This window comes from Cupressus sempervirens, chromosome 9 (assembly GCF_028749045.1).
Source record: "Cupressus sempervirens isolate cs-2001-9-10 chromosome 9, ASM2874904v1, whole genome shotgun sequence".
NCBI lineage: Eukaryota > Viridiplantae > Streptophyta > Pinopsida > Cupressales > Cupressaceae > Cupressus > Cupressus sempervirens.
Window position 1 is genome coordinate 438,810,940 of NC_143126.1, and position 288,358 is coordinate 439,099,297.

Below are 288,358 nucleotides of genomic sequence, written 5' to 3' on the forward strand. Positions count from 1 at the left end.
ACAGGAGAACCCTTCGCAATAGGAGTAACATGAACACCAGGACTAGGACCACCCCTAGCCGCAACAATCATCACAGGAGGAACCCTAGCCGTAGCAACAGAATTAAATAAGTGTTATTAATTATTATAATAATAATTATTAACTATTAATAAATAATAATAATTTATTAATAATCACAATTACTATTAATAATAATCTAATATTAACTATTTAATAATATTAATAACTTTTAATTTAATTTATAATTAAACAAATTGTATTAAAAATTTAACAATAAATAAAAATAAATTTTTTTATTTTTTTTAAAACCTTTTATAGGTTTATGTTTATGGCCCATTGGCCCTAGCGCTGGCTGCTTAGGCAGCCCTAGTTGCCTTCGTAGTCGGCTGCCATAGCTGCATGGGGAAAGGGGGAATGGGGAGGTCATTGGCCCAATTCCTCTTTTCAAAAATTTAAATTAAAACAAATAGCCCCCCTACCAAATCACAATTTCTTGATTTCCAAGAAATATTATGTGCGATAAAAATTATCACAATAAAATATTTACTGTCGTAATTTTTATTAACATAGCTCTTTTTTATTTTTTATTTTTTAATAAATTTTTGAAATATATTTGATAGGTAAAACATGAACAATCAATTGAATTTTACATATCAAATTTTGATTTCTTTTCTAAACCTACTTGAATTGTAATCAATAAAATTATGAATATATAAAATATACCAAACAAGGGTTTCAATTCTTCCATTCATTTACATATGTTTTCGAAAACAAAGAACAATAAATACACAAACAAGGGTTTCAACCCAATTAAACTTTGAAGACAATTCTGTTGAGACACAGAGAAGATATAGATTTCAAAGAACGAAACTACTGTGCAAAATTCACAAGATTCTATCTAGATCTAATGCTAAACAAACAAATGCATAGAACTTGCAAGCAATTTCATTTTCTTTCAAAACCCTCTTCTCAGAAATTCGCTCCTCCAAACCTGTGTGTGGAGAAATGAGCTCTAATATCTTAATAAAGAGTTTTCTCCCTTTAGGGTTTTAGTTTTGCAATCACACGAAACTTTTTTCTTAATTTTTTAATTATATTTTATTTTCATGTGCAAACGTTTTACAATTTAATTAAAATAATCTTTATTAAATTTATTATTTCTCTCTTTTATTAAATCAAAAGATGCCTTTAATAAAATATTTAGTAATTTAACTAATAATAATATTTAGAGTTTATTATAAAAATAAAACTCCTAAATAAATTATTATTAAATTAAATAAATATAATTACACCAAAATTAGAAGTTAATTAAATATTTTAAATTTAATTCCTTTATTTAATTAATATCTCAATTAATTAAATATTGAATTTCTTTATAATTTTTTTATTAAATTAAATCATTAAATGATCTTTTTAATTTGATTTAATTATAATTGAAAATCACAATAGGCCCACAAAACTAAATACAAAATCCCATTATAAAGTACAGAATACTAGATTAAACTGAAGGGTCAAAATCACGAATTCACATCACTTGATGAATTCAGAAGGGTAAATAACTCAGATACTTGTCCTACTTTCTAGGACAATTGGCTTAGGGTTAGTATTTGAACTCAAGAATTATCTCCCCTCTTTTACCATTGAAATACTACGATAGGGCATGCTCATCTTAGCAATTCAGGGAAGTTGATGCTCGATACCTACAATTTACATAAAATTCAAGCATGTACATACATATATAATCTAAACTAAATAGGCAATGGTGGGAAGTGGTGCATCATGTAGATCTCAACTAGCAAGTTACTACGACTCACTCCCTCAACCACATTAGAAACATCAATCATAAAGTAAAACACACAAGTACACCATACACATGCAAGTATAGGGTAAGTAACCGTAGAAACTACATATAAAACATTCATCTATCTATCATTATGAAATAACTAAAATCACTATATGAACATATGAAACATCATCATCAAAAGGATAAACATAAACACCTAAAATAACTATGTATCAAGTAGCTCATCAAATATATCAACTGAGTTTAAAATAGCATCTAATCAAATCTAGTAACCAAGTACCACTAAACATAAAACATAATCATAAAACTGGCCTAAAAGAGTTCAGCAATCAAATATAAAAAGTAAACTAGGTGTATATATATATATATATATATATATATATATATATATATATATATATATATATATATATATATATATATATATATATATATGTGTATGTATGTATGTATGTATCTATGTATGTATGTATGTATGTATATTGATATATGTATGCATGTATACATAGATACACACACACACACACACACACACATATGTATATGTATATGTATATGTGTGTATATAGATTTATATATGCATATATGTATGTATGTATGTATATATGTATATATATAGACATATGTGTGTGTGTGTGTGTGTGTGTGTGTGTGTGTGTGTGTGTGTGTGTGTATATATATATATATATATATATATATATATATATATATATATGTATGTATGTATGTATGTATGTAGATATATATACACACATATACATATGTATATATGTAGATATGTGTTTATACATATATATGTATATGTATATGTGTATATGTGTGTGTGTATATATGTAGACATATGTACACACACACACACAATTTATACACACATTTGATAGGCCATAACATGTTCACATGTATGCAACATTATATTTATGCTTGCCAAGTACACTATATGTAGATCAGTATAGGCTAATATAATTTTGCATGTTTGATGATAGTTTATTGATATTGAAAAGTATTTGTGTGTGTGTGTGTGTGTGTCTGTGTGTGTTCCATCTATAAATACATTCGGTAGTCATTGTTAGTATATGATGAAAATCATACTATGATGCTTCACACATTTATAGAGACTCATTCAAATTACCTTATAGTACAAGTATGCATACCAACTACTGAGCATTAGGTATTTAAAATTACAAGATGGACATTTCGTTTGTATTTACTTGTTTTAGTTGCTACTTTAAAATATTTGTTTGCAAGTTATTTTCATAAGTTGTGATTTGATTTTGAAAAAGTAACCCGCACTTTGATCGTGCAAAATTTGGCATAAAAGATATAGTAAATTTAAAGGTTGAAGTAAATGTTGCGTTTGTGTGGTTGTTTATAAAATTGTAATACTATTAGAAAATATAATTATCAATGGTGCCATAGGTGTCCGATGAGCCACTATAAATTAATATGGATGTACATATATTGTATGTATCATTGGAAATTATACTATTGCTACACATATTTGATAGGCACAATATGTTGACATGTATGCAACATTATATTTATACTTGCCAAGTACACTATACGTAGATCAGTATAGGCTTACACACACACATGTATACTGGTGCAGTAGCACCCATCAAAAAAAGGAACAATAAGAGGCTCCATGAGTATCAAAGACATTTAATTACTCATCATGATCTTTCAAATGTATTTTGAATCTATTTGAGTCAATGTGTAAGGCTAAATAAAGTCATTTGTAATAGATTGTCTAAGCTATCTACCATTGTCAAATTATGTAAATAAACCCATGGAAGGGTAAAATGTCATATATTATCTATTTTGATATCTTAGTAGGGGTCTTATAAATTTGAAAGGTCATTTATGGAAAAATGCAAAAGTTTTCAAATATGTATTAAAATATTGTTATAAAAAGTTGACAATATGTAAAGTTGATCTAAAAAGGAAGGTCAAGAGTCATTAGGAAGTAGACAATAGGTTAAATGAATTGAAAAGACATTATATCATGTAATGGTCGTTATTTACAGATTGGAATGGTTGGAAAACTTTTTGAGGAGAATAGAAATGAAAGGAGGTTTTGTTTTGCAAGTTTTATGTTATTTCTGTGTAATTTTCCAGAAATCCAACTGTTGTTTCTATTGGTACAAATTCATATGAAAAGATAAAGAACTGCAACTTAAATTTTCATAAAGGTATTTGAGTTATCTTTCTCTTGGTTTTGGTTTGGCCTAATTTCATTGTGATTTGAAGAAGTTATGAGCATTTGAGTGTAGACTGGTCTGAATCTGATTTTCATGGTAGCAGTATTAGAAAAAGTTTAACTTTTATTCTACTAATTGGATTGAGATATAAATTGGGGAAAACATTTTTAACTAATATATATACTCTCTCATAAAAGGAATTGGTTTTATCTCTTCATTTCTGAAATTTATTAATGGTTCTTTGGAGAGTTTATATTCTGTTCTAGATAATTAAGTTGGTAAAAGTTCCTTAATTGATGTGTAAGAACACATTGTTGAAGCCTCTTGAGTATTAATCCCAAAATAGATGTTTTAAAAGGTGTACCTGTGCATCACCTTGGTTTACAATTGATTGTGCTAAAAAGACTATCTCAATTGGAAGAAATGTTTATTGCTAGGTTAGATCTAGTCTTACAATTAACCCATTCTTTTGGAGGTGAACACAAATATAGAAAACATACAATAAGCTTTCCATAGGATATAAGGCTTATTGAAAATGTGTTACCAAGAGGAATCAAAGATTTAGATTACTAATGAATGGTTCATAAGGCACAACACTTGGTGTAGGTTTTGCAAATAGGGTTGCAAGCATAGTGGGTTAACCATAGAGGAAACTAAGTAGTTAAGTGCACTCTAGTTGGAGTAGAACTAGGATGGGTGACCTCTTAGGAAGTCCCGATGCTTCACCTCTGTGAGCCTCACCTAGATTTAATAAGTGCCAAGTGTTCTATTTATTCTCATGAGAGATGGATTCATGTGTGAATCATTACTCATGATTCATGGGTCAATGAGTTTGACTCAAAAGTTATACAGTTAAATCCTAATAGAAATATCACAATTTGACTTGCTGTGGAAAATCTCCTACTTATCAATTGATGAGCTAAAGGCACTTTCTAATGAATGGTTCATAAGATGCAACTCTTGGTGAAGGTTTTGAAAATGGAGTTGCAAGCAAAGTGGGCTTAACCATCAAGGAAACTCTGTAGTTAAGCGCGCTCGAGCTGGAGTAGTACTAAGATGGGCGACCTCCCAAGAAGTCTCAGTGCTTCACCTCTGTGAGCATCACCTAGATCTAATGAGTGCTAAGTGTTCAATTTATTCTCATGAGATATGGATTCATGTGTGAATCACTACTCATGATTCATGGGTCAATCAGTTTGACTCAAAAAGTATATAGTTAAATCCTGATAGCAAAATCACAATTTGACTTGCTATGGAAAATCTCCTATTATCAATTGATGAACTTAAGGGGCTTTCTAATGAATGGTTCATAAGGCACAACACTTGTCAAAGGTTTTGCAAATGGGGTTGCAAGAAGAGTGGTTTTAACCATGGAGGAAATTATGTAGTTAAGTCTGCTCAAGCTAGAGTAGTACTAAGATGGGTGACCTCTTGGGAAGTCTTGGTGCTTCACCTCTGTGAGCATCACCTAGATCCAGTGAGTGGTAAGTGTTCCATTTATTCTCATGAGAGATGGATTTATGTGTGAATCACTACTCATGATTCATGGTTCAATGAGTTTGACTCAAAAACTACACAGTTAAATCCTGGAAGCAATATCACAATTTGACTTGTGGAAAATCTCCTACTTATCAATGATCCATAATACCATGATGTTATTTTGAGTATGGAAAACTTGGCCTAACTTCTTGAAGAGAAAATAGATATTTCTAAAAAGTTACACATAGTGAACACCAGAGAAGACATGCCCAAACCAAATTTCTAGATTAATGTAGGCAAGAACAGTGATGACATAATTTCCATACAAACTTCTTTATTGGTGCCTAAGCTACCAAGTAGATAATGTGAAATGGACATCATTAAATAAGCATTAGAGATCCATGGCACTAAAGAGGACATTTTGGATAGGCCTACAATAGACTCATCACATGTAAATGAGTATAACATGGAAGGGTTATTTCACATAGCATTTCCAACTTTATTTCCAAATGGAACCTCACTGCCAATCCAAACATGAATGTGGAAGGTACATATGCATGAGTACGCCCTATAGTTGATAAGGTACCATGATTACAGATTTGGAAGACACCTGAGGCTTTAATATTTTATTTACAACCTTATGATGTGGTGTTATAATCATAGAATTGCAACAATCTTCTTTGAAATGAATGTGGAAGAGAACATACTGACGATGATTGGAAACATTTGCATACACTTAAACCAGCTCCCATATACTTAGTTAGTTGAAGAACTAATGCGCTTTGGCTCTACAACGTGAGACACAAGTCCATGTTGAAATAAGCATTGGGCTAAACTAGTGGATGTGATCAACCAACTTAGACACCCTACCCTCTTCTTTACATTAAGTGCAACTCATATGAAATGGCTAGATCTACAAAGATTATTGATAGATGACATTCTAGTGGAAATGCAAACAAATAAGAAGCACAAATGTGGTTAATAATCCTCATACTACATTATATCTTCATCAGTGATATACGATATTTCATGAAGAAGTAATTGAGAAGCTCCTGGTGGTATAGAACTAAACAGACACATCGAAGAACTGAGCATGTGCGTGTATATATTTGGCTCCCAAATGCATCAAATATGGATATACTTGAATGACATAACAATGCATAAGTTAAGCATGCAATGCAATAATCAGAGAACTATGTTAGTGCATGAAATTCTCGTGATGCATCTCAAAGAGGTAACATGATGTATTAGTCCCCATATCATTTCTTACTAGACACGTGAGATTTTTGTCACATACCTTTTCGTGAATATGAGGAGTTGGTTAATCAAGTCTAAAGACATACCAAATGTAGCAAGTGAATGTGCCTACACATAAAGAGAAACAAGTTAACATGTAGGTACAAGGCTCCATGGAAAAAAGAAACAAACATCTATATTGTTTTAAGATAGTACTGAGAAGACACAATATAAACCTATAAGAAATAATGATAGACTAAGTATCCACAATCCAGAGATGCTTTCAATATAGAGAGCCAACATTGATTATCAACCTATTATTTCTCAGGCGTGTGTCATCAATTACATTGCCAAGTACGTAGAAAAAGAAGAGAAATGATCTAAGACATGTTCTAACATGCTAAAAAGAACATCTCTAGCACAAAAAGAAGATGATCCATTCCTCATAGCATATTAAAAAAAATCACCAGAGTTTAGTGTAGAGTGTGATTTAGGAGCACATGAAACACGTAACATGCTACAAAAATTGCCACTTGTTTGTAGTAGATCTTTCATCTCTTTGAATGTTGGAAGAAAAATTAGTTTGTTATACAATTAAAACACCAACAACCAACCATATACAACCCCGCTACCTACATTCTTATATAGACCAACCTTTAGACTTAGAGCTATGATACCACTTGAATCTTCAAGGAGTTATTTGTATGCTACAAATCGCAAGGGATGCAAATGGAAGGAACAAATAATGAAAGCAATCGTTAATGTCTACCCAAGGTTCTACACAATCCAACAACCCACTTTAAAACACTTAGAAACATTTTGTTGGAGTGAGCTATTATTATATAAGCACTTTCATAACATAGAAATGGATGTAGGGCTCACTAAGGAGTTGATAATCACAAATTGGATATAAATGCATACAACGAGATATAATTAGAAATGCATACAATGGGATATAATGTATGGCACTTTAATCACATCATTAATCAAGCAAACATCTTTGACGAAGATGAGAATGAAGAGCAACAAACAACATAGACAATAGTACAGATGGAACAATGGACATCAAAGAGTGGGAACTATTTTGGCAGATGGGCCCAACAAGAAATATGCTACTACGTGACCTTGACATGCTCGAAAAGCATGAGTTTGATATAAGCAGCAAATGGGATAACACTACAATCACACCACATTTACATGAAATCGCTACACATTTTATAAATGACAAAAAATGTGAAGCTACAATGAAAACATCCCAGCAAGCTCCAAGCATGATGTCTCTACATTATCACTAGAGAAAAATCTTGCACCCCAAATAATTGACAATCATAATAGGACTTACTCTAATAAACCGCTACATATGATCATACAAGGCATCGCGGGTACAAAAAAAATCATATTTAATTTATTGAATTAGAGAAGTAATGAACAATAGAATGCTCCAAAAAAAAGTTAGTTGTTGATACTAGCCCCAATAGGGGTTGTTGCATTCAACATACATGCTTCAATAATACATTCAAAGCTTAGAGTCCCTAGTAAAGAAATGCAACCATTACAAAGTTAGACATTAAACACATTCCAAGGAGAACTAAACCATGTTTAAATATATCCTTATAGATGAGGTGAGCTTCATGGAACCAAAGATACTCCTCAAAAATGACAGTCGACAATGCAAGGCCTTTCCCATCTAACATGCATATTTTAGTGGAGTCTCAATGATGTTATTTGGCGACCTAGCACAACTACCTCTTGTTATGGATAAACTGATATATACATCACATTCTAATCATGAGTTGTTGTGGGGTCAGTTTACAATGACGCTCAATATGCAAACGATTTTCCAACAAGTAGGTGATAGCAACACACAAGAAGAATTTTGCCAAATGTTGCAGAATGTCTGAAAGACACAAATCCATCATAAAATGATCAAAAGCTACTAATGACTCATACAGGCATACACCTTACAACATCTGAAAACAAAGCATTTGATAGTGCTACACACATGTTCACTACTCATGATTTAGTAAAACTACACAATATGAAGATGTTGAAATCATTAAATTGCTCGGTGGTGCTAAGTACAACAATACATTCTACAAGAAGAAACAACAATACAGTGGTTGATAAACAACTTGAAAAACATGTACTCCTTTGTAAAGGACAACAAATTATGCCTACAACGAATATATGGAAAGTAGCAAGACTTGTTAATGGAGCTCTTGGTGAGGTTATTGACATTGTTGCATGTGTAGGTTGTAAGACACTGAGTGTGTTCATGTATGTTGTTATACATTCTAATAACTATTGTGGGCCATCATGGATCAAACATGATTCAAAGATCATATTGATTGTTCCTATTACATTAGGCAACCAAAGACAATTCCTACTCACTATGTCATGGGTTATTACTTTACATAAATCACAAGGACTCGCACTACAAAAAGAAACAATTGACATTAGAAAAATAGAGAAATCAGGAATGACATTTACAACTATTTCTAGAGTGAAGTCACTAGATAGTCTTCATATCTAACTTTCTCTTACCTTCAATAGGTACACTAAAATGCAAAATAACTCATATACAATTAAATACAAAATAGTGGAATCTTACCTTAATAAACTAATGCTAGAAACAAGATTTAGCTATTATGCACGAATAGAATAATGATTAGCCGATAGACTATTATAGGTGAGACTTTCATCTAAACCTCTCCGACGCAACGCATAAAACTGCTAACTGTTTTGAAAGGTGGTTTGGACAAATTGGGTTGCGAATCTTTTAGTAAATATTTGAATTGTGTATCTTTCAGTATCAAGAAAACTTAGTATCATATCTGATTGCAATCAAGCGAGATATCAATAAAATTGAGTTGTCAAAATCAAATTAGATTTTCAAATAAGATCTCCAAATCAAATTGAATTTGCAAATCACTAGGCCCATCTTTACTATGTAACAAAATATATTGTGTGGCAAAGAAGTTTGTGGCTCTGAAAGGACATGAAGAGCTTCCCCGCTGCAGTCCAACAGGTGGCTCATCCTTCTCAACACGCAGAAGAAGATGAACGGATACACAAAGTGGGCGATCAACAACATTTCACTGGTCACTCCCTATGACACCACCCCACCCATTTATTGATATCGTTACAAGGACTCTCATCAACTCCATTGATAATCGGGCACCTAAAATAGGAAGGCACTTCCACCACATTTGGATCCATCGTTTCCAATGCTCCTCCACACAACAATTAAAAATCTTGTCTTTATTTCTATTTCTTGACAGTATTTGAATGCTTTTTAAATCTTTGACGTTCGATTCAGCAAATGAACAATTTTTGGACAATATTTGATTGCTTTTTTGGCGTTTTATTCAATAAATGAACAATTTTTCCAGTCCCAACAAATGATAATGGGGAGCTTATATCATCACATACTATGAATCTAATTTGATCCGTGTACAATGTCAACAAACTTTGAGCTTCTCTAATAATCGCATGTGAAGTTTGACCTTGTAATTTTATTATATCGTTTACTATATCAACCCAATGGAAAATGTCTAAAAGTAAACAGTCGGTTAACTGTTTGAAATTATGTATTTGTATAATAAAATAATAAAAAGTAGGGCTTTACACTTTTGTGGACATTTAAGATTGCAGTGTCATCAGTCATTGGAATTAGGTTTTGTCATTTATTCAAATAATGATTCTAGATGAAGTAATCTTTAAATTAAAGGATAAATAGAATCAAATTCCTTTAAGAAGAATATTTTGATAGTCAAAGCATTTACATTAGGTTATAGTTATTACTAATTTATTGTTGGAGTCCTTGTGACTACAACATCACCATTCCTCTTTCAAATCTCAAACGCCCTCCAAGGGAACGACGTGGACGTCTTCAAATTGAACTCTGTTGTTGATGTGATACTTAAGAATATGAACACCCTGACTACCAAAAAATTGGAAATCCATCCATGGCATTTGTACGGCCATGATTTTTGGATTCTTGGATATGGAGATGGAATTTTTGACCCGGCAAAGGATCCTCTGAACTACAACACATTAAATCTATAGTTGGGGAATACAATGGCAATGTTCCTATAAGGATGGATGGCCATTCGATTTAAGGCAAATAATCGAAGAGTATGGGCTTTCCACTTCCCATTAAGCTTCATATCTCTAACTGTCGGAATAGGCTATAGCTGGATGCATAGAAAATGGTTGAAATAGTTTTCAATTGGATTCAAGATTGATTGCCGTGGGTTGAAATGAAGGGCTTTTACAGGCATAATTTTATCTAAACATTCATAAGTTTTAGTGTGACATGGTATGGAGTTGGTTGTTTGTTTGATCAAGCCCAATTAAATGTGGATTTCGAATGATGAAGGGTTTTGAATTTAATAAGGAATACAACAACACTATCAGATTTAATTAGCAATGTGTACATTTTATTATTTGGGAGATATAATTTTGTATAAACCAAGGATTGGTATCCATTTTAATATCCTTTGTTTGAACCAAATTTTCATTTTTGACAAGATCATTTTACTCGTGAAATGTTTTCAAATTGAATAGTAAGTTTGGTTGCTCAACCTGAATTTATTAAGGTATAACAATTCCATCGAATTGAATATTGGTGAAGAAGATATGGGGACAGTTGAGTTTGTTTTATTTATATGCAAATGTCAATCTACCATTCATAGTATTAGCGTATTATATGATGAACTATAAGATTTCCTATATTCAAATAGTTTTTATGGCATGTTATAGATTCCATGAGTTTCACCAAATTAATATCATTTCAGTCACATATCAATGGTTTCTATTCACAATGATTCATAACGACTTGACATAGGTTATTGGGTTTTCAGCTTTAATAAGATCCATGATTGATTTACACATACTTCATGAGACTACGAATGCATATATGGAATGTCGTTTATGTGAGCATTGAAATGATATTAGATTGGGTTAAATAGTTTTGAGTTTGGTAAGAGATTGAATAATCAAAGAAACATGAATTTTCTTTTCTGAGGAATGTGAGAATGTAGAGTGTGACTAGCCTCTTATCATCTATTTATGGAGTGATGTTTGGATATGCAAATTTGGTAAAGTGATTGTTTTGAATTTCGCATTGATGTATGAGTCCCTTCATTTACCTTAGTTGATTGAATTATCCTCCGAAAGGTTCAAAGGGGGCTTGCTTAAGCATCACACGCTAAAGCCTTTGACGGTTAGGTGGTTGTGGACCCAATCTTGTAAGTCAACCAACCCATTGTCACATGTTCTATCCACATAAACAACATCAACCAAATCATAGCCATTTGTCAACCGTTCAAACCTAACTGTCCTTGTCCACACTTAAAGCATTTTCTGATATTATGTGCTTGCTAAACTTTTTCTTTTTCTTTTGCTTAAACATCATTACAAGCAACTCAAGCAAGCCTTGGTACATATACCACTCCAAAGTGCTCAATTCTTCTATTCACATGTCTAGGACGACTTTATTAATAGATTTTCTGCCTGGTAAAATGGAGATAATTTTCCTAGATTAAGCTTATGAGATAAGATTTAAGAACAAGTTTAAGTCATGTAGATGGATGGTCTTTAAAGAGGTTTGAAAGTGATGGGTGATCTTTAAAGAGATTTGGAAGGGAAGAATGTGTATTTTCTATAATAAAGAGATAGTTGAAGCTAGGGATATTTTATATTTGAGTGCATTGCTAATTATGGTATACATATAATCAAATTATTTCTAGATTTGATCATGTCCTGTTTTTGCATATAATTGAATTTAGAAATAATTTGATTCAATACGCATGGATTGTGAAAACTTAATGTGTATAATGGTATGCATAGTCCATATGAGAACAACTTGAGAGTTGGATGTGATCTAAACCACCTTTTTTAGAAAGCAACTTCACAACATTGTTGGTTTCTTGTTAAAGAATCATAATCAAAGAGTTGCATCTTGAAGAACTTAAAGATGACTAAAAATGTAATTAATGATCCCTTAGATTGTTCATCTCTTTGATTCAATTCAATTCAATTTAATTCAAGATTATAAGCATCTTAAGTTTCCAAGATTATATCCACCCTTAAGTTCAAAGTACTAGGTTTTGTCATCTTAAGTGCTTAAGTGTCAAACATAGGGTGGATGGCCAATAAAAGTGTGGGAAGAAAGCATAGGTAATTGCACATATAGTTGAAATAAAAGAACACTCTTATATGTGTGTATAACTTATCACAATATTTGTGGTTAATATGAGAACACATGAAGGTTGATTGTATAAACTGAGAAAGAAAGACTTCACAATATTGACACTATCTTGATAAAGATTCATAACCAAAGCTCCAACATCCAAAAAAATATTAAGATGGCATAAAATGCAATTTCTAATCCCTAGACTATTGGTGTCTTCCTTCAATTTATATATATAGACAAATTTTAGAACAAGAATAAGATAGAAAATAGGATGTTACAGTAAAGAAACAAAGAGAAAAAAATGAATAAAACTGAAAACAAAAACAAAGATATTCTTTAGTTAGCTCAGAAACCAAGCAATAATGGTTTTGTCCATCGAGAAAACAAGATGCAAAAAGAAACTATCCTTGAAAGCATGTAGATTAAAGAGCAAAAGGTAAAGGTTGATTGCTTGTGTGTGCTAACACTAAATATTGAGTCTCGTCATCTTAGGTGTCACATGTAGAGAGGAGTGTTCCACAAAGAAGTTTGAGAAGATAGTTGAAACTAAATGATACACTATCTTTAGAATATTTATGGTCAATATAAAAATTCCGCTAAAATTTCACACTTCTAAGATCTTAGAGGAATCTTAAAATTTCACACTCCTAAGATCTTAGAGGAAAAGATTCACAATTGAATAACTGCTATCTAAAAAAAATTGTGGATGACTTAAGATCCTATAGTTTCCTAATCATCAACATTCCCTAACAAACAAAATTACTTATATCATAAGCTTCTAAAGCTTATCCTATTCTAATATGAATACTTTGGATGGTCGTAATAAAACATTACTTTAATATGTGGTAGGGTAATTATGAGCAATCATAACAAACTAGAGCACTTGCACCCAAAGGAGATGCAAGGGGTATGCCGATAGTTACAAAAAAGTGCAAATCTATATAAGATGGTTTTCTCCATATTTTTCTTGTTAAGCATTGAATATGATGTGAAATCAAATGTAAAAGAGGAACACAAAATAAAAATAGTTAAATAATAAAAGCTTGGACCACGTACATAGTTTGTTCTTAGATTCACTTTTCTTGCAACTTCACATTGTTAGATATTTGGGCATTCCTTTCTTAGTCCAACCAGCTTCTATTAAGGATATGTGGTTGTCGATCTTTTCTAAGATTGAAGACAAGCATAAAAAATGGAAAATCCAACAGTTATATCTTGTTGGAAGGGTCCAGATTGTGTAAAAAGTTTTGGCATCTCACGAAATATATTACTTCTCTACTTGGATGTTTGCCAGTTATTAGTTCAATGTGCTAGAAAATCTTTTAAGAGAATTTTTGTGGTGATAGGATTGATGCTTTAAATAATAACAATCGATATTGGTAACGCAAAATGACGGGGTTTGACTTTTACAACAATATCAAGAGTTAAATCACTAGACAACTCTCAAATAGAACCAACATTCTCCTTTCATCGATATGAACAAGAATGAAAAATAATCCTTTACAATTATTAGGAAAAAAGAAGAATCTTGATTGCAATAACTCTCACTAGTGCTCCCTTAATATATACGAGTCTATGTGTGAGACTTTATCAACTTTTTATTGGCTATGTTTATGCATTTGAATATCTTTTTTCCCCAATGAATAAAGTTGTTGTGTTACAAGCATTATGAGATGATGTCCCTTATGGTGATGGAAATCAATTTTTTTTAGAAATCGATTTCTTCTTGTTCCAAAAACAAACTACTCATTACCATGTAATACATATAATGTATTAAACTTGCAACCAAAAATGTGTCTAAAAGATTCTACCATTTTCCTCGAAAATAATTTATTTTGTGAACAAAATACATACCAATTTAACGATCTTTTATTTTTGTTTTCCCCTTCTACAATTCTTTTCATTTTATAATACATATATGAATTTTAAAATAATTAAATTTAACTATTTCAAATTAAGAATAATTAAATTATTTTTTAGATTTTTAAGTTTCCTTTTATATTATATTAGATGTCTAACAAAATAACAAATGTGAGAAATCATATTATATAGACTTACACCTTTAGTCACTATCGGTGTACCCCTTGCTCCTTCGGGTGCAAGCGCTAGTAAATAAATATATCAATATCAACATAAACCTTGCACACTTCTAAGTACAAGTGCTAGAAATAAAATAATCCTCATCTTACCATGACCCATAATGTTACAACATGTGAGCATTGATACTAAAATTATATATGAAATATCATAAATTAAGTTATGATCAATTAAAATGTAATAAATATTAAATATAGAAGGAACCAAATTTGAAGTAAAAGAATATTCTTTGCCAATAGATAAATTAATCCCATTTATAGTTAAGGCCATTCAACTTAATTCGTTGATTTTATTATTCTCTAAATCTCAATTGAGTTTTTCTCCAGTGCAATAATGCTTAATGACACAATAACTTTAACAAATTAATTAATCTCATTTATTATTAAGATCATTCAACTCAATTCATCAATTCTATTAGTTTCTAAATTTTGATTGAGTTTTTCTCCAATTTAATAATGTTTAATGGTTCATTAATGGGCCTCGGAGGGTTAATCCTCTGTCTAGAGGTGCTATTTAGGCAGAGTGGTGTCCCCTTGATAGTGGGTTGGTCAACATCAATTTCAATGACCTCTAAGGGCAACCCTATCCCATCAAGAGTGGGCTTTGTGGCTCGGGATGATGGTGGCAACATCTTGGCTTTAGGAGCAAAGCAGATAGCAAATGGTACGAACAATCATGCGAAATGTTTGGCGGCACTTGAAGCTACTCTGATGGGTATCAAATTGGGAGTCCTGAAGCTTCATTTAGAAGGTGACTTGCAAATTATAGTGAATGGTATCTATCATTAAAGGCGAATTGGATGGGTGGTATTTCAACAAGTACATGAGGCTAATTTGAACTCTGAGATGGTGGACTTTCGAGTAACATGTGCTCACAGAGGCCAATGCATTGGCGAATAAGTTATCCAATGTGGGGGTGGCAGGATCATTCGAAGATAGATTTGAGCTTTTTATGGATTTTGGATCCTTAGAAGCTGACGCATTTGATTTTGTACCTTGATTGTGTGCAAGTTTGGGTGTAATCATGTGGCACAGTTAGCAGTTGTGTCGCTTTATCAAAATTGGAGGCAGATTGAATCCCAGCGACAGGTGGGTCATACAGGTTGATTGGAAATGGCCAGTGTATATTAATTTTGACTTGTGATAAAATGATGGAGCGCCTCTTTGCTCATGTCCTCCTTCTGGATTCTTTGAAGGCCATCTTTTTATGGGTTTTCAGTCACCTTTTTTTGAAGGTTGTGATCTCATTATGCTAAAGGTGGCAAGTTCTGTGATTGGGAAATGGAAGCAATTTTTTCTCTGAAAACAATTGGCCAAATTCTGACTTTCTCAAGGTCGATCATGGTCAAGAGACTGGGCAATGTGTTTTGGTTATAGACTGAGGAGCTTTGAAAGGCAATATGTTTAATGTTTGGGGAAAAGATCTCTTTGTTTAGTGAAGTGGCTGGAAGCAAGGATGATTTTCCCAATTTCTCCCGTGAAGATGATGTTGGGTGGTTTCGTTGATGCAAGACGGTGGAGTTCAGTTTTTTGTCCAAATCTTAGGCACTTGGGATGATCTCTTTGTAATGTGTCTATGGTTTGTTGTAATAGGGGTTGTATGGGTGGTTTTGATTGGCAGTTTTTTGTATGGGGATTTGTTTTTGCTGCAGGGTGCTCATGATGTGATCTTCTATTTTCAATAATAAAATCATTTTATTACTGATGAAAACAATGTTTAATGGCACAATAACGCTTTAAAATAAAACAAAAGGAATTTCATATAAAATATTACATTGAGATGATATAATCCTCCTCAAATAAATTTCAAATATATATTATTTTTATATATTTTTTCTTGAGGATTTTTTCAAGATATAGTTGAAATTACATCTTCATCATTTCAAACTCAAATATCCCTTCTATAAATATTATTTTGAATGTTTATTCAAGATGTAATCAACTGCATCTTCAACAGTATCAACAACCTACACAAATATAAAATTGAATTAATAATTAACGAATGAGTAATGATAAAACTATTATCTTGAATCTCTATTCAAGATGTAATCAACTATAACATTATCAACTACCCAAACAAATCTAAAATTGAATCTGTCATTTAAGCATGAATGGTACTTAACATTGAAAAAATGTGATACCAAATTATATCTTTGCCTCATCATTATCAAATGTAAGAATTATAACAAACAAAATTTCTTATGTTCAACATTTAGTAAGATAGGATAAGATAAGATAAATTTATTAATGTCCAACAAGAGACCAACAAAGGTCTAAGGTACTGGAAATAGTACAAAGGGCAAACGTTAGCAGAGAGAGCACTAAACGGTGTCAACAGAAAGAACGTGAAAGCAAAACAAATAAAAGAACCAAGAAAAAGGAATAACAACAACTAAGAACTCCTCACAGGGGAGATGTAGTCCAAAATGAAAAGATGGACATTAGGGCAAAAGAAGATATACCACTTCTAACATCCAAGGAATTGAGATAAAATTTAAACCAAACAAATTCCTACAAAATCTAGCAAAAAGATATGTCACTACATCTTACATTTCTAACAAATAATGACAAAACTTAAACTATTAAGTCTGCATTCACAAGAAAGATTATTCTTCAGCTTCTCACTCTCCTCCCCACGTTATGGATGAGTTTACTCATTTGTGATGTGGGATAACTACTATGTTAGTGTGCTATTAATGGTTTGTTTTTTAGATTGTACATAACTTTTTCAGTTAGTCTTTTTAAAGGCCAACATTCTTGAATTGTTTCTTTTTAATATCAATAGCAATAATGTGTTTGTCTTTAGTGATCTTATAAAATATCATATTCTTGAAAGAGAATATGTGCAAAATTACTTATCTTGGTCCTAAGGTGTAAATGTCCCCTTTTTGGGACAATAGAAATATTGAAGACTTATTTTACATAATGTTAAAATTGACTATGAGGTGAAGACTCGAATTGTTAAAAGGTCAATTTAATGTTATAAAAAGGGAAAAAGGTCAAGGAGGAATAAGAAGAAATGCCATACGGAAGTTGAAGAGCCACAAGGGAATAGGACAAAAGCCAGAGGGGAGTCGAAGAGTCTTAGTTTGTGTATTAAAAGGGGAAAGAGGCTAATTGTTGGATATGTTTGATTTATGATTCAGTTAAGTTTTCTCTCTTGTGAGAGTTTTCAGAAAGCTTCAGCTTTCAGCTAGTTTGAGGACATAACCCCTCGTGTTGGCAGATAGTGGACACAAACCCATTGTCCCGAGAAACATTAGTTCAGATATTTCATTTGCACTTATAGGTTCTTATTCTAGTATTCCAATTTGACTGTTAATCTGTATTTAAGATTGGATTTTTGTTCTGGTTATTGTATTGTTGTTGTATAATGCAATAACATATTTTAAAGAGTTAAGAGTTTGTCGGTTTTATCTTACTGGCTTGTAACACATGGTTATTGCGAAATAACGGGTTATATTCTTGTGGAGAATCTTTTGATTTTATTATAGTATTGTATTCCATTTGCCAATACTTGAGTTTGAATGTTATATTCAAGAAGAAGCTAGTCAAATATCTGTGGGGATTTCTACTAGTTTCGATTGTGTTGGTAATACACCTGCAAGTGTTTAATTCTGAATATATTGAAAGGGGAACAACGAGAAAATATCCGGTTAGGGATATTACATAAGGAGTTTCTATATGAAAAACTTGTCCTAAGATTCATCCTAAATTATATATAAATCTTGGAAGGTTAGTTTCTATTATTCATTATTATGTTAGAACTCACTTATATATGATTTCTAACATCAAAGGGAAAACTACGACTATTTTAATGAATATATAGCCCTAGAGAGCACGTTGTCTTATATTAGGGAAAAGCATAATCAACACCCCAATACAGTTTGTTTCGCTTTATCATCTTTTTGGACATCATGCTATTATCTATTATCTAAAAAAAACTTGATGAAAGTATGTATCTTACAAATTTCAGAAATTTAGTTACTAACACTTCAAAAGTGTAAAAACCAAACATTGTATTATAATAGTGAAAATAGGGGCATAAAAGACACATAAAAATGTGAAATAACAAGATTAATATTTTAATTTGTGACGAAACATCAAACTAAAGCCTTCACTAAGAAACTAAAATTTTAAAACTTTGAAAATACCAACATGATCCAGGATGTAATGTAAACAATAAATGATAAAAACTATACTTCAAAGGCTAATACTTGTAAATAGAAGTCCACCCCGAAAAGCCAAATCAAACACTTCAATTAAAACTCACTAGAGACACAATATAGGATTAAATGCATTATAAGACAAAAGTGGATTCGATATTGACCTATACGCTTTAAGTAAAATGTCAAAATCTGGTAGGGTACCTATTGCACAAGATTGACATCCATCCCAAATATTTAGCTTTCAATAAAAAAATTCCTAATTTGATTATGGTGAAATTGCAGACTAGACTGTTGAATCCATAAATGTCCAACCATAAATTCAAGATTCAAAATGCATTCAACCTCACACCAATGAAGTTGTTCCTAATGAATACAAATGCAAACAATATACTAACTAAGAGGTTACAAATATCTCACTCCATTGCTTTCCTATCTGCCATGAATCTTGCAAGCAACATTTTGGTGGTCTTAGGATTTCAAGCATAATGCATAAGATGGGTCATGGAGAATGGATATTTGATTGTTTAATGCATGAATGACTTGAAGATATGAGAAATTGTCCAATGGAATGAGAAGGATATAAATAAGATGAGTTTACAAAGTGGAGAATGTTTATGAGCTTCTGCAAAAGACATTAATGAATTAGTTAGATTAGGAAGATTCAATGGATCAATGCAGGAACATATTAATGAATCAATTAAATAGACCATAATATGCATTCAATTAGCAGAAGAAATATGATGAATAATAAAGACATTTATGTGTCCACATTTTGCCCCTCTTTGAGAAAATACAACCTGCAATATTATTCCTAAGAAAAAAATGATTAACTAATAAATGCCTCCGAAATATCCTCGTAAGGATGGTGATTGATACGATATGCCCCCTTGAGAGATTGATTAGACAAGGTGTGATAAGATTGATCTCTTCATATATCATAGAGAAAAGATTTGATGATTGATATTGCACAAGTAATTAAGTTGAGATGCACATTTGATGAAAATGCACAATTGATGGAAATGAAGATAAGCATAATAGACAATTGATGGGAATGATTAGTATAGCTAAGCTAATTAAACTGATTGAGATTGATGCTAGTTGAAGATAATTTGGTACAATGAACAATTGATTTAGAAGCAATGCGATTGCATCTAAAAAGCAAGTGATTGATTGGATATTAGAATTAAGAGACATGTATTAGTTCGATAAATCAAGTTATTGATCTCTAAGACAAAGAGGATGAAAAAAAATAAAAATAAAGGGAAAATAATTAAAGAAATAGCCAATGAACAAGGTATATGAAACCAATGACAGGAAAATAAGTGGTGAAGGAAATGAAATAAAGGTGATGAAATGAAGGAAACGAGTTGAATGAAATGAAATCAAGGGGAAATAAGATTTATGGGAAGAAAGGAAAACCACATACAAATAGAAAAGTAACCCAACTTTGAGAAAGCCTTTCAAAGAATAGTAAAGGTAATGTTATGAATTATTGGGGCTAAGTAATTTTACAACCTAATCATATTGAATAGTATAAGAACATGACAAAAAATGAGAAAGATGACGTACAAAACTTACAATGGACAAAGTGCAATAAACTATGTTATTTTCTCACAAAACTATATGCCAAGATTAATGGTCATAGTGGTGGAGGATTGCCTATAGAGATGAAATCGAGTATATGTAAGGCTAGACATCTACACAATCATGAAATAAAATAAACAATTTTACTTCAAAAGAAGATATCTTTGTAGTGTAAAGTCCTTAATCCATTAAAAAAATTGCCCTAAAAAAATTGTAAGCTTGTTAGCACTGCATTTTGGATGGAGAGACATCCAATAAAAAAAGAATATGTTGATACCCTTCATACATGAGGACTTAATTATATTTTAAAAGGCCTAGATCAAAAATAACAAAAATTACTTTCCTAGAAATCCCTTGGTTTGATGAAGAGTGCTAAGTGACAAAATTAAACTTCAGAAAATGTATGATGGAAAGAGAAAATAAGGAGTATGAAAAATTGTTATGGTCTAAAAAAATAAAGGTATTGTGAACACATGAAAGGAGAAAATAATTGCTCATGGAAAACACAACCTTGAGAACTTTTCAAGGGATCTAAAGAAAGAAAGAAAGAAAAAATAATATCACAAATTTTCACTAGCTTGTGAAAAGTTATTAAATGAGCATTCTCAAGATAAATTCTTGGAGTGATCATCCTCCAAGGAGCATCATCCTGCTACTAAATCTTTTTGGAGAGACTAATACTTCATCAGATTAAAAAAATTGTATATGAGATGACTAAAATAATGCATAGAACCTTCCTTTAAATACTACGAATAAATTAGAAGGTATAAGTAACTGCACAATTACCAACAACCAATATGCACCTAATATTTAATTAAATATGCCTAAGTAAATAGTAAAAACATATCTATTCCAACAATTCTCCTTAATGCAACTTAGGGAGAAGAATATTAGCAAAATGAACAAGATGCAATATGGGTCCCGACAACAAAACCATTTTAGGTGCCCATGTACAATGCAAATGCAAAGAAATCTCTCACAAGTGGAAAAAACCACACGGGAGAAAAAATCCTCTCTAGAAGAGAGAAGAAACAAGATACATGGAAGGAGGACTCAATCGAATCCCCAAGGACTACATAAATCATGTGTCTACAATCAAATATCTCAATCAGAGGGGGCAAGGGGGGGGGGAGAGAGAGAGAGAGAGAAGATGCTTCTCCCATAATTAGGAAGCTCCAATGTCGATAAAGAGGGCTTGCAAACAAAAAATGATCCAATGCCTACAAGCAACAAATATTCCTTTAAGAAGAAACAACTCCACCTAATGAGAAGGAGCCACTCTATGGCCAACTAAAGGGAGGAAGAAGTCTCCAAATATATGAAAATTGATTAGGTGTCTCCAAGCACAAAAAATCCTACACATACTCATGATCAAACTCAACCAACTAATGTGAAAAAGCAATTGACTAAGGAAACTCGTCAATAGATCAATCTCCAAAGATGTATCGACAATAATGCTCAAAATATCATCAAAGAGGTAAGAAATCCCCTCAAGTATGTCTCACAAATCAAAAAGATGAGACACCACAAACAAGTCAAAGAACCTACTAAATACTCATTCTATATAGAAGGATTTGAAATGCTACGATCAAGTCTGTTGAATAAAAGCAATCTTCGACTTTGAAGAAGTGAGAGGTGGTGAAGGAGGCTCAATACTAGTCTCAAAAATACCAAGGTTCAATAACAAAATTTCTCCTCACAAACATGATTCATGCTTGGTGAAAGCATGTTAACATCATTCAAAAGAATGTCATCATAGAAAAATAGGAAAATGAATATAATTGAGGAGCATAATCAACCACATATAGCAATGATCTCTCTAGCCTCCATATCTCAAATATACATATATAAGATCAAGAGTGAACTCAACTATCTTAACTTGTGCACCATGAGCAATTTGATAAATGGATACAAGATTAGTGATCAAGAAGAGTACACAAAGAGCATCATTCAATGATCCTTACCTATAACAATAGAATCGTTCCCAGAAACCTTCATGTATGTATTACTACCCATCAAAATAGTAGATGAGCTACAAGGCTGAAAAGTAGAAGACAAATCCATAAAAGATACCATATGGTGTACTGCACTTGAATCAAGAAGTCATTTACCATTCTTCGGAATAATGGAAGCCAAGAGTGCTTTACCGTTCCCAAAATATGAGGATCCCGGTTGTATGGATAAAGTGAGAGAAGTATGGATGAAGTGGGAGAAGTTGTTTGTGTAGCTAAAGGAAAAGGAGATACTTGAGATGTGGTGCTTTTGAAGAAGGTATGGAAGTTCATCAATCATCTTACGATAACACATGGACTTATCATGTCCTAATTTCTTGTAATAAGTACATTTGGTCTTTTACTTTTTAGAGAAAACCTCTTGAGAAGAGGTGATGCAGGAGCATCCAGAGATATAAGGGCAATCCTGTGTCACCCAAAAAAATGTACTTAGACTTAGTTTCTGTTTCATGTCTTTACATTTTTGGATACCCATTTGGCTCAAATAAAGGTTCCAACTCTCATAGTTCAACTATCAGTGCATTTGAAAATCCCGAAAAAATAGGAGCATGCAATTTGGCCATCATTTTGGTGACCTAGAAGGTGTGACTTGGCCAGATGAATGTAATTGAGATTTAGAGCATTCCAGAAAAAGAATCAGGTCAAAAGGCCCCACGGTTTGAAAGTTATTGCAGTTTTTTTGAGTTTTGGAGACCTCCTAAGAATGCTTCAAAGTCAGGTTTGGGGCATTAAATGACCTCGAAAAGGGTCGAAAAATGGGGGACGAGCGAAGCTTGTCCATAGGGCTATAGAGCGCTTCGAGAGCTTTCCGAAAATGTAAACGGTTCGTCAATCGGAGTTACAGTTCAAAAGTTATGCCTCCTGGAAGTTCGGCTACCGTTTCTGGATTCTTCTAGATTTGCACCGACTTCTAACGCGGCTTCTGGAACCTTCTATTTTGTCGGTGGATGCCTACTAGCACTTTCTAGAATGTACTCCTAGTCCTTAACCCTCCGGGGTCTATTTAAGGAGATTTTTGGCATTGTAAAAGGCAGTTCGGATTGGAGCTTGAGAGGAGGTGCTAAAAGGAGAAATATTCTCCAGATTTATGCTATTGTAAGCCCGTAGGGCATGTTTTGAAGTTTATTTTCTCTGCACTGTTTGTACTAGCTTATTTTCTCAGTTAATATAATTCCTCTTTCTATTGTGTCTATTCTGTTGTTGGGTTGTGTCCCCATCAAGTGGTATCAGAGCGGGTTTTCCTGAGTGTGTAGACAGAGCGCCGACTGTGAGGCAGTTTGCACCAGGACTGTGTGGTTGTGGGTTCGAGTTAGAAGATGCCTCCAAAAAGAGAGCGTGGCGGAAGGGCCAGAGCTATTGATCCTGAGGAGGTTAGAGCCCTCCAGAGACAGGTACAAGCATTGCAAGAGGAGCTTCGTAGAGGAGCAAATATTGCCGCAGATGACAATAGTGAGGATGACAATGAAGAGGAAGTAATGGAAGTTGACGGGGAAGTTCTGAATCCTGTAGAGGAAAGGCTTTTTAGGGCCATTACTAGGTTTGGGAAAAGACCTACAATTGAAGTGGGTATATTTTCGAGAAATTTGAAACCAGATGAGTTGATCGATTGGATCAATGAACTGGAAGAATACTTTGAGTATGAGGATATAAGGGACCCAGATAGGGTTAAGTTTGCAAAGGCCAAACTGAAAGGCCATGCCAAAATCTGGTGGCAAGAGATTCAACTGGAAAGACTTAGAAGAGGAAAGGAGATCACAAGATGGGATCGCATGGTGGACAAATTGAAGAAGCAGTTCATTCCTGTGGACTACGAGCTTGATTTGTTTAAGAAGATGCATGGGTTAAAGCAAGCAGGAAGATCAGTCCAAGAATATATAGAGGAGTTTTACCGACTCCTGATTAGAGTGGGGCATGCAGAAGCAAATAAGGAGAAGGTTGCTCGTTATATCAGTGGGTTACGGCCTAGCATCCAGGAGGAACTAAGTCTGGTAAGAATGACCAGCGTTGAAGAAGCATACCAGTTTGCCCTACGAGTTGAAGAGAAGCTGAGTAAAAGGTTTGAAGGAAGACAAAGAGGGCGCGGTCAAGGAGGAAGGGGAAGCGGTAGATCATCTGGAGGCCGCAATGAAACTCAAAAGAAAAATGAAGATGAGGGTACTAGCAGGAACCAGAGGAATGAGGGTTTCAACCGCTCCCGTGATCAAGACTTTGGAAATCAAAGAGGAAGAGGTAGAGGATGTGGACAAGGAAGAGGAGGCTTCCGTGGTACTTGTTTCCATTGCAATGAAGAAGGTCATTGTGCCTTTGAATGCCCTCAACGACAAGGAAGGACAGATAGGAGAGCTGAGGGCCAAGCTAGGGTTGCTCATGTGGATGAGGATGCACAATCATCACATTCAGAGGATGCAGAAAGAGGAGAGACCTTGGTAAATGAAAGAGTCCTACTAAGTGGTGAAAATAACCAGGACAACGGAGGAGTTTGTTCCGTACCAGATGCAAGTGTGAGGATAAATGTTGTGATGTGATCATTGATGGTGGTAGCACTGATAACTTGGTATCCGAAGAGATGGTCTCTAAGCTGAAGCTCAAGAGGGAGAAACATCCCCAGCCCTATCGGATTTCTTGGGTAAAAGATGATCATAAGGTCCTGGTAAGTGAACAATGTTTAGTAAAATTCAAAATTGGGAGTTACCATGATGAAGTTCTCTATGATGTTATTTCGATGGATGTTTGCCATCTATTGTTGGGTAGACCATGGCAGTTCGATAGACATGCAATACATGATGGACATGCAAACACATACTCTCTGACAAAGGATGGAGTTCGCCACAAATTGAAGCCCATGAAAAAGGAAGGTGAAAAGGTATGTAGCAGTGCTAGGATTTGTCTTGTTGATGGAAGGAAGTTTTTAGATGGCATGAAACATCAGCGTATGTGCTATGCCTTGATTCCTAGGAAAGATAAAGAAGGTAGTAGTGAAATACCATTTGAAGTTTCAGATTTACTAGGAGAATTTGGAGATATTATCTCTGATAATGTTCTAGATGGATTGCCACCAGTAAGGCAAATCAGTCATCAGATAGATCTGATTCCAGGAGCTAGTTTGCCTAACACGGCTGCTCACAGGATGACTCCTACTGAAACAGAGGAGCTAAATAGACAGGTTCAAGAGCTGTTGAGGAAGGGCTTGATTCGAGAGAGCCTGAGTCCATGTGCAGTACCTGCAGTACTTGCACCAAAGAAGGATGGAGAGTGGAGGATGTGTACAGATTCTCGAGCTATAAATAGGATAACCATCAAGTACCGGTTTCCTTTACCAAGGATGGATGATCTTATGGACTGCTTGAGTGGAGCTCAGTACTTCACAAAGATAGATCTGAAGAGTGGCTATCATCAGATACGGATTCGAGAAGGAGATGAGTGGAAAACAGCCTTCAAGACCAAGGAGGGTCTTTATGAGTGGTTAGTCATGCCCTTTGGATTGACGAACGCCCCAAGCACCTTCATGCGGCTCATGAATGAGGTACTTAAGAAGTTCTTGGGAAAATTTGTTATTGTCTATTTGGATGATATTTTAATTTTCAGCAAGACTTTGGAAGAACATTTACTGCATATTCGTAGTATCCTTGAAAGGCTAAGGGAAGAGAAACTATTAATTAATCTAAAGAAGTGTGTCTTTGCAAAAAGGGAGTTAGTCTATTTGGGATTTGTTATATCACCTGAAGGTCTCAAAATGGATCCAGAGAAGGTAAAAGCCATCTTGGAATGGCCTACTCCAAGGTCTGCTACTGAGGTAAGATCATTTCATGGTCTGGTTAGTTTTTACAGGAAGTTTATTAAGAATTTCAGTGGCATATGTGCACCTCTAACTGATACAATAAGAGGGGATAGAAAAGAGTTCAAATGGACTGCAGCAGCTGCGAGAAGTTTTGAATTGCTGAAGAAGAAGGTGACTGAACAGCCTGTGTTGGCACTTCCAGATTTTAGAAAAGTATTCCAGGTGGATTGTGATGCTAGTGGTAGTGCTATTCGAGCTATATTAAGCCAAGAAGGTAAGCCTATTGCATATTTTAGTGAAAAATTGAATGATGCAAAGAAGAAGTATTCTGTTTATGATCAAGAGTTCTATGCAATAGTTCAGGCCTTAAAGAAATGGAGGCATTATTTATTGCCAAAGGAATTTTTTTGTATACTGATCATCAGGCATTACAGTACCTAAATAGCCAAGGTAAATTGAATCAGAGGCATATGAAGTGGGTAGAATTCTTGCAGAGTTATACATTTGTGTTGAAGCATAGAAGTGGAAAATCTAACAGGGTTGCAGATGCATTAAGTAGGAGACAGTTGTTGCTTACAACAATGCAGGTTGAAGTAGTTGGGTTTGAAGAACTCAAGAATTTGTACCCCGAGGATCCTGATTTTGCTGAAGCATGGAAAGCTTGTAAAGAACCTGTTGCTGTAGATAGAACCAAGTGGTTAGACTATTTGATTCAGGATGGCATGTTGTTCAAAGGTAGTCAATTGTGCATTCCAAGGAGTTCCATGAGGGAAAATCTGATTAAGGAGAAACACAGTGGAGGGATGGCAGGACATTTTGGTCGGGATAAGACCATTGCCATTCTTAGAGAACATTATTTTTGGCCTCAAATTACACAGGATGTGAAGAAGTTTGTACAGAGTTGCCAGGTTTGTCAAGTTGCCAAGGGGTTTAGTCACAATACTGGCCTATATCAGCCATTGCCTGTTCCATCAAGGCCCTGGGAGGACATAAGTATGGATTTTGTTCTTGGATTGCCAAGGACACAAAGGGGTAATGACTCAGTATTCGTGGTGGTTGATAGGTTCTCCAAAATGGCACATTTCATTCCATGCCACAAAACTCATGATACTGTCCATATTGCAGACTTGTTTTTCAAAGAGGTGGTAAGACTACATGGTCTTCCAAGGAGTATAGTTTTTGACCGAGATACTAAATTTGTGGGGTATTTCTGGAGGACATTGTGGAAGAAGTTGAGAACAGACTTGAAATTCAGTTCCACGCATCACCCACAGACTGATGGCCAAACAGAAGTGGTAAATAGAAGTCTGGGCAATTTGCTGAGATGTTTAGTTGGAGATAAGCCCAAGGGATGGGATTTGATTCTACCACAGGCAGAGTTTGCTTATAATAACTCTGTAAATAGGAGTACTGGAAAATCACCATTTCAAATTGTATATGGAAATAGCCCAAGGACTGCGCCAGAATTGAGGAAGATAGAACAAGGGGAGAGAACAAGTGCTGAAGCTGAGGAATTTGCTGAACACATCAAGCATCTACATGAGGAGGTTCAAGCACACATTATCAAAATGAATCAAGAGTATAAAGCTAGGGCTGATGCAAGGAGAAGACATAAGGAATTTCAAGTAGGGGATCTAGTCATGGTGCACTTACGAAAAGAAAGATTTCCAGTTGGTACTTACAACAAGCTGAAAATGAAGAAATTTGGCCCCTGCAAAATTTTGAAGAAACATAACTCAGGAAATGCATATGAGGTGGAGCTGCCAGATGGTATTCACATTTCTCCCATTTTCAACATTGTAGATTTAACAGAGTATCATGATGATGGTGCAAATGAAGAGCTGGTTTTAGAGCCATGTCCAATTCCTACTTCTAAGAAGGAGGAGATAGAAGACATTCTAGATCATCGTGTGGGTAGGAGTACCAGAAACAAGCAGTATGAAGAGTATTTGGTCAAATGGAAAGGACGACCGATCGAGGACTCAACTTGGATTTCAGCAGCTGAGGTTTCCCATTTGGGATTTCCTCTACCATCCATAAAGTGACAAGGTCACTTTTCAATCTACCCTGGGTGTCTGATGCAAGAGCATCCAGAGGTATAAGGGCAACTTCTGTGTCACCCAAAAAAATGTACTTAGACTTAGTTTCTGTTTCATGTCTTTACATTTTTGGATACCCATTTGGCTCAAATAAAGGTTCCAACTCTCATAGTTCAACTATCAGTGCATTTGAAAATCCCGAAAAAATAAGAGCATGCAATTTGGCCATCATTTTGGTGACCTAGAAGGTGTGACTTGGCCAGATGAATGTAATTGAGATTTAGAGCATTCCAGAAAAAGAATCAGGTCAAAAGGCCCCACGGTTTGAAAGTTATTGCAGTTTTTTTGAGTTTTGGAGACCTCCTAAGAATGCTTCAAAGTCAGGTTTGGGGCATTAAATGACCTCGAAAAGGGTCGAAAAATGGGGGACGAGCGAAGCTTGTCCATAGGGCTATAGAGCGCTTCGAGAGCTTTCCGAAAATGTAAACGGTTCGTCAATCGGAGTTACAGTTCAAAAGTTATGCCTCCCAGAAGTTCGGCTACCGTTTCTAGATTCTTCTAGATTTGCACCGACTTCTAACGCGGCTTCTGGAACCTTCTATTTTGTCAGTGGATGCCTACTAGCACTTTCTAGAATGTACTCCTAGTCCTTAACCCTCCGGGGTCTATTTAAGGAGATTTTTGGCATTGTAAAAGGCAGTTCGGATTGGAGCTTGAGAGGAGGTGCTAAAAGGAGAAATATTCTCCAGATTTATGCTATTGTAAGCCCGCAGGGCATGTTTTGAAGTTTATTTTCTCTGCACTGTTTGTACTAGCTTATTTTCTCAGTTAATATAATTCCTCTTTCTATTGTGTCTATTCTGTTGTTGGGTTGTGTCCCCATCAAGAGGTCTTGGACTCAAGGATAAGTTGTGAAGGATGAGCCAGAGCTCTCTCATTAGGCATAGAGTCCTCGCAGTGTTTTTCGTCCTTTCCACTTGAAACCTTTGGAGGAGGGTCCTTTGCAAGAAGTGCTTAAGACCTAGGAGGTATCAATGTGCCCGCCTATGTGAACTTTTCTTGTTCCCTTGTGAGTTCAAACCCTTATGAGAAGCCATTTTGTGTGCACTACCTAAACAATGCATAGTGACATAAAAAGAAGAAACAAATAAAGAATAATCTAGACCAAGCTGAGAGGGAGTCAATAGTATCAAGTACTCATCATCTTTTATAACCCTGCATTCAATAAAACACATGCGAAAAGAATTGAGCTTGTTAAAGAAGTCTTGAATATGATCCAAATGTCTTGGATCAGAGCTCATTAGTTCATTCTCCAAATGAAATTTCCTCATCTTATTCGGTTTACCAAAGAGATTCTTAAAGCTGGTCCAAAACTCATTGGGATGTGTACAAGATGCAGCATGACATTGAAGATTACAATAAATAGACAAACAAAGAGTACTAAGAGCTTCATGTTATCTATCAAACCGTAATCTATTTTCTACAACACCTAGTGTAGGTTGAGGATCTTGGCCATATGTGATTCTATGCAACTTAATGTTAGTAACAATTATTTCATTTGTGACTTTCACTAGTGATAATTATATGGAGTCCAAGTACAACTTTGGACCAATTTATGCCCAAACAAAAGAATGCAGCAAATGTTCTTTACAATATAAACAATCATTTCCTTATGTGTGCAAGAAAAGGAGCAAAACTAACGTTCAACATCAACTAAGTAAAGAAACCATCAAACAACAAAATATGAGAAAAATACCTCAATCACTATGCAGGCAACAAAAGAAGCTTTTTGATGGCATATGGAGCAACAAAAATGTACTTCAACTACAATAGTTGTTCTAGTTTGAAAAAAAAGGCCTATAAAAGGCACTTTGGAACAAAATTAGGGATGTGGTCCACCTACAACCACAAGAGCAACTATCAGGAAAAGAGTGCAATGTGGCAGTAAAAAATATAATATTGTAGGGGCTTGCAGTGTGGGCCCAGGCCCCACCATGTTGGCTTAGAAAACACTACTCATACATGCACACAAGCACAAATCTGCAGCACCAATAGAAAGCATTCAACTAACAATAAAACAATGGGGTCGCAACATATGTAAGGCATATAAAAAACTCTACCTACAACCAATGTGGGATTACTCCCAACACTATCCAAGCTGCAAACTCCACACACCCACCACAATGTCACCTCTTTGCTATGAGATCAAACCGTGATGGCAAGTTAAGAAATATTTGTGCATAAACTTTATAATCCACTCCAAAACAATAAAGCTGCCAATAAGGAGTTACTTCTAAATGCAGGCCTATTGAGAAAGTGCACAGCCTATGGAGGATTGACCTAACATAGTGAGCCTTGACAGATTAGACACAGGTTTCATATAAATATGATTCTACATAGTGATAAGGCTAGGATTGTTGAGAAATTGCACAGCCACCACCAAAATGAATAGTCTCACTAAAATAACGATCAAGCAGAAAGAAAACACTCAACCCACAAAATCAAGACCTGCATGACAAGAACAAAATCTTCACTGTACCAAAACCAAAAAACAGTGATGTGTGTGTGTGTGTGTGACTGAAATAATGTATAGAACCTCGTCTATATAGGCAAAGAATAAACTGGTAGGTAAAAGCAACCACATAACTACTAGCAACTAAATTTGCACCTAAAACTTAATTAACAATGCTCGAGTAAACTTAAGCATGAATAAATGGTAAAACACATTTACTCCAACATAAACAATAGTAACAAGACTTGCCTAGACTTGAGTTGTGACACAAACAAACATCATGGCTACAACATTACCCACAAGTTTTAAAATTTTAGTTCTAATATTGTTTTGATGCCACAAGTTTTATATACATTTGGCAATATTTATATATCTAATTGTGTGTTATTTCCTTTAGCTGCAATTTGCATTTATACTTATGTGATCGATTTATACTTATGCATGTGATGACATTAACTTCTATTTGATGACGTCAGTATCTTTAAGGTTTATTAAATATAAGGTGCATGTTCAAAGCAAGTTTTAAAATGTGTAGCAATCCTTACACTTCATAATAAATGCATCTTCGATCATTTTATTCAAGAGAGCTTACTTGAGGGTTGGACACTTTGTGAAGTTATCCTTCACTATAAAAGTGGTGATATCAATAATTCATCAAATTATTGTACAATTATGGCTAAGTCTCTTCTTGGAGAAAAATTGTTTAAGACAAGCTTCAACCCTAGATAAATAATTATTTCAGCCTGAATTCTCCAGACTATATTCATCCTTCCCAAGATGAATTTGATCTCCAACCATGGGCCCTATTTTTTCAGGGTTCCGAATTCTTATCAATCAAAACTACCACAATGCACTGGGCAAGGAAATCATTTATGCAGACTTGGATGGGATATAGATTATTAACTTTAAGGATTAAGAATAGATTAGAATTACTCTAACTAAATAATATTGACAATGGATAAAGAATCATTTATGCATTTCAACTAAAAATGAACTCAAAATAAGTCATAAAGTTTTCCAACATACCAAATCAGCTGGAAAATCCACATGGTTACCTTCCCCTCTGAAACATCCAGTTCTTGTGAGAATAGAGAACCAAGGCAGGCCTGCCTGCAATGTGACCAGTAAAATTCTTTTTAAATCATTTGCAAACTTTAGAAAATTTACAAGGTGATTGCAGAAATACAAACTGAAGTGGCCAAACCATATACAATCAATGTTGTCATTAATGAATTGAATAATACCAAAAAGGAGGAGCATTGAGCTAATGCTGACCTGTCGAGCACCAAATATGTCAACTGGAGGGTTATCTCCTATCATATAAAGAGATTTTATTTCATGAGTTGGCAAGTCTTCAGCATTTGAAATCTTAGGATTGTCAATAGCTTCTGAGCCAATCAACGATAAAATTTTCTGTAAAACAATCTCAGCATCTTTGAATACAGTAGCATTTGGTTTCCCAAATGATGTATATGCCAAAGCACTATGATGAATCCTGTGAAATTGAAGTAATTTCAGTGATATATTTAAATCCAAATCTACTCATGATAAATCATGAAAGATAAACATATATCAAGATGGAAGATGAATGACATGAATCATAAACATTTTTTTTGTCTTCATTTCGATGAATATCTTTGCCACCCTAAGACTTACCTATTAAATATGCTCTCAAGAGCGATTCGAAATGCTCCCATCCCAAGTCTTACAGTAGGAAATGCTGCCTGTTATTTATGGGTACATTTGATATCAAAAACATTAGATTAGTTTATTTCTACATAATTTAGGATATCATATCTTCTTCATATTGCATATGCAAAACTATCCTTTACTAGATCAAGATGAACCGTATGTGTCCCTGTTTCAATAATGTTCTCCCCTAAGTCTTAATGGAATTACATTATGGAAATGCCTCTCATCTTTTCCATGTCAAAAAAGCTCTAAAACTGTATAGATTTGACATGACATTTGATTTTAGTTCTTATGAATTTTTATTTTTGATAGAAGAAAATATGCATTAACCAAAAAAACAACGCAAAAAATATCCAAATGAGTATCTTATTCACAAAATCTGGAAGAATAGCTAAAGTTATGTCCAGACAAAAAGAAAGTAAAGAAGGTTTGAAAGACAGATAGACTGAGACAGCTATAAATATGCAGAATAACAAAATTGGAATCAAGTATTACTAGGGTAGCAAGGTTAATATAATTCAAAATTATGATATAAGTGTCTTAAAAGACTACGTCATGTAAAAGTGCAGTGATGCTCAGTATTCCACTGCCAAACACCAGCTATCTACGGGATTAGGGATTACATTCCAATGCTTGAATATAATCTCTCCATTTTCATGAGCATCAAAGTTTGAGGGAGTAGCCCATTAATGTGTCCCTCGACGGCTAATTATTGTGAATAGAGGATCTTCTAGGGTAGAGGCTTTGTTAATGGAGGTTCTTGTCTTCTCCAGAATTTCATATGTTCTAGCTTGGTCTTCATTTCACTTAGATTGGACTTCATTTAGACTCAGTTCATATACTTACTATTTATAGTGAGTCTTAGGTTAATCAAGAAGGGGCCTTTCTATTTTAAGCAAGGCATTTATACAGACAGAGGATGCAGTGGTTGACTCCCTAGTTCAAACAATTCATCAAAGTAATGAATATTCTTGGAGTTGTGACATTTTAATTAATAATAAAGTAATACTTTATTAATAATTAATTAAAAGTACACATCATTAAATGTTATTTCACTCTATTATTAAAAGGGATTATTTAATAATTATAATGTCAAATTATAAAGTGCATGTGTAATAATGTAAACTGCCAATTTAAAGGAGACACTGTATCATCTTAAAATGGAAGCACTTAATATTGAGACCTTTTAGCCCTCCTTAGTGTGGTTTTCGTCCCTTTCTCTTCTTCCTATCTTTCTCAAATCTCTAGGTCATCCCTCATTTCTATGTATGGCCCTTACAGGTGTTATTTTATCACCTTTTTGCCATATCTTCTATCACTTTCATTGTTTCTTAGTTCTTTCTACACTTTCCTTGAAACCTTGGGGTCACTTTTCCTCTGGATACCCCTCATGTATAGGTCAACTAGGTCAACCTTTACCTAAAGGGATATTGGTCTCGAGACGCATATTGTCTCAGGTGTTTAAATTGTTTATTTTGTACCTTAGTTGGCTTGCTTTGTTTTTAATCCTGAAAACTAGTGTATAAGGAGGCTTGGGCATTTCATTCTTGTACATCTCTACAAAGAGGATGCTCCTATGAATCCATGAGAAAATGTCGGAGGGTTGCCACAATTTTGTAAAGTCAAAATTGAGCAAAACACAATCACCTATGAATTGATGAACCTTACTGAGTTGGGATTGTGTAGGAGTTGCAGTAGTTTTGTTAGCCCCAACTAATACTGTTGAAGTTAAGGGAGTTGATGTATGTGAAAGAGTGTAATGTCCCCTTTTTTAGCAGCTTCCTACAGTTGGCTAGATAAGTTCACCATCGCGACCCTCGTGAGTTGGCAATAGGATTTGAGGGTCTCAGTTATGTGGTTATAAGCTTTCCAACAGTCTATAGTGTGTTTTGGCTCCATTTGAGGGACTTACTATTTATAGTAAGTCAAACTATTCGTTTCAATGAGCTCAGTTGAGTTAGAGGAGTTGGGTGATGCTCTCAATTTTTATTTCAGGCTTTCGATTTGGGCTCCAAGAATCTTGGAGGGAGTGTCTATTTATAGTAAGTCACCCTATCAAGTTCATTCATCGCCTTCCATCATCAGGATCACTTTGGTGTTGTCAGATTTCGAATCTGATGCTTCTTTAGTTGTTTTCGCAAGACGGGTGAATTATTATTATCATTCATCTAAATACGTTGAGATTGCTATTTTTGTTGGTCACCTTAGTATCATAGCTCGTTGGAACTAGGACGAAAAGTTTTAAATCGTGGGAACAAGAAACAATGGCCTTGCGTGTTAGAATTTAAAGTTACGGTGGAAAAGGTCATTTTTTGGAGCCAAAAGCAATTAACAAATTATATTAATGGCACTTTAATATATTCTAATGTTGTGTAGATTAAGCTTCTTAAGTGGAGTCTTTTGGGAAGCCAATGCCATTTGGAGATTATAAATATGAGGACATTTGATGAGAAAAGCATCCAATTATTTGATAATCTTATTCTGCTTTGTCGTCTTTGTGACGTTTCTGAAGTTTTAACTTTTCTATGCCCTTGCTGAAGTATAAGGGTTTGAGATCTACAGCTGAAGTATTGTAGATTTAATTATGAGAATCCACAGCTGAGTCTGTAGATTGGAGTTTGTTTTGGGCAGCATTTGTAAGAGTAGACTGTGAATGCCAGATTGAAATTGGACTAGGCAGCTTTCAGTTTGACTTTGCAATTACATTCTACAGCAAAGACGAGGTTCTTAATTTGTAAAATTTAGTTTATATTACATAATTTGAAAGTAAACAAGCTGGCTTCAAATTCTGATTTATAATCAGCCAACAATTTAATTCCATTTTCATTATATTGCTATATGGTTTGTTGGTGAAAGAATTCAAAGGCTAGTGTGAATCATTTCAGAATTGTTTATTGGCATTTGGTATTTATTTATGCAAAACTTATAAGGCCAAAATTAAGTAAATTTGTGAACAGTTTGTTGTACATTCTGATATTGTGTTTGAAAATTTAAGACATCATAGATTCAGTGGTAATTGGGCTGCTTGCCAAGTGTTTGACAAAATGTCAAACCATCGAAATGTGAAAGAAAATGATGCTTGATTTAGCTATAACCAGACAGGGTTATTACAAAGAGTCATATCAGTCGTTATGTTGTGATTGATGTCAAGCTTGAATTGGTAAGACATCATGCTAATTCAATAGAGTGTCATATCATTTGATTGATGAAGAAGATTTGATTGATGTACAAGATTTGAAGAATGTATAGATAAGTATGTAGAATTTCAATGGGCACTTGATGAGTTAGACTTTGACAATATAACATTGATTTGATTGTTTTGCATGAGATGATTAAGTGTTGAGATCATGTATAAGCAAGTTAAGAAGTCATGAAGTGAGCAGACAAAGAAATAGTAAGTTGCACCGCGCTAGTTAGTGAGGTTGGTAAAAGAAGGATTAATAACCACCGAGCATTCACAGTAGTCACCAAGCACAAGTTAAGTGAAGAATATTTCAAATTTATAACTCTCTATTTAGAATCACAACAATAACAAAACTAACTATATTATTCTACCCTCTAATTTAACCCCAATCTTAAGTATGTCTCTAGATTGGGCTTCCTAGCTCATAGCTACCTTGTCATCTTCCCAAGAGCGCACCCATTAAGATTCTTCTTAGACGGGCAATAAACTATCTATTTAAGGGATGAATGAGTTGTTCATTGATGCTGATCAAATTATTGTTGAAGTTGATAGCCAAGGCGAAACCTAGCAGAATTGTATTGCTAGATCAAGCAAGTGAAGTGCAAAGTTGATCTGTATGTGAGTAGATCAGCTAGAAGGAAGAAAGAGGAAGAACTGAAGAGGAAAGATGAGTGAGATGAAGATCTGAAACAACAAAGGTAGTTGCATATCTTATCAAATCATTGCAGTGTTACTCTCTAACGATTGTAGCAAAAAATCTCTTAACCGAATGGACTTAATAGTCTTATTTGTAAAACTTTTTTAAAGTAACATTCCTTTCAATTTCTATAAGTCCTTTAGAGAAGGCCACTCATATTGAGGAGTGATAAGGTCTAGATGATCTTTGGTTTAAACCCCTAACAAAGTCACATCTAACCATGTGCATATAACCTTTAACAATGTTGGCTCCTAACAAAGCTCACTTCAGAAGAGTGAAATTTCAAGTTGTCAGTTCCCAAGTGGTTTTTCCCTTAACAAGGTTTCAACATTAAAAATCATTGTGTCAAAATGTGTGGATGAATTTGTTGCATATTATTTCATGTTGCAACTCGGTATATACATAGTTAATTTCTCTGATACTCAGTAGATGAAATTAATGAAGCTAATAGTTTATTAGTAATGATTAAGTTGAATGTTATTGTGAAGTTTAGATCTATTACTGAGCTTGTGTATTGAAAGTATAAAGAGTCAAGCGGTTGAAAAGTTATAAAGGACCTAAGCATAACTGATTCACCCCTCTCCTCTCAATTATTAACAATTGATATCAAAGCTCAGTGCTTGAAGGAGAAAATTTAAAGGGACTTAAGATAAAGATTCAAAGATACACAAGAAAGAGGTATCTAAGTTGAACAAAGAGAACTTTGCATCATGGAAAAGAAGGATGAGGCTATATCTGTCTAGAATTAGAGACTATGCATTATATTATCTAGATAATGAGTACACACCTCCACACCATCCTATGACAATTGAGCACATGAAGGCAAAGCAAGAACATAATACCCTAATGATAGAGATTGCGTCTTCTTTGAATGATGTTCAATTTGATGATATCAAAGATTGTGCTACTGCAAAGGAGATGTCGAATAAGCTTGTACTTGTTCATGGAGGAGATTAGAAGGGCAAAAGCTAAAAGCCTAAGAGGAAAATTTAATAATATGAAGATGAAATGAGAGAAAATTGTACAATATAGTAACTAAATCCAGGAAGTGGTTAGTGTCATTAAAGTTGTTGGAGGAGTCATAAGTAATGAAGAGGTTGTAAGTAAAATCCTAAGAACCTTGTTGCCTATTTATGTTGTTAGAGTTTCTGCTATTCAAGACCTGAGATCTATTCCTAGTAATAACATTACTCTTGATGCTTTAGTCAGTAGATTAACTTCTTTTGAGTTAAGCAACTTTGATAACATTTTACCTAAGGTAGAAAATGCTTTCAAGACAACTCTAACCATTGGAAGTTCAAGGAAAGAGAAGAGTACTCACCATAGCAAAGATGAAAGTGACTATTAATCAGATGAGAAAGAGAAAGATGGTCTGGAAGCATGTTGGCAAGAAGGCTACCAAGAGGAAAAGGAAAGTTTATAAGTAGGTTACCCCTGATTTGTTTCAAATGCAATGAAGTTGGTCATATTGCATCTAGATGTCCTAACAAGAGCAGGAATGATAAGAGTGACAAAAGGGAGAACAAATACCGAAGCAGCAAAGATTATAAAGACATGGGAAAGAAATCATGTTACCTAGCTAAGGAAGAACACACCAAGTCAGATCTGATGATCAAAATGAAGGTGAGGAAGTTGTGAATGTTGTTGTGAAAGAAGATTCAAAGGAATTAAGGTATGAAGAAGAAAAAGCCCTTATATCTCATGTTAGTAAGAATGATACTTTGATTATTGATAGTGGTTGTTCACATCATATGACTGGTGATATTGATAAGTTTGATAAACTTGAGGAGTATGATGGTGGATTTTTTAAACTTGGAAATGATGTTCCATGTCCTCTGAAAGAAAGAGGTTCTCTAATGTTAAATGACAAGATTAGATGTGATGATGCTTATTGGGTTCAAGGTCTGAAATACAATTTGTTGAGTGTTGCACATCTGAATAACACAAGTCAGCGACTGGAATTCAAAGATAGGAAGGTGAAAATATTTGATGGTGATCGAGAACTGATTGGGATTGATGATCAAACAAGAGGTAGCTTATTCTACCTAGATTCCACTAAAGATACATGCTTGTTTGCTAGAGTTGAAGACATTTGGTTAGGGCATAAGAGGCTTGGTCATGTGAATTTTGACAACATGATTTAAGTCAGTAGAAGAAAGAAAGAGGTTTACCGAGTTTGCATAAGCCTGATAATGCTATGTGTAAAGAATGTCAACTTGGTAAGATGACTAAGTCAAGTTTCTCAAGAAAATCACATTCTTCTAATGATATGTTGGATTTGGTTCATAGTGACCTTTGAGGACCTATGAAAGTTAAAAGTTATTGTGGCCATAGATACTTCATTCTATTTGTTGATGATTATTCAAGAATGATGATTGTAATGTTTCTAGAAGTTAAAACTGATGCATATCAAATGTTCAAATGGTATAAGGCAAGAGTTTATGAAATTGGTAAGCAATTGAAATGTTTAAAATCTAATAGAAGAGAGTTTAAGTCTAATGAATTTGCTGAATTTTTTATTGAGAATGGAATTAAAAGGCAAGTATCTGTACCAAGGACACCACAACAGAATGACATTGCAAAAAGGAGAAACAAATCCATTGTTGATTGTGCTAGAACACTACTAATTGAGAAAGGAGTTGTACATATGTTTTGGAGAGAGGCTATTAGTATCGTTGTCTACACTCTTAACTCACTACAATTAAGAAAGGTACAAACAAGACACTTTATCAACTCTGGTATGGACACACACTAAATGTAAGTTATTTCAAAATCTTTGGAAGTAGATGTTCTATTCATAAGGATTCTAGAAATGGAAAGTTTGATTCAAAAGGAGATGAAGGAATATTCCTATGATACTCTACTAGGAGTAAAGCATATAAGTGTTTGAATAAAGTGACTGACACTATGGTTGAAACTAGAAATGTGAGAATTGATGAGTTTGCAGATAAGAACAATGAGGAAAGCGAGAAAGAACCCAACGATTATCATAGATTTGTCTATGTACAAGGAGTACCTAACACTTCACCCGAGTAGAAAATTGAGTCACAACCAAGGTTCACCGAACTACAATACAAAACCACCAAGCAACAACCTGAAGTACCTGAGCCACAGTAAGAGCATACCAAGCAGAATGTTGTGCCCCAACCGAGTGATGAAAGTCATGGAGAACCAAGAACTGAGCCTATTTTGACAAAGTATGTCAGAAGACATCTTTCACAGAATCATATAATTGGAGATAAGAGTGTTGAAGTCATGACAAGAAGTATGTTGAAAGATAATACATGTTTGATTTCTGATTTTGGGCCTAGAACAGTGCAAGATGCTTTGGAGAATGAAGATTGGACCAATGCTATGAATGAGGAGATAGAACAAATTGAAAAAAATAACACATGGACATTGGTACCGAGATCCAAGGACAAAAATGTGATTGGTACAAAATGGATTTTCAAGAATAAATTGAATGAGAATGGAGAGTTGTAAGGAACAACACTAGACTAGCATGTAAAGGATGTGGATAGGAAGAAGGAATTGATTATGGTAAAACATTCGCACCTGTTGCAAGACTAAAAGGAGTAAGAATACTACTTGCATATGTTGCATACAAAAGATTCAAGGTCTACCAAATGGATGTCAAGTTTGCATTTTTTAATGGAATTCTGGAGGAGGAAGTCAAAATTGAACAATATGAAGGATTTATTCACCTAGATCAGAGGAACGTGGTATGTAAACTACACAGCCTTGTATAGACTGAAGCAAGCACCCCGAGCATGCTATGAAAGATTGCATTCCTATTTGATGAGAATTGGTTTTGTTAGAACTAGTGACAACAACAATTTATACTTGAAAAGTGAGGTTCACGATAAGGTCTTAATAGCTGAAATATTTGTTGATGGCATTATATTTGGAGGAAATAAATTGATGTGTCAGTCATTTGTTGATGAAATGAGAAAAGAGTTTGAGATGTCAATGTGGTGAGATAAAATTCTTTTTGGTTTGAAGTTCATCAAACTAAAGGAGGAATATATATTACTCAGTCCAAATGCATAAAGGAGACATTGAAAACTTTTGGCATAGATGATTCGAGACCAATAGGTACACCTATGGTCACTAGATGTAAACTATCTAAGGAAGACAATTTGGTATAAGTGAATGAGACACTGTATAGATCTATGATTGAAAAGATGCAATATGCAGTTCACAACAAACTTGATAGTGCACATGCAATTGGAATAGTTGCAAGATTCTCAGCCAATCCTAAGGAGACACATATGATTGCAATGAAAAGTATCTTTAGATATTTGAAAGCTACTAAAGATTATGGATTATAGTACAAGAAAGAAGGAGATTTTGAGTTAAGAGTCTACATTGATGATCATTGGGCAGGAAATGTTGATGACAAAAAGAATACTAGTGGTGGAGCTTTCTATTATTTTTGATGGATCGCTTGCAGATGTAGTTGGACTGCCTTCTTGGTATGTTTGTTCCAAGTGCAGCGTTCTCTCTTTATAGTGCAATAATAGTTTATTATTCAATTACACACACACATGTATATATATGACATAGATATATCACATATACATATAACTTCAATTTAGTCTCATGAGTTCATCCAACAGAAGCTACCAAACATTACCACTCCCTCTTAGCTAGGGAGGATAAACACAAAACAGATGTTACACCATTGGTAATATTATGAATGGTAAATTTTAAGGATATCTTTGATCAAAAGATATCTACCATTTTGATATCATGAGTATTGGCCTTCAGAAAATTAACATATAATATTCACCAAATACTCTAAATAATGGTTTGCGGAATACCAAAACATGATATTCACAATTTTGAAATCACACGAGTATTAGCCTCCAAAATATTAACATATAATATTCACCAAATACTCTAAGTAATGGCCTACAGTTATATCAACATATGATATTCATTAAATACTCTAAGGGCCCATTTGGTTGTAGGCATAGGAATTGAAAATTAGAATACTAAATGGGAATAGAAATGGGAACAGGGAATGAGAATGGAAAATGGTAATCCCAATCTCATTTGGTTCACCTGGAATTTGATTGGGAATATTTTAATCCTTTGTTTGGTTGTACAAAATTGGAAGTGGAATAAGGTTAAGTTTATATTTTTTTTATTTTTTAAAATATTTTATTTATTTTATTATATTATTATTTTTGGTTAATTATTTCAAAAATTGTAAAGAAGTTAGTTTTTATATTTATATTTTATTCATTGAAGTTAATACGGAATTTAATTTATATCAATGTTTTTAAACAAATAGATATAATTCAATGTTTTTAAGGAATTGAAGTGATGGCACTAACACTACACAGCCAATGGATATTATATTCAACTAGACCTAATCAAATACGAAAGGTACCATTTTAAGCCTTGTAATCCTTAATATGAAAATACATTGAATCGACTCTATAGCCATTTTGTAGTTATATTACATATGCTCCCTGAATTTTTTTGTTTTCTAATGAACCTTCTCCTCAAATTTCCAAGCAAACGTGTTTCAATATTTAGAATTACATTATCAAAACAATAGCAGCAACAATATAATGGAAGTGAACGCAACAGTTGATAAATTGATAATTCATTCAAACAATATTTTCATTAAGTTGATTGTAAATAAAACTATCTGAATGTTTTGTGTAAGGCATTAGTGATAGATGTCATTAAGCCTTTCTATGACCTAGCCAATAACAAAAATTCTCCCAATAGATTCGAAATCAGTTAATCTTGACCGGTTGTCTGTGTGACAAGTTTGGGTTCCTGAAATGAATCTACATCTTACATTGTTGGGTTATTTATTAAGATGTTTGGTGTTTATTAAAGAATGATTCTACATCCAAAATTTTCAGATTATTTGTTTGAGATGTGATGAAATCAAGGGGCACTATTATCATTTTGAGAAATCAACATGTGATCAATAAGCGTTATTTTTTGAAGTGCAACACACTTGATTCTAATTAGAACCCATTTCAAACTAAACATACAAGGACCTTGTTTTCTTAATAAGGAACTAGCAAATAGTGTAAACATCGATGTGTGCAGAGACTGCAGATGTTACATCTCAATTTCCTATGCTCCTTTATAGTGTTTGTTAAAATTTCGAAATTCATCAAGGATGATGAATCACAAGGGGTAGGGTATGTTACATCCCAATTTTTGGCTCCATTTGAGATGTTCATATAACTACTGAGGTATCATGTGAAGTCGCGTAAAATTAGTTACAATCATGTGAAATGGTAAGATGGTTAATCATTATAATCTCATATGAATTGGCATGCTAGTTAACCATTATGATGATATTTTAAGCTATTTTGGAAAGTTGGTTAGTTATCATGAATTCATGAAAATTGAAAAGGCAGTTAGCCTTTATGATTGTCTATAATTGATAACTTGTTATGGTTATATGATTAATTGTGGAGAATTTCCTTGTAGGGAGCACGTCAAAGGGGTAGGAGCATTTTCAGAAAAGAATTGGGCACAGGGGCACCACCATCACTGGGCAAATAGGTATGAATCTTGAATCAGCATGGCTAAGAGTAAAAGACTAGGCAAGCAAGAGTGTACGTTGGGCAATACCATGAGCTACTTAGTCAAACATATAGAAAAATGTATAGCTATCATTATCGTAATTCATGTTCAAAACCATTACCTTTGTTGTTCTATGTTGGCATCTTCATTCTTCTTCTTCTTCTACTATATATATAATGCCACCATGATATTAATTCGCTAGCTCGTCTCTATTAACATATGTATAAATATATGCGTGCATATATATGTCGAGATGATGTGAGGTTAGAATAAATCATAGTCCTCCAAATTATGCACGTATACAAATATACGTATTGTAATAGATACGACCTTGGGCATAATAATAGCATTATGACATCATTTGATAAATAATATATAGATATATAAAATTAATTTTTATTAACTTTCCAAAGGAGCTCTTTAATATTTCAAATTTATAACTCTCTATTTAGAATCACAACAATAAAAAAACTAACTATATTATTATACCCTCTAATTTAACCCCAATCTTAAGTACGTCTCCAAATTGGGCTTCCTAGCTCATAGCTACCTTGTCGTCTTCCCGAGAGTGCACCTGTTAAGATTTGTCTTGGTCGAGCATCCTCTATCCAAGGCCAATTACATATGCATATGTTGACAACATCAGAATATTCTAGCACATTGATTCTCGACCATGGCGGACAATGAAAATCTTAATATCTCACATGCTCCTTGCTTTGAGTCTCATTAATATCCATGGTGGTAACCCCATAGGTTAACACAGTATTATCCACAAGTATGATTCATTAATATAAATAAATTCATAAATATTATTAAACAAATATAATCCATAAACATACCTCTCATACCTTCTTTTCTTGGTCTATGTGGCTCCATCCTTAGTTGGCCCTTCAATGAATTATTCCTTCTAGAATTATCTTAACTCTATGATACCATTTCACAAAGTCACTTCCTTATTTTCTTTCATACTACTTTCCTCTTCCATTTTTTCTTTTTGAAGTCCTACCTTCTCCTCTTCTTTTTCCCCTCTCTAAAATAAACTCTCCTCCCTTTTATATCTTAATTTTAAGGATTCGTCTATTTGTTAAACATCTCTTGACTTTTCATTAGATTTAGTTAATTTATATTATTCTATGTTATATTATTTATTTACTTACTTATTTGTGTTTATTATTATTTATTATTAAATTCTATTTAGAAAGTTAACATACTTTCTACAATATTGTCTCTTGTATTTAATTTTAATTCTTTATTTACTCATTTTATTATTTTATTATTATTTAAAATATCATACTATAATATAGATTAAATAATTATTATTTCATAGTTTTATATTTTAGTATTAGATTTAATATAACTTTATTATCATTATTTATTTAATAACATTGTATTATCTAATTATTATTAAAATTTTATCTTAAAATGGGGATATGATAGTCCGCCCTTCCTCAAACTGTTTGTCATCAAGCAATTAGATAATTTCTTCTGTTGAGTTGAAATATATATTTCTTGTAGTACAAATTCTTAGGTTGCTATCATGGATATGTTTGAATCCTTTCTAATAGTCATTAACTTTCTACATTAGTCTTTCATATAGATTATTTTTCTAGATCCCCTTCAACCCTAAAGGATGGCAAGATCATACTCTGATACCACTGTAATGTCCCCACTATTAGGATTAATTCAAAACAAGTAATATCTGCAAAATAATGGTTAGAATCACAACAATAACAAAACTAACTATATTATTCTACCCTCTAATTTAACTCCAATCTTAAGTACATCTCCAGATCGAGCTTCCTAGCTCATAGCTACCTTGTCTTCTTCGGAGCGCACCTATTAAGATTCTTCTTGGATGGGCATCCTCTATCCAAGGCCAATCAAATATGTATATGTTGACAACATCAAAATATTCTAGTACATTAATTCTTGGCTATGGCCAACAATGGAGATCTTAATATCTCACATGCTCCATGCTTCAAGTCCACATTGATTCTCGGCCATGGCAGATAATGGAGATCTTAATATCTCACATGCTTCATCTTCGAATCTCATTAATATCCATAGTGCTAACCCCATAGGTTAACACAATATTATCCACAAGTATGATTCATTAATATAAATAAATTCATAAATATAATTAAACAAATATAATCCATAAACATACCTTTCTTACCTTCTTCTTTTCTTGGTCCATGTGGCTCTATCCTTAGTTGGCCCTTCAATGAATTATTCATTCTAGAATTCTCAACTCTATATCTACTTTCTAAAATTCTTCCTTTTCTAATTATAAGGAAAGGACAAAATATATTTTTTTGTTTCTTCTTTTCCAAGAGTCACAACCTTTCATAATACAAATCCTTCAAGAAAAGTCACAACACTTCATAGTTATAATCCTTTCAAACTGTTGGAACACTTCATAAATAAAATCTTTTGGAAAAGTCCGAATAACTTTATAATCACAATATTTTTGAAGAGTCAACTATTCAAAATTATGACCCTTTCAAAGGTTCACATCCTTTCAATATCATTGATACCATTTCAAAAAGTCACTTCCTTATTTTCTTCATATTACTTTCATCTTCCATTTTTTCCTTTTTGAACTCCTATCTTCTCCTCTTCTTTCTCCTCTCTCTAAAATAAACTCTCCTCCCTTTTATATCTTAATTTTAAGGAGTCATGTCTATTTGTTAAACATCTCTTGAATTTTCATTAGATTTAGTTAATTTATATTATTCTATGTCATATTATTTATTTACTTATTTGGTTTATTATTATTTTTTATTTAATTCTATTTAGAAAGTTAACTTACTTTCTACAACATTGTCTCTTGTATTTAATTTTATTTCTTTATGTATTAATTGCAATTTTATTATTTTTTAATTATTTAAAATATCATACTTAATATTATTTCATTTATAATATAGATTAAATAATTATTATTTCCTAGTTTTATATTTTAGTATTAGTTTTAATATAACTTTACTATCATTATTTATTTAATAACATTGTATTAAGTAATTATTATTAAAATTCTATCTTAAAATGAGGATATGACAAATAATGTATGTGAAAGAGTCATATCAGTTGTTATGTTGTCATTGATGTCAAGCCTGAAATGGTAAAACATTATGCTAATTTAGTAGAGTGTCATATCATTGATAAATGAAGAGAATTTGATTGATGTAGAGGATTTGAAGAATGTATAGATAAGTATATGGAATTTCAATAGGCACTTGATCAAGTAGACTTTGACAATATAATATTGATTTGATTGTTGTATATGAGATGATTAGGTGTTGAGATCATGTATAAGAAAGTTAAGAAATCATGAAGTGAGCAGACAAAGAAACAGTAAGTTGCACCGAGCTAGTCAGTGAGGTTAGTAAATGAAGGATTAATAACCACCGAGCATTCACAGTAGTCACTGAGCACAAGTTAAGTGAAGAATAAACAGTATTAACCGAGTTGAAATAGTGGTAACCGACCATAATATTAACCAAGTGAGTATAGTGTTAACTAAGAAAAAGAAAGATGAACCGTTTCTAGAAGAATCAGTTTGAGATTGACATTCGATAAAATTATGGATTAATCAAGAAGTCTCTACGATAAGGATGGAGCTAGTTACAAGATCAACGATTGGCGAAATTCAAAGAAGATCTGATGGAAGAAATTTAATGATTTGAAATGATGCACAAAGTTCAAGGAGAAAGCATGATACCCAAGTGTCTAGACTCTAGATACAATGAATCTAAGCTGGATGAAGATCGAACGATTGTGATTAAGCGGCAAAGCATTGGAGAATCTGGTGAAGTGGCAATAAACTGTCTAATTAAGGGATGAACAAGTTGTTCATTGATGCTGATCAAGTTATTGTTGAAGTTGATAGCCAAGGTGAAACCTAGCATAACTATATTGCTAGATCAAGCAAGTGAAGTGCAAAGTTGATGTGTATGTGAGTAGATCAACCAAAGGAAAGAAAGAGGAAGAACTGAAAAGGAAAGATGGGCGAGATGAAGATCTGAAACAACAAAGGTAGTTGCATATATTATCAGATCATTTCACTATTACTCTAACAATTGTAGCAGAAAATCTCTTAACCGAATGGACTTAAACAGTCTTATTTATAAACCTTTTTTAAAGTAACATTCCTTTCAATGTTTGTAAGTCCTTTAGAGAAGGCCACTCATATTGAGGAGTGATAAGGTCTAGATGATCTTTGGTGTAAAACCCCTAACAGAGTCACATCTAACCATGCACATATAACCTTTAACAACATTGGCTACTAACAAAGCTCACTTCAGAAGGGTGAATTTTTGAGTTGTCAGTTCACAAGTTGTTTTTCCTTTGACAGGGTTTCCATGTTAAAAAACATTGTGTGAAAATGTCTAGATGAATTTGTTGCACGTTAGTTCATGTTTACTATTTCATGTTGCAACTCGGTATATACATAGTTAAGTGGTTTGATACTCAGTAGTTGAAATTAACAAAGCTAACAGTTTACTAGTAATGATTAAGTTAAATAATATTGTGAAGTTTAGATCTGTTACTGAGCTTGTGTATTGAAAGTATAAAGTGTCAAGTGATTGGAAAGTTATAAAGGACCTGAGGATAACTGAATCACCCCTCTCCTCTCAGTTGTCTTACACGGGATATAGTCGAGCCACAAAGGGGTGTGGCTACATGCATTCCCATTGATGGGTGGAGATAAGCCAAGCCAAAACAGGAAGTCAGTCAGCAGTCTTGAGGACATTCCAACGAAATCCATGCAAGAAAATTTGAACTGGGAGCGACAGGTCACACACAATATACAGGTGTAGACCAGTCGGGCTGGGATGCTTGTCATCATTTACAGACTTCTACATATGCTCTGACGGGACAGAGCCGGTCTGGGCCTGTGAACTGAGATAAGAGTACTGCAATAGATTTGATCAAGGACGAAGAACTGTATAAAATGGAGCTGTACTGTCTGTGGTAGGAAACTTAACTTCTACTATCAAATTCAAGCATCGAAAACTGTTCAGGTTCGTCTTTCCTGGTTGAAGTTGACTGGTCCACATGATGTATTTCGCATTGAACTGAATAATGTTTGATTGTTATTACTATGGTGCTTAAGGAATGTTCTTTGTTTGCTAAATACGTTTGTGATCTTCTCAATCATTCTGCAAGATTTTCTGTAAGTAAACTTTGAAAATTTCAATGCATAGAAACAAAAACAACAACTCAATCTTTTCAAACGATCTATCTGCAAAGCTCAAAGATAGCTCAGAAATACTGAACATCAGACCATGCCAGTAACATCAATCAGTATGGGTATAGTGTTGTAGTGGGAAAGTGGACTGGGTCATTTCAAAGAGCTATATCTGCAACACTTGAATAAATGCCTTCTGATGCACAATTTTTTAATAAGCACAAGGAGGTTGCTCCTCTAAAGGCGGACTGGTTATGTAAATGCCACCACTATAAATGGCGTTAGCATATTTATGTAATTCAGCCAAGCATAGAGGAGCATGCAGACACATAATGTGATGAATCTTCAATGAGCAATAGAGTTAGATTGATTGCTTGAAGATCTTGGTATATCACTCTGGCTACACTTGACTCAAAGGAACTTTAAGGAAGTACGCAAAGACAGTCACATACCAAGAATTCAAAAGCGAAAGTCAACTATCTACATTTTATTCAAAAGGTGTATCCATAGCAGAGCTCACAGATTATAATTGTTCTGTGTGGACTTACAATGCTACTGAACTTAAATTTTCTCATTTTGCATTATATTCAATTAAAGATTTCTATCTGCAGTCTTTTATTCTGAGCAAAACATTGGAAATGAGAAAAGACAACACTTACATCCATATTATGTATTGTCCTTGCTTATCCAAAATACAATTGTATTACAAGGCTTCACGTTCAAAGAGACCATGTGAATGCTATTTTTCATTTAAAATTAATATTATCTTCCCTTTAACCTTGCTAATTGTTTACCCCCTCAAGCTGCTCCTTGCAGTGAACACAAACTTATTGATAATAACCTATTTTAAAAAGATACATTCATATTATGTGATGTCCTTGTTTATCCAAAATATAGTTATATTACAAGAATTCATGTTCAAAGAAACCATGTGAATGCCATTTTTCATTTAAAATTAATATTATCTTCCCTTTAACCTTGCTAATTGCATCCCCCCTCAAGCTTCTCCTTGCAGTGAGCATAAACATAACCTATTTAAAATTCGAACGAATTGGATTTGTTTTATAAATTTGACATACCTGATATTCGAGGTCATCTGCTGCAAAAAATAAAGGTGGTTGATGATCACCACTCTTTCCAGGAAGACCACCAGACCTTAATACATCGCATAGCACCTACAAAATACATATTGGATAAACTCATTGAGTATTGTATTCCCAGAAAATTCCTTGAAGATTGGTGTTTCCAGACATCGGCAAGGTTTTAACATATGCATGCAAAGAGAATTACAGCATAAACTAAAAAATAACTCCCACTACTATGTTTTTCCATACAGCTTAGTAAAAGCACAAGCCAATCTATATACTAAAAATAATTAATTTCAACTGTTCTTTTCAACACAGCAACAATTCATATAACAAAAGCTATATTGTTTGCACAGAAGGCCGACTTTCCACTAAATCATTGACACATGGACTCTCATTAAAAAAGTTTTTTTACCGTATAATATTTGTTTTGATGAGCACACAGCTATACTAAGGGCGGATGGGGGTGGTGGGGTGAATCAACATAACAGTCTTTACTTTTTCAAACTTAATACTGCAGCATATAAAATTGCGCATTAACAACATAAAATGAAACAATTGCGTGGAATCCCTTGCAGAAGAAAACCATAGCAAAACATTGCTCTATACACAGAAGTCTCTTACATTTTTTGTAGATGCCAACCTACAGAAAAAACAAATTCCCTCACTTCTTACACACCAACCTCCACAATTGAGCACCATCTTAGTAAGAGATACCAACCTCTTTGGTATGAGGCACCGACCTCATTTTCTAAGAAGCACAAACCTCTCCAATACGAAGCACCAACCTCTGTTGGGAAGTGCTATCTTTTAAATAGATAAGTATTCTTCTTCCCAGACTATGCCTTCATTAATGAATGACAAACTCTTTTTATGCCTTCACAAAATCTAATTATACCTAATCTATTTTAAATCTACTAAACTACTCTCTAGATCTGCCATTAATTATAGTATCTCTTCAAATCTTCCCTTAATCTCCTCTAGAACTGTTTAATCTTCCTCCATATCTCTGCAAGATCTTAATCTATATCAGCATAGATCTCTCTTTATTTCTGCCTCTAAGCATCCTTCAAATCTGATCATAAACTACTCAAGCATATCTCATAAATTTGCTCAAATAACCTTTGCATCACAACTCTGATTTCAAACAATATCCTCAACAAATCTGATTACCAACAATTTCTTTTTATGATTCTGATTTCAAACTAGACTTTCTATCACAAATCTGATCCACATCATGCAAAACCTGTTTCCACAGACTGATCACATATATGGCAAAGCTTTCCTTCAAATCTGATCATAAGGTATGTTGATGTCTTTATTTGAAAATCTGCTCATATCATCTTCTTGCAATTTCACATAAATCCCTTAAAAATTTATCTAATTTATGCTCCATAGTTCTATCCCTTCTCTTCTTCTAGATCTGCTCTTACAATCTGAAGTTAATTCATTTTCATTGTTTAGTTTCTTCTCCACATTTTATCAACTTTAATTATATCTTCATATCTTTGTGAAGAGAAATATCTCTGAAAAAGAGATGTTATTTAAAGAGACATATCCTGTGTTTTCAATGCTAATCGCTTCTCTTTATAATAACTATTTACTCCTTACAGTGAGTGCTTTAAATTTACAGAATAAACAAGAATACTAAGTTGCCGGTTCAGGTTTAGTTCCAAGTCCGAAGTTTGAAAACCGGTTCGCAAGTTTGTCAAAATTTTCGAAAGGGGCTTGGGTTCGTTTGGGTTCGTTAGTAGAAAAACTTGTAAAAATTATAAATAAATAAATAACTATATACACACACACACACACACACACACACGCGCATATTTATGAAGCATGAGTTAAATTAGAATGTAGCATAGTAGCATAGACACATTTAAACAACAAAAACATCATAAACAGTTAAACTTGTAATCATAGTGATCAGACTATCATATAGTTCAATTAACTTCAACATCAAAGACTAAAAACATTTGCCAAAATAACCTGTTTGGAAACATAAAATGACAATGAGAGGCCACCCAAAGCAATTCATAACAACTTTTAGGGTTGTGGGCACCAAAAAACATTTAATTTTTGCCCAAAAAAGCACTTTCCAACTGTCCACGGGGCCCGGTTTGCTGCGGGTTCGAACTTTTTGGTGCTGGTTCACACGAGTTCAAACCCAGTTCGAACCTGATTGAACCTGCAGGGCAAAAACAGTACCCTGGTCGAACCAAGTCCAAACCGGACCAGAACTGCGAACCAATTCGAACTTTTTCTTTTGGGGGGGGGGGGGGAGGGGGGGGGGGGGGGGGGCGGGGTGGGGTGGGTTACCCATGCAACTTAGCAAGAATATAATGATGAGCACATCCAACAAAGTAATTCAAAGATAATACATCAATATGGCAGAAATATGGAGCTCTATTATCAAATGTAATGTTTTAACAATCAAAAATTGAACTAGTTCCGGAAACAAACATAAATCATAAATAAGGTCAGATGGTTTGTTAAGACTGCCAACCATCTACAACCGACACAACCTCAACTAATTACACTGTCAATATTAACAAGACTTAACAAAGTATTATTTCTTTATCAGAATTAGATTTTCCATGTACATTAACTCCCCCAAAAAAGTGTCATCTTTTAGATGACAGAAACAAAATGGGTACAAAGTATACGAGAAAAAAACTAGGAGGCAAGGGGACATTCCTAGAATAGAAGAAGTTGGTGTGGCTGACTGTTGTTGTACGCACTGGAGACACTGAGTAGCCATCATTTCTAGCTGCATATATATCTTCACCGTGTATGTTGACTCCATCACTTGTTTCTTAGTCTTTTTGAGTTTTCCAGCCTTTCTTGAGTGGCCACCAACTCATCAATTTCTCTTTCAACTGTAAGTCCTTCTAGGCCAGCTTCTCGTGTAGTTCTGCCACTGTACTCTCCAAAGTCATGACTTGAGGCATGCAGCTTTTCTTAGCCAACTTGGAAAGGCCTTTCGTTCCTTCTCTAACAGTTGAGTAGCTTTCTCGCAAAATGTGCTTGACTCTTCTAGTACAACTATAAGGTGGTTATGTAGTAAAAACTCTCTAAAACATACCTCCGAGCTTGGTCATGCATTATAAGAACCCCTGCTGGTTCTAACTCTGGAAACTCAAATCTAGATGTTTGTCATTCCGTCAAACAGTTGCCCTGCAAAGTCTTTAAGTGCTGTTCTCTGTTTCAATTTGTTTTGTTTTGAGTTTGTATGCTGCAAATGGTTTTTTGAATACTTGTCATGATGCAAAATTGATTGGCAATGTAATAGAGATAATATGCTATCTTGTTTTTAACATTTCTCATACATATGAGTGACTGAAATCAGCTTTAACAATGAATTGACATATTGTCAAACACTTGACATGATCCTAGGAAAAACAAATATTCATCTACAACTAACGGCATTTTTACAAACATTTGGCATGCAATCTAACTTGCACACTATCTTCACTTTGCAATTGATCAACAACATATATTGACAAGGCTCATACTTCTAGCAACAAATTAATTATATAAAGAACCTGGATCATATAGGAGATTCAAATTGAAGCTGGAAATGAGCTGCAATAATTAATATAGTCTCCAGTTGTAATAAAGTCTCCAGTTGTAACATCACAACCAGACTATTAATCACAGCCTCAGAATAGACCATGTTCTTCTCATTGTGAAGAATTTAGACCTCAATGTATGAAACGCTGCTAAAGCAGTAGCAAATATGCAGCCCGTAAATGGTGAATGCTGTCAGCAAACCAAACACAACACATAAACTTGGAACACAGATCCAAGGAATGAAATCACAACTATGAAATGCAGATCAGTGCTTCTGTAAAGCTCTTCAAAATGGCAATAAACTCGTGGAATGTTTGCAAAGAAATACCCACAGTGAATAAAAACCCTTCAACCTCCAATGCATTAGTAGATATGATTGAATGATAGACCACATCACAATTCAATTCTCAGAAAGAATGCAGATCAAATATTCAGAAGATAAAACATAATTCACCTAGTGTTTCACAGATTCAAAGTGCTAGAATGGTGAAGAATTCACAATTCTCTAACAATGTTGAAACTCTTGTTTCAATCTCTTCTCCAAACACAAAGTTATCAAATAACATAAGCAATAGAATGAATTCCATTGCTTTTATAATAAATAAATATGACTTCTTCAAGACACCGTTCACTTAAAAGCCCTTTGCTTTATACTTAGGCATATATTTGAATAATACAATTTATTAATTACCTTTGGTTGCAAAACTACCTTTTCAACCATATTATGATATTCTGATACACAACGTCGTTGTTCCTCATGCCCAAGATTTAAAACTCTTCAACCTAGTTCCAACGAGCTATGACACTAAGGTGGCCAATATAAAATACCAACAAAAATAGTAACCACAACGTATTTAATTAAATATTAGTCATGACTCACCCATCTTGCAAAAATGAGTTGAGAAGCATCAGAATCAAAAAATATGACAACACAAGTGATCCTGGAGAAAAAAGACAATGAATGAGTCTAACAGGGTGACTTACTAAAAATGGACACTCCCTGCAAGATTCTTGGAGCTTGGAGCCCAAGCCAGAAGCCAAAAATAAAAATTGAGGGTATCATTCAACTCCTCTAAGTCATCTGAGCACATCAGTGCCATCCATTAACAAACTATAAATAGTAAGTCCTACCAAACGGAGTCAAAACCCTTAATAGGGTTGTAGAATGGTTATCAATGCACAATATATAGAACAATATAGCATGGATTCAATTGTACCAACATGACATTCATTACCAGTACAAGAATACCAAAATGGCGAGGAAATATTATTACTTTATTGATTACCAAAAACATGAGTACATCATCTGTATTGCAAAGTTCTTATATAATGGATGGTTGCAAAGTTCTTGTATAATGGATGGTTGGTTAGGAAAACCAATGGATGCACCCCCTTGCTTCCTAACTACCTTTTCCCAACAAAGCTTAACTAGCTGTAACTACAACATTAATTTAATATGTAATACATTTATCCCCCCCTAGAAAAGAAGTCAAGAAGATGACTACCAAACTCAAAGAAAATAAGACTTCAAGAGGTAGGTTATGAGGACATCCCTGGACTCGAGGCTTATTCATGGAGACGTAGGAGATCTCATTCAACAGCCTTCTACTTGGCACAAACTCCCTGCAGTACATGTAATACATCCATCTTCTTCGCCTCTACTGTTGCTAATTTCTCTTCCAGGGCAGCTTTCTCTATCTTCCATTTTTCTTCCAGAGCATCTTTTTCTACCTTCCACTTTTCTTCTAGAGCATCTTTTGCTATCTTCCACTTGTCTTATCAATTCCTTTTCCTACTGAAGTTCCAAGTATGTCCTTCTAAATGCTCCCTCAATCTCTGCAAGTGTGTGCATGAGGGGTGGTTGTTCCTTTGCTAGAGGTATGGTGTAGCAGGTTATCCAAATCTTAACTGTTTCTTCATGTTTGTACCCACTCTTCTGAAGTAGACTCCAATCTATATGACATTTCCTCTTCATGAATGTGCCAAGGATTTCACTCCTCTGACTATGGCCTCGAGGTTTTGACCTTTAGCCTACTTTATAATGTTCTTGGTAGTCTGTTCCATAACCTATAACTCTAAGAAATCTTTTTGCTTTGTCCTCCAATGAGATTGTCTCAAAAGGTCCCACTTTCTCATTTTGTATTTCTGTTATGTCTTCCCCATCTACCTCCAAGGGGACCAATGAGGGTGGAGGTACCATCCCAACTTCTTCAAGAAATTTATCTGCCTCCTCTAGTATTGTGTCCTCAACCGGTGTATCTTGAACTGGTGTGTCTTCATCTTCAATTCTGAGTTCTTCCCTGTGCTTCTCATTTTGTGCATCCAATTTTCCTGCAGGCTATACCACCAAGGCAATAGGGTGGGCCACTTCTATTCCTTGTGGTGTTTGCAATCTTACCTTATGTCCACACTTTTTCTAACACCTGAGATCTATCACCTTAGTACAAGTTCACTGATCTGTAGGAACTAAGTTTGTTGCTCTTGGTAATGAAAGTCTTGTTGCCCCCCATAGAGTAATTTATTGTCTACTGCCTTCCCCCTCTATACTATGGTCCTTTGTACAATTGCCTTCCATGGTACGGATAGTTGTATCTTCCCGCGTACTAGTCATAGTACAGACACCTTCCTCTATACTAGTGCTACGACTTATGTAGGGGTGTCATCCCCTTTGGTACGACTAGATTGGGTACAACCCTCCTCCTGCTACTTACCTGCACAAACCTCCTCCGTACTCTTAACTTTAGCACCCCTAATCTCAATTTGGTAAATCTGGGCATACTCAGGTACCCCTCTTGGTCCCTATTGGTAGAAAAGTTATATCTCCAAGCATGATGTTCAGGTGGCTGAGATGAATTTCTTCATCCTGGGAATCTAAAGATGTGTCTATACTAGACTCATACTCCTCTGAATTCTCCTCTCTAATCTCTTCCTAACTTGAGCTCTGAATAGTTGCTACTTGTACCATTGCCTGTCTTGGTTTCTTTTTCCTTGCTTCTCCCCCACCAAACCATGTTCCGAAAGTGTCCATGTGAACCCAATATGTCATGGTTCGTTTATTATTGAGGATGGTCACACCCTCCCTATACAACTTATAACCTTTTGGATACCTTTCTTTTGATTCGGATTCTTGGATCTACAACATATTACACTCTAGCTAGAATACTCCATAGTATCCCATCTGCCAATGAAATAGTCTATTGAAAGAGCTTATCTCATCTTCAGAGCACTCCCCAAGCCGAAGAATTCCTTCATCTAGTTCCACTCCTTCCTCATCTTCTCCCTCGACCTCAGAGCCGGATGCAAGTTCTTGGCTTACCGACTGGCTCCTTAAATCAATTGTGTACTTTAGACTGTCTACTTCCATGGAAGGGGTTTTCTTCCAATTATGGATTGCCTTTGTTGTGACCAATCCTCCTCTCCCCAACAATGCATCATACCCTTTCTTCTCCAAAGTAATCACCACAAAGTCCAAGAAGAACTGTTCTATTCCAATTACTACCTTTTGTCCCATCGGAATTCCTATCGACTTGAGTCCATGCTAGTCTGCACCCATCGGTTGGAACGTGGGTTGCCAGAGTGTAGGTTTCCCTAGTGCCTTCCAAATCTTCTTGGGTAGGGCATTCACACTCAAACCTCCATTGAGAATAGTATTTGATAGTTAGCATCCCATTATCTCCATTGCTACCACTGCAGGTGTCCTCCCCATTCCTATGGTGAACAGGGTGTTAGTCTCTTTTCCCACTTGTGCTTCCTCTTTCTTCTCCTTGGAGGGTATTCCTTTGATACTTGCTCCTTGTTTCATTGCTACCCGCAGCTGAGGTAGTGTTTCTAATAGATCCGCAATTTTCATGGGAACAATGGTCTCCAGTACTTGTTTCATGATGTTTGGTATAGGCCAGGTGGGTGGAAGTTTGGCTGTACTTGTTTTCCCTTCCTCTACCATGTTACCTCGAATGTCCTGTCTAGCTTCTTCAAATCTTTCTTTCTCCATAGCTACATCCGGATATGTAAGTTTCTTGGCCTACATTCTCGTGATGGCCAATACTTTGCAACCTGGTTCTGCAATGTCCAACATGTTCACCCCTTTTTGTCTAGGGCACTTGGCATCCTCATGATTACCCGGTTTGCACCATTTACAAAACATTCCTCCGTTTTGTCCTCCACCATTCTGGCAATCTTGAGAAAAATGTCCCCATTTGCTGCATCGCCTACATTGAATCATGGGGCTTCCTTTGGAACTATACTCAATTGCTCTTCTGGGTGTGTTATTATTATTGTTGTTATTGCTTCCCCACCTATTGTTTCTATACCCTCCAGGTGAGGCTTTTGTATTTGTGTTTTGTGGAGAGGTGGAAGGCACTGTGGATTCTTCTCCTTGGGTAAAGAATACTTGCACATTTTGTGCCTTTGGATTGTAGGGATAGTCCTTAATTGTGTGGCCCAACACTTGACAAATGTCAAAGAATGCTTTGTGCAGGCATGTCCCTTTTGTGCATCCTTCCTTTTCGCAATCCGTGCACCACAATTCTCTATTCTCTCTTTTCTCTTCCTTACTTGTTATTTCCTTCATTAACCTCATAATGCCTTTCCTCAAGGCTTGGATGGTCTTAGATTCATCCTCGCTCTCCTCTCAACTTTCACTCATGCTTCCATGTTTCTTGGCTTTGGAGGGTTTGTTCTCACTCTCTATATCCGTTATGCGAGTGCAAGCATCAGCAAAGGATGGTAGTGGTACTATCCTCATTTTTCTTCTTAAGGACTATTTGTTACTTGTACTCATGGTAAGAATGGTCTTCTCATCACTCCATCTTGTCTAGTCAATGACCGATAGGTTCAAACTTAGGCAACAACTCCAAAATGTAGATAAGTTATCAATGCAAAATATACAAAACAATATAGCATGGGTTCAATTGTACTAACATGACATTCATTACCAGTACTAGAATACCAAAATGGTGAGGAAATGTTATTACTATATTGATTACCAAAAATAAGAGTACATCATCCATATTCCATAGTTCTTATATAATGGATGGTTGATTGGGAAAACCAATGGATGCACCCCCTCGCATCTTAACTACCCTTTCCCAACAAAGCTTAACTAGCTCTAACTATAGCATTAATTTATTACATACTACAAGGGTCATCTAATCACCAATATTAGCCTATAGGGACTCAATAATAAGATAAATCCATCCACTATCATGGTCATGCTAAAAAACAGGACATTACAATCCTCCCTCCCCAAGATTGCATGTCCTCAAGCAATCATAGGAATCAAAGAAACACAATGATCCACACGGATCCCAAGGACAAATATATATAATGTCCCCAGCATCACATGCAAACTCCTGTGACGATAACTCTATCCACAAAGCTATCCTGTATATATTATCACCATTCAAACAATGGTGACTCACCCAATTTGTCATGCCAATCCTATCTCCACCTATATCCCAATAGAGACGAAACTCACATCCATCCACAACAAGGAATATGCATATCCAATATCATATGCTAGATCGCCTCCTTGCACACCCTACCAATCTGCCACAAGTACGAAGTCTATTTGTGCAACAGACACTAGTACTCCCAAAAGCATTTAAACCGTAACCCAGATATCCATCATCTACGAAACTATCATGGATATGTTGACTCTGCATGTAGCCTGCTACTAACTTGCAACTACTAACCCCATAAACTGCAGATGGTGCAAACCCATCCCATAAAGGATGGTATGAATTTGGTCCCCACCAATACCTACATGAAACCAAGTCCTCTACCTATGGGTCAAAAGAGAGATGATGAGTGCTCTTCACTATGTAATTACGATAAAATTCCCCAATCTCTGCCAAAGGCTCATCTGTAACATAATAGGAATCAAGAGATAGCCCCAATCTGTGACTCCAAACAACTAGTTGGGCAGGATCCTGGGTAACCCTCTTAGCAAACCCAACCACAAGATCCCCGCAAGGAAGCCTTGTAGCCAAAGTCACTACAATCTTTCCCACAAAATGTCGAATACTGTGAGAACCCTAGATGAGATGACCTTCAAAATCTTTGTATGGTCCCTCCTACAATTTTGGACTCTCAAGTACGTACTCCATAAATGACTTGTACAATAGAGAAATTATATGCAAAAGCATCAACTTGCTCCCCTGCAATCCACAATTGATCATTCAAAAATTGTGGCACTACCAACTGTCTATCACTATCAATTATATGAAATGAACTAATAAATTTGTTTCTAGCAAAAGGAACAAATCCACATGAGAGTTCGTCACCAAATCAGATGATACCTTGCCCAAGCATTGTGAAGAAACGGGTGTAGTGTTGGGAACTGACACAACTCTCTGAAGAATCCACTACTATCACATCAAAACTCTCAATAACCAGCTCTGCATCATCTATTAGTGTGCTAACTATTGGGGAACCTAGTACAACAAGAAGCTCTTTTTAGTCCTCTACTGATGCACTCACTTCATCTGTAACTATTGCATTCATATCAAGGATGAATGCAATTGCACCCTCATCACACCCATCATCCCTATCCATGGAAGTGTCAATGCTCATATCCTCCTCACAGCCTTCAAAAACAACACTCTCATCAAGAGGGTCTAAACTATTGGTGGTGTCAACTATCTCTTCTACACTCAACCTATTAGCAACACTATCAACATGATCAAATAAGAGTCCATTATCTTGAGAATCAGACCCTGTGTCATTAACATTTTCATAACCACTTATTGGAGTGAGGTTGCCATCAACGGTAGTGAACATGTCATCATTATTTTCCTACTCACTAACTTTGGTCTCATCAAGATGTTGAAAATCGGTGGGTCTATCCTATAGCAAATCGGTCATATTTGTATGTCCCTACGAAGAGTCACCAACATCATGTACACAAGATGGCCTAAAGGCTGCCCCACTAAGCAGAGGTTCATCGTCACCATGACTACCAGCTATTGAAAACTCATGGTGAAGACTTTTGGATGCCCCATCTATTAAAAACTCCAATTTCTCTTCTTGCATTCTCAGTGAGGGAGACCTTTTAACAATGGAAACCATATACCTAGCTGTCGCCAGATTTTAAAGTCTGGCATCCATTTTTTTCTGATTTTATCTAAGTTTTTCCATACTTTCCATCAGGGCATTTGTTTGCTTCCTAAGATTACCCCTGTTGTTCAACTAGTTTCCATATTTACTAGATCTCCTATATTTTTGCACAATTAAAATTACTGCAAGTGTGTTGGTCACTCGAATAAAAACAGTAGCACCAAAATGATAAAAAAATCTCTACCCCACAAGATGACAGGAAACTGCTATGATACCATTGTAAGAACTCATGTTAATCTAACTTTGGAAACTCAAATCTAGATGTTTCTCATTCCATCAAACAATTGTCCTACAAAGTCTTCACCTGTTGTTCTGTGTTTCAGTTTATTTGTTTTGAGTTTGTATGCTGCAAATGGTGTTTTGAATATTTCTAATGATGCAAAATTGATTGGCAATGTAATAGAGATAATATGCTATCTTGCTTTCAACCTTTCTCATACATATGAGTGACTGAAATCAGCTTTGACAATGAATTATCATATTGTCAAACACTTCACATGCATCCTAGGAAAAACAAAAATCTATCTACAACTAAGGGCATTTTACAAACATTTGGCATGCAATCTAACTTGCACACTATCTTCATTTTGCAATTGATAAACAGTATATATTGACAAGGCTCATACGTCTAGCAACAAATTAATTATATAAAGAACCTGGATCATATAGGAGATTCAAATTTAAGCTGGAAATGAGCTGCAATAATTAATATAGTCTCCAGTTGTCACATCACACCCAGACTATTTATCACAGCCTCAGAATAGACCACATTCTCCTTATTGTTAAGAATTTAGAACCCAATGCATGAAACGCTGGTACAATAGTAGGAAATATGCAGCTAGTAAATGGTGAACGCTGCTAGCAAACCAAACACAACACATAAACTTGGAACACAGATCCAAGGAACGAAATTGCAACTTTGAAATGCAGATCATTGCTACTGTAAAGGTCTTCAAATGGCACTAAACTCATGGAATGTTTGCAGAGAAATACCCACGCTGAATTAAAACCCTGCTACCTCCAATACAATAGTAGGTATGATTGAAAGATATAAATCACCACATTCAATTCTCAAAAAGAATGCAGATCAAATACTCAGAAGATAAAACATAATTCACTTGGTATTTCACAAATTTAAAGGGCTAGAATGGTGAAGAATTCACAATTCTCCAACAATGTTGAAACCCTTGTTTCAATCTCTTCTCCAAACACAAAGTTATCAAATAACATAAGCAATAGAATGAATTCCATTGCTTTTATAATAAATAAAGATGACTTCTTCAAGACACCTTTCGCTTAAAAGCCCTTTGCTTTATACTTAGGCACATATTTGAATAATACAATTTATTAATTCCTTTTGGCTCCAAAATGACCTTTTCAACCATATTATGATACTCTAACACACAAGGTCATTTATCCTCATGCCCAAGATTTAAATCTCTTCAGCCTAGTTCCAACGAGCTATGACACTAAGGTGGCCAGTATAGAATACCAACAAAAATAGCAACCTCAGTGTATTTAATTAAGAAATAACCATGACTCACCCGTCTTGTGAAAATGATTGAAGAAGCATCAAAATCAAAATCTGATAGCACATGAATGGTACTGGTGAAGAAAGACAATAAATGAACCTAATAGAGTGAATTACTAAAATTAGTCACTACCTCCAAATTCTTGGAGCCCAAACGAGAAGCCAAAAAAAAAAATCGAGTATCATTCAACACCTCTAGCTCATCTAAGCTCATCAAAACCATCCATTGACTTACTATAAATAGTAAGTCCCACCAAACGGGGTCAAAACCCTCAACAAGGTCCTCTAATCACCACTATTTACCTACAAGGACCTAATAATAGGTTGAATCCATCCACTATTAACAAAAAGGTGCACCTTTCGAATAGCGTTGCTCAAGTGGACCATAAGTATATATATAATAGATGGATGTCAATAGAAGATCATCGAATGGTAACAAACAAAGATGATGCAGAATAAAAGGAGCAACTACAACTATTCTACAAATTTCAAGTAGAATCGGTGAGTTTTCCATCAACAAGTTTAAGGAAATCACCATACCAATAACTATCCCTGTCTGGTATAACCAGACAAACATCAAAACATAAGCATACATAGCAGATGCTCTAACTCATCAATTTGACTTAGAAATATCAAGGTAAGTGTCCCACACACCCTCCATTATTAACATCAATTTGGTGCATAATATCATACTCATTATAGTACTGAATTAAAAGAACAAGATATAGTGTAGCTCTATTTAATCTAATTGATGGCTAAGGATCAGCATCCCTATAAGATGCCTTGAGGATTGACCAAGATGAAACCAAGTTGCCTTTAGGTCATTCCAAGATGAGATTAAGAGCTTGGATCCATAGAAACCTTGAGGAAGGCCATTGATGTTGATTTCACACAATCCACTATATCCCAACATTCTTCTGGATCCAATAATATAATTGAAATAGCTTAGTTTCCTGATTCACAAATAACTTAGTTCTAGATTATTTTACATTAAGTTGTACATAAATAATTTACTCATATACAAATCACTAGGGGACATTATAGAAGCTTGCACTAAAATGGGCTTTACTACATCAGGATTCATTGTCTAGTGAAAGTGATCCTCTACTATAATACATACTTTCCCATCTCCTATTATGTGTTCTACACCATCCCTCATCATCGTTGTGGCTTCTTGAAGGAGCCCATGAGACTCAACTAACTAGGCCTTGATGGAACTCCCAACAATTGCAACCATGGGTCAATAGTGGCATGGATTTTGATTTTATATGTATTAAACCAATTTTTATTTAGATGTCGTACTTGTTTTTTGGTAAATGATTCTCTATAAATCAGCTAAGTTTTAATTGCTATGTATTTAACTCAAAATTTTGATTGAAATATGGTGGATATCTTGAATCAGTATATGTTCTACAAATTTGGGATCGATAACACAATGATTTATAAAAAAATTGAAACTTGAAGTTCATACCTATTCAACGGTTGAGCTCATTTTTTGGTCTATAATATGTATTGAACTTTGAATTTGATTTGCACCTGATGGGATCAATATACAAATTCAATTATGTGTTCTTTTGAAGAATATTTTTAAAAATTTATGTAGTTTGAAATGTTTAATAAAATTGCCAAGTTATTGTTGAGTTTTTCCCCCAAGTTTTGGCCAAGTCTTAAGTTTTTTTTTTTAAATTCTGATTCATGAGGTATATTGAGTCTGAGTTTTCCAATTACAGAATTGAGCATACCTATTTCACTTCTAAATTCCCATTTAAGTGTTTCCCTTGATGTTAATGTGCTTTTATAAATTTAAACATAATTATTATTGAAAGTAGCCATTAGGCCGATAGTTATAGCTTTCATTGCAATTGTCAAGTTTATGTCTTATGTGTTTTAGCCAATTAAATTGTTATACTGTACTTGAAATGATTACTCTTTGCTTATAGCTAAATAACTCGAGCATTTAGTTTTGAGAATTTATTTTAAATCAAAGAAATTGAATCTTTTGCCTTGTGTTGAAAGAGCAACTCAACCCTTCACCCTAGGAAAACCCAAATAAGATACTAATTTATTCAATATGAAGATTGAAGAAACAAAAAAAATTGTAAATATTATATGTTACAAGTACATATTTTTTATAGTAGGGTGGTTTCTATGAAGAGCATATAGTTATACTAAGAGTCAGTATAACAATGAATTTTACTAATGAAGGGGGCCCGGTGCTAGGGTGAATCAGTATAACAATGAATTTTACCAATTTGAACTTTATCCATCACAATAGCAGCAATTACTAAAATTGAAAACTATGCAAATGAGAACACAATAATGTTGTTGGTAAAAAAGTTAGCATCGAATTACTATGTCTGAAGGGGTGCGCAGTTTCAATAGTTGGTTGGTCGCAACGGCTCATCATCGCAACCCTTTGGCACTTTATATTCTATGAACTTGTATCCAAACATCATCATTGTGAATGAACAAGTAATGTTTTTGTTGTCAGTGTGAATACATGAAGGTACACATTTATTGAGATTAATAAAGAAGTTGGCAAGTTCTTTGGTTGCATTTAATTACATTTCCAACTATTTCTTTTGTGTGTCCTAAACTTGTTACCCATAGAGGTAAACATTTGGCATAACTGCCCTTAAAAGAATCTAGAAGTGAAAGTGGTACATGGTGAAGGACGCGCAATAAGACAAACTATCAACGAAGAAAGTAACCACAACAAGGACAATACATTTCAAGTGTTGTCTGAGGGAGAAAGAGCACTGAAGTCTTACTTCATCTCATTGCTACAAGCATCGATAGAAACCCAGTTTTATCGAAGAGAGGTTGTGAAAGAACATGTCCCCAAAAGCACAATGTGGCACTCTGTAGGAGTGAGCTTTGCAATGGATCGATTGATGAGCAAGCTCCCAGGATTGTTGGCACAGGCATTCTTGGCATCGCAAAACTCACATGAGGAAGTCTCAGCGAATTCTCTGAAGGTTGGAGGAGAATAAGCGAAGAGAGATGAAGGAGACAAATTGGAGACGTGACTTGCAAAGTATGGTACAAAGTACCATACAAAAGGTGAGGAAGTAAACGGTGAAGACAAACCACAATAGATTATTGCAAGATGCTAGAAGCTAGTTGAGAAACCTCACTCTCATACCGAGGGATGAAACACGCAAGGTCCGAGAGGGAGAAGAAGAGGCTGAGGATGATGGTGCAAGGGATATAGTGTAGCCACGAGTGTCAAAGGGATGTAGGGGCATGGTAGCCAAAGTAACCTATATTGTTCTAATGCATACGTTTCCAAAAACCATAATACATTGGTAGTAACAAAATCTGTACTCATGTCTCAAAAACAGAAGTTACCAAAATTCAAAAGCAATGAGAAGGAAGACCCCATGAACCATTGTAAAACTTGTGAAACCGTCTGGTCTGCCAATGAGGTGATAGACCAAGATGAGTGAGCCAAGCAATTACATGCCACGTTGAGTGGAGTAGCAATAGATCTGTGCTCACATGTGGATAAAACTAAAGTCATCTTGTGGGAAGATTTAAAGGAGTTCCAAATTGAGTTCCAATTGCTCTGAGATGATAATAGAAGAAATTTATAGCATCAAAGAGGCAAAGGATGAAATAACCCTACTTGCTCCCTCTACTATAATGCGAAATAATATGGATTTTTTTGGAAGTCTATAGTAAGCAACCTCTTCAACTTGAAAGTACATACTCAAAATTTGGATAAAAAATCAATTATTACCAAGCCAATGATCACAAATATGAATGGACTGGTAAAGCAGAAAAGTGTTTGCACAGTGAACTCCATAATTGAATGTGAAAGAAATAATGCCAATGTATGATTGAGCTTTCAGCCTAGTCAATTATTTTTTGCATAGAGAACATTTCAATATAATTAACTAAATTCCTTGGATTATTTATTTTAAATTTTCCACAAATTATTCTTCTATTATTATGGAAGCAATTACAAACAAGAAATGAACCTGTTAATTCCCAATATATGGGCATTTCCAACAGACCCACAATCCACTAAATCACAACTATCTCAAATAGAAAGAACGCTGCTAATATTTGTTAAGCACCCCCACGGAGTCACGCGCAGGCCAGAATAAAGACATTTAGATTGCAAGCTGATATGTAGCAAATGAACACCCAATTCAAGGCCAATGATAACAACAATTTTTCCCCCATGGTGAATATTTCCAAGTAAATGCCAAATCCCTGCCACATCGGCACCAAAATAAAGACCCAATTGTCTATGCAAATGCAAACACGTCCAACTATGCACCGATATCTCTACCACTAGACAGGCAATTCCAATCGCCCAACTATATGGTAGACTGAACACCAAATTTTCACCCTTCTAACACCATGATATTTAGCACCCAATACTCAGATACAAATTGCTTTAAATCTAAATTGATAACACCAAACCCCTTTAGCAACAGCAAATGGAAATTCACAACAACATCAAATGATTAACTTCTCAGGCACTGTGCGAATAGCAGAAGAAGTCACAAGTCATCCCTCAGAATATACAAACTCCCATCTCCACCACACTTCAGCAATGGAGAATTACCTCAGACCAAACCCTTATACTTCAACATGGGAATGAAACTCTCAACTCGGAGAAACCTTCACAAGACAACAAAATAAAAATAGACAATTGGATGATTTTTCCTTCACAATGAGCTCATATTTATAATCTCCAAAAGGCATTTGTTTCCCAAATGAACTCCACTTAAGAAGCTTCACCAACAAAACATCACTTTATAACATATAATAATAATAAAGTGCCATTAAAATAATATGAGCTTTAGTAATTAATTAATAAATATGAGCTCAAGCAACAAATAGCCCCATCTAGTGCAGCTGATGACCGACTGCCAGCGCCATCATCTACACTGCCAAATATGGCAACTGCCCGAATTAGGTTTACTAAAAATTGTAGATCCACAACTGAAACCCTCAAGTCCCACTGTTAGCTCACGAGGGTCACTATGATGAACAAACTCAATCAACTGTAGAGACGCACCAAAGATTGGGACATTACAAAGGAGACTATGCAAGCATACGGTCAGAAATTGAAAGACGTGTTGGGAAAATGCGCAGCCAACCAAGTAATAGGGTGGTTCATTCAAGGGTTGAGACCCTTACTAAAGAAGAAAACAAAAATTATGCCCCTACAATTGTATGCAGATGCGTACAATTGAGAAATGGACCTAGAAAGTAAGAGCAAGATGGCTAAAAAGAAGAAGCACAAGTCATCATTTTAGGATGACAATTCCTCTGCACAAAGCAATGACAAGGAATCAAGTAAGAAAGTATAAGCACTCCAAAAGGACATGCTAAGAATGATGTGGGAGTTCCAAGTCCATGAAGGAAAACACGAGAAGGAATGAGGACGAAGATCCATGATGTATGGAGTGTAAGGAAGAGGACCACGCCATGATGGCATGCCAAAAGAAAAATTTATGTGACATTTGCAAGATTATGGGTCATTCCACTAAGGAATAACGAGTGTGCTTCTACAAATGCATGAAGGTCCGGTTAGCAGACATGTGAGACTTGACACGACAGCAAGGAAAATGCTATTTGCAATTCTGTGGTGACCTACACTATACAACAATGTCAAGGAGTGGGTTGTTGGCTGTGACACGTGTCAGATGGCCAAAAAACCACTAAAGCATAACTTCATGCCCTTGAGTCCCTTACAGGCAGAAATTATTTGAAATATGGGGACTTGACTTCATTGGGTCACTAAAGGATAACAAAGTAAAGAGATGTAGATACATCGTGTTGTCAACAGAGTACCTTACCAAGTGGGTAGAGGCATGGGCCCCACCCGACAACTTCGCACTAATCACACCAAGGTACATTTATGAACAAATTATAACAAGGTATGGGATTTCAATACAACTAAAAAGTGACCAAGGGGGGCACTTCATGAAACATGTCATACGATTGTTGACCACGAAGTTCAAGATCTTCCATTCCTTGACGAGTCCATATTACCTGTAAGCAAATGGCTAAGAAAAAGCCACAAATAAGACATTGGTGTTTGTGATCTATAAATCACACAGGGTAGAGCAAGACGATTGTAAAGAGAAGATTTTGTTGATGCTATGGGCATACTACATAACGTATAAAATCACCAAAAGCCAGACACCATTTCAATTAATCTACAGTCAGGAAGTTGTTGTCTGTGCCAAATTCATGGTGTTGAGCTTGAGGATCACAATTAAAAATAGGCTCGAGGATATGGAAAGCCTTTGGGAAAGGTTATATACCTTCACTAAATTGGATGAGCATCGAATTATGGCATTGTGGGAAATGGAGGTTGCCCAACAGAGAAGGAAGGCGTGGCATGACAAACACTTAAGGTGAGTACGGCTCACTCTTGGCCAACCTGTACTGAAATATAATGGAAGGAATGAGACTAAACCAAGAAAATATAAGGTCAACAGGCTTGGTACATACAAGGTAAGAGCACTCGGAGGAAATGGAGCAATTAAGTTGTGGACACTAAATGGACGGGAGATCCCTAATGCAGTCAACGGATCCAAGTTGAAACCCTACCATGGAAGGTAAAAGTGGAAGAAAAGATGACTTGAGCTAGTGGAAGTCATTAGATAAGGTAAAATTAGAAAACAAAAAATTAAAGATTAAAAACATTAAAAGAAAAAAGAATAAACTTAAAAGAAAAAGAATAAAAAAGAAGTCACTATGCGAACAATGGACCCTGTACGGTGGTCACCATACAATAGACCACCCTGCGGTGATCTCATACGACGGGCACCACATGGAATACCCATCCACCACATGGGTTGGTACGAACAACACCACACAAAAACGAAAGGAGAATGGATGAAGAGCTGTGTGGTGATCATAAAGGACCACAAGAAGACTTAAACATCATCACATGGTGATTTTCATGGTTTTCGAAAGGAGAAAGGCCAAAAAGGAAAAGAGTAGCAATGTTAGGGAATAACTCATTCGACCTACAATATTATCGAGCATAACACCACACAAAGCACCACCAAGCAGCAATTGTGTGGAGAAAAGGGTCGAAGTTTGGCTAGGCCGTACAGCCACATCACTTGTATGATGTAAACACTACACGCAACCACATAACCACACAAGAAGATGATGTGAAAGGCATACAAAACAAGTTGTGCAAGGAAGGAGGAATTGGGTCATATAGCAAGAAACCATTCTCAAAGCATGGCACTTAAAGGCACAAGGTATGAATATTGCATGGGTCAAAGTAGCACTTGGAATAGGGCCTGCACGAATGAACAAAGATAAGGGATGATATACAAGTATACGGCTGCAATAGAAATTTGTGATTCAGTCGATAGAATTTACAAAGGACAGAGTTGGCAAACATTCCCCAACTATTTTTCTCCATATTATACAAAACAATAAAGGGTCAACAATTATTGATGGATCCCAAAAAGAAGGATGAGAAAAAATGATTCCAAAAGACCTCAGGTAGTTCTTCGGGAATGAACAAGGATGCAAGAACATTACCCTTTGGTGTTAAAATTGCAGGAAGAATGGATACAAACTCAAGGAAAAATAAATAAAGGCCAAAGGTGTTAGGGAAATCTCACACGCAACAAGAGCATGTAATAGTGCAAAATGTAATTTTTTGAAGGACTCAATAGATAGGATTGTAGAAAATGGTGGCAAGAAACATCAAATGCCAACTTGGTGAAGTAAAGTATCAAGAGGCCTAAAGTTCACTAGGCCATACAAATGATTGTTTTCTACATCTAGGATTTTGAGGGTGCCATTTGCATGTTGGTCAAGACCTTCGACAAATTTACACAAAGTAGTTCTTTTGAGTATCTTTGGTATAATCTCAACGTATCCTTCATGGCCACCGAATTCACATAGGTTCTTGGTATTCCTACTAGGAATGTAAAGAAAATTAACTTGAAGGTGAAGAAGATGACTTGCAATGAGAAGAAACATTTGATATGATTGGTCTCACAAACTCGCACCAACAAGGATGGACTCTATAGCTAGTGTCTCCAAAAGCTGTGGGATGAAGAAGTCATACACTGTTGAAGGACCACGATACTGCCTTATGGACATGGTGAAGAGAAAACTCACTAGTTCTAGTCAAGCCTCAAATACTACTCTCCCACGGATTTTGGTCATGAATGGGTTGGTGTATGATTGGGCATCCCTGTTGTTAGACTGAATGTATGAGTTTCTTACTCTTCAACATTGAACCTTTTATATGCCACATTATGCAACTCGCCTATTCTTGGATACTACATGAGTGTGGATTCCACTTGGTGAGTTAGAAGTGAAATGCAAGGGTTATGTTGGCACCAAGAAAGCCTCCCATATTTTATTGGAGGCATTGAGATGTTGGTAGTGTGCATGCTGGACAAAACCAGAAGGGCCAAGTATTTTTTGACTCTGAGTCAAAGGGAGACATTGATGGTGGTCAGGAGGAGACTAGCGAGAGCACCAAAGAGTCTGGGGACAACCAGGCGGTGGAGGTAGAGATGGTGGTTCAGCGTCCACATCAACACTAGTTGGCTTAACAATTGGCCTCGTTCTTTATGTGTCTCCACAACACTCGGAAGCCTACTTTACTCCTCAAATGACAACCACTCCAAGAGTGATGACCACTACGCCCATTCCAAGGTTCAACCAATAAAGGATGCTAGTTAGTATGTTACTAGCTACAGAGCCAGTTGTACGTATGGCAGAGTCAATAGTGGAGTCTATTAGAGATATAGTCGTAATGAAGTAAATTGTGGAAAAGTTCATTATAGCCCTAGTTGAGCAGGCAGGAGATTTGGTACTGAATGGTGAGGCAGAGGCAGTTTAGATGGTTCCCATGCAAATGATGGATGTGATTGACCAAGCTCTGATGCCACTTCTTACAAGCTAGGGTTGTTGTTGCACCAAAAGATTGAATTGTCAATGCTCGATACAACCACTAGACTTATAAAGCATAAAAGTCGGTTAATCCATGTCACAAATCCCAAAGGGAACCATTGGCAGTTAGTCCAATAGTCCTATATCCTTGACACAAGGTATTGTCAGAGATAGTGGATTTAGAGGCAGTACTTCACCAATACAGTAGATAGAGGCCAGTATACCTATAGTCAAGCAGTTGGAGGAGAGTGCATCGATGGCATAGTTGACAATGACACTTGAGGTAGGCCTACCAGAGCCTCTAAAGGGTCTTGGTAATGCCGAGAAGTACATTGAAGAGATGGTGGCAAGAGCAAGGCGCATAGCAACCTCTACACAGTCACAAGGCAAGTTGGTGGTTGAGGGGCAGGTAGAGGCCTTGTTGGAGTTTTTTAGGACGAGCTACAAGTAGGAGTTACATCAATGTTTTGAGGCTCAGGAGTGGTCAGCCATAGACTCTTTAGATGATGGACAGTTGGAGAATTTTAGAGGGTTGGGGAGATTCCTGGAATAGGGAGAGTCAAGTTCAATATCTACTTGACAGTCTCAACATGTAGTATCTGGGGCTAAGGCTCAGTAATTAGTATAGGTCACAGCCAAGGAGGAGTTGGCATCCCGCTTTTAATTGATTGAGGAGCAGCATAGACAGGAGTTGACTTAGGAGAGGTTTGCATGAGCAATTGGTAGGGAGGTGCTATTGACAAAGAAGGCAGCCATAGAAACTCAGTTGAAGGAGGAGATGACACAGAGAGCTACACTTGAGAGCTGCCTTGCTAGTGCCTTGGAAGCCACAAAAAGAGGACAAGGGGGTTCTTGAGGCTTCTTTTATGATTAAGACAGCCATGAAGCGACACATGTTGCTTGAGCTTGACCTGAAGCCGAGGATGGATTTGGTGTACGAGTTGAGAGATCATCTAGTAGCACCTACACCACCACTGGCACCCTCTTCATCGAGGACGCTTTCTTAGCACCCTCAATCATATTTTGTTTTTAGTGTCTAATTTTTGTTGTGTGTTGTCGATAAACGATTTTCTTTTTTGGGGGGATGATGTCAGTAAAATAGGTGTTAACATGGTATTAGTGTGTCCAAAGGGGCAAACAGTTTGGGTAGTTGGTTGGTCATGACAATTCGTCATTACAACGCTTCAGCACTTGTATGCAATCATCATCATTGTGAAAAAAGAAGTAATGTTGTTGTTGTGAGTCTGAATACATGAGGTAAACATTTGTTGAGATTAATAAAGAAGTTCGTGAGTTCTTTGATACTATGTTAATACTACATTATGTTATACTAAATAATTTTCCTTGCTATTTATTTTGTATGCCTTAAACTTGTTACCCTTAGCCGTAAACAACTAACACAATGTTTACAAGGATACCCAATGCAGGAGAAAACCATGAAAAAATAGTTGTTTTTATATATTTCTTCTTTAACAATGTTTGTAGACACCAACGACCACAATTTGTAGGCACCATCCTATTGGAGGCACCAAACTCAACTACTAAGCACCAACTTTAGAATTATGGCTCCACCTTCAATGTTGCTTCTTCAACAGATAATGGACATTATATCTTTCAAATCTGCATATATATCCCTTTTGTTTAAAACTTCATACATACATACTCACCAATCTACTATTTAATTCTTTATAAGTCTACTCGTTAATTCTTAATAAGTATTAATGAGATTTTTCATTAATACTTCTCAGATCTGTTCCGAGGAATTTCATAGATGTGCACATATAAACTTCCTCTATATATCTGCTCGTATATTTCCCTGTGATTCTGCTTATAGATGACCTTTTATTCTACATACACCATTCTACTGAGATCTACAATTGGAGATTTCTTCAATATATGCTTCACATCTTCATAAATCTTCTTTTAAAGTCTTCATATATTGATGTATATATATAATAAATATTCTTCACATACATGAAGATACTACACTTCAAATGATATTTATAATTTAATTCTTCTACAGAGAACATGCCTCTCCAAATAGTCACAAGTCTCTATGGATTGCACTTTTTCATTTATTATAGTCGCAGTTTTTAAGATGTGTTAAGTTACAAATTATCATCAATATATTATAATCAAACATTTCCAAAATCTTAATTGTCTATTTCTCAGTGAAAACAGTGCCTTCGATAAGATTATCTATTATTTTATTAATCAAATCTTTCCAAGTATCAGGCTAGATTTCTCTAATTTCTGTTTGTTTGCTGGCATCTGTTTTCTCTTTCCCTGATTTGTCTCAAAACGTTGCTGCTAATAACTCCATCAGCTTTAGACAATGAGATCTCTGTTTTGACACTTAAAACTTGGGATAAGATTGCATCCAAACACTTGGACCTCCACCACTGCTTTGTCCTCACTTGATAAACGACCATATGCAATTGCAACTGTCATATTCTGGCAAATATACTCACTACTCAAGTAAATTGCTGTTTATATAATCTTGACAAAAAGGTCGATATATCTTATTAAATTTATATGTATTACGAATCGACAAATAGACTTCAACCCATACTCTTCTCCTGGCCTTTTACACCATATAGAAAATACTTGCACATGATTTAGATTGATGACAGCAATTTACAATTAACTATTTCCTTCAGACAATATAAACAACACATAAATATATATGCCGCACCACAATTTCCATGTTGGATCATGCTTCTCCTCTTCTCCGTTAAGTTCAGAGGGCTCCTGATGCACACAGCTATATACAGAGATCATATAAGTCAGAGGGATAAATCTTCCACCATATAAGTCAGAGGAGTATATCATATTGGATAACTTCTAGTATGTGTGTGTGTGTGTGTCTATGTGCGTGTGTATTACTTTTTGTATAGTATATTATATTGCTGTGCATAATGATCATTATTAATTAAAGCAACTTCTTTAATATTGCCACCTCATGGATGAATATTGATGCCTTTCTAAACTGCGCCAGGTTCCATTGTTTCTTTAATCTTAGTCCACTGCTCTCTGTCTCACAGAAAGCCAACCTTCTTCAATTTATCTTTACCTTCTCTAGTTAATTAGTCGCCAATTTCATTCTTGTTAATCACTTTCTGTATAAAAGTATAGTCAACGACAAGCAAGCAATTGGCAAACATTCATATAGTAGTTTTTTAATCCTGCGCTCCTTTAGGAGCTTGTAAATTGCGGCCTCACAACTTTTTGGTAGGCATCACCAAAACATAAGTCAATGAAAACACTCTAGAGACCAATCAAGTATGGCGTAGTCCCTGATCTCTTACATTAATGGCTTGTTCTCCACTGCTTATACTTTATGACATGATCATGTAGTTGCTTCTATTAATATTCATCAACTCCCATTTTCTTTGAAGTATCTGGACTCTGGACCATCTTTCTTATGCCAACTGATCATTAGTCTCTCAAAAAACTTCTAGATTAATGAGTACTCTTCAACAATATGCTTTGACATCAATAGCAAGTTCTAATAATATATTTGAGTGCTCTTGACATCAATGACAATATTTCGCACATTTTGTTTTACAAGGAGCTTCCCCTTCTAATTTAAAAAGAGCAATTTTACTACGTGTTCTAGTTGAGTTGCACTGACATGTGCAACTTAAAATGCTTACATCTCCAAGGCTAAAAGGCCAAGCTAGAATATTTTAGAAGGAATCAAGGCACTCACTTCACTTGTGGTCTAGGGACAATGTAGTAAAACCATGTCATCCAAATGGGGCTCAGTCATGCTCACAAAAGTGAGCAGAGCCACAATGTTGAAAGAAAGAAGGCTCGGGTTCCAAGTAAACCAAGCAGCAATGGTGTCCCAAGCTAAGTGTTGTCACCTAACTGACCAATCAGATATGAAATGTGAATTACCAATACCCAGAGGAGATCAATTAGTAGAAACATTCATATTGTGCAAATAGATTTCAACATTGATTAAGGCTGCCGAATGGGTAATGATAGAGGTCATGGTTGGTGGAGTTTTGGCAGCTCTTAATCTGTGGCATAAGAGATAATCTTCAAAGAGGCTGTTGCCATTTCCATTAGAGGATCTCTCAAGGTTGATCTAGTGGAGGGTGGGTACAATCGTGTGAATTATTTCCCTGTATTGATTGCAGCTACAGTGGTTTGTCCAAGCTAATGACCAAAGGGACATGATTTCGTAAGCTTCACATTTATCCCAAATAACCCCCTCACCTAGCAAACAAAAGCTATTTATTTTACAATTATTTTGCAATCTTTTATCTCTCTATTTGGACCTGCCACTTTATTTTACTAGTTTCAAAACAAAATGCAAATAACAGAATGATGTAACCAGAAATTGCTGATCACCACTAACTGGTAATAAAAGCCTAAATCTAGGAAAACCAACCATAGCACAGAAAAATGCTCATATACATTTTTTAAAATAGAAATTATGTAACTCAAGAGACAAATTTTGACACAAAGGTTAACAAGGACCAAGTGCACCACGTACAAAAAGTTCTTGTAATAGATCAAGTCAATAAATTCAGGCATATGATTTTCAACTGAACCCATAGAATGGAATAAATCTCACAACAAACCTGTATATCTCTGCCCCAATCAACAGGATCACTAACAACAAATGCCGCATGGACGTGCATGTTAGTTATATCAACATCACCTTCCAACTGTGAAAGGACATTCTTATCGTGGGATGAAAGTTGATTTGCCCAGGACTTATATTGGGCCAAAGGATCAATGTTGATGAAAGAAGATGCATACTCATCCATAGAAACAACCTTCCTTCACATAAGAAAGACAGGTTCCAGGCTAATTAGGCCGTGTGAAAAAGCAAAAGCGAATTATGTTAATTTTTAAAATAATACTCAAAACCTTTAGAAATGGCTGGAAGTTATGGGAACTAAGAAAATCCAAAAGTAAGAAAGACACAAGAATATGCATGCCTGAAACCATATTCAGACATCACATTAGCTGGTTCACCCTTTCCTACAGCAAGGACCAGCTCATCTCCAAATCTGTCACCAATAAAAGTAAGCAATCAGAATAAAGGCTTTCCAACCATTGAGATTTCCAATAAGCTGCAATAAGAACATACTCAATGACAAATTTAAATTTACAAAGCCAAAACACCTGTACATAATGGTTCAAACAAACTTTCACAATCAAATTCAAATTATTTGTTTACCAATGATTAGAGCGAACTACCCCATCTATCTTGAGAGACATGCAACTTCGTTAGTAATCAAGACCAGTTTGGAGTATAAGCATATTAATAGAGGTTTAACTTGGAGATTTCAGGTTCTGTCAATTTAAAAGAAAAAATTTAATAGATTAGATTACAGTTAATTGGGTTGATGAATTAAACTTATTAGATTTCCACAGTCCATGAGGTTGCTACATTAAACTGTTTCTGGATTCAACTGTGTGTAATATTTTGCACTAATGTTTAGAGTCACACTTCATTATCCATCATCAGGATGAAGTTGATGAAAATATTTAAGAGGAAAACCTTTATTTTATCAGTAAAATTCATAATATGTTTTACTAATATAGTTTGGTGTAAAATGAATTGAACATAATATTATACTAGAGATCATTTTTGCATATGAAAGAGTGGCATGCATAAGAAAGAACGGGAACAAGGAAACAAAACATTTTTGAAGGTAGTAAAGGAAGATAAAAATGTAGTGTCAATTAGGGGAATTAAATTTACTTATTACTATGGGAATTAATTCATTAACAATAATCCGTTGCCATGTGTTTCTTAGAGAAAGAACATATTCTCTACTAATATACTTAGGTTTATGTAATGTACCCATTTTCGTCAGTCTCAACTTTCAAAGGCTGAGTGTATTTCCTGATCCTAATAAGCTAATGGAGTTGTTCAAAGGGTCCAGTTGGTAAAGTTGGAGGCCACTTCCCACTCCAAAGGTCAGGAATGTTTAGGATTGCTCTTTGTTTGAGTTAGATTGGCACACTTACCATTTATATTAAGTGTTTATTTTGGGAAAGTAAGAGTTTCTATCTTTAGCAGGGAACCTGGACAGTTTTTTAGCAATGTGGAGATATGGTGCCATTGACAAAGCTTCCACTTGGGGACTTACAAATTATAGTAAGTCAAATTATGGTCAGAGCTATTTTTGGCAAGGGCACCCAGACTCATGATATGCATAGTGATTGACTCATCCGTTAGTTGGCTCAGTTTGGTATACTTACTATTCATACTAATCATATATCTAGCATTTTTGTACTCAGCAGGGTTCCTAAACCAGCCTCGGTTGGAGTGATGGCCTTTGCCGCCTTTGTTGATCAAGTATTCAAGGATTTACTAATTATAGTAAATGAAGGGTTGATAGAGATGGATCCTTAATTATTATGAAATACAAATTGTGGAATGGAAGAGCACCTACTATACAATCCAAACCCTAATTGGGAATTTGAGAGCAAATTAAGTGTCCTAGTTGGGGACATTACAACCATCTTCCTTGGCAAAGAAAATATCTCTGATCCCTAATATTTTGAAGACAAATCAAATACTAGGATATGCAAGGGCATGATCACCTTGTTCCAATAGTCAACAATGATCTTTTGCATCCTTATAGAAAATGTTATCTGTTCACCTTCACTTCTATTTATGGTCCTTGTTTTTTCAATCATGCAATCCAGTTTTACACAAACATAGACATATTTATTAGCATAACTAATCACAATGATGATGGACTCAATGAAACTCAAAACATATTACACATGATCCCACCACTCATCATCTAGGATCAATGTTTTGACTTTTTGGGTTCTTTCTGTATTTTATTGTATCCTTACCCTCCAAAGTGTGCCGATGACTATAGCAATCAATGCCTCTCACATTCAAAAGTTGTTTTAATAAAATTGTATGATGCAAATCAATTCTCGGCAACCTGATACAATATAAAATAATAATAACACAAAATAAAATGTTAAAAAGTAAATAACATATCAGATATTTAAATTTTTAAGAACATACTAAGAAATAAAACTACCTTAAACATATCCAAGTTTGAGAAGATCCTAAAAATTAATTATGAGATATGATAATTTGTTACAAACATTTGAATTTCCTCAACATTTGTGTAGATTTATTTGACCCACTTGATCTTTGTGCCAACCTTTTATAATATCAAAGTTGAATGAGTGGACAACATATGGTAACCCGAAATGCCAATACCCACCCTCCAATACTGAACTAGCCACCCTAAAGTTTTATGACATAAGCACATTTTCAAGGCCCAGCATCTCAATGGATTGTATGAGGACATTAGCAATCAAAATTGTATTCTTTTGGCCCCCACAATCTACTACCTTCAACATCAATCTTTTCACCCATTAGAAATGATGGGCGCTCTTGTTCTAGGACTTGTCTCATTGATTGCTATCATTATCATTATAAGGTTGCATGAAATTTTCTATCATTAGCAACTACTACATTTGGTAGTGATTATTCTTAGTGTTCTATTTTCAAGCAATGGATTTGAGAGAGCCCATTCTAGGCCTTTGTATTTAATCCTTGTTTAAGGAATAATTCGTTTTAAAGTTCATTTCTTTTCGGTTTTTGTGTAGCTAGAGAATAGGTTATTTTAAAGCAGTCACCTTCGCAATATTATATTATTATCTTGTAAATTTCTAAAAGCTCTTGATTGTAACATATAAATAAGTTCTTTTATCACATACACTTAGAACGATGGTTGATTTTGTGCTTATCCTAAAACAATTGATTAACATGTGTTTCTAAATTCTTTAATTAAATTGAATTAACTTTTCAATCTTTCACTCAATAGCGACTACGTATACCACCTTGCAGTCTATTTACTAGAATTACATGTTCAACATGTTGTCTCTTCAAATCCTTGTTTATTGTTAAGTATTATTCTTTGCTTTGGCAAATAGGAAGTTATATTTGTTCCTATAAAGCACAACAATCATTTTCATGGTATCTAAAAATCCCATTTGCAAAGCTTGACTATTAATAGTATGCATCGGAAGAAAAAACATAGGAATTTTATCATTTTCACGATAGTGTGCATACCTGTAAATTTTATCCATATTTCCAACAAGGGCTAGTTTTAGGTTTACTTAGGTATCAAGGTATCAAGGAACTTCCCCTAACGGCCTTTAGAGACAGTTGGATTGCTTGGCCTCCTTTTGTGATTTGAGACGGCTATTTGTAAACGTGGGGAAGACTAAGGTAATGACCTTTAATTGCCTTAAGACTTCCCATCTTCGCTTCACTTTTGAGGGCTCCGAGATCAAAATTGTTTCAGCTTGTACCTACTTAGGGGTCATGTTCTTTGGCCCTCACTTTAGTCCGAGGCCTGCTATATAGTCGCATATCTACAAAGGGTTTGGTTCACTTGCTCTTTTTGAGAGACAGTGCTTCAGTTATCACTTCCAAGACATTTCGTCCAAAATGACACTTCTTGACACTCTAGTGTGCCCCACAATTCTTTATGGGTCTGTGGTTTGGCGTCCCTCCCTTTTGGAGTCTAAATGGATCACTATTGAGCGGTTTTAAATCCTTCTCCTTCGATGGTTTATCAAATGTAGACGGTCCACTCCTCACAGTATTGTTTTTGTGAAGTTTGGATCACAACCATTTATTCTTGAGACCATATTTGAACTTGTTTGGTTCCTCCACCCTCTTCGTGGATTTGTTGATTCTAGGGAGGGTCGTCAAAGATATCCGTACCTCACCTATTGTTCATTGAAGTCACTAGTTGCGGTCCTCTCCGACCAAACTCGAGGTTGGGTTGTTGGGGCTTCCTCCCTTCTAAGTACTATCGAGATCTCGATTGACCATCTCCCCCCATTCTAGTACTCTTTGGGTGCTCCTCGTCATCTCCTTCCCCCCAAGTAGCATCTAAACAGATGTGTCAGAGATGATACTTATAGACAATACATTCACACTACTTGGATCAAACCCCATGGGGGTCTCCAATCAAAGATGGTGTTCTATGGTAAGAACTTCTTAGAGATTTAGGATGGCATCATTGCTCATCCTTCTTACATCTCTCAGCATTGGCAACACTCTCTTAGGATCCCTCTTCGATGTCTTAGAGTTGGTTCCCATCATCTCCATGGTGAGACTAACCACTTATTAGATAGAGGTGACATGATTTGCTTATTGTGGACTCTCAATGAGTTGCCCCATATATTATGAGATAAGAGGCAGGTTCTTTGGTCTCTTCAAAGAGTCTTATTCCATCTTGTCCTTCTTCAACTACATGGATCAGCGACATGTGGCCCTCTATCTCCAGGAGGCTACCCACCTTCGAGACCACACCTTTCAGAGCCCCCAACATCCTTTATTGGATCAGCTCATTACCTCTTTCTTCCCAAGGATAATTCATGGCACCAAAAGGCACTTGGATCTGACTTCCCAATCTAGCTCCAAGAGGCTCAAGAGATCCTATTCGCAAGGATCCAATATGATCTCTACCACCTCTATTGGTAGGAGACACCTTCAGCGTCAAAGATAGACAACATCATCATCTAGGTCGCTCCACTACCACTATTATTAACACTTATCAAACTATCCCTTTATTCAACGATTTTTCTCTATCTTTGTGGTTCCTTAGCCCTGTGTGGCGTGGTGGGGTTATCTTCTCGCCCCTCCCACCCCCCAGTCTGTAGAGGTCTTTTCTTTTGCTTGTTCTTTCCTTCTCCCTTCTCTTGATATTTTGTTGGTCACCGTTTGGTGCTCCTGCTATTGGGTCTCTTGCTTGTAGTTTTCTCAGTCCCTTTGACTTGTTTTGTGGTCACTTATTGGACATTAATCACAAGAGATGAATTAAAACACTAACAAAAGGGAAGATGCTGCAAAAATATAAATATTGTCTTGAGAAGAAAAAGAGAGAGGTCAATACACTTTTTTCTAAATAATAGTATTTTGACTTGAACAGTGAATATTGTCCAAGGAAGAAAAAAGATCTCAGTCCATTTTTATCTGAATCTTATAATAGCAGTCTGACTTGGAAACAGTAATTTATGAAAATAATATTTTTCTTGAAGCGCAAGGATCTTTTCATTGGCAATCAAGCAATATACTTGCAACAAAACTATAAATACCATTTAAAAATTCAACTTGGGCAAGGAGACATTTACAACAAATAGCATTAACTTATTAGTCATTACACCAAACACATAAAGAAACCAATCAAATAACTATTTGGAGGGCAATATGTCTAAAAAATGGGCTTAAATGCAATACACGAGATTTAAAAAGAAAGAGAATGAGACAGTGCATCAAATGAGAATGAAGTAATACCCAGGTTTACAATATAGAGCCCTCATAATGGTTCCTCATGCAGAACATTGCATGTCTAAACAAACAAAAAGCACAACTCAAAAATGATTCTTTAAGCACAGTAAAACTCAAAATTTATATCAGATATCATTTAAATCAACAACTGTGATGTGGTAACTTCACAACTACAATAAAAATCTTTTTCTTCTCAAATATGAAAGAATTCGAAGTTTTCAAATTAGAAATCACACATTCAAATGTCTTGTTATAGACCCCATAAGGCTGATTGATCTTAACAATAAATTCCCTCTTCGAAAATATAATTCAAAGAGAAATTCCTTTCCATATATCTGTACTATGAAAATTAGAGTTGCCACTTTAAAAATACCTTTTCACAAGCTTCCGAAATGGTGTATGACCCTGCAAAACCTGATGTAAAATATGTTCAAAATAAGTAGCAAGCATTTCCAATAGAATGTTTGATTGTGTGTCTATATCTTAGCTAATTTCTAAATTCTCTGATGAAATGATTAACAAATTAGATTTCACTCAAAATAGTTAAGTCATATATTTGAAACAATCACAAAATACAAAACAAATATTGTGGAGTTCCAGATCAAATGTATGGATATTCAAACAAATGAAACACATGAATATAAATGAAATTAAATTTAAGAAAAATTCTAGGACACTTGTTTTGAACTAACAATATTGAATCCTCTAAAGCTAGCCTAGCAGAGGCAAAACAGTATTAAGGATATTATTTCCTTGTGTGCCATTGTATCTAGCCATCAATGAGCAGAAGTCCAATAAATTTTTTCATACACCACCAAGATTGCAACAAATGGAGGGACAAATTCCTCGTTTCAAAATTAAAAAATTATCAACTACCTCAAGATTCCTGTATTCACCCATTCATGTATAGTGGTCTTGTGGGAATCCTCACTGGGAGCTTGAAATAAAGGCTTTGCCTCCTAGCATGGAAAATGGTTATCATTTCCCACCAATGATTAAGTCACTTCTACTAGCTCTCCCTATTTATATTTTCACTATGCTTCAAGTGACAAAGAGTATCATAGATTCACTCAACAAAATTAGGACAGGTTTAATAGAAGGGGAGAGAGGATAAAAGGAAATTTCCCCTAGTTGCTTAGAAGAAAACTTGTCTAACATGGGATAATGGAAAGGAAGAAATTAGGAAGCTAACCCTTAGAAACCTAGCATTGGGCAAAAAGTTGGCAAGGAATATCTATGCATTCTCAAACTCACTATGAAGCAAACCAATAAGGGAAACAAACTTAGATTCGATGCAGACATTGGAGATTTTCTCCGCCAAAAACCCACTAGTGTTTTCACAAGTTGGAAGCTTCATTGTGAAAAGCAGCAGCATCATAACTAATAATCTCTTTTAGGAAGAAAAAGAATAGGAGAGGAAACTCCTTGAAAACTTATTTCAATGGCCATTGCCTATTGCAAGAAAGGACTAAATATATTTGGTGAGTACTAGTGGACAATGGGGAGTTTCCAAGTTTTCCCGTAATTATGTGCAGATTATATATGTTGGAGTAAAACTATACAGATCATAGAAGAATAAATCGTCTAGGGAAAAAATGGCAAACCAAAAGAACGGATTTTTTGAAAAAATCATGAAATTTTGGATTTGCAAAAAGTCGTAAAAACTTGAAGTGAAACAGTAACAAATTACTTTTTATCTACATTAAGCGGCCTTTCCACATCATAGATATAGTGAGAGTATATAAAATGTAGACTCTAACTAGTAGTCTATAGAGAACATATTATCATCATTTGTAATAGTATATAGATATTGTTGATTTCATTACACAAAACATACCACAATAGCATACAAGATAACTAGAGGGAGACAATTGTCAAAATGTTGATTACAATATAGTTTGTGACTTTGTACAAAGTCAACCTATAAATTAAGTACAAAGTTCCCAAAACTCAAAATTACTCAATGGCATGCTAGGTGGCAAGAGTTTCTATTGATGCCTCTCCTCAAGAAGTCCCTGACTTAAGTCCTTAAAGAATACTTTAAGAAAAGTTTTCCTATTCCAAGATTTGAAGATCTTCAGGCTCAACAACATTATCATCATCATCACTTTGAGGCAATGCAATCCACTCAGACTCAAGATCTATCTCATCAAAAATCACTTCTAAAGTCATCCTCAATACTTCCTTTTTTTTTTCCGTGCGAAAATTAGTCTTTGCCTAGAAATGTCAAACACAATGAAAACATCTTCAATTGAATGCAAGATGATAAAACTCCTAACTTGAGCTTTCTTCAACTCCAATTTTAGGTTGTGATAGACAAACACCAAGTCATTCATACATTTTTGTGTTAGATGGTTGCAATTCTTCAAATGTATATGTTAAAAACTATGTCTCCCGAGGACGTGTACCCAACCTAAAACCAGGCGTTTCGGAAACAGGGACGTCCTGGAGATGGGGGGACGGGTATGGGACGTCCCCTAGCTATTCCCAAAAAGAGAAAAATTGCAAGGGATGTCTCCGAAACTTGGGGATGCCTAACGAAAAAAGGGGGATGGCCAGCCGTACCCAATACGGAAATCCCCCAACCGTATTAGGTACGGCCGGCTGTCCCCCTTTTTTTGTATGCATAAAATTAAAAAAAGTGAACATATAAAAGCATTTTAAAGTCTCCAACTAGGTAGCCTAGGTGGGCACCACCCCTCCAAATGCCCTAAAAGGTATAAATTCACCACATTTTAGTTGTTTTGTCATTTGTTTTTTTTTCATTTTGTGTTGCAGCTGGCTGGAGTTTTCATTTTGCAAAAAGAGGAGGTGATATTTTTGCTTCCAAGAGCTTGACCAAGGGTTTGATCTTTTATTTTGTGCACCAAGTAAGTATGAAACTCTTTAAGCTTCCATTTATCATTTTTGAAATAGATTTGCAATTTGCAAAGTCTGATTTTTTAAATTATTTTTTCATTGTTTCAGCTCATATATCTATTGCATATTTAAACTTCAAGAGTCAAAACAAAGCACAATGAGCAGCAGTGGGAGTACTAGTAGTAGTAGTGATGAAGAAAATGTGGTTGGGGTTGATGTTGCTAGTAGTGAGACTAGGAAAAAAGCCGATCCTAAATCTGATTTGTTTAAATGCTCTTCCACCATTATGAAGAATTTTGCAAAGGGTCCTTTCAATAGGAAAAAACCTCTTCTCCAATATGTCATACCTAGGGAAAAAAAATTTAAAAAATTCAGGAGGGACTAGGGTGTGGGATTGCCATGTTTGTCTTGATGATTTGAGGGGCAGCTATACAAGAGTGAAGTCACACTTTTTAGGTCTTTTATGCCAAGGAGTCAAAGCTTGTCCTAACTTGACTGATGAACAAAACTTAGAATGCAAAAGATTGCACTTAGAGGCTGAAATGGAGGGGCACAATTTGACAGTGACATCATCTATTCCCTCACATTCATCTAAGCATATGTCATCTGCCATTGGTACTAGTGCCAGCCCTACTGAGTCTAGAGGGAAGAGAAAGATGAGTAGTGGTGAGAAGGGCTCGGTGGAAAGTATGTTTAATGCACAGGCAAAGGAAAAGTGTGAGGTATCCATTGGTAGATTCTTTGTTGCTAATGGTATCCCATATAAGGTAGCCCGTTCTACTTATTATAAACAAATGGTGAAAGATATTTTGAGCATGAATTCATCATTTGTACCCCCTGGTGAGCATAAGCTATGAACCACCATCCTAGATGGAAAGTACTCAAAGGTTGCTTTGTTATTTGAGGATATGAAGCACGCTTGGGTTAGGGCGGGCTGCTCTATTGTGATGGATGGGTGGACTGATGTTAGACATCGGCCACTCATCAATATCATTGTCACATCCCCTGCTAGCTCTTTTTTTTTGAAAATCACAGATTACTCAGGAAAGAAGAAGGATGCAGAATTTCAATTCAACATTTTGAGAGATGCCATAGAGGAGATTGGGTCGTCTAGTGTTGTACAAGTTATCACAAATTCTGCACTTGTGTGCAAATCAGCTAGTTTGATGATAAAGGGTGCTTATAGACACATCTTTTGGACCCCTTGTTATGTTCATTCCTTAAACAATGCACTGAAGGACATAGGGAAAATTGAATGGGTGAAACAGGCAGTGCTAGAAGCTAGAGAAGTGCAAATGTTTGTTTGCAACCATCACACTTCACTTGCTCCATCCAAGTCCTTCTCTAAGGACGAGTCCCTCAAACTAGCCGAGACAAGGTATGTCAATTTTAATTATAGTTTACTTTTAGTTTGTTTTAAGTTTAAGTTATTTTAAAAAATTATTTATAAGTTTACTTACATGTGATGCTTTTAGTTTTAAATTTTAATCATTAATATTTAACTTTATTAATATTTTAATTTATAATTGTTGCTATAGGTATTGCACATATTTCATCTTGATGGAGAGGATGATTGAGGTGTATGAGGCCCTTCAATTGATGGTGGTGAATCCAAAGTGGGGACGATGGTCTAATTCTAAATCCTCTAAAGGAAAAGCAGTGAGGCAAATGATCCTTGATGAAAGTTGGTGGTCCACAATGAGGTAAATTGCTGATTTTTAAATTTAATGTTTGTCTTTTTCTTACTGATTTTCCTACTAACAGTCCTAAAATTCTTAAAATTATAATTCTGATTTTAATTTTTGTGTACATCTTGCAGATATATTTGCTCTGTCATAGCACCCATTGTAGATGTCATTAGATATGTTGATACTGATGCTCCTAGTTTGGGAGAGATATATGAGACTATTGATAGCATGTTGGGGAAGATGAAGAGAATTGTTGCAACAAAGGATCCTACATTGGGGTTTTACGAGGAGCATATTAGGCCTATTGTGACACGAAGGTGGAACATGATGAATACCCCACTTCATATGGCAGCCTTTTCTCTAAGTCCCAAATGGTACACATAATTGGGTGGAAGGGACCTCCCATGTGATGATCCTAAGGTATTGGATGGCTTCACAAGAGCAATTGATGAGATGTATTCAGCTCAAAATGCCTCTACTCTTTGTGCACAGTTCCTTAAATTCACCAACCTTCGTGGCCCAAACTTGGGTAAGCCACAAGCAAGGTTGGATAGAGTTGTTTTGGCACAGAGAGATCCTATTGGATGGTGGACCTAGTATGGGAGAGATACACCTGAGTTAAAAATACTTGCCAATCGCCTCCTTGCACAAGTTGCTAGTTCCTCAGCTGCAGAGAGGAATTGGTCCACATATTCATATATCCACTCTATCAAGAGAAACAAACTCACCTCTAAAAGAGCGGAGAAGCTAGTGACAGTGCATCATGCTCTTCGACTTGCGGATCATCAAACTCCAGAGTATCGGCAAACACCAGCTTTGCGATGGGATGTTGAGCCTAAGGACGTGGCCCAAATAGATGAGGATGACACAGCACTAGGATTGGTTGGGGTTCCATTACATGAGACTACACTTCCTGTGGAGGATGATAGTGAGGAGGACTCTGATTTTGATGCCATGGCGGTAGAGGCAGAATAGGAGCAGCAGTCTATTTCATTTTTCTATGTTTTATTTTTTATGAACATGAACATAATTATGATACATTGATACTTGTTACTTTATGGCAGCCCTCTATGTTACATCCCAAATCTTGCCCTAATTTTTAATCTGATCATAACTGTTGATTTAACCAAAAAAAAAAAATATCTTTTCCTAATCATGTGAAATGAGTTAGTTATTTATATACATTGTATCAACTAACGAATTATTTATTTTCATGATCATGTGAAATGAGTTATTTATATATGTTGATGAAATGACCGGTAGCCTATAATTGTTACTAGATGATTAGCAGTTGTTTGATTTGAATTAATGATCAATATATTTTATTTTGAAATACTATGGAATTAATGTTTTGGCAAGAATGTTTCACATGGGTGATTGCAAGAGAAGACTAAAGAGAGGGGAAGCATTGCTAAATGGGATCATCGGGATGGGATATTCATTTGGTTCAGTCATCAGGATCAGTAGGTATGACATAAGACTTCCTTGAAAAAGATATGAAGACTTGTCTACAAGTTACATTATGGGACTACATGAGCTATTAAGGGAACAATATAATAAAAATGTAAAATAATCTAAATTAAAATATAATACATACTTTTAGAGATTGTTTATTAAATTTTATCTTATCATTATAATAAACACTTACATACAAACATAAATATAAATGAAATGGCACCAATGAAATGGTACCAATAAATTATAATAATATAATCTAATGATGTCACCTCATCAATATACTTATGTGAACGTATATAAGAACGTATTGTAATAATAAAATAAAGTTTATAACTCTCCAACTCCTTATTTCTTTTTCCTCTATATTTCTCTTCTTTTCAAATCGAATTAATGTTTGAATTCGAATGGTCATCTTTGAAACCGATAGAACCCAAGGAGTCTCTGCTAAGTCTTTAAGAGAGACATGAATCAACCAAGCAACAACATTCTCTCCTTGTCTGATACATTTCTCTTCTAAGCCGTGATAATCATTCTAAGTCGTGATACTCATTCCCAGCCGAGCCATTTTTAAATCTATTTGCTCAATCGACAATACACTGATCTATTTCTTATTCCGCCAAGAGACCAAGCTAGTGGGTGAAAAGAATTGCCCTACAGGAGTTCAACCAAGGACAGGTGGAGCCACATCCCAACTGAATTCAAGCCAAACTCAGGTCATGATTTTTGTGCATTGCAATTCCATATAATTCCTTCCTTTCATGAATATAAGACCGACTGCAGTTGGCTTTTACAATGTTAGGTGTATGAATTGTTAAACATATGTATTTGATTTTCCTTCCTTTTTGAAGTAAAGGTCTAACTGCAACCGAACATAAATTGCTAGGATTGTGAATGAAACATTTCATGCAATTAAATATCATAAGTCTTCTTTCTTTAAATAGCAGACCGAATGCAGCCGACATACTTATACCTTGCTGATGGTCTTATGCAATTCATTGAATTAATGAGATCTTTTAGTTTTATCTCTGTAAAATCATAACATCATTATCAAATCGAATTGTAGCTATAATGAGTATTGAAATCAATATCAATAAACATGTTATAATCTCCAAAACAAAGAACAGGATACTCATGGATTCTGAACACCGAGGAATTCACCGATAAGAAGCCATGAAATGGTGAAGAAGTGTATACAATAATATCAAAATGCTCATAATCTTACAAACACCAAGGAATTCACCGACAAATAAGCCATGGAATGGTGAAGAGGTGTAACTAATAATAGAATGATCATAAACTTTGAGGCACCTAGGATTCACCCGACATAGAAGCCATAGAATGGTGAAGAGGTGGAATTAACCTGCAAGAACCAATAATGAAATCAGATATGAATTTCTAAATAATGAATAATTAATAGCTCATGCATGATCTAGTAATGGAATCTGTTGTCAAGTCGAGTGATGGTGATCAGGTCCATGAACTCATCTAAAATCTTTGGCCAAGGTAGTTTATAGGCATATATGCCAATCTTAAGATCACTTGTTTGTCCGTAGACGTCAGTTATATAGGTATAACTGATTGGGCACTCAAACCACCGATAGCTCGGATGGTTGGACTAAAGAACATCCCAAGCCCGATCTCAAGGTAGGGAGGGCCCTTCCAATAAGATAAGATGTGTGGGGATCAATATGGTCCAAGGTTGGGAGGTTAAGCCTATGTCAATGCTTCTCCTCTCAACGATGCTAAAGCTTGAACAACCAGATAAAGAATCTCCAATTATTACTGTATGTTTCTTTTTCACTTTTACTTTTAATCCTTTAGTAGAAATAATTAGACAGTTTTATATTTCAAGTAGAGTAAATATTTTTCATTTACATTGAATAAATGTTTATTTCAGTTTGATATAAATTCAGTTAAGAAAGTTAGTCGTTACTTTTCAGCTGAATATGTTATCAGTTAGAAATGATTAAATTGTTAGCAATGTATACATATTTATTTCTCGTTCTCATTATATCGACTGAACATACAGTTAGGTTAGAAACAGTTACTTTTATCATAGTTATATTCGGTTAATAGAAGTCATTGTCATGTGAAATGGAATCAGCTACTTATAAATCAGATCATTAGGAGTTTTAAATTGATTTTGAAAAATCATTTGTTACACTCTACTCTTTGGGCCTATAGCTTTGGGCATATGTTGATTTTGATTTTCAGATTTATCATGTTTATCATTATGACATTATGATATTGTTAATGTTCATTGTTCAATATTCACTGATATTGATATAATTTTGACAATTAGGTATTGAAATCATATATTATTTCCTAGATGGCATTCAAATGTTGTATGTTATGGTTCTACAATGTTTAAATGACATGCTTTGTGCTTAGTTTCATATGAATGACACGTATATTTGCAAATTTCAATGTATATTTTGAAATTTCCATATATATATATATATAGCCATCCCTATTTGCTGTCCACCCCCTCCCCACCCCCCCCAAAAACAAAAAAATTTGTTGTCCCAGAAACCCGTTCCGCCGTCCCCGTAACGGAAACTTGGGGGAACATAGGTTGAAAAACACTCCAATTACACTCACAGGTGGATGAGCTCCATGGCTGGGTCAGAACGCATATCGCCATCCAGTTGAGCATTTGTGAGCAAAGCATTCCCACCATTGGGCTGGAAAACAAATGATGGGGAGATGATATCATGTAAGAATATCTTCAAATCTTAACAAATCCGTTGATCATGTCAACCAAAATACATGGAACTATCAAAAGTTCATCCATAAGTGTCTACCTGGTTGGAAGGTCGTACTGCCTTCCTAGGCAGCCCTGCATGAGAGAAAACTGTTTCTCTTATACATTTGCAGTTTTGACATAGCGTCTTTCAATTTATGTGTTTTGAAACATTTTTTCCATGCACATGAACAAGCCTTGTGTGATCTCAACATCAATTTTTGTGAACTTCATGTTGTAGAACAATAAGGAATTCAGAAAGTTTTTTGCAACATGAAGAGGAGAGTGCATCTATCTATTCCATCTCCTATCAATTATATCCCATGATGGCTGATACCTCATCTTGTCAAATCCAACCTAGCCTTCATCACCTCCTTGGCCCTATCCATGGTCTCATAAAAATGTCCCATTGGGGAAATCCACTACTCTAAAGATTTTTACGAGAGACTCTAAGAATTGTACCACATGCTCAATTGCGACCCAAAAATAAGAATACATGTACTCTGCCCTGCTCATACCATTTGCTCAACTTGAGAAATCTGATTTTCGACTTGAGAAATCTGATTTTCGACTTGAGAAATCTAATTCCATACACTCAGCTGAAACAAACATGAGCTCAAAGATCATAGCTTTGTCTAATGCTTGTACATTTGTACAATTTAGCTTAAATGGTTTTCAAACATAGAAAATCAAGTAATGGGTCTAAGATTGACATTGGAAAGAATGTGAATATGGAAAATTGTGCAATAGAGATAGTAACAAAGAAGAGAAAAGGCCTTTCTCCTGAGGTTGCATATTTTCTAGATAATGATAAATGCCAAAAAAAATTCATAAAAACATATCAAAAATGTAGTAACCCTGTTCAGGCTATACCTTGAATCTCTCCAATCTCACCAACATTCACGCCAATCATTTGGTTTGCCTTTGGGTCAAACATACTGCAGCAAATTTCTTACCAAAATATGCTAGCAGCTCAGATATAATTTAATCTTGGAATTTTTCCAGAATGAACTGTTTATTAGATTGCAATTAAAATTCTCAATGCAGTCAAATTAAATGCTTATTAAGTTTATTTTGCACTTATTTCATCAAACTCATTTCTAGTGCAATTACAATTATTGGATAGCAATTCCAACTGCAACTAACTACTTTACCCTTGCAAAGCAAAATTACAAACAATAAAGAAGAACCTGATTTGTTTGCTGTAGATTAACAATGCAAGGAAACTGCTCCAAATGATTGCCATTCCCAAGTATTGATATGGAGTTGACTGAAATTCAGGCGTGCAGATATATGCAGACCCATCTAACCCTAAACACTGGTTACAACTCCCTTATTGCAGCCTGATTTGCAGTGTTGATGGTCCACTTTGATGTGCCCAAGCCCCACTACCCAACGGCAGACTTAATTGATTGAATCATTGACTTCCAAAACACCTGCAACCTCTAAATTACATAATCACAGGTCACAAATAATTCACTCCAGCCTTGGGAAATCATGTCCAGTCTTGATAGAAGATCTCAGACAATGTTGAAGCTCGCACGCTGCCACTAGATGCATATAATAGTCTCTACTTGCACAATTCAAACCCTCAACACAAAATGCCAATTTACTGGATTGTTTTCCAGGCATTTCTGGAACTGATTTTATCAATAGTGCTAGCTGTCCAACAACACAGTTTCAAACTTCTGATCACTAATTCTCCAATAGACAATAACCACAGTTTGGAGATTCCAAAAACAGATGGAAAGTTTAATTCAAGTCGATTCAATTTACATCAGCATTGAATCAAATTGCATCTCAGAATCTCACACACTTTCTTCCTAGCAACAATAATGACAAAAATGGAAGATGCACACTTTGAGAGATTGATCCACGATACCTCAGCTATAGGATCAACACACAATTTCAAAACTCCAAACCCTTATACATCAGCAAGGGCACAAAACTTCAGATTCTCAGAATAATCCACAAAGGCAACAAAAGAAAATTAATATCCAAGCATACTTTTTCCAATGAAAAGAGCTTGTATTTATAACCTCCAGATTCCCTTTTGTTGCCAAAATGTAACTTCACTCGAGAAGCTTCACCACACAACAATAATTAGAAGCTTCTGTAATTTCCCTTAATTATTTGGCTAAATTTTTTGCTTTTGTCTCATGTACCTGTAAAGATGTTAGCTTTCATAGTGGAATTATGAATTCAAATATAACTTTATTTTTTTTCTAATTTAGAGAATAACATAAGATTCCCTATGGCTTCCCTTCTTAAAGAGAGTCTGTGATCAGATACTTAGTTCCTAAGGGAGGTTTCTTGTAGCTTATGCTAGATTAGAATAACTTTCCACTAAGCATCGTCCTCCCACTCTACTTCCCCTCTTTAAGACCTCTAGATAATTGTCCCTGATTTATCCATCCTTCCTAGAAGATTTCTCAATCTAGGCCTTATGGATAACCTTAAAGGATATATCCATCCTATCATATGCATATGTCAGTAAGTTTCAATATACTAACCTTCAAAGATAGGTGACCTCTACCTTAATCCTTATTCCTTTGGATTCTGAGCTATTCTAAGCTTGCTATGTCAATGCGATTTCTAGCTCTGTATATCTCAACCTTGAACTTATTTAATTGTCATAGTATTCCAACTTTATGGGTGGCCTTTAGTTTTTTGCAATATTGTAATCTAATGATTATCTTTATTTGCCTGATGATTTTGTAACTGTTGTGGTGTAAGAATGAATTGACAACTTAAAAGTGGATTTTTGGCTCCTTCCCTCTGACTACAGTTACCTCTGTAACTTGCTCCTTACCCCATTTTTGGAAACTTCTTCACTGGTGGGTTGATAGTGCTATAAATACTTGTGCAGAGTTGAGGAAACTGGTGGAAGTAAGACTCTCTCTACTGGTCTGCGGATGGTGACTGCCTTTCCGGCCCGAACTATAATTTTATGTAATTCAACTGCATGTTCCTTCAAACTAATGATGATTGGCTGATATCTTTGGCAACACTCTGTCCACAACTCTCGTGCGGTGACCTAGAACTTGTATGAAGGATGGGTGACGTGGATTGTTTTATCCTTCAAATCTTCTGATGTGGCTGCTATGTGATGTCGTGCTTTGTTGGACGTCCTCTTGTTAATGCTCGATGCTTAATTCCTCACCTTTTTCTGCCTCCCTTCCTCCCATCGTAGCTTGCTAGTTATATGCGGGAGCCTTCCTGTTTGGAGAGCCGCAAATTGTTACTATTCTTTAACGATGGTCTAGGCACTACGTTTATCCTTTAAAAAATATATGATCACAATATTTATTATTTATTTACTATTTTAAAGAATTAAAAAGTCATGATCACATTATTTATTGTTTATTTAAATATTTGAAAGAATTAAAAAGTAAGGGATAAGGAAAAGAATAAAGAAATAATAATTTGTTTTTTTTTTTTTTGTTTTTTTTTTTTAATTTATTAATGATAATTTGGAGGGAAATTGGATGTCTAGTCTCTAAACATTTCTCCTTGTGATATTGCTAGGGATTATCACAGCTTCCACTAGATTCTCTCACTTGACTTGACTTTACTAATTAATAAATGGCACTTTCCAATGATAACTCAACTCTCAACTTTAAGTGAAATTATAAAGTTAAATTATAACTTTATAATAAGCCATTTGATAATTAATAATAATTTGACCACTAAAAATATAATAACTCCCAAAATACTCATCATTCAAATGTGTTGTCTGAAATAAGAGTCATACCGATTATTTCTCCATGTGACCAAATGCACTATTTCTCCATGTGACCAAATGCACTTTCCAAAAATAGAAAGGGTCCATCTTGATCAACACCAACTTACCACAAATAGTAAATACACAAAACTAAGCCCAAACAAAGTCCGATATGAGCCAAACGAAGACCACCCTGTAGCTTACTAAGATGTGGAGAAGGTAAGACCCTCCTAAGCCAAGCCACTGCCACAGAAGACCCTCTATCCACACTAATTAGCCTACAAGGATCACAATAATAGGCTAATCCCTAAAACTAATGCCGACAAAATTGGGGACATTACAAAAAAGCACGTAAAGAACATCAATTGTTAAATAACTAATGCAGAAACATCAAATAATGGCATTGAATCTAGAAACAAATTAGCGAAAAGAATAAAATAGAATAGAATTGTTCATTTATACCTGGCATGGCTTAATGTACACTCCAAGGAGATTGCTCAACTCAGTAGCCCTTACTGATTCTCGCAAACCACCACCTAATTTTAGTGCAAATAGAAAGACTAGATCATCAAAAACAATTTAAAAACCTCAAGAGTTGACAACCACAGATGAAAGGACTTCTATTGTATTTTTCTTGTAACTACAGCAAAAAGATGGAAAGTAAATTATCACAATAAAAACATCGTTAGATCTTACTTTCCAAGTATTTGAGTAAGTATCATTTGTAATAAAACTTGTAACTATATAAAATAATTTTTATAGAGGAAATTTTGTAACTATTCTTATGTTGCCTACATGGTGTTTTGAGGCCTATCCAAAAATAAGACCATCAAAAGTTAATTTATTTGGTAGGGCAAGTTCAATGTGTAAACAACAAAACACTTATATTTTAACTATCAATTTTTTGTAGCGTTACAAAGTTGTAATAGATTGTTCATTGTCACATAGCTTGTAATAGTATAGGTCCCTAATATTCAAAATTTGGAAGGAATATTTCCTCATATTAATCCACATGGGATTGGTTTGCATGTTAAATGAAGCCGGGGAATTTTCATCAACTCTACAATGAATAGAAACACTCTTATTTAGTTCATTGATCAAAAAAAAGAGTAATAGCAAGCTAACTAAAGAAATTACTCACCGGTGATGTCTTGCATTTTTTCAATGTGTAAATTTTATCACACACAAATGGTTACTTGTTCAATCACGCATGCAATCTCCAAATAGAAGTAAAGGAAAAACACAAGTCCTCTAGATTTTCTAAGCCATTGAACACTCCTTTATCATTCACACAATGATCATCTTCGTTTGAGCTCTCCACATTTTATACCAATTTTAGCCATTTGAGGAATCAAGATTTGAAATAATTTCCAAGACCTTCCAAATATTATTTTTCCTAGTTTTTTCAGCTTTGTTTAGGAAATAGAGCAGCCATCACAGGAAATAAGGGTTTGAGGAGATCATTTCTGCAGTAGGGTCAATGTTTCAGCAGATTTGCACCTGAGGTGATCATTTTTGTAGTTTGAGGAGCAATTGTTTCAGTGGTCGGAGTGCTCCTTCAGCAATTTGGGAATCATAATCCAACCTTGCTCAATAAAATGCTAGACAGTAGAAATGTAGCTCATTTGTTGACCTTTCAGTTGTTTGTAGACAGACACACCTTTCACCTTTATCTCCTATGGCAATTGGGAATTCAAGTCCCAACTTCTTCTTCCTTTTATAAATCTTGTCATATGCTGTTAGTTGCCTGGTGGTCCCTCCAGCAGTACCATCTTGTCAGTACAATACCTCCAAACTCTATACAGCTCAGAAGAAAACCTTGCAGCCTAATGTAGGAGAGCGAACTAGATAAAACATGTTCCATGTTTCTCCACCAACTTCATTGCTTCAGCTAACAGCCTTATATATAATTTGCTGTGCAGAAATCTAACAACACGCATGGAAAAAGTGTCATTGACTCTCATGAAGTCATACTTAGCTGCAATTGAGGGTAGCACTCATTAAATTTTAAATAGTGTGGAACACTGCCTATCGCCCCTTACATCTTAATCTATCATATCTAGTAAATCAGGCCAGCATGTACATAGCATAGGAACTCATGTAGATATTTTCTAAGTACTCTGGATCTCTGAGTTGCTCATCCAAATTGTTGTTGATCATTCCAGCCTAGTTCATGGCACTGAATCCTTTGATCACTTGTTTAACAAAGTACCACATCCATGGTTCAAACACAGAGGACTGCAAAATCCCAAATATCCTACTCAACATCATGACCAAATCACTGTATTCTCATCGGAGATCCAACCAGACTAGTTGTTAAGGTAACTTGGAATAGTGGGTCTAGTTCTTTCGTACCCATTATGATTGATCAATTCGTCATAGTGGTCAGCCCCAGAAGCATTTTCTCCTTTGTCTTCAACACCGTTGATTTTTATGGTGGGATTCCGAAAGCTTCTGAAATCCCTGGCAGAGAAGGCCATCTAGATCTCTATTATTCTATCTTCTAAGCTATAGTGCCTTGCACATTCCGCAATTAACTCCACATGCTAGAAGGTCAAAAAAAAGGCTGATTGCAACCACAATCCTGCTTTTGACTATCTAATTGTTCAAGTGTTGGTTGTCATTACACCAAAAGATTGACTTCTTAATGCCCAATACAACCACAAGACTTATAGAAGACAGAGGAGGTTGTTAAACCATGTCAGGAATCTTGAATGGAGGTAGGTGATTAGTCCAACAATCCCCCTCAGCATCACCTAAGAGGATTTGAACGTGTGACCAAACTTTGATACCCCTTGTTAGAGTGGCAGTTGTCATGACACCAAAAGATCAACTGATTAATGCCCAATACAACCACTAGACTTATAGAAGACACAGGGGGTTGTTAAACCATGTCACGAAGTCTGGAGGGAGATTGATGGGGACACAACCCAAGCACAGAATGGACACAACAAAAAAGGGAAATTGTATTAACTGAAAAATAAGCTAGTACATTCAGTACAGAGAAAATAAACTTCAAAACATGCCCTAAGGGCTTACAATAGCATAAATGTGGAGATAATTTCTCCTTCAGTAACTCCTCTCAAACTCCACTCCGAACTGCCTTTTACAATGCCAGAAATCTCCTTAAATAGACCCCGGAGGGTTAAGGACTAGGAGTACATTCTAGAAAGTTCTAGTAGGCATCCACTGACCAAATAGAAGGTTCCAGAAGCTGCGTTAGAAGTCGACGCAAATCTAGAAGAATCCAGAAACGGTAATCAAACTTCCAGGAGGCATAACTTTTGAACCGTAGCTCCGATTGACGAACCGTTTACATTTTCGGAAAGCTCTCGAAGGGCTCTATAGCCCTATGGACCAGCTTTGCTCGTCTCCCACTTTTCGGCCCTTTTCGAGGTCATTTAATGCCCCTAACCTGACTTTGGAGCATTCTTAGGAGGTCTCCACAACTCGAAAAATTGCAATAACTTTCAAACCGTGGGGCCTTTTGACTTGATTCTTTTTCTGGAATGCTCTAAATTACAATTACATTCATCTAGCCAATTTACACCTCCTAGTTCACCAAAATGATGGCTCAATTACATCTATTTTTTCGGGATTTACACGAACACTGATAGTGGAACTGTGAGAGTTGGAACCTTTATTTGACCCAAATGGGTATCCAAAAATGAAAACACATGAAACAGAAACTAAGTCTAAGTATATTTTTTGGGTGACATAGGATTGCCCTTATACCTCTGGATGCTCCTGCATCAGACACCTGGGGTAGATTGAAAAGTGACCCTGTCACTTTATGAATGGTAGAGGAAATCCCAAATGGGAAACCTCAGCTACTGAAATCCAAGTTGAGTCCTCGATCGGTCGTCCTTTCCATTTGACCAAATACTCTTCATACTGCCTGTTTCTGGTGCTCCTACCCACACGATGATCTAGAATGTCTTCTATCTCCTCTTTCTTAGAAGCAGGAATTGGACATGGCTCTAACACCAGCTCCTCATCTGCACCATCATCATGATACTCTGTTAAATCTACAATGTTGAAAATGGGAGAAATATGAATACCATCTGGCAGCTCCACTTCATATGCATTTCCTGAGTCATGTTTCTTCAAAATTTTGCAGGGGCCAAATTTCTTCATTTTCAGCTTGTTGTAAGTACCGGCTGGAAATCTTTTTTTTCGTAAGTGCACCATGACTAGATCCCCTACTTGGAATTCCTTATGTCTTCTCCTTTGATCAGCCCTAGCTTTATACTCTTGATTCATCTTGGTAATGTGTGCCTGAACCTCCTCATGTAGACGCTTGATATGTTCAGCAAATTCTTCCGCTTCAGCACTTGTCCTCTCCCCTTGCTCTATCTTCCTCAATTCGGGTGCAGTCCTTGGGCTATTCCCATATACAATTTGGAATGGTGATTTTCCAGTACTCCTATTTACAGAGTTATTATAAGCAAACTCTGCCTGTGGTAGAATCAAATCCCATCTCTTGGGCTTATCCCCAACTAAACATCTCAGCAAATTGTCCAGACTTCTGTTTACCACTTCTGTTTGGCCATCAGTTTGTGGGTGATGCGTGGAACTGAATTTCAAGTCGGTTCTTAACTTTTTTCACAATGTCCTCCAGAAATACCCCACAAATTTAGTATCTCTGTCAGAAACTATACTCCTTGGAAGACCATGTAGTCTTACCACCTCTCTGAAGAACAAGTCTGCAATATGGACAGCATCATGAGTTTTGTGGCATGGAATGAAATGCGTCATTTTCGAGAACCTATCAACCACCACGAATACTAAGTCATTACCCCTTTGTGTCCTTGGCAATCCAAGAACAAAATCCATACTTATGTCCTCCCATGGCCTTGATGGAACAGGCAATGGCTGATATAGGCCAGTATTGTGACTAAACCCCTTGGCAACTTGACAAACCTGGCAACTCTGTACAAACTTATTCACATCCTGTGAAATTTGAGGCTAAAAATAATGTTCTCTAAGAATGGCAATGGTCTTATCTCGACCAAAATGTCCTGCCATCCCTCCACTGTGTTTCTCCTTAATCAGATTTTCCCTCATGGAACTCCTTGGAATGCACAATTGACTACCCTTGAACAACATGCCATCCTGAATCAAATAGTCTAACCACTTGGTTCTATCTACAGCAACAGGTTCTTTACAAGCTTTCCATGCTTCAGCAAAATCAGGATCCTCGGGGTACAAATTCTTGAGTTCATCAAACCCAACTACTTCAACCTGCATTACTGTAAGCAACAACTGTCTCCTACTTAGTGCATCTGCAACCCTGTTAGATTTTCCACTTCTATGCTTCAACACAAATGTATAGCTCTACAAGAACTCTACCCACTTCATATGCCTCTGATTCAATTTACCTTGGCTATTTAGGTACTATAATGCCTGATGATCAGTATACAAAACAAATTCTTTTGGCAATAAATAATGCCTCCATTTCTTTAAGGCCTGAACTATTGCATAGAACTCTCGATCATAAACAGAATACTTCTTCTTTGCATCATTCAATTTTTCACTAAAATACGCAATAGGCTTTCCTTCTTGGCTTAATACAGCCCCAATAGCGCTGCCACTGGCATCACAATCCACCTAGAAAACCTTTCTAAAATCTGGAAGTGCCAACATAGGTTGTTCTGTTACCTTCTTCTTCTGTTACATATGCCACTAAAATTCTTAATAAACTTCCCATAAAAACTAACCAGAGCATGAAATGATCTTACCTCAGTAGCAGACCTTGGAGTAGGCCATTCCAAGATGGCTTTTACCTTCTCTGGATCCATTTTGAGACCTTCGGGTGATATAACAAACCCCAAATAGACTAACTCCCTTTTTGCAAAGATACACTTCTTCAGATTAATTAACAGTTTCTCTTCCCTTAGCCTTTCAAGGACACTATGAATATGCAATAAATGTTCTTCCAAAGTCTTGCTGAAAATTAAAATATCATCCAAATAGACAATAACAAATTTTCCCAAGAACTTCTTAAGTACCTCATTCATGAGCCGCATGAAGGTGCTTGGGGTGTTCGTCAATCCAAAGGGCATGACTAACCACTCATAAAGACCGTCCTTGGTCTTGAAGGCTGTTTTCCACTCATCTCCTTCTCGAATCCGTATCTGGCAATAACCACTCTTCAGATCTATCTTTGTGAAGTACTGAGCTCCACTCAAGCAATCCATAAGATCATCCATCCTTGGCAAAGGAAATCGGTACTTGATGGTTATCCTATTTATAGCTCGAGAATCTGTACACATCCTCCACTCTCCATCCTTCTTTGGTGCGAGTACTGCAGGTACTGCACATGGACTCAGGCTCTCTCGAATCAAGCCCTTCCTCAACAGCTCCTGAACCTATCTATTTAGCTCCTCTGTTTCAGTAGGAGTCATCCTGTGAGCAGCCTTGTTAGGCAAACTAGCTCCTGGAATCAGATCTATCTGATGACTGATTTGCCTTACTGGTGGCAATCCATCTAGAACATTATCAGAGATAATATCTCCAAACTCCCCTAGTAAATCTGAAACTTCAAGTGGTATTTCACTACTACCTTCTTTATCTTTCCTAGGAATCAAAGCATAGCACATATGCTGATGTTTCATGCCATCTAAAAACTTCTTTCCATCAATAAGACAAATCCTAGCACTGCTACATACCTTTTCACCTTCCCTTTTCATGGGCTTCAATTTGTGGCGAACTCCATCCTTTGTCAGAGAGTATGTGTTTGCATGCCCATCATGTACTGCATGTCTATCAAACTGCCATGGTCTACCCAACAATAGATGGCAAACATCCATCGGAATAACATCACAGAGAACTTCATCATAGTAACTCCCAATTTTGAATTTCACTAAACATTGTTCACTTACCAGGACCTTATGATCTTCTTTTACCCAAGCAATCCGATAGGGCTGGGGATGTTTCTCCCTCTTGAGCTTCATCTTAGAGACCATCTCTTCTAATACCAAGTTATCAGTGCTACCACCATCAATGATTACGTCACAACATTTATCCTCACACTTGCATTTGGTACGGAACAAACTCCCCGGTTGTCTTGGTTCAATCTCACCACTTACTAGGACTCTTTCATTTACCAAGGTCTCTCCTCTTTCTGCATCCTCTAAATGTGATGATTGTGCATCCTCATCCACATGAGCAACCCTAGCTTGGCCCTCAGCTCTCCTATCTGTTCGTCCTTGTCGTTAAGGGCATTCAAAGGCACGATGACCTTCTTCATTGCAATGGAAACAGGTACCACGGAAGCCTCCTCTTCCTTGTCCACGTCCTCTACCTCTTCCTCTCTGATTTCCAAAGTCTTGATCATGGGAGCGGTTGAAACCCTCATTCCTCTGGTTCCTGCTAGTACCCACATCTTCATTTTTCTTTTGGGTTTCATTGCGGCCTCCAGATGATCTACCGCTTCCCCTTCCTCCTTGACCGCGCCCTCTTTGTCTTCCTTCAAACCTTTTATTCAGCTTCTCTTTAACTCGTAGGGCAAACTGGTATGCCTCTTCAAAGCTGGTCATTCTTACCAGACTTAATTCCTCCTGGATGCTAGGTCGCAACCCACTGATATAACGAGCAACCTTCTCCTTATTTGCTTCTGCATGCCCCGCTCTAATCAAGAGTCGGTAAAATTCCTCTGTATATTCTTGGACTTATCTTCCTGCTTGCTTTAACCCGTGCATCTTCTTAAACAAATCAAGCTCGTAGTTCACAGGAATGAACTGCTTCTTCAATTTGTCCACCATGCGATCCCATCTTGTGATCTTCTCCTTTCCTCTTCTATTTCTTTCCAATTGAACCTCTTGTCACCAGATTTTGGCATGGCCTTTCAGTTTGGCCTTTGCAAACTTAACCCTATCTGGGTCCCTGATATCCTCATACTCAAAGTATTCTTCCAGTTCATTGATCCAATTGATCAACTCATCTGGTTTCAGATTTCCTGAAAATACACCCACTTCAATTATGGGTCTTTTCCCAAACTTAGTAATGGCCCTAAAAAGCCTTTCCTCTACATGATTCAGAACTTCTCCGTCAAATTCCCCTTCTGGTCCCATTTCTTCTTCTTCATTGTCATCTTCACTTTCATCACCTGCGACCACAGTTGCTCCTCTACGGAGCTCCTCTTGCAATGCTTGTACCTGTCTTTGGAGGGCTCTAACCTCCTCAGGATTAATAGCTCTGGCCCTTCCGCCACGCTCTCTTCGTGGAGGCATCTTCTTAACTCAAACCCACAACCACACAATCCTAGTGCAAACTGCCTCACAGTCAGTGCTCAGTCTACACACTCAGGAAAACCGGCTCTGATACCACTTGATGGGGACACAACCCAAGAACAGAATGGACACAACAGAAAAAGGAAATTGTATTAACTGAAAAATAAGCTAGTACATTCAGTACAGAGAAAATAAACTTCAAAACATGCCCTAAGGGCTTACAATAGCATAAATGTGGAGATAATTTCTCCTTCAGTAACTCCTCTCAAACTCCACTCCGAACTGTCTTTTACAATGCCAGAAATCTCTTTAAATAGACCCCGGAGGGTTAAGGACTAGGAGTACATTCTAGAAAGTGCTAGTAGGCATCCACCGACCAAATAGAAGGTTCCAGAAGCTGCGTTAGAAGTCGACGCAAATCTAGAAGAATCCAGAAACGGTAACCGAACTTCCAGGAGGCATAACTTTTGAACCGTAGCTCCGATTGACTGACCGTTTACATTTTCAAAAAGCTCTCGAAGCGCTCTATAGCCCTATGGACCAGCTTCACTCGTCCCCCATTTTTCAGCCCTTTTCGAGGTCATTTAATGCCCCTAACCTGACTTTGGAGCTTTCTTAGGAAGTCTCCACAACTCGAAAAATTGCAATAACTTTCAAACCGTGGGGCCTTTTGACCTGATTCTTTTTTTGAAATGCTCTAAATTACAATTACATTCATCTAGCCAATTTACACCTCCTAGTTCACCAAAATGATGGCTCAATTACATACTCCTATTTTTTTGGGATTTACACGAACACTGATAGTGGAACTGTGAGAGTTGGAACCTTTATTTGACCCAAATGGGTATCCAAAAATGAAAACACATGAAACAAAAACTAAGTCTAAGTATATTTTTTGGGTGACACAGGATTGCCCTTATACCTCTAGATGCTCCTGCATCAGAGATGGTGGTTAGTCCAACACTAACCAGCTAAGTATGTGGAATCATGGCCCTTATATCCAAACATTCTTAGTGTGGTGGTTGTCATTGCACCAAAAGATCAACCTATTAATGCCTGATACAACTACTAGACTTATAGAAGACATAGGAGACTGTTAAACCATGTCACGAATCTTGAAGGGAGACATTGGCAATTACACTAACACTAGCTAGCTTAATATGTGGAATCATGCCCCTTATATCCAAACATTCTAAATCTGCAAACTGTCATTGAGGAGGCCAAACACGCTCAGAGAAAGTCTATTGCTGATTTGTTGACTTTCGCAAAACTTTTGATTTTGTTCCTCGAGTGGTTCTCTTTCAAAGGCTTAGAGACATTGGGATTTCAAAGACTTCACCAACAACTATCATGAGGTCATATGAGGGTGTGGTGGTAAAATTTAGGACTCCATAGGGTCTTTTAGATTCCATTTAGAGTAGCATTAGGGTGAACTAGGGTGTCCTCTCTCCCCTACTCTCTTCGGCATCTACATTGATGAGCTCGAGACTTTCCTCTTGGACTTCTCGCTTCCTAGGGAAGGATGCTACTTACACCAGGTTTTGATCCATTTTGCTCTTCGCCAACAATGTTGTTCTCTTGGCCTCTTCCCCGAAGGAGCTTTAACGACTTCTTGATGGTTTGGCCTCCTTTTGTGCTTCACGGTCGTAAGTCGTGAACCTAACCAAGACCCGAGTAATGATCTTCAATTGCTTGTAGACCTCACGTCTCTATTTCTACTTTCAAGGCACTGAGATTGAGATCACCTCCTCCTTGTTACATCCCAAATTTTTGACCTAATTTTAAACTTTCTCATAATCGTTAGATTTAAAAGATTTTTCTTTCATGATCATGTGAAGTAGGTAGGTATTTATATCCATTATATTAACTATTAATGAAGACGGTCGTTAATGTGGTCGTTAAACATTAATTGTTATATGATGTTAGCAGTTGCTTGATTTTGGAATTATGATTAATAATTTAAAGTCTTTTAAATGTTTATATGAAAATTATTATAAAATTGTTATTATGGCGGAAGTGTTTTCGTGGGTGATTGCAGGAGAAGATGAAGGGGGGGAAGCATTGCTAAACGGGATCATCGGAATGGGATGCTTGCTTAGTTCAGTCACCAAGATTGACAGGTATGAGCTTAAACTTCTTTAGTAAAGACCCAATGACTTGAACACAAGATACATTTGTGGGACCCGCATGAGCTATTAAATAAATCATCTAAGAAAACATAAAATAATCTAATTAAAATATAAAACATACCTCAAAGAAGTTTAAATGATCTTTCATCATATTATTATAATATATATGTATATACGTACATATAGATATAAAAATGAAATGGCATCATTATATTATAATAACTTAATAAAATGATGTCACCCCATTGATATATTTACATGAACGTATGTAAATATATATTATAACAATAATCGGATTATAATTTTCCAACTCTTTCTTCCATCGTTTTTATTGTAACTAATTTAACACTTGGCAAAATTAAATTGACAAATAATCTTTTAAGTTTGCGGAAGCCATTAAGTCACGACCATTCTTCTTATTTGAAGTTGTGTGTAGAAGGCGGATAATAAATATTCACACCTGACTTCTTGTATGCTCAGACTTACATCTTTCCAGTATTTCCTTCCGACCTTCATTACACCCGATTTCATATTTCTTCTTGTGACGATTCCCTGCAATACCATTTTTAAAGCTTTGTTCAAGCAGCCCATTTTGTACTCCTTGCCATATAAGTATTCTTGTTGAGGATAAAAGTTCATATAAGATGTGGTGACATCTCCAAGCAATTGGAGGGAAACTGACTTTAAATCAATTTGCAAGTTTTCAGACAACTCCAAATTCTTATCAAGTCATGAGTTATCATTTCAGATTTAGCTATTCCAATATTTTAATTCAATTTCTATAGCAATCAGCTAGGCTCAAAAACTTCCTTCTTATCCATGATCACGTTATAAGCTTGCTAAATAATCCATGTCATTGATAATGATTTTCTTCTTAACTTTCATAGTTTCCAGAATCATCATAAAAAGAGTCAAATAGTATCTCTTAAGAGTTTCTAAGTGCAATAAAACTTGGATGAATGATACTGGTCTCAAGAACATGTTTTATTTTGTCACAGTTCATGATAAGATATACAAATCGATGAATCTTTTTAGAAACTATGCCAAGAGTAGATTGCTCATAATTTTCCAAAACACCTAGGATTCACCGGCAGTGTAGCCATGATTGGTGAATAGGTGGAAAGAGTAGATTGCTCATAATTTTCCAAAACACCTAGGATTCACCGGCTGCGTAGCCATGAATGGTGAAGAGGTGGAATGAATCTGCAAGAAAGCGGAAGAGAAATCAGACATGATTAAATAAATTAAATTAAACATACTTAATAGCTCATGCTCATCCCTATAATGAAACTTGTTGTCAAGTCGAGCGGTGGTGATTGGGTCAATGAACCCATCTGAAATCCTTGGCCAAGGTGATTTAAAGGCATGTTTGCCATCTAATGATCACTTGATGTCAATGATGTCAGTTATGCAAACATGTCTATTTCATAACTATGCGAACATTCTAAACACCAGGATGCTTAGGTGGTTGGACTAAGAACATCCCAAGCTTGATCCCGAGGTAGGGAGGGCCTTTCTAATTCAATAGATTGTGTAGGGATAAGTATGGTCCAAGGTTGGGAGGTTAAGTCTATGTCAATGCTTCTCCTTTCACCAAAGTCGAGGCTTACACAACCAACTAAAGACCCTCCAGATGATACTTGTATGTTTCTTTCTTTTTTTCTTGTTAAGCATTTATTTATTTGTATATAGAAAGGATAGTTAATTTAGTTATCTTCAGTTGATCATAAATACAATTATTTTCAGTTGATCGTTAATCTAGTTATTTTCAATTGAACATAAATACAATTATTTTCAGTTGATCATTAATCTAGTTATTTTCAATTGATCATAAATACAGTCATTTTCAGTTGATCGTTAATCTAATTATCTTCAATTGATCATAGATACAGTTATTTTCAATTGATCATAAATCTAGTTATTTCAATTGATCTTAAATACAGTTAACTTCAATTAGTCATTAAACTAGTTATTTCCAAATGATCACTGATATGGTTATGGATATTTCAATTGCTTGTTAAAAACAGTTAATATCATATAAATAAACTATCAATGAATGTTGGGTAATCTTTATTTAAATTGTCTTTGTTTTCAATATGAAAAACTGTTTGTTACACTCCTACACTTAATTGGGGGTTAGGTTTTTCGGACCCTAGTTCATCTTGAGTCATGTTATGCAGCCTCAAGTTAATAAGGGACTCGATTCCCTAGCTATGCTTAAGAGAGTGCTTCAGACATCACTTTTAGAACTCCACAACCAAGATGTCTCTCTTAGAGTCCTTGTTTAGACTAACTGCCCTCTATGGCTCTATTGTTTGGGGGGCCTCTCTCCTAGACTCTGACTGGAATTTTGTGTTGAGAGTCCAACCCCTCCTCCTTCACCGCAATCACATGTCATCACTCCACTCTACATATTATAATCTTGGTTGAGTTCAATGCTCATTTATTTAGGCTTGGGACTATCTTTGACTTGGTGTGGTTTCTCCATCGGCTTTGGGGCTTTGTGGATTCCTCTAATAATCGTCACATATATTCTTACCTAGCATATTGTTCTTCCAAGGTAGTTGCGAGGTCCATCCTGACTGGCAGAGCTTGCTACTAGTTTGCCCAAGCCTCTATTCTTCTCAGTTCGGTTGGCATCTTGATGGATTGCCTTCCCCACTTTCAGTTCTCCCTAGATGCCCCTACTCACCTCCTTCCTTCTAGTCAAGACTTGAATGAGCATGTCAGGACCAACATCTACAGAGAATATATCATCATGACCTGGAGTAACCCTTTGGGGGACTACGTCTGAGCATGGCTTTCTATGTTGAGCACTACACGGATATCTAGAACAAGATCATTATTTGGCTTTGGTACCTCACCTACCATTGGACCCATACCCTCTGCATCTCCTTGGGGTCCTTTAGGGTGGGCTCCCATCAACTATGTTTACCGACAAACCACCACATAGACAAAGATGACAAGATTTGTCGCCTCTGCACTCTTCAAGAGGTGGATTCATAGACCCATTTTGACTTTCGTTGCCCCATCTACTATGAGATCAGAGAGAGGTTCTATTGCTTGTTCAGAGGATGTTGGAGCCTGTCTTTTTTCTCCAAATATAATGACCAATGGTGTCTTGCCCTTTATCTCCAGGAGGCCATGTGGCTTTGGGACCACATTCTTGAGCTCAAATTCTCACCGAGATAGACTTCAGATTAGCTCATCACCTCTTTCTTTACTCCTGGGTCTCTTGCCCGACTAGGAAGCAGCTGCCTAACCATTCTTCAAGGCACACCAAATTTGTGAGACCTCGCAGATGGTACACTCGACAACATCACTCAATCCCACAACTCCTTGAGACGTCTCGAGGCTTGCATACACCTCTACCCCAAGCCATATCCTTTGGTTTTGGACTACTTCTCGCCTATGAGGAGTTCTTAGTTTCTTCTTGTTCAGTCTTTTGGCTTTCCTATTATGTTCTTTTTGCAAACACCATTTGGTGCTCCCATTGTTGGTTGTGGCCTTGTTGTAAGCCTTATTTGTGGTCTCTTGTTGGATAAGAAGATTTTTACAACTTTATATAGAACTTCTCTCTCTAGAAAATGATTTTCTATCTCAAAAAACTATTTCTCCTCTCGAATTTTCAAACTATTTGGCAGAATTACTTCACAAATTCATAGCTTCTCCCTCTAATGCTCCCAACTCTCTACAGCTTCACCTCTATCTAGAAAGAGATTTTCTCTATACAAAAAAGTCTCTCTTCTTGAAATTCGAAATTCTTACCAAAGTCTTCATAATCTTTACACCTTTTCTCTTGACGCTTCAACTTCGATGTGAGAATGAAATGAGAAGTCCAACTCTTACATAGAGATTCAATCATGAAGCTGCTAAATCAGCAGTGAGTTAATTTTAGGCAGTTGTGTTTAATTTCCTTCCAAGTTGCCTTTTTCAGCAGAGATTTCTTATACAAAAAACACTTGTCTCCAAGTTTCCATTATTTTTTAAAGATATCATTTTGAGTGTTTAACTTTGTTGACAAGTTTCATGCACGGGTGCACTCAATGGGTTAAAATTTGAGCATTCTAGCAATTAAATATTACCAAAGTTTTATCAATTAAATATTGGAATTAAAATTCAATACTTAATCGATTTCCAAGATAATTCCAAAAATCCAATTTATTTTCCATCTCAACTTGATTTTTTCTTTGAATTCCATTATCATAACAAAAGTTATTTAATTTGGGCCCTAAGCCAAATTTAATTTTTATCTTTGCAATTCCTTTCATGGCCATCATTCAACAATCATTCACCCAATTTTTATATTGCATACCCCAATTATTTCCACAGGTGGGAAGGATGTTAATGTTCAAGAAAAGAAAAGATATATATTTCTCACAACTTTATGAGACAACACGAATATTCTAAACAAAGTCCTTTATGAATGCATATAGATATAGATAAAGGATTTTGCATTTTAAAGAGAAATTTCTATGCCAATGAACATTGGGGACATTATAGCTATTTGAAGGATTTCATCTTTTTCAAAATTCACAAATTCATCTGTACATTCCACTCCCGGTGTTTATAGACTATAGTGAGGGAATTTGACTTTTTTGTTTTTTTGTAAGCGTGTAATATTTGCACTTTGAGCACATTTGAGGGTATTTCTTCATTAGATAAGTTTTGCATTCTAAGTGCATGAAAGGTTGTTTGGTGGATTTTTATCATTGAACAGCATTGTGTATATGCGGAGAATTCGTATTGATGAGTGCATTTGGAGGCATATCACAAAATTTACAATTCAAGCGCAATTCCTTGCCCATTAAGGAGTAGCGCATATGAGCACACATAGACATGGTTGAAAGATATGGACTCCCTTAATACATTCCTCGGCATTAATAACTTTGTGCTATTGAGCACATTTTTCCATGAGAGATGGTTTCTTCATTGTCAAACCATTTCTTAGCATTTCTAAACTAGAACTGGTGAGCGCACATGAAGCATTGTGGGGGATTCCCTCAGATAATGCAAATCAATACAAGAAACATGGAATTTTATCTCAAACAAATTCATAGAAAGATTAAGATTTCCCATCACAAGGCATCAATAAGACTTCTAGAGCATTCTAACATCTGCATTTGAATTTTGAACATTTGTTGGGTGCCTTCTTAAAAAAAAATCTCGAAATCTTAGTCTTGGGTGGTTGGAGACTCCTAGACCTTGTGAATTTGGATCTTCGAGTGCTTTTTGAGACAAGATTTGGCCTTGTTGAAGGACCTTAGGTGTTTGGGCATATTTTCACATAAGAACTTAAGAGTGCATATTGGGTTGCAAGGTAAATTTTCAATCTCACGACACATTCCTCTCCAAGTCGAGATTATAATTCTAGGTGTGTATCCAACATGAAGGACTTTAAATACTTAGAATGAATTCTTTGACAATCAAAAACAACATTCATGGGCAAATTTAAGTGGATTTTCCATACATCATTTTCGCCATTTCTTAATTGGAACACAAGGAGTCATAGGAGACTAATGCCAAAACTACCATGAAAGCACAAGCCAAATGACCTAGTGAACCAAAAAGTAGGGAATCTCCATTTGCAACAGGGTGATGTATGAAAAGGGCACAACCGAAGTATGAGCCATATGGAGTTTGCCACGTAAGACAAATAAGGTTCCTTTTTTTAGATTAATGAGCTACATGTTGATTAATATTCCAAATTCAAAACTATATACTCCCCTCATGAAAATCATGAATTGAAGCTCTCTCAAGGAAATTATCAGGCCATTGATATTTGAAGCCAACCATTATATCAAATGAAATCAATATCAAGGCCCCTTTATTTTAGTATCAATCGACATATTTTTTCATTGATATCATCTACAATCAAGAAATTATGGCTTTGAAGTCTTATTTTGTGGAGGATGAATCTACACTCTCTATGACCTAAACATTCCCCACATCTTGTAAATCAATTTTTCAATGAAGACTTTATTGTTATTGATGTAATAGTGAACAAGTAGTCAAATTTTATAATAACTGAGATAAGAAATCAAGTTTGAGAATATCCTTAGAAGCAACATGCCACAGCCTTCATGGAAGGAGTTGGCCTTCAATGACATCTATCAGTTGCTCTAATAATACAAATTCCCTACTATGATGGTATTTCTAGGAGGATTTTTGAAATGGCACACTAGAAAGGTATTTTGGTAATTTCCTATCTGGTGTTCATTCCTCCCTTATGGGGTTTGTGCATTTCTCTTATACTTTTTGCATTTCCTTCTTTCTCTGATACTAAGCACATCAAATTTGGGCACAAAGAGAGGTGGACCCTTGAGAGCTTTAAGAATTTCTTGCCATGGGTTTCTTCCCGCCATGAGATGTAGTGTACCTATTCTACTCCAACTTTGCATTCAAAGATCCATGTTGTAGGGTGGGTATTTTGCAACTGACAGTTTAGGTAAAGTTTAGTCACAAAATAGGTAGACCAGCCACTACATGTGAAACAAAGTATCTCCTACCTTAAAGGGAAGACTCACACTTCTCATCATTCTTTGGATCAACTCAAGATAAGTAAGAAATTGAAAGATTTTTAAAGGGTATTACTAATATTCTTTCCTCTTAACTTTCTGGAAAAGAATCCACTTACCCACGGAGCGAATAAGGGGCAAGATAAAACCTCTAACTACACTTCTATCTAAAGTTGTAAATGGTGATACAGATAAACCAACACTAACTCAAAGGCTAGTTGAAAGTGTACTAGTTTGGCTCTATGTTCAATCTTAATCTATGCCATAAGAATAACCTTTACTATTGGCGCACAAGAACTTCTAGAAGTAAAGAATTCTAACTATGTTTGTGAATTAAGAAGGCGACACAAGCTATAGTCAAAGCTCCTTCTCTATGTATCATCACAATCGTTCCCAGTCAAAGCTTCCAATCCAATTGCTTCTTAATTCTTTATGTTCAATTACTAAAGACACAAAAATAGATGAATCAAAGATAACAAATGCAAATTACAATCAAAGCTTCCAACTTACATTAATCACAATTTCACTCAATCAAAGTTTAGCTTCAATTGTTTCTTTGTATTCAATTTTCTGTCAAAATAGTACTACACAATCAAAGTTATGCTTGCACAATTTCTCCAAAGTTTTCTTGCATACAATAAAAGATGAGTTTTACAATGAAAAAGTACTCCTTTATATAGACAAAGGAGTTGAGACAAAAGTGGAGAAAGTAGGAGCAACTCAACCAACTTTGACCTTATCCTAACTAAACGAGAGAAATTATTGGATAACATGTCATAAGGACATGTAAATCAGGCTACATGTAATTACACAATATCATGCAATACATCCTCTCGAATCCACAAACATGAAAAAAGGAAGAAAGTAGAAAATGAAAAGGTTGAAACAACCCTAAAGATTGTTCCCAAATGCCTTGAACTTGACAGCATCATGCACTGTAGGAAGATCTAAGATTTCCATTGTCTTTGATATAACTTCTATTCTGATTGTATCAGCATATGCTGATTTTACAACTTTGCAACTTGTCGCGAGAGAATCCTGTAGGTGCTTTGCTAATGATTTGTACAAAGCGAACCTATTCATTGTGTGTGATCCAAACTCTTCGGAATCTAAATCAGTATTAACTCTAACTGTATATTCAAAAGTCATCTCCTCCATTGTGACCAAGATGTCATGTTTAGTGAGAACTTGACATCTCGTTTGTTCTAGATTACACACGATTTCCATTTCAATCGATTGACAATGTTCCAAGGCTGCTCGCAACTTTGTTATAAGTTTCCTTAAGTGTCTCTTCATTGTATCCCATGAGTCCTTGACATCTATAGAACATTTCACAAGATGGAACAACTCCACATGCAACCATGTCATCCAAATCAAAACTAACAATTACATCCCAATCACACAGAATTTCTTTCAAGGTGTCAGATTCTTGATTGAAAGACTCAGTCAGGTCATGCATCATCTCTTCAATACCTCTAATAAGTTCAAGAACTTTGACCACATCTTTGATGGCCTAAATACCTTTAGAGACAACTTCTCTAAACCAAGTTTTTGTCGCTTCAATTATCCAGTTCTCCGTATGTGTCTGAGATTTGGTGACTGCATGTTGTGAAGACCGTTGTTGAATGACCTAATTTAGGCGAGCAACCTCCTATTTGAGCTGATTCTTCTTCTCCAATAACTCATGATTGCTCTTCGATACATTGGCAAGCACATCTTGAGCATCCTGTAAACATCCCAACCATGATTGCTTACCAAGCTAAATTTTGGTGAACTTGTAATCCGAACGGTTAAGTTCTTTAGCTAGTTTGTCCACCAAGGGTTCAACAACCTCTACAAACTTATTCTTTTCACAATCCACTACAATTCTTAAAACAATCTTGTCTTTTAAAGATTTAGACTTAGTTTTCTTGATAGGAAGATTATTTGGCAGTAGCACAACCTTCATTTTTTACATAGTGATCTTGCCCAACCATGCAGGGAAACTAAAATCTTCATCTAATGAAACAGGGACAATGGTAACCATAGACATTGATCCTGATTGTACTTCTGTTGTGACCAAACATGCTTTAGTTTGAACAATTAAATTCAAGGGTGCCTGGTTAGAAGATTTTGTCATGAACAATTCGAAACCAATTATTGAAGTATCAAGCTGGGAAACTTGACCTTCTGTGAGAGTTGGGAAATCTTCAAACACATTTCCCAAATTCTCACACTATTCAGTTGTGAGAATAGGAGCTACTGAAGAGTTAGGAAGTGCCAATGTGTTTTCTTCCAAAACAGGGATGGTAGGTATGAAAACAATGGAGAATAAATCCACATTGTCATCTATAACACACAAAAAAAGTGTTTCCTGAATGAATGAACCTTGATTGTTTCTTGCTCACGAAGGGGAAATGACCATAACCTCTCCTTCCTCTTCATCCTCCTCATCAAGTTTTTCCATAGGTTCCTCCTCAGATTCTGGAGCTCGAATAGGTACTTGAGAGGGTTCTTGAGGTGATTTAGACACATATCTGCCTCTCAACTTGAACTTGAGAGATTTAGTTGGAACAGAGGAAGATGCACCATCTTTACTTAAAATTTCCACCCGAGATGTCCTTCCAACTGGTCCAAAACTACCACAATCTACCCTGAGCTTGGGATGCATTGTCTTGAGACCTTTGATCTTTAACCATTTGTTGGTATTTGCCAAGATAAACTAGAATCTATCAAAGATGGAAACACCTTTCTGCTGCCAATGTATGGGAAAAGGGCACTACTTGTCAAGACCAGTTTGATGATATCCTGGACCAAGAATGTTACCATCATCTTCAATTTGAAGATTGGGCAAAATTTCAAGCATGTTAAGATCAATGATCTGTTGCAATGTGAGTCTATAGTAATCCATCTTCATAGCATCCAGCTCCGTGCGTAAATCAATCTATACAATGAACATGGCTGAATGTTCTTTTGATCATTGATTGGATTCCTCAATAATCAAAATCATACCTAGCTTTGAACTTCTTCAATGTGCTAGTTGAAGTTTTGCCTCCATATTTTTTGCCTTGTAAACAAAATTGATCATATACTGACCAATCACCAAGGGCCTCGTTGTAGTGATACCAAATCCCGGCCTTTGTTGAGTATTCTAGTACGTCTGCACCTCCATGAGCTGTCTTGCCAAATCCATCGGTATGATTCTATCGGTAGCATACCTTGGTAAGGTATATGGCTCCCCTTTGAAATACCCAACTCTCAAATATGTGAAAGTTGGAAATTGTAGAAAAATGCAACCATATTGATTTACCTTTTCATAGGCTTCATATGACACTCTTCTGATTACCTATTGTTTATCAAATATACACTAGAAATGTGTTAAAAATGCATCTTGAACTCTCCTATAGTGATATTTTTTATTCGCCAAGGTGATTTGATCATAGTAGTCCCAAATAGGAACTTGAAGTCAACTCCTTTCGTTGAAAGCCTTAAGACAGATCCCATGGATGCAACAACGTAGACCAAATATAAGTTCATGTAAAATGGTGCTGACATTCCCACATTGAGAAACTGTTCGCATAGAGCAGTACTGATAAGCTCTCCCCAGAAGATAGGTTCTTCATTGTCGAAAATCTAAAAGATGAACTTGTACATCCATGGTTCAAAGTTGCTCGATTCCTTGAGACCGCATACCCTGCTAAGGAGATTAATCAAGTCCTTACATTCTGGCTTGAAGTTAGATCTATGAATAGTCTTGGGCCATCTTAAAAAATTGTTTCTTCTGACCTCCAACCAATATGCATTTATATACTTTTGATAATCTGACTTATTATCATTTCCTATCTCTACAAACGTCACTTTTGACAAATAAACACACTCTACACTTTGAGGAACTTTAAAGATATGTTCAATAACCTTTGAGTAAAGGCTAATGATGACCTTACCATCAAAATCCTTGATTGCTTTGGTCTTTGGACTGAAATGTCGTGCACATCCTAAGAGAAATTCTAGTTCCAAGGCAACCATAGGGAAGATAGACACCAAATGAATGTTACTTTTCTTGATGCGTCTCATTTATTGGTTTGAAGGAGCCTCGACCCTTCGTAAGAAATCAGCCATATCAACGTGCCCAATCTCTATGTCAGAAACATGATCCAAAGGAGATGAGACATTGAAGGAATGTCTTGTGCTATAAAATGAAAATTCTACAATGTGAATATGTCATCAGAGGATATTGAGTCTATAAAGAAGTTGATTCTTGACTGGCAATAATGGATTTATGAAGGACAATATGCTCAAAGTATTGATTAGATACTCAAACATCTTATGCAATGGCTTTGAATGGAAATAATAAGCATATGAAAAGGGTTGATTCAAGAGATGGAATGCATGTGGGTAAAGGACGGGTTCTTATGTAAATGCTTTGGGAGATGTAGGCTAGGCACATGGGAATACGTGCAAATGATAACTTTTAGCTTCAAAATAGTGACCTTTAATCAAAATCGGGTTCTTCGGATGTAATTACATGTAATAATTGTTTTTTTATGTGAACATGCAATTGGATTCTGAGGATGGAAATGCATGTATGTGGGAATGAAGGATGAAACTACATGTAAATGCATATGGAGGATAAGAATATAATGTGTTTGGCATGTGTTGATGAATATGGAGTGAAGTGATGCAGTTGCATGAAAAGATGAAAAGTGTAATGAAGTGAAATGATCTCACATGCTTGGGAAAGAACTTGCAACTTGTTCGGAAAAAAGGAAAACAAAACAGCAACCAACCAAAGAAACTAAAAACAAAACAAAAGCATACCTTTGGTCTTTGACTCAAACATGTCAAAAAACAAGTTGCTCTCTTATGCAAATTCGAATTTGGAATTTGGGGAAATTCCAAAAACTCAAAAATGAAGTTTTTGTCTTATTTAAAGAAAAATATCATTTTACATGGCACATCTTTGGATAAATGTACAAGGATGAACGAAAAGATGCAATAAAAAAGCAAAGGATTGAAAATGTCAACTTACTTGGTGATCAAAGAGCCAAATGTGGAGGATTGATAGGTTTGAAGAAAGATTCTCCTCCAAATTCAAATCCAAAAACAACTATATTGACTTCTTCAACATTGCAAGTGATGGACATTAATGAGTAATCAATGGGCATTTTTGCATGGATATGCAAAAAACATGCACAAAAATCCTCAAGATTCAAGCCATTTTTGCAAGATACCAAGTAGAGGGATGTTTTTTACCAAAAACGTGGTCTCTAGGTGCCACTACATGAGTCGGTTTTGACACTGAATGGCAAAAACGTGTTCATGGATAGCAAATACAAGGATCAAAAATTCAAAACAACTCCATTTTGAGCCAAAATGTGGTCAAAATGCTCTAAATTTGGGTGTTTTGTACAAAAACGTGCCCTCAAAATACCACAAAATGAATCATTTTTTACATGGATTTAAACACCTAATGCATACGAATGCTTAAAGAGGCAAAAACGACCCTAGTTGGAGAAATTTCAAGCCATGGAATGGTCAGAACTGGAGTTTCTTAGCAAAAATGTGTTCTTGGAAAGAAAGAACAAGGACATTTTTCTCTTAGAGATGAAAATCGTGCTCTCAAATTGCAATAACATGTGTAGGAAAGGAAAATTGCACTCTTGGGAAGAGATTCCATGTTTTAAAATGCATTGGAATTGGTCTCTTATGCAAATTGCACTCTTGAAGTGCATTTGCATGTTTTAAAATACATGCATTCAAAGTTTGGATGCAAATTGCATTCTAGAAGGGGCATTACATGTTTTAAAACTTGTCAAAAACAAGCATATAGTGAAAAAATCGCACTCTCCAAGGGCCATTGCATATTTTAAAAACAATGCATTTTCATGTATTTCTGTCTTTAGATGCAAATCACATTCTAGGAGACCCATTGTATGTTTTAAAAATTGTATTTTCATGTATTGAGTATTTCAAAATGACTCCCTAGTGCAAAATTGCATTCTCTAGAGGCATTTACATGTAAATGGGTTGAAAAACATGTATATGCACAACTTAAGTGATCAATTAAGCATATGTCTAATTGATTTTTGAGAAAATATCACTTAATTGGGTCAAAAACAACATTTACACTATACAATTAATATATTATGTGCAAATATCATTTCAAAAAGTAATATTTAACTTAGATGTTTTAAATAAAACATTAAGTAACTAAAAAATAAATCAATCTATATAGTTAATAAAGTTACTTAAGTGAAAAATTTATAAAGCAACTCGACATCAAAATATAACATAAAGTTCTCCATAGTCACTTAAGTGATAAAGTAACTTAAAAACATAACATAAAGTGAATTTATGTTATATTTTTTAAGAACTGTATGCCAACATTAAAATATAACATGATATTTTAAATCATCATGCAATTGCATATGGGGACTCCACCTTTTGGGCACTTATTTGGTCATATCTTTTGAATGCCAAGTCCGATTAAGCCCTAAGATACACCGAATTGAAGGGAAAACCGAAAGTTATGGCTTGAGCAAAACCTAAAGACTAAAAGCCAACAAACACACACTCAAAAATGAGAAAAAGGACGTTGAAGGCTTCAAAACTCAAGCATAGGCTTAACAAACAAATAACTATAAGGACTTAATGAAAGCCTTCAGCAAAAGGATTCATTATATCAATTGAGGTCGATTGGCTGATGAAAGTCAAATAAATAATAAATCAACTCAAAGAAAAGCAAAACTAAGTTGAAAAAGTTTCGTATTGTTACCTACATTTTGTGGTGACAAAAAGCAAGGACAACACATGCCTTTCTAAGCACATTTGACCATGTTTTGGGATTTTGCACATGGAGTGGATACTTCAAAAATTTCTCATTTGCAGCCTGTTCTGGTTAAGCGCCTAGGTGTGCCATTTGGCTTCTATATGATGTTAAGTGTAATGTCCCCACTTTCTGCTTAGGTTCAAAAGTTGTAACTTGCAACCATTTGTTAGTACAATATCAAAATTGTATATAAAACATATTAGCAATATTAGATTTAAGTAAATCCTAATCTAAATACTACCAAGCTACCCTTCCTAATCCTTCGGGAGAGATCCTTTCTCCAATCACCTAACCCTCTGGTGAGAACTGCGTCTCAATTACGAATTGTCATAGAAAGAGTTTCTCCCTTACGCCTCTTTGGGATCTCTGGTAACACTACTTGGTAGAGATCTCACCTCTACCAAGTCTCTCTCTCTGACATATGCATATGTTTGACCACTACAATATATATTGCCTCTAATGGATCCTCTAAGATCCCTCTCTGGATCCCAATTTGGAAATCCGACATTCGACTTAGGATGCCCTCTTGAGTTCTCCTCTAGAGAAACTCGACATTCTAAATGAATGCCCTCTATTCTTTAAGCTTCCCTATTAGAGAAACTTGACATCTATAATTAGATGCCCTCTTGTTCTTCTTGATCTCGTATTGTTTATATCTTCTCAAAGTTATATAAAAGTAATTCTTAGTTTTCCCTTCACTTATTTAAATTATCTTTTCTCTTCTTAAGTTAGTCTTCCTTTCCCTAATAATCTATACATTGAACTTCTTACTTGTTTCAATGTTGTCGACTCGTGGTTTGATTCTTTCAAGAATCTATCCTCCACTTCTGTGTATTATGTTATGCCACAATCTTCTTTCTTCTCTATTATACAAACTTCACATACTATACTCATTCTTTTATGTCCTTAGTTCTCATCTATTTGCAACAAACATTGAATAGAGGTCTATGAACTTCCTCCTGATTAATATACTTGTTATATCTCTGTTTCCAGAATTGTCTTTGTATCATGTTATCTCTTTTAACTAATTCTGATATTAGCATGTCCAGTAGAGTTGATTCATTGCACTCCTCTCATTCTCCTCTAGGTGAGCTTTATCCTTGTTTGTTATATGTTCCTACTCACTTGTATTTAGTGTAATCAATGACGTCTTTCTGTCTATGATGATGTCATGATGTTGGCCCTTGTCTTGTTCAAAATGCATCTGTTGTCTATGCATTCTTAATTCTGGATTTTGTGTATCTATACAATATTTGAATCACCTCTAATGCTCAATGATCAGTTTGATCTCTCTCCTGCGATTGACAGAGATGGTAATCTAATTTTGAATGATTATTGTTTGATTGCTCCACATCGTGCTTCCTTCTTTATCTTTTTATTGATCGATGCAACGTATCTAGGGTGGGCTGTCTCATTATTATGGCGCAGTTTATTGGACTGATGGTGTTTCTAAGTAATCATGCCCATAAGTAATACTTCCCTCGACATCTATATTTTCTCTTTTACTTTCCTCCTGGCATGGTCGCATATGTTTCTTCCCATTCATGATTGTACTTGCGCGTTGTTGCTTTTCACCCCTTTTCGGTCTATTATACTGGTTCAATTCACAGTCCAGTCCAAGTTGGCAGTGCTGCGTGTGGAGTCTCATATTCCTGTCACTTCTCGGCTTGTGTGGAGTTTCCTTAAGGTGATGGTGTTGTTTTTCAAGTGTTCACAATATTCGTGTCTTCCTTATTCTCAGTTCTGCCCATGTTGCTTGTCATTCTTCTGGATGTCTATCCTGTATGTAGGTACCTTCAGATAATTTTTTAATCCATTCCATCTCCTCCTTCAAATAAGGCAGTTAATTATTTCCATGTTCGATAATCTTCTCCCTCCCTTAGTATTGACCCATAATCCCTCCTTTATATTGGATGTATGGCCGTGACTTTTGGCTTATGTTGTATATTTTTAGGTTATAGTCAGTTTATATAATATAACATTTTTATTTATTCAAATAACATGTTTGTATTCTTAATGATTTGCATTTGATATTTATTATTATATTATAATAATAAATTATAATATTTAATTATTCAAAGAAAATTGTTCTTTATTTATTTAGGGAATATCTTTATTTATTATTTATTTTTCAAATATTTCTTTATAATTACTTAAAATTATTTGTTTTTACCCTATATCAGGATAGGGATATCACATTAAGGCACTCAAGGGAAGGGTTCCAAGATTGATGCTTGTAACAGGAACTTGGAAATTTCTGATTCACACCACCATTTGACCCTTCATGCCCCGCTTCTTTATTTTGACCTCAACTTTCCATTATGAGATGCATAAAATAGAAAACTTGAAACCTTTCCTACTTGTTGCTCGTGTGCACCCAAGGCCTATATCCACCTTGTCTCATTTAACTTATGCAATCTTTTGGTTTCAACATGGCTCAAGTCCTAGCACATGGAAGGGTGGTTTCGGAAATTTCTCTAAGGTGTTTTATCTCACCTAAGTGAGTTTGTGTGCCTTACGCATTTGGCTTTCCCAAAGTGCAGATTGTGTTCTCCCTTGATCAGAATCTTGATTTTTCATTCTCGCACATGCCTTATTGGTTCCAACAGGTTGACTTCAAATCTGAAAGATTCCACACTTACTCTCCCAGTTCTTGATGATTCTTGAACCATTAAAAGTCCTTTCATCTTTGCTTCTCTCCACCACTTCTCGATCATAAAAAAGTATATGCATCTCCAACAATATCTCTTGATACTCAACATCGTCCAATTTTCTATGATGGCTCATATCACATATTACTTCATCGTGAATGCTCTTTTCATTTTTGAGACTTCTTGGCCTAATCCACACTTATGCAAGGTGTTCTCAAAATTTCCTAAATGCAAAGTTAGAATACTAAATGTTGAGCAACACTAAACAAAGACATAGTCTAACCTCAAGACTTGACAAAAAGATTGAGGATCCTCACTGAATTGGGGGTGTGCAAGGCACAACAATACTACTTCCAAGATTCCCTAACCCTAATCATTAACCCATGGGTTTCAACAAAATAGGTTGATGCCTCCACCATGCTGAACTAGCTCAGGAAGGGGATATTAAAATGGTGTCCTCAAGTTTCTATCCAAAGTCTGCAACTCCACAAGTGATGTCTCAAAACTATAATAAGAAAATACCTTCAATAATCCCGAAGACATTGATAGAAATTTGTTCTTTTGGTTTCTTAAGTTCCTACATAGTTATAATTAGTGGCTATAATTAATCTTTGCCTAGAGTCACTAATATTAATTACTTAATATACTTTTGATTTAGCTTTTAGGTAATAATAATTATTAGTTAATTTGAATTCTCCCTTTTGATATGATTTATCAATGGCAATTGAATAATATTTTATTTCTCAATTCTATCGAAAATGAGACATTGCATACTAGGAGAATCGGTGGTGTTCCAAGGCAACAACATCTAAATTTGGCATTCATGAGTCAAGAGGATGAAAGATTGAAGAATACTTGTGTTATTAGGACTTTGTAGACTCTAACGAGACACCAAAACAAGTGCCACAGCTTTCTTTATGATGTCATGGGGCCTTGAAGTGTAAAGTTTACTAGATCTTAGTTGGTGGAGACTTAATTAATTAGATTCAATCTGATTTCCTTGATTCAAAAGGCTTTGGTATTCCTTATTTAATGCTTGACTCCTTAATTTTATGTTCTTATTGCAGTAATGTTCGTTATGTTCTAAGATCTATATGCCACCTTTATTGATATGATCTGCAGATATAAATTGGAACTAATATATATACATATTGAAGCACAACCAAGTAGGGGCATGACCCTACGCGGTCATGCCTCAACATGCATATACATTAGCACCGATTCATAATTATACTAGTTAAACCAAGATAACAATTGTAATACATAACATATGCCACAGGATGTCACCCAATAACACAATCAATGTGAACGAGTTAGAGGACATTAAGGATATCCGATAGCAATCAGTTTATTGCCTATCGTTACCATGGCTTATTGGAGCAGAGTACCAAGGCACTTGGCTTATATTTTGGTTTTCATGTTTGTTTTCACCTACTTAGGCTAGAATAAAAAAACCTTGGATGAAAAGTCCATGGTTGTCAAAGCAAGACACCATTTTGTATGCTTAAGGCACTTTATGCAATTTATAAACAAAAGTTGCTTATTAGGAAAATTTGGGTTTTTTATATTTTTGATCAAGAAAGTCTAGGATTAGGTGATTTTAGTTTGTTTTAAGTATGTTGGAACCTTTTCCAAGTCCTAGAAGTAGAATCAAGTGAAAAATGTAAAAATTGCACTTTTTGTGCAAAGTTGCATTGTTGAAAGTTGTAAAAGTTGCTCAAAATTGCAACTTAGTGGGAAAAAAGGTTATAACTATTAAAATATTGGTTGTAATCGTTGAAATAGACATAGAAAAGATATATACCTCATTTGTGAGGTTTGGAGGGCATGAATGTACGGATTAGAAGAAGTTGCAAAGAAGAAAATTTAGTTTTAGAGTCATTTTTATTGTTGTTTGCACACTGCACGACCTATGTAGATCAGATTTGATGGATGTTTGAGATAGAGCTTTGAATCAGCTTTCATTTGCTTCTAGTCTCATCATTCTAAGTGTTTTTTTGCTCAAGTTGTTGCATTTTTAGTGAAACTAGGTCTTTAGGACAGCATTTTGGTGTATGTTAAAGATGGGCCTCTAACTGCAATTTCCTTGGTTGGAATTTCATGGCCACTTGGGAAATGGTAGTTAGTAGGGTCCTCTTAAAGATTCCAAGGTTCCAAAACTGGAGGATGTGTTTTGTGATTTTTCCAATCAAGCCCTAGGTTGAGTACCATGAAGGATTTGACCTCTTGTAGTGTGCTGATTTGTGAGTGGCAGGAGTTTGGAACTTGTTGAAGGGCTGAGCATTTGGAAATAAGTTATTTTAGTGTTGCTGGTCATTCCTAAGTATTGAATTCATTTCCATGACCCTATTTCCTACTGGTTGCTTTGTAAACGAAGCCTAACTTGATGGCTTAGGTCTATGTTGCTTTGTGAAGGAAAGGGAATGCTGAAGTAGGGCTAGAACTTGGTGCTTTGGGGTTTGATGTAACTTTGAAAAGGGTATTCAAAAACCTAATTTTTTTGGGGTTTTGTTTGAAACTTTATGAAGTTAGATCCAAAAAGCCATTTTAGGAGGGCTAAAAGGGGCTCACAAGGCTACTAGGCCAAATTGGGGTTTGAGGCTTTGTACGAGCTTATGATTCAAACCAGTGGTGCAGTCTATGGTAAATAGGTGTCCTAAGATCATTTAACATCTTAGAACCCTTGGGACAAACTCCTAGCACGTTTTCCTAGTATTGACCTAGTTGTGAGAGATTGGTGCAAAACCCATAAAGTGGGCAAGTTTGGTTTTTTGTCGTTGGATTCTTGGTGAAGTTGGAGTGTGTTTCTTTGATCCATTGGAGGATTGGAATGTGCTGAAACCTTTAATAAGGTTGAAGATGTGATAGCCAATTGGTTGATTTCAAGAGTAGTAAGACCATTTGAAGCTTCTTAGTTATGCTCTCTGCATCACTTAGCGGTGGTGAACAATTTATAAGATGCAATCGATATCTTCATATCCGAATGCATAAGATTACAATGATAATGCATTTAAGAATGGAAACATTGTAGTATTATAGTGACATCAATTATAATGATATATATATATATATATATATATATATATATATATATATATATATATATATATATATATATATATATATATATATATATATCAACTACTAACTTCTAAGCAAATGTTTCAATACACTTAACTACTAACATTCTTAATACTCCCTCTTTAGCAATGAAGGTTTGAAACATTTATATATACATAAATATACATAAGTACCACTCAACGTGGTTTTAACAAATTATGGTATCCGAAGAACCATGATGGTTAATATGTCCGTCAAAATCTGACTTGAATAACCATAATAATAATTTTCATGGTGTCCGACAAAAGCTGGCCCAAAGAGCTATGATGATTATCAATGTGTCCAGCAAAATCCAACCCAAAGAACAATGATAACACTTTCCTTCAACATTTTAGGTGTTAGAAGGTTGGTCAACTATTAATAAAATCGTCACCTTACAATAGTGACCTTATACACATATGAAAGATCATCACCTTTCATTTTACAAGTTTGCAAGCAATCTAATTTTCAATATTCATTAACATATAAATTTACAAATTACAATTTCAAATTTGTCATACCAAGTTTACCTCTGAAGTACTCTATTTTCATTCTTGCAAGAGGCTTGGTAAATATATCAGCATTTTGTTCATCAGTGCTAATATAGATCAGCTTGATCATATTTTTGTCAACCATGTCTCTAATATAGTGGTATGGAGTTTCGATGTGCTTAGATTGATTGTGGAACACTAGATTAGCGGAGAGTTTGATGCCGCTCTGGTTATCACAATGAATCACAGTGGGATCTAATTTCCTTCCAAATAATTGCTTCCGTAACCACACTGCTTCACGTGTTGCCATGGAGGCTGCCATGTATTCAGCTTCGGTAGAGCTCAAGGCAACTATAGGTTGCTTTCTACTGAGCCATGATATCATAGCTGATCCAAGATTGAAGCAGCATCCAGTTGTACTCTTGCGGTTTATGGAACATCCAACCCAATCAAAATCAATATAACCTTCAAGTTTGATCTCAACATACAGTGCCACGTAAATATCTCAAAATGTATTTTTTTGCCATTAGATGTATCTTCTTGGGTTCACACATAAAGTGACTTAATACATTTGTGGCATAGCATATATCGGGCCTAGTATTTACCAAATACATGAGTGACCCAATAATTTGTCTATAGAGTGTGGGATCAATATATTTTGAATGTATTGCTTCCTCTTTTGGTTTGTGTACATTAGTTTCCATTAGAGTTGCAAGTGGTTTGTTGTCCATCATTCCAAATCTAGTCAAGATGTCCCGAGTGTATTTACCCTAATTTAGAAATATGTGATCTTTCTTTTGACATACTTCTAGGCCCAAGAAATAATGTAGTAGACCTAGATCCTTCATTTCAAATTCTGCTATAAGATCCTATTTGCATCTTTCAATTAGATGATCATTTCCTATTATCAATAGATCATCAACATATAAAACAAGTATTAACATATCATCATTAGAGATTTCAAAGTATATATTAGGATCGGCTTCATTCTTTGAGTATCCTAATTTAATGAGGTATCTGTCTATTCTTTCATACCAAGCTTGAGGTGCTTGTCTAAGACCATAAAGAGCTTTCTTGAGTTTGCACACATATAGATTCTTATTTTTTATAATAAAGCCTTCAGGTTGTTCATACTTCTTCATTTATGACTCCATTTAAGAATGTAGTCTTCACATCCATTTGGTGTATCTTCCATCCTTTAGCTATTGCAATTGCAATAATTGTCTTGACTGAGGTATAACGAGCAACCGGAGCAAAAGTTTCTTCATAATTAATGCCTGCCTTCCGGGAAAACCCTCAAGCAACAAACCTTGCTTTATGTTTCTCAATGCTACCATCTGTTGCATATTTGATTTTATATAGCCATTTAGAAGAAACAACTGATTCGTCTTTAGGTCTAGGTACAATATCCCAGACATCATTTTGTAGTATCAACTGATATTCTTCAACCATAGCATCTTTCCATGCTTGACAAGTCAAGGCTTCTTCAACAATTGTTGGTTCAAATATTGTAAGCTCAGTTACTAAAGCAGTATAACAATATTTGTTTCCGGTTTTCTTGCTTTCCCTGGAAATTTCATCTGGTTCAACATTATTTTCTTCAAACATTTTTCTTTCCCATAATGGTCTTTTCTTGATATTGGAGGTATCTCTATCTTTTGCATCTAGTGATGGTTAATTTCCTTCTGATGTGATCTCCCTCTGAATTTCAGTTGGTGGATTTTCATCTAAGTTTGTAAGAGGCTCATCATTTGTATTTGTGAAAAGTTTTGATGCAGAATTTTCCTCGAATATGACATCTCGACTTACTTGAAGTGATCTTTGTCCAAGGACATAAACTCTATACCCTTTTGAGTTTTCACTATACCCAACAAATATCTCCTTCTTTTCAGAAGGTTCTAACATGACTCTTCTTTCTTTAGGTATGTGAATATAAATAGGGCAACTGTAATGATCCGTTTCCTATATTCCCTCTATCTGATGATTTTTTCGTTCAATTGCAATTCAGATTTCAAACCATTGAAATGGCCATACAATGCAGGTGAGTACGTACACCTAGTTGGAAGAAGAGACAAGTCGTACGATGTGTGTTGATGGCCATATGTTGAACATCCAGATGTCGTACGGTATGCAATTGGGTGACGGTCGTACTGTGTGGGTTAAGGAAGTGGGTGTTGTATGGTAGAGGAGTATGTAGTTGGCCGTATGGATCAAGGTCATACAGTAGGAAACAGAGGATCGTACGGTGTCTAGAGTAACTTGTACAGTTGCTACAGATGAAGCAGGAGACAAGGAAATGGTTGTACAGTAGGCCTAGATGGTCATACAGGATGGTGATGGGATGATGTATGGCTAATTGTGCTGAGCTACAATAACGGATGATGTGCGGAATGAAAGGGAATGTTAATACTTGTAACCACAAATTTATGGATCTGAATTCATGAAATAAATCCAAACAAGAATAAAGATTTGAACACAAATAAACTTCAATTGATATTTACTAAGAAATGGTGCTCTGATTTGTGAGATCCGAGTGAAGTATTACATGTAACAACGGAATAGGGTGAGGGTAAAATCCCACTGAAACCGCAAGAGCCAAATAGGGAAGATCTTTCACTTCCGAAATGGCGAACCAACTAGAACTCCAACAAGAATTCATAGCATAAAGAAAATAATCCAATATGCATACCTAATGACTACCTACAAGCCGTGCTTAAATACCCGTTGAAGAGAACTTTCCAAGGGTGTACAAAGATAGCTAACGGCAACACAACTACGGAAACAAAAATAAAAATGGTTTTGAGATATATTAAATCAATTAGCCCAATAACAATAGCTTAAATAAAATTTATTTTATAACGGGAACATTACAGTCCTCCCATCTCAAATTTTGCTTGTCCTCAAGCAAATGCAATGCTAGATGCTGTAAAATGTGCTCGCCCTCCCACATCGCGCCGTCCAACAATAAGTGTTTCCAACGTACCAAATAGTCCTTCACAATGCAATTGCACAAGGTCTTCTCGCATACTTCGATGATCTCGAATCGTTCCAATACGAGCTTTCATTCATCATTGGGCGGTGGAAGGTCTGCCGCTACCATGACATTCTATCCCACAGCTTTCTTAAGGCAGGAAACATGGAAAACGGTATGAATACGACTCCCCTCTGAAAGTTCCAACTCATAGGCACCTTCATTGATGCGATGAACTACCCGATAAGGACCATAAAATCATGGCTTCAATTTTTCTTTACCCTTTTCCTTCAGTGAGAACTACCTATATGGTTGAAGTTTGAGATAGACCAAGTCTCCTACTTCGAAAGTTCTCTCGATTCTATGTCTGTTGGTGTAGATTTTCTGTTGATTCTGTGTCTGTTGTAAGTTTTCCTTCAAGCATCTCAGTATGTTGTATCCCTCCTGAAGCCAATCCCTCGCCCTTCATGCGTAATTGTCCCCCAGAATTGTGTTGATGAAGGAAAGGGGTTCATACCTGTATAGTGCTTTTAATAGTGTCATTCCGATGGACATGTTGTAAGTGGTATTGTAACAATATTCTCCTAGGTGCATCTATTTGACCCAAGCCCGTTGTTGTGCCGAAACATAATTCCGAAGGTAACCTTCAAGCCACTTGTTCGCAATCTTCGTATGTTCGTCTGTCTGAGAGTTATAATTAGTGCTTGGCAACAATTATGTTCCTATCAATCAAAATAGTTCTATCCAAAAGATACTAATAAATCGTACATCCCAATCACTGACAATGTTTCGAGGTAACCTGTGCAGATGAAAAAACTTCTCTAAAAAATAGATCGGCTACCTGTGCGGCCTGAAAGTCTGAAGAGGTGGCGAAGAAATGCGCGTACTTCATCAATCTGTCAACCACCACATAAATACAATCCTTTGCATTCAACTTGGGGAGTCCAGTAATGAAATCCATCGAGATACTTTCTCACTTCTGTTCTGGAATTGACAGAGGTTGTAGTAACCCGACAGATAGAGAATGTTTGGATTTGTTCTACTAGCAAACCGCACACTCTCTTATATACTGCAATATGTCATCTTTAAGACCCTTCTATGAAAACCTCTCCCTGAGATGTCTGTAAGGTTTGAGGAAGCTCGAGTGTCCTGCCAAGGGTGAGTCATGGACTTCCCTCAAGATTTTCTGCTTCAATTTGGATTTCGACACTAAAAATACCCGATTAATATAGTAAATGATGTCATCCATCACTTTGTACCGATCATCTTGGGTATTGTCATCCATTAGCTCACAAGAAAAATGTATTTTTGGAATATTCTACTAATAAATGTGCTTTCCAATCAGCTGAAATCTAGGTCAGTAAGCAAATAGCGAGTTTTTTGGACAAACCATCTGCAACCACATTGTTCTTTCCTTGTACATATTTAATGTCAAAATCAGAAGCCTGAACCTTGCTTAACCATTTTTGTTGCCTCTCATTCAAATCCCATTGCTCCAGAAAAAATCTCAGACTATTGTAATCCGTACGAACAACAAACTTGGCACCCCCAGATACTGTCGGCACTTGGTTAGTGCATGCACAATGGCCAACATCTCTTTGTCATAAATGGAATATAAGCGTTCTATTTGCATGAGCTTCCTGCTTTCATAGGCTATCGGGTGTCTATCTTGCATCAGTATTGCATCAATGCCTTCTCCAAATGCGTCACACTCCAAAATGAAAGGTTGAGTGAAATCAGGCAATGCAAGTACAAGACAAGTGCTCATTGCTTCTTTCAACTTATCAAAGGTGAGTTGTACTTTTTCATTCCACTGGAAGGAACCCTTTCTTGTCAAATCTATTAGTGGTGCGCTGAGCTAAGAGAACCCCTTTACAAACCTCCGGTAATAATTGCACAGTCCGAAAATCTTTGCAACTCCGTGAGTGATTTTAGAGGAGGTCAATCAAGGAGAGCCTAAATCTTCTCCTAATGGACTTGAACACCATATTTACTAGCAACATGTCCTAGTACAATATTTCTATCATACCAAATTCACACTTGAATTGCTTAGCAAACAAAGACTAATCCTTCATGATCCTTAGGACTTAATCTAGATGCTTCAGGTGCTCTTCCCATGTCCTGCTATAAAAAAAAATATCATCAAAAAATACTAGTAAGTACTTATGCAATTGTTTGTTGAAAATGTGATTCATGCATGATTGGAATGTAGCAGGTGCATTTGTTAATACGAATGGCATGACTAGGAACTCATAATGCCCATAGTGACAACAAAAGGTCATTTTTTCCATGTCTTCCTCCCTCATGCGGATCTAATGGTATCCAGAATGGAGATCTATTTTTGAAAAATAGACTGTTCATCCAGCAACTCATTTATCCTTGGAATGAGATATCTATTCTTTATTGTTTTTTGTTCAATGCACGGTAGTTCACACATGCGCTTCATCTCATCCTTTTTGACCAATACCACTAATGACACAAATGGACTAGAACTGGGACGGATCCACCCTTTCTGTAGCAGTTCCTAAATAGTCTTTTCAATCTCATCTTTGAATTCCTTGGGATGGCGGTAGAGTGTGGTTATGACCAGCTTGGCTCCAGCTTCCAACTCAATAGTATGTTCAAACCCTCAATGAGGTGGTATGCCAGGAGGAATGTCAATAAAAACTTTATCATATTCACTCAAAATATTCTAGAGATCATCATCCTAGGGAGGTGTCTATTGCCCTTTTATGGGTTCTGCCAAGACAAAACAATGTGCAGCCCAAGCAACGTCATCACGTCGAAAATTTGCCTCCATTTAATGTGCAGAAACTTCCTTCGGAACTTCATTTGGCATTCTACGGAGAACAACCTTCTTTCCATCGAAAACAAAAGTGAAGTCCATCTGTTTGAAGCTCTGAGTGTATTCATCAAGTGTCTCCATCCACTGTATGCCTAGAATAACCTCTATATCATCAAGGTCCACTATGAAGAAATCCTCGGTCACTATGTGAGTCACCATTGTTATACTTGGCTAAGGGACAAGGTGTGTGTGCAGGGTAGAAGAGTCCCTCCGACAACCTTAACCTGAAATCCTGCGTGCGTCTCCGTAGGTAGACCTCTTCATTTCACCAGAGAGGAGTTTATGAAGTTTAGAGTAGCTCTGCTATCGAACATCACCATAACCCTTTGTCCTTGAAGGGTTCCCCATACATGAAACACTATGCACCTTGGGCTACCGGCTAGGGCGATAGTTCCTCCGTGCCGCACCAATGCTGCAATTCTTTCCATACAGTTCAAACTAGCCATGTTGGTGTCATCGTGATGTTGGTTGTCTTTAGAGGGTGTTTCTTGCTATTCGTACTTACAATCTAACATGACTTCAATGTATGACTTCAATGTAGTAGATCTTTCCTTTCATGAGGTATATGTGCCCAGGTTCTCGTAGTCCTTTGCAGTTGAAACATAGTTTCTTCCTTCAAAGCTCATGTCTGGTAGCTTCATCCACATATGGCTTTCTCGGTGGAGGTTTGTTATCTTTGTCCCTTGAAAACACCAACAGTTTGGAATGTAGGTAACTTCATAAGGATGACATCGTTGATGATGCTACACTCCTTGCCTTTTTAATAGCCTCCGACAGGGTGGCAGGATTAAACCCTTTTACCCATCCTTTTAGCAATTTTGTCAATGCGTCCATGAAGAGCACTATCCGTCTTCGTTCAGAAATGTCCATGACCAAAACAAAAAATTTCTGAAATTCTACAATGTACTGGTCAACCGATCCAATTTGCCTCAGTTGTGCCAAATCTTTGAAATTGAGTTCCGGATCTTTACCATCAAATTCATCTATCAATCTGTAAGTGAATTCCGCATAGGTATTTATTTGATCATGCTCCAGTGTGATAGTGTTGTGATGCCACCATTCATGCGCAACTCCCTCCAAGTGTAAGGCCACAAATTTAATTGCTTCTTCTTCTGGGATGGAATTAAGCTAGAAGTAAGTATCTGCCTTCATTACCCACGCTTGTGCAAATATGGATCCAAATCTGTCAAATGGTGATAGATTTACTTTACTCAACTTCTTCCTAAGATCATCATTAAAATATCATTTGTTTCCGCCTCCCGAAATATCTCATTCTTAGATCTACATAATCTTTGTAGGATATATCTTCCTCAAAATTGGCATTCTTCCAGTCTTCTCTCAATTGTTCTTGCATTTCTTCAAAGGTAGGTTGCTTCCCTCCAGCTGGTGTCTCTGTCCGTGGTGGAAAAGACAGCATGTAAGGTCAAGAGCGTGCTAGATGAGAGTTTGTTTTACCCAACACCGAGTCCGCACTATGACCATTTTGTTCTCCAAATATTTTATTGTCTGCCAACTTCTTGAGAGTCTCTTCCATAAGTCGCTAAGTATTATTGATCTATGCCTAATTCCTGGAAAGTTCTCTCAGAAATACCATGAGTTCGGCATCCATTCTATCAACAGAATGGGTTCTTCTTCTCTTCTGGCTATAAACTCTTATTCACTGTTCACAGGCTGGTAGAATCGAAGCTTTGATACCATTGTAATGATCTGTTCCCTATGTTCCCTTTATTTGATGATTTTTTTGTTCAATTCAGAATTCAGATTTCAAACCATTGAAATGGTCGTACAATGCATGTGAGTCTGTACACCCAGTTGGAAGGGGAAGAGACAAGTCATACGATGTGTGTTGATGGCCATATGCTGAAAATCCAGATGTCGTACGGTATGCAATTGGTTGATTGTCGTATGGTGTGAGTCAAGGAAGTGGGTTCCATATGGTAGACGAGTATATAGTTGGCCGTATGGATAAAGGTCATACAGTAGGAAAGAGATTGTCGTATGGTGGCTAGAGTAAGTCGTACGGTTGTTGCAGATGAAGCAAGAGACAAGGAAATGGTCGTACGATAGGCCTAGATGGCCATATGGGACGGTGATGGGAAGATGTACGGCTAATTGTGTTAAGCTATAGTGACAAATGATGTACAGAACAGAAGGGGAATGCTAATTCCTATAACCACAAACATAAGGATCCAAATTCATGAAATAAATCCAAATAAGAATAAAGATTTGAACATAAATAACCTTCAATTGATATTTGCCAATAAATGGTGCTTTGATTTGCCTGATCCGAGCGAAGTATTACATGCAACAACGGAATAGGGTGACGGTTGAATCCAACCGAAACTACAAGAGCCAAATAGGGAAGATCTTTCACTTCCGAAATGACAAACTAACCAGAACTCGAACAGGATTTTATAGTATAAAGAAAATAATCCAAAATGCATACCTAATGACTACCTACAAGCTATGCTTAAATACCCGTCGAGGAGAACATTTCGAGCGTGTACAAAGGTAGCCGACAGCAACACAACTACAAAAACAAAAATAAAAATGGGTTCGAAATATATTAAATCAATCAGCCCAATAACAATAGCTTAAATAAAATTTATTTTACAATGGGAACATTATAGCAACCAAAAATTCTGAGGTGACTTAAGTCAGGTTTATTATAACATACACTTTTTCCAGGTCTTAATTAACAACTAACATATTCAAAAAAATATAGTTAATACTTCATTTTCATAGGAAGACAGTTATATCAGTTATGTTCGTGTGAATGAGATTAACAGTTACAATTACTTAAAAGGAAAACTCATTAATAACATCTGAAAATACCATTAATAAATTTACAATGGAAATTAAAATCTACTTACCATGAAATTTGAACTGAAAAATCAATGTAGGGATGCTTCTGCAATCACCCAGATTAGTCCACAAATATCATTTAGGATAAATTGACAATTACCATCAAATACCACTATATCAAAATCAAATGATGATTACCATCAAATACCACTATATCGTTTAAGGCATCACATACCACTGTATCAATTAGGGCATCGATTGCCATTGAATCATTTAGGGCATCAGATATCACAGTATCATTTAGGGCTTCAATTACCATTGGATCATTTAGGGCATCAGATACCACTGTATCATTTAGGGCTTCAGATACCACTATATAAATTAGGCCATCAATTACCATTACATCATTTAGGGCATCTAATACCACTATATCATTTGGGGTGTCAATACCATTGGATCATTCCTTTCCTTCTGATTGCTTAACTATGGCAAAAACATACGATTAGAAAATATGCTCATAATCATTATTCTTATTAATGAAAAACTGAAATAAACAATCCATCAGATAAATTTATCTCTCGCAAATAAATATATTCCACATTCAGTTAGAAGATCAATCGATCTAACTGGTTGCTAAGTACATTGACAATAAGAGTTGTTTTCATTTAAAGAAATAATTGTAACGATGATACAACTCAATTAATCTTACTTTCTACTTAAATATACATCATAAAAGTAAAAATACCTATTTCCGACAAACATTTGAATACATAGCTTATCTTCATCTAATGCACGTCCGATATCTTGTGGAGAGGGGAAACATTGTTAAGGGCTTAACCACCCAACTTTGGACCATAACTTATCCCCACACAATCTCTAACGAGAAAGGCTCTCCCTATAATATCCTCCCCTATTTTTCCCAAATAAAGAAACTCGCAAGCTACTTTATGATATCAATTAATTTTCTTAATAACTCAACATAGCATTTTTGTCAAACACTTGGCACACATACTACAATATATAGGAAAATCTGAAACTTCTTATTTGCTAATTAAATATTGATTTTTGCCATGTAAATGTGCTCATACAATTGTTTAACATGCTGCGACAAATATCAGTCTCGTATTCAACAACTACAATGCAAAAGTATTAAAATTTGACAAAAGAAATTTGGAATTAGTTGCTATAGTATTTTTGCAGATGTAGTTGGCAACCTTCCAAACCCTCAAATCAGCAAGAATAAACAATAAACTTGTTGCAAATACTGTTCACGCACTATAGCAAATTCACTATTCATCCGCACTGTAGCAAAACATTATTCATCCGTACTGTAGCAAAACACTTTATGAAACCCAGTATGTTTGGAAACACCGTTAATCCTCCTGACTGTGTCTTTCATCAGTGAAGAGAATGCTAGCAAAGAGGGATTCCGTCCTCCAAGCCCGATAAACAAATATCCAGCAACATAACATTAATCTTTATCCAAGCATACTAAAAAGAAGCTCTTCCATTTCTTTTATAGTGTTCTCACAAGAGCTCAGTCTTTCGTTTTCTAAATGTGAGATAAAACATAACTCCCTTTATGTAACTTATGTCTCCAATGTGTTATAAAATAAAGGGGACTCTTTTAATTTAAATATTTCCCACAAACTATAGTTTATGCATTAATAAAGTTAAATATTTAAATTTAACTTTATAAAATAGCTTTATTAATGCATAACAAATCTTATCAATGATAAACAAATCTTCTTGTCGATTTTAGACAATTACCATCGACATACCGCTGCCACTGGATGTCCGACCATGGCCAAGATGACTTACTATAAATAGTAAGTATGCCCAAAGTTGCCTCAAAACCCCTCAGAAAGACCTGCAATTGAAACTATCTAGGCCAAATGGCCTCTAAGTCCCTTTAATGTCCTGGTTAGCCTACGGGACTGTGGGGAAATAGGCTAACGAAAACATCATGCTATGAATGCTAAAAAGGGGACATTACACTCTTTACCCGGAATAGACATAGAACATCTTGTCATCCACTGAGCATCCTGGTATCTAATCACACCACTCGACTTGACAACAAGAGAATACAACAAACATGATTATGCATGCACTATTCAATGATATTCCAAATTTAATGTTTCATATCTAACTTTTATTTCTATGACATTGTAGACTCCATCTCACCACTTCACCTTTTCCATGGCTATACGGCTGATGAATCCTAGGTGCTCGAATCTCAAAGCAATCGGCTCTATCTGTTGATTATTAACTAAGTCATAAATATATATATTCCAACTTATCACAATCTGTGATTTGAAAAAGATATTCTTAAAGATTGCAGAAATTATTGTTTAATTCTAATCTTCATTGACATAATGATTTATGGATTCATATTATGGTTACTTGGCTCTCACTTGCCATGAATAAATCTAAATTAAGAGAATCAAATCTGTAACATCAAACAAGATATCATCATGATACATATTGTAGCTTACTACTATGAAATTCGATGTTATTGCATCATTTGTTCAAAAAAAACAAACTGGAAACATTGGATTCAGGTGTTCCACATAACCTGGATAATTTCGAGATGATGTATTGTTGAACGCTCAGCTACTTTCCACAACTTTACTTGCAAAATAACTAACACAGCTCTAACATAAAAATACTTCACGATTTATGGCAGAATATTTGAATGGACATGAAATCGTGGAAAGGATTTTTTGAAAGGTATAGACTGGTATTGGCAGGGATATCAGCACTAAGAAGAAGGAAATCGGATGTTGTGGAAAGTGGAAGTGATCACAGAAAATCATAAGTATGAACAAGGTAGTATGTGCCTAGTTGGCCGCTATGATTCAACCTCTATTCTTCAAGCGCCAATATCCAAAGTATATATGAATCACATATTTTGAAATCAAGATTATAAAATAAAACTTGGATTGCTATGGCGGCAGTGATTCTCCAATTGAACTTTGCAGGTTATAGACTTATGCAAGAAAGTCAGAAATGAGAGAAATAGAGTCAGAATCTTGTGAAAGGTTGCCGAGTGCTTGAAAAGGATACCTCCACCTCTCCCTCATGACTTCTTATAAAAGGAATTATGTGACTCCTGGGCTTCCAAGAAGCCATAACATAAAGGAAATGTATTGGCTCTTGGACGCCGATTAAATGAGCCAAGTGTTCAATCGATTTTAAAAAGAAAAGAAAGAATAAAAGTTGGAAGAAGATTTGAAGATTATAATTCAAATATTATTATAATTTATATTTATATACGTTTATGTAAGTATATTAGTGAGGTGGCATCATTTTATTATAATAAAATAATACGATGGTGTCACTTCGTTTTTTATATCTATGTGTACGTACATCAATATATTATATGATAAGATAAAAGATTATTTAAAATCCTTTGAGGTACGTATTATATTAAATTAAATTATTTTATGTTTTAAATTATTTATTTAATAGCTCATGCGGTTTCATCGATTGTATCCTGATGTTCAATTCGTTAGGTCCTCAACCATGGTGATTCATGATTCATACCCATTTGCCCAATGATGGTGATGCTCTTGTGCCCAATTCTTTTCTGACAATGTTTCCACCTCTTCGACGTGCTTCCTACAAGGAAATTCTCCACATTTAAATCATATTACCATAACAAGTTATTTTATCATAAATAATCATAACAGCTAACCGCCTATTCAATTCCAAGAATTTGTGATAAATAATCAACTAGCATGTTATCTTCACATAAAATTATAACAACTAACCATCTTACCATTTCGTAGGATTATAACAAATTTAATTGTCAACTAACTTCATGTGAACGTTAACGGCTATATTTTAAATTAGGCCAAAATTGGGATGTAACATACCATTCCCCTTGTGTTTCATCGTCCTCGAAGAACTTGAAATTGTAACGAACATTATAAAGGAGCATTTAAAATTGGAATATAACGTACCATTCCGCTTTGTGTTTCATCGTCCTCAATGATCTCTACAATTTTAGACACTAAAAGAATATTCCAAAAAGATTTATATATATGACATCATTTCTTTTCAAAATTGGATCAAAATCTAAATCAAGGTCTATTTTTACTTCAATACTTCTAGAATGATATTATAAAATTAAACACACTCACCTGAGTTCACTTTACCGTACTTGTGGTTACCTTAGCATCACTTGAGTTGACCATGTTGTAGCATATTCCATTTCATATTCCTGTCATACTCATGTAGACAATCATCATATTATTAGTTTGATTCCCATATTGATATCTTCATATAAGAGAATTTTTCAAGGTTCAATAACTAAGAGTAAGATACATAATTGAAGTAACTTATACATATCATCTAGCATATGGCACTCATTAATGAGTAGATCATCCTTGCAAACTTACAGATCACCTGAAAAAGGTTAATAGATCCATGTTTTCCATTTATGTAACCTCGGCCTTCATGCCCATCTTATCACAATAACATTTCATCAAAATAATCATCCCATGACAGAAATATACTTCGTCCTTAAACAATATAAATAGCTCAGTTTGTCTTGTTATATCCATAAGCATCAGAAACAAATTCTCATAAGATTCTTATCGAGTAGCTCATATAAGCATGCTCATCATTCACTTGTAAATATTTAGGAAGTTTATCTATTCCATTTGTGTGACCTAGGCTTTATGCCCATCTTGTCAATGTAATTATTTCAAGGAAAAACTTAAGCCAAACAAAAGTTTAACTCATTGATAGTTTCATTTATGCAATTGCGTTTATTCTAAGTTGTCGGTTCAGGTTCGGTTCCAAGTTTGAAGTTCGAGAACCGGTTCACAAGTTCGACAAAATTTTGGAAAGGGGTTTGGATTCGTTTGGGTTTGTTAGTACAAAAACATATAAAAATTATAAAAATATATATATACACATTTTTATGAAGCATGAGTTAAAATTAGAATGTAGCATAGTAGCATAAACACATTTAAAAACAAGAACTTTAAAACACCATAAACAGTAACATATCATAGTGACCATACCATCATATAGTAACATAGTTCAATCAACTCCAACATCAAAGATTCAAAACATTTAAAATATCAAGTTCAAGTATCATTGTTTCACGTTCATAGTTTAACTAATGGAATGAAAATCTATTAAAATTCAGAATTTTTAGTTCTAAGTTCTTCAATCTTCATCTTCTTCATATTCATCTTCTTCTTCTTCATCTTCTTCTTCATCTTCTTCTTCATCTCCTTCTTCTCCACCTCTGATATTACTTGCACTAAGACCAATGGGATCAGCAACAAAATCAACAATGATATTGACATCAAAGTCATCAAAATCATCAATTGTAAACCCAGCAGTGGAGGCATCCAAGTCCACAATCTCTGCACCTACATCCCACTTCTTTGTCTTCCCTTCTTTGTATTCTTGACTCTTGTGTGAAAGAAGGTGCAAGTTGTTATGCACAAATACCAGGTTCTCTGCTTTTTTTTATTGCAACCTATTGTGCTTCACTGAGTGGATGAAAGAATAGGTGCTCCAATTTCTTTCTGATGCAGAAGAACTAGCAACCTATAAAGACAACATAGGGTAAGCAATTAAAAGAAAATTAATTCAATCATATAAAAAAATTTAAATCACTATCTAATCATGATTCTTTTGAAGATAAAGTGAGCTAATTTTTCAAAAATAAAACTTACTAGTGATATAACTTTGATTGCAAGGGGCTGCAATGTTTGGAATTTTTGGCCATGGAGGTACCACCAACCATGAGCATCCTTCTTGAACCAATGATGAAGAGCATCATTACTTAAACCTCTAGCATTGACAAACTGTATGAACTCATCCATGATTACATCTCTCATATCATCATCAGGAAATATTCTTCTAAATGCTGCCTAGTACCCCTCAGACACTTCCATATCTCTATATGGTGGCAACCTTCCTGGTAGGTCACAATATTGTGAGCTATAGTATTTGGGGGTCAAGGCATAGGCAATCAAATGTAATGGAGTGGTCATTTTGTTTCATCTGTCATTGATAATTTTTTGCACTTGTTTGAAAATGCTCTCTTGTGGATCTTGCTCCTCCTCATTTATAACTTGCCTGATCTTCTCAATCATTGAGTCTATGCCATCATAGATCTCTTCAAGGCAAGGCCTATCCATGCCAGCGTACCTGAGCATGCTCATAATGGGCTCGGTGATCTTAAGGAGCCATTCCACACATTCCCACCATGACTCAGCCAATAGCCTATCCTTTATTTTGTTTGCCCTTTCAATGTTCTTTTTCTTCCATACACCCCAATTGTGGCTGATTACCATACCTTGAAGTGCATCTTTCACTTGCACAAATCGTCTTAAAACGATTATATGTGATGCAAAACGGGTCTCAGCAACCTGTGACATAAATTAGAGCAAAAAACAACTACTAGGTACATATTTTAGAAAACTAAGAAAACTTTATATACATTGGCAATTGCACAAGTAAAATATGAAAAATCAGAAATTGTCAAATATTAAAAATTAAATTACTAACTTGAGCTCAAGTTCATCTACCTTCAATAGCTCCAATTTTGAGTAGTTCCTGAAAAGAGATTGAGTCATGTGGTGGTTTGTGACAAACATAATTATGTCCTCAGCCTCTTCATACACTGTTTTGATCCACTCAATTTGGTTTCCAATCTTTTGCAGCATAAAATTGAGTGAATGGACTGCACAAGGTGTCCAAAAGATATGTTGATATCGTGATTCAACCAACAAACCTGTTGCTCTACAATTCTTTACATTGTCCGTTATGACTTGGACAACGTTTCTTGCACCCACTTGTTCAATGGCCTCAATTAGGATATCAGCAATAAATGGCCCATCTTTTACTTTGCCCTCACAATCCACCGCTTTCAAAAACATTGCCCCTTTAGGGGACACCGCAAGGACATTGATCAAGGGACGGTTCCTGGAATCCTTCCAACCATCTGAAACAATTGTCACCCCTATCTCAACCCATGAGTCCCTTCTAGGCTTCAATTGATTTTCAATCCATTGGAGCTCATCATCCAACAAGGTGGTGCGCACTTTCTCATACCTGAGGCCACAATACCCTTTTGGAACTTCATTGGCACCCCTCAACATGTCCTTCCAAAATGGAGAGCGGACAACATTAAAAGACAACCCATTTGCATACAGGCATCTTCCCACCTTAATGTCAACAATTTCCCGTGCCTTATTTTGAAAAGAAGTTTCTAGTGGCCCCTTTCTTTTGTGTACAATGGGGACAGATTTAGTGTCAGTGTCCGCTGCAGTACTGACGAAGGGGTAGTCTTGTATTATAACATCTAAGGAGGGTTGCATTCCCTTTGCTCTTTTACTTTTATTGCTACTGAGTTTTGTTGCCCTGCCTCATGCTCTTCAATATATTTTAACACAGTTTGATTTGGTATAGGGGCACCTTTTTTGCCAGGGCATTTCTTGACTCCTCTTCCAGTATAATCACATAAATGACCTACCATACGATAATATGAACTATTTCTTTCTACAACACGTCCCCGACATCTCCAACAGAATGCACCACCTCCTAGAAGGGGTTTTATAATGTCTACATACTTCCATAGAGGAGAATCAGAGTTGGGTTCCTTTCTTTGTTCGGTGTTGCCTACTGATGAAGAGCTAGATGACATTTCTTTCCCTATGGCAAGAAATTAGATACATGTTCATAATTTATATGCAAGAAAATGACAAATTTTGGAATAATGGAAAAGATTCAAGAACATATGACGATTGAAAGAGAAATGAAAAAATGAAAAAACTAGAACAAAAACAATAGCAAATGGAATAAGATCTTACCTTTTTCAGCCATTGCAAGTTTGAAAATGTGTATGAATGATGCACAAACACTTGAAGAACACCAACAAATCAATCTTCAAATTCCTCTTTGCACAACTGGATGCTTGCTCAAAAACTTATGTGCTCTCCTTTAAGACAAAATAACCTATTTAGAAACATCAAATGACAATGAGAGGACACAAAACCAATTAATAACACCTTTTTAGGTGACATGGACACCAAAAAATTATACAAAATATCAAATAAAACACTTAAAATCACATTCGTAGTCGCGGGTTCGAACTGGGTTCAATTTTTTGGATGTGGTTCACCTGGGTTCGAACCCCGGTTTGAACCAGATTGAACTAGGCCTACGAAAAGAGGACCCTAGTCGAACCAAGTTCAAACCCGAACTTAGAATTGGTTCAAACCAGATCATGGTCCGAAGGGGGGAGGGAGGTACCCGTGCAACCTAGCGTTTATTCCATATTGGAGCACAAAATGACCTTGTCGTTTAATCAACATCAAAAAGGATTATCTTTCAAAATCATGGTTCACAATTTTATTTTCTTTCAATTCAAGTTCAAAATAGATAACAAAATATTACTACCATTTCATAAGAACAGGAATATAATTGTGTAAAGTAAATGCTAGAAACATTCAACTAGAAAGAAATATTTAGCCATCATCAGGGTTTAGATAACATCTCATCAAGGTTATAGGAGCTGGTTTGTATTGCGCAAGCCTTGACATTTGGACCCAGTTTAATCTTCTCATTCTCTACTGAGAATGGCCCTCCCTCCTAGGATAAGGCACATGTACCATTTTGGTCTTGCCACCTAAGCATCCTAGTGTTAGAGTATCTGCTCAGCAACAGTAGAGGTTGAGGATACACTTCCACCAACCCATCTTTCTGTCAGCTGGCACCACCGACCTCTTAGTAATCTATTTTAGGCAAACATGCCTTTAATCTACCTTGGCCAAGGATTTTAATGGGCGAATGAACAACCCGATCACCACCATCGACTTCCCAATCATGTCATTTTTTAGTTCTGTTTCATTTTTATAATTTTGTAGTTTATCCATCTATCCATTTCATATGCATCACACCATCATCTCAGCCCTTACCAGTTTTTCTAGATGATTTTCTAATGTGTTATCCAGTTTGATTGTAATATCCAGTTACGTAAACTAAATCTTTTTCAACATTACATTCTCAGTTTCTCAAAAGCAGTGTTGGGCCCAAGGTTTGAGCGTTGAACCCAATGCTCTAATACCATATGTAACATATTCTTTTTCCAAGTCTTAATTAACAACTAATATATTCAAAGAAATACAATTATTACTTCATTTTCAGAGGAAGAGAGTTATATCAGTTATGTTCATGTGAATGAGATTAACAGTTACAATTACTTAAACGGAAAGCTCATAACTAACATCTGAAAACATCATCAATAAATTTACTATGAGAATTAAAATATACATACCATGAAATTTGAACCGAAAAATCAATGTAGGGATGCTTTTGCAATCACCCAAATTAGTCCACAAATATCACTTAGGATAAATTGACAATTACCATCAAATACCACTATATCAAAATCAAATGACGATTACCATCAAATACCACTATGTCGTTTAGAGCATGACATACTACTGTATCAATTAGGGCATCGATTACCGTTGGATCATTTAAGACATCAGATACCACTGTATCATTTAGGGCTTCAATTACGATTGGATCATTTAGGGCATCAAATACCACTGTATCATTTAGGGCTTCAAATACCATGGTATCAATTAGGGCATCAATTACCATTGGATCATTTAGGGCATCAATTACCACTGTATCATTTGGGGCATCAATACCACTGTATTATTCCTTTCCTTCTAATTGCTTAACTGTGGCAATAACATAAGATTAGAAAATATGCTCAATCATTATTCTTATAAATGAAAGACTGAAATAAACAATCCATCAAATAAATCTATCTCTCGCAACTAAATATATTTCACATTCAGTTAGAAGATCAATCGATCTAACTAGTTGCTAACTATATTGACAATAAGAGTTGTTTTCATTTAAAGAAATAAATGTAACGATAATACAACTCAATTAATTTTACCTTCTACTTCAATATACATCATAAAAGTAAAAATACCTATTTCCAACAAACGTTTGAATGCATAGCTTATCTTTACCTGATGCATGTCCAACATCTTGTGGAGAGGGGAAACATTGTCAAGGGTTTAACCACCCAACTTCGAACCATAACTTATCTCCACACAATCTCTAACGAGAAAGGCCCTCTCTACCTGGAATAGACATGGAACATCTTGTCATCCATTGAGCATCCTGGTATCTAATCACACCACTCAACTTGACAGCAGGAGAATATAATAAATATGATCATGCATGAGCTATTAAATGATATTATTCCAGATTTAATGTTTCATATCTAACTTTTATTTCTATATCATTGTAGACTCCATCTCACATCTTCACCTTTTCCATGGCTATACGGTTGGTGAATCCTAGGTGCTCGGATCTTAGAGCAATCGGCTCTATCTGTTGATTCTCAACTAATTCATGAATATATATATTCCAGCTTATCACAACCTGTGATTTTAAAAAGATATTCTTAAAGATTGCAGAAATTATTGTTTAATTCTAATCTCCATTGACATAATGATTTATGGATTCATATTATGGTTACTTGGCTCTCACTTGCCATGAACAAATCTAAATTAAGAGAATCAAATTTATAATATCAAACAAGATATCATCATGATAAATACTGTAGCTTACTACTATGAAATTCGATGTTATTGCACCATTTGTTCAAGAAAAACAGATTGGAAATATTGGATTCAGGTGTTCCAAATAACCTGGATAATTTGGAGATGATATCTTGTTGAACGCTCAGCTACTTGCCACACCTTTACTTGCAAAATAACTAACATAGCTCCAACATAAAAATACTTCACGATTTCCGGCAAAATATCTAAATGGGCATGAAATCGTGTAAAGGATTTTTTGAAAGGTATAGACTGGTATTGCTAGGGATATCAGCACTAAGAAGAAGGAAATCAGATGTTGTGGAAGGTGGAAGTGATCACAGAAAATCGTATGCATGAACAAGGTAGTATGTGCCTAGCTGGCCACTATGATTCAACCTTCATTCTTCAGGTGCCAATATCCAAAGTATATATGAATAACATATTATAAAATCAAGATTATAAAATAAAACTTGGATTGCTATGGCGGTAGTGATTTTCCAATTGAAGTTTGCAGGTTATCAACTTATGCAAGAGTCGGAAATGAGAGAAATAGAGTTAGAATCTTGTGAAAGGTTGTTGGGTGCTTGAAAAGGATACCTCCGCCTCTCCCTCACGACTTCTTATAAAAAGAATTATGTGACTCCTTGGCTTCCAAGAAGCCATAACATAAAGGAAATGTATTGGCTCTTGAACACCAATTAAATGAGCCAAGTGTTCAATCGGTTTTTTAAAAAAATGAAAGAATAAAAGTTGGAAGAAGATTTAAATATTATAATTTGAACATTATTATAATTTATATTTATATGCATTCATGTAAATAAATTCGTAAGCTGGCATCATTTTATTATAATAAAATAATACGATGGTGTCACTTCATTTTTATATTTGTATACATACATAAATATATTATATAATAAGATAAAAAATCATTTAAAATCCTTTGAGGTACGTATTATATTAAATTAAATTATTTTATGTTTTAAATTATTTATTTAATAGCTCATGCAGTTTCATCGATTGTATCTTGATGTTCAAGTCGCTAGGTCCTCAATCATGGTGATTCACGATTCATACCCATTTGCCCAGTGATGGTGATGCTCCTATGCCTAGTTCTTTCTGACAATGTTTCCACCCCTTCGATGTGCTTCCTACAAGGAAATTCTCCGCATTTAAATCATATTACCATAACAAGTTATTTAATCATAAATAATCATAATAGCTAACCACCTATTCAATTCCATGAATTTGTGATAAGTAACCAACTAGCATGTTATCTTCACATGAAATTATAACAACTAACCATCTTACCATTTCGCAAGATTATAACAAATTTATTTGTCACCTGACTTCATGTCAACCTTAACGGCTATGTTTTAAATTAGGTCAAAATTTGGGATGTAACATTTATTCCCTGTAAAGACTTCTTCAAGTGTTATGTTTTCTAGTATAGAATGAGGACATCTGTTTTGAATGTATACAGCAGTATTGGTGGCTTCTGTCGAGAATGAAAAATGTAGGTTTTGATCATGAAGCATGGCTTTTGCAGATTCAACAATGGTTCTATTTTTTCTTTTTGCTACCCCATTCTGTTGAGGATTATATGGTATTGTATACTCCCTCCTAATCCCAACAGACGTACAAAAAGCTTTGAAATTTTTGGAAGTATATTCTCCTCCATTGTCAGATCTTAGAGTTTTAATTTACTTTGAGGTTTGATTTTCCACAATTTCTTTGAATTCTTTAAATTTTGATAGAGCCTCATTAGATTCTTTAACTTTTAGAAAGTAAATCCAAGTTTTCCTTGAGTAATCATCAATGAATATGTAGTAAGAGTAACCTCCTAAAGATAGTGTTGGCATGGGCCCACATAAATTAGAGTGAACTAGTTCCAGAACTGATTTAGACCTGTGTTCACTAGGAGGAAAAGGTTTTTTAATGTTCTTTCCTAGAGCACATCCTTTACAAATTCCTGTGTTTTAAGCTTACGCTTGGTGTTCTAGAGGTGATTTTCTCTACATTTGGAAGTGAACAAATCCAATATGTCCAAGTCTTCTATGTCATACTTCATTTGAATTTGTCACTTCAAGGTTAAGACCTTGCTTCTGGATATTGCATAATTTATATAAGGTCCCATCTCTGGTTCCTATGGTGATGGCATTTTTTAGATTTGAGTTTTAGGCCAATACAAAACTTTCTCTTCATTGGAGGTGACTTGAAATCCTTCATCAGCTGGTCCAGAAATTGAAATTAGATTTCTTTTTATGCCTAGTACAAAGAGAACATCTTTTAATTTTAGTGCAACTCCAGTCCTTTGTTGTATAGAAGAGGTCCCAATTCCTCTAAACTGAATGGGTGGAGTTATCTCCAATGGTGACACCTTCAGAAGGTAACTTCAAAAGGTTTCAATTTTCTCTCTAAATCTTGTTATATGACAGGAAGCATCGCTATCTATTATCCACACATTTTCATTTGAGTTTATCCCAGTTGATAATTTGGAGTAGTATAATAGATTTTCATCTTTCTTTGTTACAGCTAGAGAAGCTAAGATGTTTTCCCTATCCAAACAATTTCTGAAGGTATGTCCAAGTTTCTCACACTTATAACATTTAACTTTAGAGAAATCATTTCTTTTGTGATTTTGATTCTCTTTTTTTTGTCATATTTCTTTCATTTAAATTTCCTCTTTTTGGCTTTATAATTTGAAACTGAAAAAAGAGCTTGATTTTATGCCTCTTGATTTGGGACAATTCCTCTAGAGATTAGCCTTGATTCTTCTGATGTGCAATCATTCTTTAGTTGATCAAAAGGAGGTATAGTAGGTCTGCTAATTACTTGAATGAATGCTTCCCATGATAAGGGCAATCCTCTAAGTGCTATTATCGATAGTTCTTGATCTTCTATTTTACTTCCAATAGCATTTAGATGATTTTGAATTTCAGAAATCTTTCCAAAATATGATGAGATTGTTTCCCCTTTACTCATTTTAGTATTCATTAGTTGATTTTCCAGTGTAATCAATCTACTTGAGTTGTTGATTTCAAATTTATCTTTAATTGTTTTGAATACTTCAAATGCTTTCTTTAAATCTAATATAGATGGAAGAATATGATCTTTTACAAAATCCACAATGATTTTCCTAGCTTTATTATTTTGTCTTTTCCAAGTAGTTTTTTCTGCCTCATCTTCAGGAATTGAAATATCTAATTCAATAAAGGATTCGAGTTCTAATTCTTCAAGTATCATAGTAATTCGAATTTTCCAAGAGAGGAATTTCACTCCTTTGAGTTTGTCCTCCAGTCTTACATTATTTGACATATTGTTCCTTTTATTTAAAATCAAAATGATAGTCTCTCTACCAATTAGGCTCTGATACCACGTAAAGTTTACTAGATCTTAGTTGGTGGAGACTTTATCAATTAGATTCAGTCTGATTTCCTTGATTTTAATGTTAATGTTTAGCATCAGAAGAAGCAAAATATGAATTTCTTGATATACTGAAGTTACTGTTGTTTTCTATGAATCACAGAGATATAAGCATACATATATGTACATATACACATACATATGCCTACATCCCTGTTATGCTTCATGGATTATCGACGGTGTAGAGATCGTATTATTGACAGACTTCATAATGATCGAGCTCTCTATTATCGGCAAACTTCATAATGGTTGAGCTCCATATTATCGGCAAACTTTAGTATCGTGCCTTGTTAATATTATCAGGCATGTATACAAATGTTAGTTATTGACTAAACTAAACATGCCTCCAAAGAGGCATGTCTCTACGTGGCCCTTGAGCTACGTAGAGACATGACTCTTCGGAATCATGCCCTTTACTCGCATATATAAGAAAGCATGCTGCCATAGGGAAAGTATCATTACACGGCATTCAAGTACCTGCAGTCAGTATCAGTATTGTGAAACATTACTTACTATTATCAACACCATTTCATTTGTTACACAACAATTGAGAGTTACGATTACTGCTAAAGGAGAAAGATAATCAAATACATCACTCAGATCGCTGCCAAAGATAAGTAAATATATTACTGAAATTTCTACCATAGAAAAGCAAACATATTCTGCATTGTTCAAGTAAGATATTCTCTGCAAGCATTTATTTGTAATTGTTTTATCTATCATAGATCCACAATATTTAACATTATATCAGAGCTATACTGATAGGAAAACTTTTGCAAAGTATTCATTCTAATCTGAACTTCAAAAGTTAAGAGGTTTTAAATTAAAGCATTAAAATGGTGAATCATGTAAGAATAGAAGATAGGCTAGATGGAGCATCAAATTTCTCATCTTGGAAAATCAGATTATTAATAGTGCTAAGAGAAATGGAATTAGAAAAATACATTGGATCAAATTTACCCATGCCTGAAAATGAATTTGAGAAAGTAACATGGAAAAGGCATAAAAATAAAGCAATGAAGATCTTCATAGACTTAGTAAAGGATCATATACTTCCATCTATAGCTAATCTTAAAACTGCATTTGAAATGTTCTCCTCCATTCAAAATACATTTGAAATTAACAATACAAGTAGATTATTAACTTTAAAACAAGATTTACTTTATATAAAGATGAAAAGTGGAGAATCCATAACATCATATTTCTTAAGAATTATTGAATTAAAAGATCAACTTGCAACTATGCAAAATCTAGTGGATGATAAGGAACTAAGCATGATTTCTCTTAGAGGTCTTCCTCTGTCATGGGAAACCTTCATACGAGGTTTAAGTTCATGACCCGAACTTCTGAAGTTTGATCAACTAAAGAATGAATGCACTCAAGAGGAGTCTAGACTAGCTTCCAGAGGTCTAAGAGGGAGACATTCAAGCACTATACACCAAATCAAATAAGAAAAGAAAGTTTAAAAGTAACAAGAAGGATTTCAACAAAAATCACAAATTTCACAAACGTGACTGGTCCAAAGTAAGATGTTTTAAATGTAATAAGCTTGGTCACTCTTATTATGTATGTCCAGAAAAGCAGAAAATTCAAGCAGCTTTAGCAGAAGTTAAAGAAGAAAATGTTGAGAAAATGAATAAAGAAAATTATGCATTTCTTGTAGCTCTCTCAAGCGAATTAAACACTAATCACAATACCTGGATCATAGATAGTGGAGCTTGTCATCACATCACCGGATTTAAGGATAAATTTGAGACCTTCTCAAAATATGAATCAGAAGAAGTAACTATTGGAGATAATTTCTCTCACCCTATTAAAGGAATTGGTTCTTGTTCTATACAACTGAATTCTAGAATCACAATTCAACTCAAAAATGTCCTATATGTACCAAAGATCAAAAGAAATCTTGTCTCCATCTCCAGACTTGTTGATCAAGGGTACAGAATTGCATTTCAAGAAGATAGAGTTCTATCTTGGACTAAGAACTCAACTATTAAGAAAGCCATCTCCATTGGAGTCAGTGATGGAAGTCTTTATAAGCTTTGTAATAATCAAAATCCTAATTTAAACTTAACTCTTAGTAATGATAAGTCAAATTCCTTTGAAATCTGGCATAGGAGACTAGGTCATCTTAGCTTTCAAGCCTTATCATCTATAGGGAAACTAGTAAAAGGTCTACCAAATTTGGAATGGTGGAATGTAAACCAGCTGCTACCCCTATGGAAATAAATCTACACAAACTAAAAGATGATATGAACAAATCTGAGGCTGTAGACCCTACTTACTACAGACAAATTATTGGATCCCTGATGTATTTGGTCAATACTCATCCGGACATATGCTATGCAACTCACACCTTGAGATCCCTGATGTATTTGGTCAATACTTGTCTGGACATATGCTATGCAACTCACACCTTGAGTCAATTTATGTGTGCTCCTAAGAAGATACATATTTACATGCAACTAAATACATATTGAGATATCTAAAGGGTACTATTGGAATGGGATTCAAATATGACAAAGTCAACATTGAACTACTTGGATATTCAAATTCTGATTGGGCTGGAAGCTCCGTTAAGTGGAAGAGTACTTCAAGATATTGTTTCAGTCTTGAATCTGGTATGATTTCTTGGTCTAGCCAGAAACAAACTTCAGTAGCTTTGAGTTCCACCGAAGCAGAGTACATTGCGTCTTCCTTGGGTGTTAGAGAAGTTGTATGGCTATGAAAGTTGCTATCAGATCTCTTCAAAAGACATTTGAACCCCACTATGATTTATTGTGATAATCAAAGTTGTATTAAGCTTTCTTCTAATCCAATATTTCACAACCGCTCCAAACATATTGAAATTCCATTCCATTACATCAGAGATACAGTGAATCGAGAAGTTATTCAATTGGAATACATATGTACTAATGAGCAAACTGCTGATATCCTTACCAAGCCTTTTGCTAAAATGAAACTGAAATACTTCAAAGAAAAACTTGGTATGATTCATTGTAATGATAAATTTTTGAAATAAAATATTTATTTCATTTGAGTTTATGCCTCCATTGGTTACTTAATAGTATTTGATATGTAATGAAAGGTGACAATCTTTCATGGACATATTCATTTGTAGAAAATTATTTACAAGGTGACGATCTTGTAAATAATAAACCTATTATGTGCTTCTCTAGACATTTCTTAAGAGCAAGTAGAGATTATTTGGGCTTCTCTAGACATTGCTTAAGTGCAAGTAGAGATTATTTGGGCTTCTCTAGACATTGCTTAAGTACAAGTAGAGATTATATGTGCTTCTCTATGCATTGCTTAAGTGCAAGTAGAGATCATGGAAACTTAATCAGTGGCTATCTCTAGACATTGCTTAAATGCAAGTAGAGATCATTTATTGTTCATATTGTGTTGCTTATATGACAATTTATGACTTAATTAATGTTTTACTTCTCCCTAGCTAAAGAGGGAGTGTTAATGTTTAGCGTCAAAAGAAGCAAAACATGAATTTCTTGATATACTAAAGTTACTGTTGTTTTCTATGAATCATAGAGATATAAGCATACATATATGTACGTATACACATACATATGCCTACATCCCTATTATGCTTCATGGATTATCGGCAATGTAGAGATCATATTATTGACAGACTTCATAATGATCGAGCTCTCTATTATAGGCAAACTTCATAATGGTCGGGCTCCATATTATCGGCAGACTTCAATATTGTGCCTTGTTAATATTATCGGGCACGTATACAAATGTTAGTTATTGACTAAACTAAACATGTTGTTAAGTTTATTACCTGATAATCACCAAGTCTGAAAGTGCAAATCGCACTATCTCTTCTATGTTCTAAGTATCTAAGAAAGGCTTTGTATTTATACTTATAAGTTTCTCCTCTAGGCGGCGACTTTCTAGATTTCTTAATATTAAACAAAGAAACTAACACAATGTGTTTGTCATTAGTTAATGTTTGTTTATCTTGCAAATCGCTAGTTTTAGGAGTTATGAAGCTGACCAAGGAAAGGGACATGCCCTTTGAGGGTGACGTCCTTTGGTCCAGATATTTAGAGGGTTGTGAATGCAGTTTAGAAGACACACAAAAACAATAGTCTGCTCTTCTAAGTATTCTACTTCCTGCGATTTTATTTTGAGATTCTCCTCCACATTCAAAGATTGTATTTTTCAGTATTGAATCCGCATATACATAACAGTAAGTTCCTCTATACTCAGAATTCTTTGAAGACAATCTAGAATTAAAGGAAGATATCTGGGATTATAGAGAAGCATGATAAGTTCAACACTCTATTCTGCTTTTATAGAAACATTAACTACACAGAAGAGCCTAGTTGTTCGGACTAACCAATGGCGAGTGCATCGGGTCGTGCAGTTTTTTGGTCCCTCTATGTTATGTTGGCCAGTTCTTTGTTTTGTTCGCATTATCATTGTCAGGAGATTTTGCAAGAATGATTTAGGATAGTGGAGAGATGAAATAATCAAGCTATACAAACACAACCGTTCGGGTTGCCGGTCACAGCTTTCTTAATAATTGCTTTGCCCTTTCCACATATCCCATATATACCCCAGAAAATGTTTATCTTGAGGACAATTACAATTATGACTAGCTAGATTTGGGATTTTCCTTTTCTGATAAATATAAACCAGGAAGAGTTCTAATCTGTAAGAAGGAACCTTCTTGCAGTAACATCCTCCAATGCATCAAGTGTTTGGAATGTAGAAGCAGATAAACTTTGCACTACTTCCTTTTGAATTGTCCCCATCATGAAGCGATGAAAGTTGTGTAGATCGATAAAGTGTTATAATTCTGAGCAACAAAAGTTACAACATAAGTGATAAATAAATAATAAAAATAAATAAATCTGGGGGAGCTCCTCCACACAGGATTTGATGTCAAATGCAATAAGAGCATTGCGTGCTCATCCTGTGAAGCCTCTGGGGGAATTTGTTATCTTCAGTCTACTGCACGCTGCTTGGAGGCATGCATTTGTGTAGACAGTCCCCACAAGTACAGCTGCTATTCCAAAAAATACAAGACCACTCCCACAAAGAGACATGGTGGACTAGAATATGGCCTATGATCTCAAAATATATAGTAGTCGTACACTATATCTGATGTCATCATCATCTTCGCTTAAGGAAGAATTAGTAGAAAGAAAAGAGAGCGTCAAGAGGAAAAAGACATATGAGGGTATATGAATCCTTGTTATTCAGCACCTCCTTCAATGTGTGAAAGGAGTCATACTTCAACTGCAGTAGCCTTGAATCTATCCCAAGTGTGAATAATAATCAAAATAGTGGTTGTAGTTCCCAATACGGCATCAGACATTCCTATTCTATCAAAGCGATATCTATTTGGAGGAAGCACATTAACATGGTGAATGCACATGGCGGCTTCATTCGTGTTAGATTTGTCTGTCATGAGGATTATCGCAAAAGCAAAGAGTTAAGGAACTGTCAATATCATTGTGCTAGCAGCTGGGTTAATGTGAGCAGATATTATTGAAACACACATAAATAAAATTAAGTGCTTAGAATGAGATCTTTAACAAGGTTGTTGTGATTTATCTCTGCTAGTTGATATAGATAAGAGAAAGGTGGCAGCAATGATAAAGATTAATATTCCAAGGATAACTAGTGATTGGCACAAGCTGCGGATTACCTTTCAGAATCGATGATTTCCTCAGATTGAATTGTGATTGGTTGCGGGAAGCTTGTCAACGATTGTACAAATTTCTGAGCATTATAAGTTTTCTATATTATCCAGACCTGCAAATAAGATGAGAGCAAGACATGGGCTCAAGATTCAACATGCACAACGCTAAGAATACACACAATCTGTAGAAATGACACCATCTTGTTACGTCTAATGAGAAATTTATTGTCACAAATTAGTGAAAGACTACAGTTCCACTATGTTTATAACATGGAAATAGATAGTGATTTCCAGATAAGGTCATTATGATATGTGTTGTGCAATCTAATTTTGAGTCAACAGTGTTTGGTTGCTGAAACTTGAAATTTTTTTGGCTGCTTGGACACAACAATATTTTGTGGGATTTTTGTAAGCTTGTTGTTGCTCCATCTCCAAAACACATTACTCAAGGCATTTTTGATCTTCCCTCAAGTCCAAGAGGGAGTGTTAATGATTGTGGACTTAGAAAAGATGCATTCTATATAACCTTATGACTATTCAGATTATTAGTATTGATTCTCTTAGAAAGGAGGGAATAAAGTGACATCATGTTGTGACACTAAGATCATGGATATTAGCATAGTATGCCTTTCTGACAAAAGGAGAAACTAAATGATATGCAATGGCGAATTTTGACTCAGAGGGAGTAGACCATGCTTTATTTATTCCCGAGTAATAAAGAATTTGTAGCAAAAATCATAAGTATCATCTAATAAGAAGGTTATATGTCAGAGAAAGTACTTAGAAGATCAAGTTGGCTCCCCAGGATCTAGGTTATACAATCTCAGACTAAGTGTACCATGTCAAGATGGTGTATACTCATAAAGTACAAAAGCTTTCATCAAGGTTATGATGGAAAGATAAGCATCTATTCTACTTGAGCTCGTCTTTTACCTTATGTCTATAATATCTTTCATTTGTATTTTTTAAGAAGAGTATATGCCTTGATTTTGTTTTCTGAAGAATGTTCTTGTAGGAAAGAAGGTTGGATTCAAAGGGAGTCTGACATCTCATCAAGGCAACCCTGAATAAGGAGCTCAGAAGATTTGATATCCAGTAGGAGTCTTAAAAAAAAAATCTAAAGTGAGTGATCATCTGATGGGCCTACCCTTATAAACATCATGGTGTGGAAGCATTTCTCAGCATCAGTTTGCAGTAATAGAAAAGAATCTTCCAGCACGAATTTGATGTGATAGAAAATGATCTTATGGTGTTTTTTAAATCAGTAGAGGACTACTGACAAATCTTGAATAGATTCAAGATTGTGTTGTGAAAGAGACATTTCGATGTCTATGAATCACAACTTGGATAAAGAGAGAATTTAATTATTCTCTAGACTTCATCCTTAAGTACTGGAAATTAGAAAACATATATTCTTATCAAACCTCTCTAAGAGTGATCATCTTTGAAAAAATTCAGGTATGATTGAATTGTTTTGTATTCTTATGACAATTTATATTATTGTCAGGATATTGACTATTATGGGACTTCACCATTTGTGTTTGTTATTTAAGAGGTTACGGTCTCTGAAATAATGAACACGTGTATAAAGACATTATAAGAGGTGACGATCTCTAAAATAATGTTGTAACCAATAGGGAATTACTAGCAGATTTGGATGAATTTAATTATTCTTCGGATTTTATCCTGAGTAAGGCATTCTAGTAATGGATTGCTGGTAGAGTCTAGATCTTGGACGAAATTAAGATCATGTTGTGACAGTGACATTTCTAAAACTCCAGAAGTCACAACTTGGGTAAAGGGAGAATTTAATTATTCTCTAGTCTTTATCCTGAGTATTGCATTCTATGCAATACTATTATCACAAGTTCAAGTAATACTTCATATCACTAGCCTTGTCAAACATCCTGTGTTACAAGCCTAGGTGATTTGATAGTTTGTATTACGAACAATGCTTAGTGATTTGATCACAAGCTCAGGTGATAGCTTATATTACAAGATTTGTAATATGATGTGTTTTAAGATATCATTTGTATAATGATACATCATGCTTGAAATTCAAAAAGGTATAGAGTGCATATCTATGCTTAGTCATCTCTATTGATGTTGCTAGATATGTCTCTATCACTTCAAGTTAAGAGGGAGTGTTAATTCATTGTAACTTTGACAAGACAAGTGTTCTGATTTTCAGATCAGTATGATCTGGATGAATGAGTTCCCTTAAAGTATTGATCAATAAAACATATTGTCCCCTCTAAACAGATTGGCATCTTCCTTGTGGCTTTTATAAGCCTCCTTATTTACTAGTGTGGTTAGTTAGTTACTAACCATTAGTAACTCTTGGAATGGGCACCAATCTTGAGGAAACAATTATGTTGTTAATTAGGCCAACCTAGAGAGGGACATGTCCATTCAATGAACATGCCCCTTGAGTTAGGCCCCTTGGGTTAGGTATAAGGGAGGGCTAGCTCTAGATGAGTTTTAGATCATATTGTGATGTTGACATTGCTCATGGGTCACAAATTGGATAAAGGAAGAATTTTAGTATTCGCTGGGTTTATCTTGTATTCTAGTAGATCTTAAACTCAGGATCTCGTTGCGATATAGAAATACCAGTTTCTATGAGTCACAACCTGTATCTTATCACTAGTAGCAGTGATTTGTCATATCACAGATTGAGTAATATGACATTGTGTTATGTGTTCTATGATATTACACACTAAGAAGATTCAGACAAATATAGAGTATTAATTCTTGCTTATTCATCTGTATTGATGTTGCTAGATATGATATCTCTCTATGTGATTATCAAGTTAAGAGGGAGTGTTAAGTTTATAACTTGATAATCACCAAGTCTGAAAGTGCAGATCGCACTATCTCTTCTATGTTCTAAGTATCTTAGAAAGGCTTTGTATTTATACTTATAAGTTTCTCCTCTAGGAGACAACTTTCCAGATTTCTTAATATTAAACAAAGAAACTAACACAATGTGTTTGTCATTAGTTAAAGTTTGTTTATCTTGCAAATCGCCAGTTTTAGGAGGAGTTATGAAGCCGACCAAGGAAAGGGACATGCCCTTTGAGGGTGACGTCCTTTGGTCTAGATATTTAGAGGGTTGTGAATGCAGTTTAGAAGACACACAAAAACAATAGTCTGCTCTTCTAAGTATTCTACTTCCTGCAATTTTATTCTGAGATTCTCCTCCACATTAAAAGGTTGTATTTTTCAGTATTGAATCCGCATATACATAACAGTAAGTTCCTCTATACTCAGAATTCTTTGAAGACAATTCTCAGTATTGAAAGACTGGACTACAAGTCTGATTTAGAAACAAGGAATTAGCAGAGACTCTACACATGCCTCCGAAGAGGCATGTCTCTACGTGACCCTTGAGCTACATAGAGACATGACTCTTCGGAGTCATGCCCTTTACCCACATATATAAGAAAGCATGCTGCCATAGGGAAAGTATCATTACACAGCATTCAAGTACCTACAGTCAGCATCAGCATTGTGAAACATTACTTACTGTTATCAACACCATTTCATTTGTTACACAACAATTCAGAGTTACGATTACTGCTAAAGGAGAAAGATAATCAAATACATCACTGAGATCACTGCCAAAGATAAGTAAATATATTACTGCAATTTCTACCATAGAAAAGAAAATATATTCTGCATTGTTCAAGTAAGATATTCTCTGCAAGCATTTATTTGTAATTGTTTTATCTATCAAAGATCCACAATATTTAACATTAAAGGCTTCGGTATTCCTTATATAATGCTTGACTCCTTAATTTTATATGTTCTTATTGCATATGTTCTCAGATCTATATGCCACTTTTATTGATATGATCTGCAGATATAAATTGGAACTAATATATACATATTGAAGCACAACCAAGTAGGGGCATGACCCAATGTGGTCATGCCTCAACATGCATATACATCAGCACTGATTCATAATGATATTAGTTAAACCCCGATAACAATTGTAATACATAATATATGCCACAGGTATTAGTTAGACCCGATAACAATTATAATACATAACATATGCCACGGGATGTCACCCGATAACACAATCGGTGTGAATGAGTTAGAGACCATTAACAATGTCCGATAGAAATCAGTCTATTACCTATCGTTACCATGGCTTATTGGCAGTGAACAATTTATAAGATGCAATCGATATCTTCATACCCGAATGCATAAGATTATAATGATAATGCATTTAAGAATGGAAACACTGAAGTATTATAGTGACAGCAATTATAATGATATATATATATATATATCAACTACTAACTTATACGCAAATGTTTTAATACACTTAACTGCTAACATTCTTAACATGAATAACACGTGGAAAAGTGCAACAGGATAGCATTGGCTTTTAGAGGAGTCACAAAATTACTAGTACCTAGAAATACTATCAACCTATCTTTTTTGTGCAGTATTGGTGGTGTTGGTGCTTTAAAACTACAGATCTAAAACAACATCAGAATGCAAGATAAAGGTATACCTAGGGATTAGCTACTTCCCATTTTCAGCAGAACACATTTAGATTTGGACCAACTAACAAAGCAAGAGTGCTTCCTACACTTTAGGCTCTGCTAACCAAGATGGGTTTACCTAGGGATTTCAACATTTCTTCATATTTTCACATCACACATCCCTTTAGAGCAGATTTGGTCTCTTAATCTTCTTGAAATTGAAATTTACTATTGATTTACAGCAGCCAACTCTAAACTCAAAAGCTATTACAATAAGTGAATGACCAACATGTAATCCATTCTCATAGACTTTAGATAATTGATTTGATTTAAATGTGAATTATGCAGCTAAATAACTGTCTCAATTTGTATCTCAATTGATGACCAGTGCCTTATCCATTGTTACACAAAGTCATATCAGTAAATCTTGATCTATTCAATTGACTTGCAGTTAAATATATCAGTTGTTAACCTCAAATCCCATTCTTATTAAATCTCTACCATACACTTAGAAACCCTATCAATTCACAGAAGCATTTACTTAATTGCTTGATTTAAAAAGAAATATTGAATTGATATGCAACTCATCCAAGATGCACTAAACTTAATGAACTTTGTTCATTCAATCTCAAAGTGACAAATATATGAAAATGGAGACAAAATTTAAAGACACAGATATTCAGAAATATCCTTTTGTATTAATCTTCTTCAGAACAATATGCATATCTAATACAAAAATCAGAAAATAATTCAGAACTTGACAAATCTGTGATTCAATGATCCACTATATTCTCAGAATACAAAGTTGAAACAACATGAAATTAACATAAGAACTTGGATTGACTGCAAAAAAGCATTATCATTAAAATGAAACAAAAATCAGACCCTCACTCCACATCTTGGAAATCCTTTTATAGACAAGGATTGCAACAAGCTTCAAATGGGAGGACACTTGTCAAAATTTGATTTCAAAAACAAAAATACAAAGACAATTCAGATATTTTCTTTTTTACAAACATTCTTTGTACTTAGATAGAAGCGGGAAACAGTTTCAAAATTGACAGCTAGCGCCAGATCTTTAAGTACAGTCCTTGTTTTCTTCGTCAGTGTATCCATAGCAAACCCATGCAAAAGTAAGATAACCTGTTATGATGACTTGTCCTTCCTCTATTTTGTCCTCTTATATGCCTATCAGTTTGACTTCTAACTTCTTCCCTTGGGCAAAGCCTTAATTACTCTGACTGCTTCCCACACACATAAATCTCTCTTTTTGTTGGCCATTCAGTACCTCTAACTTCATCCAAATCACTAACTACTTATTCCACCTGGCATCTGTTATGGCTCTTGACTCGGTTACAAACCGGTTCATATCAATTTCTACTTTGAAGAGAGAATCAATCAAATCATTGAAAGCAACATTATCTGTATCACCATCAAAAGTGGTTGTTACTCCTTCTAAAGCTAATATCGAGTCAAAAGAATTTGACCATTCCTGCCAGTCTTTTAACTTATTGTCAGCATCGAAAATTGGTGGGATGTAAGAATTAATTCCCCTTATAAGAATCTTCATTTTACTCTGCACAATTTGCAACTTACTAGTAAAGAAACCAATTAACTCTTTTACTATCTCCAAACCTTCCTTTACTGTAAAAATCTTATCAAGCAAATCAGGCTTCTTTGCCATTAACAAAATTAATCTTTAAAAAAATTGAATATATGGTCCCCATTGGTTAAAAATAGGTGACAGCCATAATAGTGCTTCATTGCATATATGCCCAACACTTTACAGAGAAATGAAAAGGCTATGTGCTTGTTGAGAGATCTTCTTCAAAGTGCCTATATTGTGGCCTATCATACCTTTTAAAACATTTGTTCTTATTCCATCACCTTGCTGTGGAGCCTCAACATCAATACTCATCCCCTTAAGCTCAAAATCAATCTATACTTGTTTTGTAGTATGAGTTGTCTCCTAAGTAGTCTTTGCTAGTTCCTCAATCCTGACTTCTACTCTGCTCTCCTCTATTGCCTTGGGCTGATCCTTTAAAAATTCCACTTCAGCTTCTAGCTCCTTAGCCTTTAACTCTAAATCATTGATTCTCTACCCATAGACATAGCTCTTTTTGAGCTCTTCCTCATACAATTTTCTAATGTCAATGTAATCATGGAAGATCTTGGCTAGCCTAGTCTCAATATCTTCAACCTTGGCCTCATTCATCAATGAAAATGTTTCAAGGCCTTAGAGACTTCTGTACTAGAAGTGTTATGCATAGTCCATAATATCATATTGCCTTGAGCAGTGCTTTGAATGTCCATTAGCTTTAACTTGTTTGTTTCAGGTGCCATGCTCCACATTGCCAAGGACTTAGAGTCTATGTTGAATCCTAACCCTCTTTGGAAACCATCAACACCAAATGGCTCATATCAAATTGCATTATCTTGTCTTCTGATTTGATACAACACGAATGCTTGCTCAAGATCCCAACCAAGCACCAAAAGCATTCCACTCCTTTGTACAAGGTCTCTAGCCTCTGTAGGAGTCATTTTCTCACTTTCAAGATCATATGCCTACAATTATCTACAAGTTCTTGAATCTTCTCCTTAGATTCACCTGGCTTGAGTTTCAAGACCAACTCACTTTGTTTCACTTTGTGTAGGAAACTTTTAAACTAAGCAGATTTCAAAAATTCATCATCTTCAATGAACTTTTCTGCCTAGATGATCGTATCATCCACCCTGGTTGCTGTCAATTGTAAGTCAGTCAGAGAATTTTCTGTTGTTGTTACTCTTTCCTACAAATAATTTTGCCTTAAATCAGCAAAATATTGATTCTTACCAGGCATCAGTTGTAGTGTCCTCTGTTTCACCTTATTAGGTACTTGGACAACTTTTGGCCTTTTGTTGCCCTTGGCTACCCATACCACTACTGTTGGCTCCTCTTCAACTTCCAAAAATACATTAGGCTCAGGGGACTCAAGGTTTAACCTCCCTTCTTCACCTACTAGCTCCTCAGGCATTTGTGCCATGATATCATCATAATAATCAACCATCTTCTTTAGCCTATAGGGGTATGGGACATCTAAGTAAAAACCCTTGAAATTTGGATTTGTCCTCTTCAATTCGTTCTCCACCCTCAAGATGTCATCATATTTTCTTAATCTTTCTATGGCTTCCCCTTCAGCTACAATGTTTGTAATTAAATCCCCAAGGGGCAATTCCCTAGTACTAGGCAACACATAACCTCTGATCCCTTTCAAGGTATTTCTCATGAAATTTTCTAGATCATAGATTCTATATGGGGCAGTAGATTAATTATAATGCCTAAGGAATGCATGAATTTGATCTAGAGATTCTTTTCCAATTGAAAAGTCTCCTATCCTGAAACATCTACATAAAAAGGTGCCCTTGGGCAATTTTGGCCTTAAGTACTCCCTATCTACCATGATCAACTGCCATAGAAATTCAATGATTGCAAGCCTAGGAGGGATACGTGAGGTGGCTGAGGACATGCATAAACTCTCATAAGAGAAAAAGTTTGGAGCAAGAAGATGTCACCCCAATTATGATCTAATCTCTTCTGTTCAGGCAAGAGGGTTGTTCTTAATAAACTTTTCAGAATTTCAGGGGCCCTAAAGAAATTGTGGTCTAACATTTTCATTATTACTACACTAAAATTATTGAAAAAAGAAACAGAATCAGAGTAATGGTAGTATCTATCCAATGGTAGTATCTATCCCATACCCGTGTCCATAGTTGTACTGGCAACTCTCCATTTTCATCAGATGTCTAATCAATGAAATCTAGAATAATGTATCCCACATTTTTGTACAAGATAAGATGCATCAACAATGAATAATGGTGGAATTTGAAATTCCCCAATTCTCCTCTCTGTGTTGATTGAATCTGTATTTGCATCTTCTCAATGATGTAACCCACGCAATCATACTCTACATTGTGGAAGGGATTCTACACATCTAGAGCTATAATATATATTGATCCAAACATCATATTAGAGCCATCACTTCCCACTACCTTGTGAACACAATACACAGTTTTCTGAAAGTAATTCTAGAACTTGTTCACAGGCATCATTTTCTCTACCTTCTTAGGAAAATCTCCTACCCTTTTGAGGTCCATAGAGACATGATGCATCATCACTCTTCCAATGTAAGAACTCACATTTCTTTTGAAGTTTCCTTAAAGCTCATCTACATCAATTGGGACACTCATCTAACCTTCCAGTCCAAAAGTTTCAATGAATGAAGCACAATCCAATGTACACAAAATACTCCTGTTGTGTTTGTGGAATGATTTGGTTGCTGGATTGTATGATTTGATTAGGGCTTTCATAAAAATCAACATCCACATGTACCTCTGGGAATAGTAGCTTCGCCATATTTCTTCTCCATGGGTTGTAGATGGAGATCTTCTCGAACCTGTTGTTGTAAAAATATCTGAACTCGTATCCCTTTACACCAAGGCAAATTGTATCTCTGTAGAACGAGTACGGGTCTCTAAAATCATGATCATTTGCAGAGATGGCATTTGACAACCTTGAGAATAGCTTTATCCATTCATCTGCATATTTATTTGGCCTTCTCTGTCGAGTTTTTCATCCTTTTGAGGTTGATGTTTCTACAAGTTCCATGCCTTTAGCTTGGATATCTTCTACCTCCTTTTTCTAACATCTTGTCTACAAATAAGATCTAAAAGCTCTGCAACTTCTCAAAGTCTTCGTGCTTTGTAAATGGTACTTTGTTTCAGCCTGGAAAATGTCTTTTATGCACTGTGTACTTCATCAACTTCTTTGTTGCATTGATTTCCTGCATGCACGAGCTTTAATTCTTAGTATTTCTATCACCTGGAGCATTGACTTAATTATCCAACTTAGCACTTTATCGTATTTTTAAAACCTTATTAGTTGAAACCTTTCTGTCCTTTTCTAGTTTAGAGAAAGCAAAAATATTTTTCATGTCATATTTAGGGCTTGCAATCTTACACCTTTTATTTGAAATTCAAACCCTCCATAGCCCCGGGAGCTTTTCTTCTAACTTTTATCTTAACCCTCCCACCATATGTTATCAATTACCCTTATTGTTTACCGTAACCCCAGAGGCCCTAACTTTAGCTTTACTTTAGTCTCTCGATCATACGCTCGACTCTTTATCGTGGCTTCGGGACCCTTCTTATTTCATCTTCCGAACTTACGCTTTGCCTTATTTTGTAGCTGTGTGAGTCTTTATATCTCACCTTGCGATTGTACGATCTTTCGCTTTTTGTATCCCCAAAAGACTTTATTCACATGTGCTCAATTCTACTACACTTATGCGTTAAGCCCCACATTGGAAGATCGTGAGCATTATATGACTTGAAACTCTACACTTCACGATCTCATGCTTCTGATCTACATGTATGGTCAAGACTCCATAGAAAACATTTACGCTTTTATGCTACTCCTTTCATCATAAGATCATAACACCTGCTGATCTTCATGAAAAACACTTACGATGCTACGCTCTTAACATGAGCGTAAGAGCGGAACCTATGTAAAACACTTATACACCTTTACACTTGTGTTAGATATCGTGATATCGGGAGACCCATGAATTTCCACTTACGAACTTGTGCTAAACCCCCTTACCGTAACATTAGGAGACTGAAAACCTAAGACTTACGACTGTACACTAATAACTTTGATTGTGAGATCATAAAGAGAAAAGGAAAGTTTGAAAATCGATTGCGATCTCCCACTAGACACAGAACCTAGGGTTAAAACCAACCCAATCATGGAATAAGAAACTTTGCAATGGTTAAGCATAGGACACAAGTCTTAGAACATTTGTATGATTCTAGGTTAAGGAAAAATTTCAAAATGAAATACCTGCTAGGTTAAGGTTTTTATAGAAAAATTGACAACAATATATGAGAAACCCTAGTTGCATAAAACTCTTCATGACATTTTCACAATATATTTTAAGTATTTTAACACAGTGAAAATATAGGCTATCAGATCATTCTAGAAAATTCAGTACCCTACTTTATTAAAGTCAGGTGGCTTGAGGAAAGTTTCAAAGGAATTTTAGGGGAGACAAAAAAAAATTCAGTTAGATGGCAGTTTGGTCAGCTAAAAAGCCAACACAAGTGGAGAAAAAGGTATCTTTTCAAAGTCATGTTTCTATTAGCACTTCCCATTACAATGACTACACATTAAGTTTCAAGGCTTGGGAGAGGGACCATGGGAGTACTCAGAGTTGCATCCATAGAGAACAGTCTATCAGCAGCTTACAAGTGTCCCTGTAAATTGAATGCAACATGATTTTTGATAAATAAATAAAATAATCATTCATGTTGAATCATTGTTGTGAACACCTCCAATTTGGATGAGTAGTAAGATGTTAATTTATATGATATATCTTTAAGTTATCCACATTATGTGAGAAATTGATGAAAAATCATACACAAAGGACAAACTGAATACATTGAGAAACAAAAACAAGATCAGTGGCATTTCATCAAATACTAATAAAAGTATTATAAAAAAAAAATCCAGCTCATTTCAAAGTCCAAAATCTTCACATGCTATTCTAAATTGTTACATCCCTATTTTTGCTTAAAAATAAAATGCTCTTTATAGTCATTGTGAACTTCATGTGAAGCGAGTTGATTTGGTTAAGTTAGTTAATCGTTATGGTTCATGTGAAATGGAAGTGTTGGTTATCTATTATAAATTCATGGGATTTGGAATATGGTTAATCGTTATGATGTCATATGAATTGGAAAAGGATAGCTAATATTAATACTTGTTAAAGTAAATTTGAGTTAATTAAATGATGAGAAATATGTTATTACCATGGTAGATTTCTTCTTGCAGGTATGCGATGAAGGGGGGGATGCATTGCTAGAAAAGGAGAGGGCACGAGGGCACCACCTACCATTGAGCTAACAGGTATGTGTCCTAAACCACCTTGGTTAAGGGAAACACCGGACTAGGCAACAAGGGGATACCAAGTAATCACCATGAGCTAAAATGGTCTACATATTTAATAAGATGATAAGATAAATAAATGGAACTAAATTGTTACCTTTATATATAATGATATGAACTTCAAAGCTTCCTATAATAACTAACGCGTCCTAATATAACGATATCATGGTACCTATATATACTTGTACATGTATGTACATATATATATATATATGTATATATGCGTAATTCAAATGAGACATACATGAGCGTATACACCCACTTAAAATAAGACGTATACCCAACATAAGTATGCTTACAATATCACATATATATACATATGCATGTACACATGCATATATGAGTATAGATAGATATAGGGTGGAATCCTTATATTAATACCTTGTGAGTGGAATTATTATTTTCCAATTTTTGGCTATGTTTTAATCATAGTAATATGGGTATGCATCCCCCCCCCGCTTTTTTCCCCCACGCACCAAGGACGAGGACACACCGAGGACTTGGGGACTCTGTTCCCCTGTCCCCAGCGGCATCACCAGATTCCACCACCTCCACTGAGGATGGGTGGACGTCTGGTGTTAACTATTTTCTGATTTGACTGTTTATGTTCAATGTTCGATGTTCCAATATAATGCAATATTCAAGTATTTACTCTTTTACATCTTTATATCTTATATTACAATACATGTTTTCATAACTAGCATTTTAAGTACCATATGTATAGTATATAGTATATAGTATATACAACCCCCTACCGTCGTCTCCAAATTAAGGCCCCTCTATCCCCCAGTCCTAAAAACTTGTCCCCCCATTCCCTCATCCCCCCATCCCCCAGGGCGGTGTAACTATGGTTTTAATTATAGTTCATGTCATCGGCCCTCTTTATTATTGTTTTCAAGCAGCCTCTTAAATACTTTTTCTTCTTTTGAAATAGCCACATATGCTATTGGCCCCTTTAGAGGCTCTTAAATGTAACTCTTAATGTTGCAACCTTTCTCATCTTGCTTGTAACCAAGCATGCTCGTGACAACAAGAAAATGATCTTCTCTAATGCGATTCATATATAATAGCAGGGGCGTCCGCATATGCTACCTTTTGTGAGTTCCCTATCTCTGCAGGCTTCATACGCCCGTGCTCCTTATCCACAATAGAATTCATATTACTCTGCTTTGATTTTGTTCATTCAATGTCGTGCATATAATTGCAATAGCATTTCATACTTCATAAGCTTGTTGTAAATTGCATATTTTGTGTTGTGCTCTTATTGTTGTTAACAATCATATCTCGTTGTCTCTTATAAGATTGCAACTACAGTGTCATGGGATTGCACTTCTGATTCTTGCATATTCAGCGTGTTCCTTGACAACAAATCATTTGTACCCATGTTGCTAGAAGCTACAAGCAAGGAGCCATATCATGTAATCCAGCTTTCATTTGCGCTTGAGGGTGATAATACCTTTGTCAAGTTGTGCATTCTTTCTAAGTCCTCTTACTATTTTGTTATATTTAAAGGGGTCTGAAAGTTCTCATTTGGAATTCATAATGAAATATTGTTATGTATTATATAGAGCCAGATGGATTAGCTCTAAAATGAATGTCTTGTTTGCAAAAGATTATAGCATAAAGCTTGCATAAGGATCACATTTAATTATTGCATACTATTATGATTGTTCTTTCAAAACTTAAATCAGAATTGGAAGGATATCTAACCCTATGCAATTACTTATACAGAGGCATCCTCAATATGCCTCCAAGATAAGAAGCACTCTCAGTGAGTTAAGGGAATTGATAATAATTAACATGCTCTCATTATGTAAATATCCGTCATAAGCCCAAGATGGGCAGAAAGTGACTAACTCAAATAAACCATGATTGTTCAAGGATATAGACAACAATATCGAGATTCATCAAGGATGAACAGCAAGGTCGAGATGAAGAATATGGGCTGCTAGTATATGAACAATGAGTTATACCTGCAACATAAAATGAAGAAATCAGAATTTATAAGAAGTTAATGAACTTAACAAGTATTATAGACAAAGTCTGCTCCCGGTGATCAAGGGGTACTGATCTTGTTGTCAGGTCAAGCGGTGGCTGATTGAGCACATAGTGTCCATTTAAAATCCCTAGCCAAGGTAGGTTTAGTGGCATGCTTCTTCTTGTGATCACTAGAGGTCAGCGTTGCTGGCAGTTGGATAGACGGGTTGATGGGAAGGACTCCATAGCCTAGCTGGTTGTCTAGCCAACATTGTAACACCAGGATGCTCAGTGGTAGGACAGGAGTGTCCCATGCCTAATCTCGGGTAGGGAGGGTCTTTCTTAGCTGAGATTGTGTGGGGATACTTAAGAGTTTGCGGTTGGGAGGTTAAGCCCCTAACAATGCTTCTCCTCTCCACCAGATGTCAAGACTTGCACAAGATAGGGATATGTTCCACATTCAAGTTATCTTCTTAAAATGGGAATTTTATGTATTTCATTTTTAGTTGAGGATATGTTAGTAGGTTAATATTGTTAGATCAGTTACTCTCTTTCCATGTACTAGGATTCATTTATTCCATTATAGTCGTTGATCCCTTTCATTTAATGTGTAGAGTGGTTATTATAGCTGTTTCATGTGAATATGAAAGATATTGTTTATTTTGTTTATAATTAATTGATTATTTATGGGAAATTTTAGCATGCTACATAAACATGCAAAGAGTTGTGGCGAGTTTTGAGATAACTGATCCACTGCCATGGAATTTCATTAATTTTTTATTGATCCCAGTAAAAAATCAAGACAAGTTGCATGTGCTAAGGGACCGATCAGACACCTTTTGACAATTGATTGAAGTGGAGGTAGCTCATTCGGGTTCTCACCACAAGATTAATCAACCATTGCCTAAAACAATTCCTTTCCTTTATCTCAATCTCCTAAATATATGCCAACAAGTCACAAATCATTGATGATGATAAAGTTTCATTTAAATATGCTTGAGGAGGTGTCCCAAAAATAGGTCTAAACCACCCTTCCACCATAATCTAGTTATACCATATTAGTGAGGATCAAAAAACTCAAATGTGATAAGATGTTTTGCTTGGAATCACAACTTCTTGTGTCTTGTCTCCAACAAACTTGCCAAAAATTGATAGTGTTTTGATTTGTCACTTTCATAACAAAACAAAACAAATAGTATGACAGTTCTTCAAGTTGTAAAGGGAAGCTCCTTAGGATCTAACTATGTCTAAAACCAACATAATTTACAAATATCCACAATCCAAATATTATCCCTTGATGTTTTCTTAAATGCAAAGTTTAACTCAACTATGTTATCACCCTGGATGTAATACCAAACTGTCATTAGGCTAAGACTGCAGCAAGATTTACAAATGCAAGGAGAACTACCCAACCAAAGTAGAAAATGACATGAAAAGTTAACAATCTATCAATTGACACCTCTACATGAAATATTTCTAGCAACTGAACTGTACTATGGAAACAAAAATTGACACCTCACCAGTTGTAGTTCATTTGCATCCATAATGGCTTCACAAAAGTTGAAATCTTACCATTTGTCAAGAACACAAAAGGCACTCGTAGTTCAGCTGCATCAATAAAAAGTAAAGTTATTTGAATGTTCAAAAAATGTGAAACTTCCACTTAATAGCTAGAAAAGCCATATTCTCAGTATACATCATATTTGATGGAATGTTCATAAGTGAATGATTTTCTCTAAAAGCTCAAACTTATGCACAAAGAAGCACCATGCTCTTGAAAAATAAAGGCACAAAACTGATGGTGTGCCCACAGCAATTCAACCATAAAATTAACCCAAAAAACTTAAAAATTTTGGAAAAAGTATCTACTTGTGTTTGTCAAATATTGAACCAAAAGATTTTAACCAAACAAGCGGCATCAAGAAATTATTTCAGCACAGAAATGATGTCATGATGTGGAGAAGTAATCTAAAATGCATCCATCTTCTTATGATAAACTTTTCATAAATCATTGTTGAATACATAACCTAGCTTTCCAAGTAAAGACACTACCATGGAACGGCCCTCTTTTCAGTTTTAGTCAATTGATAAAGTTTATGTGCGATTAGCCATCTTATGCCTTAATACTTTCTTTCTTCTACTAGTTCCATATTGGCCTGTGATTGGTAAAAAAAACTACTACAGGTATCCTTGTAAATTTTGTTAAAACAATAAATGTGATTCAAAAGCAGATCTTGAATGATGCAAACCAGCTCCTCAAACTCAGGAGGTAAGAAAAGGAATTCTTGAGGAGAAAAAGTCTGATTGATGACGTGGTGAAGATTATTCATGATGCCTTACATTCATATTGATGCATCTTTTACCCTGGAACAGCAATTCAAACTACTGACGGACTCATTCAAAGATCACTCTACACACCTTGAACAAAAAGCTTAAGAGGTCATAATGAAGATGAATGATGAAAGGAAAGTTAAGAGATGTAACAAGTGCACTAATGCTCATACCATGCTGCAAGAAAATCTAAAGAAGGTTAGAGTGTGTGTCAAGAATACTACAAATCTATTCAAGTATAGTTTGAAATGGCAAGACTCTACCAAGCACATAAAAGCACAAATGGACTGAATTGAAACCCATATTTTGCTGATGGACACGTGATTTAGAGGAAGACAATGATGTCTCTCGTGTTGCAGATTAGTCAACTTCATTCTCTGCTAGATATTTTACAAAAGAAAACAAATCAAATTAAAAAAGAATTTCTTCTATTAAGGGAAGCGATTGATCAAACGATGGTGACTTTATCTTAGGTTTCGAAAGGCGCATAATAGATTGAGAAGAAAATGCAGAAAATAGATAATGTTGATATTGCAAAAGATCTTGTCTTGCAATTTAATGTCAGAATAGGATTCTGTCTTTAACCATTTCCTCATGGGAATCTACTTTTGGATTGTTGAAGATACAATATAATGGCATATTACTTGACGTATAAGACCTAATTTTGGTGGTAAGACATTTTTGGATCTGTATATACACTGGCAAATGAGGAATACAGTTTTGATTTCTATTGCATTCATTTTTGGTGCATTCCCCGAGGGGGAATCAATAGGGATGGGGGAAGCTAATGTAAATATTGAAGTCATGAATTGCAAAGAAGGATATGTGGGTCTAGTTATAGATATGACTTTTCATATTACAGGGAGTAATGTATGGTCACACAAAGTACGTACAGTGTTTTAGAGGACACCCTTTGTCCTTTATGTCAAGGGGGAGAAATATATGACGTTTTGAAGAGTCCACAAGTGTTTGTCATAAGTGACGAAGGGGGTATTGATGCAAATATGTATGTTCGGTTGCCATTAATGTCAAACTTGACATTGATGTCAACTATGGTCCAAAAGGTGTGTCAGCAGTATTTCTACCTGTTCCGGAGTGGTACAGTGACAGCAGTGTGTATATGTTAGTTTGGATAAATGCAGATTGATGGAGACGATTATTGAAGGTGTTTTCGGATTTCTCAAGTCTTATCCAGAGTTTTGGAGAAGGTTCCAGGTGTCTGCTCACGAAGATGGCTAAGCTTGATTGCTCTGGTGATGGTGCAATAATAATGACAATGATTTTGGATCAAGCGGAAGGTAAGATTACATGGAACAATGTCTGAAACATCTTATTTCCCTTCTGTGCACTTTGGAGATTGAGTTTGGAGCCAACAGCTTGTGTTACACGCTACATCTTATTAGGCTGATGTTATGGACAATACTGTGGATAAAAAAAAGGTAGATATCCTTTGGCAATTGAGGTATGTAATATAGTGAATGAGTTGTGTATGAGATATTGTAAACTGCAAAGGTGTGAATGGGCAGACAAGAAGAGATGAAAACAGATATTGATGTATGAGCAGTAAAATGAATAAAGAACTGTAATCGGCACTTTTGAGAATGAACATCTAACCAGTTCAAGCAGTATAGTTCCTTGTAATCATTTGCATTGTACCTTGCCCTGAAGAAACTGATCTTTAATGATTCACGAGTCCTTGTATCTTTCCATAAGGTTGTGTGTCTAAGTTTGCAAGTCCGCTTCAAAAACAAAGGGCTCCTTGGCCTTTGACCTAAAAGATTGCAATTTGTTCTTTGCATATCGAGTGTAATTCTCACCATGGTTTTCCCCATATTGTGTTTTCCATGTAAAAATCCTCGTTTTATGCATCTTACTCTTTTTGTTTCAGTTATTTACTTCTGCACATAAGTTGAATGGAATGAATAGTTAAATTTTTATTCAAGCTAATTCACCATCCTCCCACAGCATCAGTTGAAAGAAGATTCATTTGAAAGAAGAAAATAAACATCTTCTTGGGACCATTGAAAAGATGGATAACCTTTCTCAAAGATTTGATCCTATTTCTACATCTTTCCTAAGCACACTAGTGGATGGAGCGGAAGGTCAAAATCATTGACAATTTGTGCATCAGCATAGAATCACAAGGTGTGCAAGTGATTTGAAGTGCTTACTTGGTATTGAAGCATGAACGGGAGATAATATCATAATAGCCAAGTTCAATGAGCTCTTTACATCATTCAACCAACAGCTCAAGATTCTTGATGGGGATCTAGATGTTTAGAGGAGCACGACAGAAGTTGATCTAGATATTCTATGCAAGTGTGAGATCATCTCTTCACCAAAGGCATATTATGCCTATTTGCATTTAATGGTCAACAAGGAACAAGTTATGCAGGGGCTAGTACTAGAAATCAAGACAATGGTGGATCACTGGAACACATGGTCAACAAACGCTTTCAAGAGCTGGCATGCAAGTAATAGTTGAAAATGATGAGCTGAACAAGGAAGAAGATGAATTGACAGAGGCCACGAAAGTTATTTGTCTACAGCTTGAGGCGGATAATTTTGATTTTGGCATGATTGATACATTGACAAGCTATAAAACTTCATTGAGTAGTCTACAAGGAAAACTGATAGAATATAACAATATTATCTCTGATAGTGCGAGCACAGTTCAAAAGGTAATTATCACTGCACAACAGACAAGTGAACCGGATCTAGCACTTGTACGTGAGTCTCTGCAAAAGTTTGGGAATTTCATTGACACTCTTAGAAGTTCGAAGGCACTTCTCAAGTGTCTTGGACACTTTGTTTTCTCCAAGCTTTGATAGGATTGTTAATGTTTGGTAGCTTCAGGTGGATAAACTCATAAGACTAAACTGAAGTTATATGTGTGTGTATGATATATATATATATATATATATATATATATATATATATATTTGTGTGTAATTAAATAATTATTTTTTATATTAATTAAATAAAATGAAGAGGCATGTCCCTTCCATGTGTCATCCACAATATAAAACGAGAGAGATCGCTGCCCTTGGAATACGTATACCAAAAACATGGCAATGCAATTACATTTGCAGCAATCCTCAAAAAATCAACATGGTATCAAAGCCAAATGCAAATGTATAAGTGAATGATAGAACACTGAATTTCATAACTCCATACCATGCCACAATGTGGGTCAAACCATTTAAAGGATGTTTCAAAGACAAGACGCCCAGAATTTTTTACAAATACAAATGGCGTAGACCAGACATAGTAAACGTCTAGGATTAGCTCAAAGATATGTCGCCTCATTGAGATGTTATGGTAGAAAACGCATGCAAAATGTGAAATCATAAACAAAGTTCCGGAACTGAATACACAAGCCTTCTCATTTTGATTATTAAGCCTGATCAAAACATTGCAGCATTAAAGCAGCATACAATTTGCAAGTGCGGAGATGTCTCAAGCATTTTCAACCCGAGCCTGATTTGTGTAGTCTAAGCCAACGACTATCACATGATCTGCACAATCAACGTCTTGACCTAGATCCGACTTATTTGGCAAGGACAAACACTCACAACCTATCTCATCTAACATTGAGCATTTCCCCTATGCTAGATTAGGCAACAAAAGCCCAAGTCATTGAGTTTTTAGATTCATCTAATCACATTCGACATGGGATAGTTTGGCAGCAACATCATGATCCAATTCAGCTCCAAATTTTATGAATGCAATTCTTGAATGATCTACACACAAGTTTCAGCATCGACATTGAACCAAATATATATTATATATGATCCCAAACTTTAGCACTTGATATCTATCTCTTATAAATGATGACAAGGGATATCATAGTCATTAGTGCTAAAGTCCAAGTAGTGGACAAAATAGGTTGGAGTAATATACATTAAGGGAGAAAGAGACATCCCCCACCAACCCAATAAGTGTAAGAATCTATTGAACATTATGGGACTAAATTAATACCGCCATTGTTACCAAATGCAGGGGAAAGTTGTTAAGGTTGTAGCTTCTGTCAGATTGATTTTATCATGAGATACCTTGTTGATGGTAAATCATCTTTAAGATAAATATCTTATATATATATATATATATTATATTATATTATATTATATTATATATATGGTTATATTAATATGTTAACTAGTGATGATTAACCGTAGAGACATGTCTCTTCATGAGATATGTCTTGTCCTCTCATATTTATAAGCCTTCATTTGCATTTGGAACACAATAAATAAAAAATGGCATTGCTAGTACATTTGCAGCGATCTTAGAAACTAACATGGTATCAAAGCCAACAACAAATGTAACTAAGAAAATTTCAGCAATACAAACATGGCACTAGAGTGACTCCTTTCTAGTTGGACCTGAAAAATTTTACAGATAAAGTATTGGGGTATACTCTATAGTCAGCAAAACTATTTGTAATTTAATTATATAGGTTGCTATATTTCAAGGATGAATATTTGATATAGCAACATTTGTTTCACGTCTCTATTTTGTATGGAACAATCTACGTGGAGAGTTTGAAATCCATTAAATTGAGAAGTAATACATATATGCAATACTGATTTGGAGAACATGACAGAGAAGGTGAAAGAGTTGGCAAAGAAGGTAAAACAGTCCCTGTTGAACATTTCATATGTGTGTAGTTTTTCCTAGCGGTACCAAACAATGATGAGATATCTGGTAGACAGATGAAGCATTGAAAAGAGGATTTCTAATCGAAGTCAATGTGAAGTGGAAATTATACGTCATCGGAAAATGCCAAGCTATCTTTGGGAAAGTCAAGAACCCTTGCGCATTTAGACTAGTTTCAAATCATGTTGCTTAAATATAACAAAGCCACACTTACTTTAAGGATTACAATATGCATGATTGATGTTAATCTTGGTCTAGTATTGCTCAGTCATCGAAGCATCTGACATTAGTTAATAATATGGAAAGAGAAAATAACAGATGTGCAACATCTAAACCACCACATTATGGAAAAAACATATAGAGAAAATTGTAAAGACGCGAACACACAGAAAATGGATTGCACTCATGGCATAGAGTGAGCCATGTGGAAGTAACTCAGCAAATGCAAGGAAGAGCTTACATGGAAAGGCGAATATCATTTAAACGGAAAAATAACATTCATTGTAGAAAGTGCCACGATGGAAAGAAAGAGATATAATCTCCACCATATAAGAAAAGGGCCAATCGTAATGACCATGTGGCACTAACAATCATCACGTCCACAAAGCCATCCATCAAAAGGAAAGACAACATTTTTATCCACTATGAGATGCAGCAGATTTCTCATTGGCTAGAACTCACCAATCATCAATAAATAAAAAAGGGATAATAAAATAAAGATAGTTGAGCCTCAAGTCTTTGAGCCAACCGCGAGAATAGAAAACAGTTGTTGCATGTAAACTGTGAAAGATGTAAGGTACATGGAGTACGAGGTGCATCCGAAGGAAGGACCATGGGTCCCACTTGTTAAGGTTGTAGCTTCTGTCAGATTGATTTTATCATAAGATACCTTGTTGATGGTAAATCATCTTTAAGATAAATATCTTATATATATAATATATATTATATATGTAATATAATATATATTATTATATAATAATATAATAATATATTACATATATGGCTAACATATTAATATTACAAATATGCTTAAAGATGAGTTGTACATATGGTTATTATATAATTAACATATTAACTAATGATGATTAACTATAGAGACATGTCTCTTCATGAGACACGTCTCCTCTCATATTTATTAGTCTTCGAATCTGCATTTGGAAGACATCAATCACATTGGCAATGTTAGTACATTTGCAGAAAAGATCTATGTCACTCAACATGGTATTAGAGCCAGAGTGTAAATGTAAGAATGTAAGACATGATGGTAGAAAGTTCATTTTAGAAAAACAGAAAATTATAAAATACCATCCTTGATTAAAGATAAGAAAAAGATTTAATGCAAAATGAGATACCCATGATGGAAGGAATGAACTATTTGGGAAGGAAGCAACAAAGTACTAGCGCAGGATATTTAATAGTATATTACTCCCAAAAGATTATACTAGATAAAAGATTACAAGTAGCAGTCCACGGAGGAATACAAATTTATAATAGACGGTATGGATAATATAGAGATATAGACAAGAATATTGTAAGGGAGAACTTATCATATTTATTGATTCAAACAATAAAGGGTAACTAGCAGAGACCAACCATGACCATGTAGGGAATTACATATTTACAGAATATCATGGCTACCAAAAAGAGTTCATAGGAGTTCTAGTAGAGGCAAAGAATCATGTATCTGCCAAGAGAAATAATAACCATCACTTATCATTATAAATAAATAAGACTAAGATGAGAATCTTGACATTTCAGCACTTTATAAGCAGAACTAGGAGTATTCGAAAAATATTTGAGAAAAGAATTAACAAAATAAAGTGCATGGTTCTGAACATTAAAACAACAATATAGATGATATTGAGGAGAAAAACAATCGTAATACTGTGGACTCATGGAGCACAGGAAATCCATTTAGAATTGAGAATCACAGAATAAAATACAGGCAACAACAAGGACATTTCCTCTAAGATTCCAACGGCTTTAATCAATATAGCTAGTGGCATGGACTTAAAAAAAAGCAAGGAACAATTAATTGAAGCAGATATTCTTAATTATAATGACATGGATAAGACGAACATAATAGTCATGGCAACAAGGAGTCTCAACCATGGTGAATGTAGTCTACAAATATTAGAGCCTAGTCAACGATAATGCTAACAATGAATATGGAAGATCTCAATATTATTGGCATCAAGTCTCGCAATTTCGGCATCTATAATGAAGATAGACGAAGGAAGGAAGATTCCAATCACCCATGAAAAGGAGAATAAGATTGGAGGAGATAAGTAAGAACCTCGATGGATATAGATTAATATTTCACTCACCTGTGAGTGTCAGATGGCTGAGATATAATAATAGAAATTACCATCAACTTTGGGGCCAACATATTATAATTGGTGTTGTCTTCAACGATATAAGTGCAAGCATCTACCTCAGTTGTAATGCATAGACATTTCAAAGGGCCATCGATGATACAATATGAGAGACCTCTGAAATATGGCATCTCTGAGACACGCATAAAACAACAACTACCAGTAAAAATGATGGCAGTTGCAAGCCCACGATATTATGACACCAAGTCATATTGTTTACGGTGCCTAGTCATTCACAATACTAAGCAATCAATTTCCAACAATGGTAAGAATACATGAAGTTTTCCATAACAAACATAATTGGAACAACTCAATGCATAGACTATGATCAACAAGCATGAATGACTGACAACCAGGCACATACATGATGAACATGAACATGAGTCAAGACATAACCACGATGCCAAGACATAACACGTAGCACCAAGTCATACTACCTTAGTCGTGAAGAATGATGTACACATAGATAACTAAGTTGGAAGACCCCATAGTGAAATACAAACCATTAACAAAGGCATTGATACCTTCTATGAGGAAAATGGACATCGTTTCAGTCATCACAAACAATGCTCCTAGCATAAGAGAATAAAATAAAAGGATAAGGAGCAAAAGTTATTGAAGACCTTGGCAAGTGGGTGCATAGAAAGAAACATCAATATGAAGTCCAAACTAATATACATGATTGGCATTAGAAAGGAAGCAACATCAAGCAGGGTCATTCTATTGACCAAAGAACAGGAAACTACAAGGAGAATGTAAAGGAAGAACATGTGTGCGACCTCTCTTAGATCTTCTCAGGTGGAGGCTAAGAAGAAGATGGCGTCAACTTATTAGCCCAAATTAAGGTAAAAGAGTATTTTCATTTAGGTAATATTGAGAAGGTACAAGGCCTAGGCGCATTGTAAGAAGAGTTTGAAAAGTCAAAACTTGCTTTTGTAACGAGCTCAAAAGAAATCAGTAAAGGCTAGGCATTTATAAAGTAGAAGGAATCCCGATGAGTGGAAAAGGACATCATATAAGCAGACCCACTGTGAGACACACATCATCCACACACTATTAAGGGGTAATGAGACGCTTGAAACCGTAACAAGTCATGCAGTGGAGACTTCTAATAAAATACCACGTGTTGAGGCCTACATATAATAAATTAATTAGAATTAAGTTGGGATGCTAGAAGAAACTACAAATCAGACTCTCACATACATATAGAAAGGACTCACATCATGATGGACTTAATTGGGTGTCTACTTCAAAATAATAAGATAAGTATTTTTTATATCTTCAGTATTATTCTCTTATTTTTGCAATCAACCTTTTATTTGTATTTCTATATGTACTATACGAGTAATTTGCCTTGCTCTTCTCTTTGCTTCTTGAGGATATTTTTGCAAGAAGACAAGAATAGTACAATAGGAATGTTAGTGATTCATTAGCATATCATAATCAATCTCTCAACTATATCCATGTATATAAGAGTTATTTGCTTTACTATTACGCTCTTATTCTTTTCCATGATCCCAAGATAAAGTTTGTCACATTTGATGCGATGCAAAATTACTCAATGATGTAAGAGTGGTAATGTCACATTGCGGGTGGGGGGTGTTGGAATAATATCAAATGTTTCATATCCACTTGAACCATCTTTAGAAAGGAGATATTTGATTCTCAAATGTCAATGGTGTTTATGTGTAGATAAGTATTTTTGGGTATTACATTTATCTACTCAATGTATTCTTTCTATTTGGAATTCTATACATGTTATACAAGTTATTTGCTTTGATTTTTTATCTTTATGTCTAAGGATGTTTTTACAGAAAAAGAAGGTTGGTACCTTACACATGCTACCAACATTGTGCAGACTCAATTTTATGACAATAGCTCTAAAGAAGTTGTGATCTAGAATTCATTAGTCATCTGACGATCAAGCTAGATAAAGTGAGATTCTTGAAGCAAATATAAAAAGACTTAGATTATGAGTGTCCATATTAAGAGAGTGTCTGACATATCTTCAAAGGAAACGTAGGAGCTCAAAAGATTGATACTTAGAGGGAGTCTAGAAATAAATGTGTATGATTGCATGATGTTGATGGGCCTACTCCTACGTATATCATGAGGAAGTGATGACTTATCACCAGAAAATCAGAAATTGATATCAAATTCAGAGTGAGTTCGACAAGCATCTTTGGGTGAAGAGAGTTTCTAAGGAAGTAACTAGAGGACCTGATTTCCCAAGATCGTTGTTCGGTGGGAGAATTTTGAGGTGCAATCCTTTGTGAATGATATCTTCTCTATGAGGACAAGTTCTAAGTGAAAATCTTTGTAATGCATTCCTCTCTGTGAGAGAAAATTAAGGTGAAAGCCTTTGTACCACCCTCTGACTGGGTTCATGGTGGTTACTATTTCACATATGATATGTAATGAAAGGTGACAATCTTTCCTTGACATATATAAACAGAAGGTAACCATTATAAGATGACGACCATATAAATGACAGACTTCATTAAATTGTTGTCCTAGAGTACTGGAAATCATGATAACGAACAAACAGAAGGTAAACATTGTAAGGCAGCAATCTTATAAGCGGTAGACCTGTTATCATGGTTCTTTGGGTCGGATTTTGTCAAACACCATGGTAACCAACTTGATATGGTTCTTTGGGCCGGATCTTGTCAGACACCATAGTTACTACTATAGACCACACTTAAGGTGGTGTTTCTAAAGTTATGGAAATTGCTTCAATTGTGTGTTATGAAAGGTGAGAAATTTAGCCTCATAGTGAATTGAATATCATACTGAGATGATATCTCTTCTTATTCTTGAGAGCATAATGTATATAAATCCTCCCTAGCTAAGAGGAAGTGTTAAGGTTGTAGCTTTTGTCAGATTAATTTTATTGTGAGATACCTTGTTGATGGTAAATCATCTTTAAGATAAATATCTTATATATATAATATATATTATATATGTAATATAATATATATTATTATATAATAATATAATAATATATTACATATATGGTTAACATATTAATATTACATATATGCTAAAAGATGAGTTGTACATATGGTTATTTATATAATTAATATATATACTAATGATGATTAACTATAGAGACATGTCTCTTCATCAGACATGTCTCCTCTCATATTTATGAGTCTTCAAATCTGCATTTGGAAGACATCAATCACATTGGCAATGTTAGTACATTTGCAGAAAACGATCCATGTTACTCAACATGGTATCAGAGCCAGATTGTAAATGTAAGAATGTAAGACATTGTTCTTGGAAACAACCTATCATTACAACTTGCAAGATCTAAAGAAGATAATCGATACTTTGTACCAAGTTACTTATTGCCAATCTTCCTATGATAAGGTTCTAGTACAAGAGTTTGAGGATGTCAAGTTAAATTTCTTCATTAGTACTAAGATTATTCTAAGAAGAAATATCAGTCTGAAGTGGTTGAGTTTGAGGATGGTTCTCATAATGTAAAGCGAGACGTAGCTTCATACTCAAAGAATAAGACATATTTGCTTTTGATTAAACAAGAAGAAAATATTTTTATGAGGAAAGAATTAATCCCAAATCCCTTGGGAGATTTTTTTTACGAAGTCTGTCCGAGAAATTACTATTGGTTTTGTTAGCGCTAGAATATAGAGAACTATTCAAAAGACGTGATCCATCTTGATTCTCTTGAGTGGATGTTGATTTGGAAGCAATGTCAATACTCATTTGCCTCTATTAATAAGCTTAATGAATATTCAGATCTTTATTAGACTAAAAGATCAAACTAGAAAGAAGATTAATACTTAAAAAGAAGTTAGAGATAGAGGTTGATATCATTCATGGATGATTGTCTCTCATTAGACTTGATATTGATTGAAAACCATTTAAAAATGAAGTATGTGAGAATTTTACATTGTGGGGGGATGAATAATTATCCAATGTTTCATTCCCATATGGACCTTCATTAGATAAATCACTTTCTGCAATGGATCTAAGCTAAAATATTATGTCATATCACACAATAATAAAATTATTTATTTATTTATAAAAGGTTTCTTTTATCACAGAGCAATTAAATTAATTTTGAGTTGAATTATTCAATTATTAAATTCATTAAAATTAATTATGAATTAAATTGAGAAACTCATTCATTATTCATTTAAATTTAAAATAACAAAAGATGGGAAAGAAACAAATATTCATTTAATAACAAACTTAGTTGATTGAATCCGTGCTAAAGCGAACTGATGTGATGCAACCTTCGAACACGGCTTTCCATGCCTTATAAGTGGGCGTACAGGATGGCAAAAGATGGCAAAAGGTACAGTCCTCTCAGGCAGTGAACAGTCTTATGCAAAGTGTATCATGCCAACCAAGTAGCACGTGCTTCATCCACCAGGTTATACTTTCAACGTAGCGGCTCTTGTATTGCCCACCGCATGGAATAAGATGGGGTTAAGCAATTTATACTACGTTGATCCCGAGCCTTGTAAGTATGGGTTATAATGTTTTTAATTCATAAATTATGTTAAGTATGGCAATGTGTGAAAGATATAGACATTACTCAAAAGGTCTATAATACATAAGCCAAGAATTAGTTTGATATGAAAAAATCAACTAAATTATTATTGAATAATAAATGAGAAATTAGTTTGATGATAAATATGAAAAATCAACTAAATTATTATTGAATAATATATGAGAAATAAAAAAGATTTGGGTGTTAATCTATGAACACCATATGATACTCGTAGCATGGAGCATGAGAGATAATTAAGATCTCCATTGTCTACCATGGCCGAGTGTTGATATCATAGCATGGAGCATACGAGATATTTAAGATCTCCATAGTTGCAATGGCTGATAATCAACATCCAGAATATTTTGAAGTTGTTAACATATACATATGCGAATAGCCTTGGATAGAGGATGCCCGTCCAAGAAGAATCTTAAGGTGTGCACTCCCGGGATGACGACAAAATAGATATGAGTTATGAAGCCCGATTTGGAGATGTCCTTAAGATTGGGAAATAATTTAGAGGGTAGAATAATATAATTAGTATTATTGCTATTATGATTCTAACGTTTTTTCTTGCAAGTATTACTTGCCCTTAATCAGCCGATTTAGTGGGAACATTACAGTTTCGTAGATGCTCATGTGCAAATAAGTATTATTATCTTTTAGATCTATCTACTCATTAAAGTCTCTCTTATTTGTATTTCTATATGTACTATATGAACTATTTATCCTTGATCTTTTCCCTTGTATCTAAAGATGATCTTGTAGGAAAAGAAGGTTGGTACCTTACACTTGCTATCAAATATTGTGCACACTCAATCTCATGACAGTAGCTCTATAGAAGTTGTGATCTAGAACTCATTAGTCATATGATGATCAAGTTGGATAAAGCAACGTAGGAGCTCAAAAGATTAATACATAGGGAGTCTGAAAAATACATGGATGTGACTTCATGATTTTGATGGACCTACACCTATGTACATCATGAGGAAATAACGACTTCTCACTAGAAAGTTGGAAGATTGATATCAGATTCAAAGGGAGTTTGACAAGCTTCCTTGGGTGAAGAGAACTTCTGAGGAAGTAGCTAGAGGAACCGACTTCCCAGGATCAATGTTCAGAGGGAGAATTTTGAGGTGCAATCCTTTGTGGGTGATATTTTCTTTATGAGGAGAAGTTCTAAGTAAAATTCCTTGTAATACGTTATTTTCTATGAGAGAGAATTGAGGTGAAAGACTTTGTACCACCCTCTAACTTGGTTCATGGTGGTTACTATTTCGCATATGATATGTAATGAAAGGTGACGATCTTTCATTGACATATATAAACAGAAGGTAACCATTGTAAGGTGACTATCTTATAAATGGTAGACCTCTTATCATGACAGACTTCATTAAGTTGTTGTCCTAGAGTGTTGGAAGTCATGATAATGAATAGACAGAAGGTAACCATTGTAAGGTGATGATTTTATAAATGGTAGACTTGTTATCATGACAAACTTCATTAAGTTGTTGTCACAGAGTGCTGAAAGTCATGATAACGAACATATCATGATCAAACTTCATTAAGTTGTTGTCCCAGAGTGTCGGAGATCATGATACTAGTCATGATAGAGATCATAACACTGTGCTTTCTTTTTATCTAATAAACTATATTAAATTGTTGTTCCGGAGTGTTGGAAATCAGATAACTCATATCCTTCTAGGATTTAACATATTCTTTTGGTAGGCATCAAGGATTTGATGTCAGTGCAAATAGCAAAAGAATATACATGTGATGAATATCATATGTTTGATATTTCTTGTTGATTCATACTTCAGGTTATAGTGAAAGACAATGGATATATGTTGATATCCTTAAATATGTCATTCCAAGTATATTATACTAAGATGATATCTCTTCATATACTTGACAGCATAATGTGTTCTATGACAATCCTCCCTAGCTAAGAGGGAGTGTTAAGGATGTAGCTTCTGTCGGATTGATTTTATCAAGAGATACTTTGTTGATGGTAAATCATCTTTTAGATAAATATCTTATATATATAATATATTATATATGTAATATAATATATATTATATATATTATATTATATTATAATATATGATATATATGGTTATATTAATATGTTAACTAGTGATGATTAACCATGGAGACATATCTCTTCATGAGACATGTCTCATCCTCTCATATTTATAAGCCTTCATTTGCATTTGGAACACAATAAATAAAAAATGGCATTGCTAGTACATTTGCAGTGATCCTAGAAACTATAAAAAGTGACATGGAATGTGGGTTGCCTAAGACCAAACAATTGTACGAGCAATGATAAGTAAGGAATTTTTTTAAAAGGCATGAAAGCATCTGCTATTTTGGTGGACCACGAGGAAGAAATAATGGGGACAAATCATGCATTGTAAGTGAAGGATAAACCAGGTTCGTCGGCCAAAAATAGAGTCCTAGCGAGTTGATCGTATACATCAATCAAATCAAGTAACATATATACGATTGTACATGTCAATCAGCCACTAAGTTGGTAAGGTAAGTAATTCTTGTTTACCTCTTTCACTATTAAACTTCTATGAGGATATAATGAATGTGTATGGAAGTCATCTTAAATCATTTATATGTATTTGATATTGATAAAGAATAGATTATTAGATATTTATGGGTCATTCCTTGAATTGAATATAAATTTCATTAATAGTTAGTTATTTGATAAGGAAATAATATAGTTATAAAGTTATGATAATATTCATAATAATATTTTTATGGGAAAATCCTTAATATTATTATTAGGAATATAAAATGGAATAAGATTCATAATAATATTGAACGTAAATAAGAATGTTATTTTAAATAATAAGAAAAGGATTATAATATTGTTTTGAGAATCGAGATGATATGTTAATATTATTATCATTATTAGAAAAACTAAATATTAGTATTGTCCTTGAGTATTATAGCATTCTCTCCCTATTTATACGTTCTGTAAGAGCTATGTGCCTTGATCTTTTCCTCTGCGGATGTTATTGCAGGAAAAGGGAGATTGGAAGGGAGTCTAACACTTCTTCAAAGGTAAAGGAGCTCAAAAGATTGATGTTCACAGGGAGTCTAACACATCCATCTGAAAGGGCGAATAGAGGATATGTTTCCATTGATCAGTGAAGATCTTGATCATATCAAACTCCGACAGAGTTCAAAAGTCTGTGCGTGACTGCATGATTTTGATAGGCCTACCCCCTGTGTACATCATGAGGAAGTGACGACTTCCAAATGATTATCACTTGTATTTGCAAAAGTTATTGGAAGGTGACGATCTTACAATAACTCAATTTTCTATTATGATGGATATCTTACGATGTCTATGTAGATCATGATAGATTATACTTTGCATGGTGGATGTTTATATGGTACGCATTATGAGAATGCATGTGCACATACCTTATAAACATTTCGAGTACATGGTGAACGTTATACAAATTGATGTTATGGAGACCATCACACAAAGTACTTGGTGAATATCTTGCATCTCGACGTTCTAAAAGGTCATTACTCAAAGAGTACTTGGTAAATATCATGTGTTGATATTTTGGAAGACAAATACTCATGATATCAAATGTGATATCAAACATTATTTGAGTACTTGGAGAATATCATGTATTGATATTCTAGAAGACCAATACTCATGATATCATATGTGATATCAAACCTAATTTAAGTACTCGGTGAATATCATGTGTTGATTTTCTGGAAGATAAATACTCATGATATCAAATGTGATATCTAAATATTACTTAGAGTATTTGGTGAATATCATGTGTTGATATTCTAGAAGACCAATACTCATGATATCAAATGTGATATCAAAATGGTGGATATCTTCTAATCAAAGATATCCTTAAAATTTGTCATTCCTAATATTACCAATCATGTAATATCTATCTTATGTTTATCCTCCCTACTAAGAGGGAGTGTTAATGTTTGGTAGCTTCAGTTGGATACACTCATGAGACTAAACTGAGGTTATATATTTATCTAAGTTACCGGTACTTCTGAAAAAAAAATTCAAATGCTGGTACGGTACGTATCAGAATCGGATACGTTGAAAAATCGTTGTGGAATTAGATAGGGTTCAATTTTTCAAACCTGGAAATGTATGTGACTTTTGCAATAGGTATCCAAACGATTTTATGCTGATTTGGCGATTTTATTTCAAATTTGAATGTTGACGTGGCGGAATCTCTCAACTTAAGGCTCTTCTATTTCATTTCTTTCCACCACAAACACAAACCCTCCCAAACGGAAACAGAAATACCTACAGACCACAATTTTGAATCCACTACAAGTGCAACTGTTCGTCTTCAAATAAACCTATGCCTAAAGCAGCAACCTGTGAGAGCCACCTGCGTTGGAGGAACTTGCGGCCATCAGCTATGATTGAATTTTTTGTTAAAGTTTAAAAATGCTAAGGCTACGAGGATATTTCGTATGGTTTACGATTTTTTAAAATTTAATAAGTATTAAACTAAAAAGTACTTAGTAAATAGATGTTATCGGAATAATATTTAGTATGATACTTAAACTTTAAAATAATATTAAAGTTTAAATAGTAAAAACATGATTAAACTTTAGGATAATAGTTAAACTTTAAAAAATATATAGAATAGTATTATTAAACTTTAAAATGATAATAATTATAGCATTAAATTTTAAAATAATAACTTTTTTATTAGAGTGATAATAGTATTAAATTCAAAAATACTACATATAATTTATATTAGTAGTGTGTATATAATGTTATAAGTTCTTAAAGTTTCTAAAACATTTAAAGTCTAACTTGTAAGTTTTTTAATATATTTATGCTAATTCTAATTTTTGTTTAATATATTGTTATCCTTATCCTAAATTTATTTTTTCTTTCTATTTTTCAGGCTATATACATGCATACATATATATTATTGAATTTCTTTTTTTTTGTATGGACGTACCTAGACGTACCCAAAACCCCCTCCCAAAAAATTGGCATACCCACGTATCTGTACCCATAGCGGCAACATAGATAGTCATATATGTGTGTGTGTGATATATCTATGTGATATATGTGTGTGTAATATATAGGTGTGTGTATGTGATATATATATCATAGTTACACTATCCTGGGGGATTGGGGGACGGTAGAACGAGGCGACAAGGCACGGGGGGACAAAGGGGCCTTAATTTGGGGATGGCAAGGGGATGACAGGGGGTGGCGGGGTTGTACATACTACACATATGGTGCTTAAAATGTTAATTATAAAAAGATGTATTGCAATATAAGATATAAAGATGTAAAAGAGTAAATAATTGAATATAGCATTGAATTGCAACATTGAACATAAATAGTCAAATCAGCAAGTAGTTAACACCAGGACGTCCCCCCATCCTCAGCGGAGGTGGTGGAATCTAGTGGTGCTGCTGGGGACGGGGGAATGGAGTCCTCGAGTCCCTGGTGCGTCCTCGTCCCCAATACATGGAGCAAAAAGGGGGGGGGATGCGTCCCCGTGTTACTATGATATATATATATATATATTTGTGTCTAAAATTAATTTTTATATTAATTAACTAATAATGAAGAGACATGTATCATCCACAATATAAAGAGAGAGAGAGAGATCACTGCCCTTGAAACCTAGGCTTTGCAACATTGATTAAGTCAAACTTACTTCTTTTTTTAATAAGCCAAGGTGGTTGAGGGTTTCCTCTTTTCCTATATAAAGAAGAGAGCTCATTGTAAATATTTATCTTTTGGTTTTGGGCGAGGAGACTACACTAGAATCTCTTGTGTTTTGAAAACCTTGATGTTTCATGGTGCATATTTTCTAAATTGAATAGAAGAAACAAGTTTTCTCAAACTTTGTGTAGAGAATCTTGTAGTTAATTGGTGTATTCTTATGTTGCACTAATTGATCTTTCTTAATTTAAGCTTACATTTCTCTTACGTAGATCATTTGAGCTTTTGGTTTAGTTTCTCAAAGACTTTGAGCTTCAAGAAAAGAAATAGTTATGACCGGATAGTGGCTGCAAATTACCAAAGGCCCATTTGGCAACGGGAATACAAGTGGAATAGGCATATGTATAGTCTTAAAATTTTGAATTCTCTGTTTGGATGCACCAAATCGAAATTGGAATAGGAATAAAATTGGAATATGTATTTCCAATTTTTGCCCAAAAATGAGCATTTTCTATCACACCTAAATAGGTGGAATTGGAATACATATTCCTATTCCAATTTTTTTAATTTTATAAAACATAAAATTTTGAGTCCGTGAATTCCGCATCAAATTTTGGGTGAACCAAACGAGAATAAGAATACATAATCCCATTTTCTATTCAAGAATAAGTATTCCTATTCCCATTTTTATATTCCCGCACCTAAACGGGCCCTAAGAGTTAAAGACTTTGTGCTTTAATTTGAAGTATTTTATTTAAAAGTTTAAAGATAACTAATAAGAAACTTTGTGCCTTGCTAATTATTCTAGTTGAATCATAAATTCGAACTGATTGTAGGAAACTTTGGGTTCTTGTTGTCATTTCACCACAATATTATATTTATTTGTTGTCTTAGGAATTGTTCTTATGTCAACCACTAAGCCATCAATATTATCATAGCAACAAGTGATTTTTGTAGAGTTTGAAGTTGTGATTGTCTATTAAACATTCCTTAAAAAAGAGGAATTGATTGAGAGTATCACCCCTTTTGTAATTTCAGTTAAGATCCTATTGAAGCCACCTATGGTAAGATGAGAGGGAAACCTATGGCTGAGAGCTTCCCCTATTGCTGAGAGGAGAGAGAAATTTCACAAAACATTGCCTAAAATCATAGTTTTGCAAGTTGTAGTTCTAATGACTTACAAAACTTTTAGCAAACAGTTGTCAGTCACTAGTACTTGTCGATCGAAGGTGCGTCCCATTATTCTCCATCCTAACTTTAGCCCTTTCTCTAACATTAGGTTCAGTCACGAAACAGCACCAAAATGTTTACTCCATACAGGGTATCTAGTTTTATGCACAAAGTAAATAGAGATTCAACAAGAACATGAATAAAAATTAATTCAGCATCAACACATTCCATATAATATTGGTAGAAAGATGTACCCTTTTATTCCATGTCATATCTATACCAAAAGTAATCCATTCTCAATGCCAATTTACATATATAAAGAACTAGACAGTTGGTTGTGCATGCCAACTGTCGGTCACTACAACTTCCTACAATTGCCTAAGAACCATTTGTAATTATATTGCCATAACAACCTAAAGTATAAAGTATTATTATTAATGACTAGACTATGGCTGACATATATGAAATATTAATTTGCACGCCTATCCTCCAAAATTGTGTTAATTTGAAAAAAAAAAAAAAAAAAAAAAGGAAAATAATGTTGGTATATGGTCAATATATCATCCATCTAGAACTGAAGAAGAGAAAAAAGTTACAGCTCTATTTTGGAACTGTCAAATAAGGAGTTATACCATGATATGGAAAAGAGGATAATCAAGTTCGAGGAAAATACAAGACAAAAGAAGAGGCAGGAGCTAACAAAGGACCAGCAAAAGGATTTGCAAAACTTAGAGATTGAGTTGGAAGAGTTAAGGTACCTATCAGAGGAATATGATTTATGAAACCATGATCAAGCAAAAAAAATTGAAATGTACAGCAAAGGAATTAAAAGAAGGAACATTAAAATCCCTTGGCAAAAATACTTTTCAATGAGATCTTCCAAGAGTTACAGAGAGTAGAGATAGATCAATGGGATGATGATACAAAGGATGAGCGGGATTGAGCTATTGAGTTCTGTTACCGTGAAGAAGGGGAAAGCATTGAAGATTACAATGCAGAAAGTGAAGAGTTGGAAGAGTGCAATCAGAAAAACTGCAGACTGTCACAAAAGGAGGGCCAAAATGTTGAGGCAATGTAAGTCATCCACATTGGAGAGGAAGTTACAACAAAGAGGGAAATCTTCGGGAGCCCCATATGTGATGAAGATATATTGCTTTTAAATAATACAAGTTGTCAGAAGCAGCTAAATGAATGTCTAAAGGATCTCATAACTGATGAAATAGAATGGAAGATCATCACTTTCCAGATTAAGCAAGAGGAGAGATATATTAAAAGAATTTGGTTTTTTGGACCACATCACTGTGAGCTAAGAAATGAAGACCACCTCATAAAATATGAAATTGGAAAGCATGACCAAATGGCATAATGCAGAGAGGGATTTATGGGAAATTTTTATTCCCTTGACTCTTCCTTTTTTTTATTCATGCGCAGGTGTGGTGGGAGCTATAATAGTTATGCTATGAGCAATGATGATCTTCAATGCAGTAGGACTATTAAGCCTTCAAGGATCTGGAAGAGGAGCAAGAGAACCAATTGGCAAAGGATGAGGATAGTTAATTCAACAAGAGCCTGAAAGTGGAAGAAGATAAATATGATAATTTGTGGGGCGATCTAATTTGCTGGAAGGGAACACCATGACAAAAAGATGGTTCTATCATCTATAGAAAACTCTTTCTTGGATGTTTGATGCAGTAACATCCTAGGATAAAAGGCAGTCTTGCATCACAAAAAAATTGAATGAGTGGTTTGTTAAGATTCCTAATGTTTTAATTTGTTGAAGTTTGTTTTCATGTATATAACTTTAAACTGGGCAGTTGAAATTTAAATAGAAGAGGAGAATGATGCAAAACAACTCCTCAAACTCAGGGGACAAGACAAACTGATTCCTTGGAACTTGGAGCCAATTCAATGTTTCTCCTATCTTACTGGGGCAATTTGTAACTGTTCAGACTTTTAGCGCATAGCTGTTTATCTATGTACTATATTGGAGTCCGTATAAGATTAGGAGTTTAGCAGTAGAGTTGTCATGCCAAAGAATTTGGCCTACAACATAGGTAACACTCAGGCTTAGGGAACCGTCTGGTGATCGAGTGGAGCTGAAACTTGCATAAAAACCTTCTTATATGTAAACACCGGGAAATTTTTTATGTTTCACTTCTCTTTAAAACTGTCCTATCTAGCTAAAGAATTATAAGTATAATTATGTCCTCCATGAACTGCTGTGTTTTCTTAGTGAATATGTGATCCATTTAGTGATTCTGTGAGGCGCTGCATCATTTCTATTATATGATCTATAGAGGTAATAAAAGTAGGAAGTCTATAGTATAACCTTGATCAGGTTTAGATTATTTTAGGTGGATAAGGCATTATATGGAACTCCCATCATCGATGATAGTAAGATACTATCTGAAGTGTCACAAACTACATTGCATTTATCCCAAGCATTAAGAAATTCCCAATTATCTTGAACATTGTATTTTTCAAAATTGAGTGGACAACTAACAAGTCTCTGTGCCACTTCTGTCTACATGAATCAAATATGCCGCATAATTTGAGTTAACGAAGTCAACAGCCTCTGAGCCATTTCTGTCCACAGAAATTCCATATGGGATATCTTGAAACAAGTAAGATGAGAGAGAAGGAAAGAAACAGTTATCATTAGAGAATGACACAGAAGCACAAGGAATAAGAAAAAGATAGGTCAAAGTTTAAAGGTTTCTTTGAATTCAAAGATTTTTTTTCTTTTTATAAGTTTTTCTAATTCATTTAATTTTTTTTCAAGGGGCCACAAATGCCTCAACGAAGTTCAAAAAGTCAAGCCATTTGAGCAGCCACATCTGCAAAAGGGCATATTAAGCTAATTCTATAGGCTTTTCCAAAGGAGAATAAATGGCATATTGTATGTAGGATAAGTTCTTTTATTGCAAAAAAGTCTATAGAAGTCTTCCCAACCAACAACGCATGCTGGATGAAAGCAGTTTAAAAGTAGCACAGTTTTGAATCTTTTGATTTAAAAAGTTGAAAACAAACTGTGTCCCTCAAAGTAGTTTGTCATGGTGCAGAATATTTTTTTTCTGTGCTGAATCTTGTGGGAGGCAGAGATGCATTAAGAAGTATATAATGATGTCTGCAGAAAAATGAAATAAATGTCAATGCTGAAGGAAAATCTAAGTGCTTTGCTGATAAAGTTTCCGCTTAACCAAAAATCTATCTTACAGCTCTTTCATTGATGCAAATAGCAAACTAATCACAATCCTCTATCCAAAATAACAATGCCAAATGATAAATAATGTCAAGAAGAAGATATGAAATCAGATACAGAAAACTGAGTTTTCTCAGTTGAACTTCACAAAAAGAAATGATCTGTTAACTCATAAAAGATAAATCTGATTACACACAAAAGCAAACATCCCAATCTGAAATACAATCGCAACAGTGTTTAAATACTGATCTACAACAAGAAGAATGCACATATATTATTTTTCCAAAACAATCTTCTTTCCCTTTTTTCTCAGGAAGAAATCCCTGCACACCAAAAAAATTAAAAATCACACATAAAGCTGCTGCCACACATTGACCTTCTCCTCCCAAAAACTATGCACTCTCTTCTGCCCCTCCAAAAAAAACCAAGAAAAATTATTTGCCTCCTCAATTACTATGCAGCCCCCTCAAAAAAATGCAACCTGCAACAAATTAATTAAAATGACCCTCTGCCCTCTTCATGCATTACTGAACAGCAGCAATGCCTGTTTACCAATATTAGACTATTCTTGCAATGTGGCCATTCAATGCCTATGACTAAAGAAGGGGAGTTTGAACTTTTAGCATCAGACACCCATGGTAGATTGAAATGTTTCATGAGTGAAACTCATGAAGTTATGCCTAATTTGTCTCAATATGCTTTTTCTGTTTCCTCTGCCATTTGATGTCTCTTTTATATTTTATTTTTCCTCTCTTTCTCCCTCTTTTCATCTGATCCAATTCCCAACAATATGCACTAGGACACTCTAAAAACTCATATGCTCCAAAGTGATCTTCTTCAATAAAATAATCAAATTTGGACATTAACTCTTTCCTTGAGACTGCTGCAACAATTTGTCCATCATTTCCCCCACAACAAGCTGTCCTTTACTCATGTCTTTCGAAAGACACTGTTTTGCTGAAAAAAATTCCTCTTTGGCATCCACGTTATTGTTAGAAACAAAACCACGAAATTCTTCTTTCCCATCACGCAACAAGCTATTAATTTCAAAACTCTTAACTTCAATTATCTCTTTCTTAGATAGGAGATCATCCATCAATCCATCCTTCACCAATACATTTTTATCTTCATTTATAACTTCATCTTTCAATTGATTATTTTCTGCAAGAGTTCCTCCTATACCAACGCTATTATCCTTAAATGAATCAGCTTCAACAATGTTCCCACAAAAGTCAATTTTACCTCTTTTTCCTTCTCTACTGGAACTGTCATTCTGCCCTTTTGAAACACAATCAACACTACTACAACTTGCCTGAGCAATCCATAGTTTTCATCTTTATCATTTGTGACTAACTCTTTTAACTCCATTAACCAAGGATTTACCACTTTTCTTAAACACTTTTTCATCATTTTTATTCAAGGGTTCCAACTTGTGTCAAACTTCATCCTTCAACAAAGTGTATGTGTTTGCATGACCATCGTACATTGTCTTCCTGTTATATTACCATGGTCTTCCCAATAACATATGACAAACATTCATTGACATAATAAAAAAAACGACTTCATCATTGTAATCTACTATCTTAAATTTAACTAATGATGTTCACTCACCAAATCTTTTTGATCATCTTGCAACGAAGCAATCTGATATGGATGTGGATGCCTTCTTCTTTCTAATCGTAATTTTCTTACCATTTCTTCTAAAACAAGATTGTTTGTACTTCCACCATCAATAATGACATTGCATACCTTGTCTCAACACTTGCATCTTGTTCTAGACAGGTTCTTTCTTTGAACTGGTTATGAAGTTTTTAGAAAATGCATTCTGCTGGTGTGAAGAAAATATCCACTATGTTGATCTTTGACATCACATATATATCGAAACACATTCACCATTTTTGTAGTGCCTTTAAGGAACCCGCAATCTGGGATCTTCATATCTAACTATGAGTATTATTAAAACATGTCTATGGTAGACACCACAACCGAAAAGCTCTAGTAGACACGAATACAATATATGGAGGCATAGGTGATGCACGATAACGATAACAATTCTAAAACATTTCAAACTAATACAACTGGCAGATGTAAAACCACCTTCTTTGTGTTGCGTTTCTTTTCTTTACTCGGACGTCTCACATTTAAAAATGATGTCAATCACTGATGATGGACTTTGTCTCCGTAGTCCTCATAGGCTGGAACCTTACTGCAGTCCCCTTGTTGCAATGTCTTTGCTAACTCTTTTTCTTCTTATGCATATGTTGTTGGAGTGATCTTCAAAGACATCAGGAAATCGCTTGACATCCTCCTATATACTCTTTTCCCTGTCAATTTATGTGGTTTTCTTCTTCCCCCAGCGGTTTGAACAACTTCTCTTTTGATTCTCCTATTATGTGTTGATCTACCTTCAAGCTATTAGGCATTGTAGAAGGAATTTGGCTCTAATACCATGTTTAGTTTTGAAGGATCGCTGCAAATGTACTAAGCACTGCTAATTTTGGTATGTGTTTTTCGATTTGCAACAATCTCTTATTTATATTGATAATACTGATACATCAAGAGGAGACATGTCCCTTCATGGGACATGAAGGGACATGTCTATTCATTAAAATGATAAAAACATAATTATAGATATAATGTCTCACATATATAATTTATTATTTTATTAACTACACACAAATATATATATATATATATATATATGTATATATATATATGTATATATATATATATATATATATATATATATATATGTATCACATATATGTAACTTCACTTCCTTCAGTCTCAAAGTTTATCCAACTGAAGCTGCCAAACATCAACACCTATGAACCTCCAAATGATGTTGGGAAGGTAATATGCATTCAATGTGAAAAAGTAATTTTTGGAGGCATAAACCGCTTCAAATATCACTTTGCAGGCATAAAGAAACATGATTCAACTGCTTGTGGCAAGGCAATTGAAGAAATTAAAAGATTCATTAATGCCCTACCTACAGTTGGTGAAGAGAAAATTTGAATAGGGAGAGGTGAAAATTAGCTATGAAAGCAGCCATAGCTGAATCTCAAGGAGTCACTATTGATGTTCAAGAAGAAGAATAAGCACTCAAGAACATAGTGGGATCTTTTTCATGGCCCACGAATCTGCAAACAAAGTGTCTCTTTTACCGCTTCCACTCCCTCTTCTACAACACAAAGTTCTTCATCACCATCAGCATCAGGGTTAGGGAGCTATTTTGTGCCCAGGAACACAACTGGAGCACAACCATCATTAGAGGGCATTGGATGGAACAAGGAGGTGCATGAGCAAACTAATATTGCATGTGTTGAGTTATGATTTTTCAACAATCTCCAAATGAATGTGGCTGAAATTCCCTATTGGCTGAATCTGGTGACCGCATTGACAGTTTCGGGTAGAGGGTACAAAGCCCCTTCTCGCAAGGATTTGTGTGGAAGGTTAGTATACTAAGTCTATAAATAATTGAAATCTAATTGAGTTCATTTTTATATTTTAAAAATTTTATTGTTATTTCCTATTTTTTACTAACACTTGATTTCACTTTAATTTTGTAGGTTGCTTGACAATACAGTTGATAGAGCAAGAGCAATGGTAGAAGAGAAAAAAAAGAGTGGAAGAAATATGGCTACACCATTTTATCTAATGGGTGGACAGATTGAAGAAGTAGAACCATTATCAATTTCTTGATTGCTTGCAAAGATGATATGGTGTTTTGGAAATTTATTGATGCCTTTAATAAAGTGAAAATGCACACACATTGGCATTAATGTTGGAGAATGTTGTCATGGAGGTGGGAATAGAGAATGTCGTGCAAATCATCACAGATAATGCGGTAGCATATGTGGCAATGGGCATAGTATTATTCAATTTAGCTTTGATGTAAAATATGGAAAGCTTGCAACTAATTATTGATTTTTTAATAATATGTTAGGTCGAATCCTCCAAGAAAGGCACCTCACACTTTTTTGGTCACTTTGTGTAGCACATGTCCTTGACCTTCTTTTGGAGGACATAGGAAAACTTGAATGAGTGAGTCCAATTGTGGAAGATGTAAGGAAAATCACCAAGCTTATTTATAATCACCCATGGGTTCTACGTTTGATGAGAAAGATCACTAAAGACAAAGATTTGGTGAGACCCTTTGTCACAAGGTTTGCAACGGTGTCTTTGACGTGCAAAGTTTTAGCGACACAATATTATCTTTGAAACAAATGTTTGTGTATTGATTGTGTTACTTCACCTTACTCAAAGAAGGTTGAACGGGAGGTTGCGGCACAGATAGTCTTTGATGAAAGTTTTTTTAAAAGATTCTGAAGGTAACTTCAAGAATTAAAACATTAATTTTTAAGTTGATTCAACTTTCATTATTAATTTGTAACTTACTATTTTAGTAACTGTTTGTATTTTTCAAATTTTAACTGTAGATGTCTGAGCCCCTGGTTAGAGTCCTGCACATAGTTGATGGGCAACAATCCCCAATAGCATGTCTTTATGAGGTCGTGGATAGGGCCAAAGCATCTGTTAGAAAACTCCACCATGGGGACAAGCTCAATTTGATCCCATTTAAGAAATAAACGATAGGAGGTGGAACAATATGCTCAACCAACCCATTCATGCAGCAAGCTACTTTCTCAACCCCCATTACAGGTGCTGTGATTCTCCATGAGGTTTTACTAAGACTTCATTTTACTTTATTTATTAAGGTTGTGTAATAAGACTTGATTTCACTTTCTATTTGTTTTAGGCATGATGATTCCTATTCAGATCCTAATGGAAAGATCATGGAGGGTCTCTCTAGTTGCATTGAAAGGATGATATCCAATATTGCAGAGAGAGACCTTATTGTGAGTGAACAAGTATATGTGGAATCAAGGGGTAATTTGTTCTCTTCTATCTAGCAAAGAGAGCAAGAGGCACTTAAACCCTAAGTAAACCGTAAAAGTTTAAACTTCAAAACATTGCAAATTGATAAGTTATTTTTTTAATTATCTTTTTTCATTGCTTTATAACTTATTATATTTTGTTTTGTAGATGACCAGTGGCCAACTTGAGGTGGCAATACCCCGAATATAAAGCAATTTTCTCTCAAAGACTTGTGTCAACCTTGTAGCGCATCCCATTTTGAATGCAATTGGTGCTTATTTGAGTCCATCCACACAGAAAAGAAACAAATTGACTCAAAAACGGCTCAATGACCTTGTCTATGTGCAGTATAATCTTAAGTTGCACATGAAAAAGGCACAGTGTTCAATACTTGGCCCACTCCATCTGGATGATATAGATCCTTATTTTCTGATTAGATAGCACAGGAGCCAAGTACATTGTTTTCAAAGGATGAGATTGTTAGAAAGTAAAGTCCACCAATGAATCACTTAGGTATTAAAACAACTCTCAATATCCTTATTAATTCCAAAGCATGTAAACAGTAGATGCAACAACCATAGAAAGATCACCATACACAATAACACCAGATATGTTAACCAGGGAACCCTTGATCAAAGGGAAAACCCTAGTGGTGATGGTACCCACAAAATGATGTACTAATATGTAAGTTCCTTATATGAGGATGGACCCTTAGGAGTCAATGAAATACATTCATTACATATCAATCCTTGTTTGGAGACTTTGAATCCCTGTTAGGAGATTCCAGCCCCATTAGGAGTTGTTAGGGAAGACAGAAGGACCCACTGTCCTAACAACTTCAAGACAAGACCACTGAACTCACTATCCAACTGGCCTTAGTACTAACCTTCTCAGAATAATACAACTATACAACCATCCAACAGCAACTTCTTGCCAAATACAATCACTTTGTTTGCTCATTGTGCGTTACTATACCAAACACTTCTCTGATCAAAAGATATTTGCTATTAGGTTCACTAGATCTCACATACAAGTTCGCATACTAGCATTACACAAAAAACCACTCTACCACAAGGAAAAGATCTTTCCTTTATACCAAGTCCTAGAATAAGTTATTGAGTCGGCCTTAAGGCTTTCCCAATTTACAATAATAATATAGGACCAACTTAAGATGTTAGATTTACAGGTTGCATTATATCTTTACACTTTTCAAAATTACACACAATTGTCAACTCACAATCTTCATAACTCTTTACTCGATGCTCATTTGTATGTCCATGTTTGACCACCACATCTTCATTATGTTTTCTACCTCTATCCAAGTCCACATGACTAGATTCCATTTCTGTTATGAGCTACAATTCAAACAATAGTAATTGCTACAAAGGAACTTTGTCTGAACGTTGCCTTTACTAAATCTTCAATAACCCTATAATGTCTTCATATTTCCATGCGCAATCTTAACTGTAGCATCAAAACACTATGTAGAACATTAGCCCAAGCCCACACAAGCTCAACTTTATTCCTTGAACCATACAAAATCAAACTCTATTTGTTGTACTATCAATCTTCATAGAATAACCACTATGTTGACATCAATGACAAACTTTTTTCATGAATGCAACACGCAACCTTTGTATCATGTCTCCAACAATGCTAGGATACTCCCCCGTAGGAATACCATTAGCACTCATGCTTAACAATCTCCCCCTTTGGCATTGATGGCAACTGAGATGAAAAACATCTATGTTCCATGAATACCAAGTACGTCTTAGTTACACTGCTCCTCCATTCATGTTGTCCATGAATGTCCACTGTATTGTAACCAATATGCACAAGGAAGGTGTTAATCTCCCCATACATCAGCATCTTTTCAAATCCTCTTCATCAATCATTTCCAAATCCTCTTAATCAATCAACTCTTTCTCTCTCCCATTGACATCAATTGCTACATATTTTTCATGTGTTGCTCTCCCCCAATACATAAGGATGTTTTTCTATATCTCTCCCTTATTGATAAGGATGTTTTTCGTGCGTTATTCTCTCCCCCATTGACATCAATGACAAAAGTATCATTATGTCAATTCTTTTCTTAAGATCTGCAATAAACTCAATTGTCCAAAGACACTGTTAAATGCTTGTTACCAAAAGTCCTTCATGACTCAGCTCAAACACAGATATTCCCCCATAGAGGAAGCATCAAGCATTTCATCCAGATAATATAGTGCTCTCTTACCACTAATTGATGCAATCTCTGCATCAACTACTCAAAAGTAGGCTGCAACATAACCCCAAGCATACCTCTCAAGTACTCAAATGTATCCTTCGGCAAAGGTTTAGTATATATCTCTACTATCTATTCCTGTTAACTAACATACTCCAATCTGATCTCCTTCTCTACAACTTTCTCTCCCAAAAAGTGATACTTAATAGATACATGTTTTTTCTTTGTAGGAACACTCAAATCGGTGTGCACAATCTCCAACTTCACAGATGTAAATTTCTTGCTTGGAAATGAACTTTTCTTTTGTTTTGCCATCACACATTCCTTACGCACCATGTTAGCAGGTTTCACAATTTTAGGCAAATCTCTAACCATGAATGTCGTACTAACTCTCACAATATTGTCAAAGTTGATATGACAAAATCTCTTAAGCCATAACCAACTATCATCCACTTTAGCAACTAAGCATGTCATCTAAATAGGATTCAACTGAAATACATTACCTCTTGTCCATGTACCAATACCAATCAGCATGCCATCTTTATCTTTGATAATGCAGGACTTCTCTATAAATTGCAACTGATATCCCTTTTCCACTAGCTGTCCAACACTTAAAAGATTATGTTTCAAACCATCAACAAAGTAAACATCATCAGTATTAGTCTTTCAATCAAGCATAAAAGATCCTTTCCTTTTATATGACATACTGCATTATTTCCAACTCTAACAATTCCTCCATCATAACTATTGAATTCAACAAACTTATTCATATCTCTAGTCATATGACGGGAACAACCACTACCAATAATTCAGTCAAATTTCTTCTTTTCAACTTGTGACACTAATACTTTTTCTTCTCTAACTTCTTCTTTTTCAGGGCTTTCTTTCTTAATAGCAACAAATCATATTTCATCATCACTATCACTCAAGATTTCTTCATTTAAATCATCCTCATCATTTGCAAAAAGACATTCCTTAGGCTTTCTTGATTTGAAGTGTTTTCTAGTCTTTCTTACTCTCTTAGGACACTTAGAAGAATAATGACCATATTCATTACAAGTCCAACACTTAAAGATTATGTTTACCTTTAGGTTCTCTCTTCATAGACAGGGCAACTCCTTCCTCAATCTTTTTTTCTTCTTCCACTCTTGTTCAGCTGCTGCTAGCATAATCTCCACTAGTGTTTGCACTTCTTGATAACATAGGCTGAACACTCGATGCACTGAAAGCAGTTTCAGCATTAGGTGATTCTCCACTCTGTCTCATCCATATTTCTGTTGACTACAATCTCCCAAGAAGAGTCTCTCTTGTAAATTTCAGTGATAGGAGAATAACTTGTTTAATCATTTGTGCTATATGTTTATATGCAGGTGTCAAAGTCTTCAATATCTTTCATATGATCTCATCTTCAGATTTTCTCCTCCACATGTCTTGATTCCTACAACAATTTCTGCTTTTCTTCCAAAATAACTTCTAATAGATTCATCTTCCATCATTTTAGCATCTTGATATAAGTATATCCAATTTTGTAGTCTAACCTTCTAAGTATGATTACCACCTTCAAATGTACTTTGCAAAGTAGTCCAAATTTCATAAGCAAGTCTTAAAGATTTTACCTGAGTGAATTCAATTTCTGGAAGAGCTGATAATAGTACTTCTCTAGCAAATATATTTAGCATGAATACATCTTTGTGAGCTTCATCACAAGTTTCAAGATCCTTTTCTTCAATCACAATCTTTTTCTTTGCAATAATCAATTAATAACCCGGACCCATACATAACAAATGTGCCTTCATCTTTTTTTGCCAACTATCATAGTTAACTCTATAAAACTTTGGAATTTCTTTTCTGAATTGTGTCATAAATTTCCTTAAGTTGTTAAGTTTTTCCTTCAAGGACCTAACACTCGGATACCAATTGTTAGAAAGTAAGTCCACCAAGATAACTGAAAGGATGGGGGGGAAACAGTTATGCAATTAAAACAACTCTTAATACCCTTAACGATTCCAAAGCATGTAAATAGTAGATGCAACAACTATAGAAAGATCACCATACACAATAACACTAGATATGTTAACTAGGAATACCCTTTTGATTAGAGGGAAAACCCAAGTGGAGATGGCACTCACAAAATCATGTACTAATATATAAGTTCCCTGTAAGAGTATGGACCTTGTTAACAGTTAATAAAATACGTTCAGCACATAGTAGTCCTTGTTAAGAGACTTTGAATCCCCATTAGGAGATTCCAACCCTGTTAGGAGTATTATCCTGCATTTTGTCACCACAAAATGTAGGTAACAATACAAAAAAAATTCAACTTAGTTTCGCATTTCTTTGAGATTAATTCATTATTTAATTGGCTGACATTGATCAATCAATCGACCCCAATCGGTATAATGAACACTTTTACTGAAGGCTTTCGTCAAGTTTTTTTCGTTTTTATTTTTCTTAAGCCTATTCTTGATTTTTGAAACCTTCAACATCTTTTTCCTCATTTTTAGTATGTGTTTGTTGTTTTTTACTCTTTTAGTTTTACTCGAACCCTTGCTTTTGGTTTTCCCTTCGATTCGGTATATCTTAGGGCTTAATCGAACTTGGCAGTCAAATTATATGACCATTTTAGTGCCCAAAAAGTGGAGTCTCTAGATGCAATTGCATACTTTAAAATATCATGTTATATTTTAATGTTAACATTCACTTTTTGAAATATACCATAATTTCACTTTATGTTATGTTTTTAAGCTACTTTATTACTTAAGTGACTATAAAGCACTTTATGTTATATTTTCATGTTGAGTTGTTTTTTAAAATTTTTCACTAACTTTATTAACTATATAGTTTGATTTTTTTTGAGTTACTTTATGTTTTTTGAAATTGATTTATTTTTTGAGTTACTTTATGTTTCAATTCAAAATCTAAATTAATGTTACTTTTTTAATGATGTTGCACATAATATATTAATCTATATAGTGTAAATATTATTTTTGGCCCAATTAAGTGATATTTCCTCAAAAATCAATTAGAGATGTGCTTAATTGATCACTTAAATTGTGCAAATACATGTATTCCATCCCATTTACATGTTTACATGCGAATGCCATTAGAGAATGTGATTTTGCACTAGAGAGGTATTTTGAACTTCTTAAAACATGTAAATGTATTGTTTTTAAAACATGCATTTGGCCTCCAAGAGTGCGATTTACATCAAAAGGCCTCAAGACATGAAAATGCATTGTTTTTAAAACATGCAAAGAGCCTTGGAGAGTGTGATTTTTCAGTACTTACATTGTTTTGACGAATTTTAAAACATGTAATGAGTCCTAGAGAGTGTGATTTACCTCTTGACTTAAAAAGCATGCATTTTAAAACATGCAAAAGCACTCCAAGAGTGTGATTTGCATAGAAGACCAAATCCCTTATATTTTAATACATGTAAAGGTCTTCTTAGAGTGCGTTTGGGCTTTCGATCACATGTTATTGCTTCTTGAGACAACGAATTTACAAAAGAGGTCAAAACGTTCATGTCCTTGGCCTCGGAGAACATGTTTTTGCTAAGATTGTTCAGATTTGACCTATCCATGGCATGAAATTAATGCATTAAGGAGCATTTTTCATCCTTGTGCCTTCTAAGGCCTTAGGCGTTGCATTCTAATCCCAAAAAGGATTCATTTCATGGCATTTTGAGTCTATGTTTTAGGAAAAAATGCCCAGATTTGATGATTTGGAGATCACATTTTGCACTAGAGAGGAGTCGTTTTGACCTTTGAATCCATGCTCTTGCATTTGATGATCACGTTTTTACATTCCAATGCCAAAAACGATTCATGTTATGGCATGTTGAGACCACGTTTTTAGCAAAAAAGGTCCCAATACTTAGTATTTTCAAAAAATGTCTTGCATATTGGGGATTAAAGGGCACATTTTTGGCATATCCTTGCTAAAATGCCTCATTGATTGCTCATTAATAGCCATCATTTGCAATTTTTGAGGAAGTCAATATAGTTGGTTGAAGATTCGAATTTGGAGGAGAAACATTCTTCAAACCTATTAATCTTCCACTTTTGGCTCTTTGATCACCAAGTAAGTTGAAGTTTTCAATACTTTGCTATTTCATTGCATATTTTAATTCATCCTTGTACATTTGTACAAAGAGATGCCATGTATTGTGCAAATTTTCTTTAAATAAGATGAAAAACTTCATTTTCAAGTGCTTGGAATTTCCCCAAATTCCAATTTCGAATTTGCATAGGAAAGTAACTTGGTATTTGCAATGTTTGAGTCAAAAACCTAAGGCGTGTTTTTGTTTTGTGCTTGGTTTTTGTTTGTTGTTTGATTGTTGTTTTGTTTTTCAACTTTCCACCTTTTCATGCAAGTGCATCACACCATTTCATATTCCACCAACACATGCCACTACATATTGCATTATTTTTCAATATACACAAATTCATTCATTTCATTTACATGTAATCTCATTCTCCATCTACATTTACATGTAATTACCTCCATACCCACTTACATGTGTTCCATTCTCCAAACCTAATTACATGTTTGCATCAAATCATGATTATATGTAAATCACTTTACATGTATTGCATCTAGAAAATCCGATTTTGGTAGAAGGTCATTCTTTAAATACCAAAGTCATCCTTTGCACAATACTTCATTCATCTAGCTTACATCCTTGAAGCATTCACGTAAAGCTCGTCCTTACCCATGTGCATTCCATCTTCCTAAGTTCCATTTTCTCTCACTTTGTGTACTTTCCAAATCTCATTCAAGTCATTGCATAAGTTCAATGAGTATTTAATCAATACTCTAAACCCATCATTTTTAGAGATTCATCTTTGCCAACATCCTCATGGAGTCCATATCTTCCGACGATGTATTCACCCTTTGGAATTTTCAAGTTGTAAGACAAGATATGCCCTCATCTACGAAATCCAAAGGAAAGATTAAGTAACAATATGACAAAGAGTTAGCCCATGCGACTGCATCTCAGGTTTCATCACCTCTGGATCAAGATTCTAACACAGAGATTGGACACATTGACATTGCTGATTTCTTACAAAGGGTTGAAACTCCTTCAAATAAAGAAATGAGACACATCAAAAGAAGTAATATTCATTTGGTGCCCACTTTCCCTATGGCTGCCATAGAACTAGAATTCATCTTAAGATGTGCTTGGCATTTTAGTCCTAAGTCCAAAACAATCAAGGATGCAAATGGCAACGTCATCATCAACCTAGATCCCGAGGTTATTGAACAGATCTTTCGAGTTCCTCAAAACACAGAATGTGTAGATTTGTCAAAAGAAACATCATTGGAGTTATGGAATGAGAAGAAGGCAGATTATCAAAAGTATATAAATGCATATTGGTTGGAAGTCAAAAGAAATAATTTTTCAAGATGGCCCAAGACCATTCACAGATCTAACTTCAAGCCAAAGTGCGAAGATCTAATAACTCTTCTTAGTAGAGTATGTGGTCTCAGAGTCTAGTAACATTGAACTGTGGATGTACAAGTTCATGTCTCAAATCTTTGATAATGATGAACCCATTTTCTAGGGAGAGCTTTTCAGTACAACACTATGCAAGCAATTGCTCAATGTGGGAACATTAGCACCATTTTACATGAACTCTTACCTAGTTTACATTGTTGTGTCTACAGGATCCTTCTCGAGACTTTCCACCAAAGAGGATTGGCTTCAAGTTCCAATTTGGAGCTATTACAATCAAATCGCATTGACACGAAGCAAGTACTACTATAGGAGGTCCAAGATGCATTGTTTGGATATTTCAAGTGTCAGTTTAATAAATAGCTGGTAATCAAGAGAGTATTAGATGAAGTTTGGCATAGGGTAAATCAATTTGGGCTATCTTTTTGCAATTTCCAACTTTCATTTATTTGAGAGTTGCCTATTTCAAAGGAGAACCATATACTCTCTCAAGATATGCTATTGATAAAATCATTTTGATGGAATTGGCAAGACATCTCATAGAGGTACAAACATACCAAAATACTCAACACAAGCCAGGATTTGCTATCACTACAGCCAAGCCCTTGGTAATTGGACAGTATATGATCAATTCAGTCTACAAGGCGAAAAATATGGACACAGAACTTCAACTTATCACATTGAAGAATTTCAACTCTTGGCATGATTTTGATTACCAAGGAATGCACTCAAAGATCAAAAGAGCATTCAACCATGCTCATCATATACAGGACATATGGATCGATTTGCGCATGGAGCTAGATCTCATGAAGATGGATTATTACAGGCTCACGCTACAACAAATCATTGATCTTAACATGATTGAGAGCCCACCCAATTTTCATGTTAAAGGTGATGGCAATATTCTTGATCCAAAATATCATCAGGTTGATTTTGACAAATGGTGCCCTTTTCCCATACATTGGCAGAACAAAGCAGGTCTTTCAATCTTTGATAGATTTCAGTCTATCTTGGAAAATACCAATAAATGGTTAAAGATCAAAGGTCTCAAGAGGGTGCATCCCAAACTCGAAGTAGATTGTGGTAGTTTTGGACTAGTTGGAAGGACATATCTGATGGAAATTTCAAGCAAAGATGGTGCATCTTCCTCTATTCCAATTAAATCTCTCAAGTTTTGAAGTTGAAAGGCAAAAAGGGATCTAAATCACCTCAAGAATCCTCTCAAGCACCTGTGCAAGCTCAAGAATTTGAGGAGGAATCTGGAGAAGAACTTGATGAGGAGGATGAAGAGGAAGAAGGAGAGGATATGATAATTTCTCCTCTAGTCTGACAAACACTCAAGGTCCATCCATTCAGGAAACAACTTTTTGTGATGATATAGACAATGACATGGATTCATTCTCCACAATTGTTACATCTACCAACCTTGTTTCAAAGGTGAAGATGTCAACATTCCCTATCTCTTCGGTGGCTCCTCCTGTTCTCACAGCTGAGCAATATGAAATTTTGGGAAATGTGTTTGAAGATTTCCAAACTCTCATAGAGGGTCAAGTTTCCCAACGTGATACTTCAATGGTTGGTTTTGATTTGTTTAAGACAAAATCTTCTCATCAGGCACCTACGAATTCAACCATGCCCACTGAAGCATGCACGGTTACAACGGAAATACAATCAAGATCAATGTTTGTAGTGGCCACAATCCCCATTTCTACAGATGAGGGTTTCAACTTGCCTGCATAGTTAGGTAAGATCACTATGAAAAGAAGAAAGATTCTCGTACCTCCAGACAATCTTCCTATCAAAGAAAAAGTCTAAATCTTTGAAGGGCAAGATTGTTTCAAGGATTGTGTTAGATTCTGAAAAGACTAAGTATGCAGAGATTGTTGAACCTTTGGTAAATAAACCAGCTAGAGAACTTAACCGTTCAGATTGCAAGTTCACCAAAATTGAGCTTGGTAAGCAATCATGGCCGGGTTGTCTACGGGATGCTCAAAATGCACTTGCTAATGCATCAAAAACAAATCATGAGTTGTTAGAGAAAAATAATCAACTCAATCAGGAGGTTGCTCGCCTAAATGAGGTCATTCAACGACAGTCTTCACAACATGCAGTCACTACATCTCAAACAGCTCGGAAAAAATGAATAATTGAAGCGGCAAAGACTTGGTTTGGAGAAGTTGTCTCTGAAGGAGTCCAGGCTATCAAAGATGCAGTCAAAGTTCTTAAACGTATCAAAGGTATTGAAGAGATGTTGCATGACCTGATTACATCTTTGAATCAAGAAGCTGACACCCTGAAAGAAATTTTGTGTGACTAGGATGTAATCGTCAGTTCTGACTTGAATGGCATGGTTGCATGTGGAGTTGTTCCATCTTGTGAAATGTTCTATAAATGTCAAGGACTCGTGGATTACAAGGAAGAGACACTAAGGAAACTTATAATAAAGTTGCAAGCAGCCTTAGAAGATTGTCAATCGATTGAAACGAAGACCATGTGTAATCTGCAACAAATGTGATGTCAAGTTCTCACTAAACATGACAACTTGGTCACAATGGAGGAGAGGACTTCTGAATATACAGTCAGAGTTAATGCTGATTTAGATTCTGAAGAGTTTGGATCACGCACAATGAATAGGTTCGCTTTGTACAAATCATTAGCAAAGCACCTACAGGATTCTTTTGCGGCAAATTGCAAAGTTGTAAAATCAGCATATGCTGATAAAGTCAGAATAGAAGTTATATCAAAGACAATAGAAATCTCAGATCTTCTTACAATGTGTGATGTCATCATCAAGTTCAAGGCACTTAAGAACAATCTTTAGGGTTGTTTCAACCTTTTCCGTTTTCTTCTTTCTTCCCTTTTTCATGTTTATAGATTGGAGAGGATGTATTGCATGAAATTGTGTATTTACATGTCCTTATGACATGTAATCCAATAATTTCTCTCATTTAATTAGAAAAGGTCAAAGTTGGTTGAGTTGCTCCCACTTTTTCCTCCACTTTTTTCTCCACTCCTTTGCCTATATAAAGGAGTGCCCTCTAATTGTAAAAAGCATCTTTATTTTGCATGCAAGAAAGCTCTGAAGAAACTGTTCAAGCATAACTTTAACTATGTAGTACTATTTTGGATGAAAAGTGAATACAAAGGAACAATTGGAGTTGAACTTTGATTGAGTGCAACTGTGATTAGTGCAAATTGGAAGCTTTGATTTTGATTTGTGTTTGTCTTCTTTGATTCATGCTATTGTTGTTTGATCTAAATAATTGAGTATAAAAGGGTTAAGAAACAGTCGGATTCGAAGCTTTCACTAGAAGCGACTGTTGTAATTCATAGACTAGAAGCTTTGACTGTAGCTTGTATTACTTTCTTAATTCATAAAAATAGTTAGAATTCTTTACTTTTGGACGTCTTTGAGCCCCAATAGTAAAGGCTACTCTTATAGAATAGATTAAGACCCAACTTGAACCAAACCGATATGTTGTCAACTAGCCTTTGAGTTAGCATCGATTTATTGATATCACTATTTCCAACTTTAGATAGAAGTGTAGTTAGAGATTTCATCTTGCCCATTACTCACTCTTCAAGTAAGTGGTTTCACTTTTGAAAGTTAAGAGAAAAGAATATCGGTAATACCCCTTTCAGAATCTCTGAACTTCTTGCTTACCTTGAGTTGATCCAAGGAACAGTGAGAAGGGGGAGCCTTCCCTTTAAGGTAGGAGATACTCTGTCTCATACGCTATGGCTGGTCATCCTATTTTGTAACTGGAGTTGCACAAAACTTTAGGTTGCAAAATATCCACCCAACAAGGAGTTGTGTCAACCCTATTAGGAGTTGTTAAGGAAGACAAAAGGACCCACTGTTCAAATAGCTTCAGGGCAAGACCACCGAACTGACTGTCCAACTAGCTTTAGTACTATCCTTTACAGAATAATACAAGTATACAATTGTCCAACAGCAACTTCTTGCCAAATACAGTCACTTTGTTCACTCAATGTGCCTTACTACACCAAACACTTCTCTAATCAAAAGATATTCGCTATCAGGTTCATTGGATTTCACATACAAGTTTGCATACTCGCATTACACAAAAAACCACACTCTACCACAAGGAAAACATCTTTCCTTTATACCAAGTCCTAGAATAAGTTATTGAGTCGACCTTGAGGCTTTCCCAATTTACAATAATAATATAGAACCAACTTAAGATGTTAAATTTACATGTTACATTATATCTTTACACTTTTCACAATTACACACAACTGTCAACTCACAATCTTCATAACTCTTTACTCGATGCTCATCTGTATGTGCGCGTTTGTTTACCACATTTTCATCGTGTCTTCTACCTCTATCCAACTCTGCATGACTAGATTCCATCTTTGTTAGGAGATACAATTCAAACAACAGGAACTCTGTCTTAACGTCGCCTTTACTAAATCTAAAATAACTCTATATTGTATTCATATTTTCGTACACGATCTTAACTGTAGCATCAAAACACTCTATACAACATAATCCCAGGTCCGCACAAGTTCAACTTTATTCCTTGAACCTCACGAAACCAAACTCCGTCTATTGTATTGCCAGCCTTCACAAAATAACCAATATGTTGACATCAATGACAAACTCTATCATGAATGCAACACACAACCTCTGTATCATGTCTCCAACAATGCTAAGATACTCCCCCATAGGAATACCATCAACATTCATGCATAACAGAGATCGCTAATTTGAAAAGGCGGGCCATGGAGGAGGGGGTTGGAATGGGTTTCACAATGGATGACATTGAGGACGAGGATGATGAGGATTCAAACAAGGAGTCATTACCAGTGCCACACATAGGAGGAGATACTTCCAGGACAAAGAGCGAGTCAGTAGGGATGTTGAGAGAGTAGGCACAGCCACAGACTTCACAGTCACACCCACTCCCAGTGCAAGGCTCCTCTTCTTGGCCTAGATCCCCTCTCTTTTCTGCTAGTAGAGCTGGGAAGAGGAAGATGTGAGTGTATTGTTGTTCATGTATTTTCTATTTACCATTAGTTTGACAGAAACTATTTACTATTTTGCTTCCCGCCATCAGCATTCCGCATGAGAATGTGATTTTGTACCCACTATACATTTATATATATCTAAACTTTGCTTGTTTCTTTTGTGTTCCCTTTAATTAACTCATTACATGCATCTTCTCATTGAATTTTGCAAAAGAAATGTATTTTTTTTTAAATTTAAGTGGTTCTTTAGGTTCTCGAGTTTTTTTGGAAAACTGGCCGAATTTTTCCCGAATTTGTTTTTTGGGGGCTTGGCAAGTTGTTGCCGAGTGAGAGTTTTCCAATTGTTATTAATAAAGGACAAACTGCTGCCTGGGACGTGTTCTTCCTGTTCATGACTTAAGATTTGATATCCTAAGGAGATCTTAGTTTTTTTGAATAAAAGAAATAATGATAAAGAAAGAAAAATACAAGCCCAGAATCTATTACTAAGAAAAATATGGGAAAGTTATATGCCAGCATCCTTTGAAAGATGGAAGAGTGAGAAGTTTGTGTGAGTCTGCATAAAGTGTGAAGCATCTGTAATAATTAATGTATGACATGAAAGAAGAAAGATGTGAACACACTGCAGTGAGTCATCTCTGTCGTTTATAGTATCTGTACTTCAAGGAAAAGAACAACCAAGATCAATATTTGAATATTTAATAAACCAATCAAAAGACAAGAAAGGTTTTATAAATAAGAAGAGGTAGATACATCCGCAAGAAGGATTGAGAAAGTGCAAAGAAAACAAACAAGGAGATGTTTCAAATGGAACAAAAAAAATCTTGTATTTTCCTGCTTTCTGTTTGCATGAAGAGGTCAAAATGAAAAATAATTTGGCGGTGCATTCCTATTTTTTGTGCATGAAATTTCTTTTGAAATGCTTAAAGAATGAATTTTTGTATTGGTTCGGATCTCATTCTACATAACTACAGAATCTTCCAGTCTCAATACTTTTTCCCAATACAAGGATCCTTCACTACCCTTATTGAAAATAAAACATACTTTCTAGGGCTAATTCTGCCTCGAGATATCAAAATTGTGGAGTTTGGAGAAGAGATTTTAGAGGCTGAAAAATAACATAAGGAGCATGTCATGATTTGTAGATTTATAAGTATTGACAAAGTATGTTGAATTAAATGCTTGGATTTTGAAGCAGTTGAAACTCATGTAAGTGGAAGTTCTCATTTGCCTTTGTGTGAAGGTCTTCTTCCTAACAACCTCTAACTCTACCAAAGATGGTATATGTTACACAAGGTAGGGCCATGGTTTTGGGGCAAAGCTTCCCTTTGCATGAAACCATGGTATCATGATTTTGATCCTTCACTGAATCTTTTTCTATCACTCCGGTTTGGCTTTCTTTACCAAATCTCCCATCACAATTCTAGTGACCACCTTACCTATTTCTACAGTAACTCTCTTTGGAATCCTTAAAAAAATTTCCCAGCTCTTTTAACATTTTATCTTTTTAGCCATTTACTACCTCGAATGAAAAGGCCTAAAGCTAAGAAATACCAAAGACAAATCAGCGGACCTGCTGTGGACACTTTGTTACTTCCAAATTCCAAGTACATTGTCCTTACAACCCACAAGTCCACAGCCCACTTACCCTAACCAGGGTTTGCATTCATAAAATGTTCAGGTAGGAAAGTAGCCTTGGGGTAAAAGTTGTCAGGATTAAGCATCCTCCACCTCTCAGGTGCTGTTGTGGCTTCAAGGTGCTTGTATGCTTGTGTCCTTTGTGAGTTCTCTTGCCTTAAATTTTTGCTAGCAAGCATAAAAGAATGGTCAGGCAAGGTAGCAAGTTAAGTAGGCTTGATCTTGTGAGCAACTCATTAGTTAAACACATTTGAGTGAGTGTAGTATTAGGAAGGGTGTCCTCTCAAGAACTTATTAGACTTCACCTCTTTGAAAGTCCTTCAAAACTACCAAGTGGATTATTCACGCTCTCTTATTCACGCTAATGAGAGATGAGTTTATGTAAATCACTTCTCATGAAATATGAATTAATGAGATTATATCAAATTACCTAGCCAAGTCCTAATGAAACATCATAATTGGCCAAAAATACCACCTACTTTTCTACATTATAGACATTGAAAACTCATAGGTTCCTCCCAAGAACAAGGCACAACTAACAACAGCTAAGTGCATAGAGAGCTTTTATTAAGACTTATGCTAACCACTAATCATAAAATATAAATCAATAAGATTATAGCAAATTACTTAGCCAAATCCTAAGGAAACATCATAATTGGAGAGAGAAAATATCACCTACTAGTCAACATTTTAGACATTGAAAACTCATAGGTTCCTCCCAACAACATGGCACGCTAACAACAACTAAGTGCATCAAGAACTTTTATTAATGAGATTTGCACATGGGACTAAGAACTCATGGGTCCAGCCCACGAAAGTCGTCAATTAATACCTGACTACACTACACTGGGGACCTTTTCTATAAGCTTTGCAGCTGTAAATACATGGAGTAGTGTAAAAGATAAAAAACTGAGCTGGTAAGCTGAAAAATAAAATGGAAATATATAAACACCTGAAAAGCTTTCGTTTTCGACTATGTAATGGACTGCACTTCATATTCCCTAAAACTATCCAGCCGTTGATTGTTCTAAAATAAAATTGATCCGGTTGGAAAATTCAACTAAACGAAGAATAGAATTACTGTAACAAGGCCATTCGCAGAAACTTACTGGGATTGGAGGGATCTTTATAGAGACGCCGCAATGCCTGGGTAGCTCCTCCAATAGCATTCCGCCCGCGAAGCACAACTCCATCAATGTCAAATGCAATGCCAAATGTGGGTCTGTTTTATCGCATAGATATGAATTTAAACCTTTGAGGATTATTTCACAAAAGAAAGATTTTTTAAAGAAGTATAAATATGGGACCTTTCGATTTTGGTTTCCAGTGAATAATAGCGCCATTGAAGATGAAAGAGAGGCCTCATGAACTGGAGTTTTCGTACAGAGGCCATTGCCATCTTGCACGCTCTTCAGCTCACACTCTACGCTAACGAAATTGGAGATTTCCGACGGTTTATACCCGCCAAAGAGATACTGTTTTGAGGCTCGTTTCGTAATTATATGTAAGAAATCAATCCCATAAACTGCATATGTGGTGTTGAAAGAATTTTCCTGTATGGTCGTTGATCTGAGTGATAATCTAGATTTCATCTCAGCCTTTAGGCTATTCGCTTCCTAATGAATGTTTTCAAGCTCTTTTCATGTCGATCATTTTCTAGTTTGAAAGTTGATCAAATTTATTTATGGTTTTCAAAGCTGATTTGCTCAAACAAAATATTAGGTTATCCATATTTTCATTTTAATTATTATTACAAACATTATCGTAGGTTGTCTCCTTAATGATGGAGGGGCATTCTATTCTCTATTACTCTTTTGTTATATCATACATTATAGCTAGTACTTGCTTGTTAGGTGTTTAGTAGTATAATGTGATAATGTGAAATTATTACAAAAGACATGAGTTTAATGTGATTGTTTCCTTTATATTGTATTCATTTTTATTCTACATTTACAAATATAAAGTAATATTTTTTCATTGGTGAGTCTTAATGATTGAAGAGAATAGATATTAATTCTCTGAAGAAATTCGAATTGTGAGGCAATTGATTGTGTTGAATGGGGGAGGTCAGTGAAGAGCAATCTTACCTACAAGGAAAGATGGTGTACCCCCATTGCTGATAACCCAAATTATAAGGGTATTTGGAACCCACAATAGATTCCCAACCTAGAGTACTTTGAGTTAGAGAGACCCAATTTGGAACCAATAGATGTTATTGGCATCGAAATATGGATGATGCAATATGGAATTGCATCAATTGAGAAGGTTGTACAGGAGTACAGTGAGAAAACGTGGAAGGGGATATTTAGCATTGGAAAAGAAAAACTGATGGAGAAAGATATTGAAGATACCTTACTAGGGAAGCTCGCTATTTATCAGGTATCTTATGCTTATTTAAGGCTTACATTGTAGCTTACTTCGTATTCTTTCACTGTGCATTCATCACTTGTTGTTTGTTTGAGGGGGGTTTTGCTGAGAACAAGTTCCAAAATTTCTCATTGCACTTTTCCATATTTTTGTACAAATGAGATAGGAGTTCCTCTCCAAAGGAGATCTAGGTGTGAGATAATAAAGCATGTCAATTTACTTGTGGATGTGTTGTTAATAATTTAAATTTTGTCATGTCTAAATATTTTATTTGTACAATTTACCTTCTTTTATTTTATTTTATTAATTAATTTAAATTACAGTATCAATTGTGAATATTTATTTCGTGCTTTTACATCCATTCAATAATTCATTTATTTTATGGATAAGAGGCCCAAGCCAAGATTAATTAATTATAATTGTTCGTACATTTGTTTATTTTATTTTATTTTTTGATCGGTAAAAGGTCGAAGCCATATAATTATATTATTTTTAAAAAAAATTACATGGACTTCATTCAAATGGGCACTGGTAGAAAAGAACAGAGAAGAAAACCTCTAGTCTTGCCTGGTAGTTTTGTCCTATACACTTTTACAAAGTTGAAAGGGGCATACCCTGATTTACAAAATTTAGGAAGATCTTGCTTCTTACCTTAATTTATTTTAATGCATGATTTTATAAATGCCTTGGTTGCATTTATACTTAGAAATGCATTCCTTTCCATCATTCTCCAAATTATTTATGAGGATATTTGATGTCTTGATATAGTGTTGCTTGGATTGGTAGTTCTTTCCATTTGGATTCTTTAGTCTTAAGGAGTTTGTTGTTATCTTCGTGTTCCATGTATTATATCACAATCTTCAAGCACATTTAAACCATTAGTCTTATTAGGAAATCAAAGTTAAATTGCAGATCACTCTCTATCCTAAAATTGTAATCTTGTTTGGATCTTTAATCTTCAATCAATAAGAGATTAGTGAGTGTCAATGAATATGGTAGTTTGAGGCTTATTAAATGGGTGTTTCAGTATATCATAGAATCCCAAAAGAGGGGAGAGGTATTTGTGTTGATCCTTCAATTACTCCTCTTCTCTATATGATTATTTTAATTTGTATATCCATATTTATCCAATTAGAAACTAGGCTACAGCTAGATGATTTTAATAAATGTAATTGAAAGATTGGAATTGAGGGTGTTATAGTATCACTTAGTCAATAGAATTCAAAAAATCTGGTATAAAGAATTTAAAAACAGGTTTTAAGGAATTTGTTTGGGCCTGGATTTAGTATCAAGCGTCAGCTTTCCCCATTAAACCATTTTTATTGTGGAAGTTGCTATCTGTAAGGGATAATTTGTCATTTGGGGGGTTTTGTTCCCATTATTGATATCCAGCTTTATATACTTGAACTATTAGTATTATATTGTTTGCAATTTGTTTAACTGATGTCTAATTACGCTCATGACATAATCTCCAATCATTTGATGAAGAGACCTTTCAAAATGAAATTAATTCATTGTGGGATGCCAAAAATCTGTTTTCCTTAGATGAGATCTAGTGTAAATTATGATACCTTGATTTGCGTAGGTTAATTAAGTATGTTGACCAATACTCCTACTTATTGAACCCAACTACTACTGTAGTTATAGTTTTAAGATTTGGATTACCTAATGTCATGATTGGCTATTTTCTCACATGGGGATTCGTTGTAAGATAAAATGAATAAGAATGACATTAATAAATTGCTTAGCTTATAGTGATATTTGGTTAAGGATCTAGCCAAGTTTTGGTGTTCTTGGATCAAAGCTTCTATTTACCATTTAATAATTGGAAAATAGTTTAATGTATGAAACTTTGTTCTAGATGGGCAAAAAATTGGAAACCAAATATACATATACCATGATTCAAAAGATATTAGTCTCATGTTATTTATCATTGTTATAACCCCTACTTCTCTGATTATTGAGTAGCATTCTCCATACGATTGAGTAACACTTTTTTAATTGATTAGCATCAATGCTATCTCAGTTTTGATATAATCCTTGTTGTTTCATAGATATAGAAGCCAAATTATAGTGCTAAAAGTAATTTTTTATTGATATTGGAACTGTACATTACTATGTTTGTTTATGCATGTGATGGTAGATGGAGAAAATTGAGGACACATGATTTGTTCATGATTCTCATTATATATGAATAAAGACCTATTTCTATTAATATTATCAAAACAAGAAGTGTACATACTGGTAATATGCTCCAACTTGCTTAAGAGACCATTTACAAGCCTACTACATCATATGCACGTTTCTAAAAATTTACATTATGTACATACTGAAGTCGAGATGAGAAGAGTTGACCCACAAATTGATCTCAAATGTAAAATGGCCAATCTAACAGAATCTTAAAAAATGACAACATGAAATGAGACTAGATAGCCCTATGAGCTTGATGACATACATGGATTAAACTTTAGGGATACTGACAAAATGGAAAAAAGAGGCCTCCAATATTTCTGCTAGCACTACATTCCCTATAGGTCTTCTTTGTGAAGATACCATTCCATTCACCTCTAGTCAACACAAATGCAGGTGTTTGTAGCTAGCCAATAGAAACATCCAATTATGAGTGATTTGCTCCATTCTCTGCATGAAATTTCTCTTATTCTTCATTATTAGGATTGGAAAGACTTCAACCAGATTGTCCAATACATTATACTCACTCCTTTTTAGGATGCATAAGTTGTCATCAATGTTTTCGAAGACCAAGTTTAGCTCCCTTATGATTGACTCTTTGAAAATAACCCTACCAACATCCCTGATGGAAAGTTTATCCCTATCCACATGCATGATGGTAGCAATGAACAAGACTACAATGTCAATATTATGCTTGGTTCTATTTGCTAGGTCAAAGAATTTTCCCCCCACAATGACCTTAATTTCCCTATGAACTAAGCTATTCTTGGTTTTGACCATCTTGCCAATCCTAAGTGTTGTAGTCTCCCCCCAAAATGATATTTCTCTTTGGCCTAGCTTCATTCTAATGGACATATCCATACTAAAGCAACCCATAATATTATACAAAATGGATTATACGAGCTAAAATCTACAGCTCTTGACTCTACAGACCAGAGATAATGCTTGAATTCTACATTGCAGAGACCCTTAAATAGTTGAATTGTAATCATGAAAAGTTTCCCTCCACTTTGATCCTCGTGGAAAAAATTTGATTAATATTTCCTCACATTTGGTCTTGAGTGAAAAATACCTTGTGTTCATCCTTCCCCTTATGTGTTGCCTATTTTACATAGATTTGGTATTAATTGGTACCGATTTCCAGTTATGAGCTATCTATTCGCATGTGTGGATTGATTTCTCAGCATGATATCCCACCATATGTTTTATCAATGGAGTTCATGAGTAAATATAGGGAATTAGTGAATTTAATGATGATTATTTAAGTCCTTGTCCTAATCAAAGATAGTATTTTGGCTTGATAATCTTGTGTTTTGAGTTTCAATTATCCTTCGCCATGCTAAAATCAATGCCTCACTAGATTTAGGTTTCTAGGAATGTTGATTACCTAACAAACCAATTTTAGGTTTTTATTATTATTTTTATATATTGTTTACTTTATTTTTATAAGCTCTTACAATTTTATTTGGTTTTATTTTGAGCTATTATTTGCTTTGCTTAATGCTCTCCATATTTTTGTGTAGGAAGTCTTTCCCATCTGCTCCTAAATTTGCTAATAAATTTGCTTCCTTGTTGCCTTCCCTATAAATATGTCGACGCCTAATTTTTTCAAATTTGTCCACTATATTTAACACATTTTCTATTTTGGAGTCCAATGTCTAGTTTGGTGTGTCTCTCTTCCTTAATGCATTTAAAATGCTTTGTGAGTCCCCTTCTACGATAATTTTCTTGATTCCCAAATCTAAACTCAGTTGGAGTCCTTTTGTTAAAGCTTCTAATTCTATCAGGTTATTTGATGTCTTACCTAATGGTTTGGCCCATTTGATGATCCAAGTGTTTGAGGAGGCTATGTAGCATCCTAATCCTGCTATACTCGGGTGTCCCCTATAGGCTCCATTGAAATTTACTTTTACCCACTCTATTGGTGGGGGGAGGGTTCCCACATGCATTTTTTCTAGCTCCCTTATTTTTAATTTGTACATTTATATTTTTATATTCTTGGCTCAATTTTATTTTATTTTTATTGTTAAGATCTCTTTATTGTAAGAAAATTTAAAAAATAAATAAATAAATTGTTTCTATACAAATATTTGATATGCACATTATTCCAATGATTAATTTGATGTACTAGAATGTAGTTTTTAAATCTAATACTGTTTTTATTTAAGAAAAAAAAAAGGAGGGGGAGGAAGGAGAGATGAAAATGGAGGAGGGGAAGAAGAGGATCAATAAGAAGGAAATGAGGAAGAAGGGATAGAAGATGGTGATGACTAAGAGGAGGAAGAAGAAAGAGACGAGGGAGAAGGAGAAGGAAAAGGAGGAAGAGAAGGAGAATAAGAACGGGAGGAGAAGGAAGAAGAAGGCAAACACGACAAGGAAAAGAGGAGAAAGAAGTGGAAGAGGAGGAGGAGGAAGAAGAAGAAAATGAGGAGGAGGAAGAAGAAGATGAATGAGGAGGAGGAGGAGGAGGAGGAGGAGGAAGAATACAAGGAAGAGGAAGAAGATGACGATGATGAATAAGTGGAGGAAGAAGAAGGAGAAAGAGAAGGAGAAAGGATGAGAAGAAGAAGAAGGAAAGGTGGAAGAAGAAGAAGACAAGGAAGAAGAGGAATATGAATAGGGAAGAGAAGGAGGAGGAAGAAGAATATGAATAAGAGGAAGAGAAATAAGAAGGAAAAGAAGAAAAGGAAGGAGAAGGAGAAGAATAAGGAGGGAATAAGGAAGAAGGAAAAGAAGACAAGGAAGAAGAGGGGAACAGAAAGGAAGAGGAGGAGCAGGAGGAAGAAGAATAGAAGGAAGAAGAAGAAGATGATGATGATGATGATGAAGAAGAGGAGGAGGAAGAAGAGGAAGAGGAAGAAGAAGAAGAAGAATATTTTAACTCACACAACACCATAGATCATTTCCAACTAGGCTCGACATTGATGATTTTTTTGCTTACCTAATGCAATGATATGAGGCTCATGAACTTAGTCAATGACAACTCAAGCTCATTGTAACAAGATATTAGATGGTTATAGGAGGGGGAGGGGGAGGAGATGAAAATGGAGGGGAAGAAGATGAGCAATAAGAAGGAAATGAGGAAGAAGAGATAGAAGATGCTGATGAATAAGAGGAGGAAGAAGAAGGAGAAGAGGGAGAAGGATAAGGAGAAGGAGAAGGAGGAGGAGGAGGAGGAGGAAGGAGGCAAAGAAGACAAGGAAGGAGAAGGAGAATAATAAGGGGAGGAGGAGGAAGAAGAAGGCAAATACGACAAGGAAGAAGAGGAGAAAGAAGTGTAAGAGGAGGAGGAGGAGTAGGAATATGAGGAGGAGGAGGAAGAATACGAGGAAGAGGAAGAAGGAGATGATGATGAATAAGAGGAGGAAGAAGAAGGAGAAGGAGAAAGGATGAGAAGAAGAAGAAGGAAAGGTGGAAGAAGAAAAAGACAAGGAAGGAGAGGAACGCAAATGGGGAAGAGGAGGAGGAGGAAGAAGAATATGAATAAGAGGAAGAGGAATAAGAAGGAAAAGAAGAGAAGGAAGGATAAGGAGAAGAATAAGGAGAGGAGAAGGAAGAAGGCAAAGAAGACAAGGAAGAAGAGGAGAAAGAAAAGGAAGAGGAGGAGCAGGAGGAAGAAGAATAAAAGAAAGAAGAAGAAGAAGAAGAAGAAGAAGAAGATTTTAACTCGCACAACACCATAGGTCGTTTCCAACTAGGCTCAACATTGATGATTTTTCGCTTACCTAATGCAGTGACACGAGGCTCATGAACTTAGCGAATGACAACTCAAATTCATTGTAACAAGATGTTAGATGGTTTCATCTTGAGGAGACAACCTCCATACCCATTCAAAAATTTCACTAGTCGTAGATCCCATGAGATTTATCCATGCCTTATTGAATCCATTCATTTCATCCATTAGAATATTATTTATATCACTCTTGGGTTGTTGTACACCCAAATTTATCCATATTCCTTCATTGTTTCCCAACTCAACAGTGATCTAAACTCACAAGAAAAGTCCAAAATTCATGGTCGCTACACCCTCACCCACCAAACTCATGGTGATGCCCTCAACATTGATGCATCCCCTCGACCTAGCCCTCTAACAATGTATACTTAAGGTTTCCACAATGTTCTATTTGCACTGCACAAAGCTCCCTAATTCGAGGAACTCCCAAATCTCCTTGTCACACCAAAATATTTTTACTTATTACCATAAAAATTATTTATAACACTTAAATATTACTTGATTAGTATAATTTATAAATATATATTGTTATTGGCTTAACCATTGCACCTTGTTGATGCAAGTGCTAGCTACTATTACAAACATCATTGTAGGTTGTTGTCTCCTCAATGATGGATGGGCATTCTATTCTTTATTACTCTCTTGTTATATCGTACATTATAAGTGTCAAATAGTAGCTAATACTTGCTTGTTAGTAGAATTTAGTAGTATAGTGTTTTATAATAGTGAATTCATTTTATCATAGTTTTAATGTTAGATAGAGTTTAAGTGATAATTTTAATTAAAATATTAAAATGATAACCATGTGGGCATGCTTAATTGTAACAATTTTTGTAATTATAATTAGTTCAAGATTCAAAATAGTAATTTAAACATAAAGATATAAGGAATCCAATGTTAATGGTAATAAAACTTAAATATTTGTCTTAGATAAGAATAGTATAAACATCTAGGCAAATATGACTCATTCAATTGTGTAAGATTCTATATTTAAACCAAGTAAAGGAAGGTAAGGTCATTCTTCTATTACTAAGTCAAACTTGTATTATTAAAACAAGACATTAAATATAAGATACAAGGTAAAATAATAATTAATATTGGCTTCCGCCTCTTATCGATAAAAAAAAGAAGATACAAGGTACTACTTAAAGGGAGAATCAATAATCAATAATCGAAAAAAATCAAGAAAGAAAGTCAAATACATCCCAATTTACTCCTTTAAACAGTGGAAATAATCGATACATTCAATAGTAGACTCGAGGGCTTCTAGCAATGGATAAATCCATAAATAAAGTAACAAGTAAAGTATCAATTTGCAAATATCATCACCCCTAATATTCTTTATAACAATGACAAATATAATAATAACTCTTATAATTTAGACTACCAAAAAGCATGAACAAATGTATTTTCTTTTCCTTTTTTGGTTTGAAGTTAGTATGGATAGAGCAACTAACGAGGATCTTAGCCAAAAGCAAAATGTAGGTTCAAAGATTTGAAGACATGGAAATCAACTTTATCAATAATGAATGCATGACAAAGAAAGAAAATGAGAAAATGTTGAAGACCAAGATGGAAAGATGCAATCCGGAAACCATACTAAATAAGCATGGATAAGACTCTTCAACCTAAATTAAAGCTTTAACATACATGATGTAATGTCATACTAGATATTGGTATAAATGGAAGAGAAGGTATACCTTCTCCAAGTCTTCCATAAAGAAACAAAGCCAAATGTATTATGAAGAGACAAGACATTATCGTCCCGAGATAGACTGGAGGTTTTCTTCCCTATTCTTTTCCCCTAGTGCCCGCATTTTGAATGGAGTAAAAAACAACAATGTAAACTATTTAAAATTAATAAAATATTAGCTGAAACTTTTTACCAATCAAATAAAAATTTTATTGTAATTATAAGGATAACTTAATTGAAATGTTATTTAGATTATTTGAATGGTTGGATATGTAAGAGTTTTTTTAATTTATAAAGATGAGTATCTTTACATTCTTTTGTACTTTTCTTTATGAATTATGAGTTGAGGATCTTGCCCTATTTAGCTCAATCAAACCACTTTATTTATTTATCTTGATGAACTTGAAAATATTTTTCAAATTGCGGACATCAATTTTTATACTTTGATCTCCAAAGTTATGTAAGATGCATATTAAATAGTAAGCAAGAATTGTTGCTAGAATTTCAAGCATACCTCATAAGTTATGTTCAACAAGTTGAGGAGACCAAAGAGTGGGCAACCACAACGCATCCATTATCTTGTTTTATAGGAACCTATAATTATTATTATTGGTGGGATACAAAAAATCCTATATAAGATCCCAAAAGTATTATCCAATGAATGGAGGGGAATTACTTTACACATTTATAAAATTAAAAATAAAAATTTATAAAAATTTAAATAAATAAATATATATATATATATATATATATATATATATATATATAGACTTTATTATAATAAAAAATTAGTTACAAATATTGAATATTTGGTTAAACAAAATTTAAAAAATAAATAGTTAAGTGATTTTGATTGCAATCGTATTTGCCTAGTAGCAAGTACTAATAAAATATTTTAAATTGGATCAAATATTGAGCTTAAATTAATATTTTTGGAGTGTCCTCTAAAATATTCAATGACTCACTTCAAAATAAAGTGATTTTGGCTCACAAAGAGCCCAACAGGGATCAAGTCTTCCTGAGTACAAGGCTCCAACATCATAAAGGATGAGGTCAGGATTGTGTTCCAGGTGATTTTAACAGAGTGGATGCCCCTTAGTCCTTGGCTCTAAGACAAAGAATTTTTTAGGCACGAGGGGGGCTATAACGAGTTCCTAAAACATTTTTATGGTGGCTTAGTTGATTGGTAGCTCACAAGCTTTGTGGCTCGCTGGGCTACCTCGTAGATTTGAACCCTCCCTCAAAAAATAAAGTGATTTTAATTATCTAAAAAATATATTCTTTTTCTCTTTTTATTTTTCTTTTAATTTCTTATATATAATTAATTTATATCTAAGATTTAAAAGATAATCTAAACTAAGACCATCCTTATTTTCAAAGTTAAATGTTTTGCTATATAGGGGATAGAATCTAGTAGCTAAGCACTATAACTTTCAAATCATTGGTAACGTTTTACAACAACTTACATGACAAGTCCCTTATAGCTAAAATTTAAAGGGAATGTCATCAAACATGATGTCACATCAATATGTTCTTTTTCCAAGGCATTGGGTCATTTCCCCTAATTCTTTGATGGTTATTATTTGAAGAGTTAAATTCATTCCTATAATATCTTATTTCTCTATTTAACTCCTTTTTTCACATATTTTTAAATAACTTATTCATAACAAAAAATTTATCCTTGTGATATTCTAAATGTTTATCCATTACTTGTTTGGTTTCTTTCAAATCTTGTTTTCCTTGTCCAAAACTTCTTTGGTGACGATCTTGAGCCATCTATTCATTTTTTTAATTTTCCAAGAGATAATCATAGTTGTTACCTTAACATAGAAGATAAATGTTTCTTGTTGGAAGAAACTCGTGGACAACTAAAGCTTTTATTTCGATTTTTATTGTAATTAGCTACTTAGTTTCCTTCAATTTTATTTGTGATGTGTTATTAGTCCAGAGTTTACACCCATAAAGCACCATTAAGATTATTCATATCCCAAATAAAACTTGGATATTCTTCCAAGCCTATAAATAGAATAAATCTCATTTTTTTATGTAAAGAAAAAAGTTTTTCAAACTCCTCAAACCCTCTTGCTTTTTTAATATTTCCATCTAAGCTTGTTGGTGAAGGATATCATGACATACTCTATTATTTATTACAAGAGAACTTCCTTAAGTTTTTTTTTCTCTATTGGAAAAGAATCAAGTTCTTGGTCTTGTTTGTGTTAACTTGCATACCTACCTCCTTGCTAAAGTGTTATAAAGCCCTTATGTACATTGGGACTCAATTTATTTGATAATTTCTCCATTTGACACTCATTCCATCAATTCATGCATTTTTGTCATATGCATTCTCTCTTGTGGAGAGGGGTTTTCCCAACTATTTTCCCTATTTATCTCCATTTGTGAGAGCTCATTTGTAAATGGGTAACTAAAATGGCATCAAAGTTAGGACCCATCTTTACCCCATTTGCATTAGCTTGTCCAATTAAGGAGGAGGAGGACCATGGGAGGATGTGTTGATGTGAATAATGATTTGTACCTAAAAAATTGATTAGTGGAGTCAAAGCCACATGTTAACTTTAGTCCTAAGGAATATTTCGAGAAGTCTTTGTTGTCATAAGATTGTATCTTTCTTTTGACATTTTCTTTTGTGTCTTAGGTTGTAATGCTAAGTTGTCTCATGCTATAAGATTAAGATACATGCCAACATTTTTCCTACAATTATACTTTAGCTTGTTTGTATGAGTAAAACCAATTTACATTCTATAAGTTACATGTTATAAATTTTAATATCGAGGAAGTTTATTTCTTTCATACTCTTTTGTTGAAGATTATCTTTGTTTTCACATGTGAATTTGGAGTGTTAAGGTTGTCTTCATATTCTACAATTTTAACACATAAAACATTGCACGGATCATAATCCCCTTATGCATTTTGATATTATGTACTCCATTGTAACCAATCTAATAAATTCTCACACATGTTCCCCTTGGTCAAATCGTCTTTGTTTTTCCTGACATCATACCTTATTTTCCCTTCAGGTGCTAGAATTTGCAAAGATCCAAAAGGTTTTGAAGTGTGGAGTTTTGTCAATCCTTTTTCACAGATTTTCTTACTTCCTCGAACATTTATAATTACTCCATCTATCACATTTTTTAAAGGTTTAAAACTTGTGAAACTAATAACAAGCTAAGCATTGCAAGTTTTCAAGGTTTTATAATCGACAAAATACCAATAACAATCACTATATGCTTGAATTGTCAATCCAAAATAAATAACTCTATGCATTAATGAGTTTATAAATTCACTAACTTGACAACAAAGTTCCAAAAGTTTAAGGATGCCAATAAATTTGCTAACATTTCAATGGAATGTTAGGATTAAACCACAGATAGAAATAACAATTACATGCAAATATAACCAATATCAGAAAATAATAGATCACACAGAAAAGAACACAAGGCACCAAGATTTAACGTGGTTCATCCAATCTGATGCAGGATGCTCCCCTTAATATCATGAACTCATAACAAAAACAAAGAAACAATAACAAATGCAAGAACAAAATATGGACTTCTTATTTGCGCCGCACATGTGGAATCGCAGAATAGGTAAATACAATATGTTAACCCACATGGGCGCCTTTAGTATAATAATTTGCAAGACAAGCTGTGAACTGTCACCCAAAATTGTCCTAGACAATGTTCAGGCCTTTCTTAAATAGGCAGTTTTATGCCACCTAGGAAGGTTTTAGATGCTCAAACTTAATACCTAGGGCCGACAAACCCTAACAAAACCTATAGAGTTGGCCAAATACATTTTGACAATTATTTTAGAAATTTTGGGTATCCCAACTTCGGAAGGCCATAACTCATGAATCGTTGCTCGGATTGGCTATTATAACCACTTTTTGGAAATGCTAGCTCTTGATCTACAAGCTTCAAAGCATGCTAGCACCCTTTTGTCAAGTTTTTTGACCTCATCCAGGTGGACCTCATCTAGGCACTCTAAGGCCTCCAATAGTGAGCCTGAAGATTTTTCTGCAAATTGTTCCATTGAAAATTTGCAATAACTTCTCTAATACTTAAGCTGGAGCAATGAGATTTTCATGGTAGGCTTATATCTCTAAATGAACCTTCCTGTAGAAAATGAGAACATTCCGAGCTCATATGAAAAACTTACTAAAAATAGAAAGTTCTCATAAATAGTAATCACCCTGTCTACTAGTCCTTATTAAAATAGAAAAGACTAAAAATAAAATATTTTTGGGTGACGCAAGATTGCCCTTACACCCAAGATGCTCCTGCATTACAATCCTTGGGCTACATCCACCAAATAACAAGTCTGATATTATTATGATCTAGTGATTACAACCTGATTACAATCCATAATCCCTTACAGCTCAATACCACTGCAAGAACCAATTTTCACATCACATCAATAATACAATCCCTAACCCTAAGCCTTTTTATACAAGTATTTTTCTCACTTTAGTGTTAAAATTAGTTACAACATGTCGGCCATAAATTGGCGAATATAACACAATAACCAATTGGCGAATAGTAGCCCAAAATTTTGTGCCATTGGCGAATAGTAGCCCAAAAGTTTTATGAAGTATGTACAGTACTTTCCTGATCAGTCACCACAAACTAAAAATCTCCCACTTGGGAACTGATCAAACTCCACACTAGACAACAATCTCCCACTTGGAGACTGATCCTGTAGCAATATCGCTACCACATGGGGCTCCCACTAGATTAAACCACCTTGGATGTTGTTGCTATTTTATTCATATTCAGTCTAGAAGACCAACCAAAGAAGAAGAGGAGTTAACTTCTCCCTTGTTACTACCTTTGTAAAAATATTTGCTGGATTTTCATATGTATGTGTCTTATTCAGCTTTAATTGTCCATCCTCTAAAATTGACTAAATGAAATGGTACCACAACTGCATGTGTTTTATCTTTGAATGCAGAGCTAAATTCTTTGCAAGATCAATGACACTTTGACTATCTATAAACAAATAATTATCCTTATGAGGGTGTCCCAATTCTTCCAAGAAGAATTGAAGCCATATCATCTCCTTAGTTGCCTTTGTAGCAATAACATAGTCTGCCAAGGTAGTGGATAAAGCATTAACTTTCTATAACTCAGAAACCCAGCTCACGGCTACCCCACCAATAGTAAAGACATGACCTGTAGTACACTGCCTAGTATCAATATACCCTGCCAAATATGAGTCAACATAGCCCTGTAAATCAGTAGTAGAGCACCCAAAGTGTAAACACTTATTGGATGTTCCTCTCAAATATTTGAGAATCCATTTGACTGCATTCCAATGCTCAATTTTAGGATGACTCATATACCTACTAACGACTCCCACTGCATGTGCAATATCTAACCTCGTACATACCATAGCATACATCAAGCTTCCTACAACAGAAGCATAGGGTACCTTGGACATCTTATCCTCCTCGTCTTGTGTCTTAGGACACATCTCCTTAGTCAACTTCAAATGATAAGGTAAAGATGTGCTGACATCTTTAGCATTCTCCATAGAGAAATGTTGCAACACCTTCCGAACATAATTAGCCTGAGATAGTGTCAATGTCCCATTCTTCCTATCTCTGCAAATCTTCTTAACAAGAATTTATTTTGCTACCCCCAAATCCTTCATAGCAAATGAATGTGCTAACTGGCGTTTCAACCCTTTAATTTGATCCATGTTAGACCCAGCTACAAGCATATCATCAACATATAAACATAAAATAATGTAGCTATCATCATCCAACTTCTTAAAGTAAACACAATGATCTAAATGACACCTTATATATCCATGCTCATGCATAAAATTGTCAAATTTCAGATATTATTGCCAAGGTGCTTGCTTCAAGCCATACAAACTTTTCTTCAATTTGCACACTAAGTTCTCTTTACCTTTGACCTCAAATCCTTGTGGTTGAGCCATATATATCTCTTCATCCAAATCACCATGAAGGAAGGTTGTTTTAACATCAAGTTGCTCTAAATGAAAATCTTTTGTAGCCACAATACTTAAAACAATATGGATAGAAGTAATCTTAACAAGAGGAGAAAATATCTCATCAAAATCAATGCCCTTTTTCTATGCAAATCCTTTTACAACTAACCTGGCTTTAAATCTTTTCTTACCTCCATCCTCTTCTTTCAACCTGTAAACCCACTTATTCTGTAAAGCCCCTTTACTTGTAGGCAATTTGCATTAATCGCAAATCTTATTTTTTAGCAAAGAGTCCATTTCCTCTTTCGTTGCAGACTCCCACTGAATCTTAGTATCCACCTGCATAGTTTCATCATAACATTCAGGCTCCCTAGCATTAGTAAGTAAAATAGAATACACAGAGTGAGAAAATCTTTATGGAGGTCTAATTTGCCTTGTTGACCGTCTAACATTCACTGGTGAATGTGGTATTTGTTGTTGCAATTGTTGCACATCATGAGCAATGGCTGGAAAATCATCTTTTGGAGTATCATCCATCACTACATAATCATCTTTTTTCTTCTCATGTTGTTGCAACATATCTTTGTACAATACTTTCTCATTGAATATGACATCCCTGCTTCTTACAATTTTATGATTTTCAAAATCCCAAAGCCTATAACCAAATTCATTAATGCCATATCCAACAAATACACATTTCTTTGGATTAGCTTCCAAGTTGGTTCTATTTTCAGAATCTATCTGAGCAAACACTTCACAACCAAAGGTTTTGAGAAAAGAATAACTCACCATCTTACCAATCCATGCTTCCTCTGGAATACCACAACCCAAAGTAGTAGAGGGACCTCTATTAATCAAATATGCAGTAGTATTGATAGCCTCTGCCCACATGTGTAAGGGCAACCCAACATGCAACCTCATGCTCCTTACATGCTCCATTATAGTCATGTTCATGCGTTCTGCCACTCCATTTTTTGATGGAGTCCTTGGAACAGTTTTTTGTCTACAAATAACATTAGTGGAGCAATAATATTCAAATTCATGATTGCAATACTCACCACCATTATCAAATCTGAGACATTTTAATTTCTTGCTAGTCTCATTTTCAACCAAGCATTTCCATTTCTTAAAAGTTTGAAATACATTAGATTGTTGTCTAAGAAAATAAATCCATATTTTTCTAGTTGCATCATCAATAAAGGTAACATAATAACAAGAACTACCAAGGGAAGATACCTAAGTCGGTCCTCATACATTGGTATGCACAAGCTCTAATTTCTCCCTTTTATTTTCCTTCCCAATCTTCACAAAACTCACTCTTTTTTCTTTTCCATACACACAACTTTCACAGAAATCCATATTAACACATTTCAGACTTGGTAAAACTTTCTTTGAATGAAGTACTTTCATACCTTTCTCACTTATGTGCCCAAGTCTATTGTGTCACAGCATTGTATCAAAATTTACAGCAGCTATTTGTTCTCCCTACTCAATTGCAGCAACTATTCCTGAACATTCATTTTTCTCTTAAACAATTTAAGTAGAAGGAACAATATAACCTGTACAAAGATATAAGGTGCCTACTTTCACACCTTTTTCTACTACAAGGGAACCTTTTGAAACCTTCCAATTTTTATCTTAAAAGTAACTACACAAGCCTCATCACCGAGTTTCCCTACTAAAATTAAATTCCTACTCAACCTTAGAACATATCTTACCTCATGTAGTAGCCAATGATTCCTATTTTGTAACTTAATCTTAACTTTTCCCTTTCCAACAATCTGACAGGGTTCATTATCCCCCAAATAAACAAGTCCAAAATCCCCTTGGACATAATCAATGAAATAACCTCTATGAGGTGTAGCATGAAATGAAGCACTAGAATCTAAAATTCATGAATCATCAACACTTTCTAAAGACAGAAGCAAAGCATCCTCTTCGGATTTGTTACTTACCACATTTGCCTCCTTGTCTCCATCTGGTTTATCTTCTTCATTTTTTTTTCGAGTCTAACAATCTTTCTTTTTATGCCCTGGTTTTCCACAGTACCAGTAGTCGTGCAATCCTCTCGATTGAGACCTCCTCCCCTTTGACTTTCCTCTTGATTTCCCACGATTTTCAAAATTTCTTCCTCTCTCAATTGTTCTGCCTTGACTTTGTGTGTTCAAAGCACTTCCTGATGTAGATCCACCTAAGGTTTTCCTATGAGTTTCCTCACTCAAAATAACGTCGATCACATCGTTATATTTTAGGGTACTAGATCCAATAATAGAATTACTCACAGCCATAACCAAGCCATTCCAACTTTTAGGCAAAGAACACAAAATCAAGAGAGACATAATTTTTTCATTAAAATTGATACCCATAGAAGATAACTGACTAGTAATAGTATTAAACTCATTTAAATGATCTAGAATAGATCCACCTTCTGTCATTTTTATATTAAACAAATGCTTCGTGAGAAATACCTTGTTTGAAGTAGAGGGCTTTTCATACAGTTTCACTAGGGTTTGCATCAACTCTTCTATTGTTTTCACTTTTGTAATATTAAATGCCATTGATGGTGCCAGGCATAATCAAATGCTTCCAAGTGCCTCTCTTTCTAAAAGATCACAATTGTCATTTGACATAGATCTTTGATTCTTTGTTTTGCCTTCCAACGACTTCCATAAATCCTTTTGATACAGATAGTCTTCCATTTGCATCTTCCATAACTGAAAGTTTTGCCCGTTAAACTTGTCAACTCTCAGCTTACCCTCGTCTGGCATCACTCACACTCAACCGTGAGACTTTCCTGTAGAGGATAACTGAAAAACAACTAGGCTCTAATACCATTTGTTAGGATTAAACCATAGACATAAATAACAATTACATACAAATATAACCAATATCAAAAAATAATAGATCACACATAAAAGAACACAAGACACCAAGATTTAACGCAGTTAACCCGATCCCTAGGTTATGTCCACCAAACAACAAGTCTGATATTATTATGATCTAGTGATTACAACCCGATTACAATTTGTAATCCCTTACAGCTCAATACCACCAGAAGAACCAATTTTCACATCACATCAATAATACAATCCCTAACCCTAAGCCCTTTCATACAAGTATTTTTCCCACTTTAGGGTTAAAATTAGTTACAACATATCGGCCATACATTGGCGAATATAAACAATAACCAATTGGCGAATAGTAGCCCAAAATTTTGTGTCATTGGTGAATGGTGAATAGTAGCCCAAAATTTTGTGCCATTGGCGAATAGTAGCCCAAATTTTTTATGAAGTATGTACAATACTTTCTTGATCAGTCACCACAAACTAACATGGAATTGCAAAGAAGTATGAAGAAATTCTATGTATAAAAGTGTTTTGGTAATTTTATGGTGTTTCTAAAAGTATATAATGTTTCTATGGATTATCAAGCTTCTTCTAGTTGTCCAATGTCCTTTTCCAACTCCTGGTCCCACATAAAATCTCTACAAGGACTATTAGGCCCTTGCTTCCAACCATTTCTTCCCGCATAATATGTATGTGTTTTGTTCTCATGTTCTAAATGCTAAAAACATGTACATGTTTTTTCAAAAACCCAAGCCATAAGACAATTATGTTATTTGCATTTACTCATAACATGAGCATGTTTTGTTACTTTTTCTCATTCTGTTGTTTGAATTTCTTTATAATACGAACATGTTTTACTCAATTTTGACCATTTGGTCACTCTTTGTGTACCATCTTGATGCATATGTCCAATCATGCACAAGTGCTTAGGTGACATCTTTCTCTTATGCCAAGTTAAGTAGAGTGATCATCTTATACTCCTCTCCTATACTTATTTTATTTGATCATCTTCATTTGTTTGCATCTTTCTCTCATTGATGTTTCTTCTTTTACCAGTGCAATCTCCAAAACACATGAATTTATCCGCACTATAAATATTAGCTCATATCTCAAGTCAAATTAGAGTCTCATATGGCTTTCAACAATGTGAATAATACCAAGCTTTATCATGTCATGATTATAATCTTGATTCTTTTTTGATAAATTTCCATTCAATATACATATTGGAAAAATATTGATACCATTTGCTACATTGATAACATAGATAATTTTGAACAATCATTTAACACCAACAACTTCCACTATTTTTAGCCATTGATTTTACCTTCAATAAAGTCAAACTTAGTTTTATACTATAGTAAGAATTTTTTATGTTGAGTATTTTTTAGCCATTTGATTCATTTTTTGATGTTCTAATCAACATTAAAAGGAGTTAGACTTAGACACAATAATATATAAGACTATTTTAAGAAAGAAAATGTTGACTAAAAGTTCCTTGATTCAATTTACGATTGTTCGTATCAACTTTATAAAGATTCACATCACTATCCTTTGTTGCGCTTAATATTTCAAATTTGAAAACTATTTCATTTTTAGATATCTAGTGTAAAATAAAAATAAAAATAAAAATACAATTAGATCACCACCTTTTGCAATATTATGCTCTGAATCTTGTATCTAAGATTTCAAATTATATAACTATTTCAATTGTAGATATCTTGTTAATTTAAGCAATCATAATTTATTTAATAAATCCTTCAAATATAAAACTTAATATCCTTGATTATGTTCATCTATTAGATCTTCCGAATTTATCATATATACACACTTTTAGAGTATAAGAGTCTAAGCCACATTAGACATATAACCATTAATCTCAAAGTCCAATCATGCAAATTAAGGGCCCATTTGGTAGTGGAAATTAGATTGGAATAGGCATATGTACATTCTTAAAATTTCAAATCCTTTGTTTGGTGCACCAAATCATAATTGAGAATAGGAATACATATTCCAATTTTGGCCCAAAAACAAGTATTTGCAATTCCACCTAAATAGGTAGAATTGGAATAGCTTATTCCTATTCCAATTTTACTTTATAAAAAATAATATTATTTTTAGATTTGTGAAATCAATCTCTTCCATTTTTTCAAATGCCTCTCTCATTGTGCTAGATTGTATCTCAACACATGATCCAAAGATCCCCTATGCACCTTCTCTATACCAAGTTTAGATCCAATTTGATCAAGACCAATGACCTAATCCAAGTTGCATTGACATTAGATAGTTTTCTTAGACACAACATTGTCCCACTCAGAGTCATCACCGACTTGTATGGTTCTATGTGACTGGCATTGTCCAGTTCAACACTCATATTTCCATGGAGATCCCACGCATTCGATAGGGCAATCCACACAATCACATTTGTAGCACACAAGTAATCTGTGCAGTGCATCCATGCCAAGGCAACATCTAATCAAACTTCTACAAAACAACAATCTATCAAAGCTCATAGATGACACACTTCCTTCAACCAAGATCTAGTCCCCTTCGTATGCTTTGTGTTCCAAAGTTGCAAGATAGGTCGATTGATTTTGTTCATAACTATGATGATTAATGTACTCAAAGAAGACATTCTGCTCTGAATTTGGAGGAGACTCAAATGGGATTATGAATAACAAATCAAGAATTAGTTTTGTTGATACAAAGACATTCTACTCTGAATTTGGAGGAGGCTCAAATGGAACTGTGAATAACAAATAAAGAATAATAAATCCCATCCAGAATAACAAATTGGAATGCTCAATTCCTATTCCACAGGCAAAGAGGCAAAGAGGCCCTAATAATTTGTATGTGGAAAAGAGGAATGAGAAAGAAGAACGACTTCATTACACACTGACTTTTGTTCAAGCTCAATTTTTCCTTAGTGTATGCTATGGTCAACTTATATGGATCATTGTTAAACCTGAAAACGCGCATGCACCTGCAATTGTGAATAATTTTTGACGATTTCATAATATCCAACCATGGTTTTTAGAGAAATCTTGAAAACTACAATCAAATGTTCAAATTCATGGTTGCAAGGCTTGTTGGTTTTCAGCCATGGAAGCACTCACAGTTGCACTTATTTGCTAAGTCTTACAGTGAGCTCCTCTCTGTAGAACATGAAGGATCAAACCCCTTTGATAACCGTATTGCTGTACTCTGTCAGGATGGACACTTAAAAGAGGCCTTGCAAAGCTTGTATACTGAGCATCCTGCTAGTGGAAACCTTCCCAATATCTATGCACGTCTGTTGCAGGCATGTATCGATATGAAAGCTCTATCAGATGGCATGAGAATCCATACCCATATGATCAAATGTGGTTTTCAGCCACGTACGTTCCTCTGGAATAGACTACTTGAAATGTATGCCAAATCTGGAAGTCTAGCAAATGCACGCCATGTGTTTGACAAAATGGCGGAGCGAGATATATTCTCCTGGACTGCTATGCTTGTGGGTTATGTTAAGAACGCCAATCTCAAGTTGGCACGTCAGCTGTTTGACGAAATGCCTGAGCGTGATGTGGTTTCCTGGAATGCAGTTGTGGCTGGATATGTTGAGAATGGGGTCAATGAAGAAGCTCTGAATCTGTTTGGTTGTATGCGGAACACTGGTATTAAGCCAGACCATTTCACATTCACTAGCATTCTAAGTGCGTGCTCAAGCCTTGAAGCTCTGGAACAGGGTAAGAAATTACATGGGATTATAATTAGACTTGGATTTGAAACAAATTTGCCCGTGAGCAATGCGCTTGTGGCAATGTATGGGAAATGTTATAGCATCGAGGAAGCATGCCAAGTGTTTGAGAAGATGCCCGTGCGGGCTGTGTTGTCATGGGTGACAATGATTACAGCGCATGTTCAGAGTGGAAACGTTGACCAGGCACGCAAAATGTTTGATATAATGCCAGAACAGAATATTGTTTGTTGGAATGCAATGCTTGCAGGGTATGCTCAGCATGGGTACGGGGAAGAGGCTCTGGATTTGTTCCGGACAATGCAGAGGACAGGAACACTGCCAGATTGCATTACTTTTGTTAGTCTTGTAAGTGCATGTACTAGCTGTGAATCTTTGGAGCATGGCAAGCAAGTCCATGCGCATGTTATCAAAAGTGGCTTTGAACAATACGTGCCTATGGGAAACGCAATTGTTGGCTTTTATGCTAATTGTAAACAAATAGAGGATGCGAACTGTTTTTTCCAAGCGATGCCTGATCGGAATGTAGTTTCATGGAACACAATGATTACTGGGTATGTCAAACATGATAGATTAGAGGATGCTGAGCAACTTTTCCATGAAATGCCCACACGAAGTTTAATCTCATGGACTGCCATGATTGCAGGGTATGCTCAACATGGCCACAGTGAGCAGGCCTTAAACCTTTTCAGCCAAATGAAATTAGAAAGCAGCAAACCAGATCAATTCACCTTTGGCAGCATTTTAAGTGCTTGCGCAAGCTTGTCAATTTTGGAACAAGGAAAACAGGTTCATGGACATATTATCCAAACTGGAAGTGATTTGTATGTTTCTGTAAATAATGCTGTCATTACTACGTATGCAAAATGTGGAAGCATAGAAGATGCCCAACAAGCATTTAAGAATATGCCAGAACAAGATACAGTCTCGTGGAATGCAATAATTGCAGGATGTGCTCAAAATGGATTTGGTAAAGAAGCCCTCCATCTTTTTGAACAGATGCAAAAACTAGGCACAGCTCCGAACCATATCACCTTCATTGGTGTTCTCTGCGCGTGCAGCCATACAGGCTTGGTGGAAGAAGGTTGGCGTTATTTCATTATGATGAGTCGAGTTCATTCCATTAAACCAGGAGCAGATCATTACACTTGTATGGTTGACCTTCTTGGCCGTGCTGGGCAACTTGGTAAGGCAGAAGAACTTATAAGCAGTATGCCATTTGAACCAGATACTGGTGTGTGGGAGGCATTGCTTGGTGCCTGCAAAATCCACAAGAATATGCAACTTGGAATGCGAGCAGCGAATTGCCTTATTGAGCTGAACCCACAATGTGAAGCAACGTATGTCTTACTTTCAAATATATATGCTGCAAACGGAAAATGGGATGATGTAGCAAAAGTGAGAAAAATGATGAGAGAAAGGGGGTTAGCGAAGAAACCGGGTTGGAGTTGGATAGAAATCAAGAACAGGGTGCATGCTTTTATAGCTGGAGATCGATCACATCCACAAACACAGGAGATCTATGAAACATTGGGTAGATTGGCTGGAAAAATGAAGGAAGTGGGTTATGTGCCTGAGACAGATATTGTGTTACATGATGTTGAGGAAGGGCACAAGGAAGAAAATCTGTCTAACCATAGCGAGAAGCTGGCTGTTGCATGTGGTCTAGTTAACATGCCAGATTGGGTACCCATAAGAGTTGTGAAGAATCTCCGTGTGTGTGGTGATTGCCACTCTGCCATGAAATTCATCTCTATAATTGTACAGCGAGAAATTATTTTGAGGGATATCACCCGCTTCCATCATTTCAAGAATGGATCGTGTTCCTGTAGTGATTACTGGTGATGCCAAGTGAAACACCATATTTTAACCTACTTCTATTGCCAAGGCTAATTTTTCCCATTCATTAGTTTAGTAGGAACCAATTTGAAGTTTTTGACATGCGAAGACAGCAATCCTAAATTTCAAACTGAATGCATATGAAAAAAGGGAAATAAACACAAAAGTTATTTGAATCTAATGCACCTGAAAAACCCAGGAGTGTCAAACCATGGCTATAAATTTAAACGTGTTTCATACCAAATTAGAATCAAAACCGAAATAATGCATATAGACCATAGACCATACTGATTGTAAGCATCATGAAAATGCTAAAAGAAAATTTATATTCAACAATGCTTAGATTTGGAGGCATAATTACAGTTCTGGGAGTACTGTTGGCACTTGCAGCAAACACTCACAAGTCAAGTGAATAAACATAATAAATTCATCCCAAATAGAATGAATGAAAGAATTTTGTTGATGTCCATGAGACCAGCGGTCTAAGAGATCAGGAGATGACAAATTAATCTGCATGTTGAATCTTCTCCATGTTGACTCTTCTGTCGTAAATCTGGAGTAAAAAACTTGTCATTTTGTACAATCTTGTATCTTTGAAAGGTTCATTCAGACTCTTCACCTTTAAGTTGTCTATCCTGGTATCGTGCACATTCCTTAATAAAATGTCATTTAGTTCTGCCAAACCTTACTGGAAAAATTACAAAATCTTGCCTCCGACACTTCTTTGAGTACTATCCATCCTACCAATTTCGCTTCTCAAAATATTGAGAGCCAGTCCTCAGTTGTGCAATTAGAATTTTGGTCTTTTTTAAAATGTGGATCTTAAATAATGCTTATTATCATGTTCTTTCATGAGATCGATTTTTTTAACATAATATGGTATTTTCCTACTTAGTTGTTTTGTCCATGACATTCATGGATTTTTCTCACACTTTTTTCATCTCCTCATTATTGTTTGGGCACTCATGAAGATTTATGTTCCATTTGTTTATCCATTTGCTATTTTGTATCTTTTATATTTGTTTTTCCTAGGTTTCAGCTCCATCCTATCTTTGGCCAGCGGTCCAATATTCGCTCAGTAACTTAGCAAATGAATTATCACTAAAGCCTCGATTGGAAACATACCAACTTCCACCAAAAGGATCTCATAAGAGACCATTGTCTTGATAGTGGAGTTGCTAGTGATTAGATGTTTTTTAATCCTTTCTATTTGTCATCATTTACTATTTGACACATTACTCCCCCAAACCTCATGCCCATAAACAATAACTGGTACCACTAGTAGACCAAAGAGAGTCTTTTAAGTCTTCCAACCCCACAATTCAGTCTCCTTGCACCTATCTTGAAAAAGATATTGTTAGAATGTGAGGTTGATGTCATCCATGTTGTTGTCATTAATGGATGTCATTGATGTCAACCTATTCATATTTCAGCCTCTTGGTGTACATATTGTTGTGTATCGATAAATTTGACATATTGGTTGTGTAGTAATGCACAAATAGCTTGCATATCGGTAGATGCATTCAATGATGGATGTGCTTTAAATGTTTTATCCTTCCACTAGTAATTTGGACCTATTTTTCAACGCTTTTCCGTCGAACTTGCGACTCAAAAACATTGAAAACTATCGTTGCTAATCTAGAGTCAAAAGTTTGATAGACTAGACTGGTGTTTATATATCGATGAGAAAAACCGTCGAAAATTATTGCCATCAATGTCCCATGGTGGCATCAGACAACTAGTTCGGAACGTCGAATTATCGATGACTATGAGAGATGGTTTGACGGGTATTCCACATCATTGACAATGGGATGCGTCGAACTATCGATGACCTAGAGATATGTTTTCATAGGTTTTTCATACTCTCAACGACAAGATGCGTCAAAATAGAGACGACTTGTAGAGATGTTTCAACTAGTTGCTTATACCGTCAATGGTAGTAAACGTTGAAATAGTGATGGTAGTCAAAGTTAAAAAAAAATAAAAAATGCAGCAGCAAGCAGAATTCTATAAAATAATTGATATTCAAATAATTGATGCCAAAGAGGACATATTAGACATCATTTGTTAAGCATGGCTTGTATCTTTAGTTTAAGCACATTGGTTTTCCATTTACGAAGAGCTGCTATTGATAAACTACAGGGTGCATGAAGAAGACTTGCAACCCAAAATTACACTCCATCTCAAACTATTAAAGGAGAATGGTAATCATTCTAAAGAATCATTGATTACTTAGACTTTCTTATACATCCAATAGTGGCAAGTTTTGAACACATTTTCAATGTAGCATGTCAATCATCAATATATGTGAATAATACACATGTTGGCAATAAATTACAAGAGTGAATTAGAGAACTATGACAGCATAAGTCCATTTATGTCAAAGCATATCAAGGAGGGCTTTGAATATGAGAGCGCTTTTAAAAAATGACAGTGGCAAGTTACTTCATAGGGTCATTCCATGACAAATAATCAAATATTTTCATGACATACAACATGAGCGTTGTGGCAAATAGAAAATAAACATCATTATATATCGTTGCCACTGGTTATGACAATAACTATAATAAAGTTTTTGCATACTAACAAGGGCATGTTGTCTTCACAACTTGTAGAATTCTTGACCTTTTTCTCTCAATATAGACATGACTTTTGCTATGACAAACTTTAAAGAGCTTGGAGAGAATAGGGATCTCGAGGTTTCTTTTTTATTGTTGGCAAAATAAGGATGATAATAAATTAAAACATGGAAGAAACTCTTGTTATCAACTAAATAAACTCTATGGTTTGTGGTGCCTAATGCTCTCATACCCCTCCAATCTCAGAGTCATCTTTCATCCTACGATCTACATTCATTCACCTTCATTTGACTTGTATAGATTCATAGCTCATACTTGTAGAGAGTCTCATAAGATACTGACAGTTAAAAAAGATAGTATAAGAACCCTAAAGCCAGTAGACTTAAAAGATTAATATACTTTAATATGGAGAATCAAATACTTTCTCCTCCTTGGTGGACAAGTGTGATGCATAACCTCTTGCGAGAGTAGCTCCATGTTTGCATACAACTTATAGAGAAAGCAACATGTTATCCATTTCTATCGGAGAAGCAATTGGTAATTGGCATTAAATCATAATTTGCATACAACTTATAGAGAAAGCAACATGTTGTAATTCATAGTACTTATGTTAAGGACATTTTAAGGCGTTCACCTGGAATCTGCTATGTTCACCCACTAAAAGTAAGTACCATGTTGGAGACTTCAAAGTTTGAGCATCTCCATGATTTACAATAATGACAATAATGCATGTGAGGGTCAATAATGACATGATACAAAAATAAGTTGTAACTAAAATGCTTTTAACGGGTTTAGTTTGAGCTTCACTTGGTTTCGAGAATCCTTTCATATTCTCTACTTAACAAGGTCAACCATGTGAAGGTACGTGAAGGTGGAAGCTCATTTGGCTTCCGCCCACACCCCCCCCCCCCCCCCATAATCACTCTAAATTCTCCATTAACAACTAAACAAATATTTCATTCATTCATTTTAGAAGTATATCATTTAATCATTATAATCACATAACATACATTAACACAACATACAATTAATTAATACATATAAACATTCATCAATAATTTGTGAACACATCAATCATTATATTCACATAACATTCATTAACATGACATATAATTCATTAATACCTATAAACATTCATCAATAATTCATGAACACGTCAATCATTATAATCACATAACAATATTCAATAACATGACATAAAATTCATCGACATTCATAAAAATCCATCAACATTCATCATCAATAAGAAACATTCATAAAAATCCATTAATAAGCAACATTCATCATCATAAAAATCCATTAATAAGCAACATTCATAGATATCCATCAACACATTCATCATTAAATAAGGTTTTTAACATTCATTTCTTCTTCATCTTTTTTTTTTTTTTTGAATATAAAGGCTAATAGGCACATCCCGACTATCTTTGGCATCTTGTGGCTCTTATGGTTATGATCTTATAACATGAGGCTTCCTCTTCTTTCGTTGAGGACAAGGCTAATGCACCCCTGCAATAAGAAATAAATGGGTTTAATTCTGATTTTTTTTTTAATGTTATAAGTATTTCATTAATCTAACGAACATAACAGGGATTTTTCTTTACCTGATAGTGCCACATCATCTACTGTCACATTCTGTTCAGCCCCAACCTCAACATGCTCAACACTAACATCTGCTCTCCATACTCAAAAAATATCACATAAAGGTTACACCAATTGCAATTTAAGATGTCAAATTTTGTTAATAACTACATGATTAATTTTCAATAGAAATTGAATATGTACCTGTATCATTGTGATGCACATTGAGGTCTTCGTCATGTGTAGGATCTGTGCCTTCGTCATCATGAGTAAGATCTGTGTCAGGAGTAGTAGGCTGCAGTGAAATGTCATGCGCACATTGTTATCATTGTTCGAAATCAACATCAAATAGATTATTTGTCATGAAGTCCTCAATTACTATTATTATTCATTTGACTTATTTACCTATGTGTCAACTGCTGCACCATAATCTTCTACACCTGTTTGACCATTGGAATTTGTGTGGTGGTGGGCAACCACTGCTTTATAGTCTTGCTTGAAGCCAATTTGTTTGTCCTCTTCTGTGGGTGCTAAATTAAATTCAATGCTCTGCATTTTTTGCTTAATATCATCAATAATTAATGTATTGATTATTTTTAATTTTATATAAAAAATGAAGGTGAATGAATTTACCACTACTTACAAGGCATGAGTGAATTTTCATATATCCACCAGAGCTAAGATGGTGTTGACCAACCTTCTATTTCCTAGCTTGTGTTGCCTTCAATGTGTCCTGCAGCCTGTTTATGTAAACTTTGAAAAGTGTTAGAAAAATGTAGATTATATAAATCCACAATCAACACGGTTGATCTTCTCTGTCAATCTCTTTAACAGGTTAACATTTGAAATAAAAGCACAAACTCTTGAATGAGATGCATTCTATATCTAGAGTATAACTTACACATTGCTAACATTAACACATTATAGAATTGCTTTTATGTGTCAGATATAATAACTTATAAGGATTAACTCATTAAGGGGTGTCTTGTTTTTATTTAGTGAATCAACTTCTATATACTAAAGAAAAGAGTTACAAAAATGACAATATATCAATTCTCTTAATAGACATTATATCTCAAGAGCAGACATTATAATATATTGGTTTCTATTTTTAGGTCTTAATGGAAATTTGTGTTAGTGGAGTACAAGCTTGCTTCCTTGCAACTTTTAGGCCACTTAAAGTATGATATTTCTTTTCTACCTAAAATTAATGGCACTTGAAACCATTTTGCAGTGTAGAACTACATTAGTTTTCCATGGAAACATGAGCATGCATTTTTGAGTTGCCCTTGTAGAAGTGAACGGATAGTGAATTTACCTTTCCATTTAGAGGTGTTGGATTTTATGTTTATGTGAAAAAAGAGAGTCCATATATGCTTACCACTCTACCTATCTATGATGATTTCATATGTTAGTTGTTCACTGGCATTACCCTGAAACAAACATACCATTTTATCATTTGAATGTGACATGCTTTTATTGGACTTGTAAAAATTCCATATAAAAGTGCAAGAAAAAATACAAGTCTATGACAAATTTGTGTTTACTTTTCTCTAATATTTCTGAATACAGTTTCTTCATCAAAGCATGTCCTGGAAGAACTATCCAAGTTTTTTCTTTCCTTTAGAAAATTGTTCCATTTAATTTGTCCAAGGACATCATTACTCAGATCTTATGAATGCTTGAAATTTGAAATATTTACTACATACTTTTTTTTATTAAGAAGACTCAATCGGATTCAGTTGCCAGAGAAAATTGATCCTGGATTAAAATTTCCTTTCTGTTATTACTAACTGAATGTAAGCATTTCTCATATTTTGTTTTTACATATAGAAAGATGCAGATAATATATATACATGTTGTAGGACACATCAATCTAATCTAACATATTTCTAATATTTTTATATACTCTAAAAAAATTCTAACATCAAGATGTAGATAATATATATACAGGCTAAGTTAGTGCAAAGTTTGATGTTAGAGAGATATTTTTAGCTAACTCTTGAACATTGCTGAAGGAAATTCTAAGTTTTTCCTAAAACAAATATGTTAATGGCTTTTGTCACTTCACCTTGGGATGAGCTGATAGTATGTTGAAAAGATAGACAAAACACGAGAATGCAATTCCTTCAAAACGATTTGTAGTTGTGGTAGAAAATGTGTGACGTTGAAGTTTTCTCTGACCTCCTCCCATTGTATTTGCATATTTTCATCATGGTACTTCTTTTAGGACAATGTACTAACCTTCTTATAAATAACATGTAATGGAAAAAAGCCTCACAACTCATTGTTAGAAAGTAAATAGTGTGCAAATTAAAAAATGAAGAATACATTGATTGTATGATTCTCACTATATGAAGAATACAATAAATTAACATTCTTGAAAAAAATGTGACTGAAGTTTATGAGACAAGTAACTATTTTTGTCTAGTGGTGGGTTAATTCCTTTATCCCTTAGTCTCTTCTCTTTTGCATCTTCAATGATTTCATTCCACTCCAGTTGTGGCACCATAGGAGGACACTCGTACTTTGGGTTGAGCTTTAGAGCCCTTCTATATTGGTCTCTTACAGTCTTTAGATGTTTGCAAGCTTTTTTCAGAAGTTGGGTTGTGTTCAAAATATTTTAACCAAAGAACTTCTCCATAGTTTTAATGAGATGATCTTTTAATTTAGGGGCTTGGTCAGTTCAACTTTTAACAAAAAACAAAATTGTTAAATAAAAAAATTAGTTCAAGGATGAATGGAAAAATGTAGCAACCAATTATATTGAGCTACGTACCTTTTATGTAATGTGGGCCCAAATATCTTCAATGTTAAATCATAAAAAATTTAATTAAAAAGATCGTTTCCTACAAAATCATCACCACATCATTAGTCAAGAATAAGTTATGAATAAGTAAAGTACAATTACACTCTAAATAATTACAATTTTAAAGTACTTGGAAGCTTAGGCAATTTTAAGGGAGTCATATCTTTCTCAGCCATCAACAATGATGCCTCCAACGATCCAGTATAAGTAACACAGGCTGCTCCAAGAAAGGCTGGTAAATTATCAGTAGTACTGGTATCAGTTCTATCATCAGCATGACAAGGTGTACCTATCACATAACAAAGTTAATCAATGTCATAATATACTCAAATGAACAAGAAAGTACAAATATTATCATATTTAACACATAACAAAACGTAGCAAAACAAGGATTTACCATCTCTAGTTGCAGTAGGTGTGGATGTTTGCATGCTCCTTGTTGCCGATCCTACAGTCGATAATCTTGGAATGATGGCCGACCTCATGGAAGTAGGCGTATGGAAATCATCAGCGCCTAAAAAATAATCATATATATATATATATATATATATATATAATGTATTTGTCATGTCCCCTATTTTTCTCTAATATAATTTAATAATAAATAATAAATAATAAATAACAATGGTATCGCTATTGGGAGAAACTCTCCACCCATGAGTCGTTCCAAATAAATATTATCATGTCGAGGGTAAGCATTATACCACTATAAGCGAAACCAAAAAATATATTAGGAGCAATAGATCATCATATCACAAAAGGCAATATTTGAAAGATAATTGCATATGTTTAAGGATCAAAATCAGACACAATGATAGCATCATTGAGAACACTTGCAAGTTTTTATGAACAGATGATGAATAGAAAATGCATCACTATGAGCGATAGTAATTATAGTGAGAGTAGGAATTGATTGTAGCTTACTTACATTGTCAGATCAGAGATAGCTACCAATCTCATTAGTTGCATAGTTCAAATTAAAGATCATCCTTGCATAATTGTTATCAGTCATATAAAAAATAGTAGAGATAATCTTAATATTGTTGCATTGGACTAAGTGTAGATATATAGACCAAAATTATCTTACATATACCTAATTGTTGTATTAGAGATAGTAGTGCCATTGTTCTCATATATCATATCAATTGTATAACATAAGAAAAATCATTTAAAAGGGTACCGTAGACTATTTTTCTTACATCAATCATTATCAGTTTTAAGTGTTATTTGAGACTTTAAGGAAAGAAGTCTCTTGCAATTGAGTTTTGTAAGTTATTTGTATCTATTTCCCACATTTTAATAAAATGAGAAATTACATCAAGGGCATTATCAATGAGGAGCAAGATAGATATCAAAGGTATATATAGAAATTTTCAGAGGCATATTGTATGACAATGATAATGGAATCATATCAAAAGCAATGATAGAAAGTTTTAGACCGTCTGTTATGTACAACACAGATATCAGAATCATATCATCACAAGCTCAGGGACATGGAATCGATCAAGAGGATATACATTTAAGACTATATCATCATAAAGGTTCAACAATTATAATTAGAAAACATATATGAGTTTTCCACATACAACAATTATCTTAAGTATCAAAGAATGAATACAAGTGGTTAAGTAAAGGAGAAGAGCGAACATGACAACAATAATATAAAACTGTCAATAATAATCATGAAGAAAATAATGTCCCTTCTGATGATTGAGAATTGAAATCACATACCTGTAGGACGTACACTGGTACTCTCGTCAAGTGGAAGAACTCGGTGTCATCTCAAAAAATCCTGAAAAAAAAAAACATATTGTGGTTCATGATCCATAAATTAGCATAAAACATAAAGCTTTATTAAACTATTGTCCTAGAAAAAAACTCATTATTGCTTACTTCTAGACAACATGCTCTACGACACAATTCATTTCTCATGGCCTCTTTTTCTTCTGTTGGATGTGGATCCATCACAAGCCCAAGAGTTTGTAGATTGACATTCTTCAGGGTCTTTTTACATAGGCTAATAGGGTCACTGCTATATGCAATGTTATCATCACATAATACAATGGCTACCATATTAGCAAATAATTGTTGTTGTGCAATTTGTTCCTTCCCCTTTCCCTTTCCCTATGAATCAAATTGTGACAAAACATATCAATAAAACAATCAAAACAAGTCCAAAACCTTCATGAAAGTAACATAATAATCTAACATTTTGTAAAATTAAAATTGCATTAATTTTATACAAAAGGTTTACTTGCGCCAAAGAAGGGGTGGGAGCAACATCCTTGCCTTTGTCATTTGATGGCTCGACCATGTCGCCCTGTGACAAAGAATATATATAAAAACATTAGCATAATTAAAGAAATAGTCCACTTAGCAAAAAAAAGTATTATTAAAATGGTATATTGTATATTAGAGTTCTAATTAGAAGTAGTTAGTTTAAATTTTACATATATAGTACTTGCAAGTCCCATGATAGTAACTTTCTTTGTATCTATGCGATTCAAATTGTAACCTATTAGCAACTCTTCCCCTAAATTTATTGATTTTATCACACATACAAAAACATGACTTCCCTCAATCGTCTCAAAAATGCAATTGGGTTGCTTATTAGTTGACCTAGGATGTGTACTATTTATAAAACCTACAATGTTCCATGTTGCTTTTGGCCTTCCATCAATGTTCACAACAAGTCTTTTACTTTGATCATTTTCTTTCTATTGTAGATAATTTGCTGACAGTGCATACTTACACATACTTTTTTTTTTATTGAACTATCCACATCCAATTTTTGTAATTGTAACAAGGTCCTACATAATCCATCAATTCAACAACCTTGTTATTACTAACCTTTATGCCATCCATGGAAAATAGGCCCAAACCATGTAATGATGATGGAGCTATGCAATATATCCTCTTGTTAACACAAAAATCAGTGTTAATTGGAGGTACTTCCTTGGGTACCCATCCTTTCTCAAGATGTGTGTACCTCAAGGGAATCTTGATGTCGCCCTTTGTCTCATCATCATAAGAACATGACTCCCCTTGAGCAAGGAAAAATTGCATGCGTTTATTGAATTTTCTTCTAATATTTTGCCCTTTAGTTTATCTCTCTTTCATAGACCTACTACATGTCTCACTGTCCTCTTCTGTTCTTGCATTTCCCTCACTTGAGGAAGAAAAATCTGACAAATACCTATTTGGTGGTACTCGGAGCCCATCAAAGGAGAGATGTAGTTGAAGGAACGAAATATCAGGATATAAAATGAGGCTAATATTGATAAATTTTTCCTACAATTAATGTCGAAGGTAAAGAGAAAGAAAGCATGTTATAAACTTATACCTCCCAATCCATGTCACTTTGTACAATCCTCATTAAAGGGATATAGTTTCCTGCATATGTAAATCATTTGTCTTAAGTTAGTTACAAATTACATGATACTTATGCTACAAATTATGCATAGAACATAACATTGTATATTTTTCAATTGGTCACCTCTACAAAAAACATATAATAAGTAATCAACACCTAATACATTTCCATTGATCATGTCATTGATCATCTTCTTCATCCATCTCATCATCATGAACATCATCATTATCATCATCATCCAAATCATTAGAATGACCATTGTCAACATCATGATCGTCACTATAACCATCGTCATCATCATCACCATCACCATCACCATCACCACCATCATCATCTTCACCGCCACAGCCACCACCACCACCACCACCACCAATGTCATCACCATGATCACGAACATCTTCACCATCATCATCATCTCCTTTTTCATCTTCACCATCATCAACATCATCATCTCCTCCTTCATCTTCACCATCATCATCTCCTCCTCCATCTTCTTCTTCAATCACATTATACTGTACTGGTCTTCCTCTTGGATTGTGTCTAACGAAAAATGACCAACTCAATTTATATGGAATGCCAAAGTAAAACACTTGCTCACATTGGCTTGAAAGAACATAGGGATCATTTCCATCTGACTCAAATGACCTTGTATTAATCATTGTAAATCCATTATCATGTTCAATAACAATTCTATCAAGATCATTTTGATTCAGTCGCAGTCTGCACCATTTAACACTGAATAGAACTTTTTTGTAGGAATTAAAGTAGCACTCAATTATATCATCCAAAATGTCATAATATATGTTTTCACATTATTAAGAATGCATGTCATTTCTAGATGAAATATTGGTGATCTTGAACATTCCAGTTATCCCAGAATCGCAAGTTCTCTTAGTCTCGTCTACCTTTTTTATGTGAAATTTATGGCCATTGTAGTACATAGCTCTATGGTGTTTGACTTGTTATTTTTCAAACATGTCAAAATTATGCATCCAACCTTGAGTTGATATTAATCAAATGGGTCATGATAGATTAACTTATACGTACCTTTCCACCTCTTAAATCATTTGATAGATCAATTACCATTGGCGTAACATTGAGATCTCCATTACAATGAGCTTCTTTAACCAATGAAGCAACACCTTTCCATGTTAATGAGCGGCCATTTTGTTGAGATCATTCAATTCATAGCATCATCCAATCAAGATTGTTTGCAATATACAAATGAAGTGCATCCCACTCATGAACAATTGTATAAAATAAATAAACCAGTTAGAAATAACTTATATTGATGATGGATAAGAATTAATTTATTACAATAACATCTTATAATTACTTCTCACTTTCCTCAATCTACCTTTCCTCATCAAGTACTCTCCTTTGAATCTATTAATGGATTTGGGATCCTAAATGCAATCTACATGGATTTTTGATGCAAATTTAGAAATATATTCACTAATGTAAACTAAGGTCTGGTAGACCATATATCCCTTGACCATGGAACCCTCAGGAAGTGCTCTCTACCGAACCAAGCCCTTCAAAAATTTTAAGTGCCTCTCAACCATCCACATTGACCTAGTTGGTACAGGTCCACACAATTCGATCTTCTCAACTAGATGTATGAGGTAGTGTTCTGGTGCATTGAAAAAAGTTGAAAGTAGGCACTTTTGCATCTTGCACAAAAGCTGAGGAATTTCTCTCTTCCATTGCTTTATGTCCATTTAATCAATTTCTTTAGATGAAATCCACCTAAAAGATATTCATCATGCAAAAATATATTAGCAAGACTAATAACACTTCTATACAACAAATCTAACAAATAACACTTCTACCCTCATGTATTTCCCAATATCATAATGTGTTTGACGCTCATGTTATCAAAGTTGTGTGGGAGAGATAGAGGTAGAATGTATTGTAGTAATAATAAAATGATCTTTTCAATATATTATAAAATAAAACAATCAAAAGTATATGATGTTTTACAAATTTATTGTAAATAGAGAAGAACATGACTTACCTTAACGAAGGTATGCCAATCATGCATTTTCAACCTCGAATTAAAATCACCTTTCTTTGATTTGAGACTGCTTATGTTTGCAACAAATCCTATGGTAAATTTAGTTTTTTTTCTGGCTTCATATATGGCATCAATTTTTTGTTGCGTTAATAACCAAGGAATGACGCTTGTATTAATCTAGTTTCCATTTCTATTTGATTCAATGAAAAACTTCAATGCATAATTAGATTCATCAATGTCATTGTAAATTTTGACCAATTTTTCTTTATCATGCCTTCCATCCAATATTTTCCATAGTGTCTTTATTACATTCTTTCCAATATGCATAGCATCAAACAAATGCACGATTGGGAGGTGCTCGTAGTATGACAACCTACTAAATTGTCTAGGATAGCTTTTAAAGTCATTTTGAAAGTTTCTCATCGATGCCTTGATGACCTTCATAAACATCAATTATATCATTAGTAAATAAAAGAGAGTATCCAAATTTAAAATTCATGCAAAAACCTGCATCAAATGGAATGACATTACCTCGACGATTCATTCTATTGTATTCCAACTTCGACATGTGAGGTGTCATTCTTTGAGGCTTTGATGTCTCTTATTTCTCATTGAAAAGATATTTTTTGACAATTTGATACTTATGATTTTCGTGGAGAAAGTGTCTATGCTCATCGAACACCTGCTTTCCTAAACTTTTTGAATGGAAAGATTTCATCTTTGGACCACAAATTGGACATGCAAATTTTCCCTTTGTCTGAAGACCTACAAGATCATGTATAATTGGATGATATGTGTACTAGAAGATTTATATTTACAATTATCACACACAACTTAAACATACAACAAAAAACATGTGTTAACAGTTTTTAATACCACAAAAATGTGTTAGTCTAAGAGCATCATGTATAGTTCATAAAAGCATTGCACAAAAATGAAATTGTCTTTCACCAATTGGTCTAGAGATGTTGTACATAGTGAACCCATTCCATAACTCCAAAAACTCATCAATCAAGGGCTCAATATATAAATTCATATCTTTCACTTAGTACTTACCTAGTTGAATGAACATAAACAAAACATAATTATTATGTTCATTTTGATACTATGTTTATAAATTAATTTAGATGACTATTAAATGAGAAAATACTTGGTATAATCATTGCCAACATTATGTACTCCTTCTTTATGGACATCCAAGGAGGAATGTTATTGTTAATAACAAAAATAGGCTAGACCGAGTAAACAAATCTCATCTCTCCAAATGGATTGACACCGTCTGCTGTCAATAAAAGCTTCAGATTATGAGGTTCTTGTTTAAATACTAGCCAGCTATCTTCTATGTCCTTAAATGTAGAACCATCCATAGGCATTCACATTATGTCATCTTGACTTCTATTACATGCATGGCAATCCATAAATTGTGCCAAGCTAGTACACCTGAATAATCGTTGTAGACGTAGAATAATGGGAATGTACCGAAGAACCTTGTAAGACCTTTTTTGTTATTTGATCTGATTGATATCTACTAATGTGACAATCAGGGAATTCTATTAAAAATTCATGTTGTTTATGATATATAATATGATCATTGGGACATGCATTTATTGTTTGATACTCCATTCCAATATCTTTCATAATGGTCGATAATTCTCAGTAAGAGCGAGGTAGAATGTTTGATGGTGGTAACAAACACTCACCCATCAACCTATGGAAAAACATTGATATTAATATAAAGAACATTAATGGTATGCTAACATAGAAGATGACAAAAATGACACTATAGCTTAGCATACGTGAGATTGCTACATTGGATATACCATTCATAACTTTGAAGTTTACTAGCAACAATACAAGGGAGAGAGGTGTTGTTTGGGAGCCTTGGTACAAAGGATCCTATGCCTTTTCAATTACAGGTTTATCAAGGTTCTCATCATAATCATCATTAGATGCATGACTATCATTATCTTTATTATCTTCATCAATTGCGCCAGTAACATCTTCTTCAATCCTATTCTCTGGCACATTATCAGCTGCACCAATACCAACATCTTCAATTGTTTTCTCTACCTCATGATCATCTTCTTCCATGGGAGCATTACTTTCTACTTTGATATTCACACCTCCATGTTCTACCAGTTCAAAATTCATATTCACCAACGGACAAAAATCCTTTCCCCATTCAATGTGATCATGTTGCCTACAATGTATCTAGGTTGTTGTGATTAGAATTCTTTGATTCTTTAAGCCCTTACATTTTTTGCAAGGACAATAACATTTTCCATCACCATTTTTTTTGAAGTGAGACCACAATCTAGCAATTGTCGTCTTATTTTGTTCAAGGTTCATATTGTTAGGCGTGGATTTTCTTCAGAAGCAAATATTCGGGCTATAAAATTATAAAAAATATAAACATACAAGCATTAGTAGTATGTTGTATATAATCAATAATAATTAAATAATTAAATATTACTATTTCTCTAATATAGATGGCATCTAAACAAATCCAATGAATTATACAATATAAATATTGGCATTGATTTTGAACAATATAGCATTAGCATTGATTGTAGACTTCATTCAACTTGGTAGAAAGCTTTTGAACTATTACATCCATGAGGTAAGGCTGGCGAAAGTGCATACCACATTGTGATGATCCATACTACCTAAATATGTCCAAGGTTTCTGCACACTAGAGGCATAATCTGCCTACCAAGCTGCCTACACACCCATATACATGGGATCAAGACCCTTGAACTACTCACTCTAATGAATATGTAGTTTTGGTTTCTAATTATTTTGATGTTGTTGTATTCCTATAACCACTAGTGAGGTTTACTCACCTAATACAACTCTTTGCCATCATACACCCACTAGGGTGAATCAGGCAATTTCTATAATTACAATCCTGTAATACCCTAGTGCAACATTTGTGTTGTAGTTTACAGTTAATGCAAGGTTAACCTATATACATCCTAACTCACTCCTTATATAGTTATGTTTTAAATCTTGGGACAATAATCAATGGGTCTAAATAGACTAGTCAAGTTAAAGCTAGTTGGAAACAATTGATTGTTTATTTTATTATACCTAATCTGATGACAGTTCTACAGGAATTTGTAATCAACCCAGCTAATCAGCAACTAGACCAATTGACTTGTATACATCCTAACTCATTCTTTATATAGTTATATTTAAAAGCTTGTGGTCATGCTACCTGTTGAGTGAGTTTTATTGTTTTATACATGCATGCATACATACATACATACATACATACATGCATACATACATACATATATACATACATATACATCAATCAAAAGGGCACGACAATGAAATCCTAGATCTTGGTACAGGGGCCCTAGGTCTTAAATCAGGTGGTCAAACACCATGTAGGATAGTATAGAAGGTGATCAATAAGCGTCCAAGTTGACATAAGATAGTTTAGACAATCTCAAACATGCATTTAGACAAGTTTTTTTACATATTGTAATAAGGTTATAAACAATTCAAAGGTTGTTCATTGATTGGTCAAACATTATGAGTTGATCAAAAATCTCCATTTTAATGTTTTATAATCTTTTTGCATGTTGTGGTATAGTTTTGAAGGCATGTGGACTATTTTATTTCAAGTTTGTGTAAAAGTTGTAAAAATTGCAAAAAATGCAATAAAAGTTGTCATGAAACTTTTTGCAAATTTTCTTGCAATATGGAAGTGTAATAGTCAGATAATTATTTTGATCGAACATAGAAGGATGAAGTTGTAAGGTCAAGAGTTGTGACCTATAAATTGATTATCTTAAACCTAGTCTGGGGTTGGAATAGTACTGTATGGATTTGGAATGAAATAACAATCCTTTTGGTGTGAAAACCCTTACTCTTGTTGATTCGGTCTTCATTCCACCATAACATATACATACATACATGCATACATATACATGAAAACATATATACATACATACACATATATACACATACATACATAGATACATACATACATCTACATATGCCATTTTATCACCTCATTTAACTAACTTTACTTTCAAATGAAAATTTAGGAACTAAAATATTGGAATTATACAAAGGAATCATGGAGGAAAGTCAAACAGGTAAGCGAATGAATGTTGGAAGGCATAGACATTAATGATAGGAAGCACCAAGCATCGTGAATGGATATGGAATTTGATGTTCTTGCTTTGTAATTTCTATGTTCATGATGGAAAGTAGCAGTTATCTTCACACTATCGTTCATGGTTTGAGAAATTATATACAACCTACTCTTATTTCTGATTGTTTGTTATTGAAGGAGATATATGATTACCTTTTATCTGAACAACAAACATGATTGAAATTTTGGTTTGAACATTATGAATGTGTAATAAGGAATTTGTCGAGTCAAAGCAATAATGGAGGAAAGTGATATGAGAAACTTGGGAAGAGACTATTCATCTTCCACAATGAGTGGGAAGATACATTCACCAATTTGCATATGATTCAATGTAATAATTTGAGGCAAGATGGAGCCCTATTTTTTTTTTCAAAAGTCAGGTCCTCCATTTATGATGTTGGAAAGTTGAAAATAGGCAATCATTGATGTCACTTGATCTCATAAAGAAATACTATCTAGAATCTTGAGAAAGAATATGGAGCTTTGGAAAGATTCTTTCAAAAAGAACATAAATAAATTCATTAATACTGGTGAGCCTAGTGTTGGAAAATTCCAATTGTTGAAGGACTTGCTTAACGTATTATACAAACAAAAATTACCTTCAACCCTTACGTTGAAATTAAGAAAGCAAACAAAAGAGGACCAGACCTTACCTTGAAATCAAGTTCCAAACAAAAGAGGGCATAGATAATGAAAATGAATCCATCAACCTTACCTTGATGGCACTGAAAATCTCTTAATTGGTCACGCCTAAAGCCTCTTGCCCACACTTTATGCATGACATGAAATGAAGTTTCACTTTTCTTTTTTTTGTTTATATCCCAGACAACATAGCAAGTTCGACGCAAAACTTATCTATTGTTGACATTTTCATGTTATCAGGATCAAATTTAAAAAAAATAAATTTGACAAGCCAAATTGGCCTACTATTGAAAATTAACATCAAAAATTACCCCCAAATGTACTAGTGTTATATGCCTTAGTGGTAGGTCTACTTGGCATGCAACATATGGTGGATTGTACATTTTGGGTTGATCCATGTTGAAGCGTGTGAATGTTTCGGTCCCATCAACTACTTTGTAATGTGTTCATCATGACTATTGGCACTGAAGATCTTGGTGATGACATTGTACATTGTTTTGGTTGAAGTGATCCATGTTTCATTCCTTCACCACCACGAAAATGTCTCAAAGTGACCATATTTTCCACATCTAGTATGGTTGATAGGTTTAAGGGAGGTAAGTAGTATAAGAGGATAAAATGTTTCAATTGATGGAAAACACAATGCTTGTAAGTGAGTGTGAATCTGTTGAGATAGTGATTGTGTGTTGAGGTAAATAGTGGTAGAATGTGTTCTAGAGTATCAGTGATTATGTTTAGCAATGGATTCAAATTTCATTTCTTATTAATTGGCTATAAGCCTAATTGTATTCTTTATGAGCCTTCATTGTATTCCTAGGTAGTCAACCACATTAGCAGTGATCCTACACCAATAACCCAAAATTGTAATGAGTAGATCGATGGCTAGCCTCTTGTAAGAATCACCTTAAATGTGCTACCATAATAGGTGTTCATTTGATGGGATTATCTTCTCTATGATTTTTCCTAGTTTGGGTTTGCACATAAATCTTGGTGTTCTCTATATTGATGTTCATGTGCCTTTCATATTTACATTTTCTTTGAATGTTCAAAGTGTTTAACTAAGAGATTAAAAGATGTTATTGGTACTATTTAACAGTTTACTAATAGAGAAAATGTTTTATAATTTGTGTAGGAGTATTTGATTCACCCCCATCTCAGTTATTTAGTATGTTGAACAATCGGTATCAAAGCTTGGATCCTTGATATGAGGTTTAACCACTTGAGACATATCTAATGGCACATAAATTGAATATTCTTATGTTTGATGGATCTAGCTATAGTTCATGGAAAAATACGATAAAAGGTTATTTGGTTTTGGTTGGTTACAAACCTTGGAAGCATGTGGAGATAACGTATATGTACCCTCATAATATTGTGGGATTGATCACATCCACAAACACAAAAGATCTATGAAATGATGGGTAGTTTGGCTAGAAAAAAGAAGAAAGTGGGGTATGTGCCTAAGACATATATTGTGTTACATGATGTTGAGGAAGGGCATAAGGAAGAAAATATGTCTTACCATAGTGAGAAGTTGGTTGTTGCATGTGGTTTAATTAACATGCTAGATTGGGTACCCATAAGAGTTGTTAAGAATCTCCATGTGTGTGGTGATTGTCATTATGTCTTGAAATTCATCTCAACATTGTACAATGAGAAATTATTTTGAGGGATATCAATTGCTTCCATCATTACAAGAATGGATTGTGCCCCTGTAGTGATTACTGGTGATGCCAAGTGAAACACCATATTTTAACCTATTTCTATTGTCAAGGTTAATTTTTCTTATTGATTAGTTTAGTAGAAATTAACTTGAACTTTTTCACATGGGAAGACAACAATCTTAAATTTCAAACTGAGTACATGTGAAAAAAGGGAAATAAATGCAAAAGTTATTTGAATCTAATGCACTTAAAAAATCTAGGAGTGTCAATCCATAGCTCTACTTTTAAATGAGCCTCTTACCAAATTAGAATCAAAATCAACCATCCTAGGTGTAAGCATCATGAAAGTGCTAAAATAATAAAATTCAATCATGCTTAGATTTGGAGAGCATAATTACAGTTCTTGTCCTTGAGTACTATTGGTAGTTGGAAACACACACTCACAATTACATAAAAAACACACTACAAGAAATGCATACAAAGAGTCTATTGAATATAATTAATAATGTAAGTACAAGTCAAGTGAATAAACATAATGAATGAATCCTATTTGGATGCAATGAAATAATTTTAATGACATCCATGAAACCAATGGTTTGAGAGATCAAGTTGTTGCTCCCAACCGATAGTGATAGGGAGGTTGAATCAACACCACTTCTAAAACTGGTTATTCTCTTAACCTTTCTATACATACTGAATATCAACCACTTAAACACTTACACAACTATAAATGTAGTAAAGTAGAAGCATGTAAACTCACGCACGAAAGCATTCATCAATAGACACATATATTTATACATGGAAACCCTCGATGAGAGGATGAAAATCATGGCGGGGATAATATACCCATTAGATTTTTACTGTAGATAAAAGGTTGGCCTGTTAAGAGCTACAACTTGTTCCTTCTGATAACTCATCCTGTTAAGAATGCCAACAATCTGTTAGGATTACAATCAACATGTTAAGGCTACCTTGTTAAAGAATATTTAGCACTCCTTCTGAAAGGCGCCTTGGTAGAAAATTTATCATATGCTTACTATTGAAGCATGCTCAGTTAAGAGCTTCAAAAATGATTACAATTGTTAGAGAGTAATAAAATGTGATACCTTTAGAAGATAACTTGATCTCCTCTTGCCGCTTGGACGAACTTCATGATACACTCTATATCATTGATCTTCTCTTTGTTTGCTTGCCCCTATCTATAGTGCACAACTCTACATTTAGTTTATTGTAGCCCTTTGTCTCATTTCTTTATTCAACTCTAGTTCTCCATTTTCTTCTACCTTTAAACCAATCCAACTCAATAACTTTTCACTTCCCATTTCTATTTACACATTACTCATGCATCAACACACATGCTAACTTCTACGCTCCTTAGTTCTCTTGCATCCTCACTCCTTACCTTTTAGTTGTTCGAAGTCTTTTATTTATGGATTTTGAAACCCTAAAAAATTATCCCGATCAAACCAATGAATTAAAATTTTGAATTCCTCTACTATGGTTCACTAACAACTTGTGAGACCTATGTCATAGGGTCAAGATGGGTAGCTATGCCAGTCTACTCTATTTCTAACTACAACACCTTTTTCCTTTCTGGCTTATGTCATTCTATCAAAAAGATAATCTCATTTGAATGTATCCATGTCCACATCTTTAATTTCATAGTGATGACTCTTTATGCTAACTATAATTTCCTTCAGTGCACACCAATGTAGATTACTATTGGTACATGAGATGGTATACCCCTCTTGATCAGTTGCCAATCAATGACAACACTCAAGTGTGTAAAGTGTTTGAAACACCAACTACCTTTTTTAGTGCCAATGAGACTAGTAGGGTCAACAATCTCCCACTTTGGCATTGATGCTAACACACATGATTCTCCTTGACTTGATCGTCTTCATGCTTTCAGCTATCTCATATTGATACCAGTAGAATCTTCATCGATGAATGGACTTAGCCATTTTCTTTTCCACTTGCCTTAGTGACTCCCCCTATGTTTGTTTCTATATTTAGTATTCTTTCCTTATTTATCTCCCCCTTAGAGTCTTCTCTCCCTATGATATATCTCAATCCTCTCTTCTTTTGATCATCGCCTTTGTTGTTTTGACACTTGATGGGTTGATGATCTTCTCCCCATTTTTCCTTCATCATATCCTTTCATCACCTTATATTATGATCTCCCCCTTTTTTCCATCAATAAAAAAGGGTATCATACCTCAACATATTCTAAATGTGCCTACCATGAGTGTGGGAGGTTTTGGAGTGCTAGTGTAAGGCTTGTGATTTTTGGTAGGGGCATCTCCATATCTTCTAAGGTATCCACATGGCCGATCGATAGGAGGTTATGTCCCTCTTGAACATGTCCTTGGATAATTCCTATCATTAGGGAAAAATTTGCAACTTGAAGAGTGTTGAGGTTTTCCTATGTTGTTGTAATGTGATCCGGTTGATCAGATGATTTTTTCTTGAATCTGTTATGTGCACTCGACAGATGAACTTGTTGCCGGATCAAATGATTCTTGAGTGACCTATCTTATCTCATGAGTCATTTTCAGGGTATCATTTAGATCTATCAAAATATTTTGGGAATCCAATATTTTATGGAGAATGGGAGAAATATCCTTCAACAATTCAATTGTCATGTCTTTTCTTATGCAAGTTCCTTGGTGTGATGCTCAATGAGTTGTTGAGCTTCTCCTTTTGCTTCCTCATGTAGATTTCCATAGTTGTTTCATTGATGTTTACAGTCTTGAGTAGTTCCTCAAGTTGGTTAATGAGGTATGCATTAGTATCATATTTGCTATCATTAAGTAATCTTTTGACTACTGCCCTTGCTTTGATTAATGTGCATGCTTGCTCATGCCTAAGATGAGATGTCCTTATTGCTACAAGTCTCCATAGTAACTATTGATGATGATGATGATTGAGCTCTTCATTACTCGTCTTCTTTAATCTCTCGTCACTCTTATCCAATTCTTCCTAAATTTTCTTAGGGTCCTCTACTTCCTAAGCATGTTTTTCAAAAAATGGTCCATATTCAAAACTTGAAGATGATGATATGGAGGATGGTATTTTTATCCCTTCCTTCCTTTTCTTGTTTCCTTGTACTAGTTCACCCTTTTCCAGTTGACATTTTCTCTTTGTGGATTATGTCCTTATTGAGCTCCTTGACCTTTGGGTGATCCCACTAGTCATTCTGGACTTTTCTAAAGTAGTTTGCTTGACTGGTTGGTCAGTTCTTTGTTGCATAATTCCTTAGACAAGTTCTTGTGGAATTGTCTCTGTCATGTCCCTTTTTGGACTATTTTTTATCCTCAACAGTGTCTTCTTGTGATGTTAGTATCTTTGCACACTTCTTCTTTGACATTTGTTGATTAAATTTCCTTTTCTTGTGTGCTCAGTTGAGTAACACCTACATCCTTTCCTTCTTCTTGTTGAGTTGTGCATGGTTTGTTTACATCATCTACCTATGGTAGATCATTTTTCTTGGGGAGTTTTGCCAATTCTTGTGTCAATGGAGTGGTTTTCAAGTTTATTAGTCCTAGTAACATCTCATTCTCTGGACCAACTCCACTATGACCTATTATGTATTTTGCACTTCTTCATGAGGTGAGAGGGTTGAAATTAATAGGTTCTTATGTGAGTTATTCAACATATCCCTCTACTTCTATTTCTCTACAGAGGCCAACAAATCTAATTTTCTTCTTCTTCCCCTTGTCTTTTAGATTAACCCTAGTTAGGGATTTTGCTTGCCTAACTAGTTTTTATGTGCATATTATCTTCATTTTCTCTACTATTGAATTCCAACATCTAATTGCATATTCAAATGTTTCATTTTCTTTGCCTCTAGTTATTAATGCAACATTTTCTTGTGTCAAGAATTCATCGAAGTATGCTTCTACATATGTCTTTCTTTCTGATGGAGTGTATTTTGATATGACCTTTGTTAGTGCATCATCAAGAATTCCCTTTGAGTTGGGTGATGCCAGTTTGCATCTTTTTGAGAATAATAGGCACCAACTCCTTTGCTAAATTATTTTTCACCACTGCAAATGTTCTGATGTAGCTTCTCATACTTACTAGTACAACACTTATAACAATGTTATGATCCTTCTCACTCATGAGTGGACATTTGTACCTAATTGTGTAATAGTTTCCATTGTGAATTATGTCATCAATGGAAATTGGAGGAGTAGGATTACTACCTCTTCTTATAGGTTTTGTTTTTCTTGATGTTGATTCAACTGTAGATGGGTTTGATCTCTTCTGCACAGGTGCTTGTTTCTTCTTTACTTCACCTTCAATCATATTTTTCTTGGTTGCATCTTCCTTACTTGTCTCTGGTTCAGATGAGGATAAATCTCTACCTAAGTCAATGTTTATTTCTTCTTCTTCCACTTCCTACCTTATTGAACTTGGTGTCTCCTTCCAGGGTCCTTCTTACTTAAACTAGTTTGGGATTTGATTCCATCCTGTCTTTTTCTTTCCCTCTTTGCTTCCTTTTTGTTCTCCTCCCTATCTCTCTCAATAGGCATTGATAGTAGTAATTAAATAGAGGGTCTAAAATCTTCCTCTATCATCTCATTCTGAAATATTGTAAGCTAGTGAATTCTAGGCTTTACAATTTGTACAATGCAGGTGTCTTTCCAAGCTAGGAAGCATAGCTCATTTTTATATTCCTCTACAAGAATAAAGGGTATCCTTTCCCTTCTCCTCATTACTTCACCAAATCTATTAAAGTATATATTGAACAAATCAAATTTATTAACACTTAGCATCATATACATATTACATATTTATTCAGTAATGGGCATGTTCCTTAACCAGTTAATTGAACCTTGTCTAGGGTATTCTCACTTGAAATAAAATAATATATACACTAGTATCACTCCAAATTTGAATGGGTGTACCTTGTGATTTTATTTCATCTTTTTTAAATTCATTGTTAGCTTCTCATACAACCATCCACTTAGGTCAAGTAGGGCATTTTTGTGAATGAGTTGATCTACTCTATGTACTACTCCATAGGGCACACTGTTCATCTTACTTGAAAAATATAGTTGGTCGAGCATATCATCTATGGCTAGTGACCTTCCTTCCTTGCTCTGATAATTTTTGCAACTTCGTCAAGTATAACCTTTCCCATGTTCAGCTTCACTCCATTACCATTAAACTTGTTACCCTTTGGATAAATTTCTTTTTAATTCTATAGGGTTTGTTGAGCCACATGTATTATCCACGTGCTTTTCTTTGTAGAAGTCTCATTCGGTCTTCCTAAAAGAAGTCAAGAATTCCTATTGCACATTGTAGTGTGGTATTTAATAGGTGTTCTTGTTCCATTCTCAGTGTTTCATTTATCAAGAATGTATTGAATACCTCATCAATTTTCTCTACTCCTAGCTCCACAATTTTAAACTTTAAATATGCATGTTAGAAATGTTTAGAATGAATGAGAGTGGGGGGTCACTCAAGGTCCTTAAGTACCATTTGAACAATTAAAATATAAAACTCTTATTGTTTTGTTTATGCTATTGTTTCTCGATCTCTACTGTTACTTGGTCGATACTAATGCTCAGTCGACACTAGATTTTCTCGACACTAATTGTAGTTCAGTTGACACTAGCATTACTCGACATACCTTAGCATTTTACTCTATTGCTTGACTTGGCTTAGCTTTCTTGACATAAAAAATCACTTTGCTTTATCAAAGTCTATATAATCAAATGTCCATTGTAACTTCCTTTTCATAACTCAACCTTTCCTCTAGGTGCCATTGTTATGAACAACTTCTCAAATCCTTTTCATCAATCAAATAGATATGGCATTTAGATTAGGTAGCAATATGTCTTATCAATAGATTTGACATCAATGACAAAACCACAAATGTTCCAATTGTAAGTAAGTTTCCAAAAATCTCTCTCTCTAGCATTGATGGCAACATCTCAATATCTCAATATGTAGCAATACTCGTTACCATACAATCCAACATATTTTACTTTGATTCTCTTTTTTGAATTTCTCTTTGAAACAATTCTCCCTCTTTGTAGTAACTCTTTCTCTATAGTAACCCCTCCTTTTTATGTAATCTCTCCCTCTTTGACAACAATGCCAAAGATACTTAGCTCTTTGAGCTTCAAACTCTTCATACATTTGAATTATGTACATTTTGCATATCTGGCTGATTTCTATCATCTATCTATGACTGATCTGTTATGTTGTATTGAATTATCTACCTTAGGCATGTCCAAAAGTAGAGTTGTATTGCATCACTGTGTAGGATATTTTGATTATCACATGTGATGCAATGCACCTTGTTTTCTTAAGTAGCTTTGTATAGGGGAATCACCCCTAATTTACCTCTAAAATATTCATGAGCATCTTTAGGTAAAGGTTTTGTGTATATGTTAGCAATCTGTTCTTTAGTATTCACATATCCTTGCTTCACTTCTTTTTCTTGAACCAAGTCCCTCAAGTAGTGATACTTTACAAAAATGTGCTTTGTCTTAGTGTGGATCACTGGATTCTTTGAAATGTTTATAGCACTTGTGTTATCATAATAGATAATCACTGGATATGTAATTTCTTCTTTCATACCTTTCAACAATTGTTTGATCCACATAATATTTGGACAAATTACTATAGCTGCCACATACTCAACTTTAGTTGTTGATTGGGAAATACAATTCTACTTCTTGCTTGTTCATGACACCAATCTCTTTCCTAGAAAGAAAGCACCTACACTAGTTCTTTTTCTATCATCAATATTTCCTGCCCAATCTAAGTCATCAAACACTCTCAGTCCAAACTTATCATTTCTCTCATAATACAATCCATAGTCTTCTGTACCTTTCAGATATCTCATGATCCTTTTCACTACCATCATATGATTCTCTTTAGGATTTTTTGAAAATCTAGCAACTATCCTGGTTGTTAAAGCAATATCTAGTTTGTTGTAAACCACATATTGTAGTTTTCCAATCACGAATATGTATAGGGTCTGGTTCACATCAGTAGAATCATCAGTCTTAGATAGCTTATGTCCTATCAACATAGGTCTACTCACTGGTTTGGAATCTTCCATACCAAAAGTCTTTAGTTTCTCCTTGATATATTTGGATTATGTAATGAAAATACCAAACTTTATTTGGCATACTTGTAATCCAACAAAGAATTTGATTTCACCAAACATAGACATTTCAAATTTCTTCTTCATTTCATCAGCAAATAATTTGTATAATACTTCTCTTCCTCTAAACATGATATCATCAACAAACAATTCAGATAACAATACTTTGTTGTTCTTACAATTCTTCAAATATAAGTTAGTATTATCATTTTTCCTTTCAAACCAATCTTCACCAAATAATTATGTAACCTTTCATACCATGCTTGTGGGGCTTGCTTCAATCCATAAAGGGCTTTGTTCAATTTATGTACCATGTTCTTCTGGTTTGGATCTACAAATCCTTCAAGCTGTTCAATGTATACTTCTTCCTCTAGTATACCATTTAAAAATATAGCTTTGACATGCATTTGATATACCTTGAAATTCATGTAAGCTAAATATGCAAGCACAGTTCTGACTCCTTCAAGTCTTGCCACAAGAGAAAAAGTTTCTCTATAATCAACTCCTTCTTGAGCATAACCCTTGCATACTAGTGTTGCCTTATGTCTTGTTACTTCCTTGTTCTCATTGAGCTTGTTCCTAGAAACCCACTTTGTCCCAATGATATTTTTGTCTTTAGGTCTTGGGTTTAAGGTCCAAGTATTGTTCTTCTCAATCTAGTCAATTTCTTCATTCATTGCCTAAATCAAATCTTCATTGTCTAAAACATCTTTCACTGTTTTGGGCTCAAAATCACAAAGTAAGCATGTTTCATCTTTGAGTCCATTTCTTGTCATAACACTTGATTCAACATCATCGACAATTTGTTCAGATTTATGATGTCTTCTCACACATTTTTCTAACACATGTAGTTTCCTTCTTTGTTCCTCTACAGGTTCATCTTGAAAATTAATCACAAGTTCATTTGTTCTTCCTTTTTTAGGTTCTAGTCTAGCTTTTTTATGCTGAACATTGCTTGTCCGTGACTCGACATCTTTAGTCTGTTGCTCGACACCCACTCTTTGCTGCTCAACAATTTGTATTTATGTTTGACCATTTCTTATCTACTAAGAGCCTACAAGTAATTTTTCTTGATTATTAGGAGTGCTTGGAGCATCATCATCCACATAGATGAATGTATTGTAGTCTTTAGACTCTTCTTTACATGCAATGCCACTTCTTTCTGTAAACTCATCAACTTTCACATTTGCACTTTCCACAATTGTGTTGGTGCTAGAATTCAAACACTTATAGGCTTTTCTCTTGGTGGAATAACCTATGAATATACCTTCCTCACTTTTTGCATCAAGTTTTCTATTCCTGTTAGCTTTAAGTATAAAACACCTACTTCCAAATATTTTGAAATACTTTACATTAGGAGCATAACCATACCATAGTTCAAAAGGTGTAGTATGTGTACCTTTCTTGACTTGTACTCTATTCAAGGTATAAACATTAGTACTAACTACTTCTCTCCAATACTTCTTTGATACACTCTTCTCCATCATTAATGTTCTTGCACAATCCATTATTGATATGTTTCTCCTTTCAACTATCCCATTCTGAGGAGGGGTCCTTGGTGTTGACATCTGTATTTTAATTCCTCTATCGATGTAGAATATATTAAACTCATTGGAAATGAATTCACCACCTCTATCAAATCTCAAGAACTTCATACTTTTACCTGTTTCTTTCTCAACCCTGGCTAAATACCACTTAAATAACTAAAAAACATTAGATTTAGCTTTAAGAAACATCACATTCATCATCCTAGAGTAGTCATCAACAAATAGAATGAAATACTTATCTCCACAATAGCTTTGAATATAATGGGTCTACATAAGTTAGTATGAACTAATTCCAAAATATTACTATAAATGTATGTTTTGCTCTTGAAACTAGACTTGGCCATCTTTCCCAATTAACATTGTTTACACATAGCATTGTCAGGCTTCTTTAGTTTAGGCAACCCTCTTACTTTCTTCATCTTACTAATATTCACCAAATTGTCAAAGTTTATGTGATATAATATCTTGTGCCATAACCAAACATCTTCTTCTTGTGCAAACAAACATGTCTCACTTGATAGGTCTAGATAGAACAAATTACCTCCTGTTTGATCACCACTTCCAACTAGCTTACCATCAACATCATGTATCTTCGCATTCCTATTGTGGAATTCAACTCTATAACCTAATTTGTTCAACTGTGAAATACTCAATGGGTTATAGTTAAGTCCTTCAACCCAATAAACATTGTCACATATTATCTTGTCAATCAGTTAAATAGTCCCTTTACTTTTTATAACACATGGAGTATGATTACCAAATATAACAAATCCACCTTTATATGGACAAATATCTTCAAATTTATCTTTGTCACCAGTCATATGATTGGAGCATCCACTGTCTATTATCCATCTATCACTTTTGTTTACATATGAAAATAATGCAATGTTCTCATCTTCATCAGAATCTTCTTTCTTAGCAACATAGACAACTTCATCATCATTACTCTCAGATTCATCATCAGTTTCTTTTTTAAAAATATAACAAGATTTCTTACCTTTTTCATCCTTGCTTTGTCTTCCACACATTCCAATGTTTGTGACAGGAGTTGTTCATTTAATACCTACACTTACTTATTTAATATCCATACTTCTTATCTTAATGCCCAACTTTTTTGATAATATTGCACCAATAATTGTGACTTCAAAGTTGCTAGTGCAATGATGACTACCCATAATTGAATGAAATGTGCCCTTAGTTGTAAAAAGCTACCAATGATGTGATTTCATATCAACTATGTAAGTATGGGTACCCTTTTTCCATGACCATTGGTCTCACTTTTTATTTGGGCTCTTTTGGACAATTTAGTAAAAATCATGTTGATATTGCTTCATAATTGATGATGCAAACTTGAAACCTTAGTTATAAGATGAATTGCCATGTAATCTACTATTAAAAAATTTAATTTAAAAAAGAATTCCACATAAGACTTTGATAAGCATGAAGATAGGATGTTCAAGATCCTCTTCCCTAATTCTTAACTTTAAAAATAAATTTAAAAAATTCTAAACCTCCAAACAAACAAAAGGAAAATGCACATATAGATTTCACACACAATCAAACCCTTTAAAATGGACTCATGTCAAAAGTACTAGAGACCAATTTATTCCCAAAAGAAAACAATACAAATTTCCATGTGACCATGAGTATATGTCAAGCCCAATAGGGACACATTTAAATTAGATAATATTAAGAAATGTAATGTATAGCTATGCTAAGGTGGGGCCCCATAATAGCAATAACACATTGCCTCTTCCATGTGGACACTTTCTTGTACAGCTGGTGCTTCTTGATCATCTCACCAACTAGTAAAAAAAATTAAATTTCATTTCAATGGACATGGGTGGACTACGGTGTTAATAAAAAAAGAATGTGAAAGCACTGTAAAAGTAAAAAATGAAGAGCCAAACAAGAAACATATATGGCTCAAACTAGTAGAAAAGGGTACTATATTATGGATGGTTGCTTGCTATTTTTTGCCAAAAAATTCTAAGTTTTACAAGAATGGTCTTGACAACAAAGACACCTATGCCACTTTAAAAAATGACATCTTGAAATATGGCTCTTCAAGATAGATAATTATAATGGGTGATTTTAATGCAAGAAAAATAAATAATCGAGCTATTCAGCTAGATAGAAGAGAGGGAGAAAAAGCTAATCTGATTTGGTTAGAGGAAAATGGGGACCATTTGTGGGAAAAGATTTAAGAAGATGGACAGGGTGTTGTGTCCCACTTTGGGGTTGAAATACTAGGAGTTTGCAGCTTGCATGGGTTAATCATTTGTAATGGGATAGAAAAGTGGTCGATCTTGGGAGGTATCACATGTAAGACCTACAATGGTCATAGTGTGGTGGACTACATCCTTTGTTTTCAAACTTATATTTCTAGACTGTTGGACTTTAATATTGGAGCATGTCCTATTAACCTGAAGTCTAGTCACATGCCACTCTTAGTGAAATTGAATATTCAAAATTAGAGATTGTAGGAAGTAGATAACATCTTGTATAAGTACAATAATTCTCAAGGGAAAATTGGCTTGAGTTAAGAAAATCAGGAGCTATTTGTGACTGTATTGGAGCATCATCTTCAAATCTCATGAGCGAATAAGGAGCATATTTACAGCAGTCAGCTTATCCTTGTAATCCATTAAGACCTAGAAACATGTAAAAGAGCTTGGTCTAAAAAGAGGAACAACAACACTTTCCCTTCCAACTCTTGGTATGACGAAGAGTGCAAGACAACAAAAAATATATATTCAAAAAGGATGAATCGAACAAGTAAAGGAAAATATTATATGAGAAGTTGATAAGAGTTAAAAAGGAGATATATGTCACCTCGAGAAGAGAAGAGCTAATATATTTGGGGAGGCATAACCCTAGGAGGTTTTGGAAAGAAAGAAAACAAAATAAGAAGCAATGGTCTTGACAAAAAAGAACCCTATGCCACTTTAAAAAAGGACATCTTGAAATATGGCTCTTCAAGATAGATAGTTCTAATGGGTGATTTTAATGCAAGAAAAATAAACAATCAAGCTATTCAACTAGATAGAAGGGAGGGAGAAAATGCTAATCCGATTTTCTTAGAGGAAAATGGGGACCATTTGTGGGAAAAGATATAAGAAGATGGACAGGGCGTTGTGTCCCACTTTAGGGTTGAATTACTAGGAGTTTGCAGCTTGCATGGGTTAATCATTTGTAATGGGATGGAAAAGTGGTCGATCTTGGGAGGTATCACATGTAAGACCTACAATGGTCATAGTGTGGTGGACTACATCCTTTGTGTTCTAACTTCTATTTCTAGACTATTGGACTTTAATATTGGAGCATGCCCTATTAACCTGAAGTCTAGTCACATGCCACTCTTAGTGAAATTGAATATTCAAAATTAGAGATTGCAGGAAGTAGATAACATCTTGTATAAGAACAATAATTCTCAAGGGAAAATTGGCTTGAGTTAAGAAAATCAAGAGCTATTTGTGACTGTATTGGAGCATCATCTTCAAATCTCACGAGCGAATAAGGAGCATATTTACAACAATTAGCTTATCCCTGTAATCCATTAAGACCTAGAAACATGTAAAAGAACTTGGTCTAAAAAGAGGGACAACAACATTTTACCTTCCAACTCTTGGTATGACGAAGAGTGCAAGACAACAAAATATATATATTCAAAAAGGATGAATTGAACAAGTAAGGGAAAATATTATATGAGAAGTCGATAAGAGTTAAAAAGGAGATATATGTCACCTCGAGAAGAGAAGAGCTAATATATTTGGGGAAGCATAACCCTAGGAGGTTTTGGAAAAAAAGAAAACAAAATAAGAAGCAATGGTCTTGACAAGAATGGTCTTGACAACAAAGACCCCTATGCCACTTTAAAAAAGGACATCTTGAAATATGGCTCTTCAAGATAGATAGTTCTAATGGGTGATTTTAATGCAAGAAAAATAAACAATCGAGCTATTCAGCTAGATAGAAGGGAGGGAGAAAATGCTAATCCGATTTGCTTAGAGGAAAATGGAGACCATTTGTGGGAAAAGATTTAAGAAGATGGACAGGGTGTTGTGTCCCACTTTGGGGTTGAATTACTAGGAGTTTGTAGCTTGCATGGGTTAATCATTTGTAATGGGATGGAAAAGTGGTTGATCTTGGGAGGTATCACATGTAAGACCTAAAATGGTCATAGTGTGGTGGACTACATCCTTTATTTTCTAAATTCTATTTCTAGATTGTTGGACTTTAATATTGGAGCATGTCCTATTAACCTGAAGTCTAGTCACATGCTACTCTTAGTGAAATTGAATATTCAAAATTAGAGATTGCAGGAAGTAGATAACATCTTGTATAAGAACAATAATTCTCAAGGGAAAATTGGCTTGAGTTAAGAAAATCAGGAGCTATTTGTGATTGTATTGGAGCATCATCTTTAAATCTCACGAGCAAATAAGGAGCATATTTACAGCAGTCAGCGTATCCCTGTAATCCATTAAGACCTAGAAACATGTAAAAGAGCTTGGTCTAAAAAGAGGAACAACAACAATTTCCCTTCCAACTCTTAGTATGACGAAGAGTGCAAGACAACAAAAAATATATATTCAAAAAGGATGAATCGAACAAGTAAAGGAAAATATTATATGAGAAGTCAAGAAGAGTTAAAAAGGAGATATATGTCACCTCGAGAAGAGAAGAGCTAATATATTTGGGGAAGCATAACCCTAGGAGGTTTTGGAAAGACATAAAAAAAAAAAAGAAGCAAATTAGAAACAATATTATAGACATCCAGTGGTTTGAGTATTCAAAACTCCTTTATGAATGAATCCAAGATAGAAATACACCTCCTAGAATCAACACCTCTATTGAAGTTTTTTTAAGTAGAGAATATTAAGAAATAAATAAAGAATATAGCAAGTAACAAAGAAAAGGATATTGATGGGATGCAAGCTGAAATCTAAGTGGGGTATCAAACTTGTTGCTCCACACATCCTAGATATTTTCAACAAAATTAATCAAAATGACTTCTTGAAAAGCTGGACCACTAGCATGGTCATAACTCTACACAAGAGTGGAGTTATCAACAATACATCTAACCACAACATAATTATGGTTAATCCTCTTCTTGCAAAATAATTTGTGTGCATGATAGAGTGTAGAATCAATAGCTAGGCTAAAAAAGAAGAAAAGAGAGAAAAAGGGCAGGCTGAGTTTAGACCAAAATATGCTACAATTGACCATTGCATCACCCTTAGACACCTTATTAAGAAGGCTTGGGATACCCAAGGAAAAAAGGCTTTTTTTTGTTTTGTGGATTTCAAAAAATCTTTTGACATTGTTCCTAGAGACAAACTTTGGAAAAAAGTGGAGGAACTTAAAATTCCAAATGAGCATAGAGTGATCATTCATAGACTTAATGAGAATGTTGGACCTAGAATTAGAATGAAAGATGGCATGTTAGAATGTTTTGGCAACGATATTGGGGTTAAGTAGGCCTTTCCTCTCTCCCCTACCTTATTTGGCTTATATATTGATAACTTGGAGGAATAGTTAAATAAAACTTTGTGGGGGTGGGGGGAGTCCAACTTGCTAAATATGTGGTAAAGCTACTTCTCTATGTGAATGATCTCATTCTAATTGTACAAACAACCAAGGATCTAAGAGAACATTTGAAAGCTTTGGAGATCTTTTGTCACAAAGTTGGTATGTAGGTAAACACTAGCAAGACTAAAGTTATGATTTTTCCTCTAAGAAAGAAACAACAAGAAGTTAACTTCCAATTTGAAGGAAATACTCTTGATATTGTGGAAGAGTATAAATACTTGGGCATTGACTTTAACAACAAGCTCAATTGGGAAACTCGTAGAGCTAAGAGGATACAAGGGGGTTGGAGGGCTTCCTTTTTGTTACAAAATAGGTGTAGACAAGCAAAGCTTGGGGATTGGAAAACCAAAAAGATTCTCTTTAGGCTACTAGTCACCCCAATTGTGTTATACAAGTGCAAGGTTTGGGTGAGCATCCTATCTAGCCACAAATAGAAGAAAATAGAAAGAATACAAAGGAAGCTCATCACTACTAACCTCAAGGTCAAATCAACAATACCATATGAGATCCTCTTAGCTAAAGCAAGGATGATCCCAATGGAAGCCTTTGTGGTTATTCATCTATTAAGCTATTTAAACAAGATGGAAAATATGGACACATAACGATAGCCCAAATATGTGGTTGAAGAGTGGCTAGCCCGAAGAAAGAAAACATGGATAAAGAAGAACAAAAAATGGCTAAATAAGTGAGACATTAACATGCTAAAGCACCCCAACCCCAATAAAGAGATACAAATATTCATGCTAGAAACATTTGAAGAGGCCATGTGGACAAAATAAATATGGAAAAAAAGGCCCACTATGTGAAAGAGTTCAACCCCATGTGGTACCATGATATTAAAGATCATTTACGTGTAGATATAAAAGGTAAAAATAAGTTGCTAGTGGCACAATTATGAATGAGATCCCATTATTTATGATGTGAGACAGAGAGGTGAACGGTGCCCAAGGAAGATTGCGAAGAAAGAAAGTGCATCTTTTATAGTAAAGGATGTGTCGAAATGGAATGACACTTCATCTTTGAGTGTGCTTCCTATCAAGGTATCTAGGAGCGACTCTTGGATAGTTTAAAGAAGGAGAAATTAAACCATATATTTATGAGGAAACAACACTGCATAAAACAACGAGTTTCTTAAAATAGATTTCTAACAAGTGGGTTGACATTGACAAGAACATTAAAAGGATCCCATAGTCAGGTTGGTCTCATGGACATCATTTAAAATACCTTCATTTATTCATTCATGGTTGGCCACTCCACTCACGCTTGTTTGATAAATAATTTTGCCCCTTTCTTTCTTGTATGAGATGTTAGAAGAAGTGAGGAGGGGGCAGTCATGCTAAAATCTCTATACATTCTAAACTTGCTGCACAAACTACTCCCTTTCTTTCCAATGCTCTTAATCCATTTTTTGCCTTGTTCCACCATGAACTTTCTATAGAAAGGGATGGGGGTTCATGTTGTTGATAACTTTTCCCTTTTCTCACCCTTTGATTTGTAGGGTCTCTCAGAAGAGACCATTTCTTCTTCCTTTTATCTTTGGTTTCTTTGTCTTCCCAAACCATCATTGTCTTAGGTGACATGAAATTTCATTATCAAGGGAATCTCAGAAGAAATTGTGGTGGTGCTAAGTGGATGGTGCAAGCCCTCTAGCATACCAAACAACATTTGACGGGTAAGTCATTATTTTTTCTTACGACATAGATTTCTTCTTCATTTTTATTTTTTATTTTTTGGAAAAATTATATATATTAATATTATAATATTTTTACATTTTTTTCCAGGTTCAAAAAGGGCTCATGGAAGAAAGAGCCTCTAAGAAAACCTCCACATCATGACCCAAATGAAACAACAAACCTAAATAGATCTAAAGAAACCCTAAAACGAGACTAACCCAAACCCAACCCCAATTATGGCCTAAAAGCAAGTCCATTTACAATATTATGCCCAAAGGCCTACCCATACAAAAGAGATGCATAATATACATGATAGCATCAAACCCCAAAACTAGTTACAAATACAAGTTATCAATCAATAAAAGACCATCCATCATGGCCCCATAGGCTTGTATTACATAGCAGAGAAACATTACAAATAAATTAATACTAGGAACAATTGAACACAAGGTGCAAATCCATCACTCCAAGAAAGAAAGAAATAATCATGTCACTAAAACCCACACCAATCTGAGCCAAAAAAGGAGGCAAGCAGTTGATGTCTCATAGCCTTAAATCATCAAAGAAGCTTACTACAACAACATATCCATAACAACAACAAACTCAAGGGCCCCAAGAGATGAGAAAAAGAGCCACAACCCATAAAATAACTTGTCATCATCAAGGAAGACAAAAAGGAAATGAGGCAAATTGTGTCCAAAATCATGAGCAATTTCTGCCCGATCAAATGCTATGACAAGTTGTGCAAAATGTATGTAAAGGCTATAGAAAAAAGTTAGTCCCAAAATTTGTAGCAAGATGGAACATAATTAGATATTAGTGTGTTGCACACTATCTCGGCAAGAGATGTCAATAGAAAAATGAAGATCATGTACTGTCCTGCAAAGACAATTATTAGCAAACTAGAGGGGAGATGTAAGAAAAATAAACACCCTTGAAGCCACACGAAGTAAATACCCATCATAAACTAGTCATTGCCCATCAAACACATGAGAAACACCATATGGCATAAGGACATAAAACCTTAACGATCAAGGACTAGAAGGCATGCAACACTCCATAAAAACTGATTAGCATAATGATAAACAAAAATGAAAACTAATACATAAAAAGATATGCGATGATCAAGGCACATCTCAAAAGGGGGGCATATTAGAATAGGCATGATCCTCAACATTAATTAATCTAAAGATTGCAGGATGAGATTTTGGGGAGACAAAATAGGTATGGAAATTTATAAATTGATCCTCAGTACCCATATTAGCAAGCAAATCTGCTAGGCAATTACCTTCTCTATAAACATGTGATAAACAACAATTAGAGAAAGAATCCAAAAGGGACTGAATCTACAGGAGAACATAATGGATATGCCAAGAAAGATAATGTATATTAATACAAGCATTAATAATCACAGAAGAATCACCTTCCACATGAAGGGATTTAATATTAATTTTTTTTTGCAGTGGTAAGGCCAAAAAGCAAAGAGTATGCTTATGCTAAATTAGTAGTCCCGAGAAGGATAGCTTGAGCCACAAAGAGAGAACCGATCCATGGCAATCACGAAGAACAAAACCAACACTTGATTTACCTGAGTTACCTTTCGATGAACCATTAAAATTAAGTTTAATAAAATAATCCTGAGGGGGAGTCCATATGGTTTCAGATTTAGACTGCAATCTATCCTTAGGGCATAAAGGGTAAGGGAGTGAAGGAAAAATTAGGCCCTTCCAATTTTTAGAAACCTGGTTATCCCAAGATGAAAAGACACAATTACCCCTAAAATTTTGGGTATAGGCATTAGCAACCTCAACAACATACTTCTCTAATTTTCCTAGGGCAGAAACTAGAGAAGGGGAAAATTATGAAAAAATTGTTTATTCCTTTCCCACCAAATACACCATAGAACCAAAGAAGGAATACAAAGCCATAAACAAGAAAACATTGATTTATAAAATAAAGTGGGCCATGCTTGGTGTTAGTAAACTATTTTGTCCTTCAAATAGAAATGCAAATAATGGTTCAATATGATTCAGAAGAAGAACAAAATGCAATAACAATTGGAGAGATTATCATTTTATTGATAATCTTCCTCTGAATTGAGAGGTACACCTCCCTTGTTTACAGATTTGCAATGAATTTAAATGATAAGATGTACCTTTAACCTGCAGGTACTTAAGGTTTTCTGACATTCATTCATAGACATGAAATGAATGCATTTACAAGATTTATAAACTGTATAGAAGAAGAAAGATGAACAAGCAGCCACAAGACTACCTGGTCAATTTTTCTTATTACAGAGAAAATGGAAGGAAGATTTCTTTGTTTTACAAACAATAAATGATGATAAAAGAAATGTATCTTAGATATGACAAAAGTGACTATATAATCAACATTATTCTAAGAAATTCATATCTAGACTCCAAAATCTGACATATAAAGTTCCTACATCTCAAATACATAACAGTATAACCATAGGATTACCCTATTCTTACAAATCAAATCAAAGTATGATAAAACAAAATAAATCTCTCTTTTCTCTATTACAAAATTTCCAACTCAAAATTCCTTCCCTTTTCTTGAAAAATGTGCAGACAATTTACAACCCGAGACGAACCCTTACAATTCAATTTTCCCTCATTAAATAACCTGGCAAAGAAGTTCGGCAACTACCCCAACTTCTTATCGGACCAATTTACAATTTATTTCCCTATGTCATCCCTTCACTTTTAATTTCTAAAAATTAAGTGTAATATTTATATTACACTTTACAATATAATATTAATTCTTAAAGAATTAACTTATCTCATGTATAACAATTTGCCTATTTTCTATTTTCACTTTCACGGTCACATGACAATAATAATTAATTCTTGGTAGAATTAATTATGAGAGAAATAAAATGTTACTTTAAAGGCTAATGTTTAATTATTTTGCATTTAGTGATATTTAATTATATAAATAATTAAATATAATGCAAAATAATTAATAATGTTTTTTTAACCTTTAAGATATTTTAATCTTTTCAATTTTTTGGAGGGGTAATACTTAGGGTTTCAAAACCCTAGGTAACACTTGGAATAAATTGCAAATAGTCTGAGGAAGAGGCATACAAAGATTCAACTTTTGCATGATAAAGGTACAACAATTTTGTGCAAAGGGACAATTTAAAAATAAATGATCAACTGACTCCAATTCCTGATTACAAAGCACACATTGAAATGCATTCGTAATATTTAGTCTAACCAACCTATCACTAGTAAGAACTCTTTTTCTCAAAACAAGCCAAGAAAAGCAACCGACTTTGGGTAAGATAGAGCTATGCCAACAAAAAATTGAAGCATGCTTCTTAGATAAGTTATCATCCTATGATTGAGCTACCTTATACCCATCCTTAAGTGAAAAGCTCCCATTGAGAGATGAGGCCAAAAAGAGTCGACCAGAGGCCCTAGAAAGCACAACAATATTGGAAGAGAGAAACTGATTCGTATAAACTGCACATTGGGGATTAATCGGGACATCAAAATCCTTCCAAAAAATAATACCCGAATGGATCTGAACTGCAGAGACATAGTCAACACGCATATGTCCCCAATGTAGGAAAAAAATTTCCCAAATGTTATGAAAGACATCCAAAGTAGATAGGGGGTAGCCCATTCTAAGAATCTAACCAAAAATTAACTAGCTCACCATCATGAACCTCCCAAGACATAGAGGAAGTAACAATGTGCCTACAATTAACCATGAAGTTCTAGATGGACGAACCAATAGAAGGATCAAGGACAATGATAATTCTTGATGGATTGAGACTATCTAAATATTTTTCTTGGATCAATCTACACCATTTGATATTTGGCTAAGAGTACATTCTCCAAATTGGTTTACCACCAGAAACTGGAGAAAAGGGACATTTTAGAGAGAGAAATAAGAGGAATCTTTTTTTTGCCTATCATGTTAGCCATCCATAGAAATTCTTGGATTAGTTTATTAATTTAATGTAAGAAAAACTTAGGAGCTTGTAACACTAAGATGTAATAATTAGCAATACCTAAAAGGATTGATTTAATAAAAAAAAATTTACCAGAAAGAGAAAGCCACCTAGTTTTCCAAGCCGCCACTCTGGTCTTAATACAATTAATAATTGACTGCCAACAACTAGGCTTCTTAGACCCCACAAAAAATGGAATCCCTAGATAAGAGGACAGTAAAACATCTAAAGTGAAACCAAAGATGTTCACTATCCTATTACATGCCCTAGGGGTTGTATTGAAAACATAAATCTTTGATTTATGAGCACTAATTTTCTGCCCTTGAAATAGAGGTGTATAAATCCAAAACCTTTTTAATTTTCTTAGCCTCTTGAATATAAGCCTTATCGATTAATAAGGTATCATCAACAAACAAAGAATGAGTGATCGAAATGGATGTATCGGCAAAATGGATTCCTACCCACAACTTGAATTATGACAAGAAGTAATAAACTGACTCAATGCTTTGGCCATTATGATAAAGAGGAAAGGAGAAACATAGTCACCTTTCCCAACTCCCTAAGATGAAGGGAAGAAACCAACCAAGACACCATTAATAAGGACACAAAAATGAGCACCAGCTATACATGATTGAATCCATTTATACCATTTCTTTGAGAAACCAAATTTGAGTAAGACTTGAATAAGAAAGGACCAATTAAGCCTATCATAATCCTTCATTGTGTCCAACTTGATAACAAAAGAAGATATGGCATGTTCTTTAATAGAGTGCAAGGTTTCATGAGCAAGCAAAGCACCATTTGTAGTTTCACTGCTAGGTACAAAATCTCCTTGCTCAAAAAAACAATTCTAGGGATCAAGGGTTGCAAACACATCTAGATTTCTTTAGTAATAATATTATATATTGTATTACAAAGAGAGATTGGTCTATAATCAGAAAAGGTCTGAGGGTCATTATTCTTAAGAATAAGAACAAGATTTGTTGCATTAAAACACTTCAACATGGCTGAATTCTTTCTAGATTCTTCAAGCACATCCAAAATGTCAAAATAGATCACATCCCAACACTTCTAAAAGAAAAGAGTTGTAAAACCATCAAGGTCGGGAGATTTATCAGGATGCATAAAAAAAACACCTATTCTAACTTCTGAGAGAGTGAATGGGGTCATTAGAGAAAAATTGACTTGGGGTGTGATGAGTTGGGGTATGAATTAAGAAGTTAGTCCATCCTAAGCACATTAAAAAATTAGGTAGTAGGAGCAACTTTGAAAATAAATGAACCCCTTCAAGTTGGACATTCTTAGCATCAGAAATGAGATTACTCGCTTCGTCCTTTATAAAGAATATAGACTTAACCGCTTTTTTTTTGTTTCGTAGAGGCATGAAAAAAACTTAGCATTTTGATCACCAACCTCTAACCATAACTCACGAGACTTTTGTATCCAATACTCTTCCTCCCTAGCACATAATTAAGCCCACTCCTAAATCCAATTTTACCTCTCATAGGTCTGGGTCCAAACCATAAGCAATGATATGTTGATTAACCTCAACCAATTCCTATGCCACTTTCAATTTATGAGCAAAGATGTTCTTGAAGACATTAACATTCCAAGCTTTAATCAAACACTTGAAAAATTGCATCTTTTTGTAAAATTGAAACATCAAAGTAGACTCCTTTTGAGGGGCTGATTTCCACCATTATTTAACAAGGAAATCAAACATTGGGTGGCAATACCAAACATATTCAAATTTAAATGATGATTTTAGAGAAGAGGGTGCAATATTATTATTTACAACAATAGAGAGTTGAACGTGAAAGTGATATGATTCAGAGAAGGGCATGATATCTATAGATAAAGATAATTTTTCCAATTTCCATGCTTGAGAGTAGAGGAATCTATCAATTCTAATAGAAATCTGCGAAAAACCAAGCCTACAATTTTGTCCAAGTAAAGAGCCCATTCCGTGGTAGAACATCAAACAGATCATTATCAACAATAAAGTTATTGAAATCACAAATTGTATGGGCGAGAGGGGCAATACCTCATTTCTTATCATTAGGCCCTAAAATAGCATTAAAATCACCAGCCACCACAAACTTACAACCAAGGAATTGCAGAATATAGTTAGTTAAGGTCTGCTAGAGCAAAGCTTTGTCCAAAGTAGAAGTTGGCCCATAAACATTTATAAGAAAAAAAGAAAGATTAAAATGTCGAATATTGACTAGCTACCAATTTGCCCTAGACTGCAAGGGATGAGCAATAATTGTTTTAGAATTCCATAGAAAAGCCAAACCCTTAGAAGCACCAACTGTTGGAATAGAAGAGCTCTGTCAGGCATTCCATTTACCCATAGTGGAATTAAAATTACTAGAATAGATTTTAGTTTCTTGCAAAAGAACATCACATTGAGAAGAATCAAGTTGTTGCTTGATTCTATGCCTTTTGTTAGAGGCATTAATGCCTCTGACTTTCCAAGAAAGGATCTTCATTATAGATAAAGAGAACATTTAATTCTCCTTGTCAAATAACGTCTAGTAGTGGAAAAATTTCCATCCAAGGTTGACTGGATGTCAGCCTCAATCTCCTCCATAGCCTTAACTATTGGGTTTCCTACATTTAGATTTAGGAACCTTACCCTTAGTCTTGGGGCAAATAGGGGTTTGAACAATGGACAAGTTACAAGTAAAATCTGACTCCTCAGAAGTTTGACTAGGATGTTGACAAACATCAAAATGCAAACCACCCTCAGCAATGTTATTGTAGCTAGAAACATGCTCAACATTAGAGGCCGTAGGAAGAGATTCATTTGCAAGATCATTACACCTAACCACATCCTTCTGCAATGAGTGATCAATATCAGAACTAAGGGGAATTGAAGCTTGAAGTCCTTCATGAAATTCAATATCATCATACATCTGAGAAGCAACTTTACACATAATCTATTTTGTCATAATATTAGCATGTCCTTCAATCAATTTTCTATATTTAAGGGGGCTCTTAAAAAGCATTAGTTTCTCAATGATAGAATCAAACATCAGAAGAGCCAAGGCTTTTTTAGAAGAAGGTTTAGAGAGCCTCGTTGTCGTAGCAACAATATGAGAAAAATCCACAACCTTGAGAAAGGAATTAATGGAAGGCAGAAAAACCTTAAAAAACTTGACCAAAACATCCAACATGCTAGGATAGAAGAGAAAATGAGATTTATCAATACATGTCAGTTGTGATAGGTTAGAGGGAGAAAGAAAGTGGTCACACACCACTTGAGGGATTGCCTCACATGAGGTCTGTGGACATGCCTTAGCATAATGAAGGATTTTACATTCTCTAGAACCACAAGCTTCAAAAGGAGCATTTTTATTGTTTAGGTTGCCATCATCCATATTATGAATAATCAACAAGCACTGAGAGGGAAAAGACGTTCAGTCCTTACAAACAATCAAATTCGACCAATTAGGATCCTTACACTGATTTGTACAATGCCCCAAAAAATTAGCATAACAACGAACATAGTGTGTATCCTGAATAATAATGTCTTGATTCCAAGAACCCCCCCATAAATTAGGAGTAATAGACTCTGAAAACAACTTAAAAAGGATCAATAAAAGTCAGATCCGAATAGATCGATGTGGTTCTTCAAATGGTACAAGATAATGCTGAATAAACACGCCAACCTTATTGGCAATAGCTTCGACAATATCCAACTCTCTATATTCAAGAGGTAAAGCACGTAATCAATCCAAAATGACATAAGATCGCAAAACTTATCAACTTCAAAATTTGGACACAAAACCAATATTTAACATGATGCACATTACTATGAGAAACAAACGACTCAAAGATAGAAACAAAAAATGTAGAACCATGATCAAGATAAAATAAATCAGTTGCACCATTCCAATACATTTTAGCCAAAGATCATAACTCAGAAAATAAGAAGAAACGAATAGATCTTACGAAAAGACACCTGTGGAACTAAAAGACCCTCATTGATAGAAAGAGAGAAACCTGAATCGTTGGCTGGAGAGATCCACGACTGAAGATTGGAAGTGGCATCATCTTTCTTCCGCCACTGAGGAGAAGATGGGCAAAGACTTGCTTGAACAGGAATACCAGACAAAAAAGCTGAAGATCGAATAGGAAGCAAATTAGACCATTTAACATAAGATGGAAGGAAAGAGTTAGCATGGGAAAAACCAAGGGGAGGAGAGTTAGTAGTTGGTAATAAAGGGCTTGAGAAAATATCAAAAGGGGGTTGAGGACAAGGATGATAATGAGAAGGATTTGAGGGCTTCTTTCCACCATGAAACCAATTAGGGAAACCCTTTGTTCTCCATTGCCTTAAAACAATTTGAATGTGATATATCAAAGTATGTAGAGAGTTATGTTATAATAAGACTCATTTGTTGAATAATGAATTAAATTATGGTTATGCCTAGAATTAGTTAAGCATTAAATAAAGTTGGAGCTAGGAAGCGACTGAGAAAATTATAGTAAGAGTTCAATTAAGGTTATATTACAAATATACAAGTTAGGATTATATTTAACATTAGTGTTCAATTTGGTTTAGGATCAGGGTTAACATTAAAGTATTACTAAATTTAAGATGAGAGTTCAATTAGGGTGAGAATTATGCACCATCATCATAATCTCTAAACTTGAGAATGACTTATATTACGAAAATAAGTCTTGGTTGCTATAATGTAAATAATACAACAAGGAGAATACTATTTTCAATTAAGTTAATTAATATTTTTATAGATAACTATTAATCAATTTTCAATGAATAGTCTTTTTTCATTTTTAATTAAAAATAAATAAAGTATAAATATCTAGAGTCTAGATATAAGTAGTTGCTGAGAATGCTAAATAGATAAGTATCTTAAAATAAATAAAATATTTGAGTTAGGAAAGGGTGATAGTTAAATTGATTAGTCTTTAAGTAATTAACTTTAAGGCTAGTGTTAAAAATAGGTAACAATTTATAAAAGTTAATATTAGTGTACCAATATATTAAAATTAAGGTTTGAATTTACGATAATGATCATGGATAGAGTTTAGTTATTATTAGGTTTAGGGTTTAATTATATTAATAAGAGATGTTTATAGTTAGAATTGAATAAATGGTCAAGGTTTAAATCAGTCAAGCTTCAAATTAAGTTAGAGTTAGGTTTTGATTAGGGATTTAAGTAGGTTTTGATTTTTATTAATGCTTGGAAAACCTTTGAATTATTGGGCATATAGAGAGAGCGCCCAAGATTAGGGGACATATCTAGAGAGAGAGAGAGAGAGAGAGAGAGAGAGAGGTGTATCTAGAGAGTAGGAAGAGAGGGAGGGAAATTATGGTGCATATCTTGAGATGTGTGTGTGTGTGTGTGTGTGTGTGTGTGTGAGAGAGAGAGAGAGAGAGAGAGAGAGAGAGAGAGAGAGAGAGAGATTAGAAGGTGTATCTAGAGAGCATGATGAGAGGGAGGGAAATTATGAGGCATATCGAGAGAGAGAGAGAGAGAGAGAGAGAGAGAGAGAGAGAGAGTGAGTTTGGGGGTGTATCTACAGGTTAGGGAGATCCTAAACCTTAGCCATAGTCCTAACCATAACTCTATCTATAATCTTGACCCAAACTCCAATCCAACCCCTAAGAGTTGTCCTAAAGACTAGGAAGTGTATCTAGAGAGAAGGGAGGGAGGGAGGGAGGGGGAGAGAGAGAGAGAGAGAGAGAGAGAGAGAGAGAGAGAGAGAGAGATTGGGGTTGTATTTAGAGATTAGGGAGACATTTATATGTTACGGGGTGTCACTAGAGAGAACGAAGGGGGAGAGAGAGATTAGGGGGTGTATCTAGAAAGCAAGGAGGAATAGAGAGAGAGATTAGGGGTCATATCTAGAGAGAGATTTGGGGGGTATCTAGAGAGTAGGAAGGGGTGGAGGGAGATTATGGGGAATATATATATATATATATATATATAGAGAGAGAGAGAGAGAGAGAGGGGGGGGGGGGGGGGGGGGGGGGGGCAGAGGGAATAGCTAGAGTGTAAAGACCAAACTCTTACAACAATATACCAACTCATCCTTACAACGAGAAATATGGAAATAAGAAAATACACATCAACAAAAGATTTGAAAAGTCAAACATTTCATTTAGTTAACTGAAATAGATTACATAATTTGATACAATTCCAATAACAATGTTGTTTAGATGTATAATGTACAAAAGATAATTCTTCATTACATCCATTCAATGAAATTTTGACGTAAATGAATATGGTACATGGGTAAGTGCACAAAGTTGTGGTGCCAAAAGGGGGGTATAAGTGGACACCTTTTTCCTAAAATCTGCAAATTTTGAACTTCAACAAGAATTTGAAGATAGTTACGCTCAAAATTTTCAGATATGACAAAAAAAAAGGTCGTAGTCCTTTGAATCTAGTTTCTAAACTACTAATTTTTTTTCAAAATGGTTTAGTTTTAGGTCCTCAAAAAAGGGGGCCACAAAAAGTGGTACTGTTTATTCCAAAAAAACATAGCACAGTACAAAGTGTGGCCCCCCTAAAATTTTAACTTTTTTTTTGAAAATTTTTAATCGCTCTAGTCAAAAGTTACTTAACACTATGTAGTTTATCCCAGATTTTTTGAGTAATTTTATAATGTCTATTTTTTTTAACAAATTTTTTAACTAGACACATCCCAAAAACGTGAAATATCTGTGTGCTCCCCCTAGAAATAATTGAAAACTAATCTAAAATCAAAACTTTTTTTTTTCAAAGTGTGTAGAATGGAGTCTAGTTTCTAAAAAACTAAGTTGTTACAAAATTCGATGAACGAGCTAAAATCTATAGCCCAATTAGTACGTGGTGGTTTTTGAATAAAAATTAACATACATTCAAAAGAAATTATAGATGAAAGGCTTGAAATAGTTCAAATTAAAAATAAATTATATGATTAGATAGATAACACAGAGACCTATAATGCTATGTAACCTGATCTTATCGATACCCAACCACGAGAAATCTTGAAGGGGAGCACAAAAGAAAAAAAATCATTTTTTGTATGTTTGTTGGAAAACACGTCTCAGGCCTGTTCATCAAATCCAAACCTTTGGGTTGGATCTCCAAGGAAAAACCAAGCCTTAGGCTTGGGTTTGATTAAGGTTTAAATAGCACGTGCGTCCTATAGCGTGCACGCGCTATTTAAACCTCAGCTCTAAATAGTGCGTGCGTGCTATAGGGTGCAAGCACTATAGTGTGCACGCACTATTAAGATGTAAGTTGCAAAAGAGAACTAGGTGGGGGGGGGGGGTAGGGGAATGGCTATGTGTGTGGATGAAAGAGATAGAGAGAAAGTAGGGGATAGGAGAGGGGAGAGAGTACAGGATGGGAGAGAGAAAGTGAGAAAGAGTAAGGGTGGCAAAGAGAGTATAGGATGAGAGAGAGAGTAGGGGTGGCAAAGAGAGGAAGTGTGAGAGAGAGTACGGGTGGAAAAGAGAGAGTGCGGGATGGGGGAAAGAGATTTAAAGTAGGGGATGGGAGAGAGAGGAAGTGTGAGAGAGAGTATAGGTTGGGAGAAAGAGATTAAGAGTAGGGGATGGAGGAGAGAGAGAGTAGGTGATAGGAGACAGAGTGGGAGAGGAAGAACTTGAGAGAGAGGAGGATTAGAGTGCATGCGTGTGAAAGAGAGAGAGTATGGAATGGGAGAGGGGGAAGACAAAGTAGCTCAAGAGAGAGTAGGGGATGGAAGAGAGAGTAGGCGATGGGAGAGGGAGTGGGAGAGGGGGAGACAGGGGGGAATAGAAATGTGTGTGTGTGTGTGTGTGTGTGTGTGTGTGTGTGTGAGAGAGAGAGAGAGAGAGAGAGAGGAGGGGATAGGAGAGAGTGTGAAAATTTAAGAGAGACTAGAGGGTAGCAGAGAGAGAGAGTGAGAGTGAGAGAGAGAGTAGGCAGTGGGAGAGGGAGTGGGAGAGGGAGAGCAAGTGAGAGGAAAAATAGGGGATGGAAGAGGAGAGAGGGGGGATGGGTGTGTGTGTGTCAAAGAGAGAGAGTCAAGAATGAGAGAGGGGAGAGAGAGATAGAGAGTGGGCAATGGTAGAGGGATGGGAGAGAGAGAGAGAGAGAGAGAGAGAGAGAGAGAGAGAGAGAGAGAGAGAGAGAGAGAGAGAGAGAGTAGGCAGTGGGAGAGGGAGCGGGAGGGAAAGAGAGGTGGAATGGAAGCATTTAAGAGAGATAGAGTAGGGGATGGGAGAGAGTAGGTAGTGGGACAAGGACTGCGAGAGAGAGAGAGAGGGGGGGAATGGGAATGTGTATTTATTTATAAGAGAGATAGAGTAAAGGATGGGAGAGAGTGTGAGAGTTTGAGAGAAAGTAGTAGGGGATGGGGGAGAGAGTGAGAGTAAGGGATGGGGGAGAGAGGGAGAGAGAGAGAGAGAGAGAGAGAGAGAGAGAGTAGAGAGGAAGAAAGAGAACTTGAGAGAGATAGACAGTAGGCAGTAGGAGAGGGAGTGGGAGAGGGAGAGAAATAGGGGGGATGGGAGTGTGTGTGACAGATGTAGAGAGTAGGGGATGGGAGAGAAGAAGAAGAGTGGGGGGATAAGAGTGTGTGTATCTATGAAAGTGAGAGAGTAGGGGATGGGAGAGAGTGTGAAAGTGTGAAAGTAGGGGGTGGCAGAGAGAGAGTACGATGATGGGGGAGAGAAAGTAGGCGATGGGAGAGGAAAAGAGAGAGAAGGGATGGGAGTGTGTGTGTGTAAGAGAGATAGAGTAGGGGATGAGAGAGAGTGTGAGAGTGTGAGAGTAGGGGGTGGATGAGAGAGAGAGTACGACGATGGGGAGAGAAAGTAGGCGGTGGGAGAGGGAAAGAGAGAGGGGGGATGGGGGTGTATGTGTAAGAGAGATAGAGTAGGGGATGGGAGAGAGTGAGAGTGTGAGAGAGTAGGGGATGGGAGAGAAGAGAGAGAGTAGGGGATGGGGGAGAGTGTGAGAGTGTGAGAGAGTAGGGGATGGGAGACGAGAGAGAGAGCAAGGGATGGGGGAGAGAAAGTAGGTGGTGGGAGAGAGAGTGGGAGAGGCAGAGAGAGCTTGTACAAGATGAGAGAGAGAGAGAGTAGAGAGGGAGAGAGAGAACTTGAGAGAGAGAGATAGTAGGTAGTAGTAGTGTGAGTGTGAGAGAGAGTAGGGGGTGGTAGAGAGAGTATGATGATGGGGGAGAGAAAGTAGGCAGTGGGAGAGGGAGAGAGAGGGGGAATGGGAATGTGTGTAAGAGTGAAAAATTAGGGGATGGAAGAGAAGAGAGAGAGTAGGGGATGGGGGAGAGAAATTAGGTGGTAGGAGAGGGAGAGAGATAGGGGGATAAGAGTGTGTGTGAGAGATCTAAAAAGCCAGGGATGGGAGAGGAGAGGGGGTGAGAGAGGTAGAGAGAGTAGGTGGTGGGAGAGGGAGAGTGAGAGAGAGTAAAGGATGGGAGAGAGTAGGAAGAGAGAGGGAGGGGATGGGAGAGAGAGTAGGGAGGATGGGGAGTGATGTGTTTTGAGAAAGTAGGGGGTGGCTGAGAGAGAGTATGACGACAGGGGAGAGAAAGCAAGCGATGGGAGAGGAAAAGAGAGAGGGGGGATGGGAGTGTGTGTGTAAGAGAGACAGAGCAGGGGATGGGACAGAGTGTGAGAGTGTGAGAGTAGGGGGTGGCAGAGAGAGAGAGAGTATGACGATGGGGGAGAGAAAGTAGGCGATGGGAGAGGGAAAGAGAGAGGGGGGGATGGGGGTGTATGTGTAAGAGAGATAGAGTAGGGGATGGGAGAGAGTGAGAGTGTGAGAGAGTAGGGGATGGGAGAGAAGAGAGAGAGTAGGGGATGGGGGGGAGTGTGAGAGTGTGAGAGAGTAAGGGATGGGAGATGAGAGAGAGAGAGCAGGGGATGGGGGAGAGAAAGTAGGCGATGGGAGAGAGAGTGGGAGAGGCAGAGAGAGCTTGTACAAGATGGGGGAGAGAGAGTAGAGAGGGAGAGAGAACACTTGAAAGAGAGAGATAGTAGGTAGTAGTAGTTTGAGGGTGAGAGAGAGTAGGGGGTGGTAGAGAGAGTACGACGATGGGGGAGAGAAAGTAGGCGGCAGGAGAGGGAGAGAGAGGGGGAATGGGAACGTGTGTAAGAGAGACAAAGTAGGGGATGGGAGAGAAGAGAGAGAGAAGGGGATGGGGGAGAGAAATTAGGTGGTAGGAGAGGGAGAGGGAGAGAGATAGGGGGGATAAGAGTGTGTGTGAGAGATCTAAAGAGTCGGGGATAGGAGAGGAGAGGGGGTGAGAGAGGTAGAGAGAGTAGGTGGTGGGAGAGGGAGGGTGAGAGAGAGTAAAGGATGGGAGAGAGTAGGAAGAGAGAGAGGGAGGGGATGGGAGAGAGAGTAGGGAGGATAGAGAGTAGGGAGGATGGGGAGTAATGTGTTTTGAGATATAGTGCGTACGCACTTTGTAGTGCGTATGCGCTATAGTGCGTACACACTATCTCAAATCACCAAAAAATGGTCAAAAACCAACCTTGGGGCCCATTTCATCCATTTTTAACTTTTGGTCTGTTATGCTCTCCATTATTCCGACAGAAAACACGGGTTTCAACATCTAGCAAACACTATTTCAACACTTTTGGAAGCTAGCAAACACCAAATTCAATCATTGGATACGTGATTTGAAGAATTTTTGAATATTCTTTTAATAAAAAAGGTTAGTGCAATCCATTTTAAATATTGTTTGTCGACATATAGATACAAATTTGATTATAATTTGATATGTTATGTAATATATAGTGAATTCATTAAAAATTGTATATTTGAATGAAATGTTATTTTGAAATGGTTAGAAATTTGACAAGTCGTTTGATATATATTTTGTATTCATTCAACTAATTATAATTTTTATATGTAATTGAATAATTTGTAATTTACACATTTTAAGTAATTTGGATGTTTGAATAATTTGACATGTAGAAATCATCATCATGCCAAGGAAGAAACCAAAGATTCAAACAAATGCAGATAGGGAGAGAGATTTGACAATTAAAAGAGATAAAATAAAATTAGTACATGAACAAAGAAAATTGCAAAGCAATGATGAAGAATTAACTTTCGAAGAGGATCAAGAACCACCAGTACAAAGAAACAAGGAGGAAGAATTAGAAAGACAAAGAGAACGAATGAGATTGTTACGCTCAAGAAGACAATTGAATTGTGAAGCTACACCATCCTCCAATGTTGGAGTCATATTGTCCGCTACACCATCTTCGAATGTTGGATTCATATCGTCCGCTACACCATCTTCCAATGTTGAAGTTATATCATCTTCTCATGTTGAAGAGACACTGATTTATAGATCCGACGATATACACACTCCATCATGTCATGTTGAAAGCACAACATCAACACATCAAGTAGGTGATATTCCATCTTTTACATCTTATCGCCAAGGCACATCATCTTCAGTTCAAGGTACGCAATACACTCAACCTTATATTGATGTTTAAAATGTTGAGAGAATTGAAGAGATTAGAACACCTTCTAGAATTTGTTTTAGAAAACCAAAATATTTGATTGATATTGATACTAACTTTTTGAAATCAATGCCTAACAAGATTAGCAAGCGTACTTGTCAAAGAAAAGTTAATCATATGTGGAGATTATTTTTTGAAGAATTAAATATTACAGGTCAATGCCAATTATTTGTTGAAATGATGAGGAATTTGAAATTTAGGCCTATCATGAAGATTCTTGGGCTAAGAACGATGGATGATTCAAATGAAAGAAATATTGTAAAGAATCTAATGAGTGCTTATGACAAAGTGGGTTCTAAATCATGCACCAAAGATAGTAATATCACAAGACGAGTACTCACATCGACAATAGTAAGTAGCCAAATGAAGAAAGCTTGACTCATGAGAAAGACAAGAAAAACATTAAAAATTGTTAGAGGTACCTTAAGGAGAGCCATGCTAAGGCGTGAGATATTAGAAGATCCAACAAAAAATGAGTTATGGACATTTAGCGGTAGACTACCGCGAAAGGATAAAGAAATTAGTGATGCCTTGAAATCATTGATCGAAGATTTTTGGAAAAATAACACACGTGTTTCTCCTAATCAAAGAGATGTTGTAAGAAGGAGGATTGGTAGCCAAACTCACGAGCCACATGCAAAACATTTTTTGGACTCAACTTAGACACAATTTTTTGCAAAATTTATTGGTATGTATCCTCAAATTCGAATAAGTCAAAGATTTTTTGAGATGGGTAAACCTTTTTATGTGAAAATAAATCATACACACACAACTTGTTGTTGTAGGATACATATTGAATTTTCTAACCATTTTGATGTTTTTAGGCACATATGCTTAGTTTTGCATTCTCAGTTTGTTTTGCCGGATTGTGACATAAAAGAGCCACCAAGATCTTCAAGGGAATTCATATCCAACATTTTATGTGAAATAGGGGATGGCCAACAATTTTACAAGACATCATGCTTGGATGGTACGTGCTTATTTTGTGGTTCTTTGCAACTTTTATCAACTTGTCAACATATGGATAGTACACATGCAATTGGAAATGAAATAGTAGATTACGAAAAATTAAAGACAGTGACATATGCTCTAAAAGATGGGAAACATGGTAAAAGATGTGATCTAGTTATTTAAAAGATTCCAGTGTATGAGTTCATGAAGATTTTTTGTGAAAAGATTATGTACAAGTATGCAAGGCATACCCATAGAGCTCGATGGTTGGATTTGCAATTCAAGTTGTGCAAGGATATGTTTCCATTGGATAACATTGTTTCGATTGTAGATTTTGCAGAGAACTACACGCTACAACCACAAAATGAGCTGCAAGAAAAGTATTATACATCTCAACAGGTTTCTATATTTGTTCACATAACATTCATGCATTCACCTACAAGTACAGAGGATGACAGGAAGATTTTGAGGGAGTACCATTTTTACATCAGTGATGATTGATCACATTCTACAGAGTTTGTACATGGTTGTTTTCAACTATTTTATGGAGATTTGGGTAACAGGGGCATATCATATCGTCAACACATCATTTGGTCAGACAATTGTGCATCTCAATTCAAGAATGCACGGATGTTCTATTGGTTGAGCAGGATGCATAGGTTGTGTAGAATTCAATATATGTGGAATTTCACAGAGGCTGGTCATGGTAAGGGAGAGCACGATGGTGCAGGTGCATGCATTAAAAGAGCCTTGGCTCGTGAAGAACTAAAGTACAAAGATGGAGCAATATTGATAGATGCAAAATTCATCGTCCAATGGTGTAACGCTACAATGGGTCCAAGTAAGGGAGGTGAGTCTACAGTTCATAATTTTTTTTGGTTGATAGATAATACTAACATTGCACCATATCAAGATTGTTGCACACTAACAGGATCTAGTGAATTACACTCTTTTAGAAGCTCTGATGCAGGTTCATGGAGTATCCACACACAAAAAATGGCATGCTATTGTCCATCATGTGCAGAGAAAAATTGGGATGACTGTGAGTCAACTGAATGGGTGGACAAATGGGATATACGGATTTTGGACCCAATTGACACCTATCGTCCCCCACAAGCACTGGAAATGGTAGAGATGGATTCATCTATTGACTTTGACCGTTTGTCAGATTTAGTGCAACCTGGTAATATATATATATATCTTTGTAATTTCAATATGTAACTTTATAACTTTTACCCAAGTATTTTCTGAATTAATGACCACATTTTGTATATTTGTCACTGTAGGCCATGTTTTTGCTGTTATTGCACCTGAAGACAATGAAGAAGGGATAGATTATTATTTGTGTCGTTGTGTTGAATACAAAAAAAAATTGGATCACTCAGTTATAGATGGTGAAGGTTTAGAGTACCATGTCGGTGTGGTGGTTGTAACAGGCACATGGCTTAGACGATATCCTATGAAGAATCCTAACTTGTGGTTATTTGAGGATTGGCAAACAGAGAGGAAGATTCTTCATTATTCAAACCTTGTTGTGACATCAAATGTCCACTTGATAAAATATGGTGGAAAACCACATAATAAGATTCTTTGGAAAGTTCGCGAGTCAGACCATGAGGCAATACTTGAGACATTAAAATGTCGAGCAGATCCAGTTGGCTCATTAGATTGAATTGGGAGAGAGAGAAAAAGTGATCAATTGGATCCAAATACAATGTTACAACCTCTTCCCCAAGACTATCACATGACTAAGGTGGACTATATTGTTATGATGTGTAAGTGATGAGATTTAGTTTTGATTTGTTTAGAATATAGATATATTATTTGAATTTATATTAGATTCTTTAATAGGACCCATTTTTTTAATCTTATCTTAGATTTTTTATTGTGCTAATTCTTCATTTGTAGGTCACCAAAGAAGAGGGCTAATAAAGTTGACGCACAAGTGATAAAGGGTGAGATGCCAAAATCATCTGCGAAATGGTATTATCAATTCACATCCTCAATATTTATTAGTGTTCTTTGTTCAAGTACCATTGTATGATAATCATCTTATGCCTAGAATTGCAGAGGTTAAATTATGTCAATACTAAGGTTTGTAGCATCAATACTAAGGTTTTTAGCATCAATTGGTCACACTAAGTATAGTAGTTGTATCATGAATCCTTCTGAACCAATATGACTAAGATTCTCGGAAGAAGACTAAACCATATCATCTGTCTACTCCCTCTTTATATAAGAGTTTGTCAAACAATGAGAATGAAACATTGATTATTACTCCCCCCTCAATTTAAAATTCTCATTGATTGCATTTTGTAAAGTTTTAAGTCACTATCAACCTCTATATCATTGTATTCTTCTTATCATCAAATTACACAACAATGAGAATATGAACGATGACTTCTTCACATGAACTTGACAATTATAAATGCTACACCTTAATAAATGTTTGGGCTTGGTCTTTACCATTCAAGATTATAATACAATACATTGGCTTCATTTTTATTTGGAAGTATTTATTATGTTTGTTCCAAAAGTCATTCTTTATTTGCCAATATGAAAATGCGACTATCATGAAAGGCATAGTCTTATAATTTGTAATTTGTATAATGGTATAAAAGCTTGGTTGTGGGTTTGAATCCATTGCCCCCATGACCCTCCTTCTCATGCATTTATTCTATTTATTCTTCTACCTCCTCCTCCGCTTGGCCATTTTGCAACACCATCTGGATGGAACTCTAGCCTTCCTCAAAACCATTATACATGACCTCTCCTTCTTCAAGATATTCTATAAAAAGTTCCTCAACCCTTGAATCTTTCAAAACCCCAATCTCAATGGAAGGCTTCTAGACCAAAGGAACTAGTAGATCCGGTTCTTTAAGAGAAAGAGACAACAAATCTAATTTTCTAGTGACTAGATGGAAAATTGGGGAAATCATTTCAATTAGTTGTAAATCGAAAGGAATTATAAGTAAACTATATCAATATAATAAGTAACTTAGTAATTATATCAATATAATTTAATTACTAAGGAAATGAATTTATTACTCTAACATATAGTACATTATTTTGCAGAAAAAGGTGTTGAATTTGATGCTTAACAGATTTACATACATGTGTAATAAATAATCAGTGTTGTAGCTTTGGTATCAACACTATAAAATGAAGGATGTCATACTATATTCACAGAGGTACCAAAATATTTTATTTGATATGGAGACAAAAGAAAATGTGTATTCTTCATAACTGCATTTGAGTCTCATGTATTATCATTTTCAGCTATTGACATCAGAGATACCTTTACATCTTCATCATTGTATTGATCAACGAGTCCTTATTGCACTCACTAGTTCTAAGCCAATGACTAAGGTATGAAAGAGTTTACATTAAAATTTCATTAGTACTAAAATTCAATATAAAATTCATAGGCACAATCGAGTGGTAACTTTGATAGTTTTTGTAGGGTCTTATTATTCCTGACCATCAGTGTATCCCTGAGGTGTATATACAGAGGAATTATCAGCTAGCTGTAAGAAAATATTAAGTTTTATGTGTAAATATATATATTTTTTAATATAAAATAGTTATTTATTCATATATAATTTTGATTGTAACATGTCGAGTTACAAAAGATTCTAGACTAATGGACTAGTGAGCATGTTAGGAAGACCTCGTTATATACACTGGTCATCTCCCACTTGTTGGCAATTACAGACAATTAGGGATTTATTTTGTTCCCCTAGTTGGAAAGAGTATATATCTAATGATGTACATTTTACACCTATATGGCATTATTGGGCATATGTTTTGTATAATTTTTTCTATGTATGTCATTTTTTACATATATTTCATGTATGACATTATTAGACATATGCTTATGATGTTTCAAATTATTGATAAATGAATTATATGATATTGTTAGACCTTATGGAATCAACTTTGATTTTTTTTTATCACATTGGTTTGATGCTTGTATTCAATCAATCAACATATTTTCCTTTTAATTCTTCCACATTTGGCATATCCATCTAACAATGAACTTATGATACTCCCATCAAGAAGTGCATGATTGCATGGTTTTATGGTGGATGCCTCTCTCTTTTTTAAATTCCAATTTTATTCATCTACATGAGTAAGGGAGATCAATTCCATTTCTTTCAATTGTATTTAAAGGTCATTAAAGTTTTTTCAAATAATGTGATTAAATAAATATTATTCAGCATTTACCTCTATCATCAAGGTTGATTCATTCCTCCTCTTATTTTACCAAATAATTTGGATGAATCACCCATGGCTCCTTACATTTCTTGAAGAAAATTTTCAAAGACTTTGCAACATGTCTTCTCTTCTTCCATATAGTTCATGTTCATTGAAGACATTTGGTCAAACAATATATATGCTTTGTATATTCTCACAACACCAATAGTCATGGTACAATGCTTACAAGATCCATA

General features: G+C 35.1%; 1 protein-coding gene and 1 pseudogene across 3 annotated transcripts; one reads left to right on the top strand and one right to left on the bottom strand.

Annotated features, from left to right (window-relative positions):
* Nucleotides 1–16,747: 16,747 nt before the first annotated feature.
* Nucleotides 16,748–209,963, bottom strand: LOC149539185 (hydrolase family protein / HAD-superfamily protein). 2 transcript variants are annotated; one of them, XM_089800509.1, is made up of 12 exons: nt 209,607–209,963; nt 209,409–209,521; nt 166,701–166,736; nt 93,884–93,957; nt 81,323–81,363; nt 75,599–75,670; nt 75,236–75,437; nt 49,514–49,609; nt 32,763–32,830; nt 32,382–32,601; nt 32,133–32,216; nt 16,748–16,979 (listed from the first exon to the last, which is right to left on the bottom strand). In XM_089800509.1, the coding sequence occupies exons 1-12, from the start codon at nt 209,696–209,698 to the stop codon at nt 16,923–16,925; spliced, it is 1,155 nt and encodes a 384-aa protein (XP_089656635.1). In that variant the 5' UTR covers nt 209,699–209,963; the 3' UTR covers nt 16,748–16,922. The 2 variants fall into 2 exon arrangements, with proteins under 2 accessions (XP_089656635.1, XP_089656636.1); XM_089800510.1 differs by lacking the exons at nt 166,701–166,736; nt 209,409–209,521; nt 209,607–209,963 and adding an exon at nt 135,519–136,086.
* A 19,984-nt stretch (nt 209,964–229,947) lies between these two features.
* Nucleotides 229,948–232,711, top strand: LOC149539186 (pentatricopeptide repeat-containing protein At2g22070 pseudogene; annotated as a pseudogene). The gene has a single exon (XR_016356171.1). The product of XR_016356171.1 is annotated as a pentatricopeptide repeat-containing protein At2g22070 pseudogene (transcript).
* Nucleotides 232,712–288,358: the final 55,647 nt, after the last annotated feature.

Excerpts from the sequence above, each read along its gene's own strand:
- LOC149539185 (XM_089800509.1), bottom strand. The coding sequence starts at position 209,698 with ATGGCAATGGCCTCTGTACGAAAACTCCAGTTCATGAGGCCTCTCTTT. Across the intron at positions 93,958-166,700 it reads TTTTGTGTTCTTGACAAATG|GTGGTGGTTTGCGAGAATCA; the intron begins GTAAGATTTCAA and ends CACTAAAATTAG. Across the intron at positions 32,831-49,513 it reads CAGATGACCTCGAATATCAG|GCAGCATTTCCTACTGTAAG; the intron begins GTATGTCAAATT and ends CATAAATAACAG.